The 248,087-nt window shown below is 41.1% G+C and overlaps 2 protein-coding genes across 2 annotated transcripts; both read left to right on the forward strand.

Moving 5' to 3' along the window:
• Positions 1–231: 231 nt before the first annotated feature.
• gpc1a (glypican 1a) lies at positions 232–59,678 on the forward strand (the record flags this gene model as incomplete). Its single annotated transcript, XM_083887748.1, has 11 exons — positions 232–394; positions 6,263–6,439; positions 44,592–44,750; positions 47,223–47,440; positions 47,699–47,872; positions 52,253–52,418; positions 54,307–54,437; positions 55,018–55,155; positions 56,053–56,183; positions 58,101–58,276; positions 59,500–59,678. 11 exons carry the CDS (start codon positions 232–234, stop codon positions 59,676–59,678), a joined length of 1,812 nt encoding a protein of 603 aa, XP_083743874.1.
• A 9,639-nt stretch (positions 59,679–69,317) lies between these two features.
• On the forward strand, positions 69,318–186,586 carry LOC310925588 (ephrin type-B receptor 1-like; the record flags this gene model as incomplete). Its single annotated transcript, XM_083887569.1, has 20 exons — positions 69,318–69,411; positions 111,036–111,100; positions 112,473–112,763; positions 113,409–113,627; positions 113,744–113,924; positions 132,674–132,829; positions 139,131–139,393; positions 141,043–141,118; positions 142,790–142,914; positions 154,320–154,485; positions 157,315–157,420; positions 158,966–159,027; positions 159,127–159,324; positions 167,433–167,680; positions 169,924–169,991; positions 170,931–171,078; positions 172,323–172,472; positions 181,236–181,432; positions 181,532–181,690; positions 186,475–186,586. The coding sequence occupies 20 exons, from the start codon at positions 69,318–69,320 to the stop codon at positions 186,584–186,586; spliced, it is 3,084 nt and encodes a 1,027-aa protein (XP_083743695.1).
• Positions 186,587–248,087: the final 61,501 nt, after the last annotated feature.

A 248,087-nucleotide genomic window follows, 5' to 3' on the forward strand; every position in this document is an offset into this window, starting at 1 on the left:
CACGAACCTCATCTGCTGACACGGAGAAAGACGACGAGGACGACATTTGACCAGCTGCGGATACCGTAGCGCTCAGGGAAGGGAGGGGGTGAGCAGAGCAGCAGGTCTTTGTTGTAAATTTCAGCCTCTCCTCTAGATGGCACTATAAACTACTTATTTCCCCTTTAAGAGGAACCATTCCAGGGTCTTGCGAAGAGCAGAAATGGAGATGATGGTGCCGAAGAAAGTGCCATGCCCACCACACCTCCTCTCAAACAAGCAACACTCAGCGCCCCAGGAATCACCCAAAGGAAAGTGAACTCCTTGGTTCTTGAGTTCATAATTGCAGATGTGCAGGCCTTTTCATTAGTGGAGAAAGACTCATTCCGTAAGATGGTTGAAGGAATTAGTGGGGGTAGGACACCCATGTGCAGAAAAACATTGATGCAGCGCAATGAAAGGGGATCTCAAAATATGAAGGAGGAACTTACTGAAACTCTTCAGGATGTTCAAACTGTGTGTACAATAGCAGATTATATGGACTGCTCATCATAGGAGTTTCATGGGAATCACCTGTCACTGGATTGAGCCAGAGACATTAGATCTCTGCTGTTTCTGTTTTATTTTGATGGACCGTTATTAGTGTCATTCTTAATAAAAGAACATTAATGTGTGTATAGTCTGCTGACATTTTTATTTTTTTTATTTTTTTAATGAAATGTTTCATATCATCCTTATATGTTTCTATCCTGTTTCCTTCTGGTGCTTTTTATTTAAGGATGATTTTTTAAGATTAAGATGAACACCTATGCACTTAGCTCAGTAAATTGTTTTATTTATGTTAATTAACACTAACAGCTGAGTAAATAAAGAAACTGAAAAGGGAAAATGAGTCAGTTCGTCTGTTGGGGTCATATTTTTTGCATAAATATAACCTTATAGTCTTTGTTCCTCTACAGCAAATTATAATATAGTGCACTTTCAGGGAGACTTGGACCAAACACATTCAGCCAGTTGGAACAGAAGATCGCACCAGAAAAGGCCTGTTGAGGAAGCAGGATTTTATGCTGCATTCCTACACTTATAAAATGCAATTCAATGTGGAGGTAATCCAAGTATTCAGAATACAATACTCAGATTGAGTAATGTAACAGAATATGTTACATATTACATTTTTGGGTATGTATTCTGTAACTGGATACATTTTAAAAGTATCCTTCCAAACACTGCACTTCACCCCACAGAGTGGGAGTGAAATATTGTTTTTAGTGGCCCTATGTGCCTGTAGCTTTGTTTGTGCTTCCACACTTGCACTTGCCAATATGACCAACAGAGGCTGCCAGAGGGTTGCTGCGTGAATGGGGTGAAGTCTGCCATCTCTGCCTTGTTATTATTATGGAAATGCGAGGATTTTTGCAGTTCTTGATTCATTTGAGTTTAGGCCTGAGGGACATGGTCGTCAGTCCATCACTGGGGTCTACTAGTCTTTATTTAAGCCTGTGGGAATATTTGATTGCCACATATTATCATACACATGTTCTTATTGGGTTTTGTTATTACCATTGGTGGAGGAAGTACTGAATCTCAGTACTTAAGTAAAAGTACAAATAACCAGAGTAATATTTACTTTAGTAAAAGTAGAAGTACCAAAATGACAACCCTACCTTAAAGGTGAAGTAAGTAGTTTATAGTGCCATCTAGAGGAGAGGCTGAAATTTACAACAAAGAACTGCTCCTCTGCTCACCCCCTCCCTTCCCTGAGCGCTACGGTATCCTCAGCCGGTCAAATGTCGTCCTCGTCGTCTTTCTCCGTGTCAGCAGATGAGGTTCGTGAGGTGAGGTAGAGGGCGAGCTACCGCGGCCGTAGCAGACGAAGCGGAGAGAGAGGAGGCGGGACTTCCGCTACAAGTAAAGAGACGCTTGATTTGTTCTCTCGCGTTTGTCCTTTTAGGCTCCGGTAGAAACATGGCGTCTCGCTGCTAACAGTGGCTATGCAACCGCGGTCCGCGGTCATGTTATTTAACATGACTTTTTGAAACACTACGAAAAATGAAACAAAAACTATTATACAGCGACTAGACAATGCAGGAGCACATAATATGTATAAAAAAGTGGATTTTGGGTTATCTAAACCCATAAATACTACACAGTGTCCCTTTAAGTAAAAGTAAAAAAGTACCTGATTTTAAATGTATTAAAAGTAAAAGTACTTGCATAATGAATGATTAATTCTCCGAGGCTGAATCCCAATTCCACCCGTTCCCCCTACCCCTTTGTCGGAGTTCCCCTTGGCCCTCAATACAGAGTTGAGGGTGCTAGGGGTAAGAACGTTCCCCTAAGAAATGAGACACCCCTCCATTACCGTCACGCCATCCTCACTTGACACTCGCTGTTCCAAAACAATCGAGTCGGCAAGCGATATCAAAGCAGTGTGCCGGTGTAATCAACCAAGGAGTGGTAATAGTAACACATTCACTGCGCACTAATTTCACTTAAAACCTTAACGTGTCATGTCAAGGGTTATCGAATATCTCAACTAAACAACAAATTATTGCCACTGAGGGTTTCAAGAAAATTAATAACATTATTTATATTTTCTCACCAATTACAACATTGAATCATAACATAATGGTGCCCCATGTGAGGCCTGAATCACAACACAGGATTAGGCTCCAGTTCCACCCAAAGGTGTTTGACACATTATTTTTAATCCAGGAGATTGTGACAATAAGTAAGAAAAGATACTTTTGCCAAACTATTGCCTAAAAGTATGAAGAAAAGTGGTAAGAACGTAATGCAAGGACGGTGCAGACACTTTAATTCTCACTGTGTTCTTTGTATGTTTCTGACAGACACTTTTAATCTTTTTCTATCTTCCGCTGACACACTGTATAACATGCATTATTATAAATTAAACTCTTAGCCCGTAGCGACATCAGTCATACGCTTATATAAATTTCCTCTTGACATTTTGTCTGACAAGTAGGTCTCCGAAGTAATTAAAGGCTAATTTAGCACTCTTAGCGTGTTTTGCTTCAGCTTCGCCCACAGATTGCAGTTAATTTCAGTTGCAACTCTGGGATGTCGGGGGCTGCCGGTGACCTTTCTTTGATCGGCTTTTTTTTTACCCGGCACAGCTGCTGGGGAAGATGTAGGATTCAAAGATTGCAGAACATTGGTTATCATGCTTATACCGACCCTGCCAAACTGAGCCAGACGAAGGCAGTGATTTTCTGTCAGACCTCTGACCTACAAGCTGGGAGTCATAGTGTGTTTAGAGCATTGATATGAAATAGCTGTTTGCAGGGATCACTTATATTAATGTGTCACCTTTAGTTTCATGTATTTCCATGTATTATTTGCTTTGTACATTAAATCTTGATCTCAGTATCGACACTGTCGCGTATAGTGTAGCTACTGCCAGCATACTAATACTCCGTGTCAGAAAGGAACAAAGTCATCTCAGACGGCTTTCATGAACATGGACTGCAGTGGTGTCCCTCTGGTAAAACAGGAGACTGGCAGCATGAATGTGAAGCTACAATACCTGAGATTTGTTCTCCTGGGCTGGCACAGGTCAGACAAAGATCTGCTTATGGAATGGATCATGATTTTGGCACAGTTTGGAAACAAAGACCTCATGGCATACCGATTACACATTACATGTGTGTCTCACTGATCGTACGGTATCTTGCAGGGTATTTACTGTATTGTCAAATAAACAAACAAACAAAATGTGGCACATCCTGTACAATACAAACAAATGTGTCGTTCCTTGTGGTTATCAGTGGACGCATAGAGGCAAAGATACTGAACAAGGGAGACAAAGGAAAAAGCCTACAAAGGTTCACTCAGGTGAAGGTTCAGTCAGTGATTTGCAATTATTCAAGTACTCCTTAAACCAAAGTTGGATGACACCGACAATTCGGTCAATCCATCCATCTTCTACCGCTTTATACTCCACATGAGGGTCACGGGGGTTGCTGGGATGCTGATGCCAATCCTAGCATCACATAGGGCGCAAGGTGGGGTCACACCCTGGACAGGTTGCCAGTCCATCACAGGGCCACATATAGAGACAAAAAACCCATCCATTCTTACACCTGTTGTCAATTTAGAGTGTCAAATGTGCACGTTTTTTGACTGTGGGAGGAAACTGGAGAACCCCGAGAACATCCCACGAGTCATACTTTTTAAAACCAATGTCAGTCAGTCATGACATTTATAAAATGAATGGCACAGTCGTGCATTTTACGTACAGGTGCCATATGTAAGAATGTGGCCAAAACTACTACACTACATTCAAATTCAAAACATCGAGGTCTTTTAGGTGTAATTTTCTGACGTAACTGGCAACCCGTGGTTGCTCTGTAGCTGAGACTCTACTGACTGCAGTTATTGGTAGACGGCAGTAGGTGGCGCCACATGCCAAAACATGATTTCAAAACATAAACATGATTTGCAGTCTGAAAAATGTTTTTTTTTTAATGCAAATATTTTGTCTGTACTGTTGTTGTTGGTGAGTTCAGTTTGTTATATGAACATTATTCATGAGTCTCTGTGACATATTAGGAGGATTTTATGGCCAGTTGCTTTAGATTTATTACATAATGCACCTTTAACTACTACATTTAGCTAACCCTGCTGCTGATAATAATAATAATAATAATAATAATAATAATATTAACTACAATCAGGCAGTTCAATAATGTTGAAAATAAAGTGTTTTAGTGCTGCAAAAATTAACCATAAGGGCTAAACAGGACACAACATAATAATAATGTGAGTAACCAAATGAAAATGATTCAAATGGAAATGAACAATACACTTAAATAACACTGACGCTGATAAAAAGAGCTTCCATCTTTTGTGTGGGGAATTTGGCTTGTTCACCAGGCTTGTAGAAATATAACAGTAAACTAGATAGATTTTGTAGCGATGGTGTAAATTCGCCAAAAACGCCTCCGTTTTCGCCTTCAATCCAAAATGGCGGCATTCCCGTAGGATTCCCAGGACGCTTGTCATCGACTTTTATTTAAAGCTCAACCTAATGAACATGTGTACCGAGTTTCGTTCATTTACGTTAAACCCGACAGGAGATGACCTACTAGCACTTTTTTGCGTCACTCTTAAGCCCCTCCCACTTCCAATTTTCCACGCTTTTTCACCGAACCTTTGAAATACGTAAATTTTCACCAGGCCTGACGTGGTCGCAAAAATCTCAATAATAAATCAAATAATAATAATAATAATTATAATAATAATAATAACTCTTTCAATTTCAATAGGTTTCTTGCACAGTCGTGCTCGAACCCTAATAATTTAATTATTAAAGGCTTATTTTATTTTGACATTTCTCTCAGTTTTTCACAGGACTCTATATCTAGATCTAATAATGTGATCAGAATGGTTCAAAATGGCTGCTGTGCAAATGTAAATGAAACCAATACGCTCTTAATCTGTACTCTGGATTATTTTTTTGTTTTAACAAGGAGAATAAACACTCATGGCCAACCCCTTTCTTTATCTGGAGTGTCTGTTATCTACCAACACCCTTCTTTGTTATTGTTGCCTGCAGGTGTCGCTGTTTATTCCTGGGCTCCTTGCAGCACCACACACACACACACACACACCCTCTATTCATTGTCCCATTGTGGAGAAGAGGAGTAGGAGATTCACGAGGCAATTATCCCTATTTGTTTATTTTTCTCTGCACATCAAATTTAATTGAACGAAATTGATTTGTGCTCTTTTGTTGCCATTCATTTTTTTTTTTGTCTAATTCAATCTTACCATCATGACCTGCCCGAGCCTGTGGACCTGCAGCAGCTTTAACTGAGCTTTCACCTGCACACACACACACACGCACACACACACACACACACACACACACACACACACACACACACACACACACACACACAGTTTGCTGTCTCTTTTGTCTGAGGCATCTCTGCAGCCAGCAGCAGCAGCAGCAGCAGCAGCGCTGAGGAGGAGGAGGAGAAGGAGGAGGAGGAGCGGGGTGTACCTGACATCTACAGCCGCGCGTCGCAGCTCTCTTCCCCGGCACAAACAAACCCGGAGCGGCTGCCACGACACGAGCACCGCCACCGCCACCCTCTCAACCCCCGGCGCCTCCAGTTTAAGATCCGGAGGGAAAACATGCATTTGTGGACAGTTTGAGTGGAAAAACTCCCAAACACTGACGACTCTACTCGTCTGCTTGTTTCACTCGGAGCTAAAAATCGGATTTTCTTTTCTTTGCTTTTTTTTGACGGAAAAGAAAGCAGGAGTTCTGAGAAGATGCGCCTCCTGCTCCCGCTGCTCCTGCATGTGCTGCTGTGTCTGTCTGCAGCACCGGGCCCGGTGTCCGGGGCGGACAGGAGCTGCGCCGACCTGCGGCAGTTCTACACCGGCAAAGGCTTCACTCTGGCCGGTGTGCCTCAGACCGAGATTTCCGGTGAGTTTTGCGTTGAGGAAATTCACCCGCGATTTCATTTGACCTGTGCAACACTTGTGTGTGTAGTTTTGTGATAATGAATAATAATAATAATAATAATAATAATAAAACCATGAATTTTATGGTTTTAATGGTTTACTTTTTTGTGACATGAGAGTTGCAGTGCATTTCTCCTTTAAAGTGCATATATGAATACGTTCATGACATTTTTGCTGAGCACATTGTGACTGATTGTGGACAAGATTTAACCTGCATATACACACACACACACACACACACACACGCACTGTAAATCTTGTTCAGCCTGATCATCAGTTGCATTAACTTGTGTTATTCTTTTACAAACCAGGTGTATGTGCTTATATAAGTTAGGCTACATATCTGTGCCCTGTTGTGCAACTGACTGTCTAGTGAGCAATGCACATTATATCATATAGTATAGTATACAAAGGTGTTTCCTAGACTCTCTCTCTCTCTCTCTCTCTCTCTCTCTCTCTCTCTCTCTCTATATATATATATATATATAGTCTCTCTCTCTCTCTAAATATATATATATAGAGAGAGTCAGAAGTGTACATCTCTATAATGTCATTGTCTGTTGAGGGCTGGAGGTGCAGGTGGGTGTTAAGCCATGTGTCTTGCCTTGAGCTATTATGGTCTATGTAGGGAATTTATGATTGTTTGCTGGTGTTTGCTGGTGCAGGTGAGAGTGTTTTTTTAAATTATTATTATAAACCACTGGTGATAAAAATAAAAACTTTGCATACGACTCACATAATAGCTTTAAAGGGAGACTTTTTTTATTGTCTGCCCTGGATTGCAGGTGTATGTTTGTGTGTGTGTGTGTGTGTGTGTGTGTGTGCACGTGGGTGGATTTGTTACCTCTATTAGAACCTTTTCTGGCATCAACACTGACCTTGTCAAGAGCAAACATCCTAAAGGAGGAACAAAACCTGGTCCTAATGAGGCAGAACCTTAGGTCAAGGCTACAGGGCTGAACAATGAATCAAAATTCTACCAAATGTTAACCCTTAGTGGTCACGCGGTGTGCTGCATGAGCACCCACGGCAATTTGCCGTGGGAATAATACACAACTCCTTATATGGACATCCTGAGGGTGTGTGTTTATAGGGTCACATATTCCGGCTTTAAAAAATGAGGGTGTTTTTTCCGACTTCTTATCTGTTATTGAGTCAAGATTACCATTCATTTTATATCACATTTTCAGTAGTGATATAGCAAATAGCAATAATTGTACAGAAGTCACAAAGTTAGACTGTTTTTCTGTACTATTTGTTTATAAAAACGAGCCAAGTGAACTTTAAACTGTGATGTATTTCACAAATTCAATCCGATTTTAGTACTTCCTTGCTGAGGTGTGTTTATATAGTTGGTGAAAATTATTATTATTATTATTGTTATTTTTCCTCAGATTGCTTAGGTTGTGCTGAAAAAAGGATATAAAAATAGTTTTTCCGAATGAAAATTAGTAAAAACGTAAAAGTTACCACGCAATCAATTGCAATTCCTTTCAAAATAACTGCAATTATACATTTATTCAAAATGGTTCAGCCCTAATAAAGGCTAAGATATTCATTAATAAATAACAGTTAGTTTAGGCTGTCTAGATTAATGGAAGTCAATGTCATGTTCTATGATGAATAACTGTGCAAACGGCTTTCTCTCTCTGTGTGTGTGTGTGTGTGGTTTGTCATGTGCATTAACTAATAATTTAGGCAGGTTTAAGCTTCCCGGCCCTGGGGCAGTAACCTGTCACAACTATAGGGTAATGAGCACACAATATAAGCTGCTTTTAAAAAATAAATAGTGGAGAAAAGAGAGAAGAAAGATATGGGATGGTTTCATTTTGGCACGCTGTCAATCAGCCGGTCGTCAGTCAGTCAGTCACTCCTGCAGCCAGTGAGGCAATGATGCGTTTAATCAATCAGTCAATTGCCAATCGAATCAAATAATCAATCGGCTTTGAGAGTTGTTCAGTGAGCCAGACGTCACACACATCAAACTCGCTGTGTATCTTATCTCCGCGGTCGCTGCTTCTTTAAAAAAAAAAAAAAAAAAAAAAAGCAGATTAAACTGTCGTTTACCGACGTTGAGGAAAGTACAGATGGGAATCGTAAAATTGAGTGGTCTCCTCCTTTAAGGCGATAATCTGTCGCTTCACCGCCCCCCCACCCCCCCATATTTCAACTGAGGACGGACAGAGCGCAGCTGTCTGGCAGAGGAGGAGATGAAAGTGATGAGAGGTGGAGGAGTGTTTGGATTGTGTTGTGATCTGAAGGTCACGCTGTGTTTGCATCGGTGCAAAAACATTAGGGCAGGCTTATTAATATTAGATGTGTGTGAATTTTTTGGGGGGGAGGAAACTGAGACTGAGACCAACAAACAGACAAAGAGACACTGAGACGAAAGTTTGACACAGAGTGAGAAAGTGAGTCATTGCCTCAGTCATTAAAAAGAGACGGATAGAAGAGGACACTTTCTCTCCCCTTCCATTAAACTTCTTCAATCTTTTATTTACGATGTGAGAAAAAAACGCAATACACAGAAAGGCAATTTAGTCAATTGGAACTGGATCTGCTCCAGTTGTTTGAGCAAAGGTGCTGTCTTCACAGAGCTCATCAAAACTGACAGAGATAAAAGCAGAAAGAAGGCAAACGGGTGAATTCTCTTCTCCGAGTGTGCTCCTGTCTCTTGGTCACTCACGAGGGTGTGAGAATTGACTCAACATCAGTTGTTTGTATTTGCATTTGGAAAGACATCTTTGATGCTAGGGTGCGACTTTTCCTTTTCATTTTATGTCTCTGTGTAGAAGCCAAAACATATCCACAGGCCACTTTCCAGCTACTTGCTCCACTAAACTGTCCACTGAGGAGGACACTTTAATTTGTGACTTCATCTCTTAATAGTTTTCCAATCGGCCAAAAAAGGCATTTATAGTGTATCTAAGCCTAATCTGTGCTCACAACGCCCTATTATGGTCCAGCAGAGGGCGTTGTGCTATGGTAATTGCGACAGATGGTCTGTGTGCTTCCAGGCTGTATATTTTGAAATTGTGAACCGTTTTATAGTGTTCAAGCTAGGGCTGTAAAGTCAAAGTCGACTGGCCGACTAATCGGTCGATGCGTTCTGGCTCGAAAAAAATTGTGATTGGTCCACTACATTTAAAAAAAAAAAAAAATATATATATATTTTTTTATATTTTTTCACAGGTAATAGCGTGTCTTCGGAGAACACCCCCTTGTTTTCCACTATTTTGGTTTAGTTCAGCTCAGTGGGTTGTTGTTGTTGCGCCGTGGCTAATGAGAGACAGACAGATTAGCCTTGTCATTAATTAGATGTGAATTTTGAGCTTTTCATTTGAGGCTACAGTCAGTCCTCCTGTCGCATCCATGTCAAAGACATCAGCAGTGTGGCAGCATTTTTTTTAAAAGTAGATGACGGTAAAAAAGTGAAATGCAAACTTTGCACGTAAAAGCAAATTTGTGTCTCAGCCGCGAAGCTGAGCTCCTATGATCGGTCTCGATCTGTGTGAGGACATGAACAGAGACAAATGATCTAAATATTCCTCAGCAGTTATTGTGATGATATGATGACAGATGCACGTAATGCAAAACATTGTCAGAGCCGTCAGACTCTGTTGAACTCCAGCCGCGGCTGCGGGTCTTTTCAAATTAAGAGCCTCTTTTAATTTGAAAAGAAAGCACCCCAAATTTCAGGGCTTTAGTCGACCAAGAGTTTATTTGGTTGATTACAGCCCTAGTTCAAGCTTAAATATTCTTCCCCAAGTTTGAACAGAAATCTGAAGTTCAGGTTTTTGAAAATAAAATAAACTGATGTCCATTCATAACTGTGACTTTACTTGGCTTTTATGCTTTTATGTCACTGTCAACTCACATTAGCACTGAAATTCTTCCCAAACATAGTCATAAACAGATCTCAAACTGAAAAGCAGTCACACTGAGTGAATGTCAAAGGGTTTCAAAGATAACAAAGTCAGAGTCTATCCCCATTAATCTCATTTCATGTTAATAAAATCCCCTTCTGTCCTGTCTGTAACTACATGCTGCTTTAATGCTGATGAATTGGACGGCTAAATCTTGTCAATGACAAGTGGAACATTTCAAAAAAGTCACAGTAAAGTTGTGTTACCAGAAAAAGAGCTCGTGAAAATCGTCAAAAAGTACAGTACATTCATAGTTGCCTTGATTTACTAAATGTATTCATTATCACTCAGTCCAGTAAACACACGCACAGATGTTTCGCCCCGGTGGCCTTCCTGTTCACGCACACTCACATTTTGGGGAATAAACACTTTCTTAATGATTTGTGACAGGACCCAGCTGTTTCCTGTCATGAGCAGCTCATGTTAGTGATATCTGCTCAGAGGAGACCACTTCAGTTTACTCACATCACCAGTTGACAAAATTCCTCTGTGAGTACAATATTTATTCAGGAAGGATGTTGTTGGAGCTTTTTTTTTTTTTTTTTTGACAAAGTGATGGAATAATACCTTAGTTTGGGAAACACGAGGACCACAGAGAAGTTTTCATGGATGTTGTGCCGGAGGATCATGAGGACAGCTGGTGGAACAGAAGAGGACACAAGAGGATCAGATGGAGGCAGATTATCTGCTGTCGTGACCAAAAGTTTATGTAATAGATGAGATTTTATTCTACGGATACACTGAACAGTTCAGACTAATTCATTCATAATTTCGATTTGTCTTCTTAGGACCCATTTTTGATTTTGTACTCCATGTGTTCCTGTGGGTCCTTGAAGTCCTTGCAAGTGTGTGAATTTGAAAAATCGCCTTAGATAGACACGGGTCATTGAAAGTGCTTGAAGAATGAAGTTGATCAGAGCCACTGTGACGAAGCGTGACGACACAAGGGACAAACCTGACCGGATGTTTGGAACCTGTACATGTTTTGATGGTGGGAGGAAACTGGAGAGCCTCGACGCATACAAAGGGACTGTGTCACTGGCTCACCAAAGAAAATTCCGTAGACTCACTTGAACCCAAGATCCACAGCACAATAACTTGTCCATCCTTGGACGCCATGTTCAGGTTTGGAAATTTGTCCTGGAAAGTCCTTGAAATGCCCAATTAAGGTGTGGGAATCCTGGTAGTCAAAGCAGTAGGTTTGACATTTTTGACAAGAGTTTGGTAAACACAGCAAACAGCCCCATCTGTGTTACTGTGGCAACACTAAACTACATTCAAAATGGAAAAAAACAACAAAAAACACAGCTTGTCAAATATGAATATGACAACATGAGATGAGCCTATTCATTGATGAAAGCGTTTTTTGAAAGCGGTCCTAGACAGGAAGTTCAAATTAACGCTGTTTTTTAGTGTGTATCTGCGTCATTACCTTGTTTAAGAAGCCCTGAAGGTTCTAAACAAACAGTTCAGCCACTGCTGAGAACACTGTGTTTTATTGTAATCTCGGGCTCAGCGAGATCTCTGAAAAAACCCGGTCCGGTTACGTAAACACCAGTTCTCTTGAACAGCAGATCCTCCTGCTCCGGGCACTAGTCCGAGTACATTCCGGTTGCGTACATTGAACCGCAGAAGAAGAATAACGTCCTTTGTGGAGGTGTTTCACGAGCGACAGTGTCTTCTGACTCTGGGTCTGACTCCGGGTCAAAGTCATAAAAGGGACTGCGGCGGGGAGTCGTGAAGAAGCTATTTTTAAACATTGTTAAAACAATGTTTTGATAATGAGGAGCAGTGCATCCACCGTTCCAGAGGGGGGAGCTGCACTTCTGAGAGTGGGTGTACTTCCGGGTACTGGCCAATCACAAGACTCTGTCTTCTGGGTGAGAGAGTTGAGTCTCAAATCTCACGGCTGGGAAACACCGTCAGAAAAGAGGATTTCTATCGGCCCGTTTACAGCAACGAGGAGGTTTTTGACCATAAAAACAAGTTAATGTATGTAATTAGAACTCCAACTAACATATATGTGCAACAGGACGACTCTATGTGAGCTTTAACTGTGTGTTCTTTCAATCAATGCGCCTGTATGTGCTAGTTTTTTTTTGTTTTGATGGGAAAGCAGCCAAAACATACAACATATAAGGTGCGTAACATTCTGAAGTTGACGTTCCCCTGTCATTCTGCGAGGAGAGGAAATGATTTTGATGTCGACACAGATTAGATCTATACCGCCAACTACAAGCATGTTGTTGGAGCCGGTTCAGATCTCTGTAAGTGGATATGATTAATATCAGAATTTCAAAGTAAATAGAGTGAAACATAACAAGCAGATGCTCTAAATTCCTACCCAGAGCTTGACAAAAGCCTCTTTTCTTCTCTCGCCCTGCTCGCACCTATTGTCCCATAGGTTTAACACCATGTGAATGGAAGTCATCCTTCCTTCTGTCTGCCCGTCTGTCTCTGTGCCTGCGAGCGCTTTTTCTCTTTTTAACGCACACATTGTGCCTGGTTATAGTTAAAGACTGACCTGTCCTATATGTGTGTGTGTGTGTGTGTGTGTGTGTGTGTGTGTGTGTGTGTGTGTGTGTGTGTGTGTGTGTGTGTGTGTGTGTGTGTGTGTGTGTGTGTGTGTGTGTGTGATCCTTGTGTTTAAAAGTCAGTGAAAGCCAACACCTTCTCCAGGGAAGACACTTAGTTTTCATTCACATGTCCACTGTCACACCCATGTGATCGTATGACACACAGAAACATGAGGGAGATGAGTTCTGATGCATGTGTGTATGTTTGTGTTGTGTTTCCATACGTTGTTGCTTGTCGGAAAGGAAAAGAGAGAAGATGCGCTGAGGATGTATATCGGATGTATGACCGCACCTGTGTTTTAAGTCAGATTAGCTGTGGATGAGGATACGTTGCTTTGGTTAGCAGTCAATAACTCTTTAACAAGACAGAGTCAATAGTGGAGCTTCCACTTATTTACATTTACACCATTTAAAGTTTCAATCTTCCACACCAGAAAAGTGGCAATAGACTGCTGTCAATCTGTCTCTATTCATGCGTGGAGTTGTCCATTAATACATTAATAGGGGCACTAAACGTCGACATGCAACAAGATTTCTAGGATGCACAGCATTCCAGATCCTGAGAAAAGTGGGTTTTATCCGCAGAAGAATTCAAATTTGTGGTGTTAAAGGTCACATAGAGTGGTCCTGTTGCACATAAATGTTAGTTATGGAGGTCTACTTACATATATTAACTTGTTTTTATGGTCAAAAACCTCCTGGTTGCTGTAAACTAGCCGATAGAAATCCTCTTTTCTGACAGTGTTTTTCAGCCGCGATGTTTCAGAGTGAACTTTCACCCCCAGAAGACAGAGTCTTGTGATTGGCCAGTACTATCCAGCACATCCGTTCTCAGAAGCGCAGCGCCCCCCTCTGGAACGGCGGATGCACTGCTCCTCATTATCAAAACATTGTTTTAACAGTGTTTAAAAATAGCTTCGTCACGACTCCCCGCCGCAGTCCCTTTTATGACTTTAAACCGGAGTCAGACCCAGAGTCAGAAGACACTGTTGCTCGTGAAACACCTCCACAACGGACGTTATTCTTCTTCTGCGGTTCAATGTACGTAACCGGATGTGCCCGGACTACCGCCCGGAGCAGGACGATCGGTTGTTCAGGAGAACCGCTGCTTACGTAACTATTACGGGATTTTCAGTGATCTCGTTGAGCCCCGAGATTACAATAAAACACAACGTTCTCAGCAATGGCTGAACTGTTTGTTTCGAACCGTCAGGCTTCATAAACAAGGTAATGACGCAGATACACACCAAAAAAAACAGCGATAATAGGAACTTCCGGTCTAGTTCCGCTTTAATAGGTCAAAACATGATCTGTTACATGGTAGGAGAAAAATGTTCCTGTATCTCACAAGATTGTATTCAGTCAGGAGGCAGAAGTTATAGGCTGTTCATCTGTGAATACATGTGATGTAGGGAGGAGGAGGAGGAGGGAACGCAACAAAGAGGAAGTCGCACAAAAGACTCACCATCAGCTGCTGCTGCTGTTTTTCATCTCTCCGGGAGTAAAACTGTCCTATTTAATGGTTCAAAGTCTCCTCATATTGCAGTTTGTCGCATATTCGTGATGTGGGAGGAGGAGTGTAAAATGTATGGCTGGTAGTGTTTTTATATGTCTATAAATATGTATTCATTCTGTTCCATCACAAATGTGGACATGATAATCACTTACTCCCTCTCGATGGAGTCATATAAAGCTCAGTGTGACAAGTACATGATACGAGAAGAGAGCATCAGTGTAAACATCACCGCTGGAATCCAAACTCCCCCTCAAGGTTTTATTATGAAGTTTTCACTTTGACCTCAACACTTGTCGTCCTCAGGCAGACACACACACAGAGGTGGGGATGTATTGTGTGTCTGCCAGAGGAAAAGTGTGGTTAGACTTCCCACAATAAAGAATACAAACCAAAATTGCTTTAATTTGAACTCAAATTGATTAATTCAACTCTTAGTGCTCACACGTGGGAATAATACACAAGTCCTTATATGGACATAATTGTGCGGAAGTTTTTTTTTCCTTTCCTTTTTTTGTTCTTAAAAACGAGCCAGGCATAATTTGAACTGTGACATAATTTCTAAATTTCCTAAAAATTAAATCCCATTTTAAAACATTTTAGTGTTGTTTGCCCAAGTGTGTTTATAAAGTTGGTGAAACTGGAAACAAAAAAAACAGGCTGTGCTGAAAAAACAACACTCACATTTTTATACGTTTTAGCATAGTAATGTGAAAAAACAGCCTAAATGCGGCTAAAACATACATGTGTCATGTATAATCATAGCTTTTATCTTTAAATATTCTTGCTGATATTATTTTTAACAACAACACAGTTCATTGATGATAAAAATTGTAAAAAATAAAAATTCTTCATTTTTAACTTTAGGTGAACATCAATATTTTACAGGTTATTGAGGCTGGTTCACATCTGCCCATGATGTCTGGGAAGTCATTGTGTGTGTGTGTGTGTGTGTGTGTGTGTGTGTGTGTGTGTGTGTGTGTGTGTCTGTGTGAGAGGAAATTGATACTGTCCGTCATCTGTCGCCCATCACACGCTCACTCAGGCGTTAACAACGAATACCACCAAGTAGAACGCCCTATTCCCGGTCCACACACACATAATTGGTCTCTCCATATTCTCTGTATACACTCCTCCCTCTCTCTCTCTCTCTGTGTGTGTGTGTGTGTGTATCTGTCTCTTTTCCTTTTTTTTTTCTTCCATCTCTGCATTGTTTTTACCAGACAGTCTCAGATCTGTGAGTGCAGGTTTGTCTGTGTCTCTGTGAGGGACGGAGGGTTTGCTTGGCAAAGATCTGTTAAAAGCAGAGCTGTGAATCTTTCATGATGTCTGATGTGAGGACATGATAGAGAGAGAGAGAGAGAGAGAGAGAGACAGAGAGAGAGGGTGGGGGGGGTAAGGAAGAGCAAGGAGCAGATCTGAGAACAGGAGACCAGATTGGAAATGATAAGGGAGGAGGCTTTGTCCTTGATGCCGTTCCACTCATGTCCCCTTCATCCTCCCGTCATAGAGGAGGAGTGAGTGCTGGTGCAGCAGCTGGTTTCATACTGACTCTGACTCCGTCTGTCGCCCCACAAACATACAGAGCTGTGGGACTAATCTGATTCTAACCAGAACGTTGATTTTTATTTTAGATTTCTCATTATGCACAAGTGGTTTGTTTCCATGTGTGTCCGTGCACAATGTCTATATGCTGCTGAGGTGGAATACTGTCCCTGTCCTAGTACACAGTACGAGCCCTATAGTGGGAAATCAGTTTATTGAATGATGTGTGTCGGTCCACTGTGCCAGGAGACAATACGTCCCCTTGCAGCTTGATAGTCCATGTGTCTGAGTTTTTGCCATGTTTTTGTCATCTGTTCTTGCTCTTGGTGGGAACTGTGGCAGAGTCCAACTCTGGTCTACATGTGATAGTAATTAGCCTTCCAATGTTTGGATTGGATTAACATTCATTCATTCATTCCTTCCTTCATCTTCTACTGCTTAAAGGGACAATATGTAGTATTTATGGGTTTATATTACCCAAAATCCACTTTTTTATACATATTATGTGCTCCTGCATTGTCTAGTCGCTGTATAATATTCTTTGTTTCATTTTCGTAGTGTTTCAAAAAGTCATTTAAAATAACATGGTCGCGGGCCGCGGTCGCATAGCCACTGTTAGCAGCGAGACGCCATGTTTCTGCCGGAGCCTGTACGGACAAACGCGAGAGAACAAATCAAGCGTCGCTTTACTTGTAGCGGAAGTCCCGCCTCCTCTCTCTCCGCTTCGTCTGCTACGCCCTCTCCCTTGCCTTACGAACCTCATCTGCTGACACGGAGAAAGACGACGAGGACGACATTTGACCGGCTGCGGATACCGTAGCGCTCAGGGAAGGGAGGGGGTGAGCAGAGCAGCAGGTCTTTGTTGTTAATTTCAGCCTCTCCTCTAGATGGCACTATAAACTACTTACTTCCCCTTTAAGGCCCTGGTAAACTTCCACACACCTGCCGAAGTCCAGGTCACATTGCGCGTTGCATATCGTGGACATTGGTATACGTGGACTTGGGGAATAGGACCCATTCCTACTAGAGCTGAAACGATTAATCGATGACTAAATTAATCGCCAACCATTTTGATAATCGATAATCGGTTTGAAGCTTTTTTCGTGATTAAAACAAGATTTCTGATTGTTTCAGCTTCTTAAATGTGAATATTTTCTTGGTTTCTTTGCGCCACAGACAACAAAGAAATCATTAAAACTGAATCATTTTGGTTTGTGAACAAAACATGGACGTTCGAGAACATCATTTCCAGCTTTGACAAACACTGATCGCCGTTTTTTAGCATCATCTGACGTTTTATGGATCGATTAATTTTATGGATCGATTAATTTTATGGATCGATTAATTTTATGGATCGATTAATCGAGAAAATTATCGACAGGTTAATCGATTACAAAAATAACTGTTAGTTGCAGCTCTAATTCCTACCTAAGACGAAGGGAACGATGCTACATCTCCCTCGGTCACAGCGGAAAGGTCCATTGGGCAGGGGGGGGTGCCAGGTGCCTGGTGGAGGCTTGGATGACTATCCTTGACGATTACTTCTTCTGTTGTCTAAATGGTTTTTCTCCTTGGTGAGTGGGGTTTATACTCCACCTACCATTGGGGCAGTGATTCACTTGACGCATGCACTGTCCACGTTCTCGCAACGCACTCTTCACGCGTGGTTTCCAAAATCTGTGCATGCAATAGGTGTTTGGTCTACTGGGAAGGGAAGTATACTAGGGCCTTTAATCCTCCACATGAGGGTCGCTGATTCCAATCCCAGCTGACATAGGGCGAAAGAGCAGGGGACACACTGACCATCAAACAACAAACAACCATCGACTCTCACACTCACACTTATGGTCAATTCAGAGTGTCCAATTTGTTGATAATCCCCAAATCTGCATGTTTTTTTTTGGACTGTGGGGGGAAACCAGCGAACCCGGAGATAACCCACCCACACACACACGCAGAAAGGCCTTTTTTCTGACTGGGTGTTCTGTTCTGTCCTGTTTTATTCGGACAAAGACAATAATTAAAGCGGAACTAGACCGGAAGTTCCTATTATTGCTGTTTTTTTGGTGTGTATCTGCGTCATTACCTTGTTTTTGAAGCCCTGACGGTTCGAAACAAACAGTTCAGCCATTGCTGAGAACGTTGTGTTTTATTGTAATCTCGGGGCTCAACGAGATCACTGAAAATCCCGTAATAGTTACGTAAGCAGCGATTCTCCTGAACAACCGATCGTCCTGCTCCGGGCACTAGTCCGGGCACATCCGGTTACGTACATTGAACAGCAGAAGAAGAATAACGTCCGTTGTGGAGGTGTTTCACGAGCAACAGTGTCTTCTGACTCTGGGTTTGACTCCGGTTTAAAGTCATAAAGGGACTGCAGCGGGGAGTCGTGACGAAGCTATTTTTAAACACTGTTAAAACAATGTTTTGATAATGAGGAGCAGTGCATCTGCCGTTCCAGAGGGGGGCGCTGCTCTTCTGAGAACGGATGTGCTGGATAGTACTGGCCAATCACAAGACTCTGTCTTCTGGGGGTGAAAGTTCACTCTGAAATCTCGCAGCAGAAAAACACTGTCAGAAAAGAGGATTTCTATCGGCTAGTTTAAAGCAACTAGGAGGTTTTTGACCATAAAAACAAGTTAATATATGTAAGTAGACCTCCATAACTAACATTTATGTGCAACAGGACCACTCTATGTGACCTTTAAATGTTTTCTAATGTAATTTTCACAAGTTGCCTCCTGTATTAAGTCTGAACCACAAAAACACAATGACTCATGTGTAACACTGCAGTAACATAAATTGCAAAGAGAGGCAACAGTTACGTGATAATAAGCTGCTCGTGGATAGTTTGGACTTTCAGCACATTGACATGAAGCCATCAAGTATTTACAAGTATTTATTTTTTCTTCAGATTCCTGATCCTTCAGTCAGTTTTTTGAGTGGGGCCGTCGCGGTATTGATTTTTTATCTTTACCACACACATTTTGTCAAAGCCATTTATAAATGCCAACGGTGATATTAGATGCTGTGCATTGCAGTGAATATCTGTGTCACTGCTCGTTTTTTTAGGTATGTGCAGTGATAATGACCGTTAATACACACAGATTAAAGTATGACAGAGCCCCACCCAAACAGCTGTTCTGACTGGCTGTGCGTGTCGCTGTGAAGCACGCAGAGAAAGTCATCATGCTCATTACGAATCATGTGCTCTTAAGGCTGAGAAAACACGCCTGATGAAACGGTGGAATCGAAGCAGAATTAATTAAATCTGGAAGGAACCTCACAGACTTCAGTGCATAGACACATCTGGCTTCAGCTTAAACACTCTTGGTGTCACATCTGTATGCTTCATTGTAAAGTCAGTCTATAGTTGTCACAAAAGCAGAAAAAAGAACAAAATAACAGCTTTCTTTCATGATGTGATCATTTCTGCCTCTGCTATTATTTCCCTTGAGAAATGATTGAGCAGTATGCTATATTAATGTTTTAGAGGTGGGTGGGTGTTGTGATAATGATTTTGACTTTGTGGTGCGCAGGACGAGAGGGTGTAACCATGGTGTTGTATTCCGTGCAACAGCCCTATGTTTGTGAGTCAGAAAAATCAACATTCAGTGATTGTGAGAGGAAAATCTGCACATTATCTTTAGATTTAATCAACTGTCCACATGTCGGATTAGGCTAAATGAATTATAAACTCTCCCTCTTTATGTCCCCGTGCCAGGAAGAGATGATTAGTCATGAAAGGCTATTGTAGTCGGACTGCTCTCATTTTCTCATTACGTAAAGACAGCCTGTGAGTCTCTGACGGGAGGATGACAGTGTATGGACTAACCTATCGACCTGTCAGATGGTATGCTTAAATCTTGGTAGGGGGAAATGTTCATTATCTCAAGAGGGGGAAAACCAGCTCCAGTAGCTCAGAGAGTAGATCACACGGCGGTGGACTCTTATGGTCCAGAGTGTGGAACAGTTTAACACTTAACAAATATTTAAGTCAAGCGGTGGATGAAAGAAATGTTTTTAACACCCTTAAAGGGGAAATAAGTAGTTTATAGTGCCATCTAGAGGAGAGGCTGAAATTTACAACAAAGACCTGCTCCTCTGCTCACCCCCTCCCTTCCCTGAGCGCTACGGTATCCGCAGCTGGTCAAATGTCGTCCTCGTCGTCTTTCTTCGTGTCAGCAGATGAGGTTCGTGAGGCGAGGGAGAGGGCGAGCTACCGCGGCCGTAGCAGACGAAGCGGAGAGAGAGGAGGCGGGACTTCCGCTACAAGTAAAGAGACACTTGTTTTGTTCTCTCGCGTTTGTCCTTACAGGCTCCGGTAGAAACATGGCGTCTCGCTGCTAACAGTGGCTATGCAACCGCGGTCCGCGGTCATGTTATTTAACATGACTTTTTGAAACACTACGAAAATGAAACAAAAACTATTATACAGCGACTAGACAATGCAGGAGCACATAATATGTATAAAAAAGTGGAATTTGGGTTATATAAACCCATAAATACTACACATTGTCCCTTTAACTGTGTCATTATGTGGAAAAATTCCAAGCAGGTGTCACATTTTAACGATCCTTTTAATGTGTTGCATCAATAATACTGATTAAATTCTGTGTCGATGCCTTTTTTTCCCAGTGTAAACCTCTCTGTTTTCCACTTCAGCCATCATAAATGTGAGCTTTAACTCGATCGGTGTAAACAAACGTTTGTTGTTTCAGAGAGAGCGCTGCAAATATGCTGTTTTTTTTTTTAGCATTATTACTGTTACCCGCTGCCAATTCTGACTGGAATATACATCACATCATGTTAGCGGCCCGGGTGAGCCAACAAGCTGCTTCACGTCTAAATAATGGCAATGTCCACACACAAACCAGTATGTCTTCAGCTGCTAGTGCTAAAACAAACATTAAAACCTGTCACCGGGTGGCTTCACTGTATGGACTGAATTGCAAATCAGCCATTTACATTCCGAGTATCAACCCCATAGTTATTATCCAGCAAGACTGTGGGTGAAGGCACACGGAGATTAAATTCCTCCGCTGCCAACGTGTTATCAAGCGAGACTGATGAATGCAGGGTTAGGTTCACACAGCGTCGCTGTGGACTTCATGTGTTAAAGTGAGGAGGAAGGAGGAGGAGGAGGAGGAGGAGGAGGAGGAGGAGGAGGAGGAGGACACAGAGCTGAGGAGCAAAAGTAAAGACTGTGTGAGGCTTTAACATCAATCTGTAAAAATCAATACAACACAAACCAGCAGTGTTTCTCAAAGACCCGTGTCTGTGCATTGCTTCTCCTCCCCTGACACGCCCAAGCTGTCACACCTCTTCTGTCGTGTTCTTCTCTCCCCACAAGGTTTGTTTCCTTCATGTTATCGGTCGCTATTTTTACTTTCTCCTCCTCCTCCTCCTCCTCTCTCCTCTCATCTTCCCCTCCTCCGTCGAAACGGAGCGTCCATCTGTTTTCCAGATGAAAAGATGAGTTGTTTGTCTCATGTGGTGGACGTGGTAGTTGCTCGGCTGCTTTGAGTCAGCACTCTTAATGCAGACGGTTTACTGCACACACACTGTGTGTGTGCGTGTGTGTGTGTGTGAATGGGTGGGGACCTATAATGCACATTAGCAGAGAGTGAAATTATTTAGCGTACATGGTTTCTGAGCTCGTTCTTCTCTCACAGATCACTGAACAATATGAGGCCAAACGACGTTATCAGACCACAACAAGTCCACAATTAGATGATTAATTGATCAGCTGTTACATTTGCACCACTGACTATTCATTTAAAGTGCATTTAAAGCAAAGTTTTGTCACTCGTTAGTCATTAGGATTTTGTGATAAATATCTTTCAAAATATATTAAGTGACATCGAGAGTTGTCTTGTTTTTTTCTGAGCTAAGTCAGAATCGGACTAATCCGTGTAGCTGTAAAAGTGAAACTGAAAGGTTAATCAATGATTAAAATAGTAAAACACATTGGATTTTTTTTATATTTCTTGTTCATGGTTTATTGTTTTATTACAGTTTTATTGTTTGTTTTGTATAATAAAGAGGGATAATAATGAAGTCAATCCCTGAAGTAACACAATACATAATACAACTCACACACACACACACACACGCACACACACACACACATTCTTGTACTTGCTGCATACTGAGGACTGGGTTGCTGACAAAGTGAGGACCAGCATTTCCACTTTATAAATCAACACAATTACAAATATCTACAAAGAACTAGTGGTTGCAGTACCATAAGATGTCTGCAGGTAGAGCCCCAGAGCAAAATGGGCTGGAAAACTTTTTTGATGTTTTTTTTTTTTTTTTTAATTTTTGGTCCAAAATTTGACAAAAACGTCATACTTAACTATTCCAAAATTTGAAAAAAAAATTTTTTTTTAAAGATGTGAACTTTTTTTTGAAAAAAAGATTTAAAACACATTTGAAAATAAAATTTGAAATTTTTTTTAAAAAAATGTTGGTCTAAAATTTGACAAAAGTCATACTATACTATGTCTTCCAATGTGTAAAGAAAAATGGAAAAAAAATGTGAACTTTTTTTTTGAAAAAAATATTTAAAAAACATTTGAAAGAAAAATTTTGAAAAAGATATTGAAAAAAAAAATTGAACTTTTTTTTTGAAAAAAACATTTAAAAAGCATTTGGAAAAAAAATGTGAATTTTTTTTTAGAATTTTTACAAATTCAGTATAGCATGTTATAGCAACCTAAGGAAGTTATTTCAATGAATACAAAGCGAGGACCGGCCAAAATGTCCCTACTCCGTAAAAATGTCCTCACTTTGTTGGTTAAAAACCCTCACTGGTCCTCAGTATGCTGCAAGTACAAGAACACACACACACACACACACACACACACACACACACACACTGTTAATTGGCTGTTAGCAGGATTCAATGTTGTCTTTGAAATTGTGGAGTTAAGTAAACATAAGTGCAGATGATTTTTCTCGATAGAAGTTAAACGTGATGTGTTTCTTGAAAAACACTTAACAAATACTTAACATTATGAAGTGTAAGGATGGGAACTGTTAATGAACTGACCCAAGTGATCTTTCTATTTTTGCTCTGCTCTTACCGGTAAGAGCTATAGAAAGCTGTTTTTATGGTCTGTAAACAAGAACAGTTATTCCTGCATGTTGATCATTAAGATGCAAACATTTGTTTCGTGAATAAGCAGATACTTTACAATGTCAAGCAGTTAAAACAGCTGCTCATTTGGCGTGATATTGCCCAAAAAGAGCATTGACCAGGAAAAGGAAAAAAGCATGAAGAAGATGAAAACCGGGCTCGTAGATTGACCAGGATCAAAAACAGAAATCCATGTCCTTCAGTCCACTTGTTCACTACAAGAACACTCAATGGAGCAACACCAAATGCAAGCAGACTTTTTGTTTGTTTTATTTTACTTTGGTGTTCAAACCTAATTGGTTTTTCACAAGAAGCAGCAGTATCAGGAGCAGGCGAGGAAGCGAGCTATCCTCGCTGGGAGCTATGACATCACAGAGGCACAGGTGAACAGTGACATCACTGAGGCACATACAGGTAAACAGGGACATCACTGAGGCACAGACAGGTGAACAGTGACATCACTGAGGCACAGACAGTTGAGCTATGACATCACTGAGGCACAGACAGGTGAACAGTGACATCACTGAGGCACAGACTGGTGAACAGTGACATCACTGAGGCACAGACAGGTGAACAGGGACATCACTGAGGCACATACAGGTGAGCTATGACATCACTGAGGCACAGACAGGTGAACAGTGACATCACTGAGGCACAGACAGGTGAACAGTGACATCACTGAGGCACAGACAGGTGAACAGGGACATCACTGAGGCACAGACAGGTGAACAGGGACATCACTGAGGCACATACAGGTGAGCTATGACATCACTGAGGCACAGACAGGTGAACAGGGACATCATTAAGGCACAGACAGGTGAACAGTGACATCACTGAGGCACAGACAGGTGAACAGGGACATCATTAAGGCACAGACAGGTGAACAGTGACATCACTGAGGCACAGACAGGTGAACAGGGACATCACTGAGGCACACAGGTGAGCTATGACATCACTGAGGCACAGACAGGTGAACAGGGACATCATTAAGGCACAGACAGGTGAACAGTGACATCACTGAGGCACAGATAGGTGAACAGTGACATCACTAAGGCACAGACAGGTGAACAGTGACATCACAGAGGCACAGACAGGTGAACAGTGACATCACTGAGGCACAGATAGGTGAACAGTGACATCACTAAGGCACAGACAGGTGAACAGTGACATCACTGAGGCACAGACAGGTGAATAGTGACGTCACTAAGGCACAGATAGGTGAGCCACAGGCCACAAGCATCACCTTCAATGTTTACATGAAATAAAATGGATCTGTAGCATCAGTGTAAGTGGACTTTGTACCAGAGACCATATTTTTCTTTTTTAAATCAGGCATCTGTTTGATTGATGTGATGCTTTCAGGGTTTATGACCTCATAAATGTGAGTGTGTGTTTGCAGAGTTGTTGGAGTGCGTTATCACCGGAAATATTGACTGGTTTAGAATTCATTATTTAAAATTTGAATATGTAATAACACCACATTATGTAATAATCTTTTCTGCATTATGTCATATGTTATTACATAATGCGGTCGTTGCAATTGTTTTTTTTTCCACAAATGTAACAATTTGTGCATTATGCAATAACCGACCGAAATTGACATTAAAACAGCAAAATAGTGTGTATTTTACTTAAAATGAATACTTAAACTTAAATACTTGGCCTATCTTTAATGATGCAATTAAGTATTTAAGCAACTAAAGGAAAAACAATCCAGCTGCAACGTACAGCCTAACACACTGATCACACATTGGAACTGCAGAATAATAAAGTGGATTTTAACAATATTCTTCACCTAAAACCGGCCATGGCTCACATTTCACACACATATAGACAAACTACCGATATATGGAGGGGGTTGTCATCAGAGATCTACCTATCAGAATTCTATTTGACTTATGCTGCTCAGCCACTTAGCCACTCCTTGATATTGCCCCTTCTCATGGTGTCTATCACTGGCTATAGGCTAGGCCTATACTAGTGGAAAGGAAATGTTAAAAAGTAAGCTATTTTTGAATTTGAATGACTTTATTCCTCCCCCGGGGGGGAAACACACATTTACAACAGCTCAATTAAGGCAACAAGAGGTGCAGAAATGTGCAAGGGCATAATAAGTAGGAAGAAGGACAACGTAAAGATAAGAGTAAAAATAGGGTAAAAAATAAAATACAAATTATGGTAAACAAATCACACTCTAAATATAAGTAAGACTCTAAAAAAATAAAATACAGTAAGGTAAAAATACGCTCTAATATAAGTAAAAAGAAGTAAAATGTAAGATAAGAGTAAAAAATAGAATAAAAATAAAATACAATATGGTAAAAAATCTATGAATTATGTTGTGTTATGTTAGAGCTACAAGTCTCAAGAGTTTAGCCTGTGAAATCTTTGTTGTGAAGGTGGCTTTTTTTTTATTAAAAGTGAGTGTGTGGTGAGTGTACTGTACAGTCACCAGGGGAGACATTACATTATTACTGCTAATCACAGAGTTTCTAAGTGTTTTCCTCAAACCCCAGCAGGGGTTTTCAGCCATGTTATGTCTTAAGTAGTCTGCGTGCTTTTGTGTAATAGCAGATATAATTGCTGATTATTATACGACAGTGTCCTAACTGAGAGGTCACACGCACGCACGCACGCACGCACACACACACACACACAAAGACACACCAAGCACTGATTGGATCAGAGTGGAGAGTATTATCAGAGACCGATCTGATTGAGCTCTGACTGCGTATCTGTGGCCGCTGGCTGCTGCTTGTATGATGTATGTATGTCAGGACTCAACAGGGTAAAAACAAACAGAACGGTTTCCAATAGCAGCCAAGGTTATCGCCTGTGATACATGACGTGCATCGTGACAGGAGATAGCTTTCATTTCGGAGCCGCGTATCGGAAAAGGTCACATCAATCAGGAACTCGGCGGTTCACGGGGGAAAAGGACACATTCACGCTGATACGGAGTGTGTGTGTGTGTGTGTTTGTCTACGTTTGAGAGCTTCTTTATAATTAGAAAATCTGAATTCCGTGCACTTGCCTGCTGTGTTTGTGTATCTACGAACCTGACTTTGCTCCACGCGGCCAAATCTTTTTCATTTTAACCTCCTGAGTGTCAGCTCAAAGGCTATTACCTGTTGTTTTTATTGTTATTTTTACTGGTATTTCTGCTTTATTAGATAGTTTGCCTTTGGGAGTGACAGAGAAGTTTATTTGATAGAGGTGGCGAACTGCATAAAATCGGCTTCTCGGCTCATAACGTTTTGATGACACAGTGTGCGTCATATCCTGAAAATGCTCTGGGGGCGCCTGTATGAGTTTCTGAAAAATGTACTACAGTACTTACAGAGGCACCATGGGAGGTAAAATAATGAATTACTGTGAACAAAATGTTTAAGCAGAACAAGAAACGCTCAAACCACTGCTTGTGCACTGCTGTGGAAATCGTCTGTTGCTGCTTATCTTATGTCATTTTCATTTACTTTATTTAATCTTTGATCCAATCAGAATCAGAATACTTCATTAATCCCGGAAGGAATTGTGTGGTCACACAGTTGCTCCGTGTCAGATTAAGAGATATATAGTTACAAGAAAAGAAAGTGCCAAATATGACAAAAAAATAGAATGAATTATATATATATATATATATATATAATAAAAGAAAAGTAAGTAAATCAATTAAAGAAAATACACCAATACTGTGATATTTGTGCGGATTTGTGAGAAACAAAGAGGGTTTTCTTCAGTCTGAAGCATATGATGTGTACAGGTCAACACAATATTTCATTAAAAATAGTTATTAATTTGGCTTTAAAAAAACATTGCACCTCGAATTGCAGGCCGTATTGCAATTTTAATTAATTTTTAATTAATTGTTCAGCTCTAATATAATTAATAGGAACACTGTACAGAGTGTGTTGATATGGGAGTGCACAACATAATGGTAAGTGTAGTTATATTTAGGTCTTCTTCTATTGAACATGACACATTATATAAGCACATAATCTAAAGACCATGTCATAAAAAACATCTCCCTGTATCTCCCTGTTTCCTTACACTTCAGTGAGTTACTTCTATAGAGGAGGATTCTGTATGACTGCTGATATGAGAGGACACTTCTGTACAGGGGGAAGTAATTCCTCTTTGCACACAATCACCATCAGATCATTCCCATGAGTGTAACAAGCTGCATATGCAGGTGCATTAAAGGTGAAGTAAGTAGTTTATAGTGCCATCTAGAGGAGAGGCTGAAATTTACAACAAAGTGCTGCTGCTCTGCTCACCCCCTCCCTTCCCTGAGCGCTACGGTATCCGCAGCCGGTCAAAATGTCGTCCTCGTCGTCTTTCTCCGTGTCAGCAGATGAGGTTCGTGAGGCGAGGGAGAGGGCGAGCTACCGCGGCCGTAGCAGACGAAGCGGAGAGAGAGGAGGCGGGACTTCTGCTACAAGTAAAGAGACGCTTGATTTGTTCTCTCGCGTTTGTCCTTACAGGCTCCGGTAGAAACATGGCGTCTCGCTGCTAACAGTGGCTATGCAACCGCGGCCCGCGACCATGTTATTTTACATGACTTTTTGAAACACTACGAAAATGAAACAAAAACTATTATACAGCGACTAGACAATGCAGGAGCACATCATATGTTTAAAAAAGTGGATTTTGGGTCATATAAACCCATAAATAGTACACATTGTCCCTTTAATATCTCAGTAATGTTACCCTTCACAGAGAAACACTGCAACACTGATGTCGGAAATGGGTTAGACTTTGGCAAATCACGACATAGAGCTGGGTGATGTGCGGAAATGTTAGCAGTCAAGCTTCTGCTTCAAAAATTGAAACATACACTGTGGCACTGTTTTTTATCTCAAAGCAGTTATACCCTTATACTTAGACGTTCTCATGAGTATATTCACCTTTTGACAGTAAACACTCAATTCATGTTTGACTAATTTCACAAAACTGAGAAAGACATTCAAAGCAAACCTCACTGTGTGTTTCGGAGAAGATAATCCTGAAATTTACATCAGCACAGCAGCATTATAAAATAAAGATAAAGATAATAAATAATAATCCACATGATGTGAAAAGTACATTAAAGAAACATAGTATAGAAAGATATTAACAATAATTTATTAATAGAATGTAAATAGACAGTTACCAGAATATATACAGTACACTATGGGCTTTATATTTACAGCATCAACAGCATCAAGGACTGAACATGAGATATTGTATATATTATTGTATTGTATAATATTATTTACATAAGTGTATATATATATAAAAACACGTGGGATTACTAACCTGTTAAATGCTTGTCTACAGTCTACACACAATCATTAAACGTTACATCTATATTTATTGAACATGTGTTATAATATATATATATATATATATATATATATATATATATTATAATAATTAGGGCTTATTTTCCAAATTGAGTTGTTTCGTCTGTAAGAAAAAATCAGAAAATGTTGATTAGTGAAAATCATAATGTTCTCAATGTTTTGTTTTGCCTTGATTGAAACCAGAAACAAAATTCACATTTAAGACACTGAAAAATCAGAAAGCTTGTTTTAATTATTGAAATTAAAAAAGACAAACACTCACACCGATTTATCAATGAATAAAAAAGGCTCAAATGTTTTTTTTTATTTATTTATTTTTTTGTAATCGTAATTAATCAAGCAATCGTTGCAGCCTTAATGACAGATGAGTGAAAATAACAATTTCTTCAGTCACTTTGCATCTTTTTGTGCTGCGTCTTTAAACCAACATTAAATCTAAAGTGGTGTTGTGAGGGTTGGAAAGTTTTCCTTGAACAGGAGCAAAGTTCCCCTTGTAAATTGAAATTATTAAGGACTATTCTTTTGGTGGAGGATCAGTCAGCCGAGGTTGATTCATGTCATTGCTTTTACTGCGTCTTCCAGCTTCCTTGATGCGACGACGATCTGCCATTTTCCCACATTTCCTCCCTCCCTCCCCTCTTCTCCTTACTCTTTTACAGACGACTTGACCTGGAAGTGCCCAAACTCCGGCTCTGACCTAATGTTCCTGTGACTATATCGGTTTGATGCACTCGGTTTGATACACTCGCTCACTCTCCACCTTCCCTTCACCGCGGTTAACTGAGCTGTTGGATTAGGAGCTGATGTCTAATCTCCTGCTTATCCTGGCCTGTTAATCTACTGTTAGTGTTAACAGTTCTTAGGATACAGCATGGCGGTTAATGTAACCTTGCCACAGAGAGAATAACAAGTTTCTCCAGACGACTCTCTCTCCGTTTTTTTTGCGCGTCTGAACCTACCGAAACCCTCGGAAATGATTGCTTAGGTTACCTAAGTCCTGTCGTTATTGATTAAATTGCAACACAATAATATGCCGATGACGGTCAAACTCATCAACTGTAAACAAGGTCTAAATCCAGCAGTCAAAGATGGACGATGTCACCTTTGCCCTCATTAGAGTTATTCACATACTGAGCAGACACTGTCTTTTTCCAGCACGGCACACGCACACGCACACACACACACACACACACACACACACACACACACACACGCACTCACACGCACGCACGCACGCACACACACATTTTACAGATAGAGTGAAGGAGAGTAAAAGTAGTAGTTAGTTTAAGAGGCTTCAACTACTCCCAGAAATTACATAGAATTATAGTCTTATAGAGGGAAGTTGGTGCCATGCAAATGGACACCACACACAGGCACACACACACACTGGGCAGCAGACAGGGCTGGACTTGTGGGGTAGTGGATTATATTTACTTTGGTAATGGTATAAAATAAGGAGAGGTTTACTCGAAACGCTATGTCCCGACATGTCCCTGAACTTTATAAAAGCCGTTGTTATAAACGGAAGACACAAACTAGAGGGAATATTGAGTGTAAGCAGTGGCTGTATAACATTAAAACAGATCCAGGGTGACTTGATTTTTTTTTATTTAGTAAAAAAAACGAGATGGACTAGTCTTCTGATTCACGATTTGACTGGTGCTATGTCAGTTTTTTTTGCATGCACATGTTCAATTGAAGAAGACCTGAAACTTAACTTTTCAGACCATTAACTCTTTTGAAAAATGATTACTTACATTATAAGTAAAGTGAGAGACAGGCTTTCATTCATTCCAGTTGCTAAGTGCTACTTCCCTCGTTGTGTCCGAGCCCGGCCCCGGCCCATTAACTGTAATTACGAGCCAGAGCCCGATTTAAAACCAACATCAATATGTGAGCCGTAAATGTACACACAAGTCCACGTCCTCCCCACAGCGGGAGCTAATTTACAACAATAACAGAACAGCTGACAGGTTTTAACACCTTCACACAATACAACGTGCTATAACTGCAAGGGAGAAAAAACACAAATCAAGGGCCCGACCCGGACCGAGGATAGTGGCGGTTGGGTCGGGCTCAGGCAGAGTCTTCTAAACTCCACCCTGAGGGTCAGAGTGGAGCCGATCGTTGCTGATGTTGGTCCAGAAACAGGGTCGACACGCTGCACGTTTCCAGTAGTGCGATCGAGCTAAGGCCGTAGGCCGAATATACATTTGGAGGTGGAAAATCAATTTATTGGCCGTGTACGTAGGTGGCGCTGTAACTGTCTATAAGCTAGTGCGTATTGAATCTAGAGCTGCAACTAACGATTATTTTGGTTAAAAACGTTGATAAATGTTTGTCGAACCTGTAAATGAAGATGTTCTTGAATGTCTTTGTTTTTTCCACAAACCAAAATGATTCAGTTTGAACAATTTCTTTGTTTATGTGGAGCAAAGAAGCAAAGAACAAATTCACATTTAAGAAGCTAAAACAATCAGAAATCTTGTTTTAATCATGAAAAAAACTTCAAACCGATTATCGATTATCAAAATAGTTGACGATTAATTTAGTAATCGATTAATAATCGATTCATCGATTAATCGTTTCAGCTTTAATTGAATCCATTTCCCATCGAAAACAAACGGTACGGTGAGATGGATCGTGCTGGTTCTGTTGTGTTCCGTACCTGCTTTACATGTTAATTGTGATACATAATATGTATCAATATTATACAAATATTATTTGATTGAGTACGGCTCTTGTGGTTGTAGTGTTGTTCAAAGAAAGTCGCCATCACAGTTTATAAGTTGTCTCCTTCTACTTCTGGGTCAAAGAACAGGTAGGACAATAAGGTGCATGCGTCGAAACACCAAGTCCAACTCCAGCCCCTCCAAGTGTATACATAATTGGACTATGAATCGCATTATCCAGGTATGTTAGTCCAATTAACACTACCTCAATTTTAGAGGTGTTTACATGACATTAGGAAAACCAAATTAATGTCTTAGTCCAAATAAAATTGGACTTTTAACCTGCATGTAAACAGGTTATCGTGTGTAGAAAGGTCACCACCAGTCCATCATAAGTCCAACATACAGAGACAAACAAACACTCAAACCTGGAAATACAATATTAAAAAAAACAAAAAACACATGGAAATACCCTGATCAACTGACTGCAGGTACACGATGCATAATGAATTCATGGAGTAATCCCTTCACCTTAAATTTAATTTAAGGTGTTTATGTGTGTGTGTGTGTGTGTGTGTGTGTGTGTGTGTGTGCGTTTGCGTGTGCGTGTGCGTGTGTGTGTGTGTGTATGTGTGTGTGTCTGATTTGCATGTGGACCACAGCTGTGACGCCTTTTTTTGATCTCGGGGAAATGATAATGAACCGCTATAAAAATCTGCTGTGTAAGCACTTTTTTCTACCCACTAAGAATCATATTCAGTGAACTGCCGCACAGTTATGCAACCGCTTCGCGAGGAACTGTAAAAAAATATGGCACAGAAACTAAATCGCAAATAGCGTGAAAAATATATAGATACAGATTTATTAGACACTTAGAAGAAGATTACGACTTCGTAATTTACTCCTTTACGCCTCTTTTTCTTTTATCTGTCTCTCTTTGCATCGGCTTTTTTCTCCATTGGTGATTTCCTGCTCCGCCATCCTCCTCTCTCTCTCTCTCTCTCTCTCTTATTTAATTTCCATTTTATCACTTTCTCATCCCTCCATCTCTCCCCTCTTTCATCATTACTGCGCTGTGGCTCCCCCTCTTCCTCCCTCCCTCCCTCTCCCTCCCTCACTCCCTGGCTTTTCAGTGGATAGTAAAAAGGTAAAAGTGTACTTTGGTTGGAAGGCCTTGTGGAACATTAAATCACACACAGGTGCCCTTAAATATGAGGAGAGTGTGGAAACACACACACACACACATTGGCCCTTCATTTAGGTAGCAGTAATTTGTGGCGGTAAGTGACAGGGTTATTGTAAGACGCTCATTAAGAAAGGGAAGCGGCGAATAAACGTCTGACTGAAGGGAATAAATTCAAACCGCTGCACCACTTTTACTGCTCAGCAATAAGCTGCTTTGATGTGGTTTGTTATGGCAGAGCTGGGGCAGATTCAGGTCATGTAAGTGTGCGTGTGTGTGTGTGTGTGTTTTATAATCACGCTTGTACATTGTATTTGTAATCTGATCAAAGTGCGATCAAGTGTTATTTTCACTCCGCATGCGTCACGTATTTGTGCGACACGATGTCGGCTCTAAGGGTCAAATGTCAGATTGATAATGACGAGACGCCGCGCGAGGTCACCTCTTATGGGAAACTTTCATCTCAGCAGGAGATGAGAGGGAAGAAGAGGGAGGAGGGGTGGATGGATGGATGGGTGACAGGAATGAGGCAGTGATGGATGATAACACCAGCAAAAGGTGCTGCTTAGCCTGAAGAGGAAAAACTGCAGAAAGATTCATTCAGTAAGGCACAAAATGGATCTCTATGTGATCACTTTTAAACAGTAACACCTTCATTGTATTGCTGGTTCATCATTTGCACGTTTAATGAGCTGCAGCTTTGTGGTTTTTAACGATTCTGGACTCTCTCAGCACCCATATAAACACTCATTCACACTAAATGCTGATGCTCTTTGTGGACATTATTTACCACCGTCCAATAACATGTACATTTGGTGATTTGAACATTCTAAATTGGTCGTAGGTGTGAGTGTGAATAATTGGCCCTGTGATGGACTGACACCCTATGTCAGCTGGGATTGGCACAAGCGCAACCCCCCCCCCCTCCCCCCTCTCACGACCCTCATGTATAGGATAAAACGGTAGAAGGTGGATGGATGGTCTACATTTCCATTTGAAATAGTTCCATATACTACATTTTTAATTTTTAGGTCACCTTTTCATTTTTTTATTTTTTTGTTATCATCATAGTGCAAATTAAATTGAGATATAGCTTCTAAAGAAAAGGGAAGAAGCAGAAAAAAGGCAGTAATGTTGCATAATGGATGCCATAAATCTGAAAAGTAGAAGAAAAGTGCATATTGAAATTCAATAAATAGTGAGCTGAAATGAAAAGACAGAGATAGAAAGCCATGCTTTCTAAGTAGTTACAATTAAATTCATTACGTTCATCTCTATTAAGTGCAGATTTTGTAAATATCAAACCAAAATGAATAGGCATAAATAAAAAGGCCTATGGTCTAATTTATAAATAGTCATAATTAAAAGGATGTTAAGTGTGAGTATGCCCATGTATATAAATCCAATTCATACAGTGCTTTGTTTTTTAATATTTTGGAAATCCATGTTATATGGGAATTTATTTTGTCTCATAATTCATTCATTTATCATTCACAGACGGGTGCAGCAGGTGCACTTGTTATGTTAGTGTTGTCGCCTTAAATACATGTGTGTGGCAGCTGACGTGCCTACATCTTAAACAAGGGTGCACGTACATTTGTAATCATGAAGATGAGTCAAAATGAGCCGGTGTTATTAGAGGAAAAAATGAGTGATAGAGAAGAGAAAGAAACTGGATAGATGACAGACAGAGGCAATTCTAGAGTCTGTAGGGGCACTAAGCAAAAATTCCCAGGGGGCCCTTCCAACCAGTGTTCATCACCATGTTATAAATAATCTGACACCAACAAAAAATGTATGAGTTCAAAATATTTTTTTTTTTTTCCGAAATGAAACATGGAAAAACCTTGTAATTAAAAAGTATGTGAAAATATAAATGTAAAGAACAATAAAATACTGTAAATAGCCTTTAAAAAAAAACTATATAAAAAATACATTACACTGTAAATAACCCACGTCTGATGACAGATCATTATTATTGGTCATCATGTGGTCAGACCAGTAACAGATACTCACCAAAGGGAAAGTTGAGGTCTGAAAAATGCAGCAACAACATCACACAATTGTCCTCACTCATCAAGAAAGTGGTTGTCAACAAACTTTAGACACTCGGGGGGTAATTGTTTCATCCCCTTTAAGTCTAAGACTAGACTGGTGCTCCTACTTACAGGAGCGACTGTTTGTCAAAGTCCAATTTTTATTTCTGTGTCAGCAGCTAAAATAGGCTTGAGCAATGGTTTAACATCTGGAGACTAGTCATTTGAGAGCCTTAAGTTCTGCTTTACAGCGTGCCGACTCAGCGTCGGTGTGTGTACCGTCCCGAGCTCCGGGAAAGATTAGTCTGCAGTGTTGGTGCGGGTTACGCATATGATGATAGAGCACTTCTTACCGGAGGCTGTGAGTCAGAATGGATTCGCACGTCTCATTTAACTCGCCCAATGCCTCGGTGATCTCAGATATTGGAAAACATCGCTGCACTTTCTGAAAAGTATGGAAAGTGCAGTCATGACACAGAAAGCGTCTGTAATTACTCATAATTGAACAAGTGCGACCAAAACCACTTACAACAAGGTCAGCAGAGTTGTGTCAGTCAGGTATTTTAATTATGATGGAAGCTGTAATTGCAATTCTGGCTGTGTTTTTGTCCCGCTTCAGAGATCATAGTTAAAGCTTTCTGTGCATGTGTGTGTGTGTGTGTGTGTGTATCAGATAATCCCTTATGTGCAAAACCTTTAACGTAACCCGCAGCCTCAGGGTAATATTACCTAAGTGTGCAGTATGTATGTGTGTGTGTGTCTTTCTATGGGTGTGAAGACATTTTGGCAGCTTTTCCCAACTTCAAAGAGATTTTTTTTGAGGATTTAGGAGTTTGAATTATTCTTGAGATTAAGGACCAGTGGAATGCTTTATGTCCATGACTGTCAGAAAAATGATGTGTGTTACTTGACCCAGATCCACCTCATCAAGGCCACATCAAGACCACATTAGGTGGTTTGTCTGTCAATCTGTAACACAGTTCATCCCCAGTCATGTCATGGTAATTCTAATGGTTTTTTTGGGGGTTTTTTTATGGGTATCACTGTGATCATAATCATTTTCTCGATTAATCGTGGTCCATAAAATGTCAGAAAAAGTGTTTTTAAATCGGGAAATGGTGTCTTATATTCTCCACAAACCAAAATGATTCAGTTTTAATTAGGGCTGCATGATTCGACCCTGCATAATTTGCTTATTGTTATTATTATTGAGTGTTGCCACTGTAGATCTGTTAAAAAGACTTAATCTCCAACAATTAGCAAAGTAAAAGTCTAAAATCTCATCATTTATAATGGACTCTGGTGTATTTAGCGACAGCTCTGCTGAAAGCGAATGCGGGTGGTTGTGTGATTCCCGTCACTACCGCCTGGGTTTTAATTCCCATCCATTTTGTATTTATTTCTCCTTAACACACGCTTACTCCTGTGTTCTGCGCTGCACTCAATCGGCGCCGAATCACGTGACGTAAAGGCACTTCATGTGTTGAAGCGGCGAAACGGCATGAAATAAAATGCAGAAGAATTGCTGCCATTTAGAAATGAGAGCATGTGTAGTTGTCTATGTGAGGTCGTATTTTTTAAAAACGATTTATCGTGGACACATTAGACCGTTTTGGGTAGGGCTGCTACATCTATCGACAAGTTTCATGATTCATCGAGTAATCGTTTGTTCCATAAAACGGAAATTATGTAGTATTTTGGCCACAAACCAAAACTATTCAATTTCTCTGTTATACGGACACTTGCCCGGGGATACTTCACATACTCCGCTGTAGACCAGTGGGGTCAGGAGATCAAATCATGAACCTTTCGGTTTGAACGACCCACTCTACCACTGATCCCCCCAGCCTTTTTCTATACTGTAAGAATAAACCTAAATCGCTGCATTTTCATCTACATTTATCCACAACCAGCTGTAGACAGAGTGATGGGAATTAAGAAGCTCTGTTGTGGAAAATATGGCCTGTAGAGCTCTGCATTCATGAAAGGATGAAGAAGAAGCTGTGTATTGAAAGTGGTGTCAATAAACACTGTTCTTTTTCTGTTAAAGGGACAATATGTAGTATTTATGGGTTTATATTACCCAAAATCCACTTTTGTATACATATTATGTGCTCCTGCATTGTCTAGTCGCTGTATAATATTCTTTGTTTCATTTTCGTAGTGTTTCAAAAAGTCATGTAAAATAACATGGTCGCGGGCCGTGGTTGCATAGCCACTGTTAGCAGCGAGACGCCTTGTTTCTACCGGAGCCTGTAAGGACAAACGCGAGAGAACAAATCAAGCGTCACTTTACTTGTAGCGGAAGTCCCGCCTCCTCTCTCTCCGCTTCATCTGCTACGGCTGCGGTAGCTCGCCCTCTCCCTCGCCTCACGAACCTCATCTGCTGACACGGAGAAAGACGACGAGGACGACATTTGACCAGCTGAGGATACCGTAGCGCTCAGGGAAGGGAGGGGGTGAGCAGAGCAGCAGGTCTTTGTTGTAAATTTCAGCCTCTCCTCTAGATGGCACTATAAACTACTTACTTCCCCTTTAAGTATTTCCTCTCAAAAAATAGAGGGTATTTTATCCAGTGACAGTGACCACTTACCAGATCTCAGTAGAAATAATTCAGTAGTTTAATTCCGACTTTTATTGAAATTGTTCATACGTTCATAAATGGTCTAATATTGGTAACGGTGCATACTTGATCGGACCCAAAAAAGCGAGTGAGAGTGGCAACAACTCAAGTCAGCAACATGGCATCATAACACTGGAATCCTAATAATGACACTCAAGAGAAATTAATTAATTTTGGGTGTCAAAATTGGGTAACCTGATCACTTCACTCATTTTAAATAAATTGCTCCGTAAACAAAGTCCTGACTGATTAAATCTGGGCGCTGCCAAAACCAGAATATTTGGTTTGGCCCTCGTTTGGTTTGATGACAGTTTGAGTTGCAGTTAAGCTCTACTCAGTGTCTCAGTCAAAGCTGCAGATGCAACAACAGAAGGACAAATAATGCATCCTCTGAAGTGTCCTCATAACCCTCCACATTGTCTGTCTCTGACTGGCTCTTTGATGCCAGGCTGGGTGGCTTCCTGTTGGCCCACTGTGCGGAGCAGGTTACCTGTATACCTGAATGGCACACACGTGCTGTGGTTTTCCCCACTTGTCAAGACGGGCTCAGGTATGTTGGCCCTGCCACAAGGAATGCAAAGGGGTGGGGGGGGGGGGTCTATAGAGAGAGAGGGGAAGGGCGTACCACAGAGAAGAAAGTGAGAGCCAGATGCTTTTGATCGGAAAAGGAAATTAATAGCGAAGCAATATGGTCTTGATGTGGTCTCTATGGCGACTGGTGTAAGCTGTTACACATTTGAAGGCAAAACCCAAAAAACAAGTTTCATATTAAATGGATTTCGCTAATGATTAAGTGCAAAATGCCCCACGGCAGAAAAAAGTGTCTGCAGTCTTTTCTAATGCAGCGCTTAGCTCCGGTCTGAGAGGGTGGTGGGAACCTCGGATATTTCCTTTTCATACCGTGAAATGAGTTTACCCCTTATAAATTTACATCAGGCTTTTCCAAATAATCAATATCGAGGAATGTACCTCATCAGCATTCAGGGGCAGTCTAACGAGGTGAATATGCTCAATGTAATCCATGTCTGGCTTTTATGCCTCGCCTGCATGTGAATCGTAGTTTACAGGCTGTGAGGTTTGCTGGATCAAGTACCTGAGCTGCTGGTTAGATGTTAGCTATTACAGAGGAGATGCTGAGTGTGTTGCAGCTCTAATATGAGGCTGTGTTTCAGCCATAGGTTTGATCTGAGGAGCACTCAGAGTTGACACAAAGGAAATGTATTTCTGGACTATATAAACTGCTGTAAAGGAGATCTGTTTTTGTTTGTTTTTTGGACTATTTCATTTTCACTTTCACTGGCGGTACAGAGTCATCAAATCCAGGATAAATAGAGTGAAAAACAGCTTCTATCCAATCACCTTTAGAGCTGTGAATTTTTAACACTTGCCATAATTGTATATCAGGGTCATAAATAAGGGTCCAGTGCAATATCACCAGATAAATGCAGCATTTTCCACACACATTATGTTCTGTATATACTGTATATAAGTCCGGCCTTTCTAAAATCCCTCTTTTGTATTTATTTTATATAATTTTTTATAGACTTTGTTTAACTTCTTTTTGCTTAGTACTGTTCTATTATTTTTTGCACTGAATAGGGTAGATTTTCAGATTTTTCCCATATAAACATGTCAACATAACAACATAGTGTTCGGTATGTCCTTAAAAAACAGGTGCAGTCAATGCATAAGACTACTTCGCATAACATATGTACCACTGTGATAAATATGATTGCCAATATGGTTGTTATATCGTTTTTTGGGACAATAATGTGATTTTTTTTTCCCCCCAGGGGTATACAACTGTCGGGTAGCAGGGAGAGGGAATCAGATTTCCATGACACTGCAATGTATTTCTTGGCCACGCATACAGTAGAGCAATTTCCATGAATTTAAATTGTTCATTATTTACCGGATTCTTTGAATACTTGTAATGTTCCCCAATAAACAAAGTTCACGGTCCAGTGGAACACCAACTCCTGGAGCAGTTGTCGTTCCAAAAAAAAAAAGGCCCTACTTTGGTACCCGGCCGGTTACAGTGCAGAAAGTATGCAAATTCAATATCACATAATATAATTTCATTAATTCTTGATGGGAGATCCCGTAGTGGTAAGATTATATATAAGGCTCGACTACTTCCTTCTCCTTCCTTTCTCCGTTCCTGACATGAATTTGTTTACACCAACATAGTGGCAGGGAAAGCCTCTGCAAAAATGGACGTGTTTTACATGAGTATGGAAATAGCGGAAAAGTGGATATTATTCAAGGCCTGCAGTAACCGGACATCTTCATTTGTCTGATAAAACTTCCCTCATATACTCCTCTGGAGAATGTTTAATAACTGCAATAAAAGCATGTGACTAAATTATAGTTTCCATTGCTCTGTCTTCCATACTCACTTTAAGTCTTTTTTTTTATTGTAGTGATCCAACTGCCGTCTCTCGGGATTTTTGGCGATTGTGCCTGATTGTCTTGGTTTCCCGAGGCAACGACAGCTATCCGCCATCTCATCTTCCACGTTTTATTAATGCAGCTGGCGAAGAGATGGGTTGCCTGACATGTTGACATATTGCCTGGTATATACGCTGCCAATTATGCAGCACGTCGTCTATGGATTTAAACGGCTAAACAGCTTCCTGCCAGAATGTGGTTGTTGGGTAACAAGGGTTGCGTGATGAGATTGCGTGACAACAGCTATACGAAAGCTCTGTACACCTGTGCAAGAAGCATTTCTCCTTCAAACTGCTGAATGAATGACCAGGTTTTTTTGAGCAGTAAGTCGTTCACTTCTATGGTTTGCTGCGTGCTGCGTGGGAGCGTCCTTGGGAAACACAAGGTCTAAAGAGAGTTGCGTCAACTCATTTGATGAAGATTTTTATTATTATTATTATTATTTTTAAAGGTACAATATGTAGTATTTATGGGTTTATATAACCCAAAATCCACTTTTTTATACATATTATGTGCTCCTGCATTGTCTAGTCGCTGTATAATAGTTTTTGTTTCATTTTCGTAGTGTTTCAAAAAGTCATGTAAAATAACATGACCGCGGACCGCGGTTGCATAGCCACTGTTAGCAGCGAGACGCCATGTTTCTACCGGAGCCTGTAAGGACAAACGCGAGAGAACAAATCAAGCGTCGCTTTACATGTAGCGGAAGTCCCGCCTCCTCTCTCTCCGCCTCGTCTGCTACGGTCGCGGTAGCTCGCCCTCTCCCTCACCTCACGAACCTCATCTGCTGACACGGAGAAAGAAGACGAGGACGACATTTGACCACGTAGCGCTCAGGGAAGGGAGGGGGTGAGCGGAGCAGCAGGTCTTTGTTGTAAATTTCAGCCTCTCCTCTAGATGGCACTATAAACTACTTATTACCCCTTTAATTAAAAGGATGTAGAGAATTATTAACATGATGTGGTGGAACTCATAAAATGTTGGTGCAGATGCATTACCTCAAACGCTAAAGAAGAAAAAGACGTAGAAGATGTAGAAGACAAATCAATCTGATCACTTTTTATTTTTCTCTACTCGAAACACATTATTCCAAGGGTCGTTGAGCAATCAGCATTGATGAAGAGTATTCTCTCTATTGAGTGCCCCAGTCCCTTTTTTTTCCCGCCTAGTTTGTCACTTTGTATAAACAACCTCATTCCAAACAGAGCCTTTTTAGTTGCTGAAAGCTGTTCACACAACTTTAAAGTGTTGTGACGGTAAAAAATTTAAAATGTTTCACTTCTAATAGAGACACAGCGAAGACAACCTGTCAAATAAATTACCAGGCAAACATGAGGAAACCTGTCATTATTTCCCACTAATTCTCACTCACTCACTGTTACAATTGCTTTCCGCCTGTTCCTCTAGAATGCTTTTGTGTTTTTTTCCCCTCATGTCTATGAGACTTGAGGCAGCAGAGGATGAATCACTGAGGGTCCACATGAGTTACATCCCTGCAGGATGTGGACTTCTCTAAATATATGCTGAAGCTTGAGGGTTAAAATCTGTGTGAGCAGCCAAATACACCTATAGAATCTAAATGTTTATCTCTCCTCTCCCTCAAAGCCTCTTCATTTCCCAAACGCCCCCCTAAACCCGTGAGCAAGGCACCTTCCTTTCTCAAAGACGGTGCCTCGCTTTAGGGTCGCGGATGAAAGTGAAGAGACACACGATCTTGTTACCCACTGGCAAATTTGCATGTCTGCAAGTTTGCATTCTGCACATGTGTAACTGTGTTGCCACTGTGCTCATTTCTGTTTTTCCCAAGTAAATTAAGATTTTTATAGCAGGATGCCAGCTGTTCCCATTACCCAGCAACCCAGGAATGCAGTAAAGCATATGAGTCTGTGGTAAACGCCCTGTGTCGTCTGGGTTGGTGAGCAAACCAACAACACAATAGTCGCGTTTGCTGCAGAAACATCACCCAAGATGATGTCTGCTATGATAATGTAATGCTTTCAGTGTGGAGCCCTGGAGCTGGGTGATTGTCCTTAACGTTACACAAAGTTAGGGACTATTTTTCTTTCTTTACAACATTAAACAATCAAAAGAATACATATTTAATAAAAAAAAAATACAATAGGAAAAAGGATAATAAAAGTATATTTTGCACGCCTGATAACATTCTTATCAGTAATGCAATAATAGCTTCTCATCACTGCTATACTGATGATACCCAGCTGTATCTGTCATGGATGAAAGCCCATCACCTCCAGCGCAAACCTCTCCAAAACTGAATTGCTGGTCTTCCCAGCCAAACCAACAATACATCATAACATCTGCATTAGTATCGACTCCCTATCGCTGGCTCCTTCCAAGATAGCAAGAAACGTGGGTGTCATGATTAATGACCAGTTGACCTTTACAGATCATGCTTCTGTTTCCTGGTCGTGACGCTTTGCACTCATTCAATATACGAAAAATCAGACCGTACCTAACTCAACAGGCTAATCCAGCTCCGAGTACAGGCTCTGGTCATCTCCCGCCTCGACTTCCTGCTAACGGGCCTCCCGACCTATGCTGTGAAACCACGACACCTCGGTCCAGAATGCGGCTGCGCGCCTGGTCTTCAATCAGCCTAAAAGGGCACATGTGTGCTCTCGTGGATGTGCTCCCACCTACTTAAACGCTCTCCTGAAGGCTAATGATACTCCTCGACTACTCCGTTCATCCAAGGATTGTCGTCTGGCGGTGCCAACTCCCCGCACAAGACAATCCAGACTCTTTTCATGTGTCGTTCCACGCTGGTGGAATGACCTACCAATCGCTACCAGAACAGGGGCGTCCATGTCTATCTTCAAGATGCTCTTGAAAACCCATCTCTTCCAAGAGCATCTTCTGTCACTAGTAGTGTCTAGAACCCTGTACCATCTCCTCTCCCCCCACTATCAGCCCACAGTTCCGATCGAGTGTTCTTTCCAAGACTTCGTCTATGTAGCTTATTCCTCTCTTGTAAGTACAAAACATGTCTGAGGTAATGTTTTAATAGGTGGCTTATAATGTTGTTATTCCCATCCAAACATTTCAATTACAGTGAGTCTCTGACAATAAATGGAACGGACCACATCAACAACAGCATCAGTGTTAATCTCTAGACTCTAGAGGAATAATCCATTAATTAAAATGAAATAATTGTCTCACCACAATTCAAATCTTAGCCCTAAACCTAAATAATTCCTCAGAAATGAGGCTGGGCCTCATTAGGATCAGGTTTTTTGCCTCCATGAGGTCTTACTGGGCCTGACAAGGTCAGTGATTCTGCCAGAAAAGGTCCTAAAAAGGTAACAAATTCAAGGACAGACACAGAGACAAACACACACACGCACCAGCAAGTGCCAATGAAAGATTCATAGAGCAGTGATGAAGATGGTGTCTCCTCTTCTGCTCCACTTACCATGGTGGACAAATTCTGCCCCAACCCACACATACACACTCACACCCACACACTCACACACTCACACACACAGACCCTGACAATGCACTGTTTCAGGACCAGCTAAGGAAGGAAGAGACACTGCTGCGGGATATTTAGTCACCCTTAACCTTCCTAGATGTGAACACACACACATACACACACACACACACACACACACATTATCTTGAGGCATCTCAAACTGTCAAGGGACTTAAGCTGAAGACTGATTTCTAGGCTGCCTGGCAAATAAATTGAACATTTCTTCATCATTAATTTCCCTCATGGACCTGTTCACCCCCCTTTAGGACAGAAAAACATGTCAGAGACAAGCAATTTTCCATCCTGTGCTCTTTATTTTTACATTTCCGTGGTAAAGATGAGGGCACGGGTTGTGGGGTAGTCGGAGAAGTCAGCGTCAGACACATTCGCATTCATCATTGCAGGTTGTCTGCGCAACAGGCCAACCAATTCTGTCCTGTAAATGAAACCTAATCACACATGCACATATTTGGAAAAAAAGCCAATTTCTCTTTCTCTGGGTTATTTTTCAATGATTTCTTGAGAGGTAGAATGGTGCGTAATGAGACTTTCAAGCCCCATGTTCACGCTGGTTTTGTTAATTAGTCCATCCATCCATCTTCTACGGCTTTATCCTCCACATGAAGGTCACGGGAGGGAGCTGTGCCAATCTCAGCCAACATAGGGTGAAATGCGGGGGGACACCCTGGACAGGTCGCCAGTCCATCGCAGGGACACACAGAGACAAACTCACACGAACAGTCAATTTAGAGTGTGCAATTCACCTAATCCCCACATCACAGCATGTCTTTGGACTGTGGGAGGAAGCATGCAGAAAGGCCCTTGTTCTAAACGCGTCATCTTGCTGCAAAGGCAAGAGTTCTAAACACTGAAAAATTATATGTTTACTATAAAGCAATTTCCTAAACAAAAAACAAAAACAACAGAAGTACAATAAAACGGAAACGACTAATCGGGCAATATTGTATTTCAGCACTCTGCTGTACATTAGTCCACTACTCCATTTGTGAGAAAATAGGACATTCTTGGAAACGTTGCTTCATAAACCATTGTTGCCTTTTCACCTTGGCTGTGTAATTTAGAGTGTCCAATTTGCCTGCATGTCTTTGGATTGTGAGAGGAAACCAAAGAACCTGGAGAAAACACATGCAAACAACATGTAGAAAGGCCCTTGTTCTGACTGGGTCATGAACCTGGGTCTTCTTGCTGCAAAGACAAGAGTGCTAACCCATACAGCTACTTATATCCTTTTTTTCAGCACAACCTATTCAAATTCATTCAAATATCAAAAAAGAATTTTCACCAAATATATAAACACACCTGAGCAAAATGTTTAAAATCTGAATTTGAATTTGTATAAATTTGTGGCTCGTTTTTATGAACAAAAAGAAAAGAAAAACACTCTAAATTGTGTGCCTTCTGCACAATTATTGCTTCTTTATGGCACCACTAAAAATGTGATAAAAACTGAATCATAACTTTGACTCATGGGTGCACCTGTAGCACAGATCCGTTGCTGCGTGAGGGTTAATTAGTAATTCATGTAAATCCAATCAAATAAAGTACACTCAAATTGATCATTGACACTTTCCATTTTCCACCAGGTGAACATCTAAGGATGTGTCCTCAGGGTCCGACCTGCTGTACCAGCGCCATGGAGGAGAGTCTGGCCGGTCTGACCGCCCGAGAGACGGAGGGGCTGATCCGAGAGGCTGGCAGGTCGCTGCAGGCTGCGTTCAATGCTCTCTACAGGAGCTTCGACAGTAAGTAGAGTTTGTGCTTGTAGATATGTGATTTTTGTGTGTGTGTGTGTGTGTGTGTGTGTGTATGACTTACTCATTACCGTCTGTGTTCAATAGCAAAGCTTCACGAGCGAGCCCGGGGGGAGTCTGACATTTGTATGTTGTGTTTTTGTGAGTTTGTGTTCGGTACAAGCGCAGGCTGTGCTCCAAGCTCAATACAGCAGCTTCTGTGGTGATGGAGTGTGTGTGTGTGGGGGTGTGTGTGTGCGTGCGTGTGTGTGTGTGTGTGTGTGTGTGTGTGTGTGTGTGTGTGTGTGTGTGTGTGTTCTTGTACTTGCGGCATACTGAGGACCAGTGAGGGATTTTAACCAACAAAGTGAGGTCATTTTTTACAGAGTGAGGACATTTTGGCCGGTCCTCACTTTGTTTTCATTGAAATCACTCCCTTAGGTTGCTATAACATACTATACTCAATTTGTCAAAAAAAAAAAAAAAATCTAATTTTGGACGACAGGACGTTTTTGTCAAATTTTTGGCCAAAAATTTTGGGTCAAATTTTTTTTTTTTAGATTTTGGGTCAATTTTTTTTTTCAAATTTTGGGTCAAATTTTTTTTTCAAATTTTGGGTCAAATTTTTTTTTCTAATTTTGGTAAAAAAAATAATTCTAATTTTGGGTCAATTTTTTTTTGCAAATGTTGGGTCAAATTCTTTTTTCAAATTTTGGGTCAATTTTTTTTTAAATTTTGGGTCAAATTTTTTTTTTAAATTTTGGACAACATAGTATAGCATGACGTTTTTGTCAAATTTTGAACTAAACATTTTTGTTGATGTATGATGTTTTTGTCAAATTTTGGACCAAAAATTAAAAATCGAAAAAAAAATTATTTTTGCTCTGGGGCTCCACCTGCAGACATTTTATGGTACTGCAACAAGTAGTTCTTTGTAGATATTTGTAATTATGTTGATTTATAAAGTGGAAATGATGGTCCCTACTTTGCCAGCAACCCAGTCCTCAGTATGCAGCAAGTACAAGAATGTGTGTGTGTGTGTGGAGGAGGATGTGTGCGTGTGTCCTGTGCATCAGGGAGACCCCTGCCTGGGTGTTATAATGAGAATGGAGTCAGCCAGACACAATGAAATGTGATAAGCCGATCCCCCGATCTCAAAGGGGTGCACACATACTTGCGTAAAAACACACACACACACACACACACACACCCACACGCCCACACACACACACAGACAGAGGGGTGTCCCCCTGGGGCAGTGGCGGGTTCAGCTAATGAGCTGTTGACCCATTGTGGAGCCGAGTCTGCAGATCACTGCACACCAGAGGCAAGAGAGGGATGGAGGGAGTAGGGAAAACGACGTATCGAGTGAGAAGTGCCACCGATAGCGACGGGGAGACGGACAAATACAAGCAAGTGAGAAATGTGCCATTAGTACAGAGAGGAAACTGTGAATCCAGTCAGAAAATACAGAACGAAGAGAAACCAAGAGCTTTGGGTGGAGGAGGAGGAGGAGGAGTCAGAAGAGGAGGAGGACAGTATTATTAGTCTGGAGGCAGCAGGCCACCTCAGCAGCAATAATGTGGCCGTCCATCTGCTTGTGGTTAGAACAGCCTGGCAAGGGTCCACCGCCTTTGAAGAAGGAGAAAAAAGCCAAGACCAATATAGAGCAGAGACACTTACTGACTCCCTTATTCTCACTTTGAATCACTGTGGCATCAGAGAATTAAAAAAAAAAAAAAACACAACAACAAAAAACTTTTGATTTTGAATAAATAAGATGTGTTGTAACTCATCTTCTATTGAGCTGTGCAGGAGCTACAGTGTTTATTTATGTACATATGTATTGCTCCTCATTGGATAGCATCTAAAACAAAATTACATATAGAGTAAAGCTGAATATTTTTATATAAACTATTATATAATGGCTGGAATGTCTGTGTGAGATGAATGTGCGTGATCGTTGCTCTTTCTCTCTCTGCAGGTTGTTCCAACATTTTTTATGACATTAACTGCAGTGGCAGGCAGCTGTTTCAGTCAATTCAGTTCCTGTACATTTAATCATTTAAAGAGTGCATGATCATTTTCTCACAGGTTGGTGAAGACCAAAATAGAGGTAAAAGTAGAGTGAGCACTGGAATATTTAAAGCTGCAGTTTGTAATTTATGTAGAGTGAAGGAGTACATGTGTGTATACACCAGCAGCACAGGGCAGGTGGGGGCAAGACAAATGTATATCCCATCAAACTGCTTAATGACTGGGATCAATTATCAAAATAGTTGACGATTAATTTAATTAATCGATTAATCGCATAATCTGTCATTTGCTTACAATTAACGTTTACACACGTTCATTTACAAATAGGCAGCTGTGAACAGCATGAAACTGTGTTTTACATGTAAATTCTCCATCTATCTTTCCTCCCTTTGTCTGTCTTCCTTCTTTCTCTCCGTCCTCCTCCTCCTCCTCCTCCTCCTCCTCCAGCCTATTTCACCGAGCTGCACAGTAATTCCGAGCGCTCCCTCCAGGAGGTGCTGTCCCCTCTCGGCCCCCTGTACTCTCAGAACACCCGTCTGTACGGGGACCTGTACACCGACCTGCGGCAGTACTACAGAGGCTCCGCTCTGAACCTGGACGAGACCCTGTCGGAGTTCTGGTCCCGCTTGTTGGAGCGCTCGTTTAAATCCTCTGCTCCACCAGAGGTGAGTACGGACGGGGAGATTGACCCAGAAATGTACATCGCAACATCAAAAGTTGAAATCACAATGATGATACATGACATTTCAATGATGCCCTTGAAGGATTTTTCTAAACTAGTTCTTGTTCTGTCCTTTGGAAACAGCCTTAAACGCACATTTAGATGCAATTTTCGTCTTTTATTGCTCTCACTGACTTGTGGGAAAAGATGTTTTGTACTCGTCCTAAATGATGTCTGCCACTGTCACGTCTGTCATTGTCAGGTCAGCCTATCGGAGGACTACCTTGAATGCGTTGCTAAGCAACAAGAGACGCTGCGGCCATTTGGAGACATCCCTCGGGACATGAAGGTGAAGGTGATCCGGGCTTTTGTGACAGCACGGTCATTCGTCCAAGGGCTGATCGTGAGCGGAGAGGTGGTCAGGAAGGTGTCGCAGGTGAGCTTGTGTGTGCGCAGGTGTGTGTGCACGTGTGAGCGGCATGTGTGTGTAGGATAACATACCAGGAAGAGAGAGAGAGAGAGAGAGAGAGAGAGAGGGATACTGAGAGTTTGAGATTGAGCGTTGCTTTTGCAGTGAGAGAGCATCATCTCTCTTCGCGAGTTTGTGCTTGGCTGACTCACCAGACAGCAGATATGATGGATGCATTGGCGTCACACCCCAACTGTCAGGAAAAAATGTCTCCACCCTGGAAAAAACAAGGAAAACAAAGATCTTCAGAAATGTCGTGTCACACTCTGCCATCAGAACAAAGCTCCCTTTCAGAGGGATGACCATGTCGTTGTCAAATTATGGGTGTGATAATGTTTTTTTTACTGTATTTATTTGCTCGACTTGTTTCAACAAGATTTTTTGTTCCGTCCTTTCTTTGTTTTTAAGCTTCACAAGAATCCTACAATTACTGTTTGTGCTTCTTTACAGTTATGTTCTATTCTTAGGCCCACTTTACATTACGCTTTTCGCGGCAGCGGCAAAATTTCCCGCTGTCGGGACGCTGTGTCGTGACGTCTGTAGACACACCGCCCGTAAATCGGGCAGGACACCCGCAGCGCTTACAACTTTCCTCTTTACTTGCTCAACTGTACGATCGTAGCCGGCCTCCCGCATCCGCTGTTGCATTTTTACGTAGGCCATCTTGTTCCTGGATGACTCCAGCTTCTTCTGGATCTCATCCTCCGACCAGATACTGATCAGGCACTTGGTTTCGGAGGTGCTCCACGTACAGCATCCAGCGCCCTCCTTCACCCCCACCTTTTTTTTTTGGTATATGCTAATATGCTAAACCCTGACCTCCCGCTGTCGCAAGCCCGACGCGTTCTCTTTATACGCACTTTGAAGTTGTCGGGGACTCCCGCTGAGTTGTCGGGCGACCACTTCGCAGTTGTCGGGAAAAAATTTTAAGACAGCGGGACTACGTCATCGGGAATTCTCTTACACGGGGTTCCCGCTATCGCCAGTCCCGCTGTCGCGAAAAGCGTAATGTAAAGTAGGGGTGGGAATCTCTTGGCACCTCACGATTCGATTCGATTACGATTCAGAGGTCAACGATTTGATTCTAAACTGATTATCTATGCAACGATTTTTTACTTTAATACTTTGCTACTCATTTAAAAGTAAGATAAAGCAACATAAATATAAAAGTGGTAGTGCCCCCTCATCTGCCTCATCTGGTGCAGACAAACGGCCCTTTTATTTCTGCGCACCGCCCCTGCGCTGTTTCCTTCTCCCTCTCCTGCACCGTTCGTCGCTCCTCTGCGTCTCCAAGCGCTCATTTCATATCTAAAGCAGACTGGATCATTTCTCTATGTGTTTTATCCCCATATAAAAATAATGATCTTTATGACGAGGATGGAGTACAGTCTCGATGAAGTGCAGGTGATCTGAGTAAAACGTGGTCACAGACTCTGAAGAGCAGAGCGCACTTTTTATCGTTTTCACTCCGTGGTCTTAATCTTTGTGAAAGAAGACGCTTTAACGCTGCAATTACGGGAATAATAGATGCATCAGATGAGCTGATGTCTTTAGTTAACTGGTCAAAGAGAGAATGTTCTCTGGTGCGAAGTGAATGTCGTGGGGAGTTCATAATCTGTGCCGCACGCAGCCAAGTTTCACTTTTGTGCAGAGACTTTCCAGCGTTTAACAGGTGCTGTTCCACCGCGTTGTAGCTGTGTTTCGACTGCCGAATTATTGGTGCATCCCTAAATATAACATCTTTATTGACAAGAACGATGTAACCGTAATAATGACGCACTTGATGGTGTGACTTGGGTTTCAATCGGCACCTGGACAAGAGAAATGCGGTTGAATTGTGTACTAGTTTTTGGATGCCTATGTGATCATCATGATGACATCATAGACGCTTCTATTGCTGTTTAACATAACCTCAGAAAACAAAAACAACTAAACTAAAGACACCACAGTGTTGATGCACTCTAAATCCTGACACTGTAGCCGAATCACCACCACAATTCAATAAAAGTTGTGAAAGTTCATTATGTCCACAGATTAAATGTAGTTTTTTGGTTTGCTTTTTTACACAGTAGTTAGTTTGTCCTTTACCTTGTTAACTTGACATTAGATGGTGATGTTAGCTGCTCAGCTGAGGCGTGATCTTCCTGTCAGATTTGACGGGTCAACCACGCCTCCAGCTGTCCGGTTGTTACCACAGGACGGCGCTCCAGGTGACAGCATGTACGCGCCCTCATCCCGGTTCATTGCCTTATCTCCACTGCCTCTGTTGGTATCGTTTTTTCTTTTGCGTGAATGACTCTGGCCTCTTCCCAATTCATCGCGGTGGTTATTTCGTTCGCAGTGATCTGAAATGGCTGATTTCTAACCCTTGAGCCATAACCTACGTACATTCCCAGATAATTCCCATCCAAATCCCTCCTTAAATGTTTGAGGTATGTTGTTCGTAGACAGACCGACTAACAAACCTGACCAAAAACAAAACCTTCTTGCAGGTAAATAGCATTTTTTAGTGTCTGGAAAAGTGTAATGTACTGTATCTCCAAACTGTCTCTTTAAACAAATCCCCCACATCTACACTATTGTACGTGATCTCTAATGCAATAACTTCCATTTTCTGATCCTCCTGAAACTGTTTACAGACTCTCCCTGCTGAGGCCCCACCACCCCCGCTCTGAAAACACTTGGTGTAATCCATCAGCTCTGCATTGATTTTTGTCAGAGCTGCATTATTCTTATGAGCACAGACATTTTGAATTGATCAGCGCTTAAATCAAATTTCTACACAACGATAATGTTCCAACGACATATTGACAAATTGACGCCAACTCGATGTTGACAGTAATTCATTCTGTGACTCTGGAAAGTTTTCGACCGTCTGCTGAGTGACTTGAATATTTGCACGTAGAGTAAATGCATCCAGAGGGTTTTTTAAATACGGTTGAACAAACGTACAAAACACACCCTTATTGTGGAGTAAACTTCAATCAGATCCGTCAGTGGTTGCTGGTAAAATAACTCCACTGTGGAAACGGACACCTTTCATGACTCGAGCACATGATCAGAAGCCGAAGGTGTAACTGAAACCGTGGACTGTTTAAAGCCTGACAAGAGGGGCCATCACCGCCCTTGTCTTCAGGCTGTGTCACCTATAATTTCACAATGCCGTCGTCTATGATTCTGGTTCTTAGATCTAGAGTCAAACAGGGCTCACTAGTTTCAAATGTTATTCAGAGTCTTGCTTTCATAAGGCGGGCAGTTACCTAAACTGTGTTGGTTAATCCAGGGAGCATTTACAGGAAAGTGGCAAGTCTAATTGTATTTACATTTGTTGCGTTGAATTTAAATGAAAACCAGAGTGCTGTACAGAAGGGGCCACAGGTTATGTTCAAAAATCCGTAAATACATAAAGAGAATAATATGGAGAGAAGAAGTGGATTTAACTCCATATCCTGCAGCTATTTGTGTGCCAATGACACTGAGCCTTCACCAGGGAAGTCTCAGATATCCCAGGAATGGGTGGACCAAAAACCAAGTTTTCATCTTCATTATTATTATTATTATATATATATTTTTTGATCCCAAATTCCTAATTTTCCAGTAACTTTGTAGCATTTTTATATGGTCCCCTCATGATGCTTTTATGTCATTTTGTTTGACATGACACTGTTTAAAATAAAAGAACACTACTCAAATTTGTCATGTATTGTCATGTTTTGATATATTTTGATGTCAAGTACTTTTTATTGGGTGAATTATCTCAGGTAAAAAATCCTCCGGCATTAGTGATGGTGTTTTGAATTTGAGCGATAGTGTTCTAGGATTAAGGGAGGATTTTAAAAGTCTCTAGGTTTCTGGGAGATTCTAATATAGAGAGGGGGGAGTCTGTCACCTCACGCGGAAGAGGGCTTTAAAAACCATTCATTTTCTGAGTAGTTAATGGTCTCAATCGCTAGTTTTACCTCCTCTTTAATAGGAAACTATGTCAATTTTCTAAATCATGTTCCCCCATTTAGAGGAAATGAAATAATAATAATTAAACCAGTGTGATTGACAGCTGGTAATGTCCAATATGAGCGTGGTAGCAAAAACTGACATCCCAAATCTCAAGGCTTCATAACGGGAGCTCATATTGAAACCAGAAGAATACGCTCATTGTAATTTCCATATACAATCTATCATGCGTTGTAATGATGGGGAATTCCTCATTGTAAAAGAAAAATAACTTCATGTTACAGAGCAAAAATTGGAATAAAGACAGAACTGCATTTCATATGGATGTGATAACTGGTAAATGACCCTGCAATGATCAGTGAGTACACTGCTTACTGTCCTGTCTGAATCCACCAGGTCAGTCTGAGTCCAGAGTGTTCGAAGGCCCTGATGAAGCTGGTTTACTGCCCTCACTGCCGCAGCCTGGCCTCAGTCAAGCCCTGCTCCAACTACTGCTCCAACGTCATGAAGGGATGCCTGGCCAACCAAGCCGACCTGGACCCAGAGTGGCAAAACCTAATAGGTACGAAACCACTGAGTCAGTGAATTAATGACTCGGTGGAGTGAATTTAGATGTCATTAGTGTGAGTGAATCCCTGGAACATTTCACCTCATCTATGAAACACTTTTATGAGCAGATTTTGGTCCTATGTGGTTTGTATGAATGATTTAAGACCCACCGAGATTTTTCCCTTAGGTGTGAGTGAAGAGATCTGTCATAGCAAACCGTCTTCATCCATAAGGAGGCAAAAAGAAATGTAATCACTGTAATGCATTCATCTATGTAGAGTATATCCTATGCCATGTATCATAATCATGTCTTGATTTACTTATTTTGGCATATTTCAGCTTAGTCTAATTGTTATTAATACATCAGGGTTTTAATGCTTTTATCTGTTTTTATCTGTTCCTCACCTTCCCTCTTTGTTTCCGTCACAACACAACTCATATACAACTAATTGTACATATTTCATAAGGTCTTTTTTCTACATTTTGGTTAGGATTTCTCATTCTGAGTGGCATTGGTGGTATCTATTTTAATAACATCACCACCTCCATAGTACCATGCATTCATTGCATCTTGATTTCGATTATTGCAATGGCTTTCTCCACGCCTCATCATCCAAAATCCTCCATAAACTCCCAACGCGTGTTCAGAACTCTGCCGCTCGCCCTTCTGCTCACCCACACCTGCTCCTGAGCTCAAATCACCCCTGTCATCCAGAACCTCCACCGGCTCCAGCATCCCACAACTCCAGCCAATTTAAAGTCTACCTCCTCACACAAATGACCCTTCACAATCTGCCCCCCCCCCCCCCCCCTCCTACCTCACTGACCTGCTACACCACCACACTCCATCTCACAGAGTTCTGCAACACCTGTTTATCAGATTCAAACTCCTCTCTCTACACCGCACTGGACCAAGTTTATGTGTGTCACTGTAAAGTGTCTTTGGGTAGTTTATAAATTAACTAATTAGGGTTCGAGCACGACTGTGCAAGAACCCTATTGTAATTGAAAGAGTTATTATTATTATTATTATTATTATTATTATTATTATTCTTCACACGAGGAATGTGCTTTTTTGAAGGCCTAAACGTATCCTAAACCTCACAAAAATTTGGGACAACATCAGACCTGGCTTAAATCGAATCGAACGAAAGTGGTTCGGGGAATGTGCGTCAAAAAATGGAAGTGGGCGGGGCTACAGACTGACGCAAAAAAGTGCTACTAGGTCAACTCCTGTCGGGTATAACGTAGATGAACGAAACTTGGTACACACGTTCATTAGGTTGTGCCATGGGCAAAAGTCAATCACAAGTTTTCTGTGAAACCTACAGGAAGGCCGCCATTTTGGATTGAAGGCGAAAACGGAGGCGTTTTTTGGCGAATTTACAGCAGCGCTTGTATTATTATTGTTATCAGATGATCCAGATGTGTATGCACACAACTCTCAGAGAAGAGTGAAAATGTTCTTGCATGAGGCTCATCAGGCTGCATGAGTGTAAATTTAAAGATAAAATTACAGCTACTACTTTACAACTCAACTATTGAAGATATTTTTGGTTGGACATGAATTCCCACAGTCCAAAAACATGCAGATTTGGGGATTTTGGACACTTTTTGAGCTCTTGTTTGTAGCTTTTGATGCTTTTATTTTACTGGTTAGGCCCACTTGAGATCAAACAGTGCTGAACCAAAATGAGTTTGACAGCGAGTGTGAGTGGATGGTTGTTTGTCTCTATGTCCCTCTGACGGACTGGCGATCTGTCCGGGGTGAACTGAACCCCACCTATCGCCCTATGTCAGCTGAGATTGGCACATTGCCTCCACTGTGACCCCCATGTGCAAGAATTAAGCGGTAGAAAATGGATAAATATCCTTTTTTTTCTCACTGTCCCTTTGTTCAGACACCATGATCCAGGTGGTGGCCAGCTTCAGCATGGAGCCTAGTCTCGACGTGGTTCTCCACTCCATCCCTGCACGGATCTATGAGGCTGTTCACTTCCAGCAGGAGAATATGGACGCTTTCACAGCAAAAGTAAGACACCCGAAGTCAAGTCAAGTCACCGTCTCACTTTGTCTCATTACTTATTCCGAGTGTGTATGCGATCGCGAGCTCATTTTCCCCTGGAAGCATTTGATGTGCGGTAAATGCCAGCTCAGGCTTATGTCCACAATCCTGCGCCCACTAAATTATTTTATCACACCTGCCAGCAGCAATTTGTTGACCGAATTTGATTCACGGGTCAAAGATCATTTCGTTTCATGCTAACTCATTCAAAGACATAATTACTAGTCTTAAAAAGTGCTTACCTTCAGGATACAGGTTCAACCTCTCAGCTCTAATCTTCTTTACCTTTCTATATCATTCACTTCAAACTAGGCAGCAGTGTAAAGTTGTCAGGCTCCTTAAATGTATCAGACATCCCTTAACTCTATGTACTGTACATCCATAAGCAACCTTCGTCATACATTATGTTCAGTTTTTGGCTGCTTAGAAATGCAGACAGCCTTTTTTTCTCACTGAGACACGTGTCTATAGTGACATCTAGTGGTTTGTTGTAGCTCTGCAGAGGAGCCTCCAATACGTGTGTGTTGAACTGTGTTTATGTGTGCAGGTGTACCAAACGTGTGGACGTCCAGGTGAACCGGGGACAGGAAGCCCCGCCCTCAACGAGCCAAAGAGGAATAGCGGCTCGCTGACGGCGTCACAGTACAAACCGTCCCCAACTGCTGGACTCAGACTGGAGATGCAGGTTTGTACTTGCACAATAACAATGCTGTGCAAAGGGTAAAGGCACCGTGAGGTTATGAGATTCTCTTTAAAATGTAACTGTTTAAGTTCAGAATTAGTGAGTCGTACCTTTGAGATAATTCTGTGTGATGATTACAGTCTAAATTCTTTGTTTATTATTATGCTATCCCAGGTTATTATACAGATGCAGTTGAATAGTAATGTACAGGAAGATGTACATCTACGCTAGGGCTGAAATAATCACTCAATTAATCGATTACTGAATTAATCGTGTTAATTCAGTACACGGTTTCTTTGCTCCATATAACAAGAAATCATTCAAACTGAGTCGTCAACAACACAAATGTCAACATTTTTTTCAACATTATCTGACATTTTCTGGACCAAACGATTACTTGACCAAACAAGAAAATAATCAACAAATAATAATTGATTATAAAAAATAATAGTTGCAGCCGTAAGTGCAAGGACAAGAAGCTAATGTAGATGCAGAGTTGACATTAATTTAATATACTGCAGGTACATGTGGTCTAACCCTTATAAAACAACAGTGATCATGTTGATGCTTTAGCAAAGAATGCCTTAAAGAGCTCTTTACATGGAAAAAAGAATAGAGAGACTGACTGTGCACATTTCTTTGTGTGCTTTCCATTGCATCTATCATTAAGATTCAGTCTCACTGACCTGTGAGGACGGGAGGGATATTGATATTACAGTGTCAATATGTCCTGTCTATAATGAAACATTATTGACAAAAGGGATACATATATTACAGGTCATTCTACAGGTTATATCCTGCTGTATTAAATGATTATTTAAAAATTCCAAACTAGGATTTTGGGATTGGAGTTACGAAACGTGAGACTTCCTCTCACATGTGGATGCTTCTTCTTCTCAGGTATCAGACCTCTCCAGTAAACTAAGAGAGATGAGACAGTACTGGATTCAGCTTCCCATGGCACTTTGCAGCAAAATGGCAGCAGGAGGCGCCACTCAGGACAAATGCTGGAACGGCATTACCAAAGCCAGGTGAGGAAGAAACGGCCTGAGAAGTTTGCGCCTCTGTTTCTGGGGTGAACCGGGTTTAAATTCACCTCTATATCTCACTCACTTTATTCATAACATTTGTTTCGGTTTTGGATTGGGATTTTGCGAAACACACGTAAATTCCTGCTGCCTGTGAAGAAGTCCTTACATTTACATGGACATTTCAAAAGAGCTATAACAGAGAATCAAAGCAATACATTGTTTTGTATCCTTTGTTTCAAAAAGCCTCTTTTTTGGAGAAGATGAACATTGTTGTGTGTGCATAAATGTATTCGGAAGCCTTGAAGTGATATTTTCTCCCTCATGAGAAATTCACATCCCACAGTGCAAATCATTCAGGGCCACACACACAAGCCTCTATTGTTTGCTTCAGCCTTAATCTGTGTATAAATGGATTACAGAACAATTTGATGCCATGTTGATATGCATCCGTGTTATCCACCCCCTCTGAGCACGCACACACACACACACACACACACACACACACACACACACACACACACATGCACGCACACCTCACACCCTTGAAAGTGCTTGGATTACAGCCAAGTGATTATATTCATCCTGAGCAGAACACACCACAAATGACAGTGAAAAGGCATGAAATATGGTGTGTGTGTGTGTGTGTGTGTGTGTGTGCGTGTGTGTGTGTGTGTGTGTGTGTGTAGAATTATGAGTGTGTAGAGCCATGAAATATAGATGAGTCGCTGACTGTGTGTGACAGATTAAGGAAATATGAAATGTGTGTGTGTGTGTGTGTGTGTGTGCCGGTGTGGCAGAGAGACAGAATTATTACTGTGATGAACTGTTTGGAAATCCATAGCGACACCTAGTGGATCACCAGAGAGCTCAATAAATGTCTCACGAGTTACTACCCCCCACTAAATTCTCCTGGAGTGGAATATGGAAGTATAGGCTTGAAGGATGGAGTTTAAATTGATATCTATTTAATATTTTAAGTACTTTCAAAAACATAAACAAGTCCCTTCTCTGGGCAAATGGTTTTGTGTTTATTTATAGGACCAGGAGCTTGAAATGAGGATATTTTAGGAGCATTTTTTCATTTGTTCAAAAGGTTATAAAGTAGTTAATCTGTGATTGTAGTGGTTAGGTTAAGTAAGACTAATACTGTATGTCTACTTTAAGTTACATTGTGTTCAAATAGAAAAACAATATTAGCCTACAAAATATTGTGTAAGAATATGACAAACATAATTTGTCAAACCAAGTTGTAGCTTTCAAAGTGACAATTAGTTTGAACACAAACTCAACATACTGTACATGTGAGTTTTTCTACTGTCATCAAGGTATATCATATATACAGTATTTGAAGACTGTTTGATGAGAATAAATTTAAAGCTGAAACAATTGCTAAGTTAATCGTTTGTTAATGGATTCATCGCTTTGAAACCTTTTCATGATTAAAACAAGATTTCTGATTGATTTCAGCTTCTTAAATGCTAAATGTTAAACAAAGAAATCATTAAAACTGAATCATTTTGGTTTGTGACATTTGAGAATCATCATTTCCAGGTTTGACATTTTCTGACATTTTATGGACCAGGCAAATACTCAATGAATTGAGAAAATAATCGACAGATTAATTGATGATGAAAATAATCAGGTTAGATTATATCTTAACTGTTTACCCTCAAAGCTTTTTTAAATTGTTACTGTGATCTCAACTGCACTTTGTATTTGTTTTTCTCCTCTTAAATTATTGTCTATTTTTGTTTGTAATCGTTTGTAATTATGATGACGTGTGTTCTTGATTTTAAAGGGACTTCACTTGGTTAAATCAAATGCTTCTGCCCTCCTTCATATCTCATTGAACAGCTCGTCTCACTTACACCTACACTTAAATGTCCCCCCCCCTCCACTCCCTTCTCCTCCAAACAGATATCTTCCAGAGGTGATGGGTGACGGCTTGGCTAATCAGATAAACAACCCAGAAGTGGAGCTCGACATCACAAAGCCAGACATGACGATTCGGCAGCAGATCATGCAGCTCAAAATTATGAGCAACAGGCTGAAAAACGCAATGGATGGTAACGACGTGGACTTCCAGGATGCCAGTGAGTCCTTTTTTTGTCTCCATTTTACAAGTCTCACACAACCACAATATGATGGTATATAACGCTGCAGTGTTGTTGTTGATGTTATTATTCTGCCTCTTTGATCTCCATGAACTGAAACGATTAGACATTATTGATACGCCGCATCCTTCATCAGAAAGGGCTCCGTCAGGCAACATTAGAGGAATTAATTTCATCAAACTGCTGAACGACAGTGGGGTTTTTTGAGCTGTCAAAGTTTTTTTGGGCGCTCCTTTGTGTTTTCAGTCAAACTCCAAACCTGTTTACAGCCTTTGACGAGCACAAGTGTTTTGCTGCTGCCTCCGTTTATCTCAAAGTTAAACAAATCACTTCCTGTGTGCAGTGCAATGGAGGATTATCGCAGAACAAAAGATTTGAGTGGAGAAAAATGACCATTAACCTTAAATCATCTTAAATTGATAAATGAAGGTTAAGGTGCTCATTGAGTAATTTCTCACTAAGTACTACTTATAAAGCGAAAACTGAGAATGAATGAAGGCGTTGTCTTCCAGCAAAAAACAATTATATATATATATATATATATATATATACATATATATACTTCTAATTACTTCTAGGGTGAATTCCAATTCCTTGCTTAACCCTCAATCTCAAAAATGCGCGCTCCCTCTAGTGCAAGTGCTGTCCCGATTCTCAGAAAAATTAAGTTGAGGGCCAAGTTTAAGGGCTGTATCGCCCTCAATATTGAGATTTTCCGAGACCACCCTTGGGAGCAAGGGCTACCCAGAATGCATCGCGTGTTTTCACATAACAAAGATGGCGCCGAAAGCAGCGAAACGAGTACGCTACAAATTAAGTATTTTCTTTGTTAATAGATTTATCTTAGTTTAGGCCCATTTTATCGATTGCTGGCATCATTGTTGCTTAACATTTATTTATTTAGTTATTTATTTATAACTCACTGACAACCTAATAACTTGACTGACAAGCGGATCGTAATAAATAATCGTGACCTAAATGTGTTCTTCTTCTTCTTTTTTGGAGTTGACAGACTGGACGCAGCTTTCGCGTTATTCTGCCCCCTACAGTCTGAAGACGTATCTGCATTTAAGGGGGTGTCCCATTTCTAAGTGACAAAATAACCCTCAACACTTGGTTTTGAGGGCCAGTTAAGATTGAGGGTTAAGATAGGAATTGGAGTCGGCCCCTAATTTCCTGTCCGTCTCTTCTCACCTCACCAGGTGACGACATCAGCGGCTCAGGGAGCGGGATGTGTGCCGGTGGACAGTGTCCTCATGCCAGACCGGGATTGTACCCACCAGACAACAACCGAGTCAGAAGCGCAGCGGCCACGTCTCCGACCCGGCTCTGTGGCTCTCTTCTCCTGCTCCCGTTGCTCATCCTGCTGCTTCAGCGATGATAGAGCGCCGCCACTGCTGCCGCCTCCAGTCAAACTCCAAAAATCTACAGCAGGGCTGAACCGTGGGGTTTTTGGTGGGGAGAAGATTGGAAAGTTACTTTGCCAAAAAAAAAAGAGGAAAAAAAGAGAGTGTTAAAATGACACTTTTGGGGAGTAAATGGCCCTGAGGAGCAAAAGGAAATTGACAGTGACAATATTCTTTGTTTTGTTTTGCTCGGTTTTGCTGTGTCTTAGTTTCAGTGCGATTCAGTTTCTTGAGCTGGTTTCAGTGGATGAATAATATGGGAAAAAGAAGAGGAGGACAGATGAAGATGAAGAGGATCATAGCTGGTGATTGTTTGACTTTTTAATCAGGTTCATTTCGCTCCGGTGAGCAGTTCATCGGGGAAATGTTAGTGCCCCCGATAATGTGGTGCATTCATTCATTCATTCACACTTTTTACATGGATTATTCACTTTTGGTTTTATAACTGGAGGTTGTCTTTATAACAAACATTGTGTAAGCTGTAAATGTCTGTGTACATTAGCAAAAAAAAAAGAAGAAGAAGACTGGCACCATATTCAACCATGAATGTACAGTATAATAATAACCTGCTGGCAAAGAGTTTTCCCCATAACCTGTGATGTAGTTGTCCAGATGTTTCGGTGTGTGTTGGCCTCAACAGATCCGTTTTGACATGTTCCACAGAAACGATCACACTGTTGAAATCTTGGAACAAGATTTTTACCTCACTTTCACCGTAAAACCGGACCATTTAAAAGAAGAAAGAGCAAGCGATTGTAACGATTTGTCCCCATTTTGTAAAGAAAAAGCACCGACACAATCTCGCGGAGTGAGACTGCTGAAGAAGAGCAAACATTTGTCACAACCGGCTTTTGTCAGTGAATCATGTCTGAAGAGAAACAGTTTTTGTACATACAATACAAGTCGTTTGCAGAGTATTGATAACATGTGCACATTCGCCTGGTAATATATCACTTTTTCAGCATTTCTGCGTTTTTTTTCCCCCCGTCAGATGGCAGATCTCTTGCACACACACACACACACACACACACACACACACACACACACTGGAGTTGTGTATTAATCTGATTTCGATTCATAAGTGTATCAAGCCTCACATTCCTGTTCATTAAACTCTGTTTGATTGTTGCAGTGGATTTCGCCCATTGGACAATTTGTTGATTGTTCATTTGCATCTATTAAAGAAATAGCTCAACAGTTTGACAACATGAAGTTATTCTGACCTGCGGGGTCGAATGAAAAGATCAATAATAACACTGTGTTGTTTCTGCTGAGATTAAAAACTTATGCCGTGTTTCCACCACCTCGGCTCAGCACGGTTATTTTGCGTTTCCACGAGCATAGTACCTGGTATATGGTACTTTTTTTAGTACCTGCTCTGGCGAGGTTCCCAGCAAACTGAGGCGATTGCTATGCGTGATGTCGCCAGACTGCCGGGCCACCGATTGGTCAGAGAACCATCACAGGTAGAGACGTCCGACACGAGAATCAAGCCAAACAATGCTGAACTGTGGATCAGTTAAAAAAGACTTAACAATCCTTAAAAATGTGGGTTAATCTCCCAACAATTACCAGGGAAATCTGGTAATCTAAAATCTCAATATTTAATAGAGTCTGGTGTATTTAGCAGCAGTTGATCTTGATCATGGCATCACAAACCCTGCTGCTATTTACTTCAGAGGAAGTACTGAACAAATATTTTAATTAACTGATTCTAATGATTCATTTATATCGAAAACAACTGCTTTACAAGTCACGTGTAAAACGAAGTCACGGCAGTTTCGTGCAGCTGTGCAGCGATGACTCGGCCCACGCTGAGTAGGTACTATTTTCTAGTGGAAAACCAACCTAAACCGTGCCGTGCCGTGCCGTGCCGAGCTGGGAACATAGGTGGAAAAGGGGCTTTAAACTTAAACTTGAAAGGAAAAATATAATATATGTGACAAGGAATGTCTCTTCCATTTGTACGACACACACTCTTAAATACAGCATCTCTTGCAAATCAGAACATGTCACGTCTACAGCACTTACTTTTCTATGAAAGCAGCCATCTCACCACAAGCACTTCAACTATAAATAAATGTAAAGCTCTTAAAAAACAGGAGCTGACGAGCCTCATCTGACCCTGCTGGAGAAAACAAGGCCATGTATTGTGTGTGTGTGTGTGTGTGTGTGTGTGTGTGTGTGTGTGTGTGTGTATGACAATATTGCACCAGTTTGCAGTTAATGAATGATTTATTTTCCTGACGCTGATGCTGCACATCTGATACAACAGAATGAAACCGAGGCAGGAAGCACAGACACACACAGACAGAGAGAGAGAGAGTCACAAAGAGTTCACCACAAGTTTTTGAACAATGCAGAAGTTTTGAGAGACTCAACTATACTCTGTGTTCGTTTGAAGCGACTCGAAGTGAGGTTTCTCCTGAAACGTGAGGCAGCGATTGTCAAGTCGATGATTTTAACCTGCCCATATAGGGAATTATTAGCAATTGAATTAAATCAATCCCGTTGACCCAAAAGACTCTACAACACAAACAGTTTAACCCTATTTGTCCTGTTTATGTGAGTCTGTCATACACGTTTTTTTTTTTAGCATCCAGGTGTGGTTTGAAAGAGAAGCTCATGGCTCGTGGGGTTTCTTCGAGTTTTCCAATACTTCCAAGGTTTTCTCTTTCTTCCTGATAAGAAAGAAACATTCACACACTCGCACGCACACACACACACAAGGATCAGAGTGTACCTGGATGCAGTATCGCCACTGGATGAAGGCGATTGTTGTGGAGAAATAAAAGTTTTTTGTCAAGAAAATGTCATGTTGAGACACTGAAATCGATTATCGGTGCTGGAGACTGTATTTTCACAGCGATGATATTTACTGCTGTGTTGCTGTGCAGCATTTTCTTTTCTTTCTCCAGTGACAGTATGAAACCAAACTGTGGAAGAAGAAGAAGAAGAAGAAGAAGCTGGACAAAAGTGCATTGATTTGAGGTCATCAGGTGCTGAAATGTATCCACGGTTTATTTTAGCTTTGATTGTGCACGTTGTGGATAAATCCTGCAGGTTCACGTCAAGGGTCAAACACATTTCAGCGTTTCCTTTTCAGCCATTGTTCTTCAGCGTCATTGTGTATCTGCTGTAGATTCTGCTTGTGTCATGGTCTGCCCCTGCACGTTGTGTCCATTAAGGGCTTTTGCTGTTGTGAACTTTTTGTTGTTTTGTTTCTTTGTGCGCACTCTCTTCCACTCACCAAACAAACACAAAGCACAAAGTTCACTATCACGGAGCATCAGCTGGGTCCATGTTGCGTGGCAGGCAAGTAAGGACCAGAGCTTACATTTTTTAATTTTTTTAATGAAACACAACTTAAAGAAAGGAAAAAAAATGGCAGAACAGCCCTTTATTTCACCTGAGCAGGAAGTGGTGGGGGAAAGGGAGGTGATAAATCAGTGACACCTGCTGGGAAAAAAAAGGAAGCTTGATGGACTGAAGTGTTGTGAGGAGTGACAATGGAAACATATGGGAAACAATCTAAAGTTTCATTCAGCTCCTGGATTAAATCAAAGAAAATCACTCAAGTAAACTGAGTGACTGAGTTGTAACGTGCTGGAATATTGAACTGTGTTGAAAACAACTGGAAGAATGAGTCGATCCCTGGAGCAGCTGGAACAGGAGCTGGGTTCTACTCTCTGTCACCTGTTTGGTTTTAGATGACGCACAAAGCCCATTTTTTTTTTCCTGGAACTCTCCTGACCTCTGGCCTTAAGGTAAACCTTGATAACTTCTCACTCCCAAAACACACACACACACACACACACACACACACACACACACACACACACACACACACACACACACACGCACACACACGCACACACACGCACACACACGCACACACACGCACACACACGCACACACACACACACATTATTGTACTTGCTGCACACTGAGGACCGGGTAAAAGAGCTGACAAAGTGAGGATCAGCATTTCCACTTTATAAATCAACACAATTACAAATATCTACTTCACGAATGACATCTACTAAAATTGGACCCAAAATGTTTGGTCCAAAATTTGAAAAAAAAATTGATGCAAAATTTTTGGTACAAAATTTGAAAAAAAAAATTGGACCCAAAATGTTTGGTCCAAAATTTGAAAAAAAAATTGACGCAAAATTTTTGGTCCAAAATTTGAAAAAAAAAATTGGACCCAAAATGTTTGGTCCAAAATTTGAAAAAAAAAAGACAAAAAAATGTATGCAAAATATTTGGTCCAAAATTTGAAAAAAAAAATTGGACCCAAAATGTTTGGTCAAAAATTAGAAAAAAAATGTACGCAAAATTTTTGGTCAAAAATTTGAAGAAAAAAAATGTACGCAACATTTTTGGTCAAAAATGTAAAAAAAAATTGACGCAAAATGTTTGGTCCAAAATTTGACTAAAAAGTCATACTATATACCAGGGGTCACCAACCTTTTTGAGATGAGAGCTACCTGAAGGGTAAAAAATAATATGGAGGGCTACCACATTAACATTTTTTTGTTTGTTTACCATTTAAATGATTAATATTATGCATTCAACTGCATACACATTCATTCCAGTGCTTACTCCTAACGATTACCAGTTTTTATAAACAATATCAAAGATATTTTACTGACAGATCATACGGATACATGCAAGTGAGGTGAAGTGAAGTGAGCCCGCGGGCACCGTATTGGCTGCCCGCGGGCTACCAGGTGCCCGCGGGCACCACGTTGGTGACCCCTGCTATATACTATGTCGTCCAAAATTAGATTTTTTTTTTTTTTTGACAAACAGAGTATAGCATGTTATAGCAACCTAAGGAAGTGATTTCGATGAAAACAAAGTGAGGACCGACCAAAATGTCCTCACTCCGTAAAAATGTCCTCACTTTGTTGGTTAAAAACCCTCACTGGTCCTCAGTATGGCGCAAGTACAAGAACACACACACACTCTGAACGTAACTCGATTATGTTAATTCACTGTCATATATTTATTGTAGTAGACATTAATGACTGAGATGCTGAGAAGTTTTGATCATTAATCTGCTTGGATTCTTATTTGTATATCTGACAACATAATTTGTTATATTTTTGTTATATTGTATCAAAGAACTAAGCTTAAATAGATTTATATAATCCAAGCTTAGTGCAGCCGATGGCCAAGTGGAAGAGGCTTGTAAACAAAGCGTTTTTGTGTCAAATCCCAGGGAAAGGTCATGGACTGGAGTGCCTCCAGGTATCCAACACCTATTACTGCCCACTGCTCCTGTGCCTGGTTTTGTGTGTGTGTTTAAATCAAGTTCTTATTATAGAATTGGAATCCTAACATCCTTAAACATGACAGGATGAGTTTTCCGACTTTTATATCCTGTCTGGCTCCCAAAATTACTTAGATTTTTCTATGGTAAATGGCTTGTAGTGAGCTTGTAGCTTCTCGTCTCGATGACATCACAGTTTTGCCATTCATCCATTCACTCACACTTTCATACAGTGTATTTTCTATCACTATCTATCCTTCATACTCATTCACACACTGTCGGCACAGCCGTCAGGAGCAACGTGGGGTTAAAAGTCTTTCCCAAAGACAATAGCTAGTCATGTAGACTAGCAGAGCGAGCAATTGAACCCACAACCTTCAAGTTGAACAACGAATCGCTCTATCACTGACCGACCGTCGCCGCCGCCCGCAATGCTGCAACATAATGTAAACACAGTACTCTGAAAAGGATGATACCACCTTTTTGTGTCCGATACCAAACACGTGTTTATCTACCGATACCAATATTATTCTGACACACATTTGCGCTGAGTCATTGCAAAGACATAATTCTCCAACTGTGTCACTAATATTCTAAACAAACAGTCCATACATGACTCCGCTAAAATCCTTTTGCTGATTTGTATTTACATTTTTGACAGTGTGTGTGTGAAGCATGTGGCTTATAGGATTTTTGGATTGTATCGGATTTTACATTTTTATCGGTACGATATCCGATTCAGTGATTTTGACCGGTGTCAGACCGATACTGATTCCCATCCCTATTATTAATAGGCTAAGCTTAAATTCAGTCAATGTAAATTTTCGACTAAATGATTTAACCTTCCAAACTCCACACTTTAATTAATGTAGGATGTCATGCAGCCTTGAACGACGCACATCTACTGTAGCTCTCGTCGCTCACGCTTTCATCAGAAATCCTTGTGTGTGATTAGAATCGACTGAAGGACACATTTTGTTTTAGCTTTTAAGTTTATTCTTTAAAAGAATGTATGTGGGTTTCATGAGCAAGGTCGGTGCAGTCTTTAATCAAGAACCTCACAGAGATGAATTGAGATCGTTGGAGCGGTAATTCCCACAAGTAATAACAGCATAAGGTGAAGGATAGATGTGTGTGTGTGTGTGTTTGTGTGTTTAGTTCGTCATGGAACAGAAAGTTGTAAACTCTCTTTCAAGAGTGAAAGTTAATTAGTTAGTTTATTTTGATCTCAGGTATTCACAAATACATTTGGGTTGACATACATTAAACACACATTTGTATAAATGAAATAGCAGCATCCTGCACATAAGGAAATAGACCGAAAAAGGTCAAGCTTAATTTGCCTACCCTAAGTATTGTTGTTACCTGTCGGCGCATAATTAAAGAAAATACATTTCTCCCCAATTTTACTCTGTATTCATAGATCAATACTCAACGTTTTAAATGTTTTCTTTTATTTCAAAAAGTGAAGTTCTTAATTTTATTTTATTTATAATTTTGTTCTAAATGTTTTTTTGTTTTTTTTTAAAGATTTCATTTCCCCTGAGTTGATATTGACTCTCTCTGGTTGTGAACAGATCCTGTATTCTTTTTTTGGTGGAGGTTTATTCTAAATCAAAGAGCAAGTTGTTAAAAAAAAAAGAAAAAGTCTGTAGTTCAGGAATAATGCATCACTTGGTTCATTATAAGTAGAGTAGGTGTGTTACCATGCTGTAAATAACCATTAGAAAACAGCACAGTGTGTCCAGGAAGGATGCACGTCAGCAATGATGCTCAGATAAGCTGATAAATACTATTTACTTTTCCACGCTTGGACGGGTTTTATTCATTTTCACACATTCTTATTGAACTCTAGAGAGTGTGGTGTGTAAAAAAAAATCTCCTCTCAAAAACAGCCCATCTGTCACCAAGAACACGTCACGACTGTAAGCACTGAAATCACACTTATTTCAATATCTAAATTCTGTTGAGTGAGTTGAGCTTAATATGAAGCTAAACTGTATCTTCGTGGGTTATCTCTGGTCTATTAGGTTCATTAAAAGTGAACTTAATGCGTGAATGTGCATTTAATTTCAATTCAGTTTATTTATCAGACTCGTGTCCAAAACAACACGCAGGACAGGACAGATGAACACAAACAAAACAAGCAAACAAACCAAGAAAAAAACACAAATACAAGAATTAAAATACATACAGACATTTCAGCCAACGCACACTCTCAGTCTGGATGTGTATCTGGAGCGACTCACAGAGGGATTAGTGAGTGCCACCATGATACTGTTGGTGGACTCATCCAGACGTTGCATAAACTTAAAGGTACAATATGTAGTATTTATGGGTTTATATAACCCAAAATCCACTTTTTATACATATTATGTGCTCCTGCATTGTCTAGTCGCTGTATAATAGTTTTTGTTTCATTTTCGTAGTGTTTCAAAAAGTCATTTAAAATAACATGGTCGCGGGCCGCAGTTGCATTGCCACTGTTAGCAGCGAGAAGCCATGTTTCTGCAGGAGCCTGTAAGGACAAACGCGAGAGAACAAATCAAGCGTCTCTTTACTTGTAGCGGAAGTCCCGCCTCCTCTCTCTCCGCTTCGTCTGCTACGGCCGCGGTAGCTCGCCCTCTCCCTCGCCTCACGAACCTCATCTGCTGACACGGAGAAAAACGACGAGGACGACATTTTAACCAGCTGAGGATACCGTAGCGCTCAGGGAAGGGAGGGGGTGAGCAGAGCAGCAGGTCTTTGTTGTAAATTTCAGCCTCTCCTCTAGATGTCACTATAAACTACTTACTTCCCCTTTAAGTAAAATTCTCATTCTCATTTAACTTTGAAACAGTACTTTAATGTCATTAAAGTAGCACAACAGTTCCTGTTTTTGCATCTATGGCTGTTTCTGGCGATGTTTTCTTTGTCTGTGAAAAGCATAAGTCATGACTTTTTCATGGAGGTTTGGGCTCAATCACCGATTCACCCCCCCCAGCCTGCATGTCCCATAAGGGTTATATTCAGGCTGACAATATGGGTCCCACTTGTGTTTGTCCATGGTACTGAAACCATATGTGACCAGCATGAGTGGGGCCACCATGGAAGAACCCTCTTGGGATCCATATTGTCAGCCTAAATATAACCTTTATAGGGCCAACATGAACATGCTAACTGGCTGGGCTACCACTTGGTCCTACCCCTGTATTTTGTAGCGAGGCAGAGGCATGTCATGATTCTTAATGAGGCAGAGGTGGATGAGTGAAGTGTAAGAGATAGCCTTTCAAATGGAGATTTTTCAGGATCATTAGACATTTCCCTTATTAGCCAAAAAACGAATCATTCATCAATCATTCAAAGAAACTAATATTACCATCATGAAACTAACTTTGGTTAGCTTGTCGTACTACAAAACTTGCTTGCAGTCATTTCCACATGCCATAAACTGGTCTACTAGGTGTTTTTTCTGACACATCTCTGCTATGCTACTGTCATGTTAACACTACAGTCATGATGACATATCACCTTGTAACTCAATTCCAAGAGGTAACCATGGGGTCACCGGTTGAAATCCCTGGACAGCTCAAGGGCTGGAGTGCCCCTGAGCAAAGCATCGATTGCACTCCCTTGGTGAAGATAAATGCTATCTGTCTGTCTGTTCTGTGACGTTAAAGGTGCATTATGTAATAAATCTAAAGCAACTGGCCATAAAATCCTCCTTATATGTCACAGAGACTCAGGAATAATGTTCATATAACAAACTGAACTCACCAACAACAACAGTACAGTCTGCCAATCATTGCAGTCAGTAGAGTCTCAGCTGCCGAGCAACCACGGGGTTGCCAGGTACGTCAGAAAATGAAACCTAAAATACCTCGGTATTTTGAATTTGAATGTAGTAACCGTTTTTGGCCACATTCTTACATATGGAACCTTTAAGTGATTTTAAAAACAAAAAAGCTTGATCAGACTCAGTTTTAGTGTGGGTGCAGTGCCACCGAGTGACCGGTGAGTGTCACTGTTGCGTCACAGAACCGAGGCAGAGGTAGGGACCAGACCGCTGTGCTTGAAGCCTGGGTCAGGTGGAAAAGAACGGGTGATTGGTTTTGAGAAGCACCGAGCTCTCTCCTGATTGGACGGAAAAGGTGCGAGAAAGAAAGAAAGGAGAAGAGTGAGAGAGTGTTTGCTCGCGCGTGTGTGTGTGTGTGTGTGTGTGTGTGTATTTCTCAGTTTCTCAGCTTCATTCCCCGCTGACTGCCGGTGCAGCACAAACGGACACGGTCCCGAGGACGGGAATGTGACTGTACATCGTGTCGGATTCTTTTTTTTTTGTCTTGTCAGCGGGATCATGGGAGAGGATAGGCGGGGAGTCGCTTCTGCCACGCCGGCCACTTGTGCTGCGGTGCTTCTCTCGGTGATTACTTCAGTGTTCGCAGTAGAAGGTAAGGACGGGGGGGACATGAGTGTCTCAGACAGTGTTGTGGGCTGATGCAGGTGAAGAAGAAGAAGAAGAAGAAGAAGAAGCTCGTGGACTAATGATGTTTTCACAGAGCAAGAAGGGATGATGATGATGATGATGCTCAGGAGTCCTTATGAAACTTTGGGCTTTCGAGCTCTAGAAACCGCTCCATGTATTGACATGTGAGGTTATTTACTCTTTTAAATGAAAGGGAGAAGTTTTCACTCAAGTGCCTGATGATGGTGTGAAGAACACAGGCTGCTGCTGCTGTGCAGCTGTTGGAGGCTGAAGTCACTGTCAGGCTGTCATGGACACACACTATATATATATATATATATGTATGTATATGTGTATATATATATATATATATATATATATATATATATATATATATATATATATACATATATACATATATATATATATATATATATATATATATATATATAAGAAATTAAAGATCAGGCTTTGTCCATTAGGCTTTGTCTATTACTGCTCTTCAGAGTTGTTTTCTTATGTGATCGTCTTCTAGGTAGGGCTAAAACAGTTTGGGGTAAACAATTTAATTTGCAATATAAGTTGTAAGTCGAGCTTCTGTCCAATACGTATAATGTGAACTTAAAACATTGCATTCTATATAATCCGTCTTGAAACACAGAACAATCAAAAAACTGAGCCATTTTTTTGCGCTTTTGCTAATTGTATTTTAAATTTTGATCTTAACCCGATCCTCAACCCTACTCTCTGGGTCACAATCTCAAGGGATGTCAAATACCAAAAATAATAATTACATTTTTTTTTTCAATCATTTGTCAATTTAGATTCCAGATAATGAATGTCCCATGAGATTCTGGATCACATTTTGCTGTCATCAAACTCATCTTTCTCGTCCTCCAGTCCTCTGACGCTCTGCAGGCTACTGGATCTTAATTATAGCTCATAAGTGGTCAGTGACTGTGTGTGTGTGTGTGTGTGTGTGCAGCTGTTGCCAACCCCCCCTTCACTGCTTCTCCTATACAACTCCTCCCCGACATCACCTCCTCACTTTACCCTTAAGCATCATCACACCCTTAACTGATTCCTAAACAGTATGCAGTGTCTGCCTCTTGTGCTGCTCCTCTTCCACTGCAGCCTCCTCCTCCTCCTCCTCCTCCCACCTATCCCAAAGACTCTCTTACCTACTGTACCTTCTGCTGCTTCTACCCTCACAGTATCACAGTATCCTCTCCTCCTGCTACTGCTGCTCCCGCTCCTTCCTAGAAGCATCGTCCAGCTGCTGCAGCTGCTTCGCGAACAGTTGCTATTACCCCCAGGCATCACTTTTTAGTTTTGCGGCTGCCATCACCTCCTGCTGCTTCTCCGAGCATCTCCAGCCTGCGCTCCCCCTCCGAGTATCTACTTCATACACCCTGGTTCACCTACTTCACCTCCGGGTTTGCCGAGCCTGACATCCTGCTCCTCCTTCTTCTTCCTCTTCTTCCTCCAAGTATCATCTGCTGCCCCCCCCCCCCCACACATCTTCACCCTGCCACCTCTTCTCCATCTCCTGTCATATCTCCCAACATTCCCATACTGTGCCAGTCTGTGTCTCTGCCCCTCCTACTCGCTCCCGACACTCACTTCAGTTTGTTCTCTTGTAAGCGTCTGCTGTTATCCTCTACTCCCATGTCCTCGATCACCTTTCCTCCTCCACCTCCTCCTACTGTCCCTCGTGGAGACGCGAGATTAGTCTACCGCTGTGTTTTAATGGTGCGCGTAATGACGTGCTCCGTAGTCGATCTCTCCCCGTTCTGAGACGCGAATATTGTGTTGAAGGGCAGCAGGTTCTACTTTGATCAAACACAACATTGTGATGTGGTGTGAGTGGGTGAAAGTGGATTTAAGATACAGAGAGGGAGACAAATAGGTATAGAGTGTGGGTGGTGGGTTGTTGTGTGGTGATTGTGGCCCTTTTCATGGTAAGTGGGTGCCTAATGAACTGATGCATAAGCTTATCTGAGCCTGTTGGTGTAAAATATACCCACTGCTGACACAGTCACTGCCATCATCTCTGCTCTGTGTACATTTGTCCTCTGTAAACTTCCAGTGGCCACGTCAACATCGGGGTTGGATAAATATCTAATTTGCGATTATTTCAACAGGGATTGCCAAATGTAATTTTGACATCGTTATTCTCATTTTCATTCGAAAACCATATTTAAAATGATTACTGTGCCGATCTGTGAGAAACAAGGATGCTCTCTTCAGTCTGTAGAATAAGATGTGTATAGATCAAAACAATAATTCATCTGAAATTATATTTACACACTCATTGTGGCTTTAAAATTTGATAAAATGTCAATTGATTAAAATCTGCATTCCAAAAAACATTGCATTTGAGAAGCTAGAATGACGTGTCGAGCCATTAAATAATGATCTGAACATGTTGATTAATCATCTCACCGTTTCTGTCATCAGCATATACAGTAAGCAGGGGTTGGCGAAAGCTGCCCTGTTGCTCTGACTAAAACAAATAAATTAATAAGATGGATTCCATGAAACGTGCTATTTTAGATTTAATTAAAATTCATTGTATGTTAATTACACAAGCTTGCACAAAACGTAAAGATTCATTTAATGCCTATTATATTGAAGTGTCGGGCTGCACATAAACAAAGTACGTTTTGCTATAAATTAAAATGCCCATTTCAGTTTCAGTTTCAAGTCCCAGAGTGGAATTCTCAACATGCAAAATGTTAATCACCGTAACATTGTCTCTATGGAGTTGTTGTTGTTTTTTTTTTTTTTTACTCCCTCGGTTTCTGGCACGTCTATAACTTCACGATCCACGCATGGTTGATGCAGGAGTGAAGAAAAACCTCAGAGGGCAGAACAACCACTGGCAAAGGGAAAAGTGTTAATCACCATTTTTAAGCGGCGATGAGTTTAAAAATCATGGGTATGTCTGCAACAATTTGGCCTGAAAACATTTTAGTTGCTTAAATCGCTGAAGTTCAGTATAAATGAGTATATTATTAGTTAAGTATATCAGTGGATGTGTGAATAATAATAATAATAATAATAATAATTTTCAGCTATTTTTTGTCATTCGTGGTCATATAATACAAAATGGGTAGATTTGATTTCAACTTGTTCAAATATATTAAAGGGGAAATAAGTAGTTTATAGTGCCATCTAGAGGAGAGGCTGAAATTTACAACAAAGATCTGCTGCTCTGCTCACCCCCTCCCTTCCCTGAGCGCTACGGTATCCGCAGCCGGTCAAATGTCGTCCTCGTCGTCTTTCTCCACAGACGAAGCGGAGAGAGAGGAGGCAGGACTTCCGCTACAAGTAAAGAGACGCTTGATTTGTTCTCTCGTGTTTGTCCTTACAGGCTCCGGTAGAAACATGGCGTCTCGCTGCTAACAGTGGCGATGCAACCGCGGCCCGCGACCATGTTATTTTACATGACTTTTTGAAACACTACGAAAATGAAACAAAAACTATTATACAGCGACTAGACAATGCAGGAGCACATAATATGTATAAAAAAGTGGATTTTGGGTTATATAAACCCATAAATACTACATATTGTCCCTTTAAATAATACATTTATATTTCAACAAAACTGCAGTTGCAGCCGCAACGTAAAAGGGCCAGTGTATTAATATATATCTACAACCAACATCAGAATCTTTTATAACGTGTGGGTGTCGGCCGTGTGTTTTCTTTTTGAGCTCGTGTTGTCAGGCAGCCAGAGTTTGCCGCGTCTAGGTTCGAGTCAGGTGAAAACACGTGGGTAGCAGGCTGCAGTAGATATATATTTGTTCTGTATATTGCTTTGTGTTGTCATCTATGTGGCTTGAAATTGCAACTGCATGTGTTAAATGACCCCCAACCCTCCCTCAGGATTTGGAGAAGGAGAGCCCAGAACTATAACAACACACTAAATCCAGCATTTGACCCCCCATTATTTTTGAAAGTCAATGCAAAACCCTGTCCCAGCGGGTGTATAAGTATGAGCGTGGGGAGGGATGGCTGAGTCGTCTGTGTCTGAAACAAAAGCTCAGTCAGCAGCAGACCTCTGTCACTGAAATTGCTGATTTGTGTCAGTGTTGAGTGTCAAGAGGTCGATGAGTTGATGTCTTTCGACTTTTTCCCTTGCAAGAGCTGCTAGTTGGAGTCAGGTGCAAGATGCATGTAAAATGTGCACTGTGCATACAGTTGCACATATTATATTTGCTCCTTTGCATGTAAACTATTTTAGTCCCTTTCCCCCCCCCCCGAGCCTGAACACATACAACGTTGTGCCCCATCTGTTGTCCTGTGGAGAAATGTTAAAGGTTAAACATTGTAGATCCTGTTTTAGATGCTGGTATTAACATGACAAGCTGTAATTTGTGGTGTGTGTGTGTGTGTGTGTGTGTGTGCGCACAACAAATGATTTACAGATGATCTTCTCGGGAAAACCTATCATGCACTTAGCGCGAAGACACGCAGATGACAAAGTGTGCACACGGCAATTCTGCCACACAGACACGCACATGCACAAGCACTCACACACGCACTGACACACTATTGTAGCGTATAGGCCTGTCACTTTTGCCCAAAGTTTGGATATCTGCTCAAAATTGGGGGGCAAGTTCAAACTCAAACCTTAAAACCCATTCTAGTTAAAAAAAACATACAACCTAGAAGCGTATCAGCACGGCTGTGTGGTCCACCAGAGGGCGCTGTGAGTACAGCTGTTAGCTTTAGCCGTTAGCTCCACCTGAGCGAAGTGGCGGAGCAGGTGTCACAGATTGAGGCATTGAGAGGTCAACTTTACGTGACATGGGTTAGGATTAAGGACTAGACTGGAGTCGCGTAATCCGTAAGGGTAATAATAGGATTGTGTGGGTGAACAGTGATGTGTCTAATATAATTGAAGCAATAATGTGTCATGTAATATTAATTCAAACTTTATTGGTTTTTAAATGTGACAACCCTGTTGTATAGATTGACCCCAAAACGTAAACCCTAACCACTTATACCCTAACGCTAATCTTAACCCATCTACAATTCATATCTTACTCCTGAAGTTGGTCCCCACGAGAACCAATGGTCCTGTAAATGTGTTGAATACAGAAAAGGTCCTAAAGAGGTGACAGAAACGAGAACACACACACACACTGGTCCATGCAGCTCATGTTTTAAAGATGCAGGTTCTATATCCATCTGTTGACAGGTTATCAATGTGACAGACAGTTGAGCTGGTGAGACAGACCTCAGAGGATGAGCCTTTGCACCAGGTCTGAGACTTAACCTCCGATGTTTCCCAGTGCATCTTCCAACAAGGACTCTCTTTAATACTGAGTGTTTATTTCACCGCAGCAATTAAAATGGATTCAGAATAAATTTTCATTTTCCTGTGGGAATATCTTCCTTTCACTGAGAGAGACGCACAGTCTTGTGGTTTTGGTGATGTATTACCTTTTGGCAAAATGTGCATCGAGAGGCAATTTCACATCAGTCAGTCTACCTTTTTAGACTCCATGCGTCTTCAAACCCACAGGTAATCATACTTCATTATGGTTGCATTAGTTTAGGAGGTGCAGTCTGACGACACATGCCCCGGTGTTCAGTGAAACGTGACTAATAGCAGATTCACAGCAACTTGCATTATTTGCACAGTTAGCGCGCATTAGCTTGGAGGTAGAGTGTGACTTGAGCTTCATTTAGACATGCACTGACCTGAAATTCTGCCCAGATTATGCAGAAGGGTTGTGTGTGTGTGTGTGTAGATTCTCCTTCCTGTCACTCAGACAATGTCCCAGTGCAGCGTCTGGACTTTACCCAGAGTTCATGCCTAAAAGTTGCTTTGTCTACTATAGGGCAATGTTCCTCAATCCTGGTCCTTGGATGTTTCATGTAAAACATGCAGGATAGTGGGTCCTGAGGACCAGGTTTGAGAAACTCTATACTAAGGGGTGGGTCAAAAATTCAAAGTTTTGGCGATATATTTGTCACCCTTCCTCGTGCAATACGTTAATCGATACACTAGGGCAAATATCAATTGATTAATTCATAAATTAAGGCGCTCTTAAGTAAATAGTGCCTGCCAGTTTAAGTCGCTGGGCGTCACTACTTCATGTCTCCTCACGGTGGCGCTGCTCAAACGAATAAGGGGAAACTTGGGCTGAAGTTGCCTGAATGAAGAAGAGGGAGTTTACTGCTGGATAATGGTGGAGGAAGCTATGTTAAAAAAAAGATGCTCCATCCACATTTGCTCCACTTTGTTCTCTATGTTGTGAATAACTGGGATAAATCCTTCACTTTTAAATATTAACAGATGCTTTGTTTTCTTTAGATTTGCAACTTTTGTTAAAATAAAATGCCTGTTACTTCTGTTTTAGATAATGGCAACTTGCAGCCAGTGTACAAAATGATGCAAGGCGATATTGAAAATATGTACGTGCAATATGTTGATTATGACAGACTTGTTGTATCATGATATTATTGGTATCGTGGACCTCGTATCACGAGGTAACCTGTGATTCCCAGCTCTATTGTCGACAACAAAACATGAACAATATTACAGTTCAGTAAAGATTTGCTTGATAGTCTGAAAAGAAATAGCTAATCTTAGAATACTCTTATAGAGCAGCCAACTCTAATAAACAAGTTGGCTACAGCAAAATGATTGACTGATTTATATTAGTGGGAAATAGTGTTTAATCTTCACATCTTTTTTTTTTCACACAACTTAATCTCGGGTTTTATAAACAAGGAAGAACTTGTTTGTGTGTTGGATCAGCGTTGAGTCATTGACTGAGGAGAAATATTCATTTTTAATGCTTCATTCTTGGCTGTGTTTGCATTAATGTTTGGGTCACCATACATCCCATTCAAATACAAATTATTGACGGAGAAGTTTTACTCAAACTGTGGTTATAGGGTAAGACACTGCCCAAGATATTGTTTAATTTACATATATAATATTTGGTTGTTGGACATTTCTGTTCATGACAATTTCAGCTTTTCCAATGTGAGGAATTTGTTCTTTGTTGTAAAACCTCAAAAGGCAAATTTGGGAAACTATGAATCATTAGGTCAAAATAGGGAGAGAGAGTGTATATCTGTGTACAATATAGGGTTGAAACGATATACATTTTAAATTGTCAAATATTTTCATAATCGATTAATCGTTTATTTATTAGTTGATTTGCTCCGTACAAAGAACTCATTAAAACTGAATTATTTTGGCTTGTGGACAAAACTAAATTCCGGGTTTGGTCAACACTGATCAACATATTCTGACATTTTATGGACTTAACCAATACTTGATTAATTGAGAAAATAATCGACAGATGAATCGATTATGAAAATAACCATTAGTCGTTGCCCTGGTACAGTATGTGGTTGAATTCTCTACATGTTTGTCGAACAGGAAGTTTTAATACCGGTGTGAGTTGATGTTAATATTCTGTGCAAAACAGAACAACAGTGACATTCAGCTGCTTTGGTTCCCGATAAAGTGCTGTGATTTTGGTCCTGTGCACGAGGAGCAGAGGCCGGAGCTCATCGAGTAGATACACACCAGCCGATTTTCTTCATGAACAGTTAGTTTGATACCGTGTATTATTTTGTACAAATACTGATGAACAGCAAACGTTCTCAGACTTTGGTTCCCCCCAGTGTGTGTGTGTGTGTGTGTGTGTGTTTGTCTGATCGCCCCCAGCGCTTCAGAACAGAGAATGTTTCTGAATTTACATGATTTGAAAGCTATTTTTTTTAATGACTTTTTTTAATCATTCAAATTTGGCAAGGTGGTGTGTTGCACATTTTTTCTGTGGGGGTGACAAAATTAGAACATATTTTTTTTTTTAACTTATTTTTCCCACATCCTTGGCTTGTTAGAAACCACCAGCTTGACATGGAAATGTAAACTCGTCGTGACTGACTTCTGATTGGGGTGTTCTACACATGTAAGTGATTTGAATAAAAAATGTAAAATGATTGTCCCTGCTGTATGCAGCCAATACTGTTTATCATCAACAGTTAATCAGCATCCACAACACCATTACGGACATTTAACTTCAATCACTATCAGTCTTCCACAGCTGTCATTACTTTTTAAAACATTTTTGTAAAGAAGAAGAAATTGCGTTTAACTGCACTGAGAGAAACAGGACGATTTCTCATCATAAAATACTTCACTGCTCAAATTCCCCTGGCTATTTGCATAACAAACCCATCTGAATAGATTATATTTCTTGATTTCCTGATATGAAAGTATAATTGATCCTGTTGTTTTTGCTGGTGGACAACCAAGGAATGAAAGAATCTTTTGTTTTCACCTAAAACTCTCTCCCTCTCCTTTCACTCTCCTTGATTATACAGTCACTTCAACTAATTAGCAGCTCAAAGAGTCGCATCAATACGCGGCTAACTTAGACAGACGGCAATTGCATGCTCCTCGAGTTGTTCTGTATTGATAATCTTTTTTTTTTCTTCCAACATGCAAGTTAAACGATAGCATCAATTATCCTTTGTTTCAGGCAAAGACAAAATGATTTCTCTACCCTCATGCGGTAGACTCCGCCAATGGAAAAACTCCTTCATTTATCTTGACCTCAGGCCCCTCATTGACTGCTTTGTCTGCCGTCTAAACGCAAGAAAAACAACGACGATAATGAAGGAATCGGAAAGATAGAATTGAAGCTTCAAAATGCAAATTTGGCGTAAAGGGAAGCAGAGGTTGCAGGACTTCCGATAATGATGTTATCAATATTATATTATTATTATGCATGTTGGCACAGCACCGTGATTCCACGACAGAAACGGGGGTGTACATATACATTCTACAGAAAACTAGACTTTGTAGTTCAGACCAAACGCAGCAGATTTTCATGTGTTTTGCTTCAAGATCATTTGGTTTTACTCATCATTTACACATCGCTCGCCTTAGTAATGTAAATAAATACAACCCACAGGTATTTACCAATGTTTCTGCTCATTGATTGGCTTTTGAGTCATTGTGAAACTCAAATTGTAAGACAATAAACCCTATTATTGACGACATGGTGGATTATTGGTTAGCACTGTTGCCTCACAGCAAAAAAGGTGCTGGGTTTGATTCCCAGTCTGGCACCTTTCTGTGTGGAGTTTGCATTTTTTCTCCCCATGTCTACGTGGGTTTATCTGATCAACCCTCCAAATGACCTCATAACTTCGTTGTGCAATTTTCGTTTGCTATGTTTGACAATGGGATTGGAACGGAAATGATCTTCGTTTGTTTGTCATCATACAGAGGGAACCAAAAACAACCCACCTGTACTGTACCAGTATTTAGCATCTTTCTGTTGAAGCACAACGCACTATTCTTTGTGGAATTTATTCGTGAACTACACTGTGTTGTGCTAGTATGTTTTTTTTTTTTAAAGGTGCAATATGTAGTATTTATGGATATATATAACCCAAAATCCACTTTTTTATACATATTATGCGCTCCTGCATTGTCTAGTCGCTGTATAATAGTTTTTGTATCATTTTCGTAGTGTTTCAAAAAGTCATGTAAAATAACATGGTTGCGGGCCGCGGTTGCATAGCCACTGTTAGCAGAGAGACGCCATGTTTCTACCGGAGCCTGTAAGGACAAACGCGAGAGAACAAATCAAGCGTCTCTTTACTTGTAGCGGAAGTCCCGCCTCCTCTCTCTCCGCTTCGTCTGCTACGGCCGCGGTAGCTCGCCCTCTCCACGAACCTCATCTGCTGACACGGAGAAAGACGACGAGGACGACATTTGACCAGCTGCGGATACCGTAGCACTCAGGGAAGGGAGGGGGTGAGCAGAGGAGCAGGTCTTTGTTGTACATTTCAGCCTCTCCTCTAGATGGCACTATAAACTACTTATTTCCCCTTTAAGAGACCTAGTTTTGTTTATATATTATTCCATTTGATAAATTACAAATACATAAAAAAGTACTTCAGTAACACAATTGATCCAAAGATCTAAAATCATACTTTTTGGTCTAATATTTGCTGATAAATGCTGATGAAAAAGGGAATGAATGGTCGGGCTGACTGACTGATGTACTATACATTCCGATCTGAAGTAGCCAAGTCAGAACTGAATCAGACTCTGACTCTAAAAGTTGAACTACATTTTAATCTCACTTAAAGGTGAAGTAAGTAATTTATAGTGCCATCTAGAGGAGAGGCTGTAATTTACAACAAAGACCTGCTGCTCTGCTCACCCCCTCCCTTCCCTGAGCGCTACGGTATCCTCAGCTGGTCAAATGTCGTCCTCGTCGTCTTTCTCCGTGTCAGCAGATGAGGTTCGTGAGGTGAGGGAGAGGGCGAGCTACCGCAGCCGTAGCAGACGAAGCGGAGAGAGAGGAGGCGGGACTTCCGCTACAAGTAAAGAGACGCTTGATTTGTTCTCTCGTGTTTGTCCTTACAGGCTCCGGTAGAAACATGGCGTCTCGCTGCTAACAGTGGCTATGCAACCGCGGCCCGCGACCATGTTATTTTACATGACTTTTTGAAACACTACGAAAATGATTACTATAACTATTATACAGCGACTAGACAATGCAGGAGCACATAATATGTATAAAAAAGTGGATTTTGGGTTATATAAACCCATAAATACTACACATTGTCCCTTTAATGCTGCAGTAGATTTACTTTGATGTTCAGGGTCATTGTCCTGCTGCATCAACCAACTTCTACTGATCTTCAGCTGGCAGATAGCTACTTTGACATCATCCTGTATGATACTAATATTATGCTGTGGCGAGCTTATGAGCATGCCTGTCCGTCCTGGGAGAAGGATTCCTCCTATGCGGCTTTTTCCTGACGATTCTCCCATTTTTGCCCTGTTTTTGTGGAGTTTTTTCTCGCTCGATGTGAGGGTCTAAGTACTTGCCGTACAGACTGTAAAGCCCTTTGAGGCAAATTGTGTTTGTGATGTTGGCTTTATGAATACAATTGACTTGACTTAAATGCCTCTAAATCAGTTGTGTATTCTCATGCTAGAATGAAGTAGAATATTACAAGGACTTATTTGTAATATTCTCACACGATATTGCATGTTGCGTACTGCTTCTTTGAGCTGTAGACCTTTCGTTGCTCAGCATATGATTGAACATAATGGCCCATTATTTATTTGCTGGTTGAGAGTGGGCCCTCTGCCAGCCTCTTCAGCGCTCCTGCTGTGGACATATGGTCTCATAGATCGCCATGCTGGATATTAAGGACTGTGCCACTGCTGCAGCAACAGAAAGATAAGGGGGGTGGGGGGGGGGGGGGGGGGAGCTGAGATGAAGCACCATGCTGGTTTTGCCTCACCTTGAAAAGGTTGTGTGGAAAAACTGGCTTGAATTTTAATCAATTTCGGTGAAGGAGAAGAAGGATTGTTTAACTAATCTCAGAATGCACCACGATTAATACTTTTCTAATAATCACCATCACTCTTTCTTGTGTAATTGACTATAAATTCATTCTGCTAACAGGTATTTTCATGATAATTATTTTCTTTAATAATTTATTGTTTTGGACACAACAATAAGCATAGAAAAGGGGGGGGAAAGAAAAACCTTAGGTTTTTGGGTAACACCAAGAATTGAACAAACATTTTTTTATACTTGCTTATTTCAATATATGAACATTTTTTCACCTTCTCAGTCCTGCAGCTTCAACATAATCTGCTAAAATCACGACGTGTCCGTGCTGGATCTGTATTCAGCTTAACACTCACTCGGTTTCATCCACACCTGCCTTTTAACAGCCACAGGCTTCGGCTCTGTTAGCTGCTAAGCTGCTGCTCTGCTGGAGCAGTGGGGGAATTCAGGCGGTTCTGTGGGGGAACAGATAGAAACTGACCAGAGGAAAAATAACTTTTTCATTGTTCAGGTGTCACGCGTGTCCTCTGAGCATCAACCTTGAAGTGAACATGTATCATGGCCTGACGGTGTTTTTCCTGGAGTTGGAGGCGGATATATATATATTTCTCCTGCTCCCCTTCATTACATTTCCAACACAATGGGGGCAAAGCCGAAAACCAGGACAGAGCAGACAGGCAGGGGGTGAGAAGGGCATTTTTACTTTGACAGTTTTACTCTGCATGACAGCTGTTATGATAGCAACTCCTCCTGAGAGATGGTTAGATTGAAAGAGGTAGGCAGATGAAGAGGAAGAAAAGAGTATAAAAAAAACATAAATAGAGACAATGAACCCAGTGGTTAGTCTTCTGCAGTTTGATATGTGGAGCAGAGAGCCAATAAGTGTCAGGTCCCTCCCACCAGGAGTCATTTTAACAAGCTCCTAGTGTTTGACTGCCTGTTGGCAATTTGTGACTGCTGTAGGGATTTTATATAATAAGACTGAACGCATTTAACAGATACAGGAACATCCGTGTGAATCTGCTTTCATTGAATCATTTAGAAGGCTTATTTTGAGGTTAAAAAATTAAAAAAAACATCTAATGATTTTATCATAAAGTGGTTATACACTCACACATACATACTTATAAGTAGTATATTCAATTTCTACTAAGATGATGCACATTGGACCTTAAAGACAATGTCCTACAGCATTTCCAGAGCAAGTGAAACATCAGTTGGCGTTCAAACACCTTACTGGTGGTGAGCCAGATTCAATATTTGCACTGCATATATACAGTATACTGTGCTCTCCAGGCCCTCTACAGTCCACCAGGACACAGCTGTATAAATCCACCGTTCACACACACACACACACTCTCATGTAACCTTTACCAAATCATGTGTTGTAGTCTACAAGCACATATGATTTAGATATGACTGAGTGAGTGGAGTTTGCCTCAGAGAATACTGCACTGCTTATTTTCCTTTTTTTTTAAGATGGCGAATACAGTTTTTATCTCTCTGACAAATACATTTGTGTCGATGCGTGTTGACATGTGTAATTCTCTCTCCTAAAAAGTTGCAAGTTAATAGGTTGTTTCATGTCTGCAGGAAGTTATTTTTGATGACGATTATTATACCAGAGCCCAGGGTCATGTTGACAAAAATGTGTGTAAGTTACTAGGGAAACAGGATGTCTTTTAAATGTTTATAAGCAAAAATGTGTCTCAACGAACACCTAAACCAGACGACAACAACAAAAAAAAGCACAGCATCGTATAAACCAACAATCCAGTCCCATTGTTGCAAACGCAGAAATATTATATTCTCAGTGTTGAGGTGACAGTTGTTTGGAAATAGTTAGCCTTGTCCAAAGGAAATGTAGCAACCAACAGATAAAATATGCTTTTATAGTTCAGGGACCAGATGTAAAATAAAACAACTATGAATAACTACACTGGAAGAACAAGGGAAATATGTAAAAGCTTACACACGTTTTTTGGCTGCTTCTCTCGGACCGGAGTGATCTGCATTTATTGAAGGCTATATGGAAATAAAGAACTTGAGGACAGACTAACTCTGCTCCAAGTTCCTCCCCAAAGAAAACACTGCAATGTGAAAAGCAGAGGTCAAGATGATCGAGGAAAAAGTTTGATGCGACTGCTGTGTTGTAGTCCTCAGGGTGGATCCAGGTGGGAACACAGGCACATATCAGTGACACCAGGTCAGACTCTGTATAAGCTGTGTGTGTGTGCGCGCGTGCGTGCGTGCGCGTGCGCGTGTGTCTGTGTGTGTGCGTGCGTGTATGTGTCTGCCCACGCTCAACCGAGTTGACAAGGCACAGTCTTATGACTTTGGTCTTTTTTGGACCCTTGCTCAAACAGCATTTTCCAAGGCACAGATAATGATCACTATGGTATCACAGTGGCATTAATAAGACGGCTGCTGGTTCAACGAAAAAAGGCAAATATGAGGAATGGCTCAAAACTTACTGTATATCAAAAACTTGAATTTTTATTCCTTTAAACACCGTATATGTTAATAAGACTAATTTGTAGTGATGCATTTGCCATCTAGTTATAATCAGACATGTTTAAAGGGGAAATAAGTAGTTTATAGTGCCATCTAGAGGAGAGGCTGAAATTTACCACAAAGACCTGCTGCTTTGCTCACCCCCTCCCTTCCCTGAGCGCTACGGTATCCGCAGCTGCTCAAATGTCGTCCTCGTCGTCTTTCTCCGTGTCAGCAGATGAGGTTCGTGAGGCGAGGGAGAGGGCGAGCTACCGCGGCCGTAGCAGACGAAGCGGAGAGAGAGGAGGCGGGACTTCCGCTACAAGTAAAGAGACGCTTGATTTGTTCTCTCGCGTTTGTCCTTACAGGCTCCGGTAGAAACATGGCGTCTCGCTGCTAACAGTGGCTATGCAACCGCGGCCCGCGACCATGTTATTTTACATGACTTTTTGAAACACTACGAAAATGAAACAAAAACTATTATACAGCGACTAGACAATGCAGGAGCACATAATATGTATAAAAAAGTGGATTTTGGGTCATATAAACCCATAAATACTACACAGTGTCCCTTTAAACACCGTATATGTTAATAAGACTAATTTGTAGTAATGCACTTGCCATCTAGTTATAATCAGACATAAACATATCGTGTCCTGGTCACGTGACAGTTGCTGGCACTACATATCACATGTACTTAGTGAATCATTTACGTAGGTTAAATCATACCCGTCATATCAGATTCTTCATCTTCTCCCATGACCAAATCCAGTGATTTTGGCCAGCATTGCACACAATACTGATAATGAATAACGGCTCATTCCTATTAAATTGTCCTATCTGTCACATCTCTTTATAGTTTTAGTGAATTCAGTTGTAACTAACATTATGGTGTGCTGACCCAGAAGGCAAAGCTGTTTGATTCACCAGTCGCATTGGATTCCGGTGGTGATGTGCTTGAGGGGAGCGAGTAAACTATACAAGCGACCGAGATAGGTTTCCTCTTGCAGTGTGTTTGGGCAACACCTTGCAGATAGAAAAAAAAAAAAAGGAGCTTGACATGTGGAGCAAGTGCTGAGTGTAGACCCTGTAGGGAAGTGTTGGCATCAGATTATGAATCAAAGGGATAAACATCAGACACAACAGCCTCTGTCCTCAAACACTCCAGTTTAGGAGCATTTATCGGCAGAAATGTAATATGCTACTCTTTGTGTAGGTTTATAATTTAATGCATCACGTGACATGTCCTTACCCTAGTGCTAGAGCGATCTCCAAACAGACTATGGTGATCTATGGGGCCCCCTTTCAAGTTCTTGTCCAGTACTACTGTCTGTAAACTTTGCTTTGTCTGTACGAACCCTCTCCTCACTACCACAGAAGTCAAATATTGTCTTGAGCCTTACGGTGGGTTTTAAAGTAGCCATTTGTCTCGCCGCAATACTAACGGTCTGTGCACTGCCGTTTTAGCTCTTTCAGTCGAAATCGCAAAACACAAAGATTGTGTGATACCAACGCAAAAATGAACGCTGGATTTTTTCCCCTTTTTACATCTTGTTTTAACAGTCTGTTATCTTGCAGTGCCATGTTTCTCCAGCAGGCCAAAATAACCAAATAATACTTATGAATCTTATTAATCATCAACTATTTTGATAATGGATTAATCGTTTTTGAAGCTTTCATTATTAAAACAATTGTTTCCGCTTGTTTAATGTCCATATTTTCTTCATTTATTTGCTCCATATAACAAAGAAATCATTACGAGTGAATCATTTTGGTCTGTGGACGAAACAAGACATTCAAAAACCTCATAATTTCCGGATTTGATAAACACTGATCAACATTTTTTAACGGTTCCTGACATTTTACGGACCAAACAAGACAGATTGACAGATTTTTTTGAAAATAAATTGATTTATGAAAATAATTGTTAGCTGCAGCTTTAACGGTATAGCCTTATAAACTGAAACACATTCCTGGTACGAAAAGTCAATGCTTGGGAAAGAAAAGGGTGAGAAGGGGAATCCTTGGGCACATCCACCTTTGAGAAAAGCTCGGGATGCCCTGAGATAGAAAACGCTGTTTAGAAAGAGGACTACCTTGCTGAACCTGGTGCCTCCAAGTCTTGACCTGGATAAGTGACAGTAAAATGAATGGAGGGACATTTTTAACCCATTTCCATCCCTCTGTCCTTCTGCAAACCCCCCCCCCCCCAGCAACTGATGCTGCTCAGGTTTCTAAGTGCAAAGAGGTGAAAGAAGCTTCCTCAAACATTTCTCTCACACAGCTGAAATTTAGTATGCTCGCTTCACCTTCACTTGCGTGCAGGATTTACATAATCATCCTCACTGACTCAGGAAAAAAAAAACTGCGGTAGGGTCACAGTGGAGGTGACCTTTGCGTGAACTTAGATAATAGTTTCGTCTCTCGGCTCTTCACATGCAAATGAAATGGGTTTCGCGAACACGGAAATGCATTTTGAAGAGTTTTTCATGTCTGTTATGCACATACACTTGATATTGCAGCAACTTTCCAAAGTGCATTTAAGTGGCCACTTAGGATTTGATTAAATAACGAGGGCGTCTAAAATGGAGCCTGTTAAGGTACTTCATAGAGCAATCACACGTTTCCATTCCACTGTTTGGAACTTAAATGACTCACATTTAATGTTATAAATCAATAGTTTCTGATTACTTTAGACATAATGGTGTATTATACACATATATATATGTATATGATAACATATTATACGTTATATCGTGTGTGTTCTTCTGTGGGTCACAGTATGCATGAATTTCACTGGTTAGAATCCTAGTTTGACATTAACATACACAGTCTTTCTACGTAGAGTTTGCGTGTTCACCTCTTACTGTGTGTGTGTGTGTGGTTTTTCCTTTTAGCTTCCTCCGTTAGTCCAAAGACTTGGATTGGAAAATAATTAATATATAATAGCTGACTGTAGGTGTGAATGTGAGTGTGAATGGTTGTTCATCTGTGCATGTTGGCGTTGTGACACAGTGGCAGTCGGTTCACAGTGGACCCCACTATTCATGCAAATGTCACGTGACCCTCAAAAGAATAATAATGAAGAAATGTCCCTCCCATGATGTTGCGATGTTTTGGTGTAATTGCCATTAGTGATTAGCGCATTATTTTTTATTGAAAAATATAACATTTTCTGTTTGCGTTACTGTCTTTGCCATCGCGAAACACACAGCACCAACCCTGCATAGATTTCTGTCACCCGCTCCACCTTAACCCTGGTCTACAGCATGTGAGCCGCCATGCTGACATGACCAAACGTCATACTGCGCGAGCATGTGTCTCCGTGCCATTGCAGGACATTCTAACGTGGCATAAGGTGTCTCACTGGGCTAGCGGACGTATATTCCAGGCTAGATGCAGCAGAACATGTGTCACCAGATTGACTCGCTGTCAGGGGAGATGCAGCAGGGACACGGTGGCATGTTGGTCAGCTGACATCTCTCTTCTTTTTTTCTTCCGTCTTCCACCCTGTCCTTGTCTAACTGTCTCCTGGGAAACAAGTGGGAGACACATGCTGACATGTGATAAACAGATCTGTGACTAACGGTCTGCTTTAATAGAATACAAATTAGATGATCAAACAATCTGTGTTCTGCCAAGCAAGGAGAAATCTGCCGACAGGGCAATTCTTGAAACTTGAGTCCCTCGACTCTTTATTGCGTCTCTTTAAATACCTACAGGAGGGCTATTATATTAAAACTAGAAAATGAGTTTGGTAGTATACTTTGTTTTGAGGGATTATTGATGGACAGTGTCACTCAAGTAAATGACATGCTCATCAACAGCATGTCTGCAATCTCTGATATCCTTCTTGGATGTCCTGCATCTTTGAAGCGCCTTTTGATTTTGAAGCAATCATAATTTCTAGATCCTTATTGGATAAATCTGGCATTTTTTTTTTCTCCATTATTTTCAGTTGTCTGGTACTTTCTGATTCCCTCTGTCTGTGAGCATCTCAGCTACAAGTCCATAGTTCCCTCAGAAGGAATAAACCATATAGTAGTCATGACGCAGATGTTGGAGTGCTGGTATTTTCTGCATATTTATATTTGTCGATGATGACGCATCCAATCAAATGCTGTGCTGCCTTAACCCACCCCACCATATACATGCATCAAATTAGTGGCAGGGATGAGCCTACGTTCCTCCCATCTCTCTCTCTTCCTCCTGCTCAGCACCTGCGATGCCCATTAGTCCAAACGTATACGGCCATACACCAGATAATGATCCTCTTCCTCAGGAACAACACTCTCGGCCTCCTCGCAGTGGTGGAGCGGAGGTATGTGTGGACTGATGAGGAAACCACAGCATTCCACTTCATTCGAGTTCATGCAAGAAGTGAATATTATGACAATAATTTAGGGAAGCGGCAAACAAAACACCAACATATACCAACAGCTATTTTCCACTGGCTTTACTCGCCTCGCCTCGCCTTGCCTAGAGAATGTTGAGATTTGTGTGGCAATCAAAAAACAAAAACATTTCAAGATCAAAACAGAACAGTTTGCATTTAAAAGAAAATATGAGAGAACATATTTCTCCAAATTCAATCAAAACTAATGTTTGTAAGTAAAAACATACGACCATTTTGCTTATAAATCAGTCCTCTTTGCTTTCAAGTTAAAAACCTTTGCTTGCAAATCAGTCCTCTTTGTATGCGAGTTATAAAGTTTTGGTTGCGAATTCAACTGCACTTGATGGGCGGGGCCTATGCTGGTGGATGGGAGAAGAGTTTCTATTGGTTGGTTTGACCTGGCTCCAGCGCAGATACGTCTTCTGCATCACACCCACCAGCCAATGCATCCATATATATTCTTCTGACACCTTCACTAAAGAAAACAGTGGTAGTTCAGTGGTTATATAACTGGACTTGTGCCATGAAGGTTGTAGGATCGAATCTGGAGAGTATCTCTATTTTTTACCTTATTATTGTATTAAGCATTATTAATACGTAAAGCATTAATAGGCTTAGGATGCATAAAATATTACTATAAATAAATATATTGGGTGTGTGGAGGTAACCTCAACTGGGCCAGCCGTACATTTGCCCCGCATGCCACGATGTTTTCTCCAAAGTTGGCTGAACGCGGTGTCGCGAGTCAAACCAACCAATAGAAACTCTTCTCCCATCCACCAGCGTAGGCCCCGCCCATCAAGTGCAGTTGAATTCGCAACCAAAACTTTATAACTCACATGCAAAGAGGACTGATTTGCAAGCAAAGGTTTTAACTTGAAAGCAAAGAGGACTGATTTATAACCAAAATGGTCGTATGTTTTTACTTACAAACATTAGTTATGATTGAATTATATATATTAATATATTCTCTCATATTTTTTTCTTAATTGCAACCTGCTCTGTTTTGTTCTCAATTTTTTTTTTGCTCTCAAATTTATTCTATTTGATTGAATAATAATGGAACAAAATTCTCTCCATAGCCAAGTACCTGCTACTTTTTTTTTTTAGTACCCGCTCTGGTGAGGTTTCAAGCGCGCTGATTAGGTACGATGCATGATTTCGCCAGACTGCCGGCCAGAGTGCTGTCACTGGAAGAGACGTCCGACACAATAAAGAAGCCGAACAATGCCAGAACTGTAGATCTCAATATTTAACAGAGGAATGGTGTATTTAGCAACAGCACTGCTGAAAGACGGTGATCTGGAGCTGAATTACGACCCGTTCGGCCGTATTTCAGTTCAGTGGCTGCGGTGATGCAGGAAGTACTGAATTAATCTTGTTAATGAACTGATTCCAAAGATTCAATACGCTGAAAATAACTGCTTTGCTTGTCACAGCATTTTTGTGCAGCCATGTAATAATGACTATGCCCACGTTGAGGTGGTGCCACAGTAATGGAAAAACGACCCAAACCGCGTAGAGTCGTGCTGAGCTACAACAGTAAGCCACAGTTGAGCACTGTCTCTAAAGCCCAATTTATACTTCTGCGTAAAGTGCTCTGCGTAGGCTACGTAGAGACTCTGCGTCGACGCAGAGACTGTCGAAGAGCCTCTGCGTCGTCTCCGGGTGCACGAAATATTTTATCCGTCACTCCGTCAAGGGACAACGGAGACGGCAAGAGCTGCGATTGGTCCTCAGGACAGGCTGAGCGAAGCTGCTCTGTGCCGGCTCTCAGTGCGCTCCGGGCGTCCTGACAGAGGCGGAGCTGATCCCCGCCGATAACGCCGCTGCCGAACTATAAATACGTCATATCTTAACACACACAGCATATGTTTAGACCCTAAATGGCCAATTTCTCGCCTCAAATTATCTTAAAACTGCATTCCGTCACACAGAAAAGTGAGAAACGGCCACTGTTTCAACAACAACAGTCTTTCTCTCTCTTTCTTTCTCGGACGCCATTGCTCACTGTAGCCAGAAGCACAACAACCTTGCGCAGCGAACCCTACTGATCGGGCGGGAAATTGCAGCGAGTGTCCGTCACCACGACGCAGAAGAATAAATGCTCGAGGCGTCTCCGTGGTGACGCAGACGGATAACGCATACGCAGTCGGAGAAGTATAATGTGGCCTTTAGTGTAGTTCTGGCTCCTGACTGGGTTAAGTGTTGTGTAATCATCAAAGTTTCTTCTAGCTTTTACACTCGGAGACCTAAACCTGAGAGACCCTTGTCAGTTGGAGATAGAGTCATGGGAGTGTGGAGATCCTGCCAATGCACACATTTTGCAAAGTCTGTCTCGTATTTCAGTTATGACACTTCAGCCTGTTGAAGTAACTCTGTCAAACCAAACCTGTCAATATATGATGTGATGATATGATATGCTGCAATATGATGCAACATACTTCATTATCTCCATAGGGAAAATTCTGGTGCCGTGTGTTACAGCAAAATGAACAGTATAAAAGAAACCAACGCCGACTCGCATCAGTCACAACAATGAAATGTTGCACATAATAATCCACTTCTCACATAACAAATATTGCATAAACACTACAGCCGTTGGTAAAAACACCGTAAGAATATAGCAGTGCCACCATAAACAGAAAACTAAGTATTTGGTGTGTAACGTGGAGGAGGCACTTCGTGACTTACGCTGCAGTCAGCAGTCAGCCACCAGGGGGTGATCAAAATGAATTGCCTTCACTTTTGAGAGCTGTCATGTCCTCCATCTTGATATAAAGTATACTGTGTATGGGTCAGACTCTTGACAGGAGCGCCATCCTGTGAATGAGATGTGACAGGTCTATTTCACCTGCATGACAGCTCGCTGATTTTTGTTTTACCTGTACGCTTCTTTCGGGGGACGTGCTTCTGCTGTGTGTTAAGGGGCTGCTACTATAGACTCTATAGGCAACCCTTCACTGGCAATGAAGGGAAACCGGATTTGTTTTGGTCTGTGATGCTTTGCTGATGTCTAGTGTCAGGGAACATTGTTTGTATGGTTTAAAAATACGCTCATTTTATTATGTGTTTCTGGCTTTGTGACGGTAAAAGTATCTGTTGAGGACTTTTAAGTTTCTAATTGTACGTTAAGTAATGAATAAAGCTCCAATACTTTGTGGAAAAGTAATCTCTTCATGTCAAGTTTGCTTCAAATAAGCAGGGAATGGGTGATTTTCAGTGCTTATTTTTCAATCCTCACATTGCCTTCTCTGTGCTGTAATGCTGTGTGGAGGGTGTGTTCTTTGTGTTCTTGATGTGCCATCAATATACTGAGACACACAACAAACACACTGTGGTCCATTTCTTTTCAGGTGAATTTTCAGATGTTCGCATAGTTCCGTATCATACTAAATTATCGTCCCACTTTGATTGACCATAACTCCTGTGGGTTTTCAAATTAACATCTACAGATTCAAAGTCAACTCTGACGGAGGTTAGAGTGGATCAGCGGTAGAGGCAGAGTTAAACCCTCGACCAGGGAGGTTGATGGTTTAATTCTTGGCTCCACTAGTCTACATGCCGATGTGTCCCTGAGCAAGACACTTAAGGCCACATTATACTTCTCCAACTGCGTAATGCGTTATCCGTCTGCGTCACCACGTAGACCACTCGAGCCTTTATACTTCTGCGTCGTGGTGACGGATAGGCGCTGCAATTTCCCGCCCGATCAGTAGGGGTCGCTGCGCAAGGTTGTTGTGCTTTTGGCTACAGTGAGCAATGGCGTCCGAGGGAGAAAGACTGTTGTTGTTGAAACAGCGGTTTGTCACTTTACTGTGTCCCTGAACGCAGTTTTAAGATAATTTGAGGTGAGAAATTGGCCATTTAGAGTCTAAACATGTGCTGTGTGTGTATAGATATGACGTATTTATAGTTCGGCAGCGACAAAGTCGGCGGGGATCAGCTCCGCCCTCTGTGGACGCTCGGTGCTCACTGTGAGCCGGCACAGAGCAGCTTCGCTCGGCCTGTCCTGAGGACCAATCGCAGCTCTTGCCGTCTCCGTCAAAGCAGAGGACTCTGCGTAGCCTACGCAGAGCACTTTACGCAGGAGTATAAATTAGGCTTTAACCTCATGGACATGAAAGATGTGTGATAGAAAAAAGTGTGAGTGAATATGTATGTGAATGGCAAAACTGTAGCTTAGTGGCCATCAAGACTAGGAAAGCACGACATAAATACAGACCATTTACCAGATGTATTTGATGAAAATTGCAATGGGGATTGAGGCCTTGATGTCAGGCTTTAGAGATGATATTTGGCTTGATGATTTTGAATATTTCAGTGTGAAGCTCACGTTTGCGTCTCCTCTGATTTCGATTCCCTCTCAGGAGCTCAGAGATCTACAAAGTAAAGACAAAGGGAATCTCTTGATGCTGTTAAAGCCCCAGTGGATTTTGCAGTGATTGGGAGTCTGTTAGTTTCATGAGAGCTGAAGTTGTCTATTTTTAACACATTTTACAATCAAATTTCACTTGCAGTGCAATACCACAAGTCAATAAAGCCAAAATATTCAATCTAAAACATTTTTAATGATTGATTATTTCATTGATTAGTCAATGCATGCTTAAAAATATCAATTCCTCATGTTTTGCTTTTTGTTTCTATATAAACAATACCAAGTGTACAAATCTGCCCGATGCCTGCTTTTGGCCCATCGCGTGGTTTCACGATTTACTTCTCCATCTTGTTTTACTTTATTGTACTTTATCAGAGTAAAATCCGACTTCAGCTGCTACCTGTATCATTCTGGGAATTAAGCACAATCGGTTAATTTTTTCTGTTTATTCGGCTGTGAATGTGTCTGGCTAGGTAATGATGTGTTCGGGGGTGGGGTTGGGGTTAGATAGGGTTTCTCGTTGTGTGCTTTTGTGCTGTACTGTAGTTTTCTCTCGCTACTGTGGATGTACAGGATAGTTTCGCTTGTCCTATGTTTTGATTGTGCACTTTATAAGCTCCTGTCAACCTTTTATATCTGTACTTTATATTGATGGAAAAACTCAATATATACATTTTTGAGAAAAAAAAAATCAAACAAGTAAATAAATAAACACGGAAATGTCCATTATTTCAATTCATGTGCATATCCATCTTTATACCTTAATGTAGAGTTGTAGTTATACTTATTACTACAAACCAGCTGAAAATTCTCTGAACAAGAATCTAGATATGTGAGGTAATTGTTGGCATATTGGCATTATGAAGAATTTGAGTGATTTTTGTGTGACTAAATAATTATTATACTAATTTTTTGTCAGAAAAACTCCTCCTAAACTCCAGTCCTCTCCTAATTTTAGTTGATTTAATGAATATAACAATCTGGTGAAAATTGTGTCATTATCAGACAAACAGGAAATCATTTCTAACGGTTCAGTTTAGTATTCTCTGAAATACATATTTTATACCAACACATACATTTTTGCATAAACCAGTTTATGATTTAAAACATCCACATCTACTAAAGCCACTCTAATTATTAAATGTTTAGATTTGAAAGGGCAAATTAATCCTAAAAATGAAGGGTCCAAATGTCAGGATATCTTTGCTGCTATGGCTTAAACCATAAATAACTTACTTAAGTAAAGTTTCAGAGTATTATAGTAGAATAAGTATGACGTATAAAAACCTAAAACTCCTGTCTAAACTGTCCCAAAATCATTACAGTATGACTTTCCATCTCACTTGGCTTCCATGCACAGAGCTGACGTGCAGATACTGTATGCGCATCCAAGTGAATCATGTCTACTCAAGCAATACTCAAAAATAACTATTCAGGAGCACATTTGCATGCAAGTCACTGCTCGGCTCAACACACAATTACTGCAATTGCACTCGTATCACATATGTATGTCACATAGGGAAATAAAGAAGAATTTAGATACTCTTGTTTCACAGCAGCATGCATAAAGTACTTCAGGGGGAAATGCCCCATTCATCAGCTTTTACAAATGCTAGAATGTCACCTAAGACCTGAGGTAACGCGTTGAAGTGAAAACGACTTCAACCTCTGCAACAAATGCACTGGAAACGTTCTGCCATTGTTACGTTCATCAATCGTTTCTCCTTGGATTACCATTTCATTTCCTCACACTCCCATTAAACAACAGAGGAGAAATGGTTTCCTCATCCCATGCACCGTATGTTTATTAGTAAACACAAATTACCTTTAATTTGTGCCTACATAAGCTAAACCATCCCCCACTTGAGCCCACTAATGCCCCTCTGTAGCCATCTTTTTAACACACGGAATGTCCACTTCAGCAAATGATCCGGACGTGTAATGAGGTCTAACGTGGCCTGGATGCAGTCATTGCTCTCCTTTTAAAACAGAGCACGTCAAGTAAAAGTCATGTTCGTCTTGTGTAAATCACAAAAGCACAAAGATTCTGCCATAGTGACAGAATGAATGCTGTGTGTGTGTGTGTGTGCGTGTGTTCTTGTACTTGTGGCACACTGAGGACCAGTGAGGATTTTTAACCAACAAAGTGAGGTCATTTTTACGAAGTGAGGACATTTTTGTGGCCGGTCCTCACTTTGTTTTCATTGAAAGTACTTCCTTAGGTTGTAAACATGCTATACTCCCCGATTTGGTAAAAAAAACCCGCTTTCAAGCCCTGGCGTTTCACACACGTTTTGCTCTGGGGCTCCACCTGCAGACATTTCATGGTACTGCACCCAGTAGTTTTTTTTTTTAAAGATGTCATTCATGAAGTCGATAAATATAATTGTGTTGATTTTTAAAGTGGAAACTTTTATCCGTTCATCAGTATGCAGCAAGTACAAGAGTGTGTGTGTGTGTGTGTGTGTGTGTGTGTGTGTGTGTGTGCACGCGCACGCATTCTTGTGTGTGTCTTTTTGTGGCACTGTCAACTTTTTCCTCCAAAGAAAGAACGTAAGAACGGCTGCATACTAAAAATAAGAAGCCAATATGTCCTTTTCATTTCAGTGCCATTCCTACTTTCCAAATGACAACCAATTATTTATTTATTTATCTCACAGCGACAAGCATGTTGTCGTCTAAAACCCCCAGTATGTTGCAGTGATATTTATAGTGAAAAGCCTCCGCCGTGACAAAGCAATCATATTCCGGAGAAGCACAGTACATCCTCCATGGTTTATAGCCACAAACCTGCCTGTCTTCTTAATGCTGCATTGTGTTGACAGGTCATGCCTGTGTTTACTATGTTGTGTTGAATTATCCAATACATAATATTTCTTATGGATTTAGTCATCAAACTATACTATTGTACTGAAATCCAGCATTATTGAGTTATATTGTGATATTTGTTGAGTCAAATTGTCGGGAAACTGAACAGGTTTTTTTTTTTTTTTTTTTGTCAGTTTCTGCAAAGCTGAGAAAGACACTTTCTGAAGGACATTGATTTTTTACTTCTTACAGCGGTGACGAACACAACCTCCTTCATCAAGTGAAATCATGACACCACAAATTTTCTAGGTCATGGTTGTGAACAAAGAATGTGAGCAAGGGGTGACAGGAGAGGTGAAATCACAGAGGCTTACAGGAAAAGACGGAGTGAGATACAAAGACAGGAACCAGAATGTCTGAGATGTGTGTGCGTGCGTGTGCGTGTGTGTGTGTGATGCTTGCTCAATGAGAAGCTTTGACACAGATAAGTGCTCATGTGTGACGGCTCAGTTGTTGTTTTTTGACACAGCGGTCCTGAGCCTCTCTCAGCTTCCATTCACAACAAAGACGTGTCGGCAATGAGGAAAAACAACTCGATACCTCGAGGCCTTGGTTACTCTGGTCACACGTCTGATCCTAAAGATCTGTTGTTGTTAGACTTCGCTCATTTGTGGACACAATTGCACTGAAAACCCATGGGTTTCATCTGATAGATGGGAGAAAATCTGGATTCCATTGTTACTCTCTAATTATCTGAACCCAACACATTGTTGGTTCCAACTCCATTCTTCTTTGCTGCTGGGACTTTGGGTTAATGCAGACTTTAATTGATTTTTGACACAACATTCAATATCTATTAAATTGGTTTTGTTTCTATTTATAGCCCCCTTTCCCACCAACATTTCCAGGTACTTTTATTACCAGGTAATCTGAATGGTTTGCGTTTTAACAGCACTTCACAGTTCCGCCTGGTTTTGTCGGCTATTTGGATATGAACTTTGTTCGTGTTCGTGTCAAAGTCCTGCTGAACCTCATCCTCGGCAAATATTATGCTCAAAAGAGCCTGGACCTCGTCTTCCGTCCATTTGTCATACTCTTCTTTTCACAGTCTTGTTTAAAGGTTGGTTTCAGCTGCACTGGTTTAACCCTCTTATGACCATCATGATTATCAGGCTGCCTGGATTTATTTTGATTTTATGACTGCGGAATTGTCACAAAATGTTCAATGAGTGAGTGTCGAGATAACTTTCACTTTCACTGGCAGTTATTGAACCGTTTTGCAATTCCAGTACTGAGAAGCTGACGTCACAAACTGGTGAATCTTGACAAGTATATGGACACAAAGCTCTATTTTTTCTGATATCCGGTATCCATTCGTCCAGCGGGGTCACACCCTGGACAGATCGCCAGTCCATGGTTTTGGAATTTTCTAGATATCACAAATGGTCTACGAGTAACAGGGATGATGCCGTCGTGACAAGTATGCATGCCAAGACGACAGGATGGTGACAGGAGGGTTAAAGGGGAATTAAGTAGTTTATAGTGCCATCTAGAGGAGAGGCTGAAATTTACAACAAAGACCTGCTGCTCTGCTCACCCCCTCCCTTCCCTGAGCGCTACGGTATCCTCAGCTGGTCAAATGTCGTCCTCGTCGTCTTTCTCCGTGTCAGCAGATGAGGTTCGTGAGGCGAGGGAGAGGGCGAGCTACCGCGGCCGTAGCAGACGAAGCGGAGAGAGAGGAGGCGGGACTTCCGCTACAAGTAAAGAGACGCTTGATTTGTTCTCTCGCGTTTGTCCTTACAGGCTCCGGTAGAAACATGGCGTCTCGCTGCTAACAGTGGCTATGCAACCGCGGTCCGCGGTCATGTTATTTAACATGACTTTTTGAAACACTACGAAAATGAAACAAAAACTATTATACAGCGACTAGACAATGCAGGAGCACATAATATGTATAAAAAAGTGGATTTTGGGTTACATAAACCCATAAATACTACATATTGTACCTTTAAACGGCTGCGAAATGTGTTCCACCAATCGGCGTTCTTCAACACACAGCCCCGCCCCTCTAGTATTCTTGGTATTCGGAAAAGTCCAGAGCCACGAATAGGTACTTCTTTGAGTGAAAGTTTGGGGTTGAGGGAAAGTTTTTTTTCAAAATCCCGGCTAAATGAGAAAAGTTTCTGCAGGGGAAAAGTCTGATGCTAAATTACCTTTTTGCTATGGGAGTGACCCAAAACATTGTACAGTTAAGGTGCGTTAACAGTTGCCATAGCTGAGGAGTTTAGTGATGATTCTTTGCGAGTCCGTCTGTTTTCACTTTCTGTTTGATCCACAATATTGATCCATTAACATTGGTACTGTTCAGATTAGAATACAGCACATGTATACAAAATAACACGGGCAGTAATGACTGTCTCATGACCACATGTACATCTCACAAATCACTTTTATTTATCATATAACATACACAACAACAAACTGGTGCAAGGTGAATTTGATTTATTCACGTTACTACTTGTGAAAAAAAAAAGTAGTGAGAGTAGTTGAGGCTTATAGAAGAAGTCATTGTCATGTAGACGGTAAAAACACAGGGTCAATGGTGCAATGAAACTATAGAATATAGAAGAAGTCACATTAAAGTAAAGTATCATTAACTTTCTAGAGTTAGATTATTTAAGGAGTTTCTTTAGTGTTTTTTTTTCCAGTTTTACTTTACCACTATTGTCTAAGCTATTGCATCTTGATGACCTGGACTGCTCCGTTCACAATGATCTGTGGGCTATATAGTCTCTGTTTGTGCAGAGGTAGAGGTTCTTCAATTACCTTTGCTTGGTATAAGGACTTTAAATGTGAATAAATAAGAGTGCAGCTGACAGTAGGTGAGACCTGGGATACTTTAGAGTTTCACTGTGTAATATCTACTGCTATCTAATGGTAATAATGCAGATTGCTGAAAGACAGTCAAACACCAATACAACATTAAGCTTTTTTTCAGAATAAAAGTCCCCGTTTTGACACCATATTGTGTTTCACTTAATTACATTGACACATCATATTGGTTCTTGCAATCCTGCGTTCTCTTCTCGGTCAGTCAGTGTACATGTAGCAAGTGAACATGTTGTTTTTGATTTTAGCTCCAGCTGTGAACGGAGCCGATGGCTACGGAACGACACTGTCATGCAACGCAACACATGCAGAATAATCCTGGCTAAAGTACATATAGAAGGCGTTTTTTTTTTGGCCATAACAAAAAATTACCTTTTATTTAAAGGTGCATTATGTAATAAATCTAAAGCAACTGGCCATAAAATCCTCCTTATATGCCACAGAGACTCAGGAATAATGTTCATATAACAAACTGAACTCACCAACAACAACAGTAGTACAGCCAAGATATTTGCATAAAAAAAAACAATTTGCAGACTGCAAATCATGTTTATGTTTTGAAATCATGTTTTGGCTTGTGGCGCCACCTACCTCCGTCTACCAATCATTGCAGTCAGTAGAGTCTCAGCTGCTGAGCAACCATGGGTTGCCAGTTACATCAGAAAACTAAACCTACAAGACCTCGGTATTTTGAATGTAGTAACCGTTTTTGGCCATGTTCTTACATATGGCACCTTTAAAAATTGCAAATACACACTAATACAACTACAGTATATTAATGAGTAGTATATCAAATCTATGCTAATAAACTGTAAAAGGAGGATAACTTATTTTAGCTGCTAGGAAACGGAGAGCAAATATTACAATTAATGATTCAGAGACCCAACGTAGAAATTTGACATATTTAATCATCATGATATTGCACTCATGCGAACACACAGTGACAAGAGATTCACCTTTTGTTTAAAGTAACAAAACTAGAACAAAAACGTCACTGTTGCTATGCCTTGACCTGGAGCTTTTGTTACGTGTCAACTCTCAATGGAGAGTAAGCTTGATATTAACAAAAAATATATACAGTATATAGCTGAGTTTCTTTGCATCTCAGTATACTCTGTCAGGCTGCAAGTGGCCGGAACGAGACGTGCACAATGTGTGAGAGCAAATGAGGACTAAGGACCTCATGTGTCCAGTATATTGTGTGTTGCCCACAGTGTTGGAGCAGTCAAGAAGCAAATTAATTAGAAGGTTAAAGAGGTTGAGGGACTGACAGATAATAGACTCACAGTTGTTTCATGGTTCAGTTATTGTTAGAGGCTTCAATGTGTGGACTCATTTTGTTGTCAAAGGAATGAAAGTGTCATTGAAAAATATAGTGGTTTATGTTATTAATAATAATATGAAAAATAATAATAATAATACAATTTAAATTCACAGATCTAGCCATGTTTTGACAATCATAGAATGACCATTGGTTGTTTATTTTTAGACACAGTTTCATCTCAGTTATACAATGATGATTTTGTCTACAAACCAAAATTATTCAATTTCAATGATTTCTTTGTTATATGAAGCAAATAAACCAGAACTTATTCACGTTTAAGAAGCTGAAAAATCAAATCTTATTTTAATTATTAAAGAAAACCCACTCAAACCGTTTAATCTATTATCAAAATAGTTGACGATTAATTTATTAAATAATTAATAATCTAAGCCCAACTGTCTTTGATGCTTTTTTCATTTTATTGATTTCAATACCTTTAGCAGTAAATATTGGAACTCAAAATAGGTTTTGACCAAGACCTACAGCATAATCTTGCTGCAGATGGTGTCACTGTGCAAAGTTTAACTATTCAGCACACTTTACACAAGGAGATGCTGTATGGAAGAGTAATGCAGAAAAAGTATTTTCTCTGCACCCGCCACAAACAGAGTCGCTTGAGGTAATGCATGGTGGAAAAAGAACACAGCATTCCAAGAAAAACACTTGCTAAATACAGTAAAATTTGGTGGCGGTTCCGTCATCATGCTGTGGGGCTGTGTGGCCAGTGCAGGGACTGGAAAATCTTGTTAAAGTTGAGGGTCGCACGGATTCCACTCAATATCAGCAGATTCTGGAGAACAATGTCCAGGAATGCCCTCATTTTGTTTAAATAATTCTTGCACACATTCTTTAAATCATATAAACTGTATTTCAACTTCTCAAATATCACTGTGTTTGTCTCCTATGATATATTTAACTGAAATGTCTTATCCAAAGAACTGTATGTAGAAAATAAGTAATCCAAGAGCTCCATTCAGTATATCTTCATCTTCAAGTGCACGCATATCTAACACAGTATAGCTGTGTGTGTTCCACACTGCAAACTTGTCTTTTTAAGTTATGACATGATGTTTCTGTGAAAGATCTTTCTGCAGCATCTGAGAGTCGCATGTAAATTTACTGCCGAACTTTTGCTGATACAGTGCGTTTGTTAAACTGCTGAGCAGACTCTTTTAAGACAACAGGGTCAGCCCATTAGCCGCTACTTCAGATGGATGTTGAATGTGGAAATTATTGGGTGAGAATTTGAACTGCATATGCAGGTAAATGTGGCTGAAGGCGAGTGTGTGCAGATCAGAAAGATGTGGAGACGTACAAGTATAATACTGAATCGAGCGCAGGACACACATTTCTGCAGAAGCTGAAACGTATAGCTGTACTCATGAGCAGTGCACAGTATAGAGCTGTCGCACGTTTATAATGATCCGTAATGCATAATGTGTCCTCCCTGCTATTTTATTAACAGTGTGTTAGGGTTAATGAGTAGAATGGAATAAACACTCACTCACTGATGGGAAACCACTGACAACAGGAGGTTGATGTTACGTGATTATTTTCTCTACTTACTTGTTCGGTCTGTAAAATGTTGAAAAAAATATTGATCGTTGTTTCCCAAACCTGGAAATGATGATGTTCACAAATGTCTTGTTTTGTCCACAAACTAAATTTAAATTATTCCGTTTTAATGATTCATTTGAAAGCAGAAAAATCTAAATCTGAAAACTTAAAACTAATTGAGGACAGATGAGGACTCACACAAATATCCCTGACACACACAGATATTTATGAGCCAGTCTACGAGAGTTGCAGGTATTTAGTACACACACAGTGTGGAGTCTCCCTCATGTAGTCTTGCCACTCCAAGGTGCTGTCGCTGCTGCAGCTGCCTTTGCCAATGTCACTTGTTTTCTACAGGTTAGCCAAAAATAATCTCTATGGTAAGGAACCATAAAATAAAATTAAATTTCAGGCTTGTCATTATAACTCAAACATGAGCTTTACACCCCACATTTAAAATAATGTTGCATTTTGAATAAATAATGACAGCCCTAGTACAGTATAAATGTACTAGTTAGAAGTATGTGTACATGTTATTTTAATATATTTCTCATTACATTACTGTGCAAAAAACCTGAAAGAAGCCGTTCTGCACAAAAAGCACATACTTGTTATTTGTTTACAATTTCATGCACTACAGTAAAAGCTTTAAAGGCAGGACTTTGTAATGATGTATTTTTATAACCTACTCATACTTTCTCCACCACTAACTGAAGATACAGTTGCTTTCATTCTTGTCCTCCTATAACTGAATCCACATCCACAGCATTTTTTTTTTCTTTCTTAGATTTTCAGAGCAGGTTACCCTGACTGATAAGTGTCTCCATAATTGATTTGGGGGCAAGAGGTTGTTTTAAACGGAAAGCTGCTCTGCATGAGTCCTGCAGTGTGTCTGAGTGTGTTTGAAAGTACACAAGCCTACGTATACTGTATTTGATTTACTCTGACGCACATCTGTGCCTGGGTGTTTTGTGCTCTTGACTTAGATGTCCTTCCATGACATGTCCATGATGTGTCATTCCACCCTAACAGCAGATTCTCGGCAAGCTGTATGACGTCTTTCACTCCAGGAGGCTTTTTGTGTGTTGATTATATGTGTGAGCACGTGTGGCTTCCTTAACAAGGAGCGCTCCCAGGTTTACTTCCATTCTGATCGACACGCGCATAATACGCGCGCACACGCACACACACACACACACACACACACACATTCTTGTACTTGCTGCATACTGAGGACTGGGTTGCTGACAAAGTGAGGACCAGCATTTCCACTTTATAAATCAACACAATTACAAATATCTACTTCATGAATGACATCTACAAAGAACTACTGGTTGACGTACCATAAAATGTCTGCAGGTGGAGCCCCAGAGCAAAAAGGGCTGGAAAACTTTTCTGATTTTTTTTTTTTTTTTTTGGTCCAAAATTTTACAAAAATGTCATACCATACTATGTCGTCCAAAATTTAAAAAAAAATTTGACCCAAAATTTTTGGTCCAAAATTTGACCCAAAATTTTTGGTCCAAAATTTGACCCACAATTTTTGGTCTAAAATTTGACCCAAAATTTTTGGTCAAAAATTTGACAAAAACGTCATACTATACAATGTCGTCCAAAATTTGAAAAAAAATGTACAAAAAAATGTTTGTCCAAAATTTGACAAAAATGTCATACTATACTATGTCGTCCAAAAGTTGAAAAAAAATTTGAAAAAAAAATTTGGGTCCAAAATTTGACAAAAATGTCATACTACACTGTTGTCCAATTTTATTTTTTTCATTTTTTTTGACAAATTGAGTATAGCATGTTCACAACCTAAGGAAGTGATTTCAGTGAAAACAAAGTGAGGACCGGCCAAAATGTCCTCACTCCGTAAAAATGACCTCACTTTGTTGGTAAAAAACCCTCAACGGTCCTCAGTATGCCACAAGTACAAGAACACACACACACACACACACACACACACACACACACATCAAATCTAATAGATTTGTCTCGTGCCAATTCCTGACATACATTACCTTTATGTTACGGGTCCCGAAGATGCGAAACCACATTAATGTGTACAAATATGTACCTGTATTAAGCAGGTGAAGGAGAGAGAAGTGAAGACACGGTTGTCGCTTTTCCCCATAACAGGTTGTCTCTCTTTATTAAGCATCAAATATAACTATCACAAAAGCACCATGTGTATGTTTATCACATTTCAGTGTTCTATTGTTCACTTTCACCTTTCCACAAACCAATCAAATCAATACCCTCTTAAGTTTGTATTCATAAACAGTTCTGTACATATATTACATTTTCATCACAGTCTAAACTGGTTCAAACACTATTCCACGTAGTGTAATTCCACAGTGTAAATCCTCAATATATATACATATACCTATCCTGCTCCCATAACAGGACACTGAAATTAATAGATAAAACAATGCGCTTGTGCTATCTCTCCAAAACCAAATATTCCTGACAACAGGCGCATGAACAAAATAAAAACAATGACATAACAATATCACATTGTCACAATAAACAGAGACTTGTAAATACATCACATCTTGAACTTTAACTGCACTTATTCCCGCTCTAAATAGTGCAACTGCAGCCAATTGTGTGCGCGACACACAATGGCGTCCTCGCGGAAACTTTCCTTTTTGTTCCCTGTCATCTTACTCAGACATGTGAAAACCATCTGCATCGGCTGGTTAGGATGAAAGGACAAATGAGAAGATAGGAGTACGGGTGTCACTTGAAGGTACAATAATGTAGTATTTATGGGTTAATATAACCCAAAATCCACTTTTTTATACATATTATGTGCTCCTGCATTGTCTAGTCGCTGTATAATAGTTTTTGTTTCATTTTCGTAGTGTTTCAAAAAGTCATGTTAAATAACATGACCGCGGACCGCGGTTGCATAGCCACTGCTAGCAGCGAGACGCCATGTTTCTACCGGAGCCTGTAAGGACAAACGCGAGAGAACAAAAGAAGCGTCTCTTTACTTGTAGCGGAAGTCCCGCCTCCTCTCTCTCCGCTTCGTCTGCTACGGCCGCGGTAGCTCGCCCTCTCCCTCGCCTCACAAACCTCATCTGCTGACACGGAGAAAGACGACGAGGACGACATTTGACCAGCTGAGGATACCGTAGCGCTCAGGGAAGGGAGGGGGTGAGCAGAGCAGCAGGTCTTTGTTGTAAATTTCAGCCTCTCCTCTAGATGGCACTATAAACTACTTATTTCCCCTTTAATAAAAGCGAAAGAAAAAAAAAAAAGGAGCCTCCTCGCACACTCACACGATGTTGATGCCAATTCTCATGCTGCTTCACTTGGGTGGAGCCAACAGCGGAGCTAATAAGAGTCAGCAGATTTGTTCCATAATTTGTCATTTATGGGAAAATTTAGGGAAAATCGGGGAAAAGTTAGCTTGTGTCCCCTGTTTTTCACAGCACAACAAAACTTTACTTTCTTATTTTACTGATGGATTCCGAGTGGATCCTCTAAGTGACACTCTAAAGAACCATGTGGTAATTACTTCAAATGATCTGATGCATTCATAGATGTTATGAACAAATTTGAGTTCACTCACTCCGCTTTATCCTCCACATGAGGGTCACAGGGACCGGTGGTGCCAATCCCGGGTTGCAAATAAAAAGGACAGCCCTAGACAGGAGCGCTAGGAAAAGATGGACATAGAAGAGCGAGACCAGCAGCACAACATATATATGCATATAACACATAAACTTAAACGACAGTCTTTGAGCATGACGAAGCTTAAACACATTGGTTGATCTGGTTTAAACGCACTGGTTAATTAGGATAAGAAGCAGCAGCTACACTTTGGTGTTTAACCACAGCTCCACATCACAATCACTCATCAAAACAGTAAAAATTACTTCCAATTCAGCGTCTGTGATGGAGACCCTTTTATTTCTCTCTCGTGGGCTGCAACAATGCTTTAACAGCCTGTTTGACTGCCATTAAAGCGTCCAGATTTACCTGTTGTTTCCTCTGCCATAAAACAGCTTCTTTTCTTTTTTTTTTTCTTTAGTGGTGCTGCGCCGGTTTAGGAGGTGCACCACAACTGCGGGGGAGGTGGGCACGTCGGGATCACAGCCTCCAATATGTCAAAAGTAATTAGGCTGATCGCAGAGTATACCCTATTATGCACAGAGAGGTGTGTGCTGTGTGCTGTTAATTATACTGATGAGTAGCGCAGCACAGACCCTCAGCTACACGACTGCTTTTCTCCCGATTACACATTTTACCATGAAAACTGTGAATGTATGTGTGCAGATATAGTTTGCCCATGTTTTTTCTTTTCAGAAATGGGAAGAATTTAATTAGGAGAAACGCATGTTAATTCATTCTGATAAAAAAAAAAAAATAATGTTTTGACTGGAAAAATTCTTGTTTCTCGTATTTTTCAGCCAAAACATTTACATGAGCCCATAAATTCTGAGTAAACCGCTGAGTTTGGGCATTTTACTACACTTTCCCCAGTAGTATTCCATTCTTAAAATGTATTTATATGTATCAAACAGAACATTTTGAAGCTCGGTTGATGAAATTGAAAACACGTTTGACTTCATGTTTTTTTTTAATTTTGTTCACATGCACATTGAACTCTTTCTTTCTGCACCAGATTATAACGCTCATGGTATGGAAGAGATTTAATAACATGAAATGATGAATCACCGAGGTTCCCCCAAGAGGTCCTGGTTATGATGGTGCAATCAATTTTCAATAAACAAAAATTAACAGCCAAGTTTATTTTAGGTTGTGTTGTAGAATAAACGTATGCCTTAAACGACCAGTTTCAAAGTAGGTGAATGAAACTGCTTAGCCATTGTAACTTTTTTTTTCATCATTATTATTATTTTTTATGCCAAGCCCTAGATCAAATTCATTCTTGCAAGACTTTGCTGGAAGGTATATCACTTGAATTTACATGAGCTATTCTAACACCTCCTCCACCAACTCTGTGAATTTATTTCCATTTTTCCTTTTTGCTTCCTTTACCCAAACTTCAAAGACTTGCGAGGAGGAAAAATATGCAAGATAGAAATAAACTGTCCATTTTCTGCTGTGGTTCACATTTGAAAGTCGGTGTTGACAATATGGTTCTACATGTACAGAAGCTACAAATGAGGAGGTGACAGTTGTCATTTGAATAAGCTTTGGTCCAAGATTATTTCATTTTTTTTTGCATGACAAGCATTTCATTTTCCCAAAAGACCTTCGCTTCCAAAGGTGTGCTGAAAAACTGTGTTCTGCTGTAATTAGGCCAGAGTGCTGACAAAAAAGAAGCTCCTAAGGTGTGTGTTTGAGGGGGGGGGGGATAAAAGAAGAGGAGGTAGACTGAAGGTGGGGAGGGTGTGAGGAGGAAGAGAGCAGATAATGAGAGGCATGGTGACAGAATGAAAGAGTACAAGAGGAGAACATGTTAAGAATTGGGGGAAGGGGGGGGAAGGAAGTTGTTTGCCTGCGGCTGCCTCACGGTGTGATGTCGCCGTACCTTTCTCACCCATGTTTTATTACGCAGGGCTCCGCGTTAAGGTCTGTGTTGTCGGCGTGTCACATAACTCACACTGGCCTCAAGTGTCCCAGCCCCGCGTCCGCTGGATGCACTGCTGTCGTTGTTAATTTTGCATACAGTCGCTCTAGTCCAGGGGCAAGTAAAAACGGGAGAGTTACAGTTACAGTGTTGAGCGAAAATGATGGTCATTAAAGTACACTAAAGGGAACCTGGGGCGACATTTCATGCTGCATAACTGTGCCAGTGTCGGTAATAGACCCGCAAACCTGAAACAAAATTGGTGGAAATTATGTTTTTGTAGCTCTTTGCTGTGGTTCAAACACTATTTTGGATTTTCTCCCTCTGACTACTGGGCGCAAGAGCAGCTTATATTTTAAAATAAATTATGACAAAGTGGATGAAATAGTGATGGGACAATATACAATATTATCGCTTATCGTTATTAAAAGTATTTACTTAAAGGGGAAATAAGTAGTTTATAGTGCCATCTAGAGGAGAGGCTGAAATTTACAACAAAGACCTGCTGCTCTGCTCACCCCCTCCCTTCCCTGAGTGCTACGGTATCCGAAGCCATCAAATGTCGTCCTCGTTGACTTTTTGAAACACTACGAAAATGAAACAAAAACTATTATACAGCGACTAGACAATGCAGGAGCACATAATATGTATAAAAAAGTGGATTTTGGGTTATATAAACCCATAAATACTACATATTGTACCTTTAACAAGTTAATGGTGGAGAATTTCTATTATTTCTATTGTTATTATATATTATTTCTATTGGTGTTAATCGTGAATGAAGAAAAACATAAATATTTCACCTGAGTGACTTCTTCATTGCAATAATATTATTAATCGCATATTAATTTGGTCAGGATAATCGTGACCTAAAGTGTTATTTTTATTTCTTCTATTCAAGTATTGGGGAAAATTTGGCAGATTTCTCCTTATTTTAATTAATAGCCTGATGTTTTCTGCTAATCCGCTAATTGCATGTATGAATATTTACTCCCCTTAAAATAAGAGTCCAATTTTCCAACAGAAACATGCTGAAAATAGTTCTTAGGGCAGCTGACATAAACATATTTCATCATTAACACAGCGGGATCTATAATAGAAAGTGACATGTTTTACAATAGATGTCACCATCTGGGACTTTGCCGTTGAATGGCTTTGTTTGCCGGCTTGTCATATCGGTGTATATGTCTCAGCTTTCACATACCTTTTGTTGCCATCGGAGAGAGGATATAATTAGCTTTCAGATGTACTGCGCTGTGTCAGTGTGTCACCCAGCTGTGATTTAATCAATGTTCATGTTAGTAGGCGATGAGAGGTTTTGCTGCATTGGTTTCGGGTGAGGATGCGATTTGAGTAGTGGCACCGGGCGACAGCCAAGTGCTCCCTGCACAATTCACATCACAGCTTGTTGAATTAGACTTATATTTATGCTAATTGATGGTGTTTTGCAGGAACTGGTGAGCCTGCTTACTTACAGTTGGTAAAGTCACACCAGGTAGAATCAGAATTGATGCACTTGGGGAAATGGATGAAGATTTCTCTTTATATATTTAGTTTGGAACAAGATATAAATCAGTCATCAAATAAATCATAATATAATGCACACATTTGCTCTTCTCAGTTAATTCCCATAATGTTATGACTTTGGTCACAATAGTTTTTTCATCTTTAAAAAGTAACAGTCATATTACAAGAACAAGATATCATGTCCCTTGCAAAACAAGGATAAGTGAAGATGGGATGATAAGTGTCTGTTTTTTTGTTTACAGAATACAGAGGTTAGTGGCTTTTATTCTACGCCCAGTGCCTCCCCCCTTGTCCCCCCAATTTCATAACATTTTCTTTTCTAACCGTTTTTTGTTGTTGCTAACTGTTAATGTTGTTTTTAATGCTGCCTTCAGGCAAATAATTTAAACCGTAATTACCAGCATCTTAGTACAATCAAGAAAATCCATTTGGCTAATGGCGAGTTCTAAGCCTGAGATATCAGGGATTTCTGACACCAACAGTGTCCCCAACTGGAAAAGATGTTAAATAACAAATTGGGCGCAGAATGGCTGCAAATTCATTCTCACATTAAATATTGTTGCCTGAAAGCTTGGTTTGTGTTTAAGATATAAATCAAAGTGAAGATTGCCAGCTCATACAGTGAGGTGAAACAAAACACTGAGCTGCCTCACGCCGCTGTGTTTGCTGACACTGGTGAAGAATCGCAAAGTGTCGTCAGCCAAGTGAAACTTAATCGAGTGATTGAATGAATCCCAACTGTTACGACAAATCACCTCAGTCACAGGTTTGACAGGCAACAAAGCTGTAACATGCTTTTCTACAAGCTTATTCTAATGATCTGTGCTAAGGATAATTAGCATTAGACCACACTAAATCTGTACACCCTCTCCCCCCGGAGTCATAGTCCATGCGTGGTTACATTACACACACACACACACACACCATGTGCCAAATCTGTAGCCATCGACTAACCCTTCTCCCAGGTCATAATCACACGTTTCTCCTGTTCCTCCCTTTCCGTCGAAACCATGTGAACGCACCATTAACCCTGGCTGTACTTCACTTAAGCGGTATCGCACGGAAGGGAGTGCAGTTTGCACGAGCGCGGCTGTAGGCACGAGACTGCAGGCCATTGCTCGTATTCAGTGCCAGAGCTTCAAATAATGTATTTGTTTGGTTCATAAATTGCCATAAAACGTTAAAGCTCACATAGAGTGATCCTGTTGCACATATATGTTAGTTATGGAGGTTTACTTACATACATTAACTTGTTTTTATGGTCAAAAACCAGCTTGTTGCTGTAAACGAGCCGATAGAAATCTCTCCTTACTGACGCTCTCCTTAGCCGCGGTGTTTCAGACTGAAATCTCACACCCAGAAGACAGACTGTGTTGTGATTGGCCAACCAGCGTAGAGCCTTCCCAACCGTCTTGTGATTGGCCAATACCCGGAAGTGACACAATTAGCACACCAGCTCTCAGAAGCGCAGCTTATCTTTGCAGAGGATGGTGAGAACAGTCACAGTCAACCCACAGACCAGCTCCAAAGATCTACAACATCATCTTGCTGCAGATGGTGTCTCTGCGCATCGTTCAACTATTCAGCACACTTTACACAAGTAGATGCTGTATGGAAGAGTAATGCAGAAAAAGCTTTTTCTCTGCACCCGCCACAAACAGAGTCGCTTGAGGTATGCTAAAGCACATTTGGACAAGTCAGCTTCATTTTGGAACAAGGTGCTGTGGACTGATGGAACTAAAATAGAGTTATTTGGGCAAAACAAGGGGCGTTATGCATGGTGGAAAAAGAACACAGCATTCCAAGAAAAACACTTGCTACCTACAGTAAAATTTGGTGGCGGTTCCATCATGCTGTGGGGCTGTGTGGTCAGTGCAGGGACTGGGAATCTTGTTAAAGTTGGGGGTCACATAGATTCCACTCAATATCAGCAGATTCTGGAGAACAATGTCCAGGAATCCGTGACAAAGTTGAAGTTGTGCAGGGGCTGGATCTTTCAACAAGACAACGACCCTAAACACTGCTCAAAATCTACTAAGGCGTTCATGCAGAGGAACAAATACAACGTTCTGGAATGGCCATCTCAGTCGCCAGACCTGAATATTATTGAAAATTTGTGGTGTGATTTATAGCGGACTGTCCATGCTCAGAAACCATCAAACCTGACTGAACTGGAGATGTTTTGTAAAGAAGAATGGTCCTAAATACCTTCCGCCAGAATCCAGACTAATTGGAAGCTATAGGAAGCGTTTAGAGCAGGGGTGTCAAATATACATAACATACCAAACATACCACTGTAACATGGAGTGTGATGCTTTTTATACAGGAGTTAAACAAACTATCTTTTGTAGTTGAAAATTAGAAGCTTAAACAGGTTAAGATAATGATTATTATATAATCAACCAGTTAAATGGCTGTTGTGATCATGATATGCCATCATGATTAGTCCATTCACTGCCATGATCTAGCTCGCTGATGTCACGTAAACACACTGGGAGGTTTTGCAATGAAACGTCCCCATTCTTCTCCTCGTCCTCTCCTGACGTCCATTCACAATCTAATTTAAATTCTGGAAACTTGTCTTTTCTGTGTACTTTCTTCTGCCTGAATCACACTGCGTGTCTGCTGAGTGAGTGAATCTGTCCTGAAGCAGGTGTAACAGTGTAGGCTGGTTGACGACTGACACTTGGTGTAATTATTGATTATAATGCTCACCTGTGAAGCGGAGGGATACTAACGGTGACGAGTCCCAGTGCGCTCATTGGAAATGCCTCTCGTCCAATCGAAGGACTTGCTTGCAACTGGTCGGAACTAACTGTTTCTAACTAACCGTTGTATCAATTCTCTTAATGTCATTGCTGCTGCTAACTGTTTACTGACTTTGTCCTAACTGCTAATGCTGCTAACACATGCTTACAGGCCAGCAGCCATCACTTTTCTCTTTATGTTTTACCGTTTCGAGGATAAACCAGGCATTTAGCATGTTGTTTAATTATATACTGTAGTACATTGATTAATAGACTTTAATCCAACTTTATTAGCACGGAAGTCTTTTATATGCTTTTTACTTTTTGTAATGTAATGTGTTAGCATAACAAGAGGCCTGGTTTGTTTGTGGCTGCTAATCTACCATAGAAAGGAGAGCCAATGCAGAAAGTGTGTAAAATGGGGATTTAATGAATTTGAATGACGTGCATCAATGTGCAGCAGCCCACAGCTTGGTGTCTGAGCTGACTCATAAAAAAAACCTCACCTGTCCTCCCCCTTCAGTTCCCTCAGTTCACCTCTCTCCTCCTGTCTGTCTCTCTTTTTGTCTCGCAGAGACAGTGATGGATACGAGGACGGCGACAGCTGAGCTGGGTTGGATATCGTTCCCTGCCAATGGAGTAAGAACAACATACAAAATACTGTAACTGTGTGTCTCAAAATCCTAATTACAGATGCAAGGTGACAACAACAAAAAAATGTATTCCAGTAGATCACAGATGTGTGGCACACAACATTCAGCAGTATACACCAGTGTTGTTTTCGTCAACGATGACGATGACGAAATCTTTTCGTTGACGCCACTTTTTTTCATGACGACAACGAGACGGTGACGAGATAAACATGACTCTTTGATGACGAAAACATGACGAGACGTGTGTGAGTTTTCGTTGACGAGACGACAATGGACGAAAATGTCAGTGGGTGGTCTGTCAGACGTTTAAAACGCATGACATTTCGTTTTTTCGGCCAATCACACACGTGTGTGTGTGTGTGTGCATTCACCGTTGAATGAGGATGGATAAGGAATCCCACAGAGGGACTTCTTCTAACCCGACACTTATGTAAGTGGAGTCGTTAGCATTTTAAGCTAGCGATCTTTATGCTAACAACAGACAGATGGATTATTTAGGTACATGACAATAACTGGACACAGTTGTTAGGAGTAGTGGCTAAAGTTAGCTTTTGTTACGCTAACGTCAATTCATTATGTGTGTGTTTCTTTAGCAGCATGTTTAGCCATGTTTACATTCAGTGACAGTGTGGTCATCTCTTTGTGTGTAATAATAGCCAATCTGCAAGCTCACAATGTGTTGAACTTATAGATCTGCTGCTATTTTCACAACTTATGTGCGACACTGCCCAACAACAATCTCCAATACTTATTGACCTAAATACATTTGTTAAAAGACTATACTTCTTTTTTCGACTAAAACTAGACTAAATCCTTTTTGAGTTTTCGTCGACTAAAACTAGACTAAAACCCTTTTGAGTTTTCGTTGACTAAAACTCGACTAAAACTATCACATATAGAAGTGACTAAAATGTGACTAAAACTAATAAGCATTTTCGTCCAAAAGACTAAGACTAAGACTAAATCTACGATGGTTGTCAAAAACAACACTGGTATACACATATAAATTACACAGTGTGTTCTTCAACCACAGTAAAATGTTGTTTTTAGATGCTGGCTTGGCAGTTACCCAGTATCCGTTGCGTTAAGTCATGTGCGCGCATGTGTGCCGAGATGAGTGGCTCTAATTGTGATGAATGGTCGGCCCTGTGCAGCACAGAACAAGGTAGATGAGAGGAAAAAAGTAAATGAGGGAGGGGGGAGTAGGAGATGGACAAAACAGGAGCAAGGGAGTGAGAAAGTTTAATTTGTGTCAGGTCTTGGTAAACCCATTAATCATTTCAGCCTCCTCTCTCCCCTCTCCCCTCCCCACTCATCTGCACCTCCTGCCCTTTCCTCGCACATGCACTTTCCCCTAGTGGGAGGAGGTGAGCGGCTATGACGAGAACCTCAACACCATCAGGACGTACCAGGTCTGTAATGTGTTCGAGCCCAGCCAGAACAACTGGCTCCTCACGACGTATATCGACCGACGGGCGGCGCAGCGCATCTACGTGGAAATCCGCTTCACGGTGCGCGACTGCGCCTCCATCCCCAGCGTCCTCGGCTCCTGCAAGGAGACCTTCAACCTTTACTACCTTGAGACCGACAGGACCGTGTCAGAGGGCATCAAAGGGGTGGAGTACTGGGCCAATGCACCTTTTCTGAAGGTAAAGTAACCAGAAATGATCGATTTTGAGTAGATGGCAATGCGTAACTATTTTCACTTTTCAATGTATGTTTCAAAGTAAAATTCTACTCGATATTGCAGTGTTATGTAGCACAAAGAACACAATAAGTATTGGACCATATAATGCTATGTGTGATTCTGATGCTGCAGTATTTTGCATAATGATTATATATCACTCTTGCCTGAAATCTAATATCTCTAATCTTGGGTCATAAAGTTCCAGTACTTTGGCTTCTAAATAAACCCAACGGATAATCGGAAATATTAATTGTCACAGAGCTGAGACTGGGTTTGTATTTTCTAGCTCATTAAAAGTCATCAGGTTCATGATGTTCCCGGGACGGCAGCAATATGCTGGATCAGTTTTTATGTTCAGTGTAGCTCAGTCACCTATGCGGTTGTTTAATTCTCCAAACAGCCACCTCTGCTGCCATCATTGGGATACAGAGCAAATTAAGACTAAATTCCACCATATAAAATGAAATGGTATGCGGTTGCAATATAGTATTTTACAAGAGCTTCAAACATTACTCAGTCAATGTAAACTACACGAAGATTCCATAAAGAACAGGGCCAGAATAACCTTATCATGCCTCTCCTGTCCTTGTCTCTGTGTCTCTGACAGGTGGACACCATTGCGGCAGATGAGAGTTTCTCCCAGGTTGATTTTGGGGGGAGACTAATGAAGGTGAACACAGAAGTGCGGAGTTTTGGGCCACTGTCCAAAGGCAGAGGCTTTCACTTGGCCTTCCAGGATCTGGGTGCTTGCATGTCCCTTCTGGCTGTCCGAGTCTTCTACAAGAAATGCCCCAGCATAGTGCAGAACTTTGCCTTTTTCCCAGAGGTATGGGCCCGTCCCCCCCCGTCCCCCGTCCCCCTCATTAAACACTGTGTTTCTGCGTTGCATCGGAGCTGTCATCAAAAACATACAAACATTTAAAATGTGCTGTTTTTGTGCAGACACTGACTGGAGCAGAATCCACCTCATTAGTCATCGCCAGAGGAAGCTGCATTCCCAACGCCGAGGAGGTGGACGTGCCCATAAAGCTTTACTGCAACGGAGACGGAGAGTGGATGGTTCCCATCGGCAGTTGCAGCTGCCGTGCGGGTTACGAACCAGACAATGGCAACGTGTGTCGAGGTAAATCTATATATTAATGACCCCGTGCTACTTCAAACGGTACTGTAGGAAAAAAAAGAATCACGGTAGAGTTGAGAGCAGGTGTGTCGACTGGATTAATTACTTTTTAAAGACCTTGCGGCTGACAAACCCTACAGCACTACAAAGTCATATTATCTCGGAGCGTGAACTAACAAAGACAGTATGACGGCAAATCAATGTCTAAGAAACATGCTTCTAATAAACTACCATAGCAACCGACTATTTCAGCAAGCCAATATCTCACAGAAGCATGTCAGAGGTAACGTTACATATAAATCTGTAGGACCTATGAAATACAACTGTGATCATTGTGTCCGGGACCAGGAAAGGCATCACTAAGCATGGAGACAACCTCAGTTTTTACTTTAGATGTAAGCGGTTCATGTGTTTTTTTGGACTTGCATATTCATGACTGCATGACTCTTGTCGTCGATGGAGGGAATGGTAATGAATGATAATGTGAAGATTTCCGGGGGCGTTGGTCACTTCACTTCTTTTTTTTAACAGTAACATTTACATACAAATGCACTATTTTATATAAAAAAAAACGTTCATTGTCACAATTTTTGAATGGAAATGTAACCAAATCTAATGGCCTGTTTTAGGGCTGGGCATAAATTTTTCATGACCTAGGGTTAGGGTTAGTAAAATAATAATATAATAATACAATAATAATAATATATATAATACAAAAAAGTTTAACTTTCATTCTAAACTCAGAATCTTTCCTCTTATTTTAATCACTTTAGTTATCAATCAGACCGCACAAAGGAAAATGATAATGTCAAGCACGTTCATGATACTTCTCAACTTCTTCTTGGCTCATTTATGTCTTTGTACGGTTCATATCATATGGCATTGTTGCAGAGTACCTCAACAGGACAATCTGTGTATCTCTACGTCGCAGTAGATGTTGTTGATTGCCATGCCGTAAAGCATGTGTAATCCAAGGGGTGCGAGTGACAAAGACGGTAGAATAATTCCTTGCTTAACCCTCAATCTTAACCCTCAATCTCAAAAATGTGCGCTCCCTCTAGTGCAAGTGCTGTCTCGATTATCAGAAAAATTAAGTTGAGGGCCAAGTTTAAGGGCTGTATCGCCCTCAATATTGAGATTTTCCGAGACCACCCTTGGGAGCAAGGGCTACCCAGAATGCATTGCGTGTTTTCACATAACAAAGATGGCGTCGAAAGCAGCGAAGCGAGTGCGATTCAAATTAAGTATTTTCTTTGTTAATAGAGATATAAAAATGATGAAAACCATTGTATTATCTCAGTTTAGGCCCATATTATGGATTACTGACGTCATTGTTGCGTAACATTTATTCTTATTTTACGATCTTTTGTCAATAGCCGGCCGGTGCGCACATGCGATCGTTTGCACTCGTTTACTTTTCAATAAGCCGTGGTGTGTGGTAACTGTCAGCTGAATATTTGTATGAGTATCATCTTATAACTAACTGACAACCTAATAACTTGACTGACAAATGGATCGTAATAAATAATCGTGACGTAAATGTGTTCTTCTTCTTCTTTTTTGGAGTTGACAGACTGGACGCTGCTTTCGCGTTATTCCGCCCCCCACAGTCTGAAGACGTATCTGCATTTAAGGGGTGTCCCATTTCTAAGTGACAAAATAACCCTCAACACTTGGTTTTGAGGGCCAGTTAAGATTAAGGGTTGAGCTTGAGGGTTAAGACTGAGGTTTAAGATAGGAATTGGAATTGGCCCTAAAAACTGCCATACTGGTGAGGTAGTGTGTCCTTTTTTATAACTGACGATCTCCTCGCTTTCAGCGCTGATTCTCGCCTCTGCTCACTCAATGTTCACATGCTGTTGTTGTGAGTGAGACACGGGGGGGAAGAGGATGAGGGCACAACCAAACTTGACTGTTCAGTTTGACTGCCACTCCAGAGGCTCTGACCACTCTGCAGGTTGCAAGCATGGTAGCAACTTGGTTTACGAGGGAGGGACTGAGATTGTTCATGCAACCAAAGCTGCTTCGTCAATTTTTCTAGCGCTTTTCTGGGTTTGTTCTTTTAAATTTGAGTGTAAAACGAAGTCACGGCAGTGTCGTGCAGCTGTGCAGTGATGGCTCCATTCACGTTGAGTAGATACTATTTAGTAGTACCAAACTAAACCGTGCTGAGGCAAGGCGAGCTGGGACCATGAATGGAAAAGGGGCTCAAGCCATGCAGGAATGAAAGCCGAAGCTGCAGGCCCCTACACAATCTCACGACGGCCGCAATTGGCCCGCAGGCCGGACTTTGGCATTGTCCAAAAAGTATTAGGCCACCAATGGATTTGTCGTTTTAGCAATGATCAATCCCTTTATATTGGAACACAACCTGCAAATACAGGAAATGTCATTGACAGCTTGCTATTATGTAAAACCAACTTTCATTGACATCATTCCAATCCAAATGCCAGTGGTCACAGAGTTTGACGGACGGTGCCCTGAGACATTTGAACAGAACAGTATTCAGTTTATCTCTATTTCCTCCTTTTTCTTTATATCTGGCCTCTTTCCCCATTTCCTCTCCAAAGTAATACCCATCATTACTTATTTTCCCTGGAGAGTCTCATCCATTGTGTGTGTGCGTGTGTGTGGGCGTACGGCCGCGTGTGTGATGTATGTACATATGGTAAAATGATAACTGAGGCCGCCTCATCTCATGTTAATTAGATTTGCGTGTTCCCGCTAGATAAGTCTAGTGCAAATTAGTCCCGGCGTGTCAAAGAGTGTCAGAGAAACAGGAGTATCAGATCAGGAAGGAAGGAATTAAAAAGGACAAACCAAGGAGAGAGGGAAAAAAAAGAGAAAAAGAGTGATAAAACCCTAGCACTGACTAGACTGATTAATAGTATTCTATCAGAGTAAAATTCATTAAATGCGCTGAAATGATAGCTTAGCCTTTTGGTGTCATTGTCTCTTTGCATTGAAAGAGGAGTTTGTGATGTTTGAGTGTGGAGGCATGATTCATGGTCGACAGTGATTATGTCTGACGTTATTATATTCATGTTATATTTCTTTGCTCCGGGAATTAAGGTGGAATTATGTTAGTCCTTTCCTCTAGATGCTTAATAAAAGTAGTGTAGCTTATGTTGTCTGTGAAATAGGACTTTTCATTTTAATTACAATATAATCTAATGGCGAGACGATAGACTCCTCCCCTCACAGAACTACGGTGGCCTTCGTATACCAGAAAGGATGACTTTGCCAAAATCTACTAAGGTATTCATGCAGAGGATCAAATACAGCATTCTGGAATGGCCATCTCAGTCCCCAGACCTGAATATTATTGAAAATTTGTGGTGTGATTTAAAGCGGGCTGTCCGTGCTTGAAAAACCTTCAAACCTGACCGAACTGGAACTGTTTTGTAAAGAAGAATGGTCCAAAATACCTTGCGCCAGAATCCAGATTCTAATTAGAAGCTACAGGAAGCTTTTAGAGCGGGTGCGTCAAACTCATTTTCACTGAGGGCCACACCATCATAATGGTTGCACTCAAAGGGCCAGATATAACTGTAAGAAAGAACGCACCCTCAGAAAAAGACTTAGAAGCACAAGTTAGATAGATTGTAGTCTTTGATGACCGACATCGCCTCATAACACAAAAGACATACCGTTTTTTCTCCTTGAAGCACAAACATGTATTCGCCTTCCCATCTTTCTTAAAAACTGCCTTCCATCTGCATCAGTCTTTCTCTTCCTGGACATTTTGGGATCAGGATCTCAATGTCATTTGTCGCATGATGCATATACAATGATACGCTGCGATCTAGTGCCGGGATGCCGTGACTTCACGGTAACGCAATCGCCATGCATTGTGGGAAGTGTAGTGTATGGTCAACACACACATCTTTTTAACACGTTCTTTTTAAGATGGCGGCTCGCGTAGACACAGAGGCTCTGTGCTCTCTCCCTCAGTGCTTTGTTTTGTTTATTATGTACGTCCTGCTTATTTCTACCAATTTTTCTCGAGCCTACATGACCTACAGCCGACAGGATCTGTTAAACATTGGAGTTTCACGCGAGATGAGTCTCACGGCGGAGTCCTCCCGTTCGTACAACATCCCGGAGTTTATAAGCAAGGGACGCCGACTCTTCGTGAATCGCGATACCAGCGAGGAGGCAGTGGAAGCGGTGCAGGTAGTTCAAGCGGAAGCGGGGATGCAGGGCCGGAAAGGCTACAGAAACGGCCATAAAAAACAACCGCTTCCCAGCCTCTCTCCTCTCAAATGTGAGATCCCTCGCCAACAAAATGGACGAGTTGAGACTCCAGGCGTCTTTGGACAATGTCACCAGAGACTGCTGTGTTGTTCTCATTACCGAAACGTGGCTCCATTCATCCATCCCGGACTCTGCTATCGAGTTAGCATGCTTCAAAACACGGCACCTCGACAGGACCAGTGACTAAGAGCAACGGAGGAGGGTTGTGTATTTGCATCGACAACAACTGGTATAACGACACAAAGACTGGGGTCTGTTTACTGGGGTCACATTTACATTCCACCGGACGCAAATGCTAGCTCGGCCCTCGGACTGCTGCACAACAACATTAGCCTGCAGCAAACTACGCCTTCTTTTTGTGGATTACAGTTCAGCTTTCAATACCATCCTTCCCCACGGCCTTGTGGTGAGGAAACTGCTGAACCTTGGACTACCCCATTCCACATTCCTGTGGATTAAGGACTTCCTGACTGAACGCCCACAGAGGGTCAGGACTGGTACCCACACCTCCACACCCCTCACACTCAGCACTGGCACCCCTCAAGTCTGCGTGCTGAGCCCTCTGCTCTTCTCCCTCTACATCTCAGACTGTACGCCCACGAGCAACAGCAACACCTTCATTAAGTATGCAGACGACACCACAGCGATAAGTTGCATCACTGGTAGAGATGAGTCTGCATACCGGGATGAGGTGAAACAGCCGACTGTGTGGTGTAAGAACAATAACCTGCTCCTCAATACATCCAAGACAAAGGAGCTCATCATAGACTTTAGGAGAAACCGAACGAACCTAAAACCCATTTTCATTGAGGAGGACTATGTGGAAAGGGTCAGTGACTTCTGCTTCCTGGGAGTCCACTTTGAGGAGAAACTGACCTGGAACAATAGACCACACAGTTGGTAAAAAAGGCACAAAAAAAGACTTCACTCCCTGAGAATCCTCAGGAAAAACAACATCAGCCAGAGACTGCTTGTGTCTTTTTATCGCTCCACAATGGAGAGTATACTCGCCTACTGCCTTTGGGCTTGGTTTGCCAGCTGCACAGTGGCAAACAGAAAAGAACTCCAGAGGGTCACCAAAATGGCAGAGAAGGTTATTGGGTGCCCCCCTCCCCACATTAGAGGACCTTCCATGGCTCTTTCTGCCTCAGGAGAGCAAACACCATTCTGAAGGACTATCATCACCCGGGCCACTCACTGTTCGAGCTACTGGCAGACGGTACAGGGCCATCAAAACCAGGACAAATAGATTGAAAAACGTTCCTTTCCAACTGCCGTCAGAGCCATTAATGCTTCCCTACAGAAATAGTTCCCCATCAAATATGCAACAGCCACTACCTCACCACCCCTGTGCAATAATCAATATCAGCGTAATTCCTACCCCTGTATAGTGTGTGTCTTTTATGTTGTTTTTAAACATACTCTGTGTCCTCAAGTTTTATTTAAGTTTTTATATAGTTGTTTTAAGTTTTTATATTTAATATTTTTATATTATATTGCACTGAAAGGCCTGGACCGTACTTTTTCGTTGTACTTTGTTGCAATGACAATAAAGAAATCTAATCTATCTAAAGCAGCATAGACCTCGTGGGCCACATAAAATGATGTGGAGGGCCACATTTGGCCCCCGGGCCTTGAGTTTAACACATGTGCCTTAAAGGCTAAACAAAAGGCTAATTCTAATGTTCGCGTAGCTCAGTAGTCGATAGCCATAACACCAGTCATGCTCTTCGTTCCGGCAGCTTTATTAACTTGCTCATTCCCCAAAGTCCGCACCACTTTCGGTCATTTATCATTTCAGTTTTCTGCTGCGTATGACTAGAAACATCTGCAACGGACATGAAAACTCAGTTCATTCATTCATTCATTCCACTTCCAAGGAATCTGAAACATCACCACCAAGTTGACTTATTGTCGTTCATTATATGCTGTATATTAATAATCAAGAATTATCAGTCCTGGCAGAATTAAATCTCCATCAGGTTACAATATTTATTGTTTCGTAATGTAATGATTGGCAGTTTGTCTTTGGCCACATAAAAAAAAAAGCAGTAGCATGACGTTTGATGTATTTGAGAAACACGGTAATGAAGTGAGTTGCGGGGGTTGTTCCACTGAGCGCCTTGTTCTTGGGGACGAGTCTAATTACTGGTGAGACTGTGTGCCTGCACTCTGCTCACAGTTTCAGACGGTGATGCTTCAGGTGATTAACTCACTCCTCGGTGTTTCCCCCTTATTTGCTCGACTCAATCCTCTTGTGTCAGTCTTTTAAGTAACACGCATTATTTCGACATTTCTCTGTTGGGAAATCGAGTAATACAGTACGTTGTCCTGCAGTACGACTTAATGATGTTACACTGGGGCCACACGCTCGGTGTAGTGATTACTGCTCTTGCCTTTGCGGCAAGAAGACCCGGATTCGTGAACCTTTATTATCCCGAAGGAAATTTTTTCCGTTACAGTTGCTCCATATCGGACTCAGCAAGTACAGAAACCGCACACAAGTTAATATTAGCACACAAGTTAAACATTACAATTAAAATAAGAACAACAAATAGAGTGCAAGAAATTAAGATTACAATTAAATTAAAATTAAAGTTCTTGTTTGAAACAAGAATGAAAAAGAAATTAGAAGAATGTACAATGTGTACATGATAGACATTATCAATATGATAATTAATAAATTGACCCTACAGATGGGAATTATAAAGTCTAATGGCCACTGGGAGGAATGATTTCTTTGCATGTTCTCTGGATTCTCTGGCTTCCTTCCACAGTCCAAAAACATGCAATATGTGGATTAGGTAAATTGGACACTCTAAATTGACCGTGAGTGTGACAGTGGGTGGTTGTTTGTTGTGGCCCTGTGATGGACTGGTGACCTGTCCAAGGTGTGCTTCAGGGTAATCCAGTATTTGTATTGGTATTATACACTGTAATGTATTAGTTTGGACTTTATTTCACAATGAGGGTTTGATGTGTTTTTCAAATAGTGTGTCACGTGGAGTTTGAAGACTCTGCTGATATTTTTTTCTGGCTCCATGCACCTGTGAAACGCTTAAAGGAATACTTCGAGACTACCGATTTGCGTTTAGCTACAGGGTCTGCCTCCAGAGTCACGCAAATGAGGCTTTTCACACTCACTCACGCCACACCTCCCATTCCTCACACATTTGGAGCTTTGGCAATTCAGCCAAGCAAGCCAAGTTTCCGGTACGGGTCAGGTAGTGAGTAACCACGCACCACATGGACGTTCCAACCACCAACCGGCATTATTACAGCATACTTCTTCTTTTGAGTCTTTTATTGTCTTTCTAATTTGCGGTCAAAAACACTTTATCAGTGGAAAGAAATAAATCTTCATCTTGAGACAGGCTAAGGGAGTTGGTCTAGAGGTTAAGGAAGCAAACTTGTGTTCAGAAGGTTGCAGGATTGAACCCACATTACGTCATGTTTTTTCCCTCTGTGTACTATAAGGCCTACATTATTTACAGTATTATTTTATTATTGTATAAAGCATTACGAGTATTAAGTAGATTATAATGCATTATAAGCTTGAGTGCATAAAATATGACTAGTTCGTCATTCTTTTTTTGTTATGTGCCCACCAGTGACTGGAGTAACTGTTAGCAAAGACTGCAGACACTGTTTACACTCTGAGAATGAGGTCCCGCCCCCCCTACATGTGGGTTTAAAAAGTGCAGAATTACCCTGTATTTCCACTGGACGCGGAACGGCCGCGGAACGGCAGCGGCGCGATCGCCTTTGCAAATGGCTTCCATTCTAATCAATAAGAACATTCCCACCGGCCGCGCTGCGGCGCGTCTCAGCAGCGTCCCAGAAGCGGCTCACCGCGCCGCAGCGCTATCGATAGGAATCAGTTCTATTTTTTCCGTTGCCGCTGCTGAACCTCGTAAATTTCAACGAAGCAGATCGCACAATACAGGAAGTCCGACACAGAATCAAAGTAAAACATTTCCGCCCCCCTTTCAAAATAAAACACAATACGCAGGTCATATAGCCTGTCACAACTTCACATCAACATTACGTCGTGACCGGTGCTGTCAGGTAAACAGTCAATTAATCAGAGCGTCTCGGAGAGTCATGATGTACGACGAGAGACTGATTGTTGAAGTGGAGAAACATAAAATCATTTATGACACCAGATCAACAGTTCTTCCACGTCGGAGAATGAAAGAAGCTGTTGTTGATGTTTCCTTTATACACACAGTCTATCGCTGGATCTCGCAAACTCGCGTCTGTTCAAGATTATCGCGTGATCTTCCGTGAATACCGCTGGCTCCCAAGGCACCACACCGCTGCCGTAACGCGCCCGGTGGGGATTGACGCCGGGCAGAGGACGAAGCAGAAACGCGCCGCTGCCGTTCCGCGTCCGTTCCGCGTCCAGTGGAAATCCGGGGTAAGTGTTGCAGTTTCAAGCCTTGGACCAAGTGACCAAGTGTCACTGGTGGGCATGCAACAAGAATGAAGATATTTCTCAACTCAGGTGAAACTGAGGTTGGGAAGCACATTTTCTCAAAAAATACTACCCCTATTCTAGTAATACAAAGCTAAAAGCAAATTGGTGAAGTATTCCTTTAAGTCAAAGCCTTCTGTGCTTTAAACAGTGATTTAATGTGTCACGGGACAGAGCATGTCCCGTCTGTCTGTGCCGAGCTGGCACCTTTCTCGTGTGCTCCTCTGCCAATCAGCTGATAACAACTTGGCAGGAAACTGGACGTGTTATTGGAGCTCATATTTGTGCGTGCGTGTGTGTGTGTGTCAGGCTACAGATAAGGTGTTTATGTTGCACCAAACCAGGATGGATGCTGTGCAAACCATCCAGGAAAAAAAAACACATCAAAGTACCGAGTGTGCAGGTGTGTATAAAAAAAAAAAAGTCAAAAGCATTAAAATTACCGACTTCAAACCGCACCACACGACAAATATAAGTACTATCACTGAATACACACACGATACACAAACGACCCCTGCTGTGGACCTCAAAAAGAAAAGGGTTTTCAAATCCTGCAGGCGTTTAACAGACGTAAATACACACACGCACATTTTGTACAACTGTCTTAGTGAGGACACTTTATAATGCATTCTTTAACTCCTTACCCCAACCCTTAAACCATGTCTTTTACCCATAGTCCTTTTAAGGTATGATAGAAAACCAGCCAAAATGTCCTCATTCTCACAGCATTCCCTCACCCTCTCTCTTTAGTTACTTGCATTTTTTTCTTGTGTTCCCATCTGTTCTTAGACTTCTTTCATTTTCTAAACTGCCTTAAAAGCGCTATACATTTTTTTTGCTGACATATCCACACCAATTCAGGTCCACATTACAATGGAATACAACTGTACTAAAAATCTGTCACTTGGCTATAGCAGGTTTAATTAACCTTTAATTTTGGAAAAATTGACAAAGCCTAAAGGCCACATTATACTTCTCCGACTGCGTAATGCGTTATCCGTCTGCGTCACCACATAGACTCGAGCCTTTATACTTCTGCGTCGTGGTGTCGGATAGGCGCTGCAATTTCCCGCCCGATCAGTAGGGGTCGCTGCGCAAGGTTGTTGTGCTTTTGGCTACAGTGAGCAATGGCGTCCGAGGGAGAAAGACTGTTGTTGTTGAAACAGTGGCCGTTTGTCACTTTTCTGTGTCCCGGAACGCAGTTTTAAGATAATTTGAGGCGAGAAATTGGCCATTTAGAGTCTAAACATGTGCTGTGTGTGTTAAGATATGACGTATTTATAGTTCGGCAGCGACGAAGTCGGCGGTGTTCAGCTCCGCCTTCTGTGGACGCTCGGTGCTCACTGTGAGCCGGCACAGAGCAGCTTCGTTTGGCCTGTCCTGAGGACCAATCGCAGCTCTTGCCGTCTCCGTTGTCCCTTGACGGAGTGACGGACACTTAAAAAATATTCCGTGCACCCGGAGACGACGCAGAGGCTCTTCGACAGGTTCTGCGTCGACGCAGAGGACTCTGCGTAGCCTACACAGAGCACTTTACGCAGGAGTATAAATTGGGCTTAAATCAGTGGCAGCAGGTGAGGGGGTGCAGTATGTAAAAGTTAGTTTTCAGATGTGATGTAACTATGTATCACAAGTAAGATGCCAAAACAGCCCTGCTGGTGCATCATAACACTGTATTTACTTCAATAAAAATACTTAATTGCTTGATATTGCTTTTCCACAAAAAGGCATACAAATTAAACTTGTATAAAAGTTAATCTATTCAAGGCCAGTTTGTCAAATCATCCATCCAAAAGCCACAGCACTGTGTTTTCCCTAACTTTTTATATGCAGTAGGGACCCACTTTCTAAAAATGACAAACTATTTGACCCAAATAGGCATTGGACACTACCACTTCTTTGTGTCCGATACTGATACAATATCACAAACTGGAGCATCTAATGATCTTAGTCCAATAAAGGCATTTTACAGCATTTATGAACTATGAAGCTTTTAGCACACATTTATGCTGAGTCATTTCAAAGGAATCGTTATCCAACTGTGTAACAAATATTCTTATACTAAACATCCCAAACATGACTCAGCTAGAATGCTTTTTCTTTGGATTGTATCGGATTTAAATTTTTACCATCCAGTGATACTGACCAATATTGGATACCGATACAGATTTATCCATCCCCAAACCCAATTATAAATAAATATAAACTGTAACCATAGAGTACATTTGTGTATAACATATATTGCCTATATTGCTTTTAGTTGATATTAGACTGCAATTATAGATTAAAATATCAAATTTTAGGATTAAGCTCATTCGGTGACACATGAATAACTGATGTACAACAATAGAAACTGCAAAAACTCTCTCCACCGTTGGTCTGGGCTCTGCAAGAAAGGCTACAAGATCTTTCTTGTTGTAGCCTTTGTTGCAGGTTTTTCCTCTCAAACTGTCCTTTTTTTTTAGACACAGCTGAATTTCTGTCTCCATCTTTGTTCTGTTCTCTGTGATTCTTCCTTCTTTTCTTTTATTACATCATCTCTCTGCAACTTAGGACAACACAGAAGATTTTAAATTCGGATGGGAACCTAGTTGATGAGCCGCCACTCGTCAATACCTCGGTCTATTCCTGATATAAAATATTACAGATAACCGATCCTGAACACACACACAAACACCATTCATTTTTATTTTCAGTGTTTTTGCCGTTTGAAATCTTTTGACAGCTGGACATATGGCGAGAGAGAAGTAACTATACAGAGAGGTAATCGGACATAACTAAGAGGGAGCAAGACTTGTTGCCATGGTGACACGCCCCCATTTGTATGAGGAAGGTTGTTGAATAAATGACCTTGACGAGCCAGATGTCTCTCTGTGCATCCAAGACCCATGCAGAAGCACAGAAGACACTGACACGCAACCTCAAAGAAAAGTCAAACGTCGGAGTGCAAAGAGAGCGAGAGTGACATGGATGCATGAACAAAAGGGGAAAGGAGTCTCACAAATGGAAATTGTGGAACATTTAGGCAAACTTGCTGTTTTAGTCAGACTGGATTGAAAAGGTCAAGAGCCTTTTGATGGAATGGAACCTTGCCCGTCACAGCTTTCTCTATGTTAGAGTATAGTAGAGTGGCAAAAAGGTCCAGGGACACTGGGGTAACATTGTCAAGCTTTTTAATCCCTAATCCCCACAGGGTTTACACTCTGAAAGTGTCATGTATGCTTCCACTCTCATGCTTGTCGGATGGCTAAAAGCCCTCAGTCTACCTGTCTCTGTCAGGCAGTATCGTACTGTTTTGTAGCTTTCTGAAACAGATTACTTGTTTGGTGGTAGGACTGAGCTGGTAGGGTCCCAATTTAGAGATTGTTCTTTTTTTGGTCTATTAGGAGAGACTCGGGACAATAAATCTGCAAATTTGTAAAAGTTGCCTTTCTTGTCAAGGAGCCAGGCTCTCATCAAAAACATTCCCCGACAAATCCTATTTCAGCGAGCACCCACAAGTTCACCAATTATGCGGTTCTGTACATTTCCTCATTGAGATGGTATTGAACGGCACAGTCTGTTTATAGGCAATATTAGTGACAAAATCATCCTCAGTGGACTTAATCTTCTTCCAGAGTTTCTTTAATGCACCCATAAACGCTGTCTGTGGATTATATTATTGGCCTCTCTCTTGTCACTGGACACAGACTCTCCATCCCACAATGGAATGGAAAATGCTGACCTCCATTAAAGGTGAAGTAAGTAGTTTATAGTGACATCTAGAGGAGAGGCTGAAATTTACAACAACAAACTGCTCCTCTGCTCACCCCCTCCCTGTCCTGAGCGTTACGGTATCCTCAGCCGGTCAAATGTCGTCCTTGTCGTCTTTCGCCGTGTCAGCAGATGAGGTTCTAGTATTTATTCAGACAACGAGAGGGCGAGGGACAGCTCTTCGTGGCTGCGGTAGAGCTGTCAGAAGCCGGCGAGGGAGAGGGCGAGCTACCGCGGCCGTAGCAGACGAAGCGGAGAGAGTGGAGGCGGGACTTCCGCTACAAGTAAAGCGACGATTGATTTGTTCTCCCGTAGAAACATGGCGTCTGGCTCCTAACAGTGGCTATGCAACAGCGGCCCGTGACCATTATTATTATTTTACATGACTTTTGGAAACACTACGAAAATGAAACAAAAACTGTTATACAGCGACTAGACAATGCGGGAGCACATAATATGTATAAACAAGTGGATTTTGGGTTATATAAACCCATAAATACTACACAGTGTCCCTTCAAGGCCCACAGTACGTCTTCAGATCTGATCACAGACGCCACTACCTCAGCTTGACGTCCTCTGACCAGTGGAAGTTTCCCCTGTTTTTCTTTCACACCATTCAGTCTTCATGCATGATTTATCTGCAGCCACTGTCACAATATTAACACTGATTAATCCGAGTGCAGCTTTGATTCACTTGAGCTCTTCCAGTCTCTCTCTGTCACTTGCTTTTGCACACACACACAGATACACACACACACAAACATGCTAACAGCAGTCACAGTCGGATTCGTTTAAGACATAATTTTGTTCCTGCAAGCAGTCATGACGTTGGTGTGTGTTTGAATTAAGAGGTGGGGAAGCCGGATTTGATCGTATGTAAACCACAGGAGACGCTTCGTAATGCCAGGTGTGAGCAGTCAGTCATACTTGCCACTATTTGTGATGTGATCACCGAGGATGCATATTGATACCAGGGCTGATCAGACTCTATATGAACCATTTTAATTGGTGTAGTGGATATAGCTTGATTGTAGAGCTGGTGACCTGGGATCAGTTCCAGACTGTGGTCATTGTCTGCTCCCCTCTATCTCTACCCCTCCGTGCTATTCTGTCCTATCAAATAAAGCCTCCAAAACATCGTAACAAAAAAAAAAAGTATTAATCAATTTTACTTTCACACATTTGCCATATCTTCACTTCTGCAACTGATAATTCTAAATAATCTGTATATAAAATGTCAGAAAACGTTGAAAATGCCATTCACAGTTGCAAAAGCCCCAATTGTCATCCTTTAGGTTTTTTTTGTTGTTGTTGTTGTTGTTGTTTTAGGCCAGTAATTGAATTGAGTGAAGCTCTAATAATTATTTTCCTGCCGTCAGGAAATGAAACGAAGAAAATCCTTATTATACAGGATTGATCTTCACCACACATGCTAGCACCAGTTTGCATACCTTTCAGGTCTTTGCCACACAGTCACACAGATTTAGTGCTCTTCCATTTTTAATTAATGCTTAATGTTTATAGTATCTCAAGTGTCAAATAACATGTAAACAGTTTGTATTATGTTAGCCTTTACGTTCCTTATCATGCATAACTGAAAAATCTTCTTCAGCTCCCACTTTAGGAATACATACTTCCTACGGGCTCTGCACTAGTTGTGAAAAACATAATACATACAGCCATATAACAGGGATCAGCACCCACGTCTGCCTTAATCGAACAATAATGTGGACGAAGACAAATGCGTTAGCATTTATTGTGCATCATTTCAATTGTAAGAATGACTGCTTCTTCTTTGAGCCTGACGTATGCAAGTAGTTCTTTTATGGACATTTACTCCTCAAACCTGGCTGTCTCCATGGCAACAGCAGTGTTTTTATTTTTCAAACCAAACATTAAGTTTAGGTCAATTCTAGCAACATAATCTGGACAGAAAGAAATATGATGCTTTCATGTTCATTTCTCTGGTATTCTAAGGTATATCTGTGAACATATTGATGGTCGCTGCTTCTTGTTTCAAAAAAACATGTGTTGAATCAAATTTACCCTCTGACATCTGATGGCAACTTTCAGAGATTTTGACTCATTTACGTCTTTGATCAGTCCATGTCATTGTTTGGACCCCAGTTTGTGTGGACTTTGTCTCTGGCTTCAACTATTTATCTGTTTAACATTTGCACTTTGTTCAGTTAGTTAGTTAGGCCATTGTATGTTGCCTACGGAATAGAAGGTTCCGACGCACCCTCTCCATATGGTTTTCAGTATGCGTCTTCATTGTCTCTTGGGCTTGCAAGCCCGAAGAGTCTTCATCTCCTAGGTTGTGGGGTTTCTTTTTCTTCATCGATGTTTCTGTAATCAAATTGAATCCACTTCATGGGTGATTGGCCCATGAGTTTTACCATTGACCAGCTTGACCTGTTTCCACCTCTCGCGACAGGGACGTTAGGGTTGGGTTTTTGAGAGGGGAGCACTTTGTTCAAGTAAGCATTTTATTACAGAACAGAAAGTCTTCAATAGAAATCTGAAGTGGAAAAGCATTTATAAAACCTCACTTTTGCTCTTTCCCCTACAACAATAATTTAAAATATGTCATTAAATCCTCTGTTTGAATTTAAATCATGCATGTTTTTTGGAATAATATTCTCATTTCACTTCTCATATTTCAGATGCTTGATGCGTTGTTTGATATTTTTTAAGTCAATATGCCGTGACCTTTCCACTTCAGCCTGAAACTCGGTTTAAGACCTTTTGATAGTTCACCTGTCACATACTCTCAGGACTTGCCGTCAGTCTCAGAGCCAGTCCTGGGTCTTTTCTAAAAATGTCACTGGTGCTTCTGCAAATATGAGAGCTTTGATGGCTTCAGTTGCTGAATTGTTTAATAACAATCCAATATTTACTAAAGCAGTGTTCACCTCTGCGGCCTGTATCCATATTTATGTGTCTCTGTGTTGTTGTAGGGTATCTATTTTTTATTTGATTTGTTTCACACAAAGAATAATGATGAGCAATTGCTGAGCCTTTTTTTTTAGTATCAACTTCTACTAACACTATTCACTAATGTGCAGTTCATCTTTTTTAAACTGGGGTGTCATTTTGTCAAGTGCTTTTCCAAAGGAAACATAGAAGTCCATCCAAGTAAAATAACATCACATAAAAACACAGACTCAATTTTAGAATAGTCTTTTCATTTACCTGATGTCGTTGATTAGCAGCATTGACTGACTAAAAATGTTACAATTTGTTTACAATATAAAATAGACTGCACCTACTCACTATAATGATTATAAATGATTATACTGAGCATCACAGGGCAAAATAGTATAGCACTGTTGCCGTACAACAAAAAGATCTGGGTTTGCACCCTTTTGAATGGTTGTTCGTCCCTGTGTGTTGGTCCTGCGATGGTCTGGATGTTCCCCACCTTTTGCCCTATGTCAGTTGAGGTTGGTTTATCCTCCACTGGAGGATAAAGTGGTAGAAAATAGATGGATGGATGAATGAATGAATGAATGAATGAATAAGGTTTTGACATAATGTCCAAAAAAGGTTGAGGTTTGCTGCAATTGAAGTGGATTTGAAAATGAAAAAAAAGCAACATTAGACCAGGAGGAAAAAGGAGGTTGGTGCATGCATTCATAATATCAGAAAAAAAAGCAGTGTTTTCTAAAACAAAAAATTAAATCGCAATATTTAAAATGTTTCTTACGACGGCATATTAGGGCCAGAGCGGAAAAGAGAATAGTCTTGATATTATGAGAATAAAGTTGTGATATTACAAGAATAGTTGTGATGTTACAAGAATAGTTGTAATATCACGAGAATAAAGTCCTAATAATATGAGAGTAAATTTGTGATATAACGAGAATAGTCTAATATTACGCGAATAAAGTCATAATATTACGAGAATATAGTTGTTATATTATTAGATTTCTTTTTAATCATGATTTAATCAAATAATGTTATTATTATTATTATTATTATTATTATTATTCATATTACAATAATATTATTGACAATCTTGACGCAGGTCAAGATGATTATGATTTTATTCCCGAAAGGTTACTTCTACAGTTTGACCCAAATACTCCGTCATAGTTTCTAAACCAGCCATAGTATTTAAATTGTGGTTATTAAGCATTTGTACGTGGATCTTATTCTGACTTGTAGCCTATTATTTATGTTGGAAAAGTGTGTTTTACATGAAGGTTGTGTATAGACGGCAACACAAATCCATCAGCTGTGCACATTAACAACAGACAATTGTGTACAGTTAATTTTTCTAACAGTTTATAACAATGTGCATGATTCAAGTAAAGTAATTGCAAAACAAAAATGGGTAAAAAAAAGAAATCACATAGCCCTCTTCATTTAGCCAAGGAGAAACTGCTTGACCTTATATATTACAATACCTTTGCTTTTGTGTAGTGCTACTGAGGCATCCTCTCTACACCGACTGTGACTTCCATCACTGCTGCAATTCTTGTTCCACACGTACTGCAGTGCAAGTGATGAAGCTGCACAAAGAGAAGCTGAATAGCAGGAGTTTGCTTTATGCTCAGCAGGCAATGTCCCCGAATGAATAAAAGTTTGTGGGGAGGAAAAAAAAGGAGGACATCATCTTTAAGAATTCATGTTTACGTCTCGTGTTTGAAAGGATCATTCAGTGGAAATTAATGGGGGGAAAGCAAACGCTGACCCAGATTAGAAAGCTTGAGAAATGACGCTGGTGTTGTGCACCACAGATAATCAGCTTTTTGTGGACACGTGCAGAATGTTTTTTGTGTGTTATCTTGTCGGGAACAAGATTTCAATCTGCTGTCTCTCCAAAAAATCCTCCCAGTTTACTGGTGAAGTGTCCTGATGAACTGAAGTTTAACAACTGTTTTGCAATCACAAACGGATAAATGACGCCCCAGCATAACTCAAGCTATGAAAATCATATCTGGCTCTTTATGAATCATCTGGTTAACTAAACCACAGTTTATGACTGGGATTTTTTTGCTGAATAGAATGTCCTGCAACTAAGTTCTTTTGCCCATTTTTTCCAGAATAACTTCCAATATCAGGCAGTTTTTTTTACAACATGCTGCATGTTAAAATACTGTATTAACAATTTTGCGTGTTAAATTTGAAATGTGAACAGTCTGAAGCATATTTATTTTAACATATGTTTGAGTCTTTGTCTCTCGATGCTGTTTCGCCAGCTTGCTGCAACAGCGCGAGTGAAATTACCGTAATAACCACGTTCACGTTAGAGCTAGATATGGTATATCAAATTTCTTGTTTTGTTCACAAACAAAAATTATTGTGTTTTAATGATTTCTTTGTTATATGGAGCAAAGAAACTGGAAAATATTGACATTTAAGAAGCTTACACGATCGGAAATCTTGTTTTTATAATGAAAAAAACCCTCAAACCGATAAATCAGATCAAAAATTGTGTTGACGATTCATTTAGTTATCGATTAATAATAAAGCACAAACCATCGCGTAACTACGGCAATGCAAAGTGCGCGAGCGCAAACGTGTCGTCAGCGATATGCTCGGTGTTAAAGGGTTACATTTCCAGCCTGGTAATAACAAGGATAATAGTGTAACAAGGAGATAATACTACAGTGATTCCATGTTATTTTCAATGTAATATTCAAGATTGCCTTTGACTCTCATAAATGTAACACCTTAAAGGTGCATTATGTAATAAATCTAAAGCAACTGGCCATAAAATCCTCCTAATATGTCACAGAGACTCAGGAATAATGTTCATATAACAAACTGAACTCACCAACAACAACAGTACAGACAAAATATTTGCATTAAAAAAAATATTTTGCAGACTGCAAATCATGTTAATGTTTTGAAATCATGTTTTGGCATGTGGCGCCACCTACCGCCGTCTACCAATCATTGCAGTCAGTAGAGTCTCGGCTGCCGAGCAAACGCGGGTTGCCAGTTACGTCAGAAAACGAAACCTAAAAGACCTCGGTATTTTGAATTTGAATGTAGTAACCGTTTTTGGCCACATTCTTACATATGGCACCTTTAAGATAAAACTTAATTTAAAAAAAAAAAAAAAAAATCTCTTATTTCCAACCTATTATGTCGGGTTACCACAAGATGGTATTACAATATTATTATGACCCTATTACAAATTGACTAAAAAAGACTATATTGTTACTGTACTGTAATATAATGTGTCACGTGTGTGTTCTGTGCTAGTTGCTCATTGTGTATTGTTATTTACGCCCCAATCTTCTCTCCACAGCCTGTCCTCAGGGAACCTTCAAGTCGTTCCAGGGGGGAGGCTTGTGTCAGCAATGTCCGCTCAACAGTCGCTCCACCATCGAGGCCGCCACCCTCTGTGGCTGTCGGAACGGCTATTACCGCGGAGACATGGACAAACCTGAGGACATGTGCACCAGTGAGTCTCTCTCTCTCGCCATTATTGAACAAACACACACACATAAACACAAGTACATAAATGGTGTAGTTGAGTCAGAGTATGATCCAGGGCTACTTTTATGACTCACCGTTAAATCATTAAATATCAATATCTGCTTCTTCTTCTTATTCTTCTTCTTTTTTTTTTAAAGAAATTTAGAATTCAGACTCTAATTTCATTCACCTCATTCAGCGCGAGAGTGCTGCAGTGTTCCCAGTACTTGTTTGGGGATTTGGGGAGCAGTAAGTAATAACGCTGGCACATTGCTCAGACTTTCAATTGAAGCGAATATGTGGTTAGTGTGTTGAAGAGACTGTATTTGCTATTCAAGACGAGGCACAGTGTCAGAAGAAATTGCCGGCTCCCCCCGTGCCACAGAGAGAAGGTAAAAGTAGGTTGAAACATGAATCATTTTAGACTGTCGAGTGACTGTGTGTCGCTAGTCCTCAAGTGTGGAACTGTGTGTGTGTGTGTGTGTACGTGCGCACGTCCTGGTGACCTGGATAAAACGTGTTTTTCCACAAGAAGAAGTCTTTGGTTCATTCATAAGACAGAATTAATTTGTGTGTTATATTCCAACTTTAATGAGCTCTACTTTACATATCTTAACCCCACCAGTACTGGTTTAAACTTAAAGAATAATGCTTTAGTTGTCCCCTCCTGTTCTGGCCCTGTGTGATCAATGAATCGAAAGGTGAAAGTCGTATATTCTGGAGAACTTTGGCACGGGCTGTTTCTTCTGTGCTCGTGTTTTGTGACGGTCACCCAGAGGAAGTGTTTTCACGATGAAGAAGAGACCCACATTTATGCCATAAATTGTGACAGACAGGTAGAAACAATGTAAAAGTAGCATCTGGTGCAGTAATATATATATATATATATATAATACAGTGCCAGTGTGATTACAGTGTCTGGGTTTTCACTCGTATTTCACTCCAACCTGCTGAAATCAGTGGTGGTAAGAGAAAAATGCACACAACACACACAACTCTGTTTTAATTAACCTTCACTTGATTTAAAGCGGAACTAGACCGGAAGTTCCTATTATCGCTGTTTTTTTTGGTGTGTATCTGCGTCATTACCTTGTTCATGAAGCCTGACGGTTCAAAACAAACAGTTCAGCCATTGCTGAGAACGTTGTGTTTTATTGTAATCTCGGGGCTCAACGAGATCACTGAAAATCCCGTAATAGTTACGTAAACAGCAGTTCTCCTGAACAACCGATTACCTGCTCCGGGCGGTAGTCCGGGCACATCCGGTTGCGTACATTGAACCGCAGAAGAAGAATAACGTCCGTTGTGGAGGTGTTTCACGAGCGACAGTGTCTTCTGACTCTGGGTCTGACTCCGGTTTAAAGTCATAAAAGGGACTGCGGCGGGGAGTCGTGACGAAGCTATTTTTAAACACTGTTAAAACAATGTTTTGATAATGAGGAGCAGTTCATCCGCCGTTCCAGAGGGGGGCGCCGCGATGTTCACTCTGAAACATCGCGGCTGAAAAACACTGTCAGAAAAGAGGATTTCTATCGGCTAGTTTACAGCAACTAGGAGGTTTTTGACCATAAAAACAAGTTAATATATGTAAGTAGACCTCCATAACTAACATATATGTGCAACAGGACCACTCTATGTGACCTTTAAGAAAAAGGACAGATCTCACCTTTCAGGGCATGAACTCCGACTGTCATATTCTATAGATATGAGAGTGAAAGTCAGAAGTCTGAGAAAACAGTCGGACACAATTATCTGTGAATGACGTTCTTTTTTTTAAATTATGTGGGTTTAACTTACTCTGACAACCTCGGTAAGCAGCAGCAATCTCTTACCTTCATGCTGACAAATGAAACATAGACTTTGCCAGTGAATAAGTTTTGCAGAATTGCAATTTTAATCCAAGGTCACAAACTCAGAGCAGTGAAAAAAGTCGAGTGAGAACTTTCTGTACTAGAACTTCAATATAAGATTGGAGTCTGAGTTTATTTGTATTTGGCGTGAAGTCAATCAGATATAAAACCCGCATCAGTGAAATGGAAGAGTGAGCAAACGGTGTGTGTGTGGATGGTTTCCCTGACAGAAAAATCGTTTCCCACTGTTTGCCTCGTGGCCTGTGTAGGTGTGGAAGGTGTGTTTCTTTGAACTGTGTACTTTTTTCATATGTCTGTATGTCAGACTGACACTGAAAAACGGCAGAAAACATGTGCAGGTGCTTGTTGTTGTTGTTGACTTCACCACACATTGTCTCCCCAACTCAGTGAAGTGGATGAAGTGGCTTTTTATTGCCGTGGCAGTAAAAACGGTCAATTTGAATTCATTAGCTCTTCTTGAGTTTTTTTTTTTTTTCTTTCTCTTGTGTGGGCGTGTGTGTGTGCTCTCAGTGTCTGTGACTGTGGGAAATGATTTGTTTTGTTCTCCTCAGATAAAGATTGAATGAATATCTGCATGTGTCTATGGGCATATAATTGTGTATGCACAGTCTTCTGACGGGTTCTGCCTCTCTCAGCTTGAATGTATAAGATCCTGCTGGTTAGACTTTCAACCCCCCACCGATGTGTTAGTGCTGATGCCACAGCGTGAGTGCCTCAGAGTGTCTGTATACACACACACACACACACACACACACACACACATTCTTGTACTTGCTGCATACTGAGGCCGGGTAAAAGAGCTGACAAAGTGAGGACCAGCATTTCCACTTTATAAATCAACACAATTACAAATATCTACATATATATAAAATTTGACCCAAAATGTTTGGTCCAAAATTTGAAAAAAAAAAATGACCCAAAATTTGACAAAAACGTCATACTATACTGTCATCTAAAATTAGAAAAAAAAATTGACCCAAAATTTTTGGTCTAAAATTTGAAAACAAATTGATGCAAAATGTTTGGTCCAAAATTTAAAAAAAAAAAATTGGACCCAAAATGTTTGGTCCAAAATTTGAAAAAGAATTGATGCAAAAGTTTTGGTCCAAAATTTGAAAAAAAAATTGGATCCAAAATGGTGGGTCCAAAATTTGAAAAAAAAATTGACAAAAAAATTGATGCAAAATGTTTGGTGCATAATTCGAAAAAAAAAATTGGACCCAAAATGTTTGGTCAAAAATCAGAAAAAAAAATTGACGCAAAATTTTTGGTGTCCAAAATTTGAAAAAAAAAAATTAGACCCAAAATGTTTCGTCCAAAATTTGAAAAAAATTTGACGCAAAATGTTTGGTCCAAAATTTGACAAAAAAAGTCATACTATATACTATGTCGTCCAAAATTTTTGACAAATTGAGTATAGCATGTTATAGCAACCTAAGGAAGTGATTTCAATGAAAACAAAGTGAGGACCGACCAAAATGTCCTCACTCCATAAAAATGTCCTCACTTTGTTGGTAAAAAACCCTCACTGGTCCTCAGTATGGCGCAAGTACAAGAACACACACACACACACACATACACACACACCATTCCACTGGGCCAACTTGGGCGTTTCTTATGACTCTGTGATTCCCTGTGTTCCAAGGTTGAATATTCGTCAACTGTTTTTGTTTCAAGCATGTCATATACGACTGTCTGTGATACGCCAAGGAGAAGTGAACCCACTAGGTTTAACCTTGTGAAAACTGTGGGTGTGTGTGTTTTTAACACTCACTATCTCACCCTACCCACCAGTTTCTCCTCAGATCAAACGGAGAGGAGAGGGAGAAGCAGCAAGGGAGTAATTGACTGACTGCGAAAATGATAAAGGGACTGATTTTGACTGAAGCTCAGACTTCTCACATGTCAACCAAGTAATCTGGTTGTGAATGTATAACTTTCATAAAAGACATAAAAAAAGATAGAAGCTTAACTTTAAAGCTTCTGTCACTCAAGTAGTCACTGGTCAGTTTGAGGAGAAGAGTCCAGAGTTTGACAAATTCACCTGCTTCGTTTAAGTCGGTTTTTCAAAGCTACGTTGGATTGGATCACCCAGAATACAGATGCACAGAATGACAGTGAATGAATGAATGACGGTGACAGAGATGAAAAATGTAATATATTATTTTTGTTTGTTTGAAATCTGTTTGGGGGTTTATCTCATGGGGACAAGATCATTTTTATTTTTACTTTACTATACTGAAAGGCTTAATTGGTAGACTATATCTACGTTTATCACTGTAACGATAAAACAAGTCAAGTGCAAAATAAATAAATAAAAGTATGTACACTAAATGATACAAATTTATTATTTGCCTAAATTTAACCACCTTGAAATCCTAGCCCTTGTTGGGATCAGGGTAATCCTGTGTTTTTGGATCAAAGTTATACAAATCCTACTGAAAAGTTTTGAACAACACAAATTGAAGGTTTGATCCATTTCCAAACTAGGATTGGATTACATGATCTGATCCAATTTCAGAATCCTTCTTTCCCTTTTGAACAACCCATTTTCCAGATTTGATCCAATCCGATAACCAAAATCCGATCAGATTACCTTTGAACAACTGGCCCATAGCTATAATGTATTAAACTAGACTGTTTCGTCCCACAGGTTGATTTGGTGCGCACCAAACATGTTTGGTCCCTTGGTTTGGTTTATTTGCGTAGGTGTGAATGTAATCTCGGTACTTTGGTGCGCACCAAATCAACCGGTCGGACCGCTTCATCTGCTCTACTTTGGTACGGTTCCTCTGGTGTGAAAGCAACCAAACCAAATGGGACGAAACGATATAGTTTAATGCATTATGGGCATGAGATGAGATACAGGATTACCCCGAATTTCCAGTGGGCGCGTCAGTGGCGCACAACGTCAGCACTGCGGTATTGCACCGTCCTCTGCCCAGCGCCAATCCCCACCAGGTGTGTTACGGCAGCGCAGCACTGCCATGAGCACTGCCTTGCGAGAAAGCCGTATTCAGCAAGCCATCGATCAGCTCCGACCACGGCGCTTACGCTCGGCAGTGGTGACGCGCTTGTTGGAAATCGGGGGGTTGGTCTGGTTCCGGTGCGATGGTCTGACTGGTGCGGACCAAAGCAATCGAACTATAGGTGTGAAAGCGCACTAACATGGACCAGTGTAGACTAACATGGACCAGTGTAGACTAACATGGACCAGTGTAGACTAACATGGACCAGTGTAGACTAACATGGACCAGTGTAGACTAACATGGACCAGTGTAAAATAACATAGACGAGCATAGACCAACGTGGACCAGCATAGACCAGCATAATGATGCTGGTGGACCAGCATAGACCAACATGGACCAGCATAGACCAGCATAATGATGCTGGTGGACCAGCATAGACCAGCATAATGATGCTGGTGGACCAGCATAGACCAGCATGGACCAGCATGGACCAGCATAGACCAAAATGGACCAGCATAGACCAGCATAATGATGCTGGTGGACCAGCATAGACCAGCATAATGAAGCTGGTGGACCAGCATAGACCAACATGGACCAGCATAGACCAGCAAGACCAGCATAATGATGCCAGTGGACCAGCATAGACTAACATGGACCGGCGTAGATCAGCATATACCAACATGGACCAGCATAGACCAGCATGGGCCAGCATTATGTTGGATGTATGTCTATGCTGGTGACCAGTTATGCTGGTTTTTCTAGCAGGTATTCACTCATATTCACATTTGACAGGTTTAACCAACACATTTGGCATTTTTACCAAAGTAAATTAGATGAAAGTTGAGAGCAGTACGTCCCTATAAATTCTGGTGTCATTAAGTGTATTTTTATACCTGACCTTTAGCCACGAGACACAAACTGAGCCAATGCTGGATGTCTCGCATGTTTTACATTATCCTGCTATCGGTGCTACGGTGTATGCTAATGGCAGGAGGTACTGTAACAGATGGCTTTTACTATGTGTGTAATAAATTGGATGGGATGTGATATGGTACACTCTCATCACACTTTTTATTAACTGTTGGTTAGTGAAACATTACATTAACTGAAACATTGCCAAACATGGTTTACTGCATCTGTATAAACGAAGTGCCAATCTGTGGCTATAACGGCTCACTCCACTATAAAATGCCCGACATCTTGTGATCGTAAAAAAGTCGGTATGTAAGCCATTTTGAGGAACCCTCACCATAATGAAGTTTGATTAAGTCCAGGTGTGCCACACTGATTCATTTTGAGTTTACCTGATTAATTTCTGCTTTGCTCTGGCACGGACAAGTCGCAGTGTTGTCACAAAGGCACACTGAAGCAGACCCTCTCTCTGGAAAACACTGTATTTTCTGTGTCGGTTTGTCATTATCCTCCCGCCATCTCTCTCTCTCTCCAGGTGTCCCCTCAGCTCCCCGCAACGTGGTGTCACTCGTCAACCAGACGTCGCTGCTGCTGGAGTGGCACACGCCGCGTGACACGGGACACCGCTTCGACCTGTCCTACAACGTCGTGTGCCGCCGCTGCCACAGCAACGAGCGGCGGGCGTGTCAGCCGTGCGAGGACAGCGTGGTGTTCGCCCCGGGGAGGCGGATGTTAAAGGAAACGAGCGTTGAGATCAGTAAGCTGAGGGCCCACACGTCGTATACCTTCGACGTACAGGTTGGTCCCTAGAGAGAGGGGTGCTTTTTGACTCTTTATCTGTTTTCGGGAGATGTTTGGTTCACCCGCATGTTAAAGGAATACCACAGGGAAAAAAATGTATATATACATAATATATCTACATATGTAACTGTGGGTTACCCTGGATTTCCACTGGACGCGGAACGGCCGCGGAACGGCAGCGGTGCGGTCGCCGTTGCAAATCGCTTCCATTCTAATCAACGAGAGCATTCCCACCGACCGCGCTGCGGCGCGTCTCAGCATCGATAGGAATCAGTTCTATTTTTTCCGTTGCCGCTGCTGAACCTCGTGAAATTTCAACGAAGCAGATCGCACAAGACAGGAAGTCCGACACAGAATCAAAGTAAAACATTTCCGCCCCCCTTTCAAAATAAAACACAATATGCAGGTCATATAGCCTGTCACAGCTTCACATCAACATTACGTCGTGACCGGTGCTGCCAGGTAAACAGTCAATTAATCAGAGCGTCATAATGTATGACAAGAGACTGATTGTTGAAGTGGAGAAACATAAAATCATTTATGACACCAGATCAACAGTTCTTCCACGTCGGAGAATGAAAAGAAGCTGTGTTGTTGTTGTTTACTTTATACACACAGTCTATCGCTGGATCTCGCGATAGACTCGCGTCCGTTCGAGATTATCGCGCGATCTTCCGTGAATACCGCCGGCTCCCAAGGCTCCGCGCCGCTGCCGTAACGCGCCCGGTGGGGTTCGACGCCGGGCAGAGGACGAAGCAGAACCGCGCCGCTGCCGTTCCGCGTCCAGTGGAAATCCGGGGTTACCACATTCATTTTGCCAACATGGCAAAGCTCCATTAAGAAGCAGTTGTTCCACTTTCTAAATTATATTTATGTAAGCTTCCTGTTTTTATTCTGATTATTTCACCATCCAGACGCCGATAAATCTGATTCAATAGTGATCCACTGCTGTGCCGTCAGCCCAGTTTACCGTCAAAGCTGGGTTGTCTTAGTCGAGATAACCTGCTGTATAATTATTTGGTGATTTAACTTCAGTCTCCTCATGTAGGGTGTGCAGACTAATGGATCTGGTCAGTGGATCTATTTATTAGAAATGACATTTTCCTTCAACCGTAATAGTTTAATGTCAGAGCAGGTATGGTATGGCCTGGATTTGAGTTGATACATGACTGTTATTATCATTATCAGACTGGCTGTTATGGGATGAACAGATCAACAATGAAAAATGACTGTTTTTGTACAAGGGGGATTATTATTGATCCTCAAGGTATTGGATGTAATTTTCTTGAAATGAAGGCCTGCACTTTTCTAACTATGGCATTGAATTTCACTGATGATGTCCATGTTTTTCCCAAACTCAAATTCAATCCACACAATCCAAAGAAATCTTTAAAAAAATATATTCATGTTTTATGCTGAAAATGCGAAGAGGGGGTGGTTGTTTGAGGAAAATAAGCACACAACAAAGGAGCAGACGTTTGGAATCAACCGTCGGCCTTGGCTTTTGTTTGATGATGTGCTGTGACTGATCGATACATTTATGATGATGCAACCTCTTGTCTACATACAGTCTGGGTAAGGGGGAAGGACTAACCATTAATGTCTACGAAGTGAAATAATGGACCATTACACTTTGTGTTCTACAGGCAATCAACGGTGTCTCCAACAAGAGCCCTTACCCCGCCCAACAGTTGTCAATCAACATTACAACCAATCAGGCTGGTGAGTGGGGAAGTGCAGAGGCGTTGAAATTGTCTTTGCACATATTTAAGTATGTATGTATGTGTGCGTTTATGTGTGTAAGCCTGCCCTGAGGTATGCTGGATAAGGGAGGGACGGTGAGGGGGATGAAGGAAATTGAGCTTTTAATTCATAAAACATGCCATCTCTCCTCTCCTGTCTCTGTCTCTGTCTTTCCTGCACAATGTCTCCTTTTTTTCCATCTGTCCCCTCAGTTCTCCTCTTCACGCCGTCCTCTCTCCGTCCCATCTCTTCATCTCTCGACGGTGCACTTCTTACACTATAAACTGAGTTCCCGACCAAATGACTACTTTATAGAGACAGACTGGAGCGATATGTTCACGGCCATCCAAATTTAGATTTTAAAGCCACTTTTCTCATCACATCACACAGACGCCACTTCTTCCACAGCGTTGTGGGCCCCGGTCCTAATCAAAGCATAATACACTGTCATCTCACCGCCGTCCGTGCACATTCGTTACAGCAGTCGGATACAAAAAAAAAAAAGCTTTCTTATCCCTGAAATCTTTTACTACTCAACAAAATGGATTTATTTTCAGGTTGGCTGCACTCCAGGCTTGGGTTAAATTATGCAATGGGTTTTGTGCATGTTTCACAGGACCTAAGGATATGAAACTCATTCTACTCATGGAGAGTCGTGTGATGTTTCAATTGTGGCATAATTATATATATATATATATATATATATATTTTTTTTTTTTAACTGCAATTTTTAGCTTACAGCTCGCTTATGCACGACTACTCTGAGTATTTGGCCCTTTAGGTGAGCATTAACTGAAGGCAGCCATATCATTTAATGATGACTTGACTTTGTAACATCTTCTTGCATTTTGATGCTTTTACAAATGAGTATAGAGTCAAATATAAATGATATGTTCATGACAACATCAGTGTCCTTTTTGATTTGTGTCACTTTAACAACTTTTCTGATTTTTCAATGTCTTAAATGTGAATATTTTCTGGTTTCTTTGCTCCATATAACATATAAATCATGAAAACTGAACTATTTTCATTTGTGGACATTTGAGAACATCATCAATTCCAGATTTTTCAATATTTTCTGACATTTTATGGACCAAACCAATTAATCGATTAATGAAATAATCGTTACTTGCAGTCCTATATACAATTGCAGTTAATGAGTTAAGTGCCTCAGTCTCTTTATCTTGATTCATATCCGTCTGTGGTGGAGAAATAGTAGGGATGGGAATAAGTATTGGTCCGATACCGGTCAAAATCCCTGAATTGAATATCAGATGAAAATGTAAAATCTGCTACAATCCAAAAATCCTCTATCACATGCTTCACTATGCACCGCTTCGAATATCGATATACTCGAGTTTGTGATATCGCTATCAGTATCGGACACAAAAAAGTGGTATTGGGATATCCCTAAAAAATAGTGTATTAAAAAAATCCCTGAATTGAAATCATGAAACACATAACTTACAGCTTCTACCTAAGTTATGGTTGAAAATCCATTGCAGATATAACTTGTTTCCCCATCACTGTCAAATGCAGCAGTTTGTTTTCATGTTTCCACATTGAAGCATGCTTGCTAATCTTTGAACTGCCTTATTTATTGTTTACTCTCTCTTTCTCACTGTATGTTGTTTTTTTTTTTTTTTACAGCTCCCTCAGTCGTTCCCATAATGCACCAGGTGAGCTCAACGAGCCGCAGTTTCTCGTTGTCATGGCCACCTCCTGAACAGCCCAATGGAATTATCCTGGACTATGAGATATGCTACTATGACAAGGTGGGATGATGAATGAGTTGGTCTTTGTTGAGTGTGATTTATTATTTTTTCACGTCCCGTGATGCATTTAGAGTTGATAATCCAGGTGAATCGATGTCCACTACATTAAGTCATTAATTATCAAGACTGTTTCTGAAGAGCTGTTATCGCAGGGAGTCACAACAGTTCATTAATTACTCACAGATGCTGAACAAAGGAGCAGGAAAAAATTGGGGCTTCAAACACCAAACCACTCTGCGATGAGATAAAGAGGTTTTTATTCCACTTAAGGCAAAACAACTATATATTATTTATATATACACTGATACCATTATCATAAATGTCTCTTAAATATCAAGAAGCATGGGTTAGTATGTGATTGTGCTATAAGCTGAGCTGACCATCGTCTGGCTGCAGCACCATAATAAAGAGCTCCATTCACCCTTTAACACAGAGTGCATTTGTTCAAACACACTTTGTGCCATTACCCTTATTACACGGAGGTTTGTGCTATGGGAAAAATTCCAACAGTTTCTGCAAGCTGAGAAGTTGCACGTCAAAGCCAACATCTGGTTATCACAGTAATTTCAGCAATTGCAGTCTTGATCACCAGAGAGGAGAGCATTGGAAAAAATGCCTGTATATAGTTTCCATTTTTTGGCTTGGACTCAAACAAATGTTATTTTTTAAAAATATGTTTGATACTGTTCAAATCTCAAATTTTACACACCAAATCTGGCGGTGTTTTTCTTATTTTCAATTATTTTTTTAAACACCATATTAACATGCAGTAAATTGTAAATAACTGTCAGATATTGAAAGTTATTCTGGAAACATGGGCAAAAGCACTTTACTCACAGGACATTTTCTGGCCCTTTTTTATGGTTCAAATAAGCAAAAAATGTCCAAAGTGACATTTTGAGGCTTAGGTGTTAAATGGTTCCTCAAACCACAGGTGCGTATATTGATCCTTTCAGACATTTCTTTAAACTGTAAAACATACAAATGCATTTTATTTTCATTGTCACAACTGTTAATAACAGGTATATACAGGTATAACACCAACAGTTATAGGAAAACCTCATCTAAAAGTTTACAACTATGCGATGTGCAGTTGGTGAATGTATGTATCTCTCTGTCACAGACGGGATGCAAACCCTGGTCTCTGGTTTCAGAACACACCTCCTTAGACGGTTGGTGTCTCATGTAAATGTTCTGTCTCAGTCCGTCCCTGGCCATAAATAATGCATCATAAACCCAAAAGCTGCGTGCCATATAAAATCTGACTGGACTTTGGACCCGTCTGTTCTCAACAAGTTGAGTGGGTAGAGTGGGTCATCTTTCAAACTGGAGGGTTAGGGTTCAATCCCCAGCTCTGCTGGTTTGCTGCTGGTGGCTGTGTGTGTGTGAATGTAGCCACCAGCAGCACATTGCAGCACTGAATGTACAAATGTGTATTCGTGAATGGGCAAAAACTGTCGTGTGAAGCATTTTAAAAAGTCGAGACAAAACCACTATCTCAATACGGACTATTGACCATTAAGAGAGCATGTATGTACATTCACCGAACTGTAAGACTATATCCCTTTATCATGGACTCGGGGACTTGATCAACCGTCTGCTGGGGAATATCTACTGGATCATTAAACAACAAAATCTGTCCATTTAAACAGGAAAGGTTAGATGGAAAGCTTGTACTTTAACATGACGACAGCCAAAATGTGCTCAACGTTGCTTCGCACATGACGAGATGATAAACGACAGCTGGTGGCAGAAACCTGTCAACATATTTGTTTTACGGTAATTGGTGTGTATTCTCTATCTCTCTCTCTCTCTCTCTCTCTCAATAATTGTGCTAGATGTCTATTAAATAATTCAGCTCATGTATCATCTTTTATATGGTGTGCCCCCCCCCCCCCCCCCGCCCCCGTATGTCATAAGGATTGGATGGATATTTCATGTTGCCTGTTGTCACACTGACCGTGATGAAGAGCTTATTTTTTTATTCAATACTTGATGATATTCAGAGAGCCGGAAATGAGCAGCTAGTCACTAGAAATCTCCAGCAGCAGTTAGATAAGACGGCAACACGTTAAAAAATAAATAACACGCAAACATCAGGAAACTGAGAAAATAAAGGATGGGGAAAAGTCTTATAAGTCTTATTTTTCCAGTCAGAGCGAAACAAAACACATCATACTTTTTGCTGTCCCCGGTTGAATAATATGAGATACTTTTAGCAGGCTGCATACAGTAAAACCACACATTCTGTCGCTGTTTCATAGGAATATAATCATATCAGCAGCCCCGGTGATGCCATGACGATGATGGTCTTCCCGCGTCGATACAGTTATTGACTATAGTGTCTGGAAATGTTCTCGTCCGTGGGGAGAAATGTTAAAGACACTGATATTGCCGCAGGTTCAACTTTACTGCGTCTCACTGTTGGACTTCAAGTCTCTCTCTGTGGACCTCGGTGTGCGGAAAAGTCAGCACAAAACTAGACGCTGCTTCGCAGGTTCCTTTTATCTGAGAATGACAAAAGGCTTCTCCTCCAGAGAGCAATGCAGAGTCAGCAGCACAGACGAGTCTCGAGGAAACATTACATCCATCCAGGTCTGAATTTTCAGGATGTAGACATATACCAATAAAAAAGTAAAAGTACATATAGAGGTTCAGTTATACTCTAGTCAAACAATGAAAATGTGTGTTCTTCTTCATACAGCTGGGTTGAATGATGGGTACGCCACGAAATGATATGCAATGCCAATAACATCACGATTCAGCAGTTCCGTGATAATTGCGAGACAATCGTAGTGATACATCACGATATCTGTCCAACGGAAGAAAACAAAATGTGAAAAGGTAAAGTGCAGGATTTCTCTATTTATTCATCACAATCGAGAACAAAGTGCTTAAAGTCTACGTATTGAACATGGATGGAGCATCTCTTAATGTAGCTTTCTCCACCATTCTCCAACTTCAGAGTGAAACTGGCAGGAACTGTTTGCTTTTTAATGCCTTAATTTGTTGATTAAATTAAGAATATTTGCCCTGGTGTATTGATTATCGTATTCCATGAGGAAGTTCGACGATAATAGCACCGAATCAATATATAGTGTCCCACCTCTATCCAACATACACACTAAGAAATCAAAGTACGAGACTGTACCTTTTGCTGTCAATCCAGTTGTACCCTATCAGAGTACAAGCACTGTACCGTTCTCAGTGTGTACATTTGTGTCACTAGGGGTGCAGAAATGTTTCTTTAGAGGTACAAACAAGCAGGTACACATTTTAAAGGTACAGTGCTTTAATCTAATTTTGTTGTTATGGCTGGGACTGTGTGTACTTACCTCACTAAAGTCTAGACAATAGATATATAGATTAATATTCATGCTTCAAAGAATAAATTAATTAAGCATCTATGAAAATATTTAGGAGGTTCTCATCGAAACATATATCGACAACGAGGGTGCATGGCCCTCATCTGGTGCAGACAGACACTGTCCAGCTCCTTCTGTCAAGCGGGGAGTTCACAATCTGCGCTGTTTGCAGCCAAGTTTCGCTTTTGCGAAACAAAGACACTTTCCAGCATTTAATAGGTGCTGATCCACCACGTACTCGCATCTCGTTGGAATCATTTTATTGGTGTTCCAAACAGATCTTGGACAGACTCTGAGTAGGAATAGACAGGAGTGTGCTGGCCCGCAGTTTTTACATTCGTCAGCACAGCTTCCTGTTTTCGGTGTTAAAAGTCTTTCTGCCGAAAAACCGAAAAATGCCATTTTGTTCATTTTGTTTCGCCGATATGATTCGGTCACCAACATTTCAGTGCATCTCTACTCTTAATACTTTTATTCATAAGGCTCTACTTAAAGGGGAAGTAAGTAGTTTATAGTGACATCTAGAGGAGAGGCTGAAATTTACAACAAAGACCTGCTGCTCTGCTCACCCCCTCCCTTCCCTGAGCGCTACGGTATCCGCAGCTGGTCAAATGTCGTCCTCGTCGTCTTTCTCCGTGTCAGCAGATGAGGTTCGTGAGGTGAGGGAGAGGGCGAGCTACCGCGGCCGTAGCAGACGAAGCGGAGAGAGAGGAGGCGGGACTTCCGCTACAAGTAAAGAGACGCTTGATTTGTTCTCTCGCGTTTGTCCTTACAGGCTCCGGTAGAAACATGGCGTCTCGCTGCTAACAGTGGCTATGCAACCGCGGCCCGCGACCATGTTATTTTAAATGACTTTTTGAAACACTACGAAAATGAAACAAAGAATATTATACAGCGACTAGACAATGCAGGAGCACATAATATGTATACAAAAGTGGATTTTGGGTTATATAAACCCATAAATACTACATATTGTCCCTTTAAAAAACAAAGAAAGTACTTTTGCTTGTGTGTTTCTGTGTGTGTGTCTGGTGTCAAAGCGCCCACCTCTTCTTTCTTTTTTTTTCTTTGAGGATGTTAAACTGAAGCCTCCAGCTGTTCTGTAGTTGAACAAGGTCTTAAACCTGTATAAACCAGGACACTGAGGCACAAAACACTGCCAGGACTGAACGTTCAAAGAACTTTAAACCAGGGGCACAATTTAGAGCTTCTGATTCAGGAGTGAAACCTTGAAAAACCTGATTCCTTTCCCATCAAAGGCCGCTGCTGCTGCTGCTGCTGCTGCTGCTGCTGCTGCTGCTGCTGCTGCTTTAGGAGACGAGGCCACAACTCAAAGACAGGACAAATCGTGGCTTTGTGTCTCATCTTCCTTCCTGTAATCCTACAACAATGCCTTTTTTCTGTCGAGAAGTTAGATTAAAAGATTTTTTTTTTTGTTTCAAGCAAAGCCAGCAGCTGTAAAGACCGACTTTGACTGCAGTTGGATTAAAGACAAACAGCAAAGCACCTACAAGGGATTGTGTAAGATACACCAAAAGTACAACATGCCTTCTCACCCCAGCCCACATTTGATTCACTGCCATCTCTTTTTTCCTTTACACAGCACTGAAGAAAATCGTTTTTTTTTTAGATACCACTGCATTTCTCTGCACCATATCTTCCTTTTGTAATACATACTAACTAATAGTGCATCGGTGCCTCCTTAGCTCAGTGAAAGTCACTAGTACAAGCAGAACAATGAACTTAAAATACTCCTGACCCTTGTTCTCTTTGGAGAAAACACTTGGGTACAATCCTGAAGTTTATGAATCCAGAGGGCTCACTCATAGATTCCAATTTTCCACCACAAAAAAAACAATATATGGCTATAATTGTATCGTGTCGCACAAGAGGAGACGACGTGTGTGTCATTTTGTATTGCTGCTCCAAAACCTGCGTGCATGTGAACCCCATGTAAATGTTCGACTCCTACAGTAACACAAATAATCATCATTATGCAAGCGAGCCTTCCAACATGTCTGACGATACTATAGATAGATTACCTTCAAAAGTGAGACATAATATATGTACGCAATCGTGATCGCAGAAAATAGATTTTTAACGAGGTTATATGACGTCCTGCGTTATTACGTTCAAAATTGTATGCGTTCTCCCGTATAGCTCGCATCCAGAGATGCTAATAAAACACATTTGAATTTGCAGTATAACGGCAGCTGGATCCGAACGATTCTCATTACTGACTTTCAAAATAAAGTAATAAAACAACAATGTTTTAATGGCTCATTGAAGGTGATTCGTCTCCCAATAAGAGGAGTGGATTTATGGATTCATAAGAAACCTGAAAGCATTTTCATCAGCTTCATCCAAGGAGGAGATGTTTGCAGATTCTGCTGTGCTGGGCTTATTGCAATTAAAACACATTTTTCGATTGTCCTTGGCAGAAAGAAAATAGTAATCTGTTTAAGTGCATTAAAAAATGGAAAAATATAAAGGCCGGCATAGTTGACCTGTTGGAATAAACCGTCTGAACAAAAACCATCTGCTAAGCTAATGAAAGGGAAAAAAAGCACAAGATGCCATAGATGATAATGATGTAATGAAACAAGAATAGTTCCTGGTGAGGTTTGGTTTGCTGCATTGGGGGGGCGGAGGAGTGTTGCTCCTCAGAAGCCACATTTTCCCAAGGTTTTCATTTAACAGCCGAGTTCCACAGAAAGCAGACGAAGAAAGTTAAAGTCGAGACTCTGCCTCTCAGAGAGCAATTAGAGAGGAAGTCGAGGACATAGTGAGAAGCAGTGCACTTGCTGCGAGATGCACTGTAGCTGCAGTCTGACAGTCGCAGATAAAACTCTTACTTTGCCAAACCCAGGGCAACGACTTTATTCTTGGTCATTTTCAGCCATTTCTTCTGCAGTGTTTTTTTAAAAAGTATTATTATTATTATTTAATAAGGAGCAAGGCAATGGCAATTATGACCCCAACTAAAAGCTGACATAGTGGTCTTTTCATTGTTTTCTTTCTTATCATTCTTCCTCCTTGATATACATCTTCAGAAGCAAGGTTTTACTATATGTTGCTCCATGGAAGAGCCAACCACATAAAGTGACTAATTTTAGCTCATAGCTTCAAGCAAAGCAGTCCCCGGGGAGCTGTTTGATAAGCCTTACCAGACAGCTGTACTGCACCTCCTTTTCTGGTATTGTCATTTCTCTACCTCCCTTCTCTCATTTCCCCCCCCCCCCTCCATGCCTCCCTTACCTCCTCCCACCCTCTTAGCCACTCTATAGATAATGAGGTTTTAATGCAGTAAATTTGATATGGCAGAGGGAGGCAAGATTTCTTTTTTCTCCCCCAACTACTTTATCTCTGGCTCCCAGACCTTCCCAGATGGGCTGTCCCCTAACCTCTTCTCTGTGACAAGTATAGAGCAACCCCCCCCCCCCCCCCCACACACACACACACACACCTCTCCAAATCCAAATCCCACCCTTGACACCGAACCCCCATTTCTGTGGCTATTTCAAATATAACTCTATTCCATTTTAACCCTATTTTCCTCACAGCTTTTAGCACGCGCGTCCACGTGTCTCGTCCTTATTATCACAGCAGGATTAGTGGTAATCTTGGGTTTTTCTACAGAGTCCAACTAAATATATTAAAATACAGTATATTTAGGCAACTGCCACCTTTTGTAATTATTCACATAATGTGCCCGTACTGTGTCTTAGAAATGACGGTAACCTTTTGAGAAGTGAATCCCAGGAAGTAGAGCAGGAATAGTAATTAGCCCTAGAGGTGGTCGCGGATAATCCCCCATGGAAGTCGACGGGAAAATGAGCTTCTGCTTCCATTTGATTTATAACATCAGTAAACATTCTCCTGAGGAGTCAGTGGGCTCAATTACAAGATGTAAGTCTTCATCAACACAACATGGTGTAACGTTTATACATTTATGTTCCCGTTTAGAGGAACGTGGTGTAAATAAAGCATGGCACATATGAGTGGATGTCAGTCTGTCACTGACCCACATCTAGTACCAGAGACATTTCTTTTATTTTCTAATCGGATAAAAAAGGGACAAACGAATATAATCCTTGTGTTTTTAATCACCATCATTTTTAACAATAACAAAAGTTAATATTTTGTCATTTAAATGCAGATCATGGAACCTCAGAACAGACATATGTTCTAATTACAGCCGTGCACTGCACTGCGAGTCCACACTGATCTCCATCTTGCGTACACCTGGTCTGAGCTGCAGTGAGACTTGATCACGCGCTACGGCAAACGTCCACACTGATAAATGGCGATCTTTGCATGGAAATGAGCGTAGACCCACTGTTCTCGTGTCGGCACGTTTGATAAATGAGGTCCTGTGGGTGTGTCTGTCCTGATGTTTTCTGTCCTGTGTTTATAAAGTAACTTTAGATTTGTCTATATTGTAGTGCCTTGGAACCCTTTCTTGGACTATCACTTACAATTCATCGACCCTTAAAGGTACAATATGTAGTATTTATGGGTTTATATAACCCAAAATCCACTTTTTTATACATATTATGTGCTCCTGCATTGTCTAGTCGCTGTATAATAGTTTTTGTTTCATTTTCGTAGTGTTTCAAAAAGTCATGTTAAATAACATGACCGCGGTTGCATAGCCACTGTTAGCAGCGAGACGCCATGTTTCTACCGGAGCCTGTAAGGACAAACGCGAGAGAACAAAACAAGCGTCTCTTTACTTGTAGCGGAAGTCCCGCCTCCTCTCTCTCCGCTTCGTCTGCTACGGCCGCGGTAGCTCACCCTCTCCCTCGCCTCACGAACCTCATCTGCTGACACGGAGAAAGACGACAAGGACGACATTTGACCGGCTGCGGTTACCGTATCGCTCAGGGAAGGGAGGGGGTGAGCAGAGCAGCAGGTCTTTGTTGTAAATTTCAGCCTCTCCTCTAGATGGCACTATAAACTACTTATTTCCCCTTTAAGATTGAAAGCAAATTTTTTTTTTTTTAATTTTGATTAATTTATAAGATCCAGCTTCTGACACTTATGTTATATCCTAGTATCCAGAACAACAAGAGTTTCAACCCTTAGAACACAGAGCATTTTGGCTGCTTTTTTCCATTACCATGTTTAAACATACAGTATATACATAGGCTAATATCGAGTGTCTTATATCCTTTTTTTTACAGCACAACCTATAAGCAATCTGATGGAAACAATTTTTTAATTTTCACCATCTCTATAGACACTTCGTTTTTATGAAGAAATTATGTCTAATTTTGTGACTTCGGCACAATTATTGCTACTTTATATCACTACTAAAAATCAGATTCAACAACACATAAGAAGATTAAAAAACACACATTCCTTAAAGCCTGAATTTGTGACCTACAAACACACACACCCAGGATGTCCATATAAGGAGTTGTGTATTATTCCCACTGCAAATTACCAAGGGTGCACCTGCGGCACTGATCTGTGCTGCGTGAGAAGTAAGGGTTAAGAATGAAAGAACACAAAATATTTTGTCTAGAATGATATTATTAAAATAAAACGAAAAAAAAAAACTTGGTCGTGTTTAGTCCTTTCAGTTATGTTAGGTTGTATAACATTCCTTCCCTAACCTCTACTCCTCATCACCTTCTTTATATCTCTTCCTTTTCTTTGAGCTCTGCTCGGTCTCTCCACCACCCCCCGCCTGTCCTTCATCCTCACGGCCCGATTCACTCCCCCTCATGTGAATACCTTCATCACACCGTATCTGTCGTACTCTCTGGACCTTTTCGGTTTTGCCTTTTTTTTTTTTTATCTGAGAGAAGCGGGTGACAGGGAGCACAGAAGGAAGGCACAGAAAGATAGAGGTAGAAGGCTGTAGGCCATGCTTTGTAAGATAGACCCTATAGGTCTGATCCACCTCAGAAGGAATATTGTGGGGGGAGAGAGAGAGCATCAAATGCTCCGGTGGACCTGTCTCTATGGGTAACGGCTAATTAACTGCGTTGTCACTTAATCAGATTTGCAGAGAAACTGAAAATGGCAAAAAAAAGGGAGGAGATGGTAGTAAGGATACATGAGAAAGAGAAGTATGAATACGGTGGTCATGGTAGTGGACAGAATTAATGATGACTGGAAGGTAGACGAAGGGAGGTAATGAAGTGATAAAGGGTTTGAATGGAAGCCTATTTCTGAGGCTGAAAGATGTACCTAATGTAAAATAAGTTGTGACATTGTTAGTAAAATTGGTGTTGTCTCAGAGTGCGGAAGTGAGTAAAGCTAGGAGTATTAAAGCGGAACTAGACCGGAAGTTCCTATTATCGCGTTTTTTTGGTGTGTATCTGCTTCATTACCTTGTTTATGAAGCCCTGACGGTTCGAAACAAACAGTTCAGCCATTGCTGAGAACGTTGTGCTTTATTGTAATCTCGGGGCTCAACGAGATCACTGAAAATCCCGTAATAGTTACGTAAGCAGCGGTTCTCCTGAACAACCGATCGTCCTGCTCCGGGCACTAGTCTGGGCACATCCGGTTACGTACATTGAACCGCAGAAGAAGAATAACGTCCGTTGTGGAGGTGTTTCACGAGCAACAGTGTCTTCTGACTCTGGGTCTGACTCCGGTTTAAAGTCATAAAAGAGACTGCGGCGGGGAGTCGTGACGAAGCTATTTTTAAACACTGTTAAAACAATGTTTTGATAATGAGGAGCAGTGCATCCGCCGTTCCAGAGGGGGGTGCTGCGCTTCTGAGAACGGATGTGCTGGATAGTACTGGCCAATCACAAGACTCTGTCTTCTGGGGTTGAAAGTTCACTCTGAAATCTCGCAGTAGAAATACTCTGTCAGAAAAGAGGATTTCTATCGGCTAGTTTACAGCAACTAGGAGGTTTTTGACCATAAAAACAAGTTAATATATGTAAGTAGACCTCCATAACTAACATTTATGTGCAACAGGACCACTCTATGTGACCTTTAAGGGTGTCTCTTGTAACATGGAGTAAAAGAACAAAGATTTCGAAGACAAATCTCTCACTCTCAAAATTTCATTTTGGACCAGTTTTTCTCACACATTACCATTTTTCTTTTGATTAAAAGGAGTTTAAATTAAACTCCCCCCGAGTAAAATGGATGATAGTTCTTCAAAGACTGTTATGGCTCATTAGTTTCTGGATCCCAGTCACAGACAACAGTGTGTTTTAAAGAAAAAAAAAAAGTGGCTTTATTGTAAGATTAAAAGTAATGGACACAAAGGCTGACAAGCTGAGGACAAGCAGGCAGATAAGTGAGGACGTCAGGAGACACAATGGAGGAGAAGGAATCACAGTCACCAAAGGCTGCGTGAGGAAGAATTTCGAGAGCGAATGAAGAGCTGGAGCTCTTTGTCTGGTTTGATTTCTCACAAATGTTCGTTCGGGAACTGAGCAAATACAGAGTGTCGACTCCCACAAACTGTCTTTGACGAGCTGAGTCACAAGCGGAGAACAAACAAACAAACGGCTAAGTGTAATTAGTGAGAGCTGATATGACGCACCGGCGGCAGTGTTTATCATCTTAACCTGCTGTAGCGACACTCAGGAGCACTTGAATGTGATAAACTGCAGCGGAATGTTTTTTAAACTCATCTGCTAATAATTGGAAATGTTGAAACTCACCAGATAAAATCATTTTGACGATGTTTTCTTGAGTGAACAGAGCAAACCTGTGCAGTTTTCTGGCTGACAAATAAAAAAACGTTGAAGTAGCTGAGAGTATCTGAGCCGTTCTTTTTGTTGTTGTTGAAAAACGTAAAAAAGATAAAGAACATGATTGAGACTGGCACGGTGTGACAAAGGTCTAAGATTGTATTTAACCTCCACATGCTGTAGTTACTCAGTCCCGCCTTCTGTGTCTGCGGTGTTTTAAAAATGGTAAGTTTGAGAAGAATCGATCTCATCTCGGCTGAAAAAGACAGAACAAAGTACTGACTTCAGTCTGTGACTGAGAAAGTATTTTGGATTTACTGTAGTCTTGGATCATGCTGAAATCTCTCCCATCTCTTTTTCCTCACAGTCCCAGTCATCAGACCTGAACAGCTCTGTGGTTCAGACAGAGACGGCCAACGTGGTCCTGGAAGGACTAAGACCTGGGACAGGTTATGTTGTTCAGGTGAGAGCGCGCACTGTGGCCGGCTATGGAGTCTACAGTCGGGAGATGCTCTTCCAAACACTCACCGACGGTAAGTGTGAGTATATGAGTGTTTTTCTGCTTGTGTGCGTCTATGTGTGTTTAGTGAGATTTTGACTGGTTGTCACAATTTCACACAGCGTTCTGAGGGTTAACAAAGGTTTTAGGAAGTCCTGTATAAGTAAGTACCTTAAAGGGATACTGGAGTAAAAGTACAAGTATTTTACGAGAAAAGGGCTTTGGTAGAAGTTGAAGTCACTTTTTTTTTTACTTAAAGGCGCCATATGTAAAAATGTGGCCAAAAACGGTTACTACACTCAAATTCAAAATACTGAGGCGAGTAGCCAATTCTTCATCCGTTTTGAAATTCCTCTCAACTTTCAACTCTCTCCACCGTTCAAAAGCATGTCATATGAATATTCTTACTGAGTCCCTGTGACATATTAGGAGGATTTTACGGTCAGTTGCTTTAGATTTATTACATAATGCACCTTTACTTAAGTAAAAGTCTTAAGTATATGACATTTACTGTACTTAAGTATCGAAATTATTTAAAAAGTGAGGAGTTAAGAATGAGCCAAGGTAGCTCAGTGGTAAGGCGAGTTGTCTTTCCACTGGAAGGCTGTGGGTTCAATTCCTGGCTCTGCTAGTCTATATGTGTCCTTCAGCAAGACACGCCCATGAAGACTAGAGAAGTTCTATATAAATCAAGGGTGTGATTGGGAAAGGACAAAAAAAAGGAAAATATATACGATGCACCTACCATGAAGCAACAGCATTGTATTGTTTCAAAAAGTAAAATAAAGTGCAGTAGCCTACATGGAAGAGAGTTAAACCATGTTAAAAAAAAAATGTAAGAGATGCCTCAGTGACACAATTTCCATCTTAAAGTGAAAGTTGTTGTCAAAGAAACACAGAGATGTCTTTTCAGCGTTTAATGAAATATACTGTTTAGTTTTAGAATCAATCTGTCAATTATTTTCTCCATTAATCTAATATTTTTTTGTCCATAAAATATAGTTAAAATGTTGATCAGTGTTTATCAAACCTGGAACTTATAGTTTTAATGATTTTTTTGTCAAATGGAGCAAAGAAACCAGACAATATTCACATTTAAGAAGCTAAAAAAAGCACATTTAGGGTTCAATAACCTGTACACGAAGCGTTCTATAAACACAAGCGTAGTCTCTTCCCAATCAGAATTGTGTACTCGATGAGCTACAGTAACATTTTCATCAACAGACCTGAATTCCGGGCTGGAAGAATTACATGAGTCTCTATGTGCAGCAGCAGCGTGACGGCTGTGAGGCGAGTGCCCAGGGACCGTCTGCAAATTGCAACACAAGAGCAAGACGCTGCAAACAAAAATCAATAACTCCGCTGCTATACATTACATAAACTCCAGAATAACCACATACACCGAGGGTGTCCCCATGGTCATACTACAACAGCTGTTTTGTGAAAATGTGCCTTTTCAGAATTTTGGTCATTTTTGTATTTATATTAATCTGTAATATTTTCCTTTATTAATCAATAGCTCCACTGTTATACAGTACAGAGACTCCAAAATCACCACACACACCAAGGGTCACCTCATGGTCATACTACAACAGCTATTTTGTCAAAATGTGCTCTTTTGCAATTTAGGTGATTTTTTTATGTGAAATAATTTTCAATAACTTTGCTACTGTACATTGCAGAGTCACCAAACTCACCTCGGTCAAAGATGACCATGGTCATACTACAACTCTTATTTTGGACAAAAATGCTTTCAAACTATTTTTGTGAATTTTTATTTTATTACATTTCCCTGGAACAAGTTACACACAACAGTGTCCTGTTGGGACAGCGCAGGGACCGACTTGCAATTTGCAGACGGTCCCTGCAAATTGCAATCGCCCGGCTGCGCATAGAGAGATCAATGTTGTCCGTTGAGCTCGGAGGACGGCTTTTTTTGTAACAAATCGGGGTTTCCATCATTGTAGCTCATAGTCTATGCTATTATGGTGGGACAGAAGCATCATTTGTGTTTGAAAAACGTTTCACTTCAGATTTATTGATTCCGGAAGTTCGAATCTGTAAATATCTTTCCAACTTTACTGAACTTTAATTGTTAAGAAAAAAAAACTCTGAAATCAATTAATTCATCGTTGCAGCCCTACTGGTTACCTAAATGTTCCACAAATATCCACAATCCACAAAAAATACAAAAAAATCATAAAAAAAGATTTATAATGGGCACTATACGGCGTTAATGCATGACACGTTTCCATGGCAACTCACCGGAAAAAGATGCACGTGACGTCATGTTTACGCAACTCCCAATTGTTAAAATGAGTCTCTAAAGTAACGCTAAACTTTAAAAACAGAGGCACACATACGCAGTACACAGGTACGCTGGTTATTTGCCTGCACGTCAGCTAAAATAATTCAGCAAATGAAACGAAGACTTGTGGCAGAGGCACTAAAACCGCTGTGCAGTTTACCCGACCGATATTTAGAATATATTTAATTTGAGGGTTAGGACTCGGCATTGAGATGTGAAGGATAAGGGGCCACGGGAATGCATGATGTCTCTGAATATCCTCTCTAATAATGTTGTATAAGCATGCAAATGTGTGTATGTGTAGGAGTGGATTTTTCTTTTTTTAACGATGTAAACCGAGGGAGGAAAAGTAAGAGTGCATGTCTAAGAGGGAGAATGTGAAAGGCTGAGCAAGAATGTGAGTCTGGCTGTGGCCTGTAATGCTATTTTATATGTGTGTTACAGACACAAACTGCCAGGTGTATATTTTGCCTTCCAGATATTCTCAGCTGTGTGTGCAAGAGCCTTGAGAATATGAAAACAATAAGTCATTTTCTTTTATGTGTGTGTGTGCAGATGAGTATAAGTCAGAGCTGGGACAGCAGCTCTCACTGATTGCGGGCTCTTTAGTTGGTGGAGTCTGTATCGTCTCATTGGTGGCAATTGCCATTATCTGCTCCAGGTAACTAACACCCCCACACACACACACTTTATTTACATGCTGCATACAAATATATTGCATAGAAATATCCTAAGTGCAATATCATTTATGGTAGCGACGGGATCCTGTATCCATCTTCAACTGCATACTATAAGAAGGCACTAAACAATTTTGATTCGTAATTATTTGTCTTTATAGTCATAGTGGGAATATATCGGTGTTCATTAAAATGTAAAAATGAAAAAAAACAGACAAGAAACAAAACAAAGAAACGCAGAGGATGAAAACCAGTGTTGTTTTTGACAACCATCTTAGATTTAGTCTTAGTCTTAGTCTTTTGGACGAAAATGCTTATTAGTTTTAGTCACATTTTAGTCACTTCTACATGTGATAGTTTTAGTCGAGTTTTAGTCGACGAAAACTCAAAAGGGTTTTAGTCTAGTTTTAGTCGACGGAAACTCAAAAAGGATTTAGTCTAGTTTTAGTCGAAAAAAGAAGTATAGTCTTTTAACAAATCTATTTAGGTCAATAAGTATTGGAGATTGTTGTTGGGCAGTGTCGCACATAAGTTGTGAAAATAGCAGCAGATCTATAAGTTCAACACACTGTGAGCTTGCAGATTGGCTATTATTACACACAAAGAGATCACCACACTGTCACTGAATGTAAACATGGCTAAACACGCTGCTAAAGAAACACACACATAATGAATTGACGTTAGCGTAACAAAAGCTAACTTTAGCCACTACTACTAACAACTGTGTCCAGTTATTGTCATGTACCTAAATAATCCATCTGTCTGTTGTTTGCTAACACGTTAGCATAAAGATCGCTAGCTTAAAATGCTAACGACTCCACTTACATAAGTGTCGGGTTAGAAGAAGTCCCTCTGTGGGATTCCTTATCCATCCTCATTCAACGGTGAATGCACACACACACACACACACACACACACACACACACACACACACACACACACACACACTGCAGAAGCAGTAGCGGGGGACGTGCATATTAAGTAGCCATGTGCTTTCTCCGTGACCGTCAGGTGATTGGCCGAAAAAACGAAATGTCATGCGTTTTAAACGTCTGACAGACCACCCACTGACATGTTCGTCCATTGTCGTCTCGTCAACGAAAACTCACACACGTCTCGTCATGTTTTCGTCATCAAAGAGTCATGTTTATCTCGTCACCGTCTCGTTATCGTCATGAAAAAAAGTGGCGTCAACGAAAAGATTTCGTCATCGTCATCGTTGACGAAAACAACACTGATGAAAAACCAACTTTAGGGAACATTCTACACTAAAACTCGACTTAATAGCGTTTTTCCCAGGGCTTTCAGCCACATCTTCACTTTAGTTAAGGGACAGTTTTCGTCAGGCGACTCTATGGAAAACATCAGAGATGTGATAAAAGGTTTAACCTTTAGTTGTGAGATCAAGTCGTGTCAAATCATATCAAGTCAGTTTTTTTATGGATGGGTGTGATGTTGTGGGGGTGTTCTGTTCTCTTTTACTTGCCACCCTCTCCATAAAATCTCTTCATCTTCGTTGTTGTTTGTAGGAGAGGGCAGGTGAAGGAGAGTGTGTACGGTGACAAGCTGCCACAGTACAACACTGGAGGAGGTATGACCAGGGCCGACACGTCGTCTCTGCTCCACATGTCAAGTTCAACCTCCATCGTTTGTATTTTACCTCTCACTCTTTTTTTTTTTCTCTCTTCAGACGGAACTCTGAGGCCCGACATGTTCAGTGGTCCAGCCCCCACTGTGACCTTTCCCTCCCTGTCTGAGGGCCACAACTCACCGGGGGTCAAGATCTACATTGACCCGTTCACCTATGAAGACCCCAATGAGGCCGTGCGAGAGTTTGCCAAGGAAATTGACCCTTCCTGTGTCAAAATCGAGGAAGTCATCGGCTCAGGTAAAAGATTTCAGAGACTTTGTGTCCTTTAAAGCGGAACTAGACCGGAAGTTCCTATTATCGCTGTTTTTTTTGGTGTGTATCTGCGTCATTACCTTGTTTATGAAGCCTTACGGTTCGAAACAAACAGTTCAGCCATTGCTGAGAACGTTGTGTTTTATTGTGATCTCGGGGCTCAACGAGATCACTGAAAATCCCGTAATAGTTACGTAAGCAGCGGTTCTCCTGAACAACCGATCGTCCTGCTCCGGGCACTAGTCCGGGCACATCCGGTTACGTACATTGAACCGCAGAAGAAGAATAACGTCCGTTGTGGAGGTGTTTCACGAGCAACAGTGTCTTCTGACTCTGGGTCTGACTCCGGGTCAAAGTCATAAAAGGGACTGCGGCGGGGAGTCGTGACGAAGCTATTTTTAAACACTGTTAAAACAATGTTTTGATAATGAGGAGCAGTGCATCCGCCGTTCCAGAGGGGGCGCTGCGCTTCTGAGAACGGATGTGCTGGATAGTACTGGCCAATCACAAGACTCTGTCTTCTGGGGGTGAAAGTTCACTCTGAAACATCGCGGCTGAAAAACACTGTCAGAAAAGAGGATTTCTATCGGCTAGTTTACAGAAACTAGGAGGTTTTTGACCATAAAAACAAGTTAATATATGTAAGTAGACCTCCATAACTAACATATAAGTGCAACAGGACCACTCTATGTGACCTTTAACCTCTTCAAATGAAAGTCCATGAATGAATTTGAACACATCCCAAATAACTTTGGTTTCTGTCATGAGACCGACTATCCCGTGAAACTAGATACTCTTGCGTAACTATATCAACATCTTTGAGTGCCACACTTTTGTGTCAATGAGAAAGATCTGGAAACATGCAATCCCAATTTATTATTTTTGCTTTATTTTTCTTTCCCCTTTGAAGTCAGCGGAGATGTTTTATTCATGCGGAAAACTTTCACAGGAATAAATTAAAACTGTATTCATGCATTCTCTTTGGCTATCTGAGCTCTCACTGTTAAAATGCTGTGTGATGTTTGGCAAACGTTTGAGCTTCTTCTGGAAAAATCTTGGTGGGGTTAGTGGTTTTTGCATTTCATCATCTGGATGGAAAAAAAGAAGAAAGGTTGAAAATGTACAACTCCTAAAATCAGGTGTTATTATTATTTTATTGCTCATTTCTGAATAATGAACTGCACTGATCACAAGATACAATAGAACACAAAACATACGTTTGAACTCATCACACAAGAGCTCCTTTTTCCACCAACATTTCCGGGAACTTATTTGCCTGGGTGAAAGTATTCCAGGTAATCTGTGTAGTTTGCGTTTCCACTGCACTCCTCACCGAAAGAACCTGGACCTCATTGTACGTCCTTTTAGTGCAATGATTTTGTTCCTCTTTACCCTGGATTTCCACTAGACGCGGAACGGCCGCGGAACGGCAGCGGCGTGGTCGCCGTTGCAAATCGCTTCCATTCTAATCAATGAGAGCATTCCCACCAGACGCGCTGCGGAGCGTCTCAGCAGTGGCCCAGAAGCGGCTCGCCGCGCCGCAGCGCTATCGATAGGAATCAGTTCTATTTTTTCCGTTGCCGCTACTGAACCTCTTAAATTTCAACGAAGCAGATCGCACCAGACAGGAAAAGCGACACAGAATCAAAGTAAAACATTTCTGCCCCCCTTTCAAAATAAAACACAATACGCAGGTGATATCGCTTGTCACAACTTCACATCAACATTACGTCGTCACCGCTGCTGCCAGGTAAACAGTCGATTAATCAGAGCGTCTCTGAGAGTCATGATGTACGACGAGAGACTGATTGTTGAAGTGGAGAAACATAAAATCATTTATGACACTAGATCAACAGTTCTTCCACGTAGGAGAATGAAAAGAAGCTGTGTTGTTGTTGTTTACTTTATACACACAGTCTATCGCTGGATCTCGCAAACTCGCGTCCGTTCGAGATTATTGTGCGATTTTCCGTGAATACAACTGGCTCCCAAGGCTCCGCGCCGCTGCCGTAACGCGCCCGGTGGGGATTGATGCCGGGCAGAGGACGAAGCAGAACCGCACCGCCGCCGTTCCGCGATCAGTGGAAATCCAGGGTTATTCTTCGTCTTGTTTAAAGGTGGGTTTTTGTTATTTGTTCCACCAATCGGCTATCTTCAGCACACCGCCCCGCTCCTCTAGAGTTCCTGGTAATCTGAATCTAGTCCCGTGTCGCGAGTAGTTACTTCTTTTGGCAAAATAAAGTTTGTGTCATTTTGGCGGAAACACGTTAAGGTTTTTCAAAATCCCGGCTAAATGAGAAAAGTTCCTGCAGTGGAAATGGGGCTAAAGGTCACCAGGAGCTTAGTAAATTCAGGAGCTATGACGGCACAAGACAACATCTAGAATACATCCATCAGTAATTAACTCAGTTACCAACTGTAATGCAAAATATGTGCATTATGAAGGCAAAAGTGCTCCTAAATGACCTCAAACTGCTTATATAAACATTGCTGTTTTCCTCACACCTGTTTGTTTTGTTTGTATTATGCAAAAAAAAAGCTAGCTTCTAGCTTCTTAATCATCATCATAATACATTTTGCCTCAAATATATGAATAAATAATATACAGTAAGACTTGGCCAACATTTTTCTTTCATAGTTTTCATTTAAACATTGAAGGTCTTACATGGGTTATGGTTAGCAATGTTTAGAGAATAAGGAAACATGTTTGACTGACATACTGGCCGACTGAAAACAGAGGGGAAGTTGAAGACAGACAGCCAATGTGGATCATTTCTCCTGGACAAGGAAGCAAATCAGGAAGCTTTAGCCAAGTAAGGCTATCACTCTTTCTGCCTCCCTCTCTTCCACTTTGTCCGTGGGTTTATTAAAGTAGAATAACTTTTCTATGGTTTGTTGTACATGAAAACAGTCTAAAGCCGGGGTACAAGTGCAGCATCTTACTTCTGTATTACAGCAAATCTGGCAACCTGCATGAAACCACCCTCTTGTGACTGTTTTGAACACTAAAGGTCGAGGCTGTTCACATTTTTAATCTAATATAATAAACAACACAAGTTGCAGGCTTATCTAAATTCCAACAGATTTGACTTTGTAACATTTAATCACTCGTGCAATGTGCTGCAGGTAATTATACAAAATAAACTTGATAATGAACTTAATAAAATAGAACAAACACCATATAATAATAATAATAATGATTGACAGCTTTAAGTTATTTGATCAAAGCAGATTTGTTTTCTGGCAGCGCTTTATCTCAAACATAGAGCAAGGATGCACATGGATATGCATTTTTGTGCATCGTCAACACAGAACATGCATTTGGCGAAACAAGTAATTTTAATAGGTTTTGTTAGCTAAGTTCTCTTAACTTGGCAACATCTCCCCTCAGGTTCAACTGATACCGTTTAATTACCACATTCAGTCCCACTCTTAAATATTAATACACATTGAACCCACATGAACCCACATTAGATAAAGAGATGTTTTCTTGATATCGAATGACATGTTTTCTTTGAACCAAAATTAATGAAACCCAAATGACCGCAGAGCTCTGGGTGAAGAAGGTCATGAACCTGAGTGAGACCCTCACCACTGCAGGTATTTGCTTAGGGCTTTGGGCTGTTGAGCCACTCTGAGAGGCTTTCCCTAATCCCTCAATTTTTCCCTTTATATTTTTCCCCAGAGTTAAGGTTTCCCACCTCAGCTAAAGGTGGCAGAGGAGGGATAAAAACAAAGCCTAGGGAAGGGAAAATATGAAGCAGAGTGATATGAGATGTGGCCGGACTGTGAACTCCTATAAGCTCAAATCTCTCCTGCAATAGAAATGGAACATACTGTCTCTCCCTTTATCCCCCGTCTGGGGCTTTTCTTACCGACCACTTCCTGACTTTGCCGTTTTTGTCTTTCTTTGATTGTCTCTACTGTCTCCATCACTCTCTGAAGTTCCAGAGTTTGTTTGCTTGTAGTGAAAATGCTTAAATAAAGTACCAGGGATGGCAGAACAACAGCGTGAGGAGGGAAGATGAAAAGAGGAGAGCACCCCAAAGGAGATGATAAAAATATCTCACCTTAATCTGGCTTCCTTTTCCTCTGTGAAAATACCCTTCTCCTTTCCTGTTCCCTTATTACTCTGATCCGCACTGTGAGAAGCGCCTCATAAAAATCGAAGATAAATCCTGGAACAACAGGTGCAAATGTAATAAGTATACCTTGAGTATAGAATTATGAATATCCTCCTTAATTGCCCAACCTTATCCTTGACCACCACTGTTATGGGAAGAAAGGGAGTTATATCTCTATTTTCATTTCATTGTTTTTCATCTCTACACTCCCATTTCTTCTTCCTTGCTCTCCTTATTTTTGCTCTCTATCATTCTCCCCTTCCTCTAGTTTACATCACTGACAGTAGATATATTTTAACAAGCACTGAGATGAGGAGCGGAGATCACAGTAAGACAAGATGACGCAGGCCTGTCATCCAATTCCCATCACTCATCCATTATTCAAGCTGCGATTTTTATCTCTGGGATGAGGAGGTTTTATTTTGAAGTGATATTCAATTTCCGTGTCTCCAAACGCAGCATATGGCTGCGTTTATATGAACAAAAGACACACGTGTTGCCACAGACGGGACATTTACTGGGCAACTGAGGCGTTCATTAAAGGGGAAATAAGTAGTTTATAGTGCCATCTAGAGGAGAGGCTGAAATTTACAACAAAGACCTGCTGCTCTGCTCACCCCCTCCCTTCCCTGAGCGCTACGGTATCCGCAGCTGGTCAAATGTCGTCCTCGTCGTCTTTCTCCGTGTCAGCAGATGAGGTTCTTGAGGCGAGGGAGAGGGCGAGCTACCGCGGCCGTAGCAGACGAAGCGGAGAGAGAGGAGGCGGGACTTCCGCTACAAGTAAAGAGACGCTTGTTTTGTTCTCTCGCGTTTGTCCTTACAGGCTCCGGTAGAAACATGGCGTCTCGCTGCTAACAGTGGCTATGCAACCGCGGTCCGCGGTCATGTTATTTAACATGACTTTTTGAAACACTACGAAAATGAAACAAAAACTATTATACAGCGACTAGACAATGCAGGAGCACATAATATGTATAAAAAAGTGGATTTTGGGTTATATAAACCCATAAATACTACATATTGTACCTTTAAGGTTAAAATGATTCATATCGTAAACCGACCATGACCATGCATAAAGGAAGGCATCGATATTTTGCATCCACAAAACACATGTTAACATAATTACTTAAAGTAATAACAGTAAAATGATTGCTTGTACACATTAATTACTTTGTAGGTGCAGAAAAGCAACAATCAAATGCGATGTTTTGTCCTCTTCAACTTCTGTTCACGTTTTACGTGATCGACCATCCGCAGCTCAACGACTTTCTTTCCAGGAGCAGCCACTGGAAAATGGGCACAATTAACCCTGATATTTAAATGAAGTCACATCTCCACCCTCGTTGCGACGGTCCTCTTTTTTCATCGTGCTTTCCGCTGTGGCTCGTGTGGGATAACTACTCACATCTGCGATTTTGTACAGACTGGTTCTGACCGTTCGTAACGGCTTACGATGCTTCAGTCTGGATGATTCTGACAAAATAAGCGTCCCGAAATAGTCAGGCACGGTTGTATGTGAGAATGCAAATGTCCACAAAAATACCTCCAAACATATATTTTCAGTTCCTTTCCCTGCCAACTGCCTGGTCAAATATTTAGGATAATGAGAGCGATGAGAGAGCATAGCCAGAAAATGTCTGGATGATTCAAAGTGGGAGAGCGTTCTGCCTCCTTCATGCTTGACCCAGGTGTCATCCTTCGCTTAGATGTTCTGAACAGTCTCTGGCTGTTGTGAATGAGTCTGCGTCCGTCATATGTAGACTAAATGTAGTTCCATTATCTTGTAGGCCAAGTAATTTTTAGTCTATTACTAATCAGGGTGGCAAAAAGACTAGTTATCTTTATTCCATTTCAAAACATGAGAGAACTAAAGATTAATACTGACAGAAGAAGATGAACTTATACATGGTATGCAAAAGTAAATTTTCCTATAAAAATCATTTGTCGTTTGAATAAGAAATTGTGTTCTTTTTCCACCTTGCATAATTCCCCTTGTTCTGCCCAAATAACTCTATTTTAGTTTCATCAGTCCACGGCACCTTATTCCAAAACTTTTATTCCAACTTTTTGAGTCAGGAGTTCGGTGTGGATGGAGACTTTTCCTGAAACAAAGCCGTGTTCATGAGAAACTGTCCTTGTTTTTGTTGTGTGATTTACGCGTGGATATCGCCTAAACCGAAACAGCCTGTAAATTAAAATGTATTTTGTAGATACTAGTGCAGTGCCGTAGGAAATAATATGCATTCCGAAAGTGGGAGCTGAAGAAGATTTTTCAGTCATGGCCAAATGATTTTTCTTGAGTTGATTGAAACTCAGCAGCTGCTACAGCTTAATAAAAAAGGTGGAAGGTAAGTCGCGGGGTAAGGTAAGGTAAGTCCACTATCGCGTCTCCGCTCCGCGTGAGGCTCAGGCTCCGCCGCGGTGTGAGCTGGCTGCCTCGGCAGGGCTGCGGGGAGAGCGGCTGGCTGCGGTCGCGGTGTGTGGGTCTAACCGGCCGCCTTTACTCCCAACTCGTGTCAGTATAACTCCATATTCTGCTTTGAACCGTGTGGAAATCTCTCACCCACCATGAGATGACAGCCTCTTCACTCCCACCTCCCTACTCCAGACAGCACAGCTGCTGCTGATGAGCCGGTGCCTGTCTGGAGTAGCGTGATCAATCAGCGAAAAGTAAAATTACTCCAAAAAAAAATAGAAAATCAAGGATGCACACCATCGGGCCATGCTCAACCCATATCCAAAGTTTTAGGGCAATCTGACAAACGGTCAGCAAGATATGCCGGTCACAGACACACACACACACACACACACAGACACAGTTTGCTTTAAAGATAGATGCTGGCTTCGCCGTTATCAGTGAAGTCAGAATTTCACTTTAACGTTTTCCTTAATCTCGGATGACATGTCACGGTCATTTTTCGTGTTAATATAATACATTTCTTGCATAAAGCACCTTTCAATACAAAATAATCCAATCTTCCTCGAACTCTCTTTTGTTTCTGGATAGAAATGCCAGGTGGTGGAGCTTGTTACGGGTTTACAGTGTCAAACCTCTGCTCAATACAACGAGCGTGCAAATAAAGTGCTTCAGTCAACGAGACAAATTAAACTGCGAGAAGAGATTGAACCTATGAGCTTTCTGTTTCACTACAGTCTTTTCATCCACAAGGGCAACTTGCCGCCTTTGTTGAGACATGACTGACAGTTTACTTTTGAAAATACAAATAAATAATAAAGGCACCATCCCTTTCATCTCACTCTCCACTTCTGCGCTGCTGCCTTCTCATACCCCAAGTGGAGTTGTTGACGGTATTTCATTTTTTTGTTGCTCTTTCATTCTACAAACAACACTATTAACACGCCCCAGAGTAAACAAAACAAACAACTTGTTCTGACTGGGTCTGCTCTGCAACAGAGCTTCTCAGAAGTCACCAGTGTGAGTGTGAAGGTGCAGAGAGCAGCCATCAACACCAAGAGTGTCTTTATTTGTTTAAAGTGCCTTGTCACTCACACGGCTTCTCATATCTTCCGCTACAAAGAACAGCTTTTTTGGGAGACTTTGTGTCTGGACTTTTAGTTTTGATATATTTCGTCTTGTGAACTATTATGTCTGGTCCTTTTCAGTTGCCTGAGACTCATGTTTAGGTGTTCGCTCCTTCTTCCTTATTATTATTTTCTATTCTCACCCTATTTTTGCATTTTTGGATTGTTGACGACCAAGCCTTATTTGTTTGCCCCGGTTTCAAACTGCCAATGCTGCTTTAGTGTCTCACCTCCTCTTAAGGCCATTGCACTTGATTTTAGTCGCCCATATTTTGGTCCTGCTCTGTTTTTGCTTTGCCTGCTTGCACCAGTTGCTACAGATTTGGTAGCTGAACCATTATCACATGGTGATGGATGGACGTACATTGCAGTTTTGCACAGAAAGCTGTATTTTATGGCTCTTTAAATGTTTTCTCTACCTTCTAGGCGAGTTTGGTGAGGTGTACAAAGGCCGCCTGAAGCCTATTGGGAAAAAAGAAATTCCCGTGGCTATCAAGACCCTGAAGGTGGGCTACTCGGAGCGACAGAGGAGGGACTTCCTGTCTGAGGCATCGATCATGGGCCAGTTCGACCAACCGAACATCATCAGGCTGGAGGGCGTGGTCACCAAGAGCAGGCCCACAATGATCATCACAGAGTTCATGGAGAATGGAGCTCTCGACTCATTTCTCAGGGTAAATAACATTTGCACGGACACATGCAGCTGGAAATAGTTTAGTCCTGCTTCTTATTGTAAAAGAAAGAAATATTTAATTGAATATATTGCAGATTCATTACAAGGATGTCCGCTTTTTAAGCTACAGCTACTTAAAATGATAATGATGATAAAAAAAAAAAGACCTCTAACCAAAGAAAAGTGTGTGATAAAGCAATGAATACTGCACATGTCTTATACTATTTTGCATAAAGCAAGGATACTTGTCCTTGTTGGTAATACAATTAAAAACCTGAACCTTTATTGTACATTTGGAACAGATAAATAATTGATTAATATGTGATTAACTATGGATAATCTTGCCATCACTCTTGATAAAATATTTAAATCTATTGACAGTCCTAATATTTATACATATAATGCAAAGATAAACATAAACACACAAGATGATTGGGACTTTCTGGAGTCGGGGACACGAAACCAAAAAGAAATTCCTGCTCTTCCTCCTTCTCTCCTTGGCTCCTTCCTCCTCATCCTGTCAGCCTGTCTGTCCATACCTTTGATCCTGGCCTCCTTTCGAGGTGCCTCTAAAAACAGAAACGAGAAAACTCTTTGATGTTCTGGTCCCGCAGCGTGACCCCTTTTGACTCAGAAATCATCCGATGACTCAGACGCCGCGCGCACACACACACACACACACATAAACACAGTGATCGATCTCACTGGTTTGGTGCTGTCTTAGCGTGACCGTCTTGCAGGCACAAGACCCAGAGGATCAATGCGGGTATGTGTTTGTGTGCACCTTGAAGGTTTTTCCTGCAGAGGATTAGGCTCGCGGAGCATCAAAGACACGGTTTGATGCACAAAGTGAATTAAAAAAGACACACACACACACACCTTCGACTGAAAGTGTGTCGGGGGAAGTCAGTGATGTTTATGAGACAGTCTGGCCTCAAGGTGAAAGACTGACTTTGTATAAAGGTAAATGTTTTGGCTCATAATAACAATAGGCCTTTAACTCTGTAAAGTATGAGCTTTAACATCCAGGTTGTTTGTAAAATCTGTGATGAAAGTATTAAGCTAATGCACTCACTCACTCACTCGTTGCCTACTGCATCATCCTCCACCTGAGGGTTGTAGAGAGGAAACCAGAGAACCCGAGAAAACCCACATGCACATGGGGAGAAAATGCAAACCCGGTTCATCCACGGTTCAAACCGGCAACCTTTGTGCTGTGAGTCAAAAGTGTGAGCCACTAATTTGCCATTTGCTCCTTCTCCTTCACAGTCCAAAAACATATGGGGATATTCCTATGCAATATGGGGAGTAGGTAAATTGGACACTCTAAATTGAATCGTATTTGTGAGAGTGAATGGTTGAATAGTTGTTTGTCTCTATATGTGGCCCTGTAATGGACTGGTGAACTGTGACCTATGTCAGCTGAGACTGGCACAGCACCCCACATTGACCCTCCTGTGGAGGATAATGTGGTAGAAAAAGGATGGATGGATGGATGGAAGGATTCCGCTAAAGCAGTATGACCTACAACACATTTCTCCACCTACCAAATGAACAATAGTTTGTTTTAAAGGCCCAGTGTGTAAGAATAAGTGACATCTAACAGAGAAGTCCTCCGTTCACCCCTCCCCTTCCTATTTGTGTCAAAAAAAACAATGATGGCCTTCAAATACCAGAAATCATGTTTGTTGTTGTTGTTGTTGTTGTAGTAAGCCTTCACTTTAAAACACAAAAGTGCTCTGGTTGGTTTGCCTGTTGGGAACATTGCAGAAAAATGGTATTAAAAAAAGCAAGGACCTTGCCTGAAGTACATACAGTATAAAAGTCTTCTTCTAAGGCTTATGAAAACCAAGCAATTATGCACTTAAACACACTTCAGTTTCTGCCAATAAATCCTCCTGAATGTAACACTCTGGACCATTATGTGTTACTTTGAAAAAACAAGTCAAATACCCAATGACATGTAGCCTTGAAATGATCATTTGTCATAAACTGTGTCTATTTTATATTGACAAATTAATTTCTACATCATAAAATAAATGTTTCTTCATTATTTTTTTTACTCTTAAACCTTTTAAAGCCTTGTTTAAACATCATTGTTCGACCTGCTTCTTTTAAGAAAACAAACTCACTTCTAAAATACGATTGTCTGTTTGATGGAGACGTGTCCTTTTACCTACTAGGTTGTTTTAGTCTAATAACGGCAACTAAATCCTTTATCCTTGTGTTTCTTGGTTTTTGCAGCAGAACGATGGTCAGTTCCCAGTGATTCAGCTGGTCGGTATGCTGAGAGGCATTGCGTCTGGAATGAGGTACAGTACTGTATATACACAACTCAAACACACGTGCACACACAGACACCCTCTCTGACCACATATAGACTAGATCCTATCTTTTGTTTTATTTCTGTGCGCAGCTATAATAACACACAAGTTCATGAGAGGTTCGAGAACATTAAATCCAATTTTCAGTTTTTGACTGTGGCTGGCAGATGGTGTTTACATGCACACACAGATTTGTTGCCGCTATTCTTTAAATGATTTGCATTGGCTTCCATTCATTTGGACAGCCTATAGAAAGTGTTATCCTAACTATATCCATTACCAGTGAATGACTAATCTTTACTTAACCCCAATTTTTAATCTATAATTTAAAGGTGCATTATGTAAATAAATCTAAAGCAATTGGCCATAAAACCCTCCTAATATGTCACAGAGACTCAGGAATAATGTTCATATAACAATTTATAAATTTGCATTAAAAAAATATTTTGCAGACTGCAAATCATGTTTATGTTTTGAAATCATGTTTTGGCATGTGGCGCCACCTACCGCCGTCTACCAATCATTGCAGTCAGTAGAGTCTCAGCTGAAGAGCAACCACGGGTTGGCAGTTGCGTCAGAAAACGAAACCTAAAAGAACTCGGTATTTTGAATTTGAATGTAGTAACTGTTTTTGGCCACATTCTTACATATGGCACCTTTAAACCAGTTCCTCAGAAAGTCTACCTCCTTAGGACCAGGTTTTGGTCTCCATGAGGACTACTGGTCCTGACAATGCCAGTGTCACCTAAAGAAGTACCAAATACAAGAACACACACACACACACACACACACACACACACACACACACACACACACACACACACACACACACACACACACACACACACACACGTAATCCCATTATAGCGCATGTAGCTGGCAGCAGATAACACACACAGACACAATAAATGCTGTCCATGATAACAGGTACCTGGCGGAGATGAGTTATGTTCACCGGGACCTGGCGGCGCGGAACATCTTGGTCAACAGCAACCTGGTGTGCAAAGTGTCCGACTTTGGCTTGTCTCGCTATCTGGAAGAAGACGCCTCTGACCCCACGTATACCAGCTCACTGGTAAGAACACTGAGAAACACACACGTGGCACGTGGCAAACGCAAATACATGCTGCAGTTTTACTGTGGCCAAAGTGATGGCAAACTGCCTGCATGTCACCGTGGACATTTTCATTGCAGTGGACGGCGGAGCCGCTCATTTCGCTCAGTTTCATAAACATTAAAAGCCTCTAAGCCAGGCCGGCAGCTCTGTGCAACTGTAATGTCGCCTGCTTATTAGAATGGCCACTGAAAAATTGATAAGCTTGCAGATGTTTGATTCATAAAAACAGCATTTCCCCTCCCACGGAGACACATATGACGAAGATACACTTGGCACCAGTAAAATGTCACCGTCACCGCTTCATGTCCAAAGACATGCAGGTTTAAGTTCACTGCAGACTATAAATGCTTTACTCTACTTAATTGCTATAATTTCACTGGCTATTTTATTAGGTACACAGGACCTAATAAATGTAACTCGCGTGGTCTCTGCTGCCGTCTCCCATCTGCTTCAAAGTGTTCAGAGTCTTCATGTCTTATAAAGAAGTGGTTATTTGAAGAACTGTCTTTTATCATTTTTAACCACTCTGGACATTCTGCCCCAAACCTGTGGAAGTAACAAATCATTTGGCTCAGAGAACTGCTCACTTGATATTTTCTCTATTTTTTTTTGGACCATTTCTCTGTAAACACACAGAAATGGTTCTGCTTTACAATGCTCGGTTTGAACATCAGCAGGTTGTGTTGTTCACGCTCCGATGCCTACATGTGTTGAGCGGCTGCCGTGTGATTGGCCGATTATACGTTTGCATGAACAAGCAGTTGAACAGGTGTATCAAAAAAAAAACAGGTGGTGAGTGAAGGTGAAAAGGAGAGCGTAAAGTGTTGTTGACTGTATGTCAGCCCTGGTGAGCTGTCCAGGATATACAGTAGTGCTCATAAATTTGCATACCCTGTTTACTCTTTTTAAATCATAATCACAACACAAGCTACTTGTTTTTCCTTGATGCTACAGGGAGCCTCTGACCCCTGAGTTCACACAAGGAAACAGCTTTGTATAATAATCAGTTACACAAAGATTGTGACGGCCTTTATAGTAACAGTCTGCCCCCTCTTCGGTATTCAGGATATATTATGGCACACGCCATATATTGGCTGTCTGTGGGCTCTGTTTAACACTGTGTGATGAAGATGTAAAAAACAAAGTGTGGAGCTATAAACATAGGATTTCTGTCCCCCTCCCTTTTAAACTCTTCCTGTCAGGGTGGTAAAATCCCAGTGCGGTGGACAGCTCCAGAGGCCATCGCCTACAGGAAGTTCACTTCAGCTTCAGATGTCTGGAGTTACGGTATCGTCACCTGGGAGGTGATGTCATACGGAGAAAGGCCTTACTGGGACATGAGCAACCAAGATGTAAGTCATCACCTGTGTGTGTGTGTGTGTGTGTGTGTGTGTGTGTGTGTGTGTGTGTGTGTGTGTGTGTGTGTGTGTGTGTGTGTGTGTGTGTGTGTGTGTGTGTGTGTGTGTGTGTGTGTGTGTGTGTGTGTGTGTGTGTGTGTGTGTGTGTGTGTGTGTGTGTAAAAGAGAGCGAGAGATGAGAGAGAAAAGCTGCCTGTCTCCTCTTGTCATTGATGTCTTTTGTTCATCATGGTTGTTAGGGAGTGTACAGTTTTTTTTTTTGTTTTCTCATTTTGCTTCAGTCCCACACAGTCTATTTGTGTGTGTTGTGGGGAAGGGTGGTTGGGTGTGTGGGTGGGGACGGGTGGGGGGGATGGTGTGGGTGTGATTTGTTTGTTTCCTCTCGCAGCAGGGTGTCTGCATGTCAAGGAAAGCACATGGAAAATGAGGCCATCAATTTAAAAGTGTCACAGAAAATGTTTGTGTTTCCTCTGAACATCCGACCGCACGAAACGACACGAGAGTTTTGTTTCCCCAGCAGATTCTTTTCTTCAGGGAATTTTATATTTTCCCCGACAACTTTATACCAATTACCTTCGCATTGCGATCAATTTGTTTCCATAACTCTTTATTTTATTCCGGCATCACCAGGAATAAATGTGGTGAAGAGGTGCCAGTGTTACTGTCCTCCACAATACTGTTTTTTTGATCAAAAATGGCTATTTTTTATTTCAAGGGTGAAGAAAAGAGTGAAAGAAATTGGTCAGGGATCATCATTATAAGGAAATATATTATGTGCCGTATATAACATAGATTCCTTGAAAGGACACGGAAACGGCAATATTTACAACAAATCAGTTCCAGACATTTGCCGTGTGGTGAGTTCGCTTGCAGCCCTCAATCACTAGATCTGCGTCTGCTCTGAGCGACGTGGAACTAAGATGATTGATTTGTGAACGACGAGTCCAATTGAGCTCTGGAATTAAATTCACATACGCACTAATGACATTCGGCTAATGGTTTACTCGCGATCATCAACCCGCGTTTCCCCCGCTTGTACGTGATGGATACGCACGGAGTGAGCGTGGCGACGAGCGATGTCAGCATTGACTTCAGTGAAAATGTAAGCACACAATGTCAGAGTAAATGTAAATATGTCGTTCTTCTAAAGAGGTGTGTGTGTGTGTGTGTGTTTGTTTGGTTTTTGATTGACGACGATGAAAACGCACCCCGGATTAATGTCCCACTCCTAAAGCAATAATAAATAATACATGTATTATTATTCTATTCCATTTTCCACTACAGATAGTGAAATCAATAACATTGACATCCATATTATGATCTTTAATCATCTGTACCTACGACCCACTGAGAACCAGCTTTCATTACTTACATTGACATCACTTTGTTTTCATAAGATGGTGACAGTATGTCTCTCAGTATGTTAGGCCGATGATGTCATTTTACATTTTAAATCTCATGTACAATGCAAAGAAAACGGAGATTCCAAAATCGCTCATTCCTAACATTTGGTATTTTTAGGTTTCTGTATTTCACAGAAGAAATGTGATACACAGATTAAAGTTAGATTTGGCACTTGAAAGCACCAAGCCTCTAAATCCCTGCTCCTGCTTCGCAACTCTAATGGCTCTGACACAAAGCGCCCTGGGAATTTTTTTTCAAAACCTACAGTCTTAGCGTTTAAACTTTAAAATAAAATGTTGTGTTGCTGCAGAAATGTTGCCAAAGCCCGACTTAATGACTTCAGTTATATTTATCACCTGGAAGAAAACGTGCTTAAACAAAGCTCTTCTAGGAATTATTTTTGGCGAGTTGTCTTATTTCTCCAAGCGAGATTATATTTAGAGACGACGGCTACTGCTTTAGACCTGGTGTGAACATCCTTCCTGAGTAATCTGCGTCACAAGACGACTGTGACCACATTCCTGAGCTCCATGGACACAATTTTGTCCTCAGGGTAGATCAAAGCATCGTCTCTCCTCAGCTGACGTAATCTGATCTGGGGCTTTTCACGCACTAATCCGTGCTCATGCATGAATGTATTTGCAATCGGCACCACAGTATTAACACTAATCATCACATTACACACTTTTTTTTTTTTCACATTATAGCAGCTGTAGTAGAGCTTCAATTAACTATCATCCTTTTTTTTTCACACTCTCCCCATCGCTTGCATGGGTGTGCACACACACACACACCCACTCTCACACACACACACACACACTGATTGTGAAAACATCTGCACAGTCAGACTTGATAAAAACACTTGTGATATCAGTGCGGATTTGAATATTTAAGGACATGTATGTGTGTAACAGGAGATGCACCCAGGATTGTTTTTAATGTCAGGTGTGAAGAGTCAGTTTAAGGCTGTGTCCATGTGATCAGATCCCTGAAGATGGATGTTTGTTAACCCTTAGAACACAGAGCATTTAGGCTGCTTTTTCCCTATTACTATGTTAAAATGTATACACAGACACACATTTTTTTTAGTATAGGGCTGCAACTAACGATTATTTTCGTAATCCGTCGATCTGTCTATTATTTTCTCGATTAATCGAGTAATCGCTTGGTCCAGAAAATGTCAGAAAATGTTTAAAACCGTTGAAATGATGTTCTCGAATGTCTTTGTTTTGTCCACAAACCAAAATGATTCACTTTTAATGATTTATGTGTTATATGGAGCAAAGAAATTAAGAAAATATTCACATTTAAGAAGCTAAAACAAACAGAAATCTTGTTTTAATCATGAAACGAGCTTCAAACCGATTAATAGATTATCAAAACGGTTCATGATTTTCAGTTCAAGTAATCGTTTAATCGAATAATTGTTTCAGCTCTAGTGCAATATATAGTGTCTTACATTCTTTTTTTTAAGCAGAACCTATAGGCAAGCTGATGAAATCATCACTAACTATAACTATATAAACACACTTGAACCAAAAAGTACCCACCTTTTTTAAAATCAGGTTGAATTTGTGAAATACTTTGAAATGGGTCACAGTTCGAGGTTAACTTGGCTCGTTTTTATGAACAAAAATAAAAGGAAAACGATCCATTTGGTCACTTGTACACAATTATATGTAACTTTGACTCAACAAGTGAAAAAAAGAAAACCCAGGATGTCCATATAAGATGTTGTGTGTTATTCCCACAGCAATTTTCCAAGGGTGCCCCCCATGGCACAGGTCTGTGCCCCTGTGTATGTGGCCCCTGAGCTTTAAATGAGTTTGACACCCCTGGGTTAGCTGATGCCGTGGAATCGATCGAGGAGTGAAATACCTCACAGAAAAACACATTTTCATTAAAACACAAACCACAAGTCCTTCATTTTCATCAGCAAAGAATCCTCTCCCTCTTCTTACGTGCCGATTGTTTTAACCGTCTCTTTCCTCTTATTTCACACTTTCTCCGTCTCTGTCTCCGTCTCCCCTCGTGCAACCTCACCCTCCTCATTCTCTCATGATTTGCTCCACATCCACAGAAGCAGCCTCACATGCAGCAGTCAGTGTGACAGAGACAGATTTCTAATGGCACAGGCAGCAGCGTATAATGATGGAGATGGTGTGTGTTACCGCTATAGCTAATGAGGAGCTGTTGGGGCATTAACTATGTATGAACCTCACGCCCCCAAAAAATTCACACATACTACACACATGTAAATGGCACACATGCAAGTTTATACGGGTCATGGCACGCACACCCACGCACACACGCACACACACACATACACACTCTCACATACACAACATTTCAAAGCACATGAAATGGTGAAATTGTCAGTGGAGCCGCCACAGGTGCTGTGTTCAACATGAATTAATCATGAAAGAGACCTGTGATGTTTCACTACAGTTGCTGCTTTTTTTTTTTTTGATTGACAGCAGTGCTTAGAGAGAATTTATATGGCACAAAGCCTGAAAAGTGTGTCGGGGGGGTCAGGTAGAGTTCACTCGGTGTGCAGACAAAATCCCCAGCGCAGCATTTACAGAAGTGGAAGCGCAGCAATTCCCTCGGCTTTACCATTAAATAGGCTTTCACGTGCACTCGCTTGGATGCGAAAGTTAGAATTTTTGCGAGACGTCGTCGGAGACATGCTGAGGTTCTTGTATATAAAGAAGTGTCACTTTTTTCTTTTTTAGTCCGTCTTTAAAATGGAGAACAAAATCAGAGCATCGACTTCAAACCTCAGAACACAGGACACTAAGGGTGAATTCCAATTCCTTGCTTAACCCTCAATCTCAAAAATGTGCGCTCCCTCTAGTGCAAGTGCTGTCCCGATTCTCAGAAAAATTAAGTTGAGGGTCAAGTTTAAGGGCTGTATCGCCCTCAATATTGAGATTTTCCGAGACCACCCTTGGGAGCAAGGGCTACCCAGAATGCATTGCATGTTTTCACGTAACAACGATGGCGCCGAGAAATGAGTACGCTACAAATTAATCTTTGTTAATAGAGATATAAAAATGATGAAAACCATTGTATTATCTTAGTTTAGGCCCATATTATGAATTACTGACGTCATTGTTGCGTAACATTTATTTTTATTTTACGATCTTTTGTCATAGTCAATAGCGATCGTTTGCTATTGTTTACTTTTCAATAAGTCGTGGTGTGTGGTAACTGTCAGCTGAATATTTGTATGAGTATCATCTTATAACTAACTGACAACCTAATAACTTGACTGACAAACGGATCGTAATAAATAATCGTGACGTAAATGTGTTCTTCTAATTCTTTTTTGGAGTTGACAGACTGGACGCAGCTTTCGCGTTATTCTGCCCCCTACAGTCTGAAGACGTATCTGCATTTAAGGGGTGTCCCATTTCTAAGTGACAAAATAACCCTTGGTTTTGAGGGCCAGTTAAGATTAAGGGTTGAGCTTGAGGGTTAAGATTGAGGGTTAAGATAGGAATTGGAATTGGCCCTAAAAAGAGAGAAAATGGTGGGTGGGCCATTAAAATTAATTTTAGGTCAGTGACAACGCGAGACGGAGGCAAAAACTAATAACCCTTTTCCACGATGGTCCCAGCTTTACCGACTCACCTCGCCGCGGCACGGTTTAGGTTGGATTTCCACTACAAAAAAGTAGCTATTTAACATGGGCGGAGTCATCACTGCACAGCTGCATGAAACTGCTGCGACTTCGTTTTACACACAAATGCGTGACGAGTGACTTGTAAAGCAGTTGTTGTCAGTGTAACGGAATCATTTGCATCAGTTTATTCAATAAATCAATCAATCAATCAATCAATCTTTATTTGTATAGCCCCCAGTTTACAAAACATAGTTTGCCTCACAGGAATACACAGGGTTGGTAACATCCTCTCTCCTTAGACCTTCGACCAGGGTAAGGAAAAACTACCAGGGAAAAATCTTTATAACGGGGAAAAAAGGTAGAAACCTTAGGGAGAACCACAGGTGAGGGATATACTCCCTGGACGGACATATGTGCAGTAGATGTTACCCAAAACACACATATTTACAATATTTGTTCAGTACTTCCTCCATGACACTGAGCACAGACTTCGTCTCACACAGTCACTGGACTGAAATACAGCGGCAGGGTTTGTGATGCCACTTGCGATCAACAGTGCTGTTGCTAAATACACCAGATTCTTCTGTTTAATATTGAGATTTTAGACATTTCCCTGGTAATTGTTGGAGATTAACCTACGTTTTAACTCGTAGTATCAACTCGTAGTATCAGCTCAGCTTGCTTGGAACCTTGCCAGAGCTGTACCGGGTACTTTTTTAGGTACCAATATTTAACAGAGGAGTCTGGTGTATTTAGCGACAGCACTGTTGATCGCAAGTGGCATCACAAACCCCGCCGCTGTATTTCAGTCCAGCGACTATTGGAAACGGCTTAACCGTGCCGAGGCGAGTCGAGCCGGTGGAAACGTGCCATAAGTAAACTAAGGTCGACAGGAAATCGAGACGAAAGGCTGGAATGTTTTGGCAGAAAGTCATGATGGGGAAATGTGGCAGTGCAGATTAAGTCGAGACGACTCGTGTGTGTGCAGGTGGAGGAGAAGGTCAGGTGATGAGGGATTGGCAACATCTTTGTAGTATTGGTGGAAAACGTTATGCAAATTCAGAAATGATTAACTTTTAATATCGACTAAAAAACTTTAATTATAATCTTAAAAAATGGCCAACTCATTTTTACAATGTGGGGACTGATTTAAATTGCACTCTGCGCAAGTGCACTGAACAAATCAGCAACTGAGTGTGTGCCGGATAGTTCCACAAATTAGGTCTCGGAAGATTGAAGTGTGGAGGGCGAAGTTGGAGACTCTTGAAAAACAAAGTCTTCCTGGTAGATAATAATAATTTGAAACCATGATATTAAAAATGTAATTCCTTGGATTATTTTTCGGTGAATGACTATCTGGCTTGTTTTTTTTTTAATGCAAAGGCAAAGTTTTAAATTCTGTGATATTTCGGGTTAATTGAACTCTGCACTCAAAGGTTTGCTGCCAAATGTAGCTCCACCTGTCTGGAGTTGGAAAAAGGTGTTTTAAAGGTTTTCACAGAAAAATCTCGCAAGATCTTGATCGTCCTTCAAAGAAGCTCCTCTGTTTACATCTACCTGCCTCAACATCACTGCTGCTGCTGCTGCTGCTGCTGCTTAAAAACAAGCAGTGAATATAATGAGAAACTGCATGCTGTGGCAAGGTTGAAGGTTTCAGATGTAAATGGCTCTTTTAAAAAAATAAAGAAGTTCCCAGCCGAAATCTCAAAGCAGCAGAGCAGACAGTCCCATCCATCGTGTACTTGAGTCTGACTACAGGAAGTGACAAAAACCTGAGAGTTTTATATATATAAAATATAAATTGTTCCCCTCCCAAACAGCAGCAAGAGAGCCGGACTCAACATTGATCATTTTGTGATTGCATGCCTTTAATATCCTGTGTGTCACAGAGCAGCGCTGTGGTTTGTGGTTTCAAATCTACTGATGTTCTATCGAAGAATGCAATGTATGCATTTTCAACATGTGTCCCCTCTCCGGTTATTTGTGTCTGCCTTTTCTCTCCAAAGAGAAGAACCCAGGAGCCGGAAGCTTTTGATATTTTTCAAATAGATGTTCAGATGTTGTATTTGTATACGCATCCATATCTAGGGATAGATATATAAATATATTCAAAACATTTAGAAAACAGATGTGATGCATCCCATCTATTTATAAGAAAATTATTTTCATGACAACAAAAGCAGCCACGGATTTTAACATGCATTTGTTTCCACGCTCGTTTTTCTGCCTCTATATTCAACAACACGGGTTGCATGCGTGTGTGTGTGTGTGTGCACGTGTGCGTGTGGAGGCAAACAGCCCTTTATGTTTGAGTCGAGGCTCGTGTTCAGCTTGTGTTTCCCCCAGAGATTCTCACACACTTCTCTCTCTGAACGTGCGCACGTCTGATCAATTAATGCTATGTTCACACGGTCGCAGTTAAACATGCCATTTCATTTTCGTGGCACCAGAACAGACAAAAGACAGTGATTACAGATGATGTGTAATATAATTCTATAATGTGAAAGATACTAAAACATTGATATGCTGGCAGCTGCATTGATCTATATGCATTGCAAACTTTTTCAGAGAAATCAGTTTAATAAGCTGCCATGTTGTTACTTCCTCACGCAATACTTGCTATGCTTTTGAGAGTTGATGTTTGGTATTTTTTTTATAAAAATAAAGATTTTTTGGAACATTCTTTGAATTTGTTCTCAGTTTTAAAGAAGCTTTGCAAAGTTAAAAAATGTCAGGTTAACAAAGTGTGGCAAAAATTTATCAGATCTCTTTTTTTTTGTTCCTCATTATGTTTAAATAATAAAGACAATGGCTAGGTACTGTAGGTATGACTCATATACCATGTAAAGAAAATATTATATACATTTGAAATATCGATATAAATACCTATTTGAATGTAAGCAGTGATACATTTGGCCTATTCTTATTTTCAATCAAAAACCTAATATCGATGATAAACGATGATAAACCATAAATGTGGAATATATTGAATTGCATCTTCCTTGAATCGAAACGTTGTCTACATGAACAATATGTAGTGTCAACTTACTTTACTAAAAAAGCAAAGAAAAATGTCAATTTTCATGTCAATTTGGGGGCTCCGTAGAAACAAGATCGTCCGTGCTATCGCAAAAAAAATCCAGCGTTTTCTGAAAGCTGTGTCAAAGCCAAAGTGGTTATTACGGTAATTCCTCTCACTCTGTTGGAAGCTGGAGAATCAGTGTCTTTACCACCAGAGAGGAAAAAAGTTGGAAAAACGCCTGTGTTTTTAGACATTGAGACAAAGACTCAAACAGATTTTATTTATATTATCAAATTTCAAATGTAACACAGCAAAATCTGGTGTTTGTGTACAACTACAGTGTTCTTTCTAAATGAAACTTGTTGGGTTTTTTTTCATTTTAAATTGTTAATACAATTGTAAATAATTGCCAGAGATTGAAAGTTATTCTGGGAAAAATGGGCAAAGGCATTTAACTCATGACATTTTCTGGCCCTTTTATGGTTAAAATAAGCAGAACAGCAGGACAATTAAAGACATTTTAACGCTAATAAGTGTTTAATATGATAAATATGCAAGTGCCAGAAAACAAGTGAATTATATATTACTTTTTAATTCCACAATTATGCATACGGTGTTACGTATAATTATAAACACCATTTCTATATGGCTGGCTCTAACTGCATACCAAATTGTCTCTTCCCCTCCCCTCACTGTGTCCCAGGTGATAAATGCCATAGAGCAGGATTTCAGGCTGCCGGCTCCGATGGACTGCCCAGTCGTGCTGCACCAGCTGATGCTGGACTGCTGGCAGAAAGACAGGAATTCTCGGCCAAAGTTCCCCGAAATTGTCAGCATGTTGGACAAAATGATACGCAACCCTGTGTCTCTGAAAACTGGCACCAACAACGTGCCTCCTGGGTGAGGAGGCACACGGACACATGCGTGTGTTTTAAAACTGATTTGTTTTCTTTTTTTAAATAATAACTCTTCTGTATCTGCTTGCTTCCAAACCTGCAGTCCTTCTCATCATCCCTTGTTAGACCGCGGAGGTCCAGATTTGAGCCGGCTGAGCTCAGTGGAAGACTGGCTGGCTGCTCTGAAGATGACCCAGTACCGAGACTCCTTCCTCGGCTCCGGTTTCACCTCCTTGCCACTTGTCACGCAAATCACTGCAGAGTGAGTCGACTCATTAAAGTGTCTTTCTCTTTGCGTCTCTCACCTGCCAAGTCGGCGTCTTGTTAGTTGGATGAGTGGCAGGACAGCTGGTTGTCTGACTGCTACTCCATGTGTACGCCTGTCTGTCGCTCTCTCCGAGCAATTTCCCCCTGCTCACTTTTTGTAGCCTTTTCTCTTCTCTTTATGCAATTATGCCGGTGACAGCCATGTTTAAAGATGGATCATCTAATTCTTCAAAAATGGTGCGTCAGTAACACCTCAGGAAAATATCCTCAAACTTGAACAGAAAAGGTTGGTGGCCAAAGATTAAGGTCCTACTGATTTCACAAAATGTGTTTTGGGCTATAATCCTGGTATTAATTGGCTCATCTTAACAACTGTATAGGATGAAATGATGACATTTCAGATTGAAAACATGATATGTCAACGTCAGTTTGAATAAGATCTGCAAAAATATTTCCCTGGTCGTTGAAATCAAATCATCTACTATATTTTCATCATGAAATAAAATTCTGCGAGCACCACTATGTATAAATAATACATTGTGACCTCTCCACTGTCCTCTATCAGCAGTTCTGGTGTTTCATTTTCCCATGACATCAAAAATGAACATTTAAAGGTGAAGTAAGTAGTTTATAGTGCCATCTAGAGGAGAGGCTGACATTTACAACAAAGACCTGCTGCTCTGCTCACCCCCTCCCTCCCTCAAAAGTGGATTTTGGGTCATATAAACCCATAAATACTACATAGTGTCCCTGTAAGTGCTTTAATCTTGTATATGTTGCTTCTTTAAATGTTAAATGCATATAATAGTATCACGTTATGACCAAATATTCCTGTTGGGTTTATAGAGGTTGCTTTGCAACTCACATCTGCTTTAAGATGACTCATCATTGTACTCGGCAGTATACAAAATTACAGTCAATCAAGAGCTTTATGATTCATTTGATGCCCCCACGTCAACCCACTGTGCATTGAAATCCATCAGCTCTATTGATGAGCTTGCGTTTCTCCAGTCTCTCTCTTTCCTCAGCAGCGCCTGACATCACATACTGGTACATACATATTATGGCTTCACTCCAGAAATTTCTACATCGTCATCCTTTTTCCTGAGAAACATCGCTTTCACCTTCCTTTTTCTGGTTACGACCACAGATGACGGTGGTGAGAAATCCTCCACAGGCAGCCTGTTCTGGAGGATTTTTTTTTTGCACGATTAGTAATGTCGTTATGCCGTGTCGTAACTGTAACACCTATTCACCGTGTTTGGCTTCTCTAAATGTCAATCAATATGGTGACGAGACCTTCCCTCTCCCTCACAGCTCATTTGAACTGAAAATAAGTCGAGCCCATGCCCGAGAGCCATAAAGTGAGTGATTTTTGTCCAAACAGCCATCAGTAAATAACATATGAGAACAGGAAGGTGTTTGTTGTAGCCCGTCGTGATACAATGCCGACCAACGACCAATCTTTCCTTCAGACTGCGTGGAATAATTCACACCCTGGCCGTGCTTTTGGCAGTGCGTGACCGGAGTCTTCACAACAAGGCGTGCTCTGCTGAAGCGAGGACAATAGTCATAAGTTAGCAAGCGTGTCGTAGAAAATGGCAGCGAAAGTGCAGCCAAAATCCCTGCTTCCACAACAGACAACGGCCAAATCCATATTATCAGGCTGAAGAGCCTTTTTTTTTTTCGGTTGATGTGACAATTTCATGTCACTTTAGTATGTGATCCTAGATCAGGTAGACATCCGGTATTTGGTCATCACCTGTGTCATGAAGCATGACTGAGATCAGAATCCCTGCAGCTCTTTGCCTGTATGCGTGAGCTGAGCTGTTGACGTCATTGACCTACACTGCAGAAGCCTGGCAAAATCAAACAACAGCGGAGGAGGAGAGTGCTATCCTCCAGAGCTAAATGTCACTCACAGGTTCACTGCAATGGCTTACATTTCTGAAATTACTCAATGGGGGCTCAATAACGATACGTTATCTTAGCATAATCTCCTGCTTCAACACTGTGTAATCACAAATATGACATTTTTTTGTTCTTGTATGTAGCCCTTTTGGACCGGATTAGCTGAACATGGAGAGGTGATGCAAAGTAATTATTACCAGAGCTTCTCATGTGATTTTAGTCCTGTCCGAATGTGCCGTATCAGTAATCATTACCGGATGATGTCAATAAAGATTATGGCAATTTTTACCTTGTGTAAACAGGTCTGAAAAAATGACCCTGGGTAATACTCATCTGCGCAATGAGACCAGCAAGTAGTTTTACTGCAGATGTTCATGCATGCAGGAGCTTGAAGAAGAAGCATTCAGCTTCATACTAGGCAGTCGAGAGACAAGTCTCTGGCAAACCTCCAGTGTTTTCAGTATACAATGATTAACACTTTGAACCAAAAGAATGCTGGGAGTACTTGTCAGAGGCATGGGACTTCTGAATTGTAGTGAACTGTAGAAGGCCAAGGCTATGTGCCAAATAAAATGCCAATAAAATCAAACCAGGAGGCTGATCAGTTAATAATTAATTTGACTTTCTTATATCAGAAAGCTACATCTTACACGCATGATGCCAGGAGGTGGCGGCGGTGCGTAAAATCGATTTACCAAGATTTCTTATCCTGTGCTGATTGGCCATTAATATTACACTTTTAATGGCAGTATATTAAACTAATTCTGTCTGATAGACACATTCAAAAGGGTATTAGAGCACATGTATGCAGTTTAAAGCGGACCTAGACCGGAAGTTCCAATTATCGCTGTTTTTTTAGTGTGAATCTGCGTCATTAACGTGTTTACGAAGCCCTGAAGGTTATAAACAAACAGTTCAGCCATAACTGAGAACGCTGTGTTTTATTGTAATCTTGGGCTCAGCGAGATCTCTGAAAAAAAACCCATCCGGTTACGTAAACACCGGTTCTCCTAAACAGCAGATCCTCCTGCTCCAGGCACTAGTCCGGGCACATCCGGCTGCGTACATTGAACCGCAGAAGAAGAATAACGTCTGTTGTGGAGGTGTTTCACGAGCGACAGTGTCTTCTGACTCTGGGTCAGACTCCGGGTCAAAGTCATAAAAGGGACTGTGGCGGGGAGTCGTGAAGAAGCTATTTTTAAACACTGTTAAAACAATGTTTTGATAATGAGTAGCAGTGCATCCACCGTTCCAGAGGGGGGAGCTGCGCTTCTGAGAGCTGGTGTGCTGAATATGTCACTTCCAGGTATTGGCCAATCACAAGACAGTTGGGAAGGCTCTATGCTGGCTGGCCAATCACAACGCACTCTGTCTTCTGGGGGTGAGATTTATGTCTGAAATATCGCGGCTCAGGAACAGCGTCAGAAAAGACAGATTTCAATTCGGCTCGTTTACAGCAACTAGGAGGTTTTTGACCATAGAACCAAGTTAATGTATGTAAGTAGACCTCCATAACTCACATGTGCAACAGGACCACTCTATGTGACCTTTAAGAGAGCAGTTGTGTGGTATTTATGAATGTGAATTTGTGAACCATCCTGTACAATCCTGAACCTGCTGAACCTGATAATCTAAATTTTGTCAATGACTTCACATGTTTTGGAGTTTGACATAAAGGCTGACTATAGAATTATTTTAAAGGGAAATCTGCTGAGATAGACCTACAGACGCTGGCTTTTTAAATTAGTACCATATTACCCTCGATCTCTGGCATATACCTCTTCTTAATGTCTGCTCCACCTGTGTTTTTAGCTGTTATTCCCTCCTGTTACTGCTTAAAATATTCATGTTAGTTTTTTCCAGCGCCCATCTGTCACTATGGGGAAATCTGGAAGATTCAGCTTTGTTTATTTTGTAATTAATGCACTGTTAGTTTGTATTCAGCTATTTTAAAATTCAACTCTATTCAAGAGAGGCAATTTTCCGTTGGCAGCGTGCAGTTGCTGGACACAAATAACGCTTTAGCCCCGACCTCCCAATCTCTCCAGTCAATAAACGGTCCACCAGACGTTCGCCGCCATTACCTTTGTCAAAGTCACAGCACCAGACTTGGAGCTGTTCCACTGTGACTGCCCACTGCTCCCACACAGTTGGAGTGGGTCAAACACTGAGGATTAATTCCCCACACGGGGATTAATAAAGTCCACTATAACTTATTACCAATGTGTAGACAGCAGATAAGAGGGGGGTGGTGAGCTGGTGAAATTTATTTCAGATACTTTGCATGCAGAATGCAGCACTGCTCGGGGAGAAAAATGGATTGGAAGCTTACCAGAAATCCCTTTTCTTTTGTTTTTGTTTTCCTCTTTGCAACACACAGTCGCGATAAACACAGAAATGCAGGTTTCACATAAGATCCAATGAGAAGGGTTAGTGTTAGGTCTGTGTTTGCATTCTAAGTGTTGACTTTATATAGGGTGTAAAGAGGTGACATGTTGTATTCTCTGCTGTCTTTCGAAGCACTTCACCCCCAAGATGCCAGACAAATTAGTTAAATAAAATGAATACTATACTCCCAAAGTATTGGATTTCGTTAGTTGGCACAATCCTCACATAATGTATTTGTGTTTTTCTGTCTGAGAATGGTTGGTTTAATATTGGCTACAGCTTCGTCATTATAATTAAAGCAGTCAAAAACAGGCCTTCCTCACAGATAATAGAATTATACAATATATAATTTAGATTTTTTTTTTACTCAGTTTCAAGCAGTAATTGGAATAACTGAAATCCTCCACACATTTAATGAGAGTTGTTTTTGTTGTCGTGAATGAGCCTCACGTCTTGTATCTCTTCCTGTGTTTTCCTCAGAGATCTTCAGAGGATCGGCGTGTCTCTCGCCGGACACCAGAAGAAAATCCTGACCAGCGTTCAGTCGATGAGGCCTCACTCCGACGACCAGTCTCCCACTGAATCTGTGTGACCTCACACGGCCGCAGTCGCACAGTATGAAATATTTGACCAGTGTACAGTCTTGAGAGTTAGTGACCTCGCACTCAATCTTTGAATTTCTACTTTTTCCTTTACACACTTTTTGTGTTTGCTTCTCATGGAGCTCTCCAACCGCTTGGCGTGGCCATTAATTGTCCGATGGTTCTTTCAGTCTTTGAACAGATACAGTAACTCTCTCTTTCTCAGGCAATGAGGTTTTCCCTTACTGAGTCAATGAGTGACTGAAAAAAAGATCCAGATCTCTCCACTGTCAGATTTCAAACAACAACGAAGTTGGACCGTTTTCTTTCTTTACCAACGTCATTCCTGACGTGGCCTGGTTTTCGTTGAAGGGAAGCTCAGAGATGCTACTGTGACGACTGTGTTAGAGGATGTTTACGTGACGGCAAACCCTGGAGCCAAAGCCTAACAAACTAATCCACAAAAGCGGCGTTCGATGACGGAGGATCCGCAGCAGGCTTTATGAACTCCAAAAAATGTTTCCCCTCAATGTGTTGATGAAAAATTGCTATCTTTGGAATCTGGACCTGAACCAAAAAAAAAAATCCATCTTCATATTGAAGAGTGTGTACATATTATAATATGGGATGTTTATTTCCTATGAAAACCCCAGTTCACCTTTCCCCTGTGCCAACAGCGCTGGACTACTAATTGTCACTGGAGTATTTGTGAGTTCTCTGTGATTATCTTCCTCTGTCTGACTCATGACATGGACCAAACTTTGAAGTGATGTGGGCTGTGGACACACACACACACACACACACACACAAAAAAAAGAGGGAATGGAAAAAAGGAAAAATCATTTTGATAGTGCGATTTTTTTTGTAACCATGAAATGTGCAAATCTCTCATGCAGCCACGTCTGTCCTACTTAAATAATCCCTGTTCTCACAGGGAACTCATAATAAGGTAATGCCCTTTGAGTCAAATCAATTATGGATCAGAAAATGGCACCAAAGTCATAAATCGGACAGAAATATTGTGCCGTCGAGGTGTGACGACTTAGCGAAGGCAAAGGCTTGTTTGGAAGAGCAGAGGGGGGAGCATGAGAAAGAGACTGGTGGTATTGAGTCATTATCAGCTGCTGAGACGCACCTGTTGTGAACGCGCTTAAGTGGCCAGAAAATCTCAAAGGGGGGAGAGGAGCGGGGGGGGGAGGGGGGCATCGTCAGCCAAAGTTCTTGTGATTTGGCAGCAAAAGCTTCCAGCTGACTGCCAATTTAATACCCACAGAAGAACAAACCAGAGAGCCTGTGCTCACGTTCTGTCCGCACACGAGATAAATTCTCTCATTTCTGTCGGAACCGTACACGGGTGCAGTCCAGATGGTTATCATCGCTACAGCAGGCGGCGTTCAGAGTCATTTGTTTTGTTTAGTGTTTTAATAATTATCGGCTCATACATTTCACAGTCACATTTCCCGACCGACACGGCTGATTAATACCGATGTGTCACTTTTTTGCGAAACGGGATGACAACGTGCAACCTTTTCACGTTTTTTTATCTGCGTCGGGGTAACCTTTGCGGTGCGACGCCAACAAAAAACTCGATTTGTCAGAAAGGAAAACGCAGTGAAAATACAAAATGAAGACCGTCCTTCACTTATTTATTGACGTATGAATTCTTACACGTGACGCTTGACTCACCGGTCTTAGAATGCGGCGTAATAAAGGCTTGATGGAGCGATGGAGCGCATGTTGTGGCGACGCACTGGGAGATCTCTTTTTATCTCACTGCTCGAGCAGATTACCAGCTGTGAAACAACAGCAGCCTCAATCTGTCTTCAGCCCCCCGAAAACCTCTGGTCGTGCGTGTGCACTGTAAGGATTACCACTCTGCAGCAACCAACTGGATGTCATGATTTTATTTTGTCATCTGCTGTGAGCTGCACTCACAATGACAAAACACGCAACGCTGTGTTTGTGCTTGTCCCGCACCGCTGGTCTGTGCTGCTGGAATGCCCAAAAGTCTTTTATTTATCCAATTTTTGACTTTGAGAGCAACCGTACGTTTCTGTTTTGCGTATTTTTCCGACAAAAGCTCCGCTCCACTGGCTGAACCAGAATCGCATCTGTTGCCTGGCAGTGAAAGCTTATTGAACATTTTTATCATAAAGTATAGTGAGATCAACTGGGAGCACATCGATGGTTCAGAGGCACAATTTGTTGTAAATAGATGCCTCTGGAAGGAAAGGACAGTTGCAGCTCTGGCTCGGGGGGGTTTAATAAAGTGTGTGATGACTCGTGTGCCTAAAAGCTCATATGAAACGCCACCTTAAAACATTTCATACACAAGAAATGAACGCTATCAACGCGGACAGGTGTCTTAATACATTATGCAGCATCTGCAGCTTCGTGCGTCTATTCTTTGCGTCCCGCTGTGTTATTGTCTTCTATTTATCGAGGCGAGATGCGAGTTTTGTCAGTGTTTGTGAAACGACAAATGAAGACAAACGACGTACAGCTTTGTATTTACACGACGACCGACGGCAAAATATTTACAGAAAGAACATCTCAGGAACACAACAGGAGTCGTGTCCACATTCTTGCATCGGTGTATTCTGCAAACGCGTAACAGGATTAATCAAAGGCGAAGCGCTTTAAGAGTTAAGAGAGAAAACCTTGAGAAGTTAGTGTTTTAAATACTGATTAAAAGATAAATCCAGTCCCCTTTTTTAAAGAAAGATCCCGATTACTAAAAACTTTGCTAGTGGCATTACTCTTCAGTGTGAAAACAAAGAGGTATGCGTTCAGCTTGATGAACAGTAGCCACAGTTAATGCACTGTCTGATTATATTGATTACAATGCTGCTGAAAATCTCGGCAGATCTTTTACTTCAAGGATAAATTGAGTTCTAAATCCTGTGATTGGGAAGGAGGAAAATCCTCCTCCGTTCCTGTTGTTTTACTGTATATATACAGTCGGGAGCACTATATGAAAATATTATTTCAGTGTTGACTTTAGATGAGATCAAATGTTTGCTGTAATCATTTATCCATTTGTAATATAAAAACTGGCTCCCGGGCATCGTGGAGAGTATTGAGCATATTGCATTGATTGACCTTTTATTTATCAGCACTTTTTTTTTTTAAAGGACTCATATCCTATTTATGCAAATTAACCTAGTTCCCTGGTGTGATGAACATGTCTGTGACATGCTTTGGTCAAAATACCATAAGGATGAAGCACCACAGCAGTTCAATCACTCTGCCAAAAACGGCCCCGTTCAGAACGCTCGGTTTTGAGTGCCTGTCTCTTTAAATATGCAAACGAGACACAGGAAACTACGTCGGCGTCACTGAGGCTCTGGCAACTAACAGCAGTTGGCGTTTGGAAAAGCCAGCATTTGCCGACTCATGCCGGCACATTGCCGTCGTATATAAAAATATAAATCCTCTGAGGCTGGACGTTTGTGTAGAACTCTGTGCTGCACCGTGCAGCCTAGAATAGAACACTTCTGGGTACTATTGCCCTCGCCTGAACTCTCGCGTTAGGGATGAAGCGGCGCTTTGAGACAACGATTCCAACTCTGACGTCAGATACACTGCGGAAGTCAACATAGCGTGTTTTATCTCCTGTACTTGGACTGAGGCGGACCACAAAAACATGACTGAGTCATCTTTTTTCACACTTTGCCTACTCATAGGGTCTCCAGAGTCCCAAATATAAAGATTTGAAATTATTAAAAAGTTGGTTTTTGCATAATATCTCACACTTCTTGGCATTTTCCATATTCAGTCATTGGGGCAGATTTGGCCTCAGATCGTGGGGTCAGTTATGCTTTGTTTACATTCAGTGTTTCTTGCCAAAATGAAGATGTATCCTTTAAGGATTCGCGTTAACGTGTTGTCTGTATCTCCTTCCTCATGAATTCAGCTTTACATTGTTTACATTGCTGTTGACTTAAAAGCAGTCGCTACTACTTCTCCCTCTTATAACAATAATATTACTTTCCAGCAGCACTGCATCGAGAAGTGCAGTGCTGAACCTCCACAGTTCAAAGTTCTGAATATCATTCTCTGTTTACACTGGTATTTAGTTTTCAGTCACAATGGTTAGGTTCAATGCTGACGAAGCCTCGAGATACGTGGCATGAAACAAACGACGACATCGAAGACAATGGAGGACTTCCAGCAGCTTGTTTTTTTTTGTCCCTGCTCAATTTGTGGCTCTTTGTCTCCACAAGACATCAAGCTTTGTATGAGAATAGACTGCAGGCATTAAAGAAACACCAGTCGCAAGAGAATGACGCTTTTCTGACACATCATCATGGGTCTAGCTCTACCGTACAGTACCATTACTCTGGTACCCCAAGGGAAGGGTACTGAAAAATGCAATGGATGGTTGGGGGAGTTTAATTTGGTACTATTATAAAAGAAATACCATACCGAACCGTTCCACTCCCCCCGTAATGCTGGTTTGTCCGCTCAGGCTGCTGTAGAAACACGGACTTTACCCAAGTACATATAAAAAGCTTATTCAAAGAGGTTATACACTTGTTTTTCTTTGCGATTTCTGCACATAAACCCTCCATAAATCTTACACACTGGACCTTTAAATTGTGTTTAAGTTTATTTTGCTTTCAACAGTGAAGGTGGTGACTGACATTTGATTTTTTCTTTTCCTTGAGTGTCTGATCATAACTGTGTGCACTCCCTGCTGCTCACACCGCTCACCTTTATACTTGTTGTATACTTTATACTCTGCTGATACCGACACCAGCGCTCAAACACGTACTCGCCGCTTTCTCGACGTTTGCTGCTGGATTGAGACTGCAGCCTGCGTGCTGTAGTTGATCGTCACACTACCTTCAGTGCCTGTTAGTGTTAAAGGTGCATTATGGAATAAATCTAAAGCAACTGGCCATAAAATCCTCCTAATATGTCACAGAGACTCGGGAATAATGTTCATAGAACAAACTGAACTCACCAACAACAACAACAACAGTACGGGCAAAATATTTGCATAAAAAAATGTTGCAGACTGCAAATCATGTTTTGGCATGTGGCGCCACCTACCGCCGTCTACCAATCATTGCAGTCAGTAGAGTCTCAGCTGCCGAGCAAAACGAAACCTTAAAAGACCTTGGTATTTTGAATTTGAATGTAGTAACCGTTTTTGGCCACATTCTTACATATGGCACCTTTAAGAATTGTTGAAACTACATATTGACAGACCGACACAGGTTGCAGTTGAACTTTACTTGCAGGTTAACTGCTGAGCTTCCTTATGTGTAACCGCACTAGTAGCAGGAAAAAAGGGTAGCCTCTCTCTTAAAAACAATCATAGTGACAGTAGAAAAGAAAATGAAAAACTCCACAGGGTACCGTACATCAAACTCACCCAAATCACCCATCATGTTTCTCTATTAATCACGCTGTTGTTGAAATTTGTCGTTCCTTGGGGAATCATTTTGTTATGTGACGTGTGTTAAAATGTACAGTGTGTGACCACAGTCGTCGTCGTTCTCGATGAAAACTCGCCTTCTTCTTTTTTTTTTTTTTTTAGCAGCTATTATAATGTATTCTGGTCTGTTCGGGTCTGTCATTGATGGTGACAGTGGATGAATTGCTCTGCATTCATTGTTGGATAGTGGTAAAAAAGGGAAAAAATGGCAGATCAATCTTTGATTCTTGGATGTTTTTTTCGATGGACTCCACTCGACCCTGTGCTGGAGATACAGTATATCAACAACAATGTGTGGACAATTAAGCACAGAAGAGACCTAAAAATGTTCGTAAGCTCATCTGAGTGCTTTTTGGGTGGATTTATGGTTTAATTGAAGTTATTTTCTGCACGGCGGACCAACTCGGCTGCTTTTTTTCCTTCTCTCCTGTTGCTCTGGTGTAATAGATACCGTAGGGGAGGCTGGAGATGAGAGGAGATGAGTTATGAAGCGAGGGGAAAAAAAAGTGAAAGGGAATAGGTAATGGAGGGGGCAAGAAGAGATGGGGAATGGAAACAGAACAGAGGAAAGGCAGATGGGGGGTGGGGGGGACACGAGAGGCAGAGCTTGACTCTTGTGTTTGAATAAAAATGAGGCGGGGTGTGGAGAGATTACTCTTTCTCTTTTTGTCTCTTTCTCCCAGCTCTACTCGACTGTCCTCTTTCTTCTTCTTCTTCTAATGCCCAAAAACCTCTTTGTACAACTCAGCTTTCCCAGTTTCCATTTCCACCATCGACTTTGGAAGTTTAGAAGGCGAGCAATTCGAGCAACCTTTTTCAGTTTCATATGCACTGTTGTCACAAATATTTCTTTGACTTACTGTACAACTCAAGTATAAACTGGCAATTTTCACAAAAAGTTGTGTTTTGTTGGTTTTTTAGGGAGTATATCCCAAAACAGATTTCAAATCAGTCAGTCCAGAAGGTTTTTTTTTTATGATAACACGTGCTTACCAATGGTTTACAAATCATTTTCAGGATGTAAATGTGCCATTTATTGTGAGGAAAAGTAATACAGCACAGTAACCAGCAGTGGACGGCCTTTTCTCTGTTTACTGGGCTTTCATAGGTGTCACCGATCGTACAGTCGAAGCATCCCCGCTGTAATATATTATAACACTGTAACATATTGTAATTATGCACACGCCTGTGTGTGCGTGCGTGTGAAATACGATTGAGTGTGTGTGTGTGTGTGTGTGTGTGTGTGTGTGCTGTTCAGTGTACAGTAAAAAAATGTTTGTACATTGTATGTGTGTGTGAGTTTGTAGCTGTTAGCCTTTCTCAGTATTAACATTTACAATGCACAATTTGTCAATAAAGACGAATCAATCGAATGATTGGCCTTGGCAGTTAATTAAATTCATATATTCATGTAAAAATGTATGAACACACCCTGGCCAAGCACTTCTTTCAGTATTACGTGTTCTGTGTTGTCTTACGCTGCTCTAATGCTGTAAGCAAAGATGTTCTTTTCATACCTTGCTTGTAACGGTAACAACAGTGGATATTTCCTACTTCAAACCCTTCTATTTAAAGCCTAGAATATGTCTGGTTGTGCATGACAATTCCTGTAGATCAGCAGAAATGCTTGGACCAGCCCATCGAGCACCAACAATCTTGTAGGGGTCACGTCATTTAAAGCTCACATAGAGTGGTCCTGTTGCACATATACTGTATGTTAGTTATGGAGGTCTACTTACATACATTAACTTGTTTTTATGGTCAAAATCCTCCTAGTTGCTGTAAACGAGCCGATAGAAATCTGTCTTTTTCCGACGCTGTCCTCAAAAACTATATTTTGTCAGTTTCAGATACCTGTGACTAAATGTTTTGTGCCTTTATAGAACCACTGTGATCTGTTAGTTGTTATGCGCAAACTTCTGCATATTGCAGAAATTGCACTTATTTTCTCAAAGATTTCAGGCTGTTCATAATACGCTTTGTCAAAACGATACTTGATTAAAGGTTAAGTAAATAGTTTATAGTGACATCTAGAGGAGAGGCTGAAATTTACAACAAAGAACTGCTGCTCTGCTCACCCCCTCCCTTCCCTGAGCGCTACGGTATCCGCAGCCGGTCAAATGTCGTCCTCGTCGTCTTTCTCTGTGTCAGCAACTGGTAATGATAGTTATTTCACATATAGATTTCGAGATGGGGGTTAGCAGGGAACGTATTTACATTGGCAGAGCCAAGATACGTCTGGTGCCGCTGAGGGCGAACAGACAACGAGAGGGAGGGGGAGAGGGCGAGCTACCGCGGCCGTAGCAGACGAAGCGGAGAGAGAGGAGGCGGGACTTCCGCTACAAGTAAATCGACGCTTGATTTGTTCTCTCGCGTTTGTCCTTACAGGCTACGGTAGAAACATGGCGTCTCGCTGCTAACAGTGGCTATGCAACAGCGGCCCGTGACCATGTTATTTTACATATCATTTTGAAACACTACAAAAATGAAACAAAAACTATTATACAGCGACTAGACAATGCAGGAGCACATAATATGTATAAAGTGGATTTTGGGTCATAAATACTACGCAGTGTCCCTTTAAATGCTGTTAATTTACTGGTCCAGTCCACATGATCAAATTGTGCTATATGGCGCCTGAACTAAAATGAGTTTGAGACCCTTAGACTAACCCCTTTCTACATAAAGTATGATAATGTCAGAAAAACAAAAACAGAACATTTTCAATATAAAAACTTATATTATCTATATATATATATACAGCAGTAGAGTACAGGGTTTTGTAGGACACTGAACACTTAGAAAACAAATCACATATCATAAAAACTGGCTTTAGATGTTTTAAATGAAACATTTTACACAGCTAGTTAAAAGTGTTTTATATTCTATTTTCGATGTTTACCACTTCATTCATTTCAAATGTTCACCTCATGTAGCGTATATACTGTATAATACAGTGTGGAGCGCAGGAGGCATCTGCATTCAGCAATGCATTAAAAAAAAGGCTATTAAACTCAATAATGAGTTCCTTTTATGCCAGCACACTCAACTAATCATTCATGGGAGCGAGAGTCAGTTTTTTAATGTGTCACTGACGTGTGTTCTTGACTCTGTTCCTCCGTTGAAAAATGGTTATACGTTTACAACCTGTGAGAATGACTTTGAATGATACAGCGCGCTTCTCCTCAGAGTATTAGAGGCATTTAAACACAACAGAGGTGACTTTTTTTTTTTTTTCTTCACACAAGCTAAAAAAAGCCCATGAGGCAGAGTAAATTAAATCACATAAAGCTAGATTCACTAATAAAGGAAAGCCATTACGTGACAGCGGAGTCGGCTGCACGGCGTTATTCACAGCAGTGAGAGCCCCATCAATTACATATGATACAGATTAACAGCACAGGAACTGCCGCAAATGAGTTCCAAAGGAGTATAACTGACATAAACCTGTTAGCTGTAACTGATTTTTATTACAGTGAAGTGTAGCCTGTGAATGTCATAAATAGATTCAACATATATTTCCCCCTAAAAATGTGAAATTAAAATTGTGAAATCCCTAAAGCTGTCGCCTCCTGCACCGTACATATACTTTCCTGAAATGACACATACTGTATGAGCAATGAAACATCATCTCTTTTTGAGCATTATTAAAACATGTGGATATCCAAACTCTAGTTTTCAGTGTATAAACTAAGCTCATGTTATCACTTTTACATGTATTTTCAGAAAGGCCCAACATGGACATTTCAGCCATTTTTGTCTATATTAAAGGTAGGGGTTGGAGATCCTGGAAAAACAATTCAAGTATTTTGAATTCAAAAGTCTAAGCCCCTTTATTCAGACTACCTGCTCAGAAACAGCGCCACCATGGCATCACTTTGCAGCTCTTTCTATCGCCACTGTTCAAACAGCAGCACAGATGTTTACTCTGGTCTTGGATCGCTCTGCATCCGCCTTTTTCTTGGCAGCAGCTTTTTTCCCAAAAAACGTCTTTTGGTTGCGACCAACACCTGTTGTTGGCTCCTTTTCTACCATTTTCTACGTTACTGCAATTGTCTCGTTGAACATTTAGCAAGTTAGAATAAGCTCTGTTGTTGTTTTCAGTGCATGAAGACGGGTACGTGCATAGCGAGGAGGGAAGGGGGCGTTCATTATGACTGGATGGAGTTTTTACAGGCCTCCACAGGTGATTGAAATCTTTTTTTTTTTATTATTTCTGTGACAATGCATTCATTAATTGGTTGCAGTTAAAAATGCTCCAGAAAATCATCTCACTCCCTACCTTTAATGAATGTATGCATGCAGTATATCTATGGATATGGATCTTCTTTTTGCCTTAAAGGGACAATATGTAGTATTTATGGGTTTATATTACCCAAAATCCACTTTTGTATACATATTATGTGCTCCTGCATTGTCTAGTCGCTGTATAATATTCTTTGTTTCATTTTCGTAGTGTTTCAAAAAGTCATTTAAAATAACATGGTCGCGGGCCCCGGTCGCATAGCCACTGTTAGCAGCGATACACCATGTTTCTACCGGAGTCTGTAAGGACAAACGCGAGAGAACAAATCAAGCGTCTCTTTACTTGTAGCGGAAGTCCCGCCTCCTCTCTCTCCGCTTCGTCTGCTACGGCCGCGGTAGCTCGCCCTCTCCCTCGCCTCACGAACCTCATCTGCTGACACGGAGAAAGACGACGAGGACGACATTTGACCGGCTGCGGATACCGTAGCGCTCAGGGAAGGGAGGGGGTGAGCAGAGGAGCAGGTCTTTGTTGTAAATTTCAGCCTCTCCTCTAGATGGCACTATAAGCTACTTATTTCCTCTTTAATGCATGTATGCATGCAGTATATCTATGGATATGGATCTTCTTTTTGCCTTAACTGAAAAGCCATTTAGTGCATTTACCACTTACCTGCTAATTAGACAAATCCAAACTATCTTACTGGGGCAGGTGAAGGTGGTTCATCCCTCATGAATTTCGCCTTTAAAGGTCCAGTGTGTAACATTAAAGAGGGGGTAAGAAATAAACTACCCATAATTATGCTTGTATAAGAGTGCCATCACTTCACATATAATAAGCTGTTTGGGTTTTCTAGCCTCTGAATAAGCCTTTAATATGTACTTTAAGCACAGGCGGACATTTTTCATGTGCTGCCATGTTTCTACAGTAGCCCAAATGGACGAACCTGCCAAGGTTACTCAGCAAATGCAGAAGGACATTATTTTTAGTATGTGTGAGGCCACTGCTGCTCCCTCTTGGGAAATAAAAGGAGTAACTGGAGGAGTCCTCTGTTTGTTACAGTCTGCAGTTTCACTATTAGATGTCACTGATTCTTACACATTTGACCTTTTACTCACCTGTTACTACAACCTGTAGTTACAACATGTGCAGCAGAGACTCACTGTTTCTACTCCATTACATTCATGGTATCAGTTAGCTTTACTGGTCAGCTTGCTTCAGAATTTATGGGTGAAAGAGGCACAGGGTCGGGGAAGGGCCGTGTCTTCTATGATTGAACAAATTATCTGATCGGATGGTGGGAAACTCATCTGAGTTATAGACATGATGCAATTGCTTGTAATCATAGACCCTTTATAAAAAAGGACGAGAACCAGGAAATAAGAATATATCTGCTGTTTACAAAAATAACTGTAAAAAAAGTCCATGGCAGAAGGAACTCACGTTTTTACTCGGTCTGTGATATCAGCGAACCACTTTCTGAAGAATTAATGATCTCAATGTCGAGTTACAGGTCTTTTTACATTGTAGTCAATAATGTTTTCATTAAAGCTCACATAGAGTGGTCCTGTTGCACATATATGTTAGTTATGGAGGTCTACTTACATACATTAACTTGTTTTTAAGGTCAAAAACCTCCTAGTTGCTGTAAACGAGCCGCGATATTTCAGACATAAATCTCACACCCAGAAGACAGAGTGTGCTGTGATTGGCCAGCCAGCGTAGAGCCTTCCCAACTGTCTTGTGATTGGCCAATACCCGGAAGTGACATATTCAGCACACCCGCTCTCAGAAGCGCAGCTCCCCCCTCTGGAACGGTGGATGCACTGCTCCTCATTATCAAAACATTGTTTTAACAATGTTTAAAAATAGCTTCTTCACGACTCCCCGCCAAAGTCCCTTTTATGACTTTGACCCGGAGTCAGACCCAGAGTCAGAAGACACTGTCGCTCGTGAAACACCTCCACAACGGACGTTATTCTTCTTCTGCGGTTCAATATACGCAACCGGATGTGCCCGGACTAGTGCCCGGAGCAGGAGGATCTGCTGTTCAGGAGAACCGCTGTTTACGTAACCGGACCAGGTTTTTGCAGAGATCTCGCTGAGACCGAGATTACAATAAAACACAGCGTTCTCAGCAGTGGCTGAACTGTTTGTTTAGAACCTTCAGGGCTTCGTAAACAAGGTAATGACGCAGATACACACTAAAAAAACAGCGTTAATTGGAACTTCCGGTCTAGGTCCACTTTAAGAAGACAAAACATAAAATAAAGCATGACACATTTGTTGTAGATACAGTTGTGATTGACGGCTCATTGTTGTTGTCCAATAAGAGCCTGGTTGCAGTGACATCATGACCCTTTGTCAGTTTATGTGAAACCTCAATGCTGAAACTATAACTGTATTCAATTAAATTGTAGATTCAAGAAATATCTCCACAGCAGCACATACAGCTATAGAATAAGAAAATGTAATGTATAATGTTATTTAACAGCCTCAAAATCCTTGGGTTCTATTCTGTATTTTTACCATTTTGAGTTTAGAGAAACAAGTCAGAGTGAGTATCTTATGAATGATTCAGCACGTCTGTTGCCCTGAGCTTTAAAGGGTTAATAGCTTTCAGTTGTACCAGACACAGACCGTGCAGTGTGTGTGTGTGTGTGTGTGTGTGTGTGTGTGTGAGTGCGGAGCACAGCACAGTGTGGTGGCATGACTGCATCACTGGCCAAAAAGAGTGACAGAAAGAGGTTAAGAAAAAAAAGTGGAGATGGAGGGATTAGGAGAAAAATAAAGGTAACTCCGTGTGTGTGTGTGTGTGTGTGTCACTGACAGTGAGTCATCTTCACAGCACTCACACCCCCCCCCACCCCCAACAACCGCTTAGATAAATAACTGACTCGCTTTTCTGACACTAGTCTAGTGGCGAGAGACAATGAATAGTGAGCGGTGTTTCTTCTTCTTCCTCTTCTTCTTTAAAGGAATGAACTGTTATCTATTATTGAGCAGCAGTCAGCAGCAGCATATCCACCTACTAAGCTGCTAAAATAAATATGACGCAGTGCTGGGGAGATTTGCACCCGTTTGAACCGAGCACTCTCGTGCTCTGAGCAGTCAAGGGTAACGCATTCACTGACGAGCCGGTTTGTTCAAAGCAACTCGTAAATAAAATTCTAGTCTTCATCTTCTTGTTGTGCAGTGTTACATCTCACACGGAGAAGAAGAAAACTAAACAATCCTTGCTTCTTTTGTTGGGCGACTGAAAGGTAAAAAAAAAATGCCTGTGTTGACAACAAAGTCTTTGTTTTGATGTTTTGGCTTCTCTTTGTTCAGACTCGAGCATCTGCACCTGCTCCAATTAGTCAATTACCATAGTCAATAATTACACATATGCTGCATATCCCAGCGAACAATGAGTGCCTTTAAATGGGGGTGGGGGGTGTTTACCGTGTTCACAAGAGTCCAGATGAGCATCTCCCTCGTTTGGTGTTAAAACTGAAGAGAAGGAATTGAAGAAATGTCTGTTACATTCAAACCTTTGTCACAACGCTCTCTCTGTGTTTCTAAGCTGTGTTTCAGATTCCTCTGCTGCAGTGAAGTGATGTTAAATCAGACAGAGATGTTTCTTGGATGGTAAGTTAATCAAATTTGTACATCATTTTTACATCGTGATAGTAGGGGTGGGGGAAAAACATCCATTCTTCGATGCATCTTGATTGGGACGTGGACGATTCTGATTTGGCTTCACAAATAATGTCTTAGGGCCCAGACTTAATTTTGCCTCACAGTCAACCACTGAACTTTTCTTGCAACATTTGTTTGGTCTTTTGTTTTTGCCTAAAGCGGACCTAGACCGGAAGTTCCAATTAACACTGTTTTTTAGTGTGTATCTGCATCATTACCTTGTTTACGAAGCCCTGAAGGTTCTAAATAAACAGTTCAGCCACTGCTGAGAACGCCGTGTTTTATTGTAATCTCGGGGCTCAGCGAGATCTCTGAAAATCCCGTAATAGTTACGTAAACAGCGGTTCTCCTGAACAGCCGACTGTCCTACTCCGGGCACTAGTCCGGGTACATCCGGTTGTGTACATTGAACCGCAGAAGAAGAATAACGTCCGTTGTGGAGGTGTTTCACGAGCGTCAGTGTCTTCTGACTCTGGGTCTGACTCCGGGTCAAAGTCATAAAAGGGACTGTGGCGGGGAGTCGTGAAGAAGCTATTTTTAAACACTGTTAAAACAATGTTTTGATAATGAGTAGCAGTGCATCCACCGTTCCAGAGGGGGGAGCTGTGCTTCTGAGAGCGGGTGTGCTGAATATGTCACTTCCCGGGTACTGGCCAATCACAACACAGTTGATAAGGCTCTATGCTGGCTGACCAATCATAACAAATGTCATAAAAGTCATAAAATGTCTTCTGGGGGTGAGATTTATGTCTGAAATATCGCGGCTGACAGAAACTAGGAGGTTTTTGCCCATAAAAACAAGTTAATGTATGTAAGTAGACCTCCATGACTAACATATGTGCAACCGGACCTTCCTTGGACTTACAGTATACCTCTCATTCAGAATATAATGTAATATATAATATATATATTAGCAGTGTGCGTGGCTGAAGTGGAGATGCGTCACCAGTTCTTGCATGTCGCCGCAGCGAGACGTTGTGTTTAGGACATGCTAGGTCACAGTGAGCTAAGTTACAAATCACAGTTGCATTTCCAGCAGGCTGGAAATCTGTTTTAGAGTATTTAAAAAACAACAACTGCAGAGTGTTGATCGAGTGCAGATTGGAGGCTTTTGTGTGCAAGCTGCTGTGTGAACTAGGCTTCAGGCAGAGAGTAACAACAATATTAGCATCAATTGTGCAATTACCTCACCAAGTAGCTGCACTACTTGAGTCCCTAAAGTTGACAGTGACTTTCCATGTTTCTAACCACAAGCTCTAACGGTGGCATCGCTCATTGTCTGACAGTGTGCCTCTATAATAACAAATTACTCTCTACGTGAGCTGCGTCTGATTCCAAATATGGAATGGCACATTACTGGGACATTATTTTGCTTGTCGTGACGACCGTGTGATGCGTCTTAGCTGTAGTTCTCCTTCCTCCTTTACCTCCTTGTTGATGGCTGTAAAAGCCTGCTTCACTTCGGCGAGGACTCTTTCATTCCTTTGGACTCGGTGTCTGCCGCTGTGTCCCGATGATTGAGTTGCAGTGTCACAGGACTAAATAAAGATTTTGTGTGGTGCTGCGTTTACATGAATAGTTAACCACCCACTCCAGAACCACTTGAATGACAAAATTGCACAGACAGCTTTGTTGCTGCTCCTCAGCACAGACAACATCCCCAATGTCTTATCCCTGGAGAGGTAACATTTCTACTTTGAGGTTTGGCAATTTCCTTTTTCTTTTATTCTTCTGACCCACGTGTGAACCCGAGCTGCATCGCCCCCAATTAACTCTACAAACCAGAAGCATCGCATTAGAAACAAACCGCGTCGAATCATCTGCTGGACTTCTAAGAGCAAAGACACGAGGGGGGTTTTAAAGGTGTTCAATGTAAAATGTGTAACGAGGCTTTGTACTGTAGGTGTGAAGAGGTTGAGCGAGTCCAGAGTCACAAACAATCAGAGAGGCAGCCGATCATAGACGTTCAGCCGAGCGTGGAGGTCAACTCGTACAGGACTGGTGTCAATAAACAATCGGGCAGAAAGAAGCAGAGGATGTGGCATGGTGCATATGAACATTCTTATATATGGCGACTGTAGATTGTAGAGTTGATGCAGCTCAGGTGTGCAGGTGAGAGATAACAGGGCATTTTGGCAGCCACAAAATCCGAAACGGACCAAATTTGGACAAATGGCAAGAGGGAAGATGAGAGGGGAGGGAAAAGAACGCTTGGAGCATAAGAAATAAGAGGACAGGACCATTTATACCCAACATCTGCTTGGTGAAGACAAGTCTGGAGCAGCTTGTTGACAGTGAGGGACAATGGAGATCCTCAAATGTGGGATGTCACTGTTTTCATAACACAGAGCTATGACATGTTTGTCTGTAATTACGCGACAGTCTAGTCCAGTCAGATAGTCTCCATTTTTGGACCTGTTTTTGAAATTGGCACAAAAATATGTACAACTATGGTGTTTGTTTTAATTTGTACTTTTTTTTCCCCCATTTAAATTGTTAATACACTATTTTAACATGTATTAAATTGTATATAACTGCCAACAATTTAGATTTATTCTGGAAAAATGGGCAAAGGCACTTAATCACAGGACATTTTCTGGCCTTTTTATGGTTGAAATAAGCGGGATACATTTTTAGGTGTTAAAGGGTTAAGCAGTAGCAGCTGAAGCTGAACACTATAGAGATCCCGATGTCACGTTTGTTTACACCGCCATGGTGGCAAGAAAAGCTTCTGCAAAATGAAAGGTGTCAGAGCTGGTTTCAAGCTGTCCGAGTTCACGACACACTTTAAATACACAAAACTCTGGCAATTTATCACAGAACCTGACTAACTCTAAGTATATATGAGCCCTGTGATGCCCCCAGGAGTATGTAAACAGCCAGAGCAGACATTATCCCAGACCTGCAGTTATTCCAATATCTTCAACTTTCTGATAAAATGTATCAGATGTTCCCTTTTCCTTCTCCAGAGAATGCTCAGACATCACAACAAAAACATGTAAAAAAAAATAAATAAATAAAGTTAATCAGTGTTAGATTCTAAACTTCACAAGCTCCCATTGCTCTGTCTTCTACGCTCGCTTTGAGCGAGTTTAATGGTAGCGATCCAACTCTGCCGTCTCTCGGGATCGTTTGTGATCCAGTAAAATGCTCTAAAGTTTGTTTGTCCCCGACTGTTTTGGTATCCTGGGGCATCGCAGTTATCCACCATCTTCACTCATTACAGTTACAGCCAGAGAAGACACCAGTTGCCTGACATATTGATACAGAGATTCAGTATATGCTGCCAGTTTCACACTATAATTTACGTCTGTGGATTTGGAGTTTCCGCGTGTTAACATTACAAGGATTGCATGAGGTCGCCTGTATCTGAGCTCAACACTGACACTGATGTGACTGATGTTTTATCTGGACTCTTCACCAGGATTGATAATGATAAGATTTGCTAAGTGAGAAGCTGCTCACTTCAGCGCACTGACAGAAATGTGCACTGAAACAGCCTGTACACACACACACACATTCTTGTACTTGCTGCATACTGAGGACCAGCATTTCCACTTTATAAATCAACACAATTACAAATATCTACTTCATGAATGACATCTACAAAGAACTACTGGTTACAGTACCATAAAATGTCTGCAGGTGGAGCCCCAGAGCAAAAAGGGCTGGAAAACTCTTTCGATTTTATTTTATTTTTAAAATTTTTGGTCCAACATTTTACAAAAACGTCATACTATACTATGTCGACCAAAATTAAAAAATAAAATTTGACCCAAAATTTGGAAAAAATTTGGCCCACAATTTGAAAAAAAAATTTGACCCAAAATTTTTGGTCCAAAATTTGACAAAAACGTCAGTCTATACTATGTCGTCCAAAATGTGAAAAAAAAAATTTACCCAACATTTTTGGTCCAAAATGTGAAAAAAAAAATTTGGTCCAAAATTTAAAAAAAAAAATTTGGTCCAAAAGTAAAAAAAGAAATTTGGTCCAAAATTTGAAAAAAAAAATTTGGTCCAAAATTTGAAAAAAAAAATGTGGTCCAAAATTTGAAAAAAAAAAATATGGTCCAAAATTTGAGAAAAAGTCGTCCAAAATTAAAATTTTTGACAAATTGAGTATAGCATGTTATAGCAACCTAAGGAAGTGATTTCAATGAAAACAAAGTGAGGACCGGCCAAAATGTCCTCACTCCGTAAAAAATACCTCACTTTGTTGGTTTAAAACCCTCACTGGTCCTCAGTATGCTGCAACTACAAGAACACACACACACACACGCACACACACACACACACACACACACACACACACACACACACACACACACACACACACACACACACACACACACATGATAGCAGCTGATGAGCAATGATTAATAATGCACACCCCTGCACATGTTCCACTCCGTCATATTTTCACGCTGTATTGACATCAGGAAATCACTCACATGGATTTAAAACGGCAGATGACAATATATTAAAGTTTAATTTGATTTCACGTCTTTCTCACAGCATGAGTTGATCACGTTATGGACACACACATCACACCTCACAGACTGTATAAGCAACAAGAAATTCCAGGAATTTGTAAATTTTTTCCGGTCAGAGAGGTAATGGAAAACACCAGCGGGGAGTAAAGATGAACCACAATGGAGCTCAAAATGTTTGACTGAGACTGTTTTTGAGTCAATGTCGGCAGCTCACCGACATTGTTGCTTTCCCAGCAACAATGGCAAAAAGGGTGTAACTACATTATTTGCAAACCTACAGTAGCACTCAATCAATTTTTTGAATATTAGGTCAAGAGTGACTTTGATATCGAGCTCAAAATCCCTGTAAAAGTCCCCAAGGTCAATGAAAAGTTAAGGTCATCTCGATTTGATGTCTTTTGCTTTACACTTATTTCAGCTGCAGAGGGAGTAATTGATGTGAAATATTATATAGTATAACATTCTTAAAAGCATTAGAGTTCAAAGGTCAAACTATCACCACGAGGCCTCTGCTTTGTTTGCATTTTCACACTTCCTCTTTACTCGTGAGTCTACCTTTTTCTTTCTCCTCTTCCTCCCACCTTGCATCCCACGGCGCGCATGCACACACACACACACACACACACACACACACACACACAGGCACATAGGTGCTCAGACACACGTACCCACCACCCCTCTGTTTTCCTGCATCCATTGTTCTTTTCTGCCCCGACGCCTCTGAAGTCTAAATTTAGACGTGAGTCTTCTGGAGGGATCAGTGCTTGTGTTGCTTTCGAGGACGCCCTCGGTGTTTGTAGGAAGTAGTTCAGCGAAATCTCATTTTTTATGAGGGTGAGACTTTGGCTCCAGGTATTTTTAAAACATGCCCAAGAAGAATCACAACACTGCTCTAAAGGATGTAATACAGGAAACTATACCCGAGCCCACTGAGGGATTAAATGTCAACTGGTTGATTAATCAATCAAGAAATAATCAGATGATAAGAATTCGCTTAAAAATAATCTGAGAAACACAGGTTCATGAGTTAATTGGTTGTCTGAATGGTGCAAACGGTGAAGGACCTCCTGTAAAAGCAGGAGCAAATAGTTCATTGTGCTGCAGAGTTAAAGTTATTTAAAAAGCAATACCAGGTTACTGAGTATAAGGGAAAATAAAAATGAGAGTTACACAATTAACCCTTTAAGGAAGAGCACTAAGGCCACATGTAAACAAAAATAAAGAAATTAAATAAAGAAGATATAATTGAAACAGCATGCATGAATTCTGAGAAAAAAGTCGGAAGAATTCTGCCTTTAATCTCCGATTTAATGCTGTTTTATTTTTTGTTTTACATGTGGCCCTAATACTCTTCCGTAACTCTTCCCGTATTCTCACAAGTAAAATGGTTTTAAGTTTTCCAGAGTTATTAAGTGGTAGAAAGTCTTTGAATTTGACTTGTAATTGCAACAATGGAAAAAAATATGAACACTCCCTCATGACAAAGTCCGTCCTTGCCAGTTTACGTCAATACAATACATGTCATTGTTGCTACTTATTGTAACAGTTTCACCTTTATAAATGAAAGTCTGCCAATGTGGAGCTGGAAGGTTTTCAGACAGCAGCGGTGAGACGAGGAAGCCCCGAACATGAGCTCACACTGACTCCTTCTCTGGCTCCCTCACTGTCACTCTCTCTGCATATGAACAGAAACCACAGCAACAGAGAGGCAGCATAGAGAGCCAAGATAACAGGTTTCTCACACACGCACGCACGCACGCACACACACACACACACACACACACACACACACACACCGATCTTGTACTTGCTGCATACTGAGGACCAGCATTTCCACTTAATAAATCAACACAATTACAAATATCTACTTCATGAATGACATCTACAAAGAACTACTGGTTGCAGTACCATAAAATGTCTGCAGGTGGAGCCCTAGAGCAAAAAGGGCTGGAAAACGTTTTCGATTTTATTGTATTTTTTACATTTTTGGTCCAACATTTACAAAAACGTCATACTATACTATGTCGACCAAAATTTAAAAAAGAATTTGACACAAAATTTTGGGTCCAAAATTTGACAAAAACGTCATTCTATACTATGTCATCCAAAATTTGAAAAAAAAATGTACCCGAAATTTTTGGTCCAAAATTTGAAAAAAAAAAATTGGTCCAAAATTTGAAGAAAAAAAAATTGGTCCAAAATTTGAAAAAAAAAAATTGGTCCAAAATTAGACAAAAAAAATGATGGTCCAAAATTTGAGAAAAAGTCGTCCAAAATTTAAATTTTTGACAAACTGAGTATAGCATGTTATAGAAACCTGAGTGATTTCAATGAAAACAAAGTGAGGACCAGCCAAAATGTCCTCACTACGTAAAAATGACCTCACTTTGTTGGTTTAAAACCCTCACTGGTCCTCAGTATGCTGCAAGTACAAGAACACACACACACACACACACACACACACACACACACACACACACACACACACACACACACACACACACACACACACACACCACACACACACACACACACATACCCTGCAGCCGGTCTGCCTCTGACTGCACTTCCATGTTGATTTGATGATTTGACCACAAGAAGGAGACAATTTGATATCGCCATAGCAACATGGGACACATGGGCAATGTGGGGAAATCTGTTTTAATCACTTTTTAAATCAGCTTGGTGTGTGTGTGTGACTATGTGTGTGTTACACTGTGTGTGTTTTCTGCCTCTTTTTTGGGATCTTTTCTGGCATAAACACTGACGTTGTCAGGACCAGTATAGTCACTCACGGCTGCCAAACCCTGATCCTAAAGAGGCTGAATTTCTCATTTCTGAGGAACTGGTCAAGTTAAGGGCTAAGATTTGAATTGTGGTCACATTAAAGATTTTTGTTAAGGCTGTCCAAATGAATGGAAGTCAGTGCAGCGTCCTAAGAATAGCTGCGCAAACCTGTGTGTGTGTGTGTGTTTGTGTGTGTGTGTGAGTGTGTGAAAGAGAAATAATCAGTGTGAGAATGAGTGTCCACAGTCATTTTGGTCTACGTCTTTCTCTGTGCCTTCTCCTATCATACCCACACACGCACACACACACACACACAGCCTTCTCTCTTTTGTCAGTGTATAGATTTTCTATCCACACTGGCCTCGTCTTCCTCTCTGCACAACGCCACCTTTCAGAATAGCAATCAGTCTGCCTCATTTAGCCTGTGTCTCTTCTTTGCACCAGAGAATACTTCTGCTCTCAAGTCTAAGTCTGCTCTCTCTCTCTCTCTCTCCTTAAAAAAGAAGAAAAATTCGTCTGGGTTTCCTTCACCGCATAAATTTGATATTCAACTTAGATCCTTTGTTGGATTTCACAGGGGGAACAAGCACGGCGGGCGAGAGGTTGGATGATCTACATCCACCTCACAATGTGGTGTGAAATGATCAAATAATATTTATAAATCACCTTTTCATGCATACAAAATCCTTTACACGGATAAAAAGCCATACAATAAAGGCGCAGTCGGTCCAAATATTACTTTTAAAAGATGAGGTGGTCGTGATATTCTTCCACATGTGAGGAACAGATGATCTTCTCCATCTTGAATGTCGGCCAAGAGAAAAAAAAACAAAAATAAATGTCATGGCATACACGGCAAACTTGAAATAGACTGAACCCCTTATTAACATCCGTTGTTTCGCTGCATATCCTCTTCTCATCTGTGCCCCTTTGCACCTTTGTTTCTCCCCTTATCTGTTTTCCATTCCCCAGTAAACAAAAATGTCAAATAATCTTGCTGCTATACAAATATAAAATTCAGTTTTCAGCTCGCGGTAATTGAAAAAAAAAAAAAAAAGCCTACAGTTTTGCTGATATGAGCATCGCTGTGACTTCTCAAGGGGGCAAAGTTTGTGTTATATATCGGGGGAGTGAGTCAGTGTCTGCCTCCGGTTTTCCTAAAGCACTAATGTGAGGGTAACGCGAGCAGTCATTAAAGAAACGTATTAAAAATAGACGAGATGCTTGCTTTTAGCTGCATATTCTGCATATTTCTTTCTTTCTCTCTCGCTCTGTGTGCGTGTGTGTGTGTGTGTGTTCTTGTACTTGCGGCATACTGAGGACCAGTGAGGGTTTTTAACCAACAAAGTGAGGTCAATTTTACGGAGTGAGGACATTTTGGCCGGTCCTCACTTCAAATCACTTCCTTAGGTTGCTATAACATGCTATACTCAATTTTTCAAAAAAATTTTGGACCAAAAATGTGGATAATTTTTTTTTTTCAAATTTTGGACGATGTAGTATAGTATGACGTTTTTGTCAAATTTTTTATCAAACATTCTGGGTAAAAACAATTTTTTTCACATTTTGGACAATATAGTATAGTATGATGTTTTGTAAAATTTTGGACCAAAAAAAAAATAAATAAAAATCTACAAAGTTTTCCAGCCCTTTTTGCTCTGGGGCTCCACCTGCAGACATGTTATGGTACTGCAACCAGTAGTTCTTTGTAGATGTCATTCATGAAGTAGATATTTGTAATTGTGTTGATTTCTAAAGTGGAAATGCTGGTCCTCAGTATGCCGCAAGTACAAGAATGTGTGTGCGTGTGTGTGTGTCTGTTCCAGTTGCAAGACCGTTGCGTCATCGTGTTATTTGATTTAATTGATGAGCTCACACTGACTCATACATACAGTGGGACTCAGATTATAATCTGCTTTGAATCACAGACTGATTAACCTGATTAACACTTCAGTCGGCATTGGAGTCGATGTGGGATAACACCTTTTAGTCAACAAAGTCTTCGTCATTTTTCTTTTTACCACCCTGATATCGGTTCAAGAAAGTATAATCTCCTCTCCTCCTTTCTTTCATCGTCTAGCTCTTTAGAGCAAAGTCTCTTTTTATGCCATCTCTTCATCTCGCCTCTGTGTGAAGAGGCCATGGCTGCAGCGCCTCTGTACAGTCCCAGGCCTTGTTAATATTTCACGTGGTTAGAAGCCAGTTGCAGATGCCTGGGTTTCTCCTGAAAAGGAAAGCATTCTCCTTATTTAACCTCCAGGGCCCAATCTCCATACTAACCAGCTCAGGTTTTGACTGGGAGACTCTCAGATTATCCCAGTGAAAGATCCTTCTTCTCTCCACGGCCATGATCGTGTGGTCATTACTCGACTGGGTCAGCATGTTCTTTAAAAAACAGGAATAAAACGTGGATTTATTTTGTTGATGACACAAGAGTTTTAAGACTCATTATTAAAGGGTAGGAAATAAAGGAAAGGAAATCATCTTTATTGTCATTACACAAACGAAACTGCACAGCACAATTTCAAGGTCAGATTATGGATGAGGTACAGACAGGGAAGGTCTTTCTTATGGATTCAAAACACTCTGAAATAGAGGCTAATGTGAACCAAACAGTGGTCCATGTCATCAGAGTACAACTACGTTTTTGGAGATGTTAATTCACTTTTTGGATTGTAAATGTGATGGTTTCGGCGAAGGAAAGAATGAGTATTTCCGCAATACTTCCGCATTCAGGCGATCGACAGTGCTTTGAAAGTTTTTTGTCATTGGTTTATTACCGTGGCCATGTTTCATTTCTTTTTGATTTGGTCTTTCACTTCCTCGTACGCCTCCATGAGGATTTCAGCCTCAGAGGAGGAAGAAAACGCCGCAGTTGTCACGGCGAATGTGAGAATCTGCGATCGACAGCGAGGTCTATTTGAGGAAGCCGTGCGAGCGCACTAATCCAGGATAGCTTTCAACTGGCTCGATGAATCCGTGTCTGCTCATCCTGGCTTGGTCTTTGTGCAACCAATTGAGCCATGGACGCTGTTGTTTTGGATTTGTTCAACCGAGCTCAGTCATTTATCCTGGATATCTGAATCCTACTTGTATGCAACAGGCCACAGTTCTCAAAGAATATAATGCTTCAACAGAGTCATCACTCCTCGCTTAGATTAAATACATGAAAATCTTGTCATCCATGTAAAAAAAAAAAAAAAAAAAAAAATTTCAGAAATCATTCTAGTATACGGAAGCGTATTGCACTACTTTAAAAAAAAAAATCCAGTTTTTCTCAGTAATTAATTTTCGGTTTGATTTTTTGAATAATCTTTTTTCTGTTTTTCTGAGTAATATTTTTTTCCCCTGTTTTTCTGTCTAATTATTTTCCTGTTTTTCGGAGTAATTTTTCTGTTTTTCGGAGTAATTTCTTTTCTGTTTTTCGGAGTAATTTTTTTTTCTGTTTTTTGTGCAAATTTTTTTCCCCTGTTTTACGGGGTAATTTTTTTCTGAGTTTAGAGAGCATTTGAAATAATAAACACATTCACTCCTTTATTGAGAGTTCGATTTATAACAACATGGATGGCTTGTTTAGTTTAAGGCTTACGATAGAAGGATACAGTCCAAAACATAACTAACTAGAGTATCATAGCCTGTGTGTAACTAATTACACGCCTTACCTTAATTGACCCGCTACGGTAGATTATTTATGAGGCATGTATGTGCGGGAAGGAGTCACCATATGTGTATGCATGGATGTATATCCATGGGTGTATGGGAGTCACTTGCAGGTTGGAGGTTCTCGCGAGAGTTCTCGATAATTCAGAAAAAAAATTACACTGAAAAACAGGGAAAAAAGATTTGCACGAAAAATAGAAAAAAAAATTACTCAGAAAAACAGAAAAAAAATTACTCTGAAAAACAGAAAAAAATGACTGAGAAAAACAGAAAAAAATGACTGAGAAAAACAGAAAAAAAAATTACTCTGAAAAACAGAAAAAAATGACTGAGAAAAACAGAAAAAAAAATTACTCTGAAAAACAGAAAAAAATGACTGAGAAAAACAGAAAAAAAAATTACTCAGAAAAACAGAAAAAAATAAGACAGAAAAACAGAAAAAAAAAATATTCAAAAAATCAAACCGAAAATTAATTAGTGAGAAAAACAGGATTTTTTTTTTTCAAGTGAATGCAATACGCTTCCGTACTAGTAAATGTATTCTGAGGGAAACAAAATCTGTCGCCTAAACACAACCAGTCATTGCACTCAGACTGCATGGAAATGCCTGACATTAAGCGGAACTGCCTACCTGTGCACAATTTGTACGTGCCCATGCAGAATGGGACTGTCGTCTTCACAACATAGTCTAGAGCGGTGTACACAGCATGCTGAACCAGATGAAAACCACAAGTTAGGAAGCAAGTCATGGAAAAATGACAGAGAAAGTGAAGCCAAAAATGTCAAATTTCTCACGACAAACTCCGGTTTCTGCTTTTACAGATGTGTGGACTATAGCTTTAAATGTGTGATACATGTTTAATTGTTGGGAAATCTTTTCTTTCTGTGCAAATGCCTTGCTGATGCAAAATGAGAAAAAACAAAAACATTTTCATTTAAATAATGCTTTTCGTGAAATTAACCCTTTAACACTGAGTGCATCGCATGACGCCATGTTTGCGCAAGTGCACTTTGCTTTACCATAATTACGCAATGTTTTGTGCTATCAGGAAAAATTCTAACTGTTTCTGCAAGCTGAGATGTTTCAAGTCAAAGTAAACATGTGGTTATTATGGTAATTTTACTAGGTTATTGCAGGAAAACAGAGAATCAGTGTCTTTGTCACCAGAGAGGAAAGAGTTGAAAAACGCCTGAACGTAACTTACATTTTTTGGTCTCTTTTGAGACAAAAACTCAAGCAAATGTTGTTTTAAATATGTTTAATGCTGTTCAAATTTCAAATTTGACATGCAAAATCTGGTGTTCATGTACAACTACAGTGGCCTGTTTAAAATAAGTAAAAAAAAAAAAGTCTAGATGGACATTATGAGGCTTAGGTGTTAAAGGGTTAAAAGTCGCTTTACATTAAAAACACAAGAATGAAAAACAAAAGACAAAGCAAAATAAGTTCAAACCATTAAACATTAAAAGGGGGGTGGCTATAGGAGGTTGGAGTCTGAGGACTGGAGGCTGCAGGACTTTGAACTGGCTGTGTTGTGAGATGGGACGCCAGTGCAGGTTCTCGAGGTCAGTACATATATGTCAGTACTGTTGCAGTAGTCGACTTTGTAAGTAATGAATGCATGAATCAGGGTTTCAGCAGCAGAGAAGGAGAGCGATGGCCGGAGGCGGGCGATATTTTTGAGGTGGAAGAAGGCGAGTATGATTTTATAGTGGTCAAATTCTGTGATCTTTGTCATTTTTATGGAGTGATAGGATTGAAGTGTGTGAAAATATAAAATATGTCCTGAATAAACTTGGCATAACAGACCTGTTGAAAAAAAAACCACACGTGTTACCAGTGACATTAATTAAGGTTCCACTCCAGGTTTAAGAGAGACAGAGTCCTGCTGTTGTTCAGCGTAGAAGGAGGTCAGGTCTGTAGAAGCAGTTTCTCTAAAATAAATCTCAGTTATTTCAGTGCTGCATACATATTTCTGGAACTTTTCATATTCTAATAAAAGATTAAGAAAAAATTATAATACACTCTAATTTGATAGGTGTGAGTTTGAATAGTTGTTAGTTTGTCTCTATGTGTCCCTGTTATGTACAGCGCCTTTTGCCCTATGTCAGCCGGGATTGGCACCAGAGCCCCTTGTGACTGATGAATGAATCAGTTAATCAATTATACCATTGTTTAAAGGTCACATAGAGTGGTCCTGTTGCACATATATGTTAGTTATGGAGGTCTACTTACATATATTAACTTGTTTTTATGGTCAAAAACCTCCCAGTTGCTGTAAACTAGCCGATAGAAATCCTCTTTTCTGACAGTGTTTTTCAGCCGCAATGTTTCAGAGTGAACTTTCACCCCCAGAAGACAGAGTCTTGTGATTGGCCAGTACTATCCAGCACATCCGTTCTCAGAAGCGCAGCGCCCCCCTCTGGAACGGCGGATGCACTGCTCCTCATTATCAAAACATTGTTTTAACAGTGTTTAAAAATAGCTTTGTCACGACTCCCCGCCGCAGTCCCTTTATGACTTTAAACCGGAGTCAGACCCAGAGTCAGAAGACACTGTCGCTCGTGAAACACCTCCACAACGGACGTTAATTCTTCTTCTGCGGTTCAATGTACGTAACTGGATGTGCCCGGACTACCGCCCGGAGCAGGACGATCGGTTGTTCAGGAGAACCGCTGCTTACGTAACTATTACGGGATTTTCAGTGATCTCGTTGAGCCCTGAGATTACAATAAAACACAACGTTCTCAGCAATGGCTGAACTGTTTGTTTAGAACCGTCAGGCTTCATAAACAAGGTAATGACGCAGATACACACCAAAAAAAACAGCGATAATAGGAACTTCTGGTCTAGTTCCGCTTTAAACAACAGGGATAACGGTCGACTAGGACTTTTGCTCAGTATTGTAAACTGTTTGTGTTTGACTGATGTGCAGGTAAGGAAAGCACCCTTACAGAAAATGTAGCCTGCAAAACTGGAGATGTTTTAGAGCAAGACACTCCTACATCTTTAGCCTAATCTCAGAATCATGTGTAGCAGCTGGAGCTGGCTAACATTTGCTCCTCTGAAGAGAACAGACAAACGTGCCAACATTCTGCTGCATCCGCAACCAAAAATGAGAACATGTTCACAGAGAGTGGCGTGTGCGTCCTCACTGCCTGCACTTCAACCATGTGGGTCAGAACCTGACGAGAGGTTCGCTGAATTGTCTCGTGGCACCAAAACAAGAAGAGACTGATGGGCTTTTGTCACACACACTTGTTCCCAGAGGCAGATGGAAAAGGGAGGGAGAAACAGATGGAAAATGACTGTAGCTGTTTATCCTCTTCAGTAGCAGTTGGGGAGAAAATATCTGTGTGCAGAGGTAACAGGAACTTTAAGCTTTTGGGGTTTATTGGTTTAAAGGTACAATATGTAGTATTTATGGGTTTATATAACCCAAAATCCACTTTTTTATACATATTATGTGCTCCTGCATTGTCTAGTCGCTGTATAATAGTTTTTGTTTCATTTTCGTAGTGTTTCAAAAAGTCATGTAAAATAACATGGTCGCGGGCCGCGGTTGCATAGCCACTGTTAGCAGCGAGACGCCATGTTTCTACCGGAGCCTGTAAGGACAAACGCGAGAGAACAAATCAAGCGTCTCTTTACTTGTAGCGGAAGTCCCGCCTCCTCTCTCTCCGCTTCGTCTGCTACGGCCGCGGTAGCTCGCCCTCTCCCTCACCTCACGAACCTCATTTGCTGACACGGAGAAAGACGTCGAGGACGACATTTGACCAGCTGAGGATACCGTAGCGCTCAGGGAAGGGAGGGGGTGAGCAGAGGAGCAGTTCTTTGTTGTAAATTTCAGCCTCTCCTCTAGATGGCACTATAAACTACTTATTTCTCCTTTAAGGGAAACATAGTCTTAATTCAGGGAAAGGAAAAGTCTGATTATAAATCATCTCCTCAGTGATGTGCAGTAATGACTCAAGGGTGTCACAGTTACTTTTAAAATGATTAATGTTAAACTGTTAACTTGCGTTATATTGATATTTGCACATTTCCATGTAACAAATTGCACATTTCCGACACTGAATATGGAATATAACGCTCTGTGTAGCATTTAGAAAAGGTACTCACACACTATAGATTATTATTCTGAACTCCACTGATTTTAATGAAGCCCTGAGGGAATTGTGGCTTCAGGGGCAAAGTAAGGGTCAAAGGTAAAAGAGGACAAGCAGCTCATCATGATAATCATCTCATTTTACTATTATGATATCAAGGCTGCAGGCCACTGTGACTCAGACATATGTCTCTCTATTTGCACGACCAGCCCATTAGGCGATGACGTTTTATGAATGCTAATATATTCTATGAGAGTATGAGACATTCTTTGAGTTTGGAGTGGGGCACTACTATTATTATTATTTTTTTATGTGTTTAGTTTCAGTGCATTATGCAAATGCATTATTGATGCATGTACAATGCAAAGAAAGTGCCACGGTAAGAAGAGAAGAGAAAGGTATATAACAGGAATCACAACAGGAAATGTATACATATGGTTATTAACGGTGGGAGAAGGATTCACAGAGCCATTGGGGTTTAAAAAAAAAAAAAAGTGTTGGGTGCAAGAAGACGCAAGCAACATATCAACATGTCCATTGAGCATCACTTTAGCATGCAATAAATGTGTTTTCATTCACACAGTAGCTTTTGCTGTTTGAAAGCAGGTTCTGTGGATTATTTCTGTTGTTTATTTTTCTCTCTGCTGTCTCTGGGTGGGTGTGGCTTGTGTTTCCCATGGCAGCTGACGAGGCACACCTGATATCATTATAAAAAGCCTGGACTTCACTCAACCATGCTGCCGGATTATCCTGTCCATCAGATCTGTCCCTGCTATGTTGTGCTCATGAGAACTGCTTTGTTTCTTCTTATATATTACATTTTCTCCTAGGCTTCGATGTCAGTTTCTTTTTGTACCTCCGTGGGTCCATGAGCTAGTTCTTGATCCAACAAATGTCCTGTGTCACACCTGCATGCCTATGTTTTTTTTTTTTTTTGGACATTTAAAGGTGAAGTAAGTAGTTTATAGTGCCATCTAGAGGAGAGGCTGAAATTTACAACAAAGAACTGCTGCTCTGCTCACTCCCTCCCTTCCCTGAGCGCTACGGTATCCTCAGCCGGTCAAATGTCGTCCTCGTCGTCTTTCTCCGTGTCAGCAGATGAGGTTCGTGAGGCGAGGGAGAGGGCGAGCTACCGCGGCCGTAGCAGACGAAGCGGAGAGAGAGGAGGCGGGACTTCCGTTACAAGTAAAGAGACGCTTGATTTGTTCTCTTACATTTGTCCTTACAGGCTCCGGTAGAAACATGGCGTCTCGCTGCTAACAGTGGCTATGCAACCTCGGCCCGCGACCATGTTATTTTACATGACTTTTTGAAACACTACGAAAATGAAACAAAAACTATTATACAGCGACTAGACAATGCAGGAGCACATAATATGTATAAAAAAGTGGATTTTGGGTTATATAAACCCATAAATACTACACAGTGTCCCTTTAAGTTCAGTCATGTCTATGTTTGTTCTCCAGTCCCTGCTTTGGGGTCTGCACTGTGAGAAACCTAATACTGATACCATATGCCATCTGACTTTAGGCTTGTTGATATCAGCTGCTTCATCGTCTGCTGTGCCTTTTTATTCTTTTGAATTTGGTCAGGTTTTAATCTTATCAACCCCCAAAACACAACATAATCCAAAAAAACTTTTATTTTACCAGAATCAATTTTGCAAGTTAGACTTAAGATAATGCATGTTTTTGGATAGGGAACCTACAGTATCAAGGTTATTGCACAGCACACTTCAGAACAGCTTAACAAAAAAGGTGAAGAAATCTATGTATAAATGCAAGTGATATCTCTTTCTTTCCATATGATTTATTTTATACTGTGTTTTATTCATCCACTTGGGGAAATTCCTTCTCTGCATTTAACCCATTCTCTACCAGTGTTGGAAACATTACTTTTAAAAATAAATTTGTGACAGTTACTTCTCCCAAAAAGTAACATAATTAGTTACTGAGTTACAAAAGGGGTAACTAGTTACTAGGAAAAGTAACTAATGCATTACTTTCAAGAACATTTTAAATCCTCATTGATATTATTATCATCATCACGCCATTGTAACAATATTTTTATATTTATGTGGATGTAAAAGGAAACTACATCACTTTTATTGTGTAAGTGTAACAGTGATCATCAAGAATACAAAAACAACAGGTGCCTATTGAAAAGCACTGTATGGTATCTATCTATAAATGCAGGGACCATCTGCCTGTTAATCCCATATCTGTCCAACATGTCACAAGACCGACTTCAAACTTTGCATGTGAATTGCTAACGGCAAACCAGTGTTCGGATATTGTTTGGATAAGAAATGTAAGAAAACAGGTACTTGTACTGCACTAGTTCAGAAAAAAAAATCAACATTTAAAATAAATACAACAAAGCCAAATGTAAGTGTACAAAATATAGTAATAATCAAGAAAATTATAAAGAAAAACAAGCCAAAAGTACCAGATTATACAATAAAGTGAAAGCCATTTGATGAAGCAATTTGATAACAAGTCATTTTCATCTGCAATCTCTTCAAGTAAACGACCTCAGAGATTTGTGGCTCTGAAGTCTAACTGGCAGAGTCTTATCAGAAGACCTCAAGCTATGAACGTTTCAGCTAAGCAGCTCATCGCAAAACCGTGCAGTGCCTCAAGCAACAAACACACACGGTTTAATACTGAACGATGGAGAACCTTGGAGGTGCCTCACCCAGTGAACCTATATGAAGAATCGTCAAACTAAATCTGCGGCTCGGCTTGAAAAACCTTTGTAGTCAGTTTAATCTCACACTCTTGACTCTCCTGCTCAATCCCACTGCTCTGAAAATGTCATGATTCTAATTTTAAAACTGGTTTAAATCCATCGAGGACCGCAAATACTATTTATTATTTAGATTTGGATTAAATATTCATAAAAAACATTATTGTCATTGTGATGCAGTGCATATATATGGAAGAGTATTTGGGCCGCATGTAAAACGATTTTTTGGGAGAAAGTGAAAATATAATAAAACATGCATGAATTCTGAGATTGCAGTCGTAATTCTGAGGGAAAAAAGTAGTCAGAATTCTGAGATTAAAGTCGGAATTCTGAGATTAAACACAATTCATGCTGTTTTATTGTTTCTTTCGTTCTTTCTTTTTTACATGTGGCCCTAATGCTTCCTGCTGCTTTACTGTGCATTCACCAAGTCACACCCATTCACTCACACTGATCTATGATCAGTGTATTTTCTATCACTCATTCTGTCACGATCCACTCTCACCGCACCTTCTGCAATAGTATTGTTGTTTTCCTCTGCTGCTCTGTGTGCTCTCTCTCTCTCTCTGCAGGAGGCGTGGTTGACCTACTTTCCAGATGACGCTGGTGATCGTTTCCACCTGCGTGGCTCCACCTCCAGTCTTGCTCCTGATGAGCAATCAGGTGCGCTCTTAAGCCGGAGCCGCCCGCTCACCAGCGTCAGTTTGGCACCGTATATAATATAGTCACACGCTTGCTTCTCTACTCGCTAAAAGAAACTTTGATTCCCTGGAAACTTACCTGCTCTACTCTCCAGGTCGCCAAGTCTCCTGCCACACGAGAGACACGGAAACTTCAGTGGATTTCTTCCGCTTTCCTCGTCTTCGTCTCATCTCGTGTGTTTCTGTTTGCAATTCGAGTCCAACCTTAACATAACGAACTGACTAAAATGGACTCGGCAGACAGCGACGCCATCCAACAGGCACTAGCAGCACAAGGCGCAGTTATCAGCAGACACGTTCTTGCTTCGTTCACCTCCACCCACTAATCCCTCAGCTAACGTCACTCCCAAACCCTCCGCTCCTTTCTCCGTGTTTTCTGCACGGGAACCGTATGTTCCCATCCCGTAGCGTTTCTCTGGCGACATTGGTTAATGTTCTAGCTTCCTGTTCCAATGTTCACTCGTATTCAACCTACAACCTACTATATACCCCTCCGGTAATGCTAAAATCGCATTTTTAGGTAACAACCCCGTTCACTCTGAGGTTCTGCAGTGGGCGCACTCGTCAAAACTCTACTCAAGACTTTGCCATCCTGGAGTAGCTTGCACCCTGCAGTTTCTTAGGAATCGCTTTTGGTGGCCATCCAAGACGTCAAACCACCCACCTGCGGGCGGACCAGCCTGGATGCTCAATCCACTCTCCATTCGCCCATGGTCCCACATTGCCGTAGACTTCGTCACTGGTCTCCCTACATCCAACAACACCACCGTCCTCACCGTGGTCGACAGATTCTCAAAGGCAGTCCACTTCATTCCACTTCCCAAGCTACCTTCTGCCGCTGAAACTGGAGAGCTTCTCGTCAACCACGTCTTCCGTCTCCATGGCTTCGACATCGTCTCTGACAGAGGTCCCCAGTTCTCCTCCCAGGTGTGGAAGGCATTCTGCTCCGCACTGGGGGCCTCTGCCAGTCTTTCTTCTGGCTATCACCCCCAGTCAAACGGCCAAAACGAAAGGACAAACCAGAGCATGGAGAGCGCTCTCTGTTGGGTAAAATATTCCCACAACTTCCTCACATCTGCTTCCACTGGTTTCTCCCCCTTCATGGCCTCCTTCGGCTATCAACCTCCCCTCTTCGAGTTCCTGGAGGACGAAGTCACGGTGCCATCCGTACAAGCCAACCTTCGTTGTTGCCAGTCTGTGTGGGCCTCCCTTCTGAGGGTCTCCCAGCAATCACAGAAACAGGCCAACCGACACCTGATCCCCTCACCCAACTATCAACCTGGACAGAAGGTGTGGCTCTCCACCAAGGACCTCCCGCTCCAGTTTTGAGTCCCGCAAGCTGGCACCCCGGTTCATCGGTCCATTTCCTGTGGACTGGGTCATCAACCCCACTTCCGTCCGTCTGAAACGGCCACGATCATTAAACATACACCCCGCCTTCCACGCCTCTCTCCTCAAACCAGTGGTGGAGTCTGAACTTGAAATCAACCTTCAAATTGAAAAACAACTTTAAAACAGCTCTACTGCAATGCAAAACATGTAGACATTCCCTAAGTTCTCAAACACACTTGAAACAGACATTATTATTTAATACATCCATGCTTTATTTAATTTTAAATGTCCTTTCCTTATATTAACGCCATACATGTTCACACAGACGCAGATCGATCGATTATGTTACATTGGATTAATGCACTCGTTTTGAACGTGCACATTATCTGCTGCAGAGATGATCAGCTGTAGCCAGGATATGTGTGTGGATTTATGGAGGATTTATGGCAGTCATTTGGAGCGAGGTTTGTAGTCACTGTGTGTGGAGGAAAAGCATTGCTGATGAAAAATAGTCTGTCAATCTGTCTGCACGCCGGGTACAATCTCAAACCAGGAATCTGGAGGTAAGAATGAAATATGACATGGAGTGTGAAATATTCTACTCTGTCCTCATTGTCCGTCTCTTTGCGTCTCTCTTTGGTCTCGCTCTCCACTTACTCTCTCCGTGTCTGTCTCAGCAATCGAGCTAAGCACAGGTTTCATAAAGACGAAGGGGAGGAAAGAGACAGAGAGGGAGGACAGAAAGCAAATTTACTTTTCTAAAGATTTAAGGTTTGAAGTAAAATAACTTCAAAAACGGCTGTGAAGCTCCACTTACCTCTCACTGCACAGACAGAAAAGTAGAAAAGCTGATGTGAAATGCTAAATGAAATGTCGAAAACTGATATATTAGTCTGTGTGCTTTAATAGAAAAACCTCAGCGGTTGCCACCCTGCTCTTAGGCAGGTGGTAAATCTATAGCTGGAACCTAAATTGACTTGATTGGACTGTAGCTAAATTAAAAGTAGAGGCATGGATTCATTAGTGCAGATATGCATGCTCAAAAACACTGGAAAAAACATTAGCTATTTCTGAGAAGTAAGACTCAGTTCTATCTGTATTCTTGAAGTCGTTATGACTGAGATAAACCCTGCTTTCCTCTAACCTGCAGAAAAAGTTCTAGATTATGGACATGCTGCTGCTGCTGCACATCAGTGTTCACACACAATTCATAGGGCAATGGCTCAAGTTACTCAAAACTTAATAAATAATATCAATTGAAAAAACCATGCCATTACAGTGACATATCTTGTACAATAAGAATTTGCAATATAGAGTGTATTATATCCCTTTTTTCAGCACAACCTATAAGCGATCTGATGAAAAAAAACCAAATCATTTTCAGCACCTATATAACCACACCTGAGCAAAAAAATACTCAAATTGATTCAAATCAGAATGAATTTCTGAAATTTGGAAATATACGTCAAAGTTCGCTTGGCTCGTTTTTTCTGAACAAAAGAAAAAAAATTTTTTTAAAATAGATTGTGTGACTTCTGCACAATTATTGCCACTTTATATCGCATGCAATATAAAATGGATCATAACTTTGACACATAAGAAGACGAAAAAATATGGAATATGTGACCTATAAACACACACCCCCAGGATGTCCATATAAGGAGTTGTGTTGCGGCACACATCTGATTGTGTTTTTGTCATTGCTCATGTCAGGTATTGCTGAAAATGAGGGTCTAATTCATCCATCTTCTACCACTTTATCCTTGACAGGGGGCGTTGAGCCAATCTCAGCAGACATAGGTGGCGAAAGGTGGGGCACACCCTGGACAAATCGCCAGTCCATTTGATTATAATATTTATCATTACGTTTTAAATGTAGGTTATTTGCTCTGGCTTGACTTACTGTGCTGGTGCTACAGTGGCAGATTATTGTTTTCTATTGTTTTGATTAAGGAAATAAACATCTCAGTTTCGGTGTGTAGATTAGTTTGGCTGCAAAGTCTTCTCATTCACTCATTAATCTTCCCTTTAATGAATCCATTTTTCTGCTTGTTCAAAAATGAGACAAAGCTCGGCGATCAGGAGTGCAGCGAGCAGGCCGCTGTCCATGGTGCTGATCAGACTCCGCTGTCTGTGCCGCTGACAGCAATACAAAGACGCTTGGCCGCTCTTATCCAGGTGTGTCACTCACACCACCTTTTATTTTTTTATAAACCTTCTGCAAGCTTTTTGCTGATGTAATTGATCGTGTCATGTCTTTTCTCTCAGGGCGAATCCCATCCCACTCCCACAATACAAGAGACCTGTGACTGCCAGCCTGATAGACAAGTCGTGCCACATACGGACTTAATTCAAAAGCTTGCTCTCAAACAAGATGAAATATTGTGTTTGTGGAGGTGACCTGAACCGATTCCCTTGACACTGTGACACTTGATGCACCATGGCTCCTTGGGAAAAAAAATCAGAAGGAAATAAGATTTTCCGTACTCGTCAGGCAACCGCAAAGCACAAGAAAGTGTTTGGAACTTTTGTGAAGATCAGTCTGACACAAAAACACACACACACAGGCCCCAATCTACATATGTGCATGCACACACACACACACACATGCGACACAACACCGACAGAATAGTAAAAATAATCTGCACCCATGCTGAGATGAGAGTGTGCCAAAGCAAAGTAATGGCATCTACTGGGAGTCGAGCGCCCCGCTAAGTAACACACACTGATTAACACACAGCAGTGCACATGTGCACACACACCATTTGATGAATGCACCAGATCCCCTACTCCTCATTATGCATATTAGATTGAAATAGCCATATTTTCAGCTCAAGTCGCTTCAATCTCTCCCAGTGTGTGACCCGTGGTACCTGATGCGCTGCCACGGTGGAGAAGAGGTGTTTCCTTGGTGTTTCCAGTGCGGTGTATACAAAACAAATAAATCTGGCTTCTATAATTGCAGAATGTTATTGCAGTCACCCACACATACTGGAGGAAGAACTAGATTTTTCTTTTGTGTGTGTCCAGTCTATTTTTTGTTTGTTGAGCTTTCATTATATTACAGACTATACTGTTGGTCACCAAATCACCTAAATAAAATGTCTCCAACTGCAACATAAAGATAAGGATTTACTGTTCGCCACGGAATAATCTTCTGATTCTGTGTGTTATAGAGCAGCAGGCAGTGCAGTGCAGGTACTGTAGCATGCGGTAACCATTTAAATGTCTCATTTTCTGGCAATGATGCAGCTGCAATACTGTGGGATTTTCTAAATTACTGCACCCCAGTGAAGCAAAGGTTACCAAGGGTGTGGCAGGTAAAGCTCCTTTTTGAGTCACTGTGCATAAGAGTGGTGAGGATTTTCCTCTTCACAGGTCGTCAATAGGGGAGAAAGTCACTTCTCTTGAGGTAAAATATAAAACATGGCACATGTTTAAGACCGTAAAGATTAAATGGACTTCTGACAACCTGAGGACAAAAGTTAAATCTTGACATTGGGGACAGCAGTTGAGGAAAATAGTCTTCTTGATCATGCAATAATCTTCATCTCAAGACACAGTTTGTATTGTTCTGATAATGCATTCCTCTTTTTTTCAGCATTTAAGCACCAAAGTACAGTTTTATTGAAGCAGAGACAAAAGGTTATTCGTTTAAAACGGCATGATCTATTTGTAATTGGACATCACGGTGAGACTGTTTTCTCAGAAACTAAGACAGTGTTAAAATGTCAACAATTTAAAATGGTCCCCCGAGAGACAATTTGTATTAATCATGTCAAAAAGGCTGCAAGTGAAAGTGTAAAACCAAGAAATATTCACTTTTTTGTTTTTGTCATGTCTATATGTCTGTGTTTTGCTTTTCAAAATGAATCATGATAAAACAGTGGTCGAGATCAAAGCAGAGGCAGAGGGATTGCTTTTGTTGTGCGTGTTCATGCATAATGCAACCAAAAAGCATGAATTTTATTAGATTATCCCTCCAAATCTGACAGTGGGTGACCAACTCATCTTTAAATCGAAGCAGTCTGTATTATATACCACCTTTTGGCTTTGTTTGAACCCATTGAGACCTAGAACCTCCATTTCAGTGGAGACCTGGCCAAGACACCATGTTGCAAAGACTCTTAAGAGAGAGAGCTCTCCCCATTTTGCTGTGCAAGGCATCAAATTTATGTTTCTACAGTACTTTGGTAAGTTGTATATATGTCTTTTAATGTACTGTTAGTTGTCCAGACTGCATCCAGGAAACTTGGTGTTGCATGGTGCAGGAACAGCATGAGCTAGTATTGGCAACTGCAGGCACATGGTCAGGCAGTTGCTTCTCAAGGCCCTGGTATGCTTCTGTGCACAGCTATTTGCGTCATCAACGCGCTACGCATAGGCTGATTTTAAAACCGAAATTCGGCAGAAATGAATACTCCACTAACCACCCCACCGGTTGGTGGAGTATTAAGCCCACGAAGCAGAAAAAAAAATAAACAACAGAAGAAGTAGTCGCCAAGGATTCGACCCTCAAACTGGATGACCCAAGCAGCCGCTTAGTTTGCTTATGCCTCGGGCCGGCTCTGGCTAGCTCAGTATTGTGTTCGATCAGACGATCATATTAAAAGCTGTAATGTGAGCATGTGAACATCTGCTATTAATATGAATAACAGATCAACCTGATGTGCTTTTGGTTTGAACAGGTAGATGTCGTCACCTGCTGGGCTCTAGGCCTGCCGCACCTCCACCGGAGCCCATTATGCTAGCTGCCGGGTCATCGGCCGGGGACCACCAAAATTCACAAATGCTCCGCCCCTTAACCCGGAACATCTCCTGGTGGCGGGGCAGTGAACAGGGACGTCTCCCAGTCACCCCCCGCAGCTAGCCTTTCTCAGGAGTTGCTCACTCCCCACGCCTTTCCCGCCATCTTAGCCAAAGCCAGAAACTGGCCTTCTCTGCCTCCTCCGCCAGCTCTTTGGTGGCTTTGTGTAGCTCCTTGCCCCTCAGCCCTAGCTCTTTAAGTAGGCGAGTTGTTGAGCTTCCCACAAATCCCCTGGTGCCCACTTCCACTGGGAAGAGTCGTGTGGTCCAACCTTTCTCCCTGCATTCTGCTACTAGGTCGGTGTACTTCGCCCTCTTCCTCTCATGGGCTCCCTCAATCCCCCCCTCCCATGGCACGGTCAGCTCTACCAGTAGCGCAGACCTCTCCGCCTTGGTCCACAGCACCATATCGCCTTAGTGTGGTGCTGCAGATCTCTCCTGGGAAGTGGAGCTGCCTGCCCAAGTCCACCTCCATTTTCCAAACCACACCTGGCAACAGAAGGATGGGTGATGGTCTCCTACTTGCAGTTTTCCCCACTTCCCCTACCCTAAGAAACTGGGTCCACTGTATACCCGGCTGGCTCCCATTGCTCGCCTCTTGCCTTTTCCTCTCTACCACCTGTGCCATTTTCCTCAACACCTGATCGTGCCGCCGTCTGTACCTGCCCTGAGAGAGCGCGGCCTTGCATCCTGAAAGGGTGTGTTGTAGGGAAGCACTGATGGTCCCACAGAGGTCGCAGGCCTGTTCGGTGCCCAGCCACTGCTGGAGGTTTCGAGGGGGAGGGCAGAGTAATAATGTGTGAATGACACAGCTTTGTGTATGAAGTATCGACAGTGATGCTAATGATTTAGCAACTAGCTGAGAGTTAGCGCATCATCAGCTCATTCAGCAACACACTGATCCATCCACACTCGTAACAGAGCCACAAAGTTGAACTTAACATGAGTGCTTTGTGGAATTTTCAGCCATAGTCTGTATGCAACCATCTCGCTTTACTAGCGCACTGTAGCTGCTGTGCTTCTGCACTGCCTCCATCAGTCATAAAAAAAGTGTCAAATGTGAGCGAGGTAGAGTCGTGCGGCACCGATCGGGTTTAATCAGCACAGTGTAAACTCATTTTGACAAATGGTTTGAATGTAGCCGACATTTGTTTATACTTAAAAGTCACACATTGCACGTTTAATCATGCCAATAAGTGTTTTCAGGCCTTGTTAATGTCCTGCTGCACTGTGTGTCTGAGTGTGTTTTTGGAGTAGCAGGGTACAGCCTGTGCTCTGAGTCAACAGACAACGAGTGGAACTGCATGTTAAAATGACTAAATGCTAAATGCCAGCTCAGTGATGAGAAACTGTCTGAAGCTGTCAGCAGCCTCCTGGACCAAAGGCTCAAGTTTGATTAAGACACCTATCGTCTGTGTTCCACAAGCAGAAAACAGATCGCCCTCCAAAAAGGTCAGGACTTCAAAAAGTGGGAAACATTTGTGCGTTTACCCAGAGCCATCAATGCATTTCACACAGCGTTTTTGAATCGGTCCGTCTGTGTCAAAGTGTGTGTGTGTGTGTGTGTGTGTGTGTGTGTGTGTGTGTGTGTGAGGGATTTTCTCTATTATGCAGAATAATGTGTTTTTCTGGAAGGAAGTTTCACCCCCCCCATCCAAACTCATCATGTTTTGTGACCCCATGAATTACATCAAAGTGTTACTTTTGGGCCACGACAAGGTGATAATCCTTGAAGGAAAAACAAGTATTTTATTTCCGTGCAGTAAAAAATAATGTACCACGATCAAGATTACTTTCTGCGTTGCCACTAAAGGCCACATTATACTTCTCCGACTGCGTATGCGTTATCCGTCTGCGTCACCACGGAGACGCCTCGAGCATTTATACTTCTGCGTCGTGGTGACGGACACTCGCTGCAATTTCCCGCCCGATCAGTAGGGGTCGCTGCGCAAGGTTGTTGTGCTTCTGGCTACAGTGAGCAATGGCGTCCGAGAAAGAAAGAGAGAGAAAGACTGCTGTTGTTGAAAAAGTGGCCGTTTCTCACTTTTCTGTGTCACGGAACGCAGTTTTAAGATAATTTGAGGCGAGAAATTGGACATTTAGAGTCTAAACATGTGCTGTGTGTGTTAAGATATGACGTATTTATAGTTCGGCAGCGGCGTTATCGGCGGGGATCAGCTCCGCCTCTGTCAGGACGCCCGGAGCGCACTGAGAGCCGGCACAGAGCAGCTTAGCTCGGCCTGTCCTGAGGACCAATCGCAGCTCTTGCCGTCTCCGTAGTCCCTTGACGGAGTGACGGACACTTAAAAAATATTCCGTGCACCCGGAGACGACGCAGAGGCTCTTCGACAGGTTCTGCGTCGACGCAGAGGACTCTGCGTAGCTACGCAGAGCACTTTACGCAGAAGTATAAATTGGGCTTAAATTGTACTTTATCTAAAATAATCAAGTACAACTACAGAATGGACCCGACTGTACATGTTATAGCTGTCGTGTGTCGCATTGTGGGGAGAAACTTTCACTTTAACTTCACCTCATGTTTAGATGTTATAAGACCATATTTTTATGCTTTTACACATTTGTACTCTGAAGTTATTTGTTGTTAATGTGCTTTTCCAAATGCATGAATGATGTTGCTAACTGATCCTTGTCATGGCGAGGTCACACACACTTGTAAAAGAGAGTTTCGTCTCAATGTGACTTCCAAATAAAATGTTAAATAAAATTTTAAGGCCACAATAAACCAACCACTAAAGGCAAAGGTGTAACATTGTCTTTTAGCATCTCACAACAACGAGACGCTGCTACATTTCTTGCAAATCAAGGGTCTAATTTCACAAAAAGTCAGTGGTCCAGTCAGTTTTGTCGGTTTATTTGTTTTGGTGAGTTAAAACACAGTATTCATGTTCAAGAACAGGCAATATTATTGCCATATATACAATCTTTTGGATTATTATAAATGCACAGCATAAAACAGTATTTAATATTTGCCTCATTTACTCTGGTACTCAGGCCACTAACAGACACAACAACAAATATAGGACTTATTGTCTGCTTGGTTTCATCATAAACTCCAAAACTCATAAACTTGTTTCAAATGTTAACAAATCTCATGTGGCCACCTCTTAAAAGCTTCAATTTGTAACATTTAATAGGGGTTTTTTATGAAAAATGTATGAAACTATTTATCAGTATGTTTGTCTACATGTATTATTTACTTCATAGTATAAATTGTTTGACTTCCATCATCATCTACCGCTTTATCCTCCACCAGAGGGTCGGGGGGGGGGTGCTGTGCCTATCTCAGCAGACATTGGGCGATAGGCGGGGTACGCCCGGGACAGTTCACCAGTCCATCGCAGGGCCACATATAGAGACAAACAACCATTCACTCACACACTCACACCTACGGTCAATTTAGAGTGACCAATTCACCTAATCCCCATATCGCATGTTTTTGGACTGTGGGAGGAAGCCGGAGAACCCGGAGAAAACCCACGCACACACGGGGAGAACATGCAAACTCCTTGCAGAAAGGCCCTTGTTCCGAAGTTGTTCCAAACGGGGCTCCAACCCAGGAACACGGGTCTCCTTGCTGCAAAGGCAAGAGTGCTAACCACTACACCAACCGTGGGCCCATTGTTTGACTTGAAACCACAGACACAACGAACTTTGTAACCTATGTTCAACATTTTAATACTAAAAAAGCACAGATTAAACGATCCAGTCAAGACGCAGGACCGCACACACCATCAAGAGAATTCAGGGATGACAGCAGTAATTTTTTTGTTTTTGAGTGGTGGTGGTCTACACTAGGGGGCATTGTAGGTTAAGCAGGTCATGGCCATATACTGTACGGTCATCGGGTGAATCTATATAGTCAGATGTGGATGATTACCCAAGGGTGGCGGGGAGATCACACGTTTTTAACGCTTGCACGGCAGAATTTGATTATCCTTCACCTCATTTAGCATAAAAATCGCTAATTAATGGGAACGTTCCCGAAGAGTAAAGCCAGTTTGGACCTGAACTAATTTCGAAAGACATACAAGTGAGTCGTGAACACGCTCTAGCCCCCATCCACCCGCGTGGTCGATTAAGAGTTTGGACAGTCACTACACATGGAAACAACTTGGCTCGTACAAGTTCTGGTTCTTGACAAAAGTATGCAAAATTCAGTCGCAAATATCAAACGTGTTTCATGATTAGGATTTGAAATCGGGAAGACGTGCAGATGATGCGTTCGTTGCAGTTAAAAATGTGTCTGTTAACCTCTCACACGACAGGATAATTTGGCCACATGATCTGTTCAAATCAGCCGAAAATCAAAAGGCACCCACGAATGTAGGAAAGGACCAGGACCAGGTAGTGTTGTGTCGGTCATGAGTGATTTCGTTCGAATCATTTTAATGAACTGATTCAAGTGATTCAGTACACTCGAATGAACTGCCGATCCCATCACTAGAACCAGGACCGGGACCTAAATCTGGCTAATTATCCTCTAATGTGGGGCAGACTTAAGGCATGTTTCATGGAAGCTGTCATCTTCCACAGAAGCCCAAATGAACAAACCGTACAAACTCCTAAAGGAAATATGCGACACACTGAAGGAGATGTCCAACACTGCTGTTTGGAGATGTAGTATATTTCTAAAGCTTCTTTACTGACATCAGGGAGAGCCGTGCAGATCAACACCGTAAAGCTGTGCTTCAGACACTCACGAGTAAGCCCTATAAAGCCGAGTGGAGCTGCAGATTCAGGTGATAATTATCTCTATAGTGCATCAGTACATCAAGCCCGTACGTGTCGTGTAATCACATTTAGATGGTCATTTGAAAACACTGTAATAATAATAATTAAATCAGTATTTTATAATATTTCATTGCCATTTGACAGAGAGCAGTGTCTCTCCTCCGCAGCACATGGGGTTCTCATCAATTACATGGAAAACCTGCAGCCGGGTGCAGGTGAAAGCCTTGCCTCACTGTTCCTGTCGCCAGGCCACACAATGAGTGTGTGTGAGTCATGCCTTGTGTAATGCTATGTGTGTGTGTGTGTGTGCGTGCATGCATGCGTGTGTGTGGCAGTCTGTTTATCTTCCCTCACTCACTCACGTGGTGGCCTGTTCCAGTGCAGTGTTTGTGCACACAGCACTAGTCATGACTTCTGTTCTATAAAGTGTACATAAAAAGGTGGAATAACACTCTCGGTTGCCTTTTTTACATTTCAGGTCTTCTTCAAGAAGCACATGATGTCAATTGTGTAAATTATATTATATATTATTATAGACAAGCATGTGAGCGGACACCAGTGTGATTGACAGCGGGTAAAACCTCAATGTGACACAAATGCTTAACCCTTTAACACCTAAGCCTCAAAATGTCCGTATGTACTTTTTTTGTGTGTGCTTATTTTAACCGTAAAATGCACTGCATGTTAAAATAGTGTATTAACAATTTAAAATGAAGAAAAAAACTGTAGTTGTAGATTTAGCATGTTAAATTTGTAATTTGAAAAACAGTGTAAAACATATTTAAAGGTGTCATATGTAAGAATGTGGCCAAAAACGGTTACTACATTCAAATTCAAAATACAGAGGTCTGCAATGATTGGTAGACGGCGGTAGGTGGCGCCACATACCAAAACATGATGACAAATGATTTCAAAACATAAACATGATTTGCAGTCTGCAAAATATTTCTTTTAATGCAAATATTTTGTCTGTACTGTTGTTGTTGGTGAGTTCAGTTTGTTATATGAACATTATTCCTGAGTCTCTGTGACATATTAGGAGGATTTTATGGCCAGTTGCTTTAGATTTATTACATAATGCACCTTTAAGATAACATTTGTTTGAGTTTTTGTCTCAATGTATAAAAAAAAAACTAAAATACTAAAATATGAAACAGGCAAGTCACATATCCGTCCACCACATCATGTTACTTATATGCCAGCTAAAGCACATATTTATGCTCAATTATTATTATTATTATTTTCCTGCCCTAATGCAGATACATGAGACCCGACTTCACCATCATTAAAGAAACAAGTAATACCTTCCTCATCTATTAAAAGGACATGCAGAAATACCTCATGCATCTCATGTCCTGCAATGTGACAACAACAGTCCTGTCTTTTTCGAGTCATAACAACGATATATTCTTTGTTGGTGGGCACCTTTTCAGTCCTTCATGATTAGCTCCACATTATCAATCTTTTATCTCCTAATTATAGTATGTTGGTCTATTCAAAGGAATGGTAATTTAATTTTAATAATACATGCATTGATGTGAACTTTGTTCATAAGTGACCGCTAATTATCTCATTTGAAAACTTATCGAGTTGTGCTGTGCTCAGTAAAATCCCGTGCATTGTTTCTGGCAGTATGTATTTATTAATTTAGTTATTTTTTTGAATGAAATTGTGCACATGCTGTGATGTGAATGTGTGAATGTGTAATGAGTAGTGGACAAGGATTCGTGAAAATCTTGCTGACAGTTTTCATTGTGCACATTGATTATCTGTGAAGTTTGCCAAAAATAAGATTAGGGTAATTAGACACTCTAAATTGACCGTGTTACTGTGAGAGTGGACGGTTGTTTGTGTCTGTATGTCGTCCCTGTGATGGACTGGTGACCTGTCGAGGGTGTAACCAGCCTTTTCGCCCTGTGTCAGCGACCCTCAAGTGGAGGATGAAAGCAGTAGATTAAAATGGATGGATGGACATTGATTATCTGTGGTTTTGCAAGACATCAGCTCTCTTACCATGAAAAGGATAGATTATTGTCTTCAAGAGTGCAGTGTAATAGGCAGCTGGACTTTAGTTTCACCTCTGATCCAAAAGGTTTTTTCAGTTCTGAATGAGTTGTAATGAGTCATTGTAAAAAAAAAAATGCATTTCATTCAACCCTGACACATTTTCCAGTTCTTAGGCAACATCCATATCACTCCATTTTTCTTGCAAAATGCACACTAGATAAGCCTGTATTCGACACAACCTCAACATTTTAGAGCCCCCACTCATCTGTCCTCTCCAGTCTTGTAGTACATTAAAGGGATACTTGAGTAAAAGTACAAGTATCTTACCAGAAAATGTCTTTGGTAGAAGTCACTTTTTATGATATTACTTAAAGGTGAAGTAAGTAGTTTATAGTGCCATCTAGAGGAGAGGCTGACATTAACAACAAAGAACTGCTCCTCTGCTCACCCCCTCCCTTCCCTGAGCGCTACGGTATCCGCAGCCGGTCAAATGTCGTCCTCGTCGTCTTTCTCCGTGTCAGCAGATGAGGTTCGTGAGGCGAGGGAGAGGGCGAGCTACCGCGGCCGTAGCAGACGAAGCGGAGAGAGAGGAGGCGGGACTTCCGCTACAAGTAAAGCGACGATTGATATGTTCTCTCGCGTTTGTCCTTACAGGCTCCTGTAGAAACATGGCGTCTCGCTGCTAACAGTGGCTATGCAACCGCGGCCCGCGACCATGTTATTTTACATGACTTTTTGAAACACTAAACACTACTGGATTTTGGGTTATATAAACCCATAAATACTACACAGTGTCCCTTTAAGTAAAAGTCTTAAAGTATATGACATTTACTGTACTCAAGAATCAAAAGTAATTTTCTGATATAAAATGTACTTAATTTTTCGAAGTAAAAGTATTAAATGAATGAGGAGTAAGTTTCGAGCCATGGTAGCTCAGTGGTAGAGCGATTTGGCTTTGAACGTGAATGTGTGACTGTGAAATGACAGGTGGACAAGGAAAAATGCATTTCATTCTCCCCTGACACATTTTCGGGTTCTTAGGCAACATCCATATCACTCCATTTTTCTTGAAAAAATGCACACATTTTGCTCGAGATAAGCCTGTATTCCACCCGACCTCGACATTTTAGAGCTCCCAAAAAAAGAGATGTTCAAAAACGCTGCGGGCTTTATTTTTGTTAGAAACTCCAGCGGCTGCGTTTTAGCATAGAAAAGAAAAGAAATGGAGACATTTGGAAAGGATGACACCGTTAACCACTTCCTGAGTGGTTCTTGTCAGCTGTGAACGAAAAAGTCCATTAACACTTACTTGAAGTTTCCCTTTCACAGAACTCTCTTGTTAGGAGTACTTTATGAAACAGCTGCAGTGGAGAGAATCTGATTCCTGTTTACACTAACATGCACATGTACCCGAATGGTCACCTGATACATGTTTAGGCGTATTAGGATGTAAGCAGAAACAGAATTAAAGTGTTTCTCTGGACATGGTTGTTTTTCTCCTGAGGTTTTTAACACAGTTTCAGGTTGTTATATGTATCTAAGTCAAGGTGTGAAAGGAGGTTCGTTAGAGTCACCTGAGAGACTCAGTCTGCTGTTGTGTGGGTGTTGGACTTCCAGCGTGTTGTTCCTGTGGACGTGTGATGATACTTCTTGGAAGATAACTCGCATTGTAGGCGGCTGATAGTTGGTGATGTACAGTATCTATGGCTTCTTTAACTTTCACTCTCAAACCATCTGTCCATCCCAGTCTTGTGTATCTTTTGTTGTTAAGTAAAAGTCTTAAAGTAGATGACATTAACTTTAATCTCAAGTATCAAAAGTAATATTCTGATATAAAATAGGGCTGAAACCAAAAACGAAAGAAATGATTATGCCAATTCTGGACTGATATATATATACATTTATATTTTTAATAAAATTTTGTTGTTATGGCTTGGACTGTGAATACTTACCTCACTTAAGTCAAGGTATTGCAATTATAGTATATTATATTAAACTGTAGCGTGGGCCCCTAATCTGGTGCAGACATACGGGTCTTTTTTTTCTCCACACCACCCCTGCACTGTGCTCCTCCCTCTCCTGCGCCGTGCGCCGATCCTGTGCTGTGTGCTTCTCTGTCTCCAAGCGAGCTCTCCGTATCCAACTCAGACTGGATAATTTCTCTATGTGCAGCTTTATCCCGTCATCCAAATAATGATCTTTATGACGAAGATCGAGCACAATCGCGATGAATTGCAGGAGATCTGAGTAGATCTAAGTAAAACAGTCTGTTGACAGACACTTAACAGCGCACTTTTCATTGTCTTCACTCCGTGGTCTCAACCATTGTGAGCGGTTCTGCTTGCCGCTTACGCTTGCGGAACACACAGATTTATTTCTCTTTGCACACACTTTCTCCTGTGTTCTGTGCCACACTCACTCAGTGCCGCAGCTTGTAAACGCTCAACTGCAGATGGGCTTCCACCTCCACTGAATCATGCGATGTAAAGGTGGTTCATATGTTGAGAGGTTGAGAGAGAAGGCAGCGACAAGGCTGCGTTTGGGGTGAATAACTCAGAGAGGAAATGCAGCTCATGAAATAAAATGCAGAAGAAATGTTGTGGTTTAGAAATGAAATCACGTGCGCTCATGAACTCTTCTTATTATTATTTTAATTGGTAGTAATGAGTAAAAAAGATAGTTTGACGAAATGTAGTGGAGCATAAGTAAAAGTTGCTCGAAATATATATAACAAAGTAAAGTACCTGTCTAGAGGAGCTGGCTCTCCTGTGATGTACCACATCTTTATGCAGTGGTTGTTTAGTTTCCCCAATGTTCGGGTTCGGGACAATCCTCATTACACTGCACTCCATAAAGCCATATTGCTTTGTTTTTGTTTTGGTGGTTTATGAGTTTCATCTTAAGATGTTACAGGGTTTGCTTTAGGGACGTGGTGCTTGTTAAAAATAACTCTTTCACGTAAAAGTTTCCCAGGGAATCCACCAATTTATAGAAAAACAACAGTGTTCTGTTTATTGATGTTTTTTTTTTGCTTCTGATCTTAAAGGCCTGGTTTTAAGTGCCTCACTGACGGGTTTCTGCTCCTTAACCTTTTCCTCGTTTCTTCTCGCTAGTTTGTTCCCCGATGACACAGAGTTTGTGCTCCACTTAACAACACAGTAATCAGAGCACTGTGTTTTACAGAATGAATATCAGGGATTTTCCAAAGCATAATGTGAACACACACATATTTTGAGTGTTTAACGATGGAACATCTTTGATATTCATCTTCTATATACAGTAACCTTCTCACCCCTGCTGTTGTTTGCACACGTTTTGCATCATGTGATTAATTATTGATTGGTTCGATGCACTTGACCTTTTTTTTTTCCCACTGAACATTACGTCCTTTGAGAGTGTGTTTTGAACCTTTTAAATAAATGATATTGAACTTGTATTATGTTCTGTTTGGTTCCACTATATTGTCATATTTTATTCAGTTTGATAATGTTGTACAGTATATTCTCTTTGATTTCTGCAGCTGGTTCAGTAGTTCAGTTGAGTAGTTTAGTTGCACCAATCATGGACAAAGTGATGGTTCATTGAGTGATTTTTATCTGGGTAACCCAGCAGCATGCTCCCACCCTGGTCGGCACCAGCCTCTCTTTCAAAGCCGAGAAAGCTACTTTGATTTAGCAGACAACACAGTCTGTAATGATGTTTCTCAGTCGAGCGGCCCCTCTATGGAGTGATTGCGGACCAGATTTGTTAGTTTTGTTAAGGTGCATCAATCTCACCGCTATCTGCACTGCACGCCTGCTGCTGCTGCTGCTCAGCATTCAAATGATCTTCCAGTCAATTAGTCATAAAGTTGAGAAGAAAAGTCGATGAAGGAAGTTAGATTCGTCTTCCACAATGACCCAAATCTGTTAGTTCAAAGAAATGATGTGCAGTCTGTGACCAAAAGTCCCTCCAACAGGGAGAGATACAACTTTCCCACTGCACTGAGTTAACTTGTGTTATGTTGCAGGACTTTTGCAGGAAAGTATCAACTTACTCACACACAAGCACACAATCATCCAAGCATCCTCTCAGGAGGTAGAACAACCTCATTAAGATTTGTTTCTTTTAATCACTGTTGCTGCAGCACCATCCAGCCCTCTCTCACACACACACACACGTACACACTGAGACTGGTTTAAAAATAACTACTCTAATTATTGTTCGTCTTTGTGTAATGCGCTGTATTTATATCAGTGTTGCCCTATAACCTGCCCTATATTTGCATCGTAAAAGCTGCACAAGTAGCACTGTTCAGTAAAAAGTACCCAAACTAGAATTCTCAGAAGAGTGCACACCTCAAAAAGTCCAAGCCCCTTTCTTCAGACTTCCCTCGGAAGCTATGTCTCAGCACAGGGACAGGAACTCACAGAGCTTGTTCACAAAGAACGGTGGTTTCACATGGATTCATGAGCACTGTGCAGCATCGGTAACTTCCGGTACTTTCCGGTGATGCAAAAATTTCTGGACACTTCTTCAAATGACAATGCGATGCCGAAAAACAACAAAATCTCAAAAGATCACAAAGACATAAAGTTAACCTACCTGTCCAGTTGATTGATGCATCAGGATCCAATTACAGTGGTATGCAAAAGTTTGTTGTACATTTTCATCATTTTCCTTTATAAATCATTGGTTGTTTGAATAATACATTTCAGTTAAATATATCATATAGGAGTCAACCACAGTAATATTTGAGAAGTGAAATAAAGTTTATATGATTTACAGAGAGTGTGCAATAATTATTTAAACAAAAATTAGGCATGTGCATAAATGTAGGCACCCTTGCCATTTTATTGATTTCAATACATTCAGCACTAATTAATGGAACTCAAAATTGGTTTGGTAACCTCAGTGACCCTTGACCTCCATACACAGGTGTCATGAGAAAGGATATTTAAGGAGGCCAATTGTAAGTGTTTCTCCTCTTTGCATCTTCTCTGAAGAGTGGCAGCATGGGAGCCTCAAGACAACTCTCAAATGACCTGTAAACAATGATTGTTCAACATCATGGTTTAGGGGAACGATACAGAAAGCTATGTCAGAGATTTAAGCTCTCAGTTTCAACTGTGAGGAACATTGTGAGGAATTGGAAGACCACAGGCACAGTTCTGGTTAAGGCCCAAAGTGGCAGACCAAGAAAAATCTCAGATAAGCAGAGGTAAAGGATGGTGAGAACAGTCGCAGTCAACCCACAGACCAGCTCCAAAGACCTACAACATCATCTTGCTGCAGATGGTGTCACTGTGCATCGTTCAACTATTCAGCGCACTTTACACAAGGAGATGCTGTATGGAAGAGTAATGTAGAAAACGCCTTTTCTCTGCATTTGGGCAAAAGAAGGGGCATTCCAAGAAAAACACTTGCCACCTACAGTAAAATTTGGTGGCGGTTCCATCATGCTGTGGGGCTGTGTGGTCAGTGCAGGGACTGAGAATCTGGGAATCTGTGAAAGTGGGGGTCACATGGATTCAACTCAATATCAGCAGATTCTGGAGAACAATGTCCAGGAATCAGTGACAAAAGTTAAAGTTGTGCCGGGGCTAGATCTTTCAACAAGACAACGTCCCTAAACACTGCTCAAAATCTACTAAGGCGTTCATGCAGAGGAACAAATACAACGTTCTAGAATGGCCATCTCAGTCCCCAGACCTGAATATTATTGAACATTTGTTGTGTGATTTAAAGCGGACTGTCCATGCTCAGAAACCATCAAACCTGACTGAACTGGAGATGTTTTGTAAAGAAGAATGGTCCAAAATACCTTCCTCCAGAATCCAGACTCTAATTGGAAGATATAGGAAGCGTTCAGAGGCTGTTATTTCTGCAAAAAGAAGTATGCACTAATGTTTTCTTTTGTGGCGTCTAAACTTATGCACATGCCTAATTTTGTTTAAATAATTCTTGCACATTTTCTGTAAATCATATAAACTTTATTCCGCTTCTCAAATATCACTGTGTTTGTCTCCTATATGTTATATTTAACTGAAATTTCTTATTCAAACAACCAATGATTTATAAAGGAAAATCATGAAAATGCACAGGGGTGCCCAAACGTTTGCATACCACTGTATTTCCATTCAATGATTGGATGTTGTTTTTAAAGGCCTGTCCGCTCCACAGGTGACTGACATTTTTCATGTTCATTGCATTAATGAATTGGTTGCAGTCATGATGTAAAGAGGATTTTAAGCAATACAGTAAAACATCTCCCGTCCTACCTTTAATGGCTTTCTCAAAGAAACATTTTTGAATGAAAAGATAACATTTGTATAAAAATAGAAACTAGAAACTAATATCACGTGGCTAAAGGACACGTTTGTTGAGTGTTTTCATAGTATTTTAGTTACATTGTCCAATGTAGATGTTTTCAAAAAGTATATTGTTTGTTTGTTTGTTTTTTGCCTCTTCTCTTGTCCCCGCAATGGGAGATAAACTGGAGATTAGAACTGTGTTGGGGGGGAAGAAATGCACATATACGTTTTTTGGAGGGAATCTATCGTCCATGCACCCCCAGAGAAGGAGGAAAACAATAGTTGTGCTTTGTCCCAAACCTGAAAACAAGCTATTCTTGCTGATGTATATGAGCCTCTGTGGACTAGTGACACAAGAAAACAATACCTTTTCTCAAACTCTTTGACGATGGCTCAGGCTTGCTTACACATTCTTTCAAAGTCTATGTTTTATGTGTGTGTGTGTGTGTGTGTGTGTGCACATGTGTGTAAATCCATTCTTTTTATACAAAATGCAGTTGTGATGAGCCACTTGGAGGATAAATCGCATAGTTCCCCATGAGTGGGGATATAGTCACCGTGCAAGATGACTTACAGCTGACAACAATGTGGGTTTTAAGCTCGTTGTCGTTTGTTCGTTTAAAATCTCTGTGACCTGAGATGCATGAATGTGATTCTGCTTCGATCAGAAACAGTCCCTGAACAGCAAAACAACCATGTTTACGGTCTTTGTTTTATCCAACAAAGGCTTGTCTCCTGCTCTCAATTGCCAACATTGTGGTAGTGTGTGTAGCTCGTGCGTGCATGTGTGTGAGTCCGTGCACGTGCACATGCATGCGCATGTGTGTTTGCACATTACCTCTTTATGTCTTTTTCTGATATAAACACTGACCCTGTCAGTACCAGTAAGATGCTAAAGAGGGAGCTGCGGCATTGTTCTCTTCTTCTGTGGTAGGAATGCGTCATATTCCCTACGTCCAGACTTGTACCACCACCCGATGGTGAAGTGGGATACTACAGTTACAATTAATTAATTAATTAATTCATTCATTCATTCATTCATTCATTCATTCATTCATTCACTGTGGCGCACACGGCATGTGTGCGGAAGTATTCCAGGGCCTTAAGGCCAGTGTGTAAGAATCTAGGTCTTTGTACTTCATTTCCTGCTCTCATTCGTCTTCATTGTGGTAGCGTGTGTGTGTGTTTCTTTTCTCTTCATGTCCTTTTTCTGATATAAGCACTGACCCTGTCAGGACCAGTAGTCCTCATGGGGACCAAGGCCTGGTTCAAATGAGGAAGAACCTAATTTCTAAGGCTCTGCTTTAAGATAGAATTAAAGGTCCAGTATATGTAAGAATTGACTCCTCTACTCACCCCTCTTCTTCCCAAGAGTGTCAGGGAACTATGGTGGCCTTTGCTCTTCAGAATGCTCTTCTTCTTTTTTGAGGCCATTGTATAAAGTACATGTAAAACACTACGAAAACCAAATAATTTTTACTTGCAAGTGGTTACATGCTTTTGATTGTATATTAAATTCCTAAGAAAAACAATCAATATCTTCATTTGTTATTTAATACAACATCCTGTTGTATGAAAATTAAAAACAGTCGAGTGTTTCTGTTCTCTGAATCCATTCCTTTTTTGCTTTATTATGAATTAGTACGTAGATGGTACACCTGGCACTTCAAAGCCTCTATCACCAGATCTGAAAGCACAGGGACCCAAAGTGAGAGGTCCCCATATACGGATCAGTAACATTATTCAAGCATAATTATACATGCAGAAAAATAATGACCACAGCTCATTACAATGCTCTCAAATGTGCCCCTGAGCCACCTGTGGTCACACTTTGATGGGCCCAACGTGCGGCAGCCATTTTGTATTACAGTTCTGTCTCTTTGTCTCTTTGAGTTACATTTGTTACAAATGTGTGTGACAGGTTTGAAAATGAGTTCCATTTCTTTGTTGCTAGCTGAGATGCAAGTATATGCAAAAAAATAATGTTATATTTTCTTCATTGATCTGGCGGGAGATCAATGGCATCATATTGCACTTAAATGAGATCATTTTATTTGATTATACAAAATATTAATGAAGACAAATGTTATTCGATCGCAAAAATCAAAAGGACAAATTTTGTTCCACACCTTTAATCCTCATCAAAAAAAAAATCATGATTTTGGAGACGTGGACTGGGAGTAACTATGATGCTATTCCATAACAGTGAATCTTTGTGATCAGTGTCTTTGGAATCATATCAACTACAGACTGTTCTGATTTTACAACACTATACCCTATTTTTTCTTTTAAACAATTCCTTAATCTTAATTCACTGCTCTCTCATAATAAACTAATAAGTACTATTCAGAACGAGGTATGAGATGATGATATTAAACACAGCCTTATTTGTCAAAATAATTAAAATCAATGACCATGGCACAAAGTAATTATCTCTTATTTATCCGCAGAGACTGCGTTTTTGTGTGTTGATAACAATTGAGGATATTATGTGAAAAAAATAAAAGGTTGTTTCAGTAAAACAAGAGCCTCTGGAAATCCCCTCAAAGCTTTTTGTCTAGTTAAGGAGTTGATGTGATGTCAACATGCCTCCTTGTAAACCAGCCTGGTGTGTTGATGAACTCTTTTGAGCGTGGAAAAGTCGACTTTTTGCATCTTGTTTGTCTTTGTTATGCAGAAATAATGATATTTCGCACTGATGTCCAGCCATCAGCCTGCCTCCCCACCAAAGGGAGCCTAATTTGTGGATACCGGATTTATGCATCTCGGGCGGGTTGATTATAATTACAGAGACAGTGTTTGTCACATACACCATCTTTTTGTCTCCCGCTCTTGCTGCTGACCAAAACCCAGTCGCATTTTCCTTTTTTAATACTACTGTACAAACCAATGAACATTTCCGAGGTTGAGGAAACTGCAGAACTGTTCCTCTCCACTGAAGTACACGTGTGTGCGTGTGACTGTTTTACCTTATCCATTAATGCTTAAAGGTCACATAGAGTGGTCCTGTTGCACATATATGTTAGTTATGGAGGTCTACTTACATATATTAACTTGTTTTTATGGTCATAAACCTCCTAGTTGCTGTAAACTAGCCGATAGAAATCTTCTTTTCTGACGGTGATTTTCTGCTGCGAGATTTCAGAGTGAACTTTCACCCCCAGAAGACAGAGTCTTGTGATTGGCCAGTACTATCCACCACATCCGTTCTCAGAAGCGCAGCGCCCCCCTCTGGAACGGCGGATGCACTGCTCCTCATTATCAAAACATTGTTTTAACAGTGTTTAAAAATAGCTTCGTCACGACTCCCCACCGCAGTCCCTTTTATGACTTTAAACTGGAGTCAGACCCAGAGTCAGAAGACACTGTTGCTCGTGAAACACCTCCACAACGGACGTTATTCTTCTTCTGCGGTTCAATGTACGCAACCGGATGTGCCCGGACGACCGCCCGGAGCAGGACGATCGGTTGTTCAGGAGAACTGCTGCTTATGTAACTATTACGGGATTTTCAGTGATCTCGTTGAGCCCCGAGATTACAATAAAACACAACGTTCTCAGCAATGGCTGAACTGTTTGTTTCGAACCGTCAGGGCTTCTTAAACAAGGTAATGACGCAGATACACACCAAAAAAAACAGCGATAATAGGAACTTCCGGTCTAGTTCCGCTTTAATATCATTGACAGGAGACATAGCTCTCCATTTCCTCTCCTCCGGCATTAAGTGTCGAAACACCTATGATTAAAGTGTTAAAAATGACTCCGTCGTCCATCGTGCTCTGCCTGAATAAGGACAGCCACTTTATTAATATCGTGGCAGCTGTGCCCACGCGTCTTAAACTGGATTTCGTGTTTCGGTCTGAAATTCTATATGCCACGGTCACACCTGGATGCAAGTGTGCTCTATTTTTGAAGTATAAGTGTGGCAAGATTTTGTCGAGTACAGCAGAGTTTTTGATATCCGTGCTATGCTGTAAAACAGTGTGAGGATAAGGGTCTTATCCATCAGCTGAAGGAAATCAGACAGGTAGAAAACAAGAGAAGAAATGACATGTCTCTCTCTCTCTCTCTCTCACACACACTCACACACACACATGATTGGTCACACACACATGCAGACACACTTTCCTCTTTTCAGTCATTTTCTTTTTGGCTGGCATTTCCTGGGGTTGCTCTCTCTCTCTGCGTGAGCTTTTCACACCTCCTCTCTCCCTGGCTGTGAGCAACACTGATCTGATAGGCAGAACGAGAAAGGCAGAGAGCGAGAGAGAGAGAGAGAGAGAGAGAGAGAGAGAGAGAGAGAGCGATACACACACACACACACACACACAGAAGGAGAGAAAGAGTGCAATCAGGCACATAGTTGGTCAGGGGCAGTCAAGCAAAGAGTGGCAGTGAGACATAGAGAGACTGTGTGGGAGTGGTGGTGCCGAGACCTGAATTTTTATTTCACCCTTATTCTAGTGTCTTCATTCCAACATAAAACCCAGGACCAAATCCTGCTGAACTGAGGGAAACCACATTTTGTCCACCCCTATAATGACCACACTGATGATTTGTCCCTGCTTGATGTGTCGTGTATTATGTTATATTTCCCACATTTAGTCATAAACCAGAAATAAGTGTAGTTAAGGTTGTAGAAAGGGATGGAGGGATTGGAAAATAAAGAGAGCTCTGATGTTTTTTCCCCCTGTTTAAGTCCATCAGCCTCTGAACTGGCCTTGTGGAACATGTTACAATAACATGTTTGCACAAATGACCACCTTCGGTTGGTTGTTGCGAGAGCAGCCTCCAAGTTAAATTCTATACCAGGGGTCTGCAGCCATTTTTGTCCCCTCTCCACCCAAATAAAATTATTCTGGAGCCGCAAAAAACATATTTCATCCTTAAAATGAAGATAAAATAACATGTAAAGTTGTTGTTTTTACACATATTCAAAGAACTACAGTTTGTCGCACGTTGATACCAAACCTCTAAAAATGACTTTGAGATGAAATTTTATGTACAATTTTATGTAGTTTATGTATGAGAAAATCTGCCTTGCCTAAGTATATGGATCGAAGCATGGACAGGACTCCAAATGTGAAATTCTTCATGTATGCATTACTTTAAAGGCTTTCAGGGGAGGTTTTTCAATTGGATGTGATGGACAAAATATCCAAAACACTTTTATTTACACCTTTAACTTGACAAAAAAGTGTGAAAAACATGAAAAGTTTTTTTCTTCAAAGCGAGAAGGAGCCACTACCGAGGGGCTGAAGAGCCACATGAGGCTCTAGAGCCGCAGGTTGCAGACCCCTGTTCTATACCTTGTAGAATTATATACAGACATGATCGTTAATGTAAGAAATAACTGTAACACGTCATCAAAGACTGAAAAACATTAATTGCCTCGGCACGGCACGGTCAAGTTGCTTTTCCAACAGCATAGTATGGTACATTTTTTTGTACCTGCCCTGGCGAGGTTCCAAGTGAGCTGAGGCGATTCTATGCGTGACGGTGTCAGACTGCCAATCGACGTTTGACACAAGAATCAAGCCAAACAATTCCGAACTGTATATCAGTTAAAAAGACTTAAAGGTGAAGTAAGTAGTTTATAGTGCCATCTAGAGGAGAGGCTGAAATTTACAACAAAGACCTGCTGCTCAGCTCACCCCCTCCCTTCCCTGAGCGCTACGGTATCCTCAGCTGGTCAAATGTCGTCCTCGTCGTCTTTCTCCGTGTCAGCAGATGAGGTTCGTGAGGCGAGGGAGAGGGCGAGCTACCGCGGCCGTAGCAGATGAAGCGGAGAGAGAAGAGGCGGGACTTCCGCTACAAGTAAATAGACGATTGATTTCTTCTCTCGCGTTTGTCCTTACAGGCTCCGGTAGAAACATGGCGTCTCGCTGCTAACAGTGGCTATGCAACCGCGGCCCGCGACCATGTTATTTGACATGACTTTTTGAAACACTACGAAAATGAAACAAAAACTATTATACAGCGACTAGACAATGCAGGAGCACATAATATGTATAAAAAAGTGGATTTTGGGTCATATAAACCCATAAATACTACACATTGTCCCTTTAACTATCCTAAAAACATGAGTTAATCTCCAACAATTACCAGGGAAATGTCTAAAATCTCAATATTTTAACAAAAGAGTCTGGTGTATTTAGCGACACACATCGCGAGCAGCATCACAAACCCTTCAGTTCAGAGACGGAGTCTGTGCTCCAGTCATGGAGGAAGTACTGTAAAATGTTTTAAATGAACTGATTTTAATGATGAATTCATACAAGGCACTAGTCACTCGTTTGTGTTTGTTAAGTATTTGAAGTAATGGCAGTTTCGTGCAGCCATGCAGTGATGACTCCACCCACGTTTTTGTAGAGGAAAACCAACCTAAAACGTGCCGTGCCGTGGCGAGGCGAGCTGGAACCCGAGGTGTGCTTGAGTAGCACTTCAACGCACAGGATGCCATCAGAAAGTTGCCGTCATAGTCTGTGGTTGACAAGTAAATATCAACCAAATAAGTTCAACATTTAGAACAAAATAGTGGTGTATGTGTATCTATCAACTTTTTTTTTTTTTTTTTTTGCCATTTTATCCTGGTTGAGAGGTACCGTAAATGTCACATTAATTATCACATCATTACAAGAGGATATTGCAAGAGGATACACATTATTCTCTGGCAATTATAGATTGGCTGTTGCGCGTAATGGGGCCCAACCTGACTCAATAAACAGCAATTATTGTGTGAAATAGCATTCCCATTTTGGTCCAGGCAGATTACCATTACCCTGATCTTATCAAATCTGATTTTTTTTTCCTCAGTAGAGAAAAAAACATACCAAGGGTTCGCTCATGTTGGAATAATTTGATGAGAAATTGTTCTTTCATAAAATAATGAATCAGTCAACTATTTAACCACTTTCTTTGTAGTAAATTGTTTTGTAACCTGGTCATTTTTTATGGAAACTTTGGCAATCGGTGAACTACTGAACCTACCTTGTAGTGTTTTCCTTATTCCCTATATTTTATATCATACCCTAAACCGTTTAATACGCTTCAAATGGTTTGAAGTGGTGCAGAGCCAATTTTAGTAAAACTGGGGAAACAAAGCTGCACAGCAGTGTGTGCTGTCAAACACACCACGGGGGAAGATTTAAGTTATTCAGAAAGTGGCAAGTGTCACAATTACTGTTTATTCACATTAGACTGTTGAGTGTTCACTGACAGTAGCTACCATTGTTCTCTGTGGACCAGTCAGTCACCTGTCCCTAATTATTATCTAAAGAAAAATGGCTTTGCTAAATATTTAGTTTCAACTACTAAGTCTTCTAATATCATTCATAAATAAAGAAGGGTGATATTTATTTAAAAAAAAAAAAAAAAAAAAAGGAAAAAAAGCTTAAAGGTGACATAGAGTGGTCCTGTTGCACATAAATGTTAGTTATGGAGGTCTACTTACATATATTAACTTGTTTTTATGGTCAAAAACCTCCTAGTTTCTGTAAACTAGCCGATAGAAATCCTCTTTTCTGACAGTGTTTTTCAGCCGCGATGTTTCAGAGTGAACTTTCACCCCCAGAAGACAGAGTCTTGTGATTGGCCAGTACTATCCAGCACATCCGTTCTCAGAAGCGCAGCGCCCCCCTCTGGAACGGCGGATGCACTGCTCCTCATTATCAAAACATTGTTTTAACAGTGTTTAAAAATAGCTTCGTCACGACTCCCCGCCGCAGTCCCTTTATGACTTTAAACCGGAGTCAGACCCAGAGTCAGAAGACACTGTTGCTCGTGAAACACCTCCACAACGGACGTTATTCTTCTTCTGCGGTTCAATGTACGTAACCGGATGTGCCCGGACTACCGCCCGGAGGAGGACGATCGGTTGTTCAGGAGAACCGCTGCTTACGTAACTATTACGGGATTTTCAGTGATCTCGTTGAGCCCCGAGATTACAATAAAACACAACGTTCTCAGCAATGGCTGAACTGTTTGTTTCGAACCGTCAGGCTTCATAAACAAGGTAATGACGCAGATACACACCAAAAAAAACAGCGATAATAGGAACTTCCGGTCTAGTTCCGCTTTAAACATTTGACTATGTGGTACATCACACTTCTGTGACACTCATTCAGAATGAAAATGGTGGGGGGGGGGGTTGATCAATATTTGATCAATATTAAAGTGAGAAAACAAATGGTATGTGATTCGTCAAAGACTGGGCTGAGACTGAGGAAAGTGTACGGCAGTGAGATTAAAAGATTGTTCTGAGAAAAGAGAAATAAAGAGAGCGATAATTGAAATGGCATGCTGCCAGAGTCTGCGTGAGACAGACTGAGACTGAGATGATCAGAGGAAGCGTGCAAATCAGTGGCATGCAGACACTTATGAAAACTCATGAACTGTAGGTGTAACAACAACAGCCACTTCTGGAACGTTTTTTCATCGACTGCCACAAGATAATACGAGAAATTAGGAAAAAAATCTTACATCATGAGACGAGGCATGTGTAGAAAGAGTCTAGTCACGATGAGCTGCTGCTCCGGTATTTTACTGAGCGAAATAAAAAGAAATACCTGGATACAGAAAAGAGTGTTTGGATCAGGAGCTTAAACTTTAATGGCGTGTTTCCAGTAGCGCGACTCGCCTCGGCACGGCGTGGTTACGTTGCGTGTCCGCTAGCGATAGTACCTGGTACTTTGTTTAGTACCTGCTCTGGCGAGGTTTCAAGCGAGCGTCGTGTCGGTCATGAGTGATTAATTCGAAAGTACGAATCATTTGAGTGAACGAACTGACTGGGATCACTTCATGAACTGATTCGTTCCTTTCTTAGTTCACTTGCGCTCAGCAGCGATCGTGGTGGCCGGGAGTGGAACCGCCGCGGTCTGCGATTCACTCGTGAAGTCGTTAGCCGACGCCGTCACTCACTCGTGAATCTTCGGCAAACGACGCCGGCCAACGTGCGCCGAGCGGGGAGGGAGTGACTAGTAAGAAGAACTGTGTCTGCCGTGCTGCTTTGATTCGTTCGCGCTGTCAGTCACTGACTCACTCATGATTCGCGAACGAACTGACGCACAGAGAGCTGGTGAACTGTGGCTGTGGACGTGGATCTCGTTCGCGCTGTCATTCACTATGTGACCCACGGCGTCAACGTACTGCACTCAGGGAGGACGTGAGTCACGTAGCAGGGCACTGGGCTCCTGCTAAGCACTGAACGATTCGGTGAACAAATCTTTTGAACAAATCATTTTAAAGCGGAACTAGACCGGAAGTTCCTATTATGGCAGTTTTTTTTAGTGTGTATCTGCGTCATTACCTTGTTTATGAAGCCCTGACGGTTCGAAACAAACAGTTCAGCCATTGCTGAGAACGTTGTGTTTTATTGTAATCTCGGGGCTCAACGAGATCACTGAAAATCCCGTAATAGTTACGTAAGCAGCGGTTCTCCTGAACAACCGATCGTCCTGCTCCGGGCGCTAGTCCGGGCACATCCGGTTGCGTACATTGAACCGCAGAAGAAGAATAACGTCTGTTGTGGAGGTGTTTCACGAGCGACAGTGTCTTCTGACTCTGGGTCTGACTCCGGTTTAAAGTCATTAAAGGGACTGCGGTGGGGAGTCGTGACGAAGCTATTTTTAAACACTGTTAAAACAATGTTTTGATAATGAGGAGCAGTGCATCCGCCGTTCCAGAGGGGGGCGCTGCGCTTCTGAGAACGGATGTGCTGGATAGTACTGGCCAATCACAAGACTCTGTCTTCTGGGGGTGAAAGTTCACTCTGAAATCTCGCAGCAGAAAAACACTGTCAGAAAAGAGGATTTCTATCGGCTAGTTTACAGCAACTAGGAGGTTTTTGACCATAAAAACAAGTTAATATATGTAAGTAGACCTCCATAACTAACATTTATGTGCAACAGGACCACTCTATGTGACCTTTAATGAACGGATTATACTGATTCAGTACACTCAAATGAACTGCCGATCCCATCACTCAAATGGGTGATGACGTCTGACACAAGAATCGAGGATAATTCCAAACTGTAGATCAGTTAAAAAGACTTAACGATCCTAAAAACGTGAGTTAATCTCCAACAATTACCAGGGAAATGTCTAAAATCTCAATATTTAACAGAGGAGTCTGGTGTATTTAGCAACAGCACTGCTGATAGCGAGCGGCATCGCAAACCCTTCCGCTGTATTATAGTGCAGTGACTCTGTCAGATGGAGTGTGTGCTCCGGTCATGGAGGAAGTACTGAAGAAATATTTTAATTAATTGGAAAAAGGGGGCTTCACACTTTAACCATCTTCATCAGGACAGGTTTTAGGATGTCAAACAGTCCCATCAACGGGAGCAAACTTTTAAAAGAATCAAACTTGCTTAGATATAAATAAAAGCCACAATATCACATTGTGAAATCCTGTATCTTATGTGAAAGCTCACATTGAGTGAAGGCATGTTCAA

The sequence above is a fragment of the Microchirus variegatus genome, assembly GCF_963457635.1.
Source record: "Microchirus variegatus genome assembly, chromosome: 4".
In the NCBI taxonomy this organism is placed as follows: Eukaryota; Metazoa; Chordata; class Actinopteri; order Pleuronectiformes; family Soleidae; genus Microchirus; species Microchirus variegatus.